At 41.3% G+C, this 288358-nt stretch overlaps 2 protein-coding genes across 2 annotated transcripts; both read right to left on the reverse strand.

The window, feature by feature from the left end:
* Positions 1–117297: 117297 nt before the first annotated feature.
* On the reverse strand, positions 117298–213287 carry TMEM245 (transmembrane protein 245; the record flags this gene model as incomplete). The annotated part of the gene is made up of 18 exons (XM_082480041.1): positions 117298–117451; positions 118433–118627; positions 121414–121588; positions 125223–125323; positions 152241–152386; positions 159018–159140; positions 168725–168856; positions 172147–172245; positions 173015–173105; positions 175297–175379; positions 176756–176860; positions 183082–183105; positions 188008–188177; positions 193210–193422; positions 197781–197888; positions 198807–198908; positions 200177–200294; positions 212661–213287. 18 exons carry the CDS (start codon positions 213285–213287, stop codon positions 117406–117408), a joined length of 2658 nt encoding a protein of 885 aa, XP_082336167.1. The 3' UTR covers positions 117298–117405.
* A 12393-nt stretch (positions 213288–225680) lies between these two features.
* On the reverse strand, positions 225681–232637 carry FRRS1L (ferric chelate reductase 1 like; the record flags this gene model as incomplete). Its single annotated transcript, XM_082479475.1, has 5 exons — positions 225681–225947; positions 226414–226660; positions 229893–230031; positions 230522–230606; positions 232418–232637. The coding sequence occupies 5 exons, from the start codon at positions 232635–232637 to the stop codon at positions 225775–225777; spliced, it is 864 nt and encodes a 287-aa protein (XP_082335601.1). The 3' UTR covers positions 225681–225774.
* Positions 232638–288358: the final 55721 nt, after the last annotated feature.

The following is a 288358-nucleotide window of genomic DNA, read 5'->3' on the forward strand; positions in this document are numbered from 1 at the left end:
ACACCAGGGCAAAAAAAAAAAAGTGATGTAGTACTCCCAGTTGGAAAATTGAACAATTTGAGAGAGGAGACTGCTGAAAAGTCAGAACTTGATGTAACACTTCAAAAAAAATTAAAAAAAAAAAAAATCACTTTATATGGAAATCCAGCAAATGCTTCTAGATCAGCAGTTCTCAAGCTTGTTTGGACTGGAGCTTCATCCAACAGCAGAAGCTATTTCCAGACCTCAACCCCATGTCATTGCTTAGAAGAAGATCAAAGCTGCTGAATACTCAAAACTCTCAGAGGACCATCACTGGTCCCAGTGCTCTACAAGTTCTTTCCCACTTTGACTTCATACATTGAGACAGTAAAGCACATTAAGAGCAGAAGAAGCATTCTTAGTGCAAAGGTGCCCTGAAGCTACTATAATTGGCCCAAGCAGGATTTCCTCAGTTCAGGGGATAGCATGCAGCAGTCGTGTCCATTTTCATAATTGCCACAGAGAGCTAAAAAGCCCACGGTGTCCTCCCCCTCACATGAACATGCAGGCAGCCCTATAACATGACAGTCCCACGTTTGTAAAGTCACTTCATATTGGTTTCTCAATATCTTTCTGTGGTATTCAGGCACACAGGAAACATTTTTGTTGTCTTTCTCCGTATCACTGCATTGCTCTGTACTGTAGGAAGTAGAGAGATCACTGTGCCACGCATCATGGGATCTCAGAAGCATAATGAAGCCTCTGCAGCTCACTAGCTTTTCAACCTTCTTACTCTTCACATTTGAATTTACATTGTACAAAAATTGTACAATGCATAACAAGGAAGATTAAATTCATTTAATCCCTGAAGTTTTATAAAAACTCTGCACAATTAGCTAAATAATCACCAGAACTCAGACAAAGTTGGAAGGAGTCTGACTACGTATGTGGTCCACCATCAGTGTCCAAATGCCAAGCGTACACAAGCATAAAAGCCATCAATTACAGACAAATTCTAATTGCAGGAGAAAAAAAAAAAAATCGAGCAGAATGTGTCAATATCAATATTTTATGCACTGAACCACAAGGTACAGCACAAATGTTCCACCAACTCTTCTCACCAATATCAACCACACATTCCTTCTAAATCAAAAAAGGATTTGCTGCATCTTGAAGGTATTACTAAGATGCAGGGTAGTATAATGGAGAGTGCTCTACAGGCTTTACAGTACAATAGGTAACTTGTGTAATGCATCACCCAAGACAGTTCTGTTAGATAACTATGGTAAATTCAATAATTATTTCTACCTTGAATGTATTATACATGGCAAAGCCACCATAAACACATGCTGGTGCCACAGTACAGATAAAGGAACTGCTGAACTTGTAGTAGGAATATAGTCAGGTAGACATATAGAAAAAGCAGCTGACACTAGAATAAGGTTGATTGTGTATTTAGCAATCATTTATCCATCAAGAAACATGTAATCAGCACCAACCCCGTGAACAGGGGCCTTACAACATTCACAAAGGCAGCCATAATCACAAAGCGTCTCAGATGTTCCTCCTTGCAGAAGGGTCTGCTCCACCACAAGACCGAAAATGTGAGTATGAAGAAGTGTGGGATCATGTCTTAGAATCATAGAATAGTTTAGGTTGGAAAGGACATTGAAGATCATCGAGTTCCAACCACTCTGCCATAGGCAGGGACACCTCCCACTAGACCACGCTCCCCTCCAGCGTGTCTACCTCGCCAAACAGCTTGGTATCATCGGCAAACTTGCTGAGGGTGCACTTGACCCCGCTGTCCATGTCCCTGACTAAGATGTTGAACAGTACAGGCCCCAGTACCGACCCCTGAGGAACGCCACTTGTCACTGCTCTCCACTTGGACATCAAGCCGTTGACCGCAACTCTGAGTGCGACTGTCCAGCCAGTTCTTTATCCACCAAGTGGTCCATTTGTTGAATCCATGTCTCTTCAATTTAGAGACCAGGATATCGTGTGGGACAGTGTCAAACGCTTTGCACAAATCCAAGTAGATGACATCAGTTGGTCTTCCCTTGTCCACTGCCACTGTAACCCCTTTGTAGAAGGCCACCAAATTTGTCAGGCATGACTTGCCCTTGGTGAAGCCATGCTGGCTGTCACAAATCACCTCCTTGTTTTCTATGTGCCTCAGCAGAGTTTCCAGGAGGATCTGCTCCATGATCTTGCCAGGCACAGAGATGAGATTGACTAGCCTGTAGTTCCCTGGGTCTTGTTTCCCTTTTTGAAAATCGGGGTTATGTTTCCCCTTTTCCAGTCAGCAGGAACCTCACCAGACCGCCACAACTTCTCAAATATGATGGCTAGTGGCTTAGTGACTTGATCTGCTAGTTCCCTCAGGACCCACGGATGTATCTCATCAGGTCCCATGGACTTGTGCACCTTCAGATTCCTCAGGTGGTCTTGCACTCGATCTTCACCTACAGTAGGAGGTTCTCCATTTTCCCAATCCTCGTCTTTGCATTCTGCTTCATGGGTAGTGCGGCTGCGGTCCTTGCCAGGCAAAAAAGTCATTGAGTACCTCAGCTCTGTCTCTGTCCCGGGCAACCAGTTCTCACGTACCCTTCTGGAGAGGGCCCACAGTTTCCCTAGTCTTTCTTTTCTCGCTGACATACTTAAAGAAGGATTTTTTTGTTTGTCTTGATGTCCCTGGCCAGATTTACTTCTATCTGGGCTTTAGCTTGTCTAACCCGATCCCTGGCTACTCAAACAATTCCTATGTATACCTCCCAGGCTACCCGCCCCTGTTTCCACTCTGTATAGGCCTCCTTTTTCCTTTTGGTCATGTCCAGGAGCTCTTTGTTCATCCATGCAGGCCTCCTGGCTTTTCTGCCTGCCTTCCTCTTTGTAGGGAGGCATTGTCTCCTGAGCTTGGAGGAGGCGGTCCTTGAACATTAACCAACTTTCTTGGACCCCTCTTCCCTCCAGCACTTCATCCCATAGCACCACACCAAGCAGATTCTTCAAGAGGCCGAAGTCATCTCTCCTAAAGTCAAGGGTGGTCAGCCTGCTGTGCACCTTCCTCGCTGCCTCGAGGATCTCAAACTCGACCATTTCATGGTTGCTACAGCCCAGGCTACCCTTGAGTTTGACACTGTCTACCAGCCCCTCCTCGTTCGTGAGAACAAGGTCCAGCATAGCTCCTCTCCTTGTTGGCTCCTCAACCACTTGGAGAAGGAAGTTGTCCTCAAAGCAGTCCAAGAACCTCCTGGATTGCCTATGCCTGGCTGTGTCACCCTTCCAACAGATGTCAGGGTGGTTGAAGTCACCCATGAGAACCAGGGTCTGTGAATGTGATGACGCCCCTATCTGTCTATAGAGGGCTTCATCCACTCGGTCTTCTTGATCGGCTGGCCTGTAGCAGACCACCACTGTAATGTCCCCTGCTCCCGATTTCCCTTTAATCCTGACCCATAGGCTCTCAGTTGGCTCTTTATCCATCCCTAGGCTGAGCTCCATGCATTCCAGCCGCTCCTTCACATGTAAGGCAACACCATCTCCTCGTTTCCCTTGCCTGTCTCTCCTGAAGAGCCTGTAACCTTCCATGCCAACACTCCAGTTGTAGGAGTCATCCCACCAAGTTTCTACGATGCCAATGAGATCATAGCCTTGGAGGCATGCACACATCTCTAGCTCCTCCTGTTTGTTCCCCATGCTCCGTGCGTTTGCATAGAGGCACTTCAGCCATGTCTTCATTGAGGCTGACTTGGCTGGAACAGCTGTGCTGCTCTCCAGGTGCCATTCCTGTGCTGTGTATTAACGGTGCCTCCCCATTGGCTCCTGTTGGTCCAGGAGCTTCTGGCTTTTCTACGTAAGACTTTGAGCATGCTGCAGCGTAGCCAGCACATTTTGGAGCTAATGGCTGCAGGCCCTCACCAGCACCCCTTTCCTTTTTCCTTGGTACAACATCCCTTGGCTTGGAACAGTTGAAGCTTCAGCAGCTCATTACCCAGGCCCGTTCTCTGCCATTTCCTTTCTCAGGTCTTCGTTCGTGCTTACACTGTTGCCCTTCTTAAGTTACCTGCCTTTCCTTTGCTAGATACAAAGCTATGACTACACAGTTTTATTATTAGCTTTAAACCTAGCTTTAAATTATTAATATTTCATTCTTGTAACCAGTATTAATACTATCCAGCATAAGGAAGTTAACATTGATCTGTGCACTACAGGTAGTGATTTGGAGCTTCCTATTTTCACAGAGGGCAGAGTTTTTGTTTTGTGCTGTGACCTTTGCCACAAAAAATGTAAAAAAACAACCCCAAAACAAACAAACAAAAAAAAAAACAACCAACCCCTAACAATCCCATGAAATTACTTCTTCTGGCAAAGATTCTTCACACGGAGGTTTTCACTCAGTTCTAACCCAGCACCTTGTAAAAATTACAGGATCAAGGGACTCCAAGCAGATTGAAAAACACGCGCACACACAGAGTCGCTGACAATAGAAGCCTGAATCAGGCCAAGGAGGTACCTGTACTTCAGAGCAAGATGCCCAGTGCCAACTGGAAACACCAGGTCAGTGAAAGTGACAGTTGCTGCAGAGATTACAAATGTCACCACTTTTCATCTCAACCCACTTAAGAGTTTTCAGGGTCTAGTAAGTCCCAAATTTAACCCCCAGGTCAGCAAAACAAATCCTGTGAAGCAAAGATTCTTGCTGGAGCTCATCAAAGCCATAAGATTTGGGAACAGCAGATCGATTTGCTCATTACAGCTTTCAGGGCAACTCTTAAGAGAAAGTTAATACAGTCTTTACTTAACAAAGGGCTTAAGCACAAAGGGTTACAACCTAAAGCACTGGCATTTAAGTAGCGTTTAAGGATGGAGCTGCAGTGAGAATTTAAAACATGCTAGCTCTCAAGTCTGTGGCAACAAGGTACCAAATCAGCAAGATTCAGATCAAGTCTACACAAGCCACTTCTTAATTTGGCAACTCGTATGACTTCAGTCTCACACTCCTAAGAAAGTAATATCCCCATGTCCTCATTCTGTCACTCTAGATTTCAATGGTACTCAGAGTTTTGTCAGCTTGATTCCACACACAAAAAAAAAAAAAAAAGAAATGGTTTGAAGAAAGCAAAAAAATATGTCTGTCTCTCCTGCCACACCCACCCACCCCCCATTATTAAACAAAAGCCTAATGAGCTAACTCCTAGGGATTTTGTTTTCATCATCTTCTTGGGAGTCATGTTCTCTTCAGAATCAATTACAACAGCAGAAATAAGACAAGGTGATTTGTTTCACAAAAACATGTGCTTAAAGACTATGAAGCTGCATTGATTTATTACTTATCCAGGAAGACATTCCTGTAATTAAGATTAGTGATAAAGACAACACTCTGAGCTCTTGACTCCCAAACATTATAGTCAGTAATTTTACTGTGTTGGGCGACCTGTGCTCTAGCAGACACATCACCGAGTCTGTAATGTCTTAGGGGTAGACGCAGCAGCTCTGTCTTGGCACTCTAAGCCAACTGCAGAACTGACACACTGAACATCCAGAACATAATTCAATAGTCCCAAGACCATGCAGCAAATCATAAATTAGTATAGCCAATCAAGCTTACAACAGTATCTGTATATACAAAATGAGCTTGGTCCCATTCAAAAAAATCAAGAGTAGCTTACTTTCTATTGACAGAGAAAACTAAAATATTTTAGCCAGCCAGAATATTATAACAATCTCAGGTTCTTTCACAAAGAACACTTACTAAAATGACATGCAATAATTTTTCAAAAATGTGTTTTAAAAGGTTTAATCCTTAAATTAATCAAAGCAAGTGTATTTCAGGGTACCCAGAAATAGAGCTACAGAACAAATTGACTTCTTGGTTCAGCAGTTGAAGTGGTAGAGCGCAGGGCAGGGAAATCAGTTTCAGGATGACCCAAAACAAATGTTTTTTCACTTTCAGCTGACATACAAAACTGAAAATATTTTTGTTTGTGTTGAAACACAACATTTTGTTTTCTTTGGGAATACTTTTCCTTTTCTTAAAACTATGTTTACCACAGCCTTCTGTAAAAAATACAGTTGAGAAAATAAAACAGTGTTTTCACTTCCTCACTGTTCTGTAGACGAGACTGTTCCCAAGTTTCACCAAAATCTATAGGTAATTTTGCTGACTTGAATCTGCATCTTTGGCAACAAAACTCCATACCAATTTTTTTGCCTGACTTTACTAGTCAGCTTGTGCTACTGAGCCACAAATGCCCAGCAACTACCTGTCAACCAAATTCACTGCAGGCAACAAACAGGCAGGCAACTTCATCAGCGTGCTACGTTAATTGTATCAGTTACAGACTCAATCTGATGATGTGCAAACCAGTACAAGGAAAGCAACAGGATTATTTTTTCTCTCCCTCAGACTGAAATCAACTTGCTTGGTGTAACCAGGAGGAAAGGGAAGGGGAGTAACAAGAGTTCCCCAATATTATTTTAGCCAGATATGTTATAGATCTGAATTCAATGTTGTATTTGGGGGAAGTCGGAGGGAGGCACATAAGAAAGTTATGCATACGGTACACGGCCCCAAGATTTTGTCTATGCAGTTCAGTAATAACTAGTGCATGTTATTCATCACCTTGCACCTCCTCTGAAAAGGTCTTTCCCCTTCTCATTAAAAACATAGTAAATATAAATAAATACAAAACCCAACAATCTTCTGACCCTGGTAGAAAGCCAGTAATAACAGGACAAAGATTTCATACTACAGAGACCAAGCATTTAAACTCTTTCCTTTCTTGACAGGATTTTGTAGTTTAGGTGGGAATGGCTAGAGAAGTAACTAGTAATAGCTAGGGAGCAAGAAGCGCTGATACACAAGGGAAATCAAAAAACATCTTCAAGCGTGGAGCAGATGCTGGGAACATACCTGCAGTGTAAAAACACTGGTGAGATAAGTAAGCGTGAGAAGCAGCAGGAAAGGGACAACAGAACAACTTTGCAAGGAGAAAGAATGCAAAGAAACAAATCGCAAGGAAGGAGCGAGTACATGGATAAAGATCTCCAGTGCTAGAAGAGCCTGTTGAACAGAAGATAATTCAGTGGGCCAAGACCACAGTGTAGGGTGCAAACCCCTTGATCCAACAGCAGAGCCAGTGTTCCTTCGGGACACAAAGGCAATGGGGTTACTAACAACAGGAACATCTGCACCTTTCAAAATGCAGCACGGTCCCTTCTGAAATTTTGCCAAATATCAAGAGCTGGGCAGTGTCTGGCTCAGAGGCTCCACAGAGAACAAGCTGACCCAACTAGCAAGCTGGCAATCACAAGTCACTCCTGAACTTCCTTCAGGTTTGGATGCTGAGGGAGCCATCTTTGACTATGAGGTATGAATGATATTTGGCTTACATGAGCTTAAAAAGCCCACAAGTATTTTACAAAACTAGTCATTTTGTATTGTTTCCTTGGCCAAATTTCACTTTCAAGGAACCACATTTCTCTGACCCAAGTTCTCACTGCACTTTCAACCATCTGCTCTTGAATACTTTCTACCAGTTGACCCAGCTGTGACCACTGATGGGGTTTCCATGATTCATTCTGGAAGTTCTTGTGGTTCACAACACTGTCTCAATCCTCATCAAAGAAAAGCACCTCTATACAATTAAGATGGTCTATGTGGAAATAGATGAAAACCGTTTGTCACGTCTTTTCCCCCAGAATATTCATTGCTTCCAGGAGTTAATCCATATACCCTATTTACAAGATGAAACACCTTCTCTCATTTTTTTTCAATAAATATCCTGAAAATATATTAGATTGTTGGGATTTACACAGAGATATTTGGCAGGCTTTTCAGGGCTGTCAAAGATAAACTGAATATGTGGTTCTCCTACACAGAGTGAATTATCTGAATAAATAACGTATTAGAAGAATTTCACTTCTTATCTATGTCTGATTCATTCTCAGATAAATATATATACATTTGCACTGGTGTCAGTGAAGCTGCAGAACACATAACAGCAGAAAATATGTCCTTAGGCTGTTTCTGCAATATCCATGAGAGAAAACTGTCCAATAATACTGATGTAGTAAAACAAACAAAGAAACACCGCTTGAGGTATAGGAAAAGGAGCTATTTATTTTGCTTGTTTCAGTTTTCATTATGCTTGGTTTTGGTTTTACCTTGTAAAGCTTTAACACAGGAAAAACATAAAACCAGCAACTAAACCTTTATCAGTTGCGTATCACACACTGCAAAGCACTTTCCAACAGCTCTTAATTATGGTAAGCCAGCACTAGTTTTAGAAGGGCAATTGGACATACATCTGGCCACCAGGCCACTTGCCTGTACATGTGGATAGCGTCACAACATTCACAAGCTTATTTAGATAGACAACTGATGTGTGCTTATAATCAGGCTTGACATACGCTTGTCTCCGTAAACTGAGAGAAACTACGGAGGTCCTTACCTGTATAACTCTGAAGGAGAACTTCATGATCCTCTACAAATTTTCTTTCACACACAGGAAAATACAACTTTTTGTTACTGGTATCATAGAGAAGTGTTCAGTCTCACAAGGAAGATATACTGTTCCTCACACTGGAACTACTTTGAAGTCGATAACAACTGACTGTTCATATCTTGAGACAAAAAATTGCAGTTGAGAAGACTGTTCCTATTCCAAAAGAAAAGGGAGCAAACCCACTTAATTCCAGCAGAGATGAAAATGGTGGCAGCTGCTTTGCTTCTCCAAAAGACACATCAAACATTTGAAAATTCTATCAAGGGAAGAGACCATGTATGCGTGGTCCTCCCATATCCATTCAGTGACATAACCATGCAATATTCAGCTAATACTGAACTCTTGCACACGTTCATCTTAAAGAAATGCTGTGCAATTAACACAGTCCCACTTTTGTCAATGAAAGAGAACTCCCTTGAGCATTTTTACTTTTTGAATTGCAAGAGATGTAAGATATTTATACCTTAGACCTGTAAACAAGAGAAGCGTGGATGCAAAGGTGCTTTTAAAGACTCTTACTACTCAGGAGCAGATGACAACTTTCTTTGCTGCGTGACATAGTAACGCTTTTCATGTTCATCAATGGCTGCTTCAAAGAGTGAGGGAATCCTCTGTTCCCCAGACCAATTGGTTATATCCATGACTTAAGTAGCAGGATTAAATTGCAAATTCAGATTTGACAACAAAGTTTTGAATGACAAAATATAGCAACACACTAGACAGATCATCTGCCTTTAGACTGTGAGGCTATCTTCAGATTTCCTGGACAGAAATCCATATGTTTTTACAACCGAGCAAAAGAGGTTAGGTCTACAACAACACCATGGGAACATGCAGCTGCTCTGGCCAGGCTTCCTCTGTCTCAGCGAAATAGCTACAGTCCACAACATCTGCCTGAACAAAAAGAGTTGGCAGGAAAATTGAGAGGTAGCTGAAAAAACTCAAATACAGGCTAGCCCAAATCTCAGTGTTTCAGAAGCCAAAAGAGTTTTGAGCAAACGACTCACCAGCCAAGACTCATCTGGCTTGGCCTTATAGTCCAGTGAGAAGACTGAGGAGGACAGATGGAGCCAAACAGAAGATGAGACCTTCTGATTCTAGATCTGCGCATCCAGCATTAAGACAAAGTCCAAACATCTGGCTGCACCTTCCATTAAAACATACAACAATCATGAATGCTTGTAACTGCAAAAAAATCAAAAGCTAGAGCTCCAAGTTTTATTTGAATTTCAATTACATGTAAAACTCACCAGGTAGTCACCGACTAACTTTCTATTCCTTTTGCAATTGGAATAATGGAGTGTATTCCAGGTGCCCACTACAGCACTTGCTCACAAAGCCAGTGGCGATCAAATACTGGCCACTACAGGTGATAGGACCCTAGATGGAGGAAACTTCAGTCCTTACTCCACATGCCAAAGATACAGAGGATTTGTCATGGGTACCGTATATTGAGAAATCACTCAGATTCCAAATGGCTGTTTTTCTCATATTCTAAAAAGGTTTGGTTTTATGCCTCAAAAAAGTAGGACTGTCCCGGATTAAAGCAACACAGAAAGCAGCGGCATCTTACACAGACTGCTTGTCAACAAGAGGCCTAAAAAAACAAAAACCAAACAAAACCCCAACAAACAAACCCAAAACAAAAGGCATGGGTTCTCTATGTACAAGACTTTGAGCAAATCTTTTATGTTCAGCTTTCTCTTCCCCCACCTGTAAAAAAAAAAATAACAGCAATTATCTGACTGTCCCAAAGGACTACCATGAGAGTTTGTACCAAAGGGCAACCGTGACAGTTAGCTATAGATTGAAAAGCATGCTAGATGTGATGAATACCACTTTCAGAAAACTAGAAATATTAAACCGATAAAACATCAATTTGGGATTGCAATAATTTGACTTCAGGTGAAAAAGAAAAAAAAAAAAAAAAAAAAATCACACTACTGAAAATTCTCTTTTTCAAAAGAATTCCCATCACAAATTCCACATGTAAATTTCAAAGCAGGCCTCAACCCTACCTACATTCAATACGGACTTAGAAAAAGCCATTTAGAAGAGAAAGAATCAAGATTTCTTTTTCTTCTGTGGCAGCTCAGGAGTGGGATTTAAAAAGAAAGTAAAACTAGTGGAGCCACTAGACTATTTCTGGTGCAAGTTTCCCGGAACAGTACTTTAAACGAGATCTTGGGCAATATCTCTTCTTTCAAGGGAAACAATGGAGTCACTCAAATGCCTACACATGTGCTCCACCACTTTAAAGAGAATTACAGGTTTTTTGGTCACATTTAGGAAACGCCATTTAGTTTTTATACTTTTTTTAAAATAACAGTGCCAACAGGAAAATACAAGAAAGTGCTGCCATCTTCAGTAAAAATTCCCCGCAGCAGCCAGGACACCACCTGCTTTGGGCACAGACATTTTGAAGCTCAGCCAAAACAGTAGGGCGGACGTGTACTCTGACAAACCTATCAACCCCACCTATCCACTTTTAGTCATACCCAGCCTCCAGCTAATTAGCTGCCGGCATAAGAGTGGACCATTTAGAGCTTTGGGGCTAGGAACTGACATGATATGATGGTTTGCCAATGAGAAAACCTGGAGAAGTCCCATTTTCTGCCATTCCTCCTGCATTTCTATTGGAAGTTGGAGGACAATATCATTATAACAAGTGGATCACCAATAGGAAGCTGAAGATAAATTTCAATGGGCCAGCACTGGTTGGGACTGTTCCCAAGCATGCAATTTAAGCTTTTTGTATAAGCTACCATCAAAAAATTATGATAGCCTGCAGGTCTGTTAAGAATTTTCCCTCTTGCTTAGGTTATTGCTTTGTCCAGAAAGAGCAGACATCATCATCATCATTGCTATTTACTGAACACGAGGAAATACAGTGCCTGAAGAGCAGCTTTCTCTCAATTCACTCAGTTTTCATGCTCTTTCCATAAAGGATCCCATAGTCTAAACACATTTACATTTGAAAATATGTAATGTATGGTCAGAATTATGTTTAACAGAACTCTTGCTTTCCTTGTGACTATGCAAGCCAGGCTGGCTGTTGTCATTCCTGCCCCATCCACCTCCCTTCAGCCCAATAAAACACAAAAACACAGGCCAGTTTCAAGCCAACATGAAAGGAGATTGAACCTGTGGCAGCGAGGACAGGATAGACCTAGTCACCAGAACAGGTCAATAGCCTGTCCCTTGTTGACAGCGCTATGGAGAGCCTTCCAGAGCCGCAGAGGATGAGCATCAGTGATAGCAACATCCAATGGCTAAGTGTCATGGCAACCCGAAAGAGTCAAGCTTGGGTATTTGCTACCTGACCCCAGAAGGGAGTGGGTCTGCAGGCACTGTGGGAGAGGCCCAGAAGAGACTCTCGGAGCACCTGAGGAGTAGCAGAGGAGACCCCCAGCCTGGTCCAGGACTGTACACCTCATAGCTGGACCCACTATGTTGACATGCTGGGGTTCTCTCCTGGACTGAGCTCTCTCTCTCTCTCCCACCAGACAGGGAATTCATGCCTCTCACTAACATCAGTTACAGAATAACCTGTCCTAAAACATGGAAAATGCCTGTCTGTAATATAAATGAGACTCCCACTACAGCTGAATCTGTCAGCAACAGTTCTTCACTCTCTAGATTGATCTAGACTGAATAATTTTTTAAAACTGAATGGCTATATAAACTGTATTTCCATGGGTTTCTCCTAGTTTTACTAGTTTCTTCAAGATAAAACATGAAAATATGAGTCTAGCAAAAGCAGATTAGTCCGGCCACTAGGGAAGCAAAACTTGTACACTGAGTGATTGCTTTGGCTCCGAGCAAATTTAATCTTTTCCCATCAATTCCTTTCCTCTTTTTTCTGGCATTAGGCAAAAAGCTTCATATCTGACCACGCTTTTTCTATGGACTTTGATCTAAGTTATGTTTTGACAACATGCAATTAAAATACCTTTAAGTAAAAGAGCATGATTAATGTATGTCCATGCCTATAAACTATCTAGAGAATTCATTCAACTAAATATCCACCGGTTAACGACATAAGAAGGAGTACTACCATTAAATGTCTATCAAGAAAGAATAAATCAATAAAAAAAGATTTGTAAAAGCATCTAAGTAACCAAGATTTACTCCCTTCCAGTAATGTAATACTTTGCTTTCTGTCCTCAAATGACAGATGACAGACAATTTAGTCTCTTCTTTGAGAGCAAGAACCTTAATTTAATTTTATGTTTAAATGGTCATTAATTCCAGATTTTTCCATTCACATGGGAGAAGTTTTATTACAGTAAAAAGGGTGCTGCAAAAACTGGAAAGAAAACACATAGATATACAGATATGTTTTAAAAAGATGACTAGCACTGCTTTTTTCCTGCTGACTTTTTCTAAAGGTCTGTCTTTGCTCTATTTGCCTTCCTACACAAGTCACTGATTTTTATCTGGTTTTAAATTATCAGTCCTAAAATATGCTGTGAAACATCTGAATGCCCATTTCCTCCTACAGCCATTCAGATTGTCAAGCAACACAGAAGATGCTCAAAGATGCATGTATGCTATACATATTACTTACAAACTGTTAGCAAGTTGGTGATTTTCTCTCATTTACTATCACTTAACAGGAAAAGTGACAAGACATACGTTAAACCTTCATGCCTGCACTGCTGATTTTTAAGTATTCGGTCACGTCCCTCTACTATGCTACAGCTACCACATCCTGCAACTCCCAAATAAAAACACTGTGAACTTCCACCTCCTGGAAACTCACTCTCCAGAATTTAATGCTTCTCTTGCTGTGAGAACGGTAAACTGCTTCAAGGGTCAGTGTCCAGAGTTTCCAGTTTGGCACATCACACAGCTCCATTCCCATCAGAAAAGCCACAGTACACGCACTGTACAGTCAGTCTATACCTGCGCATTAGGTCATGCTTTTTCCAGAAGTGCAGTGTACGAACGACAAGTCATACCTTTGATAAAATTGTAGCTTTGAAAACATTGGTAGCTGGGAGCAAGCCATGTGCATTGACCTGGCAGAGGACAAACAGTCCAAGAACAACAGGCTGACCCTAACTGCTGTAAAGCCATTCTTTGGCAAGTGACACCCACGTTATTTTGCAGGTATGTAACTATTGATTAGTGTTTTCTTCTTGCACTCCACTAGTATCATTATTTCTTTTTTAATATAGGGATACTTCTGTACTTTAAAGCTGAGCAAACTACCAGTGCTAAGAGACTTGGGCACAGCTATGACTCTTTCCTAGTTGGAAGGAAAGTGCTATGTGATACAGAGCCAGAAAGACAATCTGATCACTGTCCATAATTAGACTTTTCTACCCCTGACTTGCCACAGGTAACAGTTACACATACCATACCCGTGCTCAACCTTTATACTTACTTTCCCCAAATGCAAGAAACCTGGCTGCAGGATTTGTGGTAGTGAGGATTAAATTTGTGCGTTCCCCTGGTGGGGAAAGGGAGCAAGGCGTGGGGGAAAAAAAAAAAAAAAAAAAAAAACAACAAAACACCAAACCCAAAACCACAAACACCAAACCCACAGCTCAAAACTCTAGAGAAGGCAGTAGGCTTGTCTTCATCTCCAAAAGCCCTTGAGCAAGGATGTGAGAAAGAAGGTAGATCGTTTCATCTACCACAGAACAGGAATATTTAGACAGAAAAAGGGCAAACCTTTACCTTTCTAGGGGATATGGTCAGGTCTCTCTCTGTCTTTCACAACAATAAAAAGGGTGGGTCAGCTGAAATCTCTACAGAGAAGATATAATTACCCATCATTTTTATAGCCAAAAGTAACAGAAAGCAATCACGCAGAGTTAATACAAAGTCTATCAGATACATGTCTCCTTTTCCAAGAATGCCCAGATAGATCAGTTCCTTCATCACTGATGTGGGTGAATTGTGAAACCCCAAAATCCTTACAGCTAGCCGCTGCACTCTGCCTCACTCTTGCAGCCTCTCATCTAATCTTCAAGGTAAAGCTTTGCAGAATCCTTCCCTCCTTCAGTCAGGAAAAAATAATTTTCTCTGTTTACTGAAAAAGGACTAATGTTTTCCTGCACTCTCTTATGCTAATGACTAATCAGTAACCACTCCCTAACAAATGAAAAGCCAAAACATGTTAACACCCAAGTAGAACCCAGAAGAATGGTTGTGTTTTTTAAGTTTAACTGCTAATCAGTTACGTTACTCTAGTTTTAGCTGACAACACATATTTCAAGATCAAGAGTTTTGACTGTAATATCGAGTATACCAAACAAAAAAGATTTTTCTGAAGAAGATAATAATTTTTCAAAGCTCTTTCTAGAGGCTGTCGACCCCAGTACACCATTCAACAAGTACAAAAGTTTTCTGTTCATTCCAGAGAGCAAAGTGAATACAGGAATATCTTGTGATAGAGAGGATGTGTCTGTCAGGCAAAAAGTATTAAAAACTGTGTTTGACTAACAAATATAGAAGAGGCTTCTGAGTTATTTTTTTATATCATGAAAAAAAGTCAAGATTAAATTTTCATGCCATACATTTCCCAGCTGCCACAAATAGAGGATAACTAATGGGATTTGGGAGTTAATTTTATTTCATTGTTTCAGAATAAGAAGTTGAAGTCCAGTACCCACTGCTTTATCTGCCCCAATGCACATCTCAACCTGATTCTGTCTGTACTGTTTCAATTGAATTGTAAGTAGTATTTCCACATCCTTAACAATGCTTTTTTTTTTTTTCCCTAAACGAGCCAGTTCCAAAAGTTGATAAAAAAAAAAAAAGAAATCAAAATCTTGCTACTTCTTGTACACTACACCAGTGTCTAGAGAACAAGTTCTGGAGACCATCATCCCCATCCTCCAGACTGTTCTGGGTCCTTAAGTCATGGACTGTATTGCTGGAGTGTGGGCAGACAGCCACCCTCAAGTCTGCTTGCAGGGAAAACAAGCACTGTAATTGGACATACACAGATTAAAGGTCTGTCCTCTCCCCTCTAACCACTCCGCACCACCTATGCATGGTAGTGAAGAAGAAGATTTGCAGAAAAAGACTCCTTTTGAGGGGTGACATATTTGCAATGCAGGATTCCACTTTTTTTGTGAAGCAGATCGTAGCCCTAAGTTTAGAGTAACTTTGTCACCATTTCTGAGCTCTTCAGAAACAACCAGGAGCTACGCAATGCGTGACAGTTACATATCAATAGCCTAGAGTATTTTTTCCATTCACTGTTTTGGGAGAAACAGATGCCTGACTCGTACTGTAAGGAACAGCCATAAGGATCTAAAATGTTACACGCTGAACAGACATACCACCTTACTGCAGGGGCAGACACATTCAAAGGAGCAAAGAGGATGTAGACATTGGCTTACCATAATTTCCCCTTCATTTGGCTAGAATACAGTCATTCTGCTAATTGATACTCCTACCACAGTGTCAAACAAATAAATCGGATAAAACACAGTTTGCCAGTATTTTGTCACATTCTGTGCTTCCTGGCATTAGTTACTGTCTGTATATCCTGAGGCACCAACAGATGTAAGGTCTGATAAAAGCTGTTTCCTTGATTTTACGTCCAAGAAAAATGCAGGCTTTATTCTGCAATGTATGCACACCTGGCAGATTAAAAAAAGACTACAACCAATCCACCCCTGCCCCCTTGGCCCAAGCTGGATTTCACAGTCTAAAAAACTTTTTAAGCTACACTGGGGAAGTCAGGGTTTGCCACTGCAGATGAAATCCAGAAGGCTCCCTCAAAAAGCCAGGATTTGAACACTTGATGATTCTTTATATATGCTGACCCTAGGTTTTCTTTTGCAGCCATCACTGTTGACCTGTTGCAGTGCGAAGACTTCAGTTTTGCCAGGTGGTGCTTTTAGCCCACTTGGGCCCATGAAACTAAAGAGAGTGAAAGACAGGTGTGATATATCAACGCGATGTCCAGGCCTTATGCAAAATTGATCTGAAACACTTTTCAATCCTCTGCTTTCAGGTTTCCTCTGCTTCCCAGTCCCAAGGATTCCTCTTTTATTGTATGCTGTGAACATAACTGCACTGAGCCATTGCATTATAACGAGCTCATTTTGTAACCAGCCACAACAGTAACAGCTGTTCATTCCAGAGCCAGCACAGACACGCTGCACCCAAGCGGCACACTGAGCACTGGCGCTTTCGCTACCCAAATCAAAAGCAATAATATCACAAAGCATGTGTTGGGGAGATGCCAAGAAGGGTCTCGCCTGATTCTGCGCGGTCCAGGATTGCTACAAACCTTATTGTCCATGACTGTAACAATAAACAAGAGATTATTGCAGGGCATAATTTCAAATTAAGGTACAATGGAAAAAAAAAAAATAGTTTGTCCAAACTAGAACAGAAAATCCCATGAAATATCACAGAAAATAAAGTGGCTGAAAAAGAACATGAAGAGTCCCTTGTAAAGACTCAAGACTAAACAGTAAAGAGTCTCTTAACTACAGTAGAAGTAGGAGGCCAGCAAGGGAGCTGGTAAGACTACTTGATGACTATGTTATAAAAGGGGCACTCAGGAACAATAAGACCACAGACAAGAAACTCGATGCACTCTTTTGGTCAGTTGTAACCTCAGAAGGTATTGGAGAGATCCCACACTTTACACATTCATCACAGCAGCTAGCTCAGAGAAGCTAGATCAGTTTAAAGCAAGTACACAGGAAGTATTAGACCAAATAGACACATTGAAGGTTTGTACATCACCAGGAGTGGATGGCATTCACTCAAGAGCTCTGAGGAAACTCAAATGTGGAACTGCAGAACTGCTGGCCAAGGTTTGTAGCTGATAACCACAAAGAGCTGCTATGCCACAGGACTGCCAGTGGACCCCCATTTACAAGAAGGGCTCCAAAGGGCATCATGGGAACAACTGGAGAGTGATTTCCAGCAGCAGTGTGACATATACAGTCTGTATTAAACAATAAGACCAGCAAGCACCCAGGGAAACTGAGTCTGTGTCAAGGAGTGACCATGGCTTCTGCAAAAGGCAATCCTGTTTTATCAACTCTCTGGACTTCTACAGAGGTGTCAGTAAGCATGCAGATAAATGGGATCCTGCAGATATAATGTATTTAGATTTTCAAAAAGCCTTAAGCGAGCTTCTGCACCAAATTAAGATGCTATAGGACTGGATAATAAAGGCATTTTCACATATGAAAAATGGTTGAAATAAGAAGGAAAGGATAAGCTGTCAAGCCTAAAAATCACTTTTCAGGATGAAGAAGAATAAGCAGTGGAGTCTTTCAGGAATCAGAGTTGAGACTGGTTTTGCTCAGTATCTTCATCAGTGACCTGGAGAGGGGAATGAACAGTTAAACTTCTAAGTTTGTGAATGCTACTGAACACTTTCAAGCAGTCGAATACTATGCTGATGGCAAGGAACTTCAAAAGGAGCTCACAGAGCCAAGAAGAGCAGACAAAAGAACTGGCAGGTGAGAAAACTGCAGTGAGAACAAGACATAAAATGTTATTCTTCCACTATGTAACATCTCTACAGGCCCACATCATGTCAACTGCATGCAGTTCTCCTCTCAAGAAGGATGCAGTTGAGTCAGACATTGAAAAGGGCCTCTTGGGATCATCTAGTCCAACTACTCTGCTCAAGCAGGCTTAGCTAGAGCAGGTTGCCCAGGACCATGTCTGGATGGGTTTTAAATGTCTCCACAAACGGAGAACCCACAACCTCTCTGGGCAACCTGTTCTAATTTTCACCAGCCTCAAAGTAAAAAAGCATTTTCTTGCATCAGATGGATTCTCATATGTTTCAATTTACGTCCATTGCCTCTTGCCAATTAAATGATGGATGAGAGGATCCAGGGGGTAAGTGCTTTACATAGAGACATGAGAGGCTGAGAGAGAAGAAGGCAAGTGGGGATTGGTATCTCTGAGATTTACAGTGTCATGAGTGTGATGAATGAGCTGAACGGAAAACTGCTGTTATCATCTCTGGCTAGCCAAAAGACTATACCACCATCAAAGGATATGCTTCTTTTTAACTCTAATATCAATTCACGTTACCTATGAACCAAGGAACAACGATGACTGAAGGTGACAGCAAACTTCTCTGTTTCCACACTTGACAAAGAGACTATATTTCTCTAACACCCTGCTCTCTCCACTTGTTCCATACCGAATAAATATGTAAGTAAAATCTTTTGGGACTTTGACATTAACCCACTGGACTAACTTCTGGCCTGCCAGGGGCAGCCTTTCAGGTGACTGACACCCCAGCCCATCTTATCCACACACAAAAAGGTTCTTCCATAGAAGCAGGCACAGGCTACCAAAACTAATTTCTGGTCTCAAACATCACCCTCTTCAACAGAAAATGAAAAGCCTAGTTAACAGAAACGCCTAGAAAAATTATGAAAGCAAGTCTCCAGCCAATAGGGGGAAGGAAAGACTATCACATTTAGGTTATAGAACAACGAATTTTATTTAAAGCAACTTGCAGTTCTTGTTAGCATTAGCATTGTGAAACTTTCATCTAGCGTGGGTTAAATGAATGGACAGGCTTGAGAACTGGCTGACAGATAGAGCTCAGAGGGTTGTGGTTAGTGGTGCAGAGTCTAGTTGGAGGTCAGTAACGAGTGGTGTCCCTCAGGGGTCAGTACTGGGTCCAGTCCTGTTCAATATATTCATCAATGACATGGATGAAGGGATAGAGCAAGTTTGCTGATGACACAAATCTGGGAGGAGTGGCTGACAGGCCAGAAGGCTGTGCCGCCATACAGCGTGACCTGGACAGGCTGGAGAGTTGGGTAGAGAGAAACCTTATGAAATTCAACAAGGGCAAGTGTAGGGTACTGCACCTGGAGAGGAATAACCCTACACATCAGTGGAAAAGGACCTGGGAGTCCTGGTGGACAACAGGATGACCGTGAGTCAGCGATGTGCCCTGGTGGCCAAGAAGGCAAATGGCATCCTGGGGTGCATCAAGAAGAGTGTGGCCAGCAGGTCGAGGGAGGTCATCCTCCCCCTCTACTCTGCCCTGGTGAGGCCGCATCTGGAGTACTGTGTCCAGTTCTGGGCTCTCCAGTTCAAGAAGGACAGGGATCTGCTGGAGAGGGTCCAGCAAAGGGCTACAAAGATGATGAGGGGGTTAGAACATCTCTCTTATGAGGAAAGGCTAAGGGACTTGGGTCTTTTTAGTCTAAAGAAGACTGAGGGGGGATCATATTAATGCTTATAAATACTTAAAGGGAGGCTGCCGGGGGATGGGAACAGTCTTTTTTCAGTGGTGCCCAGTGATAGGACAAGAGGTAACGGGTACAAACTTGAACATAGGAAGTTCCATCTTAACACGAGGAGGAACTTTTTACTTTGAGGGTGGCAGAGCACTGGAACAGGCTGCCCAGAGAGGTGGTGGAGTCTCCCACTCTGGAGACATTGAAAACCAGCCTGGATGCCATCCTGTGCAACTTGCTGTAGGTGACCCTGCTCTGGCAGGGGGGTTGGACTAGATGATCTCCAGAGGTCCCTTCCAACCCTGACCATTCTGTGATTCTGTAAGTTTTCCACTCCATCTTCAGTGCTGAAGAAACAAACTAAGCTATGCTTGTTTAATTCTCTGGATTAACATTTACTTTTCTACTTACTTCATCAATTGCATTAGCAAAGGCATAAACAACTCTAGACCCTCTAAGTCTTACTAGTTCTTATGTAGGCCGATCTAATATTGTTACTGATAGCAGAAGACACTTCAACATCAAAGCTATACAACTCTGCATATAATGCACCCAAGCTGGGTCACTCCCAATGTCAATGTTATCAGCCATTTCATGTCCTGCCTCCTTATATTCAGCCAGACCAGTACTGCACCATTTTGGCAGTGATGAGCTAACAGATGGTAATTCAGCAAAGCTTTTCCGTGGAGGTCATTAATAACATCAAGTTCATTTGATACTTCAGTCATAGCTGTCTCTTCGGAAGGGCTGCAGCCATCTAACATTTTCCCACAAGCAAGAAAAATTGAGGGGCTACAAGTCAGTTCTGCTCTCCTAACCCTCAGTTCTTTTTGAAGCCAAGAAGCTTCCCGACAAGCGAATTCTTGGACTTACCTCTGCACATTATCACTTAAATAAAAGACTCCAAGGACTGTCATTAGAACAAGAACAAAATGGCAGAATGTTTAGGCTGGAACAAAATAGTCTTTCTTATTGTCAAAGTCATTTTGCTGGAAAAGTAACAGTGTAAAGAGATTAAAATGAAACATTTCAGAGCTTCCAAAATCCAAATTTTCTTAAAGTTTGTATTTAATTAGCAGCTTCAGCCTTTCTTTCCAGATCCCAGAATTTCTCACAAATTACCAATTCTAGCTCCAAACCAACATTTGTTCACATTTCATAACGGGAAAACAAGCAAAGAATTTGGCCTATGTATTTCCTTCAAGCGTCCACGAATTTCTCTAACTACTTCATATATAACACCTAGGGTCAATCACCCACTTTTAAAGCACTGAACAGCACAGATCTGTTGCTGTTAAACAGCTACCCGAAAAATCAAGCTTCTCTGATACTTTTGAATAAGGTATTTGTGATTTGTCCAAGACCTCAGAGAAAGCCAGTGACAGAACTGGAAATACAACACATCTTTCAGATTGTTGTTCCAATATTATAACCAGAAGACTCTTTCCTTCTGAAAAGCCTTTTCTCTTTCACTGATTTTTTTTTTTTTTTTGCAAAGAAATTCAGTCCGGAATGATGAAACTTTCCTGACAAAGCTCCTTTACAAAAACCTCTTACTGCTGACAGTAAGCTTAAATGAACTTGCATTTTCCAAACAAATGTTTCCAGCATAAAATAGCTCCACTGTCAAATATGCTCTGCTGCAAGTTTATGACAATACTTATCGAATTACTATTTATCTGAAGAAATTCAAGCCTTCAGCCCGTCAGATAAAGAGACATCTTGAACACAGAAAATGCAAAATTGCCGGACTGAGAGTTTGAAAATGTACAGTTGGCTTGGAGAAACTAGTTGTATTTTCCTCTTTTACTCCCTTCATTTTGACAGACACACAATTTTTCTTGAAGGATTTTAAAAAATATTTTCCTTGAATAAACTTTTAACTGTTTTGCACTCAGGTTTGGGGTTTTTTTTGCAAAAAATGTTTTTACATGAAAAAAAAAAAAACAAAAAGCTGAGACATTTTGATTGACAAAGCATCCTAGCCAGTCATGTAGCATGAGTTTGGACCCCTTTAGTTACTCCAAGTCTTGGTAGACTGTGGCACTTGATTTCTTCTTATTGGAGAGGTGGGGAGTGAAGTCCAACTGCCTTTACCCTGCAAGACAAGTACTACCTATTCCATCTAGCAGCATATAGAGACATTCTATTATCCAGGTACGCCATACTCCAATTAAACCCCACAGAGTTATGTATCAAGTATTTATTCAAGCTGACACTACTCAGTAGCTCCATAACTAAGACTACTCTTCAGTTAACATGAGAAATACAGGCCAAGAAGAAAGACAATACGTTTCTTGCATATGCATCTCACTCATTTTTTTGGCTGTTTAGAGCTAAATTTGGGCTTGTGTCAAGTCTCTCCTGCTGGCAGCCCAGGATTCTGTGGGCAGATTACAATTTGTCTCCTGAAGTCTTCCCAGCTTATTTACATTGTCTGACCTGGTGGGTCTTCACAGCAAAGCCAAGCAGCCACACTCCTCTAAGAACTTGCTTGTCTCTTCCCGTTGCCTTTGCCTGCCCCAGACTTCTCAGGCAAGGTCAACCTTTTCTCTTTCTCAAGGTTCTTTTTATTCCCTTCCTTAACACCTCTACTCTTTTGCTGTCCCTAAGAAATGTGTATTTCCCACATCCCTCTCACTGAAAACAGAGGGCAAAACATAGTTCCTCCAGTTCTACTCACCATTTTGTTTCTCAAAGCATAACTGCAAAAGTTCAGCGCTTGTCACTGTCTCTGATTTGGTGTATATGTGCCAATGAACTCACCAGCCAAGCAGTATACATAGATGTACTTCAGATTAACAGCTTCACACATATCGACCACATTTTAAGTTGTGCCTACACAGAGACCCCAGGGCATCACAATATCTTCTCACAGCATTCCTCAGCCTCAGCCCACATTCATGCATAACCCTGACTTTGCAGAGGAACTCACTCAAGCAATGCTTTGGGGAACCAACAGCCAGTAACAGGTGACTGTAGCCAACTACCCTCCTCTTTCATCTTTATCCAGAAAAACATCTATACAATCACAGCCTCCATACTCAAACCTAAGGGTTTTCAATACCCTTAAAACGCTATTTCATCATGATAGCTTATTTCTGTTAAAACTCAGTTCTGGGCTCAAAACTCAGGATAAGCAGTGATTGTATTTTAGGGCCCTCACTAGTTGCTACATAAATATCTGTGTCCAATTTAGAATCATAGGGTGGTTTAGGTTGGAAGGGACTTTGAAGATCATCTAGTTCCAACCCCCCTGCCATGGGCAGAGACACCTCCCACTAGACCAGGTTGCTCAAAGCCTTAAACACCTCCAGGGATGGAGGTTAGTTCTCTGATACAGCGTCACTTACCTTTAAGCCAGTCCAACAGAAACACTTTGCTAACTCTCCTCACTGATGTCTCCTCAAGATCAGTGTTATTACAGCAAGAAACACCAATTTCCATTTGGTTCTCTGCCCACAGAGAGCAAGAACTGAATATGGAGAGAAAAGAGGGCCATTTTTCTTCTCTGAGAAGACCTCTGTAGGTCAGGGCTGCATAGAAGTGTAATCAGTGAGGGTAAGAGGAAGATAAAGTGTCATCAACCTGTAACTCCTTGGAGGCATTAAAATGTCTATGATGAGAAAAACAGAGGAGGAAGAAGATAAAAAGTCTTCCTATGGCCCTTAGGAGCGGAGCAGCTAAGCAGTGACAAAGTTTGGCAGCCATTTGGCTTCTGAGACAAGAGAACAAAATATCCAAGCACTGCCAGTGCTGACAGCAAAAGCGTGTCACTCCCTCACCTTCCTTGGAGGTTAAAGAACCAACAGCAGCAGCAGCTTGCTAGCTACTGAGTTCTCAAAAGCTCCTGAGACATGACTTTAAAGCGGCCAGGCCATTCCATTTGAGCCAGTAAGTGATCAATGCAGCTGCTTCCTGCAATGCAGCACCAACCTCCTCCCTCCCCTCATTTTTTTTTTTTTTTTCCTTTTTCCTAACCAATTCACCCAAAGGCCAAAAGTCCATTGACCTGTCTCTGTTGGAGTTTAAGATCTGCCTGTTCTGCCAGGTCTTTTCTGAGAGAGAAGAAACAAGGCAAAAGAGATGACCTTCAGCTTGTTCTCAGCAACTGTTAATCAGTGATTACGTAAATGTTAAAGGGGAACCATTCTACAAACTAATTTCTCAACATGCTTTCAAACATCTTCAAAAGATAGTCCTCTCACTGGTAGCTACTAAAATAAGTGATTCCATTTATTCTCATTTAAACAGGTCTTAAGGGCATGAAGACATCTAATTAGGCTTTCTGGTATTCACACAACTTGCTTTGTCCACAAAAAGGCAAATATTCCTCCTCCAGACTACATCAGACTTCTGAGGGCGTCCATGAGGTATTCCTCCTTGCTATAATGGATGTCAGCAGGACAAATACATTCCCTTGCAGAGCTGAAAATTCCTGTAGCTCTCCCAACAACTTCTATCAGCAAGCAGACTATCTTTCCTGCTTGATTGCTGTAAAGAAGCAAGAAAAACAGAGTGCAGTTTACAACCTATTCAAAATGCATCCATTTATTTAAAAAAGGAATTTAACCCTAGGGTACAAGAGGAAACCAGAAATCTCTCAGAGAGCAGGATAACAGGTCAATCTATGAGACAACAGAGTTTCACCGGGCTCCCAGACACATCTATGCCGTATGACTGCTTTCCAAGCTGTCTTTTCTCAGAAATAAGAATGATCTAAACAGAACACAAAGATGGGAATAACAACAAATGCCTAAATATTCTTCCAAAATGTTAGACATTTAAAGGTTTTTTTTTGTCAGATGTCTCAAATCCATTCAAAAGAAACTTAACTTAAAAGGACATTTAATTCTTAATCCATCTCCCAAATAATCCTTACAGCTCTCCCAGGTTACTCACTCCCTTCCTTCCTAGCACAACGGAGAGACCTCTCTTGTAGTCATGACAGAGCTGCATATTGTTTAAACACAAACGTTTATGGCAAGAAGCAAGTCATCTCTTGGCTGGCACAGTGAACTATGAAACAATTACTAGGAAGTGATAGAGCGATATCAAAATAATAGTCTATAGGTGCTACAGCTGAATTTGTTATTTCAGAGCACCTGAGCCACCCCAGCAGGTTTCAAAAGGCAGTAACAGAAGAGGCGTTGCAGCAGCGGGTATAGGACAGAATGTACTCTACTTGGGTGCTGGTTCAGATTCAAAGAAAAAAGGTTTGGTAGCTGGGAAAGACAGGCAGTGCTTTTGGTTCTCCTGCGTTTGTGTCCATTTTCTCTCCCAGCAGCACACAAAGTCAAACAGAACCAGGGAAAACTGAAGAGACTCCTGCGACTCATGTCCCAGGGTACCTTATCAGATGTGGCCTGCGATGGAAGCGCTAGGAATTGACGTCACAATCTCAACCGCACTTTCTGGCGCTACAGGCAACGCAACCCACAGGCCAGTTCCTCAGTCTGGACTTTGACACTGAAAGTGGCTGAAAAGTGAGTGGTCCCAAAGCTGTGGTGGTGCTCACAGACTGAACCCAGATCTCAGCTCTGCAATTAAACATCCTTTATTATACTCCAAAATAAAACCAGAGTCTGAAACCCTTAGATATTTTTATGTGGCTAGTGATAATTTAAAAAAATTACAGACCTGGTCAAATATCCAGATAGGAGTCAATGTGATGTATCATTCAAACAGTGCCCTCAGAACTACAGAAGCCCTCCTAAACCACTTGCAAGGCTGTGACCCAGGGCATAACATCAGAACAAGCCATCCCATTCCTTTTTTCTAAGAAGGTTCTTGCAGGCAGCGAAGGTGACTAATTACGCTTTCTGGTGCATCATCTATGTACGGTTAGCAATTACCAACCACACAGGGAACACAGGGGATGCCTAAGGAACTGCCTGTATTTCTAGTCCTCTTTCCAAAAGCTGTTACAAATACTTTCTACTATTCTCTGAAATACACTTCACACAGCAATAAGAAAGCTATCATAAAACCATAGGATAAAATACCTTAGCCTTACGGGCTGAATTACATTTTGAGCAGGTTTGTTTTGGTATTTTTTTTTTTTTTTTGAAAGAAACACAACACTGAGTCAAACAAAAGTTACACTGCAGTGTCTATAATGAGGTTTACTTAGCTATCAGAGCCACAAAGCAAAGGTCACCATGTTGATATTCCATGAAAGCCTGCAGCATTTAAGGTGTTTTAAATACTGTAAGAATACCTCTGCATTTGCACAAAAGTCTCCCCAAAATACCTAATGATATTGTCAGCATGAGGTGGTTAGTCAACATTTCTAAGATCTATGCAAAGGTCAAAGCAAACAAAATATGTTGGAGCGCTGAGCCCAAGGGCACTCTCTGAAATGTGGTTTGAACACAATCCATCAATATGTACTTTTTGTGTTCTATTACCCACATAATAACCAGCCCTGTTCCACCATAAATCTGTTGTTCAGAAGTGTTCAAAAACATCACAGTATTGGTCATCTGTGTCAGTTGCCCAAGAGTGATTTATTAAAATGTTTGGCTAAACAGGTCATCATCCCAGTAGCACATAATAAATCGGGAAGCACTTGACAATATTGCTCTTACAATAGGTGTGACTGCTGGTGCTGCCAAGTATTAAAGTTGCCAGGCATTTCCATGAGAAAACCCTGTTTTCAGTTACTTGCAGCTTCATCAAACTGTTCAAGCTGAAGTTTTCCATGCTAGAGTTCTGCCTTAGACTGATTTTTATTTTGTTTAATGGAAAACTTTAGCCAAAACGGTTCACTTGTTGTGCAAGCAGGACAGGGTACAACACGTTTTATTTCTGTTATAAAAAAAAAAAACAACCAACCAAGAATGTAGTCTGTTAGAGGCTCGAGCACTCTCATGTTTTTGAGAAGCCATCTTGACATCCAACGAGGATGGTATCCGTTTTTGGTGGTGATCCCAGCTACCTAAACATCACCCTAGATTAGGTCAAGTTGACAGCTTGAGAAAAATTGTTTGTACTCCAGTTTGCTAGGTGTTACGAGCACCATAATAGTACCATCTGCGCCCCATGCGTGCCTTCTGACCAAGCAGTTCCGTCACCCTACAGGTGCAGCTCCCAGCTGCTTTGGACCGGCCTGAGCCAAGGCACCGATTAAAGACTGAGAGCCTGGAAGGGGGGAGCTGCTTCTGCCAGATCTTGGAGAAGCAGACTTAATAAAGAGAGAAAGTGAGACTGGTCAGAGAAGCAAGAAGCAGCTCTGTGATGCAGCCAGCAGAAACACCCATCTGAGGGGTCCGTAAGCTATAGGGCAGGCACTGACCCAGGACTGTTGCAGCTGGGTTTGCAAGGAGGCTCAGAAGCCATTGGAGACTCTAAGGAACCATTTTCAGCTAGTACCTGTGAAGTAAGCTCATCAGGATTGCAGCTGCGTGAATAGCTTTACAGATTTCGTTTTTTTACTATAAATTCAAACAGAAATGTGATTTGCTGGCTCCTCTGTACAGGGATCAGCATCAGCTGCTGTTGTATCTCACACCCAGAATGGCAAACGATTAACAGGCAACACCTTTATAGAATCTGTGGTTACTGATTAAAATAAAATCTTACAGAATCCTCCAGAAAGCTGAGCTATCAAATAAGAGACAGAGAATGAAAAAGCCCTTTTAATAGTCAACCACTAAAACAAAAACTACTTATTTAGACTGACCAGGTTAGCAATTCTTGACATATTACCAATCCCAAAGCACCTGGCCATAAATGGACAATCATCTAGAGTCCAATAAGGGCAATGTACTAATTCACTAGTTCGGCCCTCAAAATGCCAGGTGAGTACCTCTGATAAAACAAAGTCTATACACAAACAGGCCCACTACAGCAAAGGAAGTAACACATCTCCCAGAGCTTGGAAGTTTGTTACTCAAGTGCTTCAACCTCTGCTGATGGAAGTCGTAAAAGCCTGTTACCAACACTGCTCAAATACACACACACACCCACCCTCCAAAAAGCATTGACATCAGAACTGCCTTCCCACAAACAACAACACAGCCACGAGGGACACAGCCATGAGGGGTGATGAGGCCCTCAATCATGATTGAAAAGACACCAAGAGGCTGACAGGCAAAAGGAGCCAACTACACTCTCCAGAAGAAGCTACTGCTTACGTATTTAACAATATTCATTAAAACCATCTTAAACCAAGTGCTGAACAGCCTCAAACAACTGGCACAGGAACGTATCACAAGAGGCTGGAGATCTGTGGCAGGTCTGAATGACTCATGCCTGAAGGCAGAACGGAGCACGAGCTCTCCAACAGCACAGCACAGCCTTCATGCTCCAGTTCTCTCGTGCTTCTAGAGCTGGTTGCAAGAAGCCTTCATTGCTCATAAACTAAATACAAGCAGAAAGATTCACCACTGAGGAAACAGACACTCCAAATATACAGGAAGAATACATTATATCATGTTTAAGGAACACCTAGAATAAAGCTGCAACCAAACAGTTTAAACAACCTGTCATATATTAAGAGCTGGGGGGCTGATAAAATTGAGAAAATAGTTTTGGAAGTACATTAATCACCAACAGAAAGGCACAGATTCCAAAAACCAAAGTAAAGAAAAAAATCAGCAGAGTGTCTCTGATACCAGCTCCCCAACTTGTCTTTAAATAAGGATTTTGGACAAAAACCTCCCTCTTCCCTTCCCACTACAGAAAACAACAGTGAACTTGCAGTTTGTGTTGATTAAATGTGCTTTCTCATGTCCAGGAGGAGTACAGTTAATTTACAGCAAAGCAGCTGGGAGAGAAAATTGTACAGCAGCAGTAAGTGTGCTTCAGGGCTTCCTCCTCCCAGGGCTGGGGGAAGAAAGAAAAAAAAAAAAAACCCAAACCAAAAAACTAATGTCCTGTTTCCCTGAAAACATTTCAAGTCATACTCTCTGTAGAGCATTGGGCAACACCCTCACAGAGGCACAGTCTTCTCTCCTTCTCTCCCCAGCTCAGTTAATAGCCAGTGTCCCTCAGCAACTGCTGTGTTGTGGTTCAAGGTTGTTTCTTTTCACTATCTGGAAATATAGAGAGTGAGTATATACACTGAGAGAGAATACATACACTGAAGGCAACACACCGCAAGAACCCGCAGCCTCACAGCATAGCTAACTCACAATAAAACCCCGAGACCATGACTGTGGCAACACAAGTCAGCAAGCACAAGCACACGGTTATTTAAATGGAAAGTGTTGCATTCCAGGCACTGGTACACAATTTCACGGAAGTGAGAATTTCATCAGCACGGAAAATCAAAATATTAAGCTTTGTTCTACTTGTAGTGATGCATTTCTAATGGTCAGAAGACAAGCTATTGATGGGCAGGTATCAAATAGAGAGATGCACAGTCAAACAAACAAACAGATATCTTGAGTCTCAGGCACTTACCAAAAAACCTATTTCAACATTTCCGAACACTGTAGATTTCCCTGCTTTTTCCAGGCTGCCCAAATAGAATCTTGACTTTTTCCTTTAATCACCAATTCAAGCCAAAGCTTAAGTTGCCAGTTTTTGGCAATCATGCCAATCCTGGTACCATGCTCTCCTGTGGAATCCAGTCAGCCAATTTATTCAACACAGGATATATTGCCAATCTTCTCTCAATCATAATATTAAGGAACTTCAGTTCCCTTATTTAGTTAGGTAATACTTACCTAAGAGTAAAATAAAAATGTAGCTTGGGAAAGTTATTCTTGTTAGTTGTGATAGTTATTTTAGAAGCTGTTTTTTATACCATAACTATGTTCCCTGTCTCTTCAAGTATCACAAAAAAGCAGCTAATATATGTCTGTCCAAGAAAAAAAAAAAAACGAAACCAAAAAAACCCCAAAATACCAAACCCAACACCAGTCTCTCCGCCAAACACTATATTACATATTTAAAAAAAAAAAGTTTCCTGCTAAAAACTTTCAAAATTAATTTCATGCTTGCTACACTCTATTTGAAATAGCTATTCTCTGCATGCGTGTTCAGGAATCTGTCATTAAAACGTCCTGGTTATTAGGAGTCAGATACAACACGTTAATGAAAAACAGTGTGAAAAGATAACATATGAACAAACGCCATTGCACTCTACACTAGAAGGGGTGAATTAATCAAGTTCCAGATGGGATTTAACCTGGAAAAGTAATTGCAGGCACTTATCAGCACTGCTCACACCCTTCCCTCCTTCTCTCTTCTGTTAGATTAGAAGTTGCAGAGCGCACGCCATGGCAGAGTATAGCAAACAGGACAAGGACTACAGCCTAATTGCAACCTTTTGGTCATCAAACTGGTTCAAACAGAGCACACCCAGAGGCAGCTGTACATCTCCTGTTCACTGAAACAGGAAGATAATGAACCTCCATTCTGAGTTTTTTTTCTAACCCGAACTGGCCTTAAGAGAGGAAATGGCATTGTTAATGGCAGACTTTTTTTTGCTACCTGCCACAGAGCCTTCTTTTCAAGCATGAGCTGGTTGCCTGGGACTACCAAAAAATTTATGTGAATCAAAACTGATCTGCTTAAGGACCTACTTAAGAAAACCTCCCTCTCAGGAGCTTTCCTAACATCCTCCAGTGAATTACTTCTGAATAACAACAGATACTCTAAACCAGATACTAAATTACATTATCTGATATCACACATTTACATGCATGAAGAGCAAACAACATTAAAATCAAGTGCAAGGAAAAAGAAGCTGATTCTCTGAATTATTTTTTTTTTTGTTCTTGAAGTTCCCTGCAAGATTTCTTGCAAGACACACGGATCCTTGAAAATTCATCTGTTTTTTCTTGTAACGCCTAAAAATAATTCTGATAGTCTATTTAAAATCCTGAATCCTCTGCAGATCAGCAGGAAAAATGAGACCAGTAAGAGAAAAAAAACATAATTGTATTTTTTTTTCTATAGAACTACAATGAGAAGCTACCAGCACACTTACTCTACACACAGTAATAGTATATAGGGACCCTCATTTCTTCAGCCAAAAAAAAAAAAAAAAAAAAAAAAGAGACAAGAGTTAACTGGTCTAGCTCCCCCCCCAACTAAGTTACAGCAACTCTTAGAATTTGATGCTATTCATTCTATGAGTAGTTAGTGTACAGAGGAACTTGTTACCTATAGATTTGAGAGATTTATTGAACCTCTGTAAGTCAAATCCACATCTTGCACTAGCACTTTACTCAAGGAAACTATAACAATATGAAAATCAATCTGTACCAGTCACTTACCCAGTTCTTCAAAGGTCCCTTCACTCTGGTGTTCTGATCTTGTTCTGCATGCAGCCTTTCATCTACGTGCCACGAAGGGAGCCAGCACCAGTCTGGCCTAGGCTGACTAGAGTTTGGGAAAAGGTTTTTTCCTTCTCAGGATCAGAAACCTGGTATCACTGTGTGCAGCAAGCTTAAAATCTACCAATGTAGCCAGCAGCACCAACACAGTCCCCTTGCAAAGACTGGGTCAGCACTCTTTTTTGTAATACGCTAGGGGGCAAAGGGGTAGGAGGAGCGAGTTTTCCTAAAGGTAGCATTTTCTTGAAGCCTAAAGGCTTTCAGAAGTTCAGAGTCAGTCTGCTCAGCCCAAGAGCTACACTGACCTCATTTTCTTGCGTAAGAATACAACAACTATGCCTGACCTCTGGGCCCAGACACAGACCGCCCCATCCTGCCTTGAGGTACTCCCCGTCCTCACTAGCTGAGCCTCTCTCATCTCTCTCAATCTCCCTGACCTGATGATTCACACTGCTCGCCCCACAATGCTGTTTTCTGCCAGCTACGAAAATAAATGCAGAAGCTCCCACTCTAGTTATCAGCCGCCAAACTGGGTCCTCTTCAACAGCTCTCACCAGAAACTTTCCTTTCACCCTATCTAGTGCTACTCCTCTGCTTCCCTCTCCTTCAAGCTGTACATTCAAGTGAAAACCTCAACTGATGTTATAAAATATTACTCCTTTGACCGCAGTGGTAGGCCCTGGCCCTGAACCTGCCTAGATTCTTAGTAAAAAAAAAAAACAAAAAAAAACAAAAAAACAAAAACAACCACACACACCACAAAAAAAAAAAAAAGAAAAACACACAAAACCCAAAAAACCAACAACAAACAAAAAGCCCCCACAACCCTAATATTTGCCTTGATTTTCATGAAACAGACTTTTAATGTCTCTCTGATTTAAACAGAGTGGGACCCTGCTGCAATGACTCATATGTGTAAAATTGCCGAGTTTTCCATTGCTTTTCCTCAGGACCTGAGGCTGCCCTCCTGACAGGGTCCTAGCTCTGCCTGTGACATGCTACTCCTGTCTTTTCCATAATAAATATAAACTGCCCTTGTTCTTGTACTCTTGTTCTTGGATAAACGTGGACTATCTCCCTCTCTTGAGGATCCATTCTGCATCCTTTATACATGGTGCAAAACCATCCTTCCTTCCTTCCTTTCACACACAGGTACCCATCACATCCACCTTCCTGAAGGAATGAAAGGCCATTCACTGTACACAAGTTTTTCTCAGGTAGCCACAGAAGTATGATTATCTCTTACTGTATGGCAAAAAAAAAAAAAATCAGCCATTTTCAAGGAAAAGGGCAGTTCTTTCCAGAGATCCTGCCTGTATTTCCTTTTACAATCTCAGGAGCTGACTACCCAGTATACTCTACAGACTTGCAACAACATTATACTTTACTTTTTTAAAAATTCATTTTGAGTCATGCACAAGGATATGCATGAAAAAATACCCTCATTTGTGCTACAATTGCAATGGATTTCTCCAAGATTTGAAGCTAGGAAAAATGCATTAGTACCTAACCTATTTTTCTTTAAAGCCGCGTGAGTTTTATAACCATCATCACTAAGTAAAAATAGTAATTAGAAATTATTACTGCTTTTGTTTTCTTATGGACACATTAAAACAGATTAGTTGGCAATATTATTACTAATTAACATTTAGCAATCAGGACTGCTTAATATCCAAGAAGATCCCACTTACTTTCAAACTTTCTTCCTGATATTCAAATGAAAAGCTATTTAGAAAATGATGCCTCAGTCACAATTAAAAAACCCGAAACATTCCATGTTTGAGTAGCTTGCTGGAGGCATCAACCTTGTTGCTTGTGGCTGTTGTACTACTCACACATTACCCAGAAATTGAGAATACATGTTCAAATTATGCTTTACATTTTAACGCGTGTATGAATAATGTAAGAATAAAAGGCTACCTGAGTTTGCTTCTTTTTTTGCTATCAACACTTCACCTCTATTTGAATTCCAGAGTAAGAAAGAATCCCCCATGCTATACACTGCTTGTGTGATTGCCCCATTTTCACACGGACACACGGAGGAAAGACCACCTTACAGCAGAATCCAGAACTCATGCTTGTAAGATACCAGCATCACTTCACATACCACACAAGCGTCCGTAATCACATTTTCCTGTGTGTCTTACTGCTTATTACTGAGTGTTTAGGAAGAGACAGATGCACGATACCCTTCCTGTGCCAAGCTTCCCAGAACCTTCTCTGCAGGACCCACTGTCTGTACATACTGGGTTTTGAAGGTGCACCCGGTTCTCATCACGAACTGTCTAGCACAATCCCATACTAATTCTTATTGGCTTTTAAGTCAAAGAACACTTGTTCTTAGATGGCTTGGATAATCCTGGGACAGACAATAACTTTTCCTTGCATTCTCTTCACTCCTCCCCACCCACTGCCTCCACTGCTGTATTTCAATTTGTTTCACTGAGAAATCCATGGGGAGTGCAGGTTCAACCTCCTCTCCCCCAACTAAATGGACCATAATGCATTTCCTGCAGCCTCCAAATAAACTGTACCTTCATTTGCACTTCTTCCAATTGCCAAAAGAATTACTCTTGTCCTTCCCTGTCACACACTACAAGGAAGTTGTGGCACTACAAGACTGACACCAAGTAATTGCTCCAGTGATCGCCTGCTAGTGACTTCAATCCTGTGACTCCCATTTTTCCCCTCAGTCTTAGGAAAGCAACAGCTGTCTGACACACGCCATCCAGGTTCCACAGCTCTTCACTTATTTAATGTCCGGGTGTCTCCCCACTCTTCCAGAAGCATGCTAGAAATACAGCTGCTAGGTTAGCTACAGAATACACTTGAACTATACCAGCTCATTTCCAACTGGAGAGATAAACAAGGATTGATATTACACAGTGGGGCCCTTCCACAGTGTGCCTTTTTGGAGGCTATTCACACATCTAAGAGGATACCAGACTGCCTCAGACAGCAATGGACAGTCTTACCTATAGTTCCAGCCAAGTATAATTTTGGGACTTTTACTTTTGTTGTTGTGGTTTGTTTTTAAAGACTGAAGACATGACTGTTAATTAGCACTAAGAAACCACCAGCCTCAGGAATCAGAAAAACAGCATAATATAGTTTTCTGAAGCATCTAGAGGGATCAGATCATTTTCCCTAGTCACTGCTTGTCTTACAGCAAAGGTTTTCAACCTGCTATGAAAGAGACAAACAGCATTTATAGAATGCCCCATGCAACAGGGAGATAGGTCAACTCTTTTTGTTCCATATTCTCTAATATGGAACTATAGAGTAAGCAATGCCTCTTAAAAAAAAAAAAAAAAAAAGTAATTTGTATAAGACAGCATCTCCCATTAATTGCACAATTAGCATCTCCTGCCCTAGGGTATCTTTCACCATAGCTACTTTTTCCAAATTCATCCAGTAAAAGGAAAACACTATCCTGCGAGGATGACAAAAGTGTCGCAATAAAAATGTCTTTATTAAACACCATGGCAAAGGGCAGAGTAGCTATCTGTAAAAATGAAATACTGATTAAGAAAACTGTCAGCGACCTGATTACATAACAGAACAGATTACCCCCCCAAGGGCAGAAAATCTTGCATTCCTGCACTCTTGCTCAGGCTTTCCCACATAGCCTTCTGCACAATACATTTGTTACAGTCCCACTGAAAAAAAAACAATCCTGTATTAACCAAGCATTAAGCCAGCACTGCAGTATTCCAGAGGTGCAAACCCTAAGGCTAGATCTGTAAAATTAACCCTGCTTCTTTGAACGCATACATTATAAGGTAGAATATCATACGAGAGAGCATTAAAAATGTGGTATGCCTGTCGCACATCTCCTTTCCTGGTTCCATAGAAGCACAGAAGAGCTCCCCCCTCAGATCTATGACCTAATCCGTCCTACACGCAGGCAGGAGTCAGGAATCCCAGATGTCCATCGACTCCTGTCATTCTGCCATGCCTCAGTAACGGTGGGCAAAGAATTTCACCTCTTCTTGCTTTCTAGCTTCGCACACAGGTGTACAGACAATGGCAGTCATTTTCTTTTAGCTTCTAGTCTGACACACTCTCACTTTACCTTTGTGCCCTCTGACATTTTAACTCCACGATCTCCATCTGTTCCTCCTCCGGTTCAGCTGTGTATCCCTGTCCTCTTCCTTACTAGGCTGAAAAGCATCTCTGGTTTATTAATGTGTCTGTCTGACCTAAATGCTCCTCAACACCTGTCTGCCTTTCTCAGCTCCTAATTTAAATAAGTCCCAACTACCAGTCTGTTTTCTCTGTCAGAAGTTGCACCATGGCTAAATCTAAATTTGACAGATAAAAGCAACTAGTGGAATCCTGCAGATCTGTCATTTAAAACAAATGCAATTCTACTTTTTTAAAATTAGAAATATGTTTGATGGGTACAATTTTATTTCTTCCACTGCTTACCTCCTCAACCTCAAACAGTATTTTTAAATATTTGTTTTAAGAAAAAAAATCAATACTGTAGAGGACAGCACAAAATAAGCATGGTGACTTTACAGCTGAGTTCATAACACGAAGAATAATTGTCAATTAAAGCTGAACTGTTTACAAAAGCATCAGTCCCAAAGAAAAGAATATTTTGACTTTACCAGTTTAGATAAGAGGTAATGTCTATGTTGGCATTAGATTGTATCTTTATCGATCAGCTTTCTATCCTGGCGAAAATCATGTGAGTGACCCTACCCCTTCAGTTTCTTCATCTGCAGATGATGTACCCTTTTCCCTCCCTCCCTCCCTGTTTTGTAGCAGTGCAGACTACAACATCAAGCAAAGGCTCGGTTACATACACTCATCCTAAGTTACATAGCTATCATTGGCTCGCTTTCTGAAACATAAAAAAAAAAATAGTCTCGAGGGTTTTTTTTGATGGAGAAGCTTCTAATGGAAAGAACAATAATGTTTCCAGCCAGAGATGCTAAATGTAATAGCAGCACAGGACATGCAGCAAAGAGCCCGATCCTGTCAGCACAAAGCACTTCCCAACACACCACTAAATATAACATCAAAGCATAAAAAAATTGCATTGAAATGCTGAGCACCAAGGCAGCAAATACCTCCCTCGTGATCAGTACTCAAGCTCTGTATCGTCATTTGAGCAAGTCTCAAAACTCAGCAGACGTTAATGGGTCATAAGTACCCAGCTGCTCAGGGATAGCCAGTTTGCCTTGCGTACAAGCTGTTTCTACAAGTGTCCACAAAAACGTATGAAGGCCTACTAAAACGGCTGGGAAAAAACAGCCTACAAAGCTATTTGCCATCTACACAGAAGACAGGAGGAGGTCAAATTCAAACCATCACAAGAGAGAAGAAACAGAGAAGTGCCTGGCAGTACTTTCAGGGAAAAGGAAAACGTTCGGCCCAGTCTCGCCAAGAGAAACAAGCGGCAAGGAAAAATGTGGAGGGGAGGATAAAGATCCTGTTGATCTGCTAAGTGACTAGCAAGAAGGTGGGGAGGAAACAACACGAAAACTTATCTGGGACTCTCCAAGATGCAGTAAGATCACAGCTCTGCACACACAGCTCCAGAGGCTGTTGGTTCCTCTCTCCTCTCAGTGCTCATTTCAATAGTATTTCAGGGTCTTAAAATGCTTTTCTTTGAAAGATATCACTCAAAGATATACAAAGAAATGACAGCTTTGACATTCTTTAGTACTCAGAACACAGCAACATAACAGAACTCCTCATATTGAAATCAAATGTTTTTTTTTTTTTTTTTTAAGCATGCTACCTGTATGCAATCCTCCAATTTGGTTTCAGAATATTTGAAAGTCAGGGTTAGAGGTGCTGACTGATAGGGTTTTTTATTTGGCATATATTTAACAGTGAACTGTTTTAAACAAATGTAATAATGAGCTGAAAAATAAGACTTCACAGTGTCCTTGCTAAAAAAAAAGAACCTTTACTGCTAACAGGGATTGCTACAATTCATGCATTTAATAAGAAAGAGATAAATACTAATATCTAAAAGCTTTAAAAAAAAAAAAAGCACTGTTTTCTAAGCTGTATGAAGCACAGAAAAAAAAAAAACAAAACAACCATGAAAAGTAATGAATAATTCTTTCTTGTGAAACAACAGTTGTCAGAGTAAGGAAATTAATTTTGCCCTATTATCTAAATTGAAATCATCTGACTATCACAGCAAATAGTGGATAGAACTCTTCCACTGTTACTATCTTTCTGGATCCTCTTTAATGGATCATGAGTTTGTATCAGCTCTGAAAAAAAAAAAAAAAATAAAAAAAAAAAAAAAATCAAGAAACATATCCTTCTTTTTTCTCCATTAGGGAAAACAAGCCTGATTAGTAAGAACTTATGCTTAATCCCCATTCAGCAAGCAGCCAGGAGACCAGAAACTGAGTTAACAAATATCATAAGTTTCAGAATGGCATACTTGTACTTAAAAGTAAAAAAGGAAGTGACACAAATAATTCCTGAAAATATAATTTTTTTTAAAAAGCAACCTCTTTAAGTTCTTCTGCCTAAGCATCTCCCTCTCAGACCGACCTTCCTAGAAGACAAACAATTCAAAAAGATCAGGTTATGTCTCTCTCATACCAATCTTTCTGCAACTTTTACACTAGCATATTTCAGTTACAGTAAGATGGGACATAACCAAGACCAACATCTAACAAGGACAACTGTGCCTGATCAGTCTATGATAGCTCTGTAAGTTCATCAATAAAATAGTGAATAAAGGAGAATCACATGACACTTGCTGATGCAAAATGAATTGCATTTATTCCTGCCTATTACAGCTGGTCAAAAAAAAAAAAAAAAAAAAAAGTAGCAGGCTATGGGAGCAGGGGAGAAGGCATAACACGCATTTTGTTATCCCTATCACAGCCGGATTGTTGCACCCTCGGTATGATATTCATTTCAGGTAGCAGAATGGGTTAAAACGCTGGTCAATGACAAAGATTGGGACTTTCCTGTTTGCTGAATCAAAGAATTGTGAAATTTACTTGACAACACATTTGCATGACTGATGAATGTGTTGGAAAAGGGGACTCTATTCACTCATCCCACAGAAGACAAAAGGGACAAACAAAATCAAAAGGTTCTTTAGTCATTCTCAACAAAAGGAAACATTATGAACAAGCCACAGAAATTACAAACACTGAAGGAAGCAAGTCAGACTTTTTGTACAGATGGCTACGCTGACTAGAATCATATGTCTTCACTGAACAGCACAAGAAAGAGCTGACAACAGAGTACCCTTCCCAAACTGCAGCAGGCACCGGAGTCAATGAAGCTCTCTTAAGGAAAACCATAACTACAAACTAGACACTAGTAAATATCTCTAGCTGTCAGAGCGGGTGAGCCGGTGCAAGATGAGACAGCAGCAAATACACTTAGTACACCCATCTAAAAAGGCCTAGTAAAACAAAACACTGTCGTTTTCCTGTTGTTGTGTGACAATAGGAACCAGTACATGACCAAATATTTGCTCCTAACAGTGCAAATGATAACCTATTTTATAGCAAACTCTACTGCTAAAGGTACATTATCTTCTGTTATTAAACAAATCAGCAACTCTGGAATCATTTTGACCTCCAAAGGGCACCTGCACATTTAAACAGATCTATAGATATAGATAAATCTCCTTTAGCCTGTAGAGCTCCCTAGTATATTCAGTAGGTTCAGCCAGACATTTTTTGCTCTGGATTTTGGCGCCACAGTGAGCGAGAGAATCAGGCATCTTTAGGAAACACTGGTGGGTAAAAAACAACACACCCTTTTGACAAGAGCTTTTCATTTCAAGTACTCAAATGTATTTATTCAGCTGAGGACCAAGGAATGCTAGTTGTCAAGTGTCCTGCATAGATGCTGTTCCTGTATTAACTGCACTAGAGTAGAAGTACAGATCCTAGCATTAACAGCAACCAAGCTTGCTCAGGCACCAGAGCCCATGAAATCTCATCAGTTCACTGCTTTATCTAAGGCAATTACCTTCACCAAGAGGCAAAGTTTATTAGCTCAGAGTAATGCTGTGCTTACAACGTCAAATTGCTTCTAAGACCTCATGTGTTATCTCTGCCATGATGAGCTGCATGAATATATAAATCTACCCGGGAAGGACTGTATTATACTATCCTACAAGATTTACACTGACCTCAGGGAATCCTCACTCTTAACATCACAACTATCTTCAAAGTAACCACACACCAAGAGCGCAAAGAAGCTGACAACAAGGAAAAGAATGGAGTTGGCTTTAGACTAAAGAAATGGTAAGAAGCTAACCGCAGGCAGTCTCCGTAGGAATAATTTCTTTCCTTTAGTCTTACTTTTCCCTCAAAGTCAATACATGCATACACACACGCACACCCCCCAATATGCTCAGATTAAGACAGATAAATATTTAAACCTGATTTACTGATAATGCTTGCACATTTTTAGAAGAGCTTGAAGCTTTTTTCTGTGCTTTAAAAATCAAAAGAAATGCCTGAGCGTATAACTTTCTACTCCTCTACCAGTCAAGTGGCATTCAGAGGTGACCTAAACAGACTTGATATATTTCTTGTAACTATAAATGCTAGACTGTATGAATGATGAGGCCTTTCATTGATTTACTGTAGCTTACTAAATAAAATAGAATGAGCGTGTACTGCATATGAGGCTTTGCCCAGAACAACAGGGATCAGGATTCAAAACAGATCTAGAAGAACAGCTTTTAAGGAACAGAAAGACAGGAAAGAGTAAAAGGAGTCAAAAAGATTTTTACTCCCTTGTCGGTTAGTTGCTAATGCTGACTTCAAATAAATACATTTTACATACTTACTAAGGAACAAAACACAACAGAGAACAGATTATTTCCTTTTAACTTTTTTTTACTGTTATTAAGTAAGAATTATAATTAAAGAACATTTCCTTGAGTCCTCACTCTGTATTCTCCACAGGCAGGAGTGCCAGGTGGCGCTACCTATGAGGTCAGCGGAAGAGAGCTACAAGCATTTCTTGAACTTTACTAAGCCATACATGATTGGATGCCATATGTTGCTCACAAAACAGTTTTTCAAGTACAGTAATAAGTACCTTCTTATAGCCTCATATTCAGATGAGAAAGATGTTAGGTGGCTCAGAGAGTTAACTAAATAAATCTTGATTACTGCTCTGATATAGATATATAGATATATAGATATGGCCATCTTGTCTCACCACTCCTCTTATTTCTTTCCCTTGACCTTCAGCTGCTCTGTAATGTTCTTCTGAAACTCGGGCATCCTCCCGCTTCTGAAGGTGGAACATATGACCTTGGAAATAAACCCCAAGGACACCCCCCCCCCCCCCCCCCAACTTAGTGTAATTCTGCAGCTTTCTTTAAATGATATGTAAAGCAGGAAGGAAAGGCAGTCACCTTTATATTTTGAAAAGCATCACACCTGACCCAAAGCCTCAAACAGGAATCATTTTCCCTTTCATTAAAGTAAAAGAACTTATACTTGAAAATAAAAAAGGAAAACTTCTTCATTGCAAAAGCCCTGAAAGCATTTTTGCTACTGCTCCAATTATTCTCAGATTCCAAACAACAATTGAGCTACTCCATATTTAAATAGGAATTCACAATCTCTTGTCTCTTAAGATTTTTGAATCGTAGAATAATCTAGGTTGGACAAGACCCTTAAGGTCATCAAGTCCAACCATTAACCTAGAACTGCCAAGTCCACCATTAAATCACGTCCCTAAACACCACATCTACACGTCTCTTCAATACCTTTGAGGATCGGGACTCAACCACTTCCCTGGGCAGTCTGTTCCAGTGCTTGATAACTCTTTTGGTGAAGAAATTTTTCCTAATATCCATCCTAAACCTACCCTGGCACAACTTAAGGCCCTCCCCTCTCATCCTTTCACTTGTTACTTGGAGAAGAGACTGACACCCACCTGGCTACAACCTCCTTTCAGGTAGTTGTAGAGAGCAAGGAGGTCTCCCCTCAGCCTCCTTTTCTCCAAGAGAAACACCACCAGTTCCCTCAGACGTTCCTCATAAGATTGTTCTCCAGACCCCTCACCAGCTTCAGTGCCCTGCTCTGGACACACTCCAGTACCTCAATGTCCTTCCTGTAGTGAGGGGCCCAACACTGAACACAGTACTCGAGGTGCAGCCTTACCAGTACAAGTATGGGAGGGGGATGATCACCGCTCCCTAGTCCTGCTCACCACACTATTCCTGATACAGGCCAGGATGCTATTGGTCTTCTTGGTCACCTGGGCACACTGCCGGCTCATATTCAGCTGGCTGTCAACTAACACCCCCACATCCTTTTCTGCTGGGCAGCTTTCCAGCCACTCTTCCCCAAGCCTGTAGCATTGCATGGGGTTGTTGTGACCCAAGTGCAGGTCTAGCCCTGATAGAAAAGTATATAAAGAGCATGCTTGTTTAATAAACTGGATTTCAATTTCGATTCTGCATATCGGAGTCCATGTATTTCAAAAACCAGAAATGGTGACCCCGACGTGATGGTAAGGAAGAAGACGACTGGAAATAGTCATGGGGATGGAGCCCAGTGAAGCTGAAGACAGCGGGCAGAGCTGTTGATGGATCCGGATCATATTTAAGAAGATACCTGTAGGTGAGCCACTGGGGACATGGGAGGGAAGTTTGGCTGTCCCAACAGTGACAATTGGTGACCCTGACGTGATTCAAAGGGGCAACATGATTCAAAGAGGTGATTACTGTGGAATAGAGCAGCCGTGGCAACGCTCAGCTGAACGAAGAAGGCAGAATCTGGGGAGCTGGGAGAGAGCCTACAAGTCTGGACAAAAACAATCTCCTCAACAAGTGATGTGAGCAACTGAGAACTAACCATGGGTTCCTCTATGTCTACAGAGGAAAAATCTATTGTGTCTATTTTGATGGCTCTGTTTCAAAAGAGGGGAATTAAGTTTGAAGAACATGTGTTACAAATGCTTTTAGTTTTGCTTAAAACTCATGGTTGTTCTGCAGATGTGCAATCGGTGTTTAGTGTCCCTGTCTGGCATGAAGCAGGGCAGAGGTTATTCAATGCTGCATCAAAAGGAGATCAGGCAGCAGCAGAACTGTTAACCTCGTGGCACCTAGCATTTAAGACTTTAAAACAAATCAGATCAGACCATTCCATAGCGGAAACTGCTAAGACAGCATTAACTGCACAAGAGAGTCCAGGAGATTGGGCATCTCAGACTGAATTTGTGGTTAAGGAAAGTAGTTTGGAGTTACGAGATTGCCCTGATCCAACAAAATCTAACGCAGATGCTTCAAAAATTAAGCAACAGCCTCACTCTTATTTGCCAGGATTTTATGAATCACCTATGAAGAAGTCTAATACTGCAAGTTTCACAGGGGAAGGTACTATGTTAGCAGACTTTAATGAAGGTGTCCCTTTTCAATATGATCCAGTTGAAAAATGGAGGAAAATAAAGCATAAGGCACTACCCAGTGGAGATACAGAATGTGGAAATGCAATAGCGTGTCCTGTCTTACAATGAATGGATCAGCCTAAGGAGCACTCAACTTTTCCTTATGAAGTAATTAAAGACTTGAGACAAATTGTTATACAAAATGGGTTAAGTGCACCACATACTCAGAGTTTGTTACAAGCAATATTTTTGGGGAATGATTTAACACCCTATGATATATGGCAAATTACGTGTTTAATACTTACTCCTACACAAATGGTATTATTTGAGTCAATGTGGAAATCTGCTTACCAAGTGGCAGCCCTTGCAAATTTGGAGAAGGATGATGGGGATCCTTTGCGTGGAGCAGGCTTGCCACAATTAATGGGGGAGCTGCCTATAAATACATCACAGTTGCAAGTGCGTTTGGCTCCATAAATATTACGGCAAACAACTACACTAGCTTATCAAGCCCTTCTGAAAGTCCCTGATATTGGGAAAGCTGTTGCGTCTTATGTAAAAATAAAAGAAGAGCCGCAAGAGTCTTATATGCGGTTTGTCGACAGATTGAAAGAAGTGCTTGATAAGCAAGTAGCAAATGCTGCTGCGAAAGAGTCTTTGTTAATGCAGCTTGTTGTGGAAAATGCTAATTATGAATGTCAATGTATTTTGCGTTCGTTACAAAATCCGAAGATAGTCCAAATGATTGAGGCATGTCAAAGAATTAGTTCTAACTATCATAACATGGAGATGTTGGCGACAACTTTTGCTGCAGTGGTGAAAGTATGAGGAAGTTTTTTGTGTTACTTTGGTCTTTCACAAGGGTGTTGCATAAATCTCAGATCATTCAGAATCTGTGCATAAAAGCATTCAAACGTTAAAGGAGGGGGTCAGAAAGTTGCAAGTAGACAATGAATGGAATTGGTTGAACGATTGGTTATCTAGTTGGGGAATTACAGGATGGGTAGCTGCGATCGTTAAGACAGGATTAATGATATTGATTGTAATTTTTGTTATAGCATTAATTGTTTTGTGTTTATACTCTTGTCTGCAAAGGGCCCTGCAGAAGATAAACATGGTGTTTTTAATTGAAAAACAAAAAAGGAGGAGATGTGGGGACTGAGGCAAAAAATGGGTTAAGTGCGATAGAACTAATAGGGAGGAATAAGCAGCTGCAGCACTGTTCTGGCAGACGAAGTTGTGTGAAGCTACTCCCTAGATAAGGAGGGGCTGCTCACAGGGAAGAGAGATTCCCTTTTCGGTGGGAGCATGATCTTTTAGGGTACGCGATGGTGTAAACAAGTAAAGTAGAAAATTACTGGCCCTGGTAGATAAGTATATAAAGAGCATGCTTGCTTAATAAAGCAGATTTTGATCCTGCATATTGGAGTCCGTTCATTTCAATCACCACAGGTGATGGATTTAACTCCATTCACCACCACTCTTTGGGCCTGACCATCCAGCCAGTTTTTTACCCAGCGAAGCGTATGCCCATCCAAGCCATAAGCAGCCAGTTTCTCCAGGAGAATGCTGTGGGAAATGGTGTCAAAGGCTTTACTATAGTCCAGGGAAACAACATCCACAGCCTTTCCCTCATCCACTAAGCAGGTCACCTTGTTATAGAAGGAGATCAGGTTTGTCAAGCAGGAGCTTTGTTATATGTCTATACTAGTTCAAAAGCATCAGATCTGGAAACAAGGCATACAACTAACATGGTTCACAATACAGCGGATATAATTCCAGTCTGTTGTAGAGGTTTTTGCCTGCATTTATATTGCATTATTACCTCCTGTCATGAGAATCTGATTGAATATTTTATCCAGGCTCTAACACATCTTCAGTTGCTCCCTGAAGAACAACCTTAACAACCCATTCCACAACATCTGTCAGCCACACAGACTGAACGACCATGTTTTCAACACTCAGCCTTGCAATCACATCTGCTGGAAACAAGCGGCTGAACTAAAAGCCATTGCTTGGTTTCTGAAGAGCACCTTAGGACTTTTCAAATGCGCTCAAGAGAGCTATGTGGGTGAGCATGCACGCAGAGAGGACCGCTGATGATGATGATTAAAATCCATCCTCCTGCTTGTTACAAAGTTTTCCTCCCGTTGCCACTATCCTCGTTGACAAGCTAGTGAAAGATTTCCTAAGCGATCACCTCTGCAGACGAAACATACAAGGAGCATGTAACATCATGTAACATACACCAAGAGTTTACATACAAAGAAATCTTGAATGCAAAATTAGGTACCTGCAATACAACGCAAACTCACTCTCCCTCTCCTACATTGGGAACAGCTATGTAAGCACAGTATTTTACTGTACTAAGTCTTTTGCTGCTTTTTGAATGCAAGTTGTACTACATAAAGATTTTTGGGACTAGATGCAGTGGATGTTCTCACATCCACCCACTCCATGAGCTAAGTTAATAAGGAAATCAAAAAAGCTAGCTGCAGGACTGTGGTACCCCATGGGATACTTCGCCTCCCCCCTCCAGGAAGTCTAGTCAATGGCTAATGCAAGCATAAGCAACCCCAGCTAATAAGGGGGCATGATGGTGGCGTTTCCAGCACAAAAATTATTTTTGGCCTACCTACTTTCATTTTCATTTCTTTGTCTTCAAAAGACAAGACTGTCTCAAGATATTTTTCCTGATTAAAAAATAATTCAAAGTTTTCTGAAACATTCCAGGAAATTCTTTCCTAGAGTGCTGCTATTTTTCACAGACCCCCACTGTTAGCCCTGGATACGCGAATTACCAATTTACTGAGCCCCACATTCCAGCTAGGATGCTCCAAATTCCAAAACACTAGCATAAAAATGGATACTAATATTACCTTGATAATCGATTCCAAAAACAACAGTGCTGTACATGTGCTAATGGCACATCTGTCAAGGGATAAGGCAGGAAAAAGCACAGAGTGCAATTCGCTTTACTATAGCGAGCTTTCTTGAACTTGGTAGAGTAGGAATAGGTTATACTGGAATAGCCAATAGAACTAAAAATTGGGTGGGTTTTCCTGACAATATTCTGAGTATTCCCAAGTCCCAAAGTGAGGGACTTTATTTCTAGTTCCCTACTGAAACCTAGTGACAAAGGTTATCTTCTTTTGGGGGCTGAAGGGGTAGATTTATTTATTAAATCAACCTTTTCTTTTAATCCTTTTGAGATCTAACCAGACAGTGGAAGGGCTCACATGACCCAAGATCTAAGCCAACAGGCCCTTTGACTTCTGACAGAACATAAGATCTGTTAAGACTAATAGATAAAGTAAAACAGCCTCCCAATGCTGATAGTAGAAGGCTTGAACACAAATCACTCCCTTTAAAAAAAATCAATAGAGATACAAAATATGACAGCTATTCCAGGAAATGGCATGACAGCTATGGATGGTATATCTCCCTCTACGCTTCAAGAAACATCCCACAGCCTGGAAAGGAATCAGGGGTACAGCAAAACGCTTGGCTACTAAAATGAGGGTATAGATACTGAGCCTACCAGCATGAGGAGGGTATAAATACTGAGCTTACCAGAATGAAGAACTCCAAACCCAGCCTCGCCCCTGGAGTTGCGCTTCTGTTGCTATGGGATGAACTTCACACTATGTCTGCCTGCAGTTCAGCTCCAGGCACCAAGCAGTAAGGCAAATCCCTCATCTTCAGTTAAACTTGCTATAGTGCTGGCACTACCCACGTTCCCAAGACAGCAATTTCTTCCCATGTTTCTGAACCTCACACTCAGTCCACACAAGCTCAGAAGAGCTTGAAAGAAACCATAGTGCTGCCCTAGAGACTTGAGAAGGGACACAGCTGAAGGAAGGGGACAGGAACCTCTATTCCCTCACTTACAAAAGTTTTAAAGCCATTCTTTAATCAACATGTAACAGCACTCTTGCTTTTAATTAGGTCTAGCCATCCCACAGAAAATGAAAAAGCCAGATCCATATTGCTCTTGGGAGATTGCAGAAACACTAAAGTGGAAGCGTATCATCTGCAAATGCAACAGCACTCAGCTCCTCTCAAGCACCTTGCCATGCATGTGAACAACCAGCAACTTCTCAGTGACACGAGGTTTAACTTGCTCAAAATTACAACTTCTAGATTCACTTGTTAACAAGAGAAGCTTTTAGCTCCTCCTGTTGAGGTAATTAAATAAATATTGCTGAACCTCATACTGATAAATAAATGCTCAAAACCATAACCGAGATACACTCTCAACATTCAAGAGAAAAAAAGAGCAAATAAAATGAACCTGATATTATAAAAATCTTGTGATTTCTAGCCCACTCTCTTGAATCCAAGGTTCTCAAATACTTAGAGCCACCAACACTATGTTAACAAATGTTTCCAGTATAATTGTCATTAAGTCCTTATTGTTTCCAAAAACCACACCTTACAATAAAGTTTTGATGTTCAAAGATTCCCAAGAGTGGCTAAAAAAAAAAAAAAAAAAAATAATCTCCCCCCACAGCAGTAATATTCCCCAGAATACTAAAATCCATGTCAATCTCAAAGACAGCTGGCATCACAGATATATAAACTGTTTTAGGATGATACACCAACAATCATATAGGGCCAGTAATACTGCATGACATACCTGAGAAAGCTTACACCGACCAGATGAGCCATTGGCCTAGAGCTCAAAACAATCCCACAAGACCACCTCAGAAGGTAGGGAAGGACTTGGATGACACACCTGTGCTGAGCTTCATGCACAACTCATTCAGCAATTAGAATACTCAAGTTAGCTACATCAGGTGCATCCATATTACACTGCTTCCCCAGCATTAGCCCCATCCCAGCAAAATCCAGAATTTCAATCACATTAGGGCACTGAGGACTGCTTACACTAGGTAATTAACTAATGAATTACGTCTTCACATCTCTATTTATTTAGGGAACCATTATAATCCCATCCCCACATTTTGTTGCTCTGTCCTTATGTACAATGTGTTTATAACAGAGCCTCACTTGACAAAATTCAGACTATTTTCTCCCTTACCAGGTACTAGTATTACAGACTTGCCAAAGAGATTTGGGGGGGGAGGGGGGGTGGTGTCTGCTAGTGCACTCAGAGTTTCTTCAACGCTAGTACACCTTCATCCATTAAACAACTCTGATATTCATTTCTGCACGTGAACAAGCTTTAAAGAAGCAGCTTCTCTGGTTTATCATTTTCTTCCATCTCTGTGTGACTCCTCCTCTTCACCCATCAAATGATAAAAACTTCCCAGAAATGTTTTTCAGATGGGCTCAATATCAAACAGACAGAGAAGTGAGAAAAGCACATGTATTATGACATTTTGCAAAGTCTGCCAAATTCCAGTTTATGGAGGAACTTAACAGAAATTCACCTGAATAATATAAATTACAAATGCTTTCACTAGCAAAAGCAATGGAATTAGTGGGTTGTTTGGTTGAAAAACTAAAAAAAAAAAACCCAACCAATCTCTTCCTGAGAGGGAACCATACCAAGTGGGGAAATGCTACACAAAGTTGGTAAATATTCTAACAATTGGTTTTGCATACATCTGTTTACTTGTGGTGCCTATTTGTCCGTGGGTACAGAGGAAGCAGTAGAGGATAAACAACAGCTTATTCTCTTCTTATTATTGCCCTTCCTATCCTTCTCTCTTTCTCTGTGCTGAGGGCTGCTGAGCAACTGCCCCAGATGCAATATCAGCGTGATTCCATGAATCACAGGAACAAAGGGTGTGCAGACAACGTTGTGCAGCGGCAATATCAGAGCTCCCCGCTCCTGTCTCTCCCACAGGCTATTAACGCATCAGTCCTCCAACCTACTTTGCTTTTACTGTTCTGGCAGCTTGTCAGCTGCTTTGCTCCCAGTGGACATTAGAGCAACACAGGACTTGTTGAATATTCAGAGAATCACAAAAAAAAAAAAAAAAAAAAAGTCTGGGAGTTTGCCCAAGCCTATCCCCCTGCCTCAGGGAAGAAGAGCTAGATGCAAACCATTCATGACAGATTTGTCTCACCTGTTCTTATCAGGTGGCACTCGCAGCTTTCCTAGGCAACCTAATCCAGCACTGAGCTATCTTTCTGGCTAGTTTTCTCACCTAAGCCTAGAGAACTCTCTCATGATGCAATGTGGTCCCATTATTTCTTGCCCCGCTCACCACAGCCATAGAGAACAAACTGTTTATTTCCTCTTTCTCATTGTCTCTTTCATATTCCAGTCTTCTCCTGACTAAGTTTGCTCCTGAGCAAAATCTCTCAGGTCTCCCTTGCTGGTTATGCTCTGGATTGTCCACATTTTTCTTCAGGCTCGGAGTCCCAAACAGGACATCATGCTGTGCAGAAGACTTACCAATGCCGACTGTTAAGGTTACTATGCATGCATTACATGCATCCCTCCTATCTATGTTCTGCTTGCACCAGTATGACTATCAGGATTTCAGCGCAGCCATGAAAACATACACTTTTTAAAAAAGCCTGTGCTTCCCTTATGGGAAGTCTGAGGGGAAAAAAAAGCACGTTAGAGGATAGACTACATGTTATACCACCAAAGTACAGGGACTGAAGAAGTAGAGCTTAAAGTTACAAAAAAAAAGGAACATTTTGTTTCCATTTGAGCAGCAATAGGATAATTCATTACCACTAAGATCTTCTTGTTCTTCAGCAGCTGGATATAGAGCCAGCATGCTGAGCATCTTAACCTGACATTCCAGTCTGGTCCCTCACTACACCAACTGATCACATTTCTGATGCTTCCATTGCTGGTTCTAAAAATGGACAAAACAGCATAGTTGTGTAAGTCCAGTGTCAAGTCCCACACTATGACCACGTCTTCCCAAGCACAGTCAAAATCTGTGAAGCAGCTGGATATGAACAGCTCCCGGTTTCTCACCTTCTCCCAGAGCTCATGGCACCTTGAATAACAACTGTTGGCAGCAGTGAAGTGGCAAGTGGAATATAAGGCACCTTAAGTCACAAAGGGAACTGCAGCAGAGGGGGAATGTTTATTACTTCTGGTGGATGGATCATTGAGATTATTTACTAGGGTAAACAAAGAGCCTGTTGAATGTTTTGCCCATTCCATACCTCCTGATCTGCAAGACAGCAGTGCCTGAAACCATATAAACCAAGACTTAGGTCTTACAAAGAATAAGGAAGTCTGACCAAAAAGCTTATTTAGGGAACTGTAACACCCCTACCCTCCCTCTGCCAAGCAGAAGGGCTTTCATCATGCCTTTCTTTTCAATTACCCCTTCAGCCTTCATAAAGCAGAGCCTCGTCCCTGCCCCAGGCAGGCTGGGATGCTAAGCCCCTCTCCTCATTCCCCTACCCCCACAACAAGAGCTCCTCAGGTTTCTCCCTCTTTTCCCAGGGCTGCTTATAACAAGCACCTGCTTCCTCCAGCTGAGCCCTTGGTGGTTCCAGAGAAAACTGATGAGCCCCAGGTGAGGGTCTGGCCAGGTCTCTCACAGACTCTTTTAGAGTTAAGGTTATCAGACACTGAATTACCAACCACTCTCCTCCAGCCTTCAGCAAATCCTTTCCAAGACTTGGATCAAAAAATTTTACCAGGAAACCATTAGATATTAGTCATCCATTGGCAAAAGGCATTTCAAAAGGATTTCTGGTTTCAGAATGGGGATAGTTCAACCATGTGATACTCCTTCCTCCCACCCCCCAAATTTAAGAGCCAATTCTGTTCAAAATATCATTTATAAATTGACAGGCGGGCCTGTGCAAACCTCGTGAAGTTCAACAAGGCCAAGTGCAAGATCCTGCACTTGGGTGAGAGCCATCCCAAGCACAAATACAGGCTGGGTGGAGAATGGATTGAGAACAGCCCTGAGGAGGACTTGGGGGTGTCGATGAGAAGCTCTACATGAGCCAGCAATGCGTGCTCACAGCCCAGAAGGCCAACCATATCTTGGGCTGTATCAGAAGAAGCATGGCCAGCAGGTCAAGGGAGGCAATTCTGCCCCTCCACTCCACTCTCATGAGACCACACCTGGAATACTGCATCCAGCTGTGGAGCCCTCAACGTAAGAAGGACATGGACCTGTTAGAGCAGGTCCAGAGGAGGGCCACAAAAATAATCAGAAGACTGGAACAACTCTCCTATGAGGACAGGCTGAGAGAGTTGGGGTTGTTCAGCCTGGAGAAGAGAAGACTCCAAGGAGACCTTGTAGCAGCTTTCCAGGGCGCCTACAAAAAAGCTGGGGAGGGACTTTTTACAAGGACATGTAGCAATAGGATGAGGGGGAATGGCTTCAAAGTGGAAGAAGGTAGATTTAGGTTAGATATTAGGAATAAATATTTCACTATGAGGGTGGTGAGACACTGGAACAGGTTGCCCAGAGAAGCTGTGGATGCCCCATCCCTGGGAGTGTTCAAGGCCAGGCTGGATGGGGCTTTGGGCAACCTGGTCTAGTGGAAGGTGTCTCTGCTCGTGGCAGAGGGGTTGAAACTAGATGATCTTCAAGGTCCTTTCCAACCTAAACCATTCTACAATTACAAACACCAAGAGGATATTACATTTAATGTGAATCGCTGTGTGATAAAAAAGCTTACAAGATTGTGAGTCACTTGAAGGCTAATTCTGATGTCTGATTTGATCTGAAAAAAAAAAAAAAAACCACCACCATGTAGTAAACATACTTAACACTTAAAAATACTAAACTGCGTAAGTAGGGCTTCCTACAGTTTTGACATAACAGAACAGGGATTCATTGTGTGCGCTTTGTACCTCTAAATCAGTATGTCATTCTGAGTTTTTTTTTAGACAAGCAAAATAAGGAAACAGAAAATGGAAAAAAGAAACAGTAAATAATAATACACATCTTTCACACAAACTTGGCTTCTTGGACTTTGCCACAGGCCATTGCAGAAGTGGTTTTAAAACATCTGTATAAATGAAGAGAAATCATAAGCAAAACCCAGTATCAATACTGTTATAAGATGGGTCAGGTTTCACTGATCTTTTCAATTAAATTTTAGCAAATGTTTCTCAGTAATTGAAAAGAATGGTACCTTTAAGGTCAATTTTAATAGGTCTTTTACGGTCAGTTCTCCTCCTCTAGAATTAATCCTAATTTTCACCCTCGGAAAAATCTTCAGGAAGAAAGCCATTTCCAAACACTTAAGTATATTTATTACTCTCATTTCAACCCTAATCATGCAGATTACTGACTAGAATAAACCAATTCGCTGTGTATTCTAAGAAGGGTGTTGTTATTGGTAACCACTTCAACCAAAGGACCAAAACTGTCACCTTGCCTGCAAATGACAGTGAACTTGCATAGCCTAAGATACAAACCTGTGTGCAACCTGTGGTCCGGGCTTGGCTCACCAAACACATATGTGAACCCCCAATTCAAACAACAGAGTAAATGCTAACAATGAATCATAGAATCATTTAGGTTGGAAAAGACCCTTAAGATCATCAAGTCCAACCATTAACCTAGAACTGCCAAGTCCACCATTAAATCACGTCCCTAAACACCACATCTACATGTCTCTTCAATACCTCTGAGGATGGGGACTCAACCACTTCCCTGGGCAGCCTGTTCCAGTGCTTGATAACTCTTTTGGTGAAGAAATTTTTCCTAATATCCATCCTAAACCTACCCTGGCACAACTTAAGGCCCTTCCCTCTCATCCTTTCACTTGTTACTTGGAGAAGAGACTGACACCCACCTGGCTACAACCTCCTTTCAGGTAGTTGTAGAGAGCAAGGAGGTCTCCCCTCAGCCTCCTTTTCTCCAAGAGAAACACCACCAGTTCCCTCAGACGTTCCTCATAAGATTGTTCTCCAGACCCCTCACCAGCTTCAGTGCCCTGCTCTGGACACACTCCAGTACCTCAATGTCCTTCCTGTAGTGAGGGGCCCAACACTGAACACAGTACTCGAGGTGCAGCCTCACCAGTACAAGTACGGGGGGGGAATGATCACCGCTCCCTAGTCCTGCTCACCACACTATTCCTGATACAGGCCAGGACGCTATTGGTCTTCTTGGTCACCTGGGCACACTGCCGGCTCATATTCAGCTGGCTGTCAACCAACACCCCCACATCCTTTTCTGCTGGGCAGCTTTCCAGCCACTCTTCCCCAAGCCTGTAGCATTGCATGGGGTTGTTGTGACCCAAGTGCAGGACCTGGCACTTGGCCTTGTTGAACCTCATACCATTGGCCTCAGTGCATCCATCCAGCCTGTCCCGATCCCTCTTAGAGCCCTCCTACCCTCAAGCAGATCAACACTCCCACCCAACTTGGTGTAGTCTGCAAACTTCCTGAGGGTGCACTCAATCCCTTCGGCCAGGTCATTGATAAAGATATTAAACAGAACTGGTCCCAATACTGAGCCGTCGGGAACACCACTTGTGACCAGTCACCAACTGGATTTATCTCTATTCACCACAACCCTTTGGGCCCGCCCATCCAGCCAGCTTTTTTTACTCAGCTGTTATGGTTTGAGAAACCCACAACAATATATTGTTGTTTAAACAATTATTCTATCACCCGACGACCCCTCCCCACTCAGGAAGGGGAAAGGGTAAAAAACAAAGAAACCCGATGGTTGAAATATAAACAGATTTAGTAGAATGACACCAAATATTGAACATTAATAATACTAAAGAACCAATATTGATACCAATACAAAATATACAAGGTCTATGCTCAGCCAATTATATCAGTAGGAAGCCGTGCATTCCCAATAGTGGACAGTAAATGTTGGACACTACAGCTTCCAGAAGAAAGGAAGGCCTCAGGGGTCCAGCTCTGGGGCAAGAAGTTCTCAGGAACTTCTCAGCAAACTCTCTAATTTATATTAAATGTGATGTTCATGGTATGAAATAATCCTGTTGGCCAGCTTGGGTCAAGTGCCCAGGTCTCACTCTTCCTCGTCCCTGCACCTGGCAAGCTTGAAAACACTGAGACCTTAAAACCCACATACCATAGCTGGCTATAAAGTAAATACCTTCACAAATCCAGACACTATAGTCTTTTAAAAGTGCAGTTTTCCCTAGTCCTGTGTCACTCAAACCAGGACACCCAGAGAAGAGTACACCCATCCAAGCCATGAGTAGCCAGTTTCTTCAGGAGAATACTGTGGGAAATGACATCAAAGGCTTTACTAAAGTCTAGGTAGACAACACCCACAGCCTTTTCCTCATCCACTAAGTGGATCACCTTGTCATAGAAGGAAAGCCAGTTAGTCAAGCAGGACCTGCCTTTCATAAAGCCATGCTGACTAGGCCTGATCACCTGGTTGTCCTGTATGTGCTGTGTGATGGCACTCAAGATAATCTGTTCCATAATGTTCCCCAGCACCACGGTCAGGCTGACAGGCCTGTGGTTCCTGCATCCTACTTTCAACCCTTCTTGTGGATGGGAGTCACATTTGCTAACTTTCAGTCCACTGGGACCTCTCTGGTTAGCTACGAATGCTGACACATGATGGAAAGTGGCTTGGTGAGCACTTCCATCAGTTCCTTCAGTACCCTTGGGTGGATCCCATCTATCCCCATAGACTTTTGTGTGTCTAAGGGGTGTAGTAGGTTGCTAACCATTTCCCCTTGGATAATGGGGGCTTCATTCTGCTCCCTGTCCCTGTCTTCCAGCTCAGGGGGCCAGGTACCACAAGAATTTATTTAATGCATTTAATGCACATTCCCCTTTGAGAATGATCATTTAAGAAAGCATTAATCAGATCTCTTTCCAGTCACGTGCAGTCTATCTAGTATTTTATGCATAATTAACACATCCTAAAAAACAGGTGATTCAACAGGACTCGCAAAATTTTAAATTTGCAATACTTCATGTTGCAGAGGTTCAAACTAATGTGTTAGTGTGCTGTAAAAAATACAGTGTCCATAAGCAGCAGCATTATAAGGTAAGTGAAACACAATACAACAGAGATTTTGAAGTGAAAGGGGACTGTTAGCATCCTCTAGTTTTACTTGTGCACAATTAGATGACAAAAATCAAGATGGTTTAGGGTACTAAATAACCCCCAGTTTGATGACCTTATTGTATAGGCAGTATACATTTCAATGTAATTAAAGCAGCAGATATCTGCAGAACTTACTAAATTATAAATAAAAGCTACAATAAACTGAAAATGAAATAGCAGATGGTATATAAGTCATTAAGAGAGCCACCTCCTTAAACTAATAGATTTCTCTGAAGTTCATCAAAATCAGTGAAGTGGAAAACAAGGCAAAAGCTGATGAAAATGCAATAATAAATCCAGAGTAAAGACTGAAAGCAGACACACAGCTCCAATACAATCACTATTGCTTTTGTGTGTGAAAGGTTTCACACACAATGGAAAACAGAAAAAAAAAAAAATGAAACTGATGGTAAACCCTTTCACGCCTTAATCAGAACAATGTTTTGGAACAAAAGAGTCAAAAGGATGGAGAAAACAGTAGAGAAAGCAATAGCAGAAGCAAAACCCACATTGGTCCCCATTTAGTCACAAACCCCACAGGCATACAGCTGATTCCCCATGCAGCCCATGAGCTGTTCTGGGGATTTGCTGCCACCTAGAAACAGAGCTCCATCTACGTGATTGCTACTTGGCTGGTCAAAGACTTTGATCTCCAAGCAAATCAATTCGGCTCCTTTTATTAGTGTTAATATATTTTGTCAGTACAGTTGAAGTGTTCGTCATATTAAATTCAGGCATGAAGTTAAATTCATCTAAAACAACATATTAGTAATAATCCCTAAGCTTTTCACATTGTTCATAACTGACATTCACTTGTAAGCATGTCTGGCAACAACTCTGTGGCTTCATTGCTCCTCCTAATACTTCAGAGGGTCTTAGGCATCTGTACTCAGACACAGCTTGTTCTGCGTGCTAACTGCTGAACTATTGACCATCTCAGATGTGCATTTTCAGTGTGAAACAGAACTTATATCTTAGATAGCCTTCGTACATAGAAAACATGGAAAGGAATTTCTCTTTAAAAAGTAGCCCCAAAGTCCCCTCCCAGAATCACAAAGACAAGTGAATAATCCAATGGATCATCGCTCTCTTTTGCTGTTTTTCTTGAAAGCAAAACTCAGATTGAACATTAGCAGTGGGGTTTTCAGCAATGCACAAAAGAAGTAACACTGTATTTAAGGACTGCTTTGTACTGGCAAGCTGAAGTTAATTTTCTCCCCCAGCTGTAAGGTGCCCTGCTTAGATACGTGGGTCTTATTGACGGAACAAGTTGGGTTTGGACTTTGCTGCCAAAGCAGATGAATTCCAATGCAACATATTTCTCATTCCTGGTGTTTTGTAGAAGTTAGAAACAGACTTCTAATGTTTATTAAGCAATGAAGAATGATGTTACTCAGAGACAGCACTGTGACATAAATCAGTCCAATTTATGGTCTAGAAGTCAAGCTGTTCCAAATCAGAAATTATCTCTGTTCTTGTCTGTGAGAGTCTTACAAGCACAACGCTTCACTCCTCTAAGCCTTTTCTTAACCCATCCTTACTGAGACTAAATGGTTATCTCCCTCAGGGGACCAAAAAAAGAAAAAAAAAAAAAAAAAAAAAAAAAGAAAGAGTAACTCTGCATTTGGGAAGTAATTCAGCTCCTCCTGAGGCAGAAAAAGGGATTCACTCCATCTAACCCAGGCAGCTAAAAGACAGGTAAGTGTAAGCTCTTTCCAAGCCACCCTTTGTAGTCAAAGGAGACAAAAAGGCACCTGACGAAGGAAAGTCGTTTCATCCTCAAACAATTTCTAAAGCAAATCAGAGGAACACTTCTCTGGAGGTGCCAGTTTCTCTCCAATGACAGAAAATAAATACTAGGGTAGCTACGGACTTAGATGCAGACCTGTAATTTTCAGGTATCTAAAGTCAGAGGATATGAATACCACCCTGAGTGTCTGAAATAAAACCATAAGACTTCTGAGAACAACCATTGAATCACATTATGTTGGAAGGAAATCAGATCATGGTGGCAACACCCAGAAACAAAGAGCCTGAACAGAAAGCTTCTTCCTGCAAGTGCTGCTACTTCACAGCATCCCAAAGATTTCTGTAACTGTCTTTTCCAACTCTGCTTCAAGGCCTCCACTATGAGGAGAGTGGCAGTTGCTCAGAGCAAATTCTACTTATTTTATCATGCTGCAGGTTAGTTTCATAACACTGTTTCTTTCAAAATACTTTTACATAAAGTGCTTCAAAGTCCAGGGGAAGGAGAAGACATAAGAATGCTCAGCTGAAGTCATTCAAGCAATAACTGGTGCTTTTTAATAGAACTTCAACAGTTAGAGAAAATGCTCTTTAACTCTTTTTACTAGATTATTTACCCTTATCCGCTACAGCACAAGTCCGAACATGCTTTAGTCTCAGAGGGAAGAATTGTAACCAAAAAAAAATTCCTTAAGTTATGCTTTGCTATAAAGATCATTTCTCTTCGTTCATGGGATCTTTACAGAGTTTCAAAATATTTAAAAACCGGTAACAGATGTAAAGAATGTGCTACATCAGTACTGCATATAATTCCTTTGAAATATTTGTTTCCCTATTGTCCCTCCACACACAGCACATTCACCAGTTACAGAGTACATGTTACTAGATCTGCTTAACTGCTGCACTGTCCTTCCTCTGCCAACTCCAACCCAACTGAGGGTAAAAAAAGAATCCAAAACTAAACAACTTCAATTTCAGAGAAAGAGGGAGGGTTATCTGATGCTAATAGAGCATCTTGAGATCAAACTATATCTAATTCTGCCACAATGTCTTAATGGGACTAAGCTGGCCCCTGACAATGTCTACCACATTTTCTCTACCTAAAAAATTTTCTTGCCACACCCATTCTTCAGCTAAAGAACTGAAGTAACAAGGTAGACTAAAGAGCACTACCAGCTCTCATGATGGTTTTGGGGCATTTTTAAACCACCCTCCTTAGTAGCTCCAGTACTCTGGCAATTATGTGAGAACTGCATCTCACTTCATGGCTACAGAGGAAAGGAAAATGTGGATTTAAAACTTGTACATGCTTGTGAATATTAAAAAAAAAAAAAAACACCAAAAAAAACCAAGCCCCCCAAAAAACAGAATCCTAGAGAAACTGGTTAGAGATCTTGATAGACTTGCAGCAAAAACAATAAAGTGAGTTGTCTAAAGTCATGCCACAAACCCGTGCAAAGTCCCCAGGGCACCTAACCAGTGCTCTGACTAGCGGCTCTCCTCTTCTGCTCTAAAAGGAAAGCTGCCCCGAGACTGGGAACTTAATCTGACTAGTACTGAGAGCTTGAAATCCCAGTCAAAGGAACAACAAAAGACTAGACTCTAAATTGGGTCTGTTTTAGGAGGAACACCTTGAAAAAAATGATTGTAGCTCTGTTTTGGTATTTTTTTTTTTTTTTTCTCCCGTCACCTACAGGCCATTTTAAAAATTTATAACACTGCCTTTCAAGCTGCTATACCACACACTGAAGTAGTTTTACAACACAATGAAGAGCACGCACAACGGTTTTGCTTACAGGCACCTAGTTCAATTTATAATTGCTACTTCAAAGATCATACAGCAAGACACCACAACTATTACAGATATATCCATGCAAGACAAAAAAAAAAAAAAAATTTGAAAAATCTAAAGCAAATTAGGCATAATGTTGTGAAACTTTCACACTAACAGAAAATACTTCCTACTTACAAGAATCAATCGAAGAGGCTGTTTTTCCTCAAAATCCCCACCCCCCACTTTGTCTCCACTGGCTGCAATAAGAACTTTAAAAAAAAAACCCAACCAACAGATAGATGATATTCTCCAACAAGTGAATAATAACTATATACTTCTACAGCGATGCAACAGCACTTTGTCCTGAGTGTGCTATGTTTAAATAGCTAAACATAGAAATGTGAAAACAGAACTTCATACTCCCAGATCTTCCTTTTCCTTCCACTGCAACAGTGACCATCCTATATAAAACGCCACTGATAGCCACCGCCTTTTGAGGGGCAGAGTGAAGGCTCAGGAAAGCTGCAAAGAGGCACAAAGATCTAAAGAGGAAACTGTGTTTTGAGCAGTATAAGTTGGCATTAGTAAGAGATGTTCTTCTCAGCTGTAAGCAGCCAAGCTCATCCAGTGCAAGAATTTGAAAATTCTGCAACTCATTGCAGTTGCCACTGGTTACATGTGCACTTAAGCAGCATTTTGCAGTTGTGGTGCCATAAAAATCCCCAGTGACCCCCTGCTCTGGCAACAGAGAAAAGTTACGTTTCCTCATGTCTTTATTTGATCTCAGAATCCATTTTTTTTTTTTATTAAAGTGAAAGGATAGGCCCTACAATACATCTGGGAGATGACAGTCTCCACATTATAAAGCAGGGGCAAACATTTAGAAATGCCAACCATTCATGGTGCAATTTTATGTAGATTGCCATTGCACAAAGCCCTCTCTGCCATCACAAAACAGCAGTTTCTGTACAAGAAAGCAGGAATCAACCTCTCCCTTCAAGAAGGGATTATTGCTACTGGTTGATACCGACATCAGAAGAAAGCGCTTCATTAGGTCCTGGCATTCCAAAGCCATTTTCTAATAAAAACAAAGTAGACCCTTTTAAATATTCAGGTCCCATAAGACATATTTAGAGACTTTGATTTTTTAAAACTAACTTGCTAAATTCTGTAGATCTCACTGTGATGCAGCGAAGTTCCTGGAATACTTAACTGGCCCAGAAGCCCTAGAACTTTAAAACATGCATGTAGCAGGTTTAACTTTAAAACGACTCTTTGTTGTAATGACTTTGACAATAATTGCAAAGACTTACACTGTCAAAACAGCTACTGAAACCAGCCAACATTAGTTCCCAATACACAGCATCAGTATTATCCTTTTGTAAACTAAGAAAAGCCAGGGGCTTAGGGACTAGTAAATGAAAGTCAATCTCCTACCATTACTTTATTACATGGCTTCTGAAGTGATCAATGGAACAATGCAAATAAAAACAATTAACCAAACAACTATTTGTGAAAAAGCAACTGACAAGAACTGGAGATAACACTTTCAGCACATACAAATTTTTCCTCAATACAAGTGCTGGTGTCAAATAAAGTTGTCGAGGGCAAAGTCCCCCATGCTACTGCACGTAACAAGAAAGGATTTCCAGAAATTATGCAGTGTATTTGAATGTCAGAGGTATCAAGCTGCTAGAAAAAGTCACTCAAAATATGACTCCTCCTAAAACATCATTAATATTTTGGCTTTAAAATCAATCCACATTGAATGAAGCCCCTTTAAGGTGCTGATGGAGCAATCAATACCCTGATTGAACATACATAAACTCTAAACAGTCAAATTTATCCAAGGCCACAGCAGCCCCGGAAGATGCAGCTCTGTCCTGCCCCAGATTGATGCACGTGTCCCCAACAGTCTAGTACCAACACTTCAGTTTTCAGGGTCTGCAGCCAGAAGCTGTCCTGACTGAAAATTAGCATTTTATTTTGTTTGTTTATTTTCAGCGGGGCTATTTTTTCAGCAACATCACCTTTTATCTGTGAAAGAAATTACTCTCTTCAACAGGCAGTATTGCTGCAGGCTAAATTCCACTGACATCCAGACAGGAAATTCCATCGGGTTCCAGAGCAACCACACAAGAAGGATGCTACTCGTACTGTGATGTTAAAACTTCATGACTGCTAAGGAGGAGGGCAGGAATAGGTACATACCTTTGACTGAGATGAATTTCACCCTGGAAATTGCCTCTTATTTCCATTTGCTATAAAAAGAGGTGAGAGCGAGCAGCTCAAACATATATGTTTAACTTTGAAAACTCCCTTTCCCTAGGTTGGCACATGAACAGACAGTGGGGTGGTACATCCCTTTTCTCATATTCTGCTTTGTTCTGCTTCCCAATTGCACATCAAATACTTTTGGGTTGGATCTATCTGTCCCCATCGTTTTTAGGAGCCCACACTGAGCAGAAGTTAAACATGTGATCAATTAAAAGTTAGATACGCAAGTTTAAGCTGTTCACCCTCACCACCTTTTACTGCAAGTGGAAAGCATTCACAAAGAGGAAAAAAACCTCAAAATGTATTCAAGCAACAACATGTTTCTTAAAACAAAGGTTGCCATAATGCAAAAGTGCCCAAGAAACAAAGAAAGATCAAAGTGCCACATACTATTTTGTTCTGATACCAGGAACCAAAAGTACTATCTAAACAGGCTGGGAAGGTGTTTTTGTTTTTTTTTTCCTATGGGATGGATGTAAAAGATAAAATGTTTAGTAGATTGAGGGACGCATTAACACTAAAATAATGAATGCTTGCAGCAGAAACACTCCCTCTAGCTATGGAAAATAAAATAAAACTAAATTTGGCTCGGTAGTCAAATGATGACTAAACAAGGTCAGATAAAAACAAGTTGAGTTGAACAGAGAGGTGGATTTACAACTGAAAATTATCAGTAAAATTTCCAGAGGCACTTTTGGAGCAGACACAGGTTCTTCAGTCATTTCCATGCTCTCACGGCCTGAATATGAAGCATCAACCTTAGCTAAAGACAGGAGAAACACAAGCCAAAGATTTTGCCACATCAGGTATAACAAAGGCAATACATAAGCCAGCCTACTTTTTCCTTAGAGGAGGTACATTTTTATGAGATGTGCCTGAGGAATTGCTGTAGGACCTGAATTAACCAGGTACTAGAGGGTTTTCAATCAATGTACCCTCTTCAAGTCCTCCAAAGCAAACTGCAGGGACTCTTTTTAATGTGTTCTTCTGATGTGCCAAAGGAAAGAAAAGCCCCAGAGAACTTAAACTGAGTAAATGTGAGGCAGCACAAGCCAGAGAAATAAATCAGAGAATCTCCTCCTAAAACTTGAAAAATCTCTACAAAAACAAATTGCTGATGACTAAAAATGAGACCAGGACAGTAATTGTGAGTCTGTAGAGTATTGCATTGTCCAGCAAAGGCACAGAAATTTCGTAAGACAGAGGGATTCTCATGGGCCAGAGGAACACCACGGCATTTACAGTGCTCGAGCAGCAAGGCGCGCCTTTGGAGGCTCAGAGGCACAGTAATGTCTCTGATCAAATTTACCCTCAGCTGCTCATAATTAGATTCTCAGTCAGAGTGCTAGCTGAGGACAGAAAATGTTGACAAGGAGAAAAACATTTTGGAACCTAAGACAGAAAAGCTATACACGTTAATAGTCTAAGGGCTGGATCTGATAAACAGTTTGGGTGTGCACATATTAGAGGTTGTCATCTCTAACTTCTAGTGCCCGCTCCCAAAGTGGGAATGAGAGCAGGACGCAACCTGACAACTGACTTGGAGAAATCTAAAATCACAATGCTGCAAAATGGGGTGCCCCTCTACCACCCTTCTTCCAGAGCTTCTCCTCTACACAGTCATGCATTCACTATTCCTACCTGTCTCACAAAAGAATTCGTAAACCTGTGACCACAGCCACATAAAAATGCATTCCCACCACCACCTCTCATTTGATTTCCAATCAAAACAGGGAGACAATGTTAATCCCCACACATCAATATCACTAACTACGCTAATAAAAAGGAGGAAGCAAAAACCTACCAAAACAGAAGTGTCAGGAAGCAGCGAAGACTCTAAGCCAAGGGTGACCCCAGCACAGATGGTGTCCTCAACTACAATGGCCACCGCATTTTCATCTACATCTACTACAGCAGGCAGAGCCAGGTGCTGGTAACAGGTTCCAATGACAGTCCCAGACATGGTAAGAGAACACACCAGGTACAAGGCCTGTCTAAGGGTCCAGCCAAAAGCAAAAGACAAGGCAGAGACAGGTCTGTAGCCAAGTACACCTAAAACATAGCTCAAGACAAGAGTGAAAGCCCTGGCCTGTGCTTAAGTGGAGCTCTTGGGTGGAGGTCCCAGGTGAGGCTGGTCAGGGTAATTAATGCTTAGTGGTGGCCTGAAGGGCCCTGACAAGGACTTCAACAGCAACATAGTCTGAACACCTGATTTGTATGATTGCAAGATTTTGGTAGGGAGGTACTGCAGGTGTGGCCTCTGTGGAAAGAGGTCAGTGGCTGCTCTGTGGTGAACACAGCCAGCTCTGCCATGGCCTCACTGCTGGCCAAAGCTGAGCCCATCAGCCACATGTGTGGTGCTAGGAAAACACATTTAAGGAAAGGCAGAAAACACCAGACAGGGAGGACAGGAAAAAAATAAAAGTGAGAACCAACAGTGGGAACACCAAGGTCAGAGAAGGAGGGGAAGGCGGTGATGATGCTCCATGGTGCTGGAGCAGATACCATGTGGAGGAGACCCTGCCAGAGCAGATGTCCACACTGCAGCCCACAGAGAACCCCACATGGGAGCAGTTGGATGCTTCCTAAAGGAACTGACACCTGTGGAGAGCCCACACTGGAGCAGATTTTTCCTGAAGTCTGTGGAAAGACCCATGCCAGGGCAGGGAAATAGTGTGAAGAGGAGGAAGCAGCAGAGAAAAGGTGTTATGCATTGAGTGCAACCCCCCCCATCCCTCATCCCCCCTGCACTGCTCCAGGTGGAGGGGAGAGGAGCCAGAAAATAATGATTGAAGTCGAGCCTGTGAAATGCAGGGGAAGGTGTTGTTTTAGTGTTTGGTTTTTCATTTTCACTACCCAAATCTGTTTTAATTGGAATAAATTAAAGTAATTTTCCCCAAGTTGAGTCTGTTTTGCTTATAACTGGTAAGCAATCTCCCTGTCTTTATCTCAGCCCATTAGCTTTCTCATCCTATTTTCTCCTCCAACCTGCTGAGGAGGGGCCGTGAGTGAGCAGCTGGGTGGGCATTTGGCTGCCAGCCAATGCTAGTCCACCACAACACCAAAAATCAATTGCCTCCTCAACCCCAAATGCTTTGCAAATTTACCAGCCCTCTTCCCTAAATCCTACAGTTTCTGCAAAGAGCTAAAAAGAGCTGGTTTACACATAATGATAAGCAAAACAATGACTCCTTTGGGAAATGGAAATAAAATAAAATATAATTAATTGAAATAATTAGTGAATATCATTTAATGTATCAATTAGAATAAAAACAGGCAACAGGATTAAGAGCAGCAAGCAAGCATCTTTCTCTTCAATCTGGAGTCCCAGGTCCTCTCCTGCAAATGAGATATAGCTACATGTTGAGAAAAAAAAAAGAACACTGAGTAAGGCTCACTGTCTTCTTTGGAGCAACAAGAGAGAAAGGTGTCACAGTGGGCTACCTTTAATCACCTCCTTCTTAAAACAGTAAACCGGCAAATAGGAGACCTGAGGTCAATGCTTAACTGAGCCTGTCGGGATTCAAATTTACATTTTCTGCCTCCTCAAGGCATACCTTACCCACTTGCTAAGTATGGCTAAATGGCGGAAACTTTCAGGGCACTCTGGGCCACAGTGCAGAGGAGAATGCAATAATCAGCCCGTTAAGTCTTGCTGGTGATCATGAGTTCTGCTTCCTCCTCCTGTAAAGTCACCAAAGCAAAGAGAAGCATAGTCCAAAGCACAAGAGCTTAGGATTTTTCTCCTGGCTGAATGCCCCAATCACTACAGTAACGGTCCCCTTGTGCTCTCTTTTGATCAAGGATGCTTATATTCTCAGTCATATACCAGCCCTGTTTAAGGGAAGGCAGCCTGATTCAGGCTGGGAAAACAGCTTCCACTCAGCACTTCCTCTACTCTGGAAGGAAAGTAACAAAAGTTAAACCTCCCGCAGGCTGAGAAAGGAATTTTTCCTGGTCACACAATCTCTCAGTATGTGTTCTAGCCAATTAAGCTGTAATTCCAAAGAAGTGTAGGTGGACTGTCACACCACTCTTGCAGCTTTGGAAAGGATGTGGTCAAATCTGCTTCTTGTGAAACATTCTCTGTAAGCAGGCATTAAATGAAATCTATTTGATCTGATTAAGCTCCTGAAAGTTGGAAGAATGACTGCCCATTTTCTGAACCTTTATTACACTCAGGGGACCTCATTGCTAACAGATCCAGCTTGAGGAAAGCAAAGTTCAAAACCAGCTCTGGGTCCCAGAAACTGTCACAGCAATGAGGAGCTACCTGTAGGGAAAGATGCTTAAATTCTTAGCTCTGATGGGCTGTGCTTTTGAAAAGGAATTGACCCTTATGATCCGTGCTTCTCCAGCACTGAACTGGATGATCCCGTTCAGTCTTCAAACTGTAAAAAACACAGCTGAACTTCTTTGACTGGTTTATCAACCAACGCGCTTGCAGCTTTATGCAAGCATAGTGATTGTTTATCAGTTTTCTTGTCTGTTATGTACTAACCTTTCTGCCAGGCAGTCTGATTTCCAACGTTCTTTAAAAAAGTGCATAGTCCTCATTCAGAAATTAAATTACACTACGTGAGCATTCATGATAAGCAGTATGCCCACCTGCATGCAAAAAATCCCGGGGTTAAGCAAACAGCTCTTACTCAAAGGAAAGAGCAAACAATGAAAACTTGGAATGTCCAAATAATGAATCTGATACTTCAGCAGTAGGCCTGACCCTAGCCTTTCCCTCAACATCTGCAAGTTGCTGCTCGGCCAGCATTAGCAGTTCATTAAATCTCCTAATTGTATCCCATCCCGTTGAACAGGCTTGAAAGAGTCTAATTGCAGGCAGGCCAGTGCCTTGACACAGAGGAAGCCTACACTTTTTTGCTACCTACCCCAGCAGAAGCAACCACAGCTCTGACACTGAGCGAGAAGGCCCTTGTCTGCAGGGTGATCTTAATGATGCCAGTATAGGCAGCAGGTTCAAGGTCTTCACAGTAATACCAGTCTCCTCATGCCACCCTCCACTTTAATCAAAGCCCTTTCACTTCAGCTTATCAACCAGAAAAACACCTTTTTTAGATACTCAGACTTTTAAGCATGCTGAATTGCCAGTGACTTTTAAGTGATTGTCCCTAAATTATGGGAGAGGTGCATTACTTTGGTATTTCCATAATTTTTTGCCTTCCACAGCTGCATTCTCTGTCCATATCCACACAACACATCCAGATGAGACCAGGATGCACATCCTTCCCTCCCGCTCCCTGGTATCCCTTGAAGGATACTCAGTGACAGAAGCAAGGAAGGAGCTACATGCACTCCAGGATCTCCCCCTTGATACCACACAGGGTGTGTAGGGATCTGCATTCAATTATAGTTGCACTGCAGAAGACAGTCCAGGACAGTACGTCTATCATGCCTACTGGCTTTCAAAGCAGCTTCATCCCACCACTTCAGCCTGTGGCAAAAAGGGAGAGCTCTCCACTTAGGTATGTAAGGAAATCCCAGACTTGTACCAACCTCACCTTCTTGATATAAGAAAGTTTTAACAAGGGTCTCCCAACTATTTAAGTCTACCAGAATCCTAACAGGCACCTGGCATACTCCCTCTTTCTCCCTGAGCTGCTCCTTCATCTATGTTCATCTGGAAATGTCACTTATTCTTTTCCATACTCACCATCAAATCTCAAATCTGAGTTCCCCATATTTTTTCCACCTATGTTTTAAAGAAATGTCACAGACAAGTCAAAGTTTGCTGAGGCTTTCATGTCTATGTGTTTGTCATGATTTTACTTGGAATGGCTGCTGTTCTCTGCATAAGAATTTAGTGTAAACTAACCAGTTGGTTCACGTGTGTCCATGGTCTAACAAATCACGGCCAAGTTGCTTGTGAACTGAACTGCCAGTTCACGATCAGAACTGGGATGAATGATATTGTTTCTAGTTTTGCCTCACTTCATTTCAGGTTATCTTATCTTTTCATACATCTGCAGTCTACCATGCATCAATTCAGGAAGTAGTATATGGATACCAAAGATAGCAAGAATACCCGGAGAGCCTGGGCAGTGTAAAACATGGTGCAGACACTATAGGGGCTGTACGCAAAGCCAGCGTGGGTTCAGCAGAGTTTGCCAGTCTGAGCTATGCACTGACCCTCTCAGACCTGGACTATCTCCACAAGCCACAGCGTTGTCTCTGCCCCAGGCTACTTAACTTCTCCACTTTCTAGCAAGACCCGTTAGCCTATACATGGTGCTGGATGAGGCCCTTAGCTAACATGCAAACCACGCAGAACGAATAGAGAGCTCCCTTTTATGCTAGTAGGCAAGCAGTTACGGTAACTAAACAGTTAACCTGGCCTCACTGAAATTGTAGGTGGCTTCCAGACAGCTGAAGAGGAATATCTCAGTTTTTTGCTTTTTGCCTGGGCTTCCTCTTTTTAATAAATAATTCACTGCTTGGACAGTATTCAGTAGAAATTAGTCCTTAATTAAAATTTAACAAAATACACTCCTCATGCTGGCTGGCTGGACTTCCCTAAACAGTCCCATTATCCTTCCTTGATGAAGTAAACAGCACAGCTACAATTTTCAGGAGCAATTTAATATTTTTGCTTTTAATACTAAAGGCGCCTTCATGTTCATTTCCTAGCTTGGAATCAATGCCTGCACCACGAAGACAATGCAGCTTTCCTGTAATAAGGTTAGTTGTGCCTGTGATGAATTACTTTTGGGTCCTAATGACTCTCAGCGTGGGGTTTCTTTTCCTCCTGCTTCACTGCTTGGAACATTTGAATTTTTTCTTTTCAACTGATGTAAAATATCACTGCTTTGGATCTTAATTAAAGCACTTAATTGTTGAGCTGAATTTGTTCCTTGCTAAGGTGGGACAAGATGCTTTTGGCCTGTTATCATTCTTCTCTTTCTTTCTTTTTCTATTTTATGCTTTTTAAGAAAAAAACCCTTCTCATTGCAGAAATTTTACTAGTTTTTTTTTTTCCTACTAGGAGTGGGTTTCTCTTTCATCACATGTTCTTTTCAGTCGTTCCAAATACATTGTCTCTAATCTACTGTCTGGCATGTCTCAATCCTCTGTTCAAATCACTTCAAAAAGGATTCCAAGCAGAATATTCAATTAGAATGACATGACTGAAAAACAAAAATGAAAGCTTAATGATCTAGTTATAGCCCATGGCCACCTCATCTAGGTTATCTTCAGTTCTGCTTTCATGAGCCCAACTGTATTCAATCATTTGGGCCACAAGCTCTTCTTGCTGCTTGGTGTCATCTCTTCATAAGTTGTGTTGTTGTTTTTTTTAAAAAAAGAGGAGGGAAAATAAAAAGTAAGATGTCTGATCTTTCATCTAGAAGAAGCTGTCCTATCACATCCAGTCATAAAAAATAACAATAACATGGGGAAGGGGACTTCACATTGATCAGTGTTTATGAGACAAATGAGAGTTAATTCCTCACTTTTCACCATACTAGCTCTTTTAAATCAGCACAAATGAATTGCTCAATAGTCCTTGTCCTAGCTCGTGACACGAGTCACTGCATGGATTCTAGCTACGCTTAAGAATACAGGGGGCTGAAACACTGCTTGCCAAAATTAAAACAGATGGTCCCCATCTCATAAATTATTTCCTTTTTGTAACCAGCAGCCTCAGAAGACATAGCACACAGACACCCTGGCCTGCTTATCATACAGACAGTTGACTTTCATCTTGCAAGATGGTTGTGATTATCTACCAGATTATATTCTGGCAAGAAATTGGAATGCAGACCTGTACACCTACAGGGCTTCTGGCAACAGTTTGCAATGGGATCACCAGGGAGAATAAAAGCATACAGAAATGGAAAAAGAGGACTTTCTCCCATGACTAACTATATCTCTTATAAATATCCAGCTATCATTAGAAGCAATAAATATGATTACTCAAAACAAAAGCAGAAAGGTTCAGAGCAAACCAGAAAAAAAGAAGTCTGTTCAGTGTGTTGGTAGAGGACAGATCAAATCATAAAAATTAAATATGGGGGTAAGGGAGAATTCATTAAATACTTGAGACAGGCAAGTCGTCAAGTCTGTGCTGTGCTTCTGAGGTTTCGTGAACAAGGTGGAAAAAATCTCAGCTGAAATAAAGTACGACCAGGGCCTCCCGCCAAACATAACAAACAGTGAAGGCAACAGTGGGAAAATCACTCCTCAACAACAGGATACATGCAAAATGTCCAGGGCATGATACCAAAAAAGCTATATGAGACCAGGAAAACCACAGGAAGTAAAACAATCTACCTTGCTAGAAGATGTTAAAATGTCAGCCTTGATAGAAACTGAAGGAGAACAATTATCATTAAGGACACCAGAAATTGCCCGATACCAGCTTTCCCACAGGACAAGGAAATTACCTAGGCTAGTTTGTTTCTGCATTTTATTCACACTGTTTGTTCATGTTATTTAAGGCATTGCAAGCATAAGGGTTAAAGGAATACAACACAGACACATACACCAGGTCCAAAAAAGCCAATGGTGTTGCCAGATGTGGTGTGGGACCGTAGTGTTGAGCACTGATGCTGTAGGAGATAGTGAGAAAGTGCAAGTGTATGCCATAGGAATTATCAGCTCTCACTACAACTCTGTGTTATGTAGGCTCACATGGGCTCCCAAAGAATTTACATCAAGGAGATGGAACTCGGCACGGAAGCAGGAATTAGACAATTAGGCTCTGGTAAGCAAGGACTTCCTGGAAATCTTTGATTTAAGTACTACAATGGCAAAACATATTATACATGCTATGGCAGAAACAGTTCATAAACTTAGGAACTTAGTGGCATGAAAGTAAGAAGAACCTGCAACAAAGTTAACTCCAAAACACTATTTTGCTGAGGCAGTAGTGGTGTGGTGGACTTAAAAAAAAAAAGAAAAAAAAATAACCAAACAAACAAACAACAAACAAAAAAGAAAACTTATATAAATGCTGTATGATTTTTCCAAAGGTTTGTGAACATGGACATAGGACAGGTATGTCACTAAAGTGGAAGAGAGGAAATAAGAAAGAATTTGAAGGCTCTGGCACTCGTGAAAGAAGTCATTTGGGATCAACTACATGTTTCTTCCAGAATATTATCCATGTTCCATGCAATATAGAAATTCATACCATCACATCCAACAGCCAGACACTGGCTGGAGCAATCCACCAGCAGTTTCAGGCTGCAGCATGCAACAGTGTTTAGTATGCATTTGTCTTCTGTTGCTATACAGATTTTGTCCATTTGGGTTTTTTAACCCAAAAAGTGCTATTTAGAAGAGGAGGACAAAATGGTTTTAAAGAGCTCCTGCTGAATATGGGAAATAGTTTTGGCAGGGAGAGGGGAAGAAGTACATTCTGAGCTCAGTTTCCGTAGCAACTTTGCGAAATCACAGCACAGACAAAAACTTGCTCAGAATGGTTCTAGTTTTGCCTCCCAGCAAGGTTTTGTGCTTTCTATGTTACCCACATTCTGAAATCAGTCATGCCTTCAGAGATGAGCCTTGAATGTATTAAGATCTAGGCTACTTCTACCTCTGCTAAAATATGGGATTTGAAATATACATTCAACTTTCCTGGCTGCAAATTCTGTTCTTGATATCTTTTTCCACATTGCTGCAGAGCATGGGAAGTTCTCAGCCTGAGTGGCAAAATACCTCTGATTTCTCTAATCCTTGCATTCAGAGGGGAGAGGTCACACTGTAATGATAAAAACGTGCTGGCATGTAGGAAGTCAGCTATGCTAGAATTAAATTAGAATTCATGCTCATCCTCTCTGGAACAACCTGACGGCTTCTCTTCTCCTTCATTAGCAGAAAGAGGCTGAGAAGGGAATGTAAGTATGCAATGGTATAATTTAAACAGCAAATTTGAAGAGGAAGGAATGGGATAAACACAAGTAACTATTATAAAAGGTGACTGCCAGCATACACTCATTTCACCTTCATACATTTCCCTTAAGGAAAACAATATAAAAATTAGATGTTCAAATAATTTGCAGTTACAGAAAAAAAAAAAAAAAAGCCTCTTGGAGTAGTAACTCTGAACAGGTACCACACAACCGCAAATGTATTCCGGCATTAGCTTTCAGATTTTACACTGTCTGCACCTAAGGGAAACCTGGAAAAATAACAGTAGAATTCTTCCTGTCTAAATCATCTTCTTAGAAACCAAGACATACAACAAGGGATGTCTAGGGAACACAGCCACGCACAATATTTATACGTCATCTATCTAATGAGAACTTATCCATAAGGAAAAGGGCAGATTTCTAGGTTATATTTTACTGTGAACTTTGGGTATCTCTGATCGCTTTCAGTGTATGACAGGTTGTTTGCTGGGAATACGAGAGATATTGCTTTCAAATGGAGAAAAATGAGTTTGCAGACATATCTGAACATAAAATGGTGAAGCCCAACAAGGAACATACCCTGAAGAAATTCTTGAGAGTCTATTAAGAAGCCAACCCACCTGGCCTCTTCAAAATGTTCTCCTTGATCTCTATAGGGAACTCATATGCCTGCTGGCAAACACCTCTGAAGGCCATACTGCCAAGTCTCCCAGTTGGCAGCTGTGGGGTTCCTACAGTGCCATCAGAGTTTGACCCTAAGCTGGCTAAGTGCTGCACAAAAGGCCATCAGCTGTCTGACCAGCGTATGGGTTACAAAGGCTTATCATTTTGGGAAGAAGAGAATAAAACTAAATTTAAAAATGGGATTTGCCACAAGGCTTTTGAGGAAACAGCTTCTCTGATGTGCAAATCACAACTAAAAGGATAGCCCTTGTATGTCCTTCTCTTGTTTTATTTGTTCACTCAGAGGACAGATCTGTATCCTGTGAAAAGAATAGGGAGAGCTTTGTAAAGTAATATCGTTATATTCCCATCTGTCACTAGTTTTCAACACCAGTGGTCTAGGGGGACCAAAAGGGATGAGCTACTGGGCTGGTTTTGGCTGGGGGAGAGTGAGCAAGCAGCTATGTGGTGCTTAGCTGCTGGCTGGGGTTAAACCACGACAGCTACTTAATAAGGGATATTTGCATACACTTTTCAGGTATGAGTATGCATCATTTCCCACTGGAAGATGGCTACTTTCTTCAGAAATGTCATGGATGCATGTCGTGGTTTGAGGTAAAACAGAACCAATTTTGTTCAGTAACTTCGCTTCCTAGCAGGGCCTCTTCTGACTACTGAAATTAACTGCATATTGTGCAGACAATGTTCACTCTCTCAGAGTGATAAGACCAATGTTTATAGCTGATGCCCAGGCATGGGATGCAGAGAGGCTCCTGCTTATACTTATGGCTATAACACCCAAAGCCAACCAACTTTGTTATTTGCCCTGTTGGAGGGTCGGAAGTGGAAAAGCATAGTGGGGTCCCACCTGCGGGGAGGAGCGGACAGGACAGGTGACCCAAACCTGACCAACAGAGTATTCCACCCCATCTGCCTCATGGTCAGTATAAAAGCTGAGGCATCAAACGGTCAGCTCTCTTCCTTCAATGGCCGATGTCTGAGGAGGACTCTGTTTGTCTGCCTGTGATCCCAATCCGGAATCCAGATCCGGAATCCAGTTCCTGTCCATCACTGAGTCCCGCCTGGGACTGCCCCAATGCCAGCCGGTGACGTGATTGTCATCTCGGGAGCTTGATACGGTTTTGTATATATATCATTATTTCTTTTTATTTTATTATTAATATTTCATTAAAGTAGTTTAGTTCCTTCTGAACTCATAAGTCTCTTTTTCCTCCTCTGCCTCTCTCTTTGAAGAGGGGTAGAGGGGAGTATCTGTCGGTCCCATCTGGGGTCCCCCAGGTCCCCAGTAGTGGATTTTGGACTAAACCACGACAATGCAGCAAATTGAAACCTCTTGAGTAAGAGCTGAATAGCCCTGTTTTTCTCTCTATATATACAGGCATACATATATATGTATGTTATATATGTTTTTATAACATATATATATATGTTGCTTCATTGTTGCATAGCTACAGTTGCTTTAGCTCTGTAGTACTTCTTGGACAACAGACGGGATCATTATCTGTATTTCACAGGCAAGGAGATATAGCCAAGCATCTGCCCAAGGTCGTACACAAAGTCTGTCGCGGGGCTGAGAACTGAACTCTGGGCATAAAAATATCTTTTGTCTGTTGAGGGAAAACCCAGAACATTCATTTTTCTAACTCTTAGTGAAGAACAGGTGTTTTACTGATGTAGATTTGATAGACCAATATATGCCAGGAATTACAATAAGATTCAGATCCAGGCCAGGACAAATCATGTCCTGTCTACAGTTGTCAAGGTAACAGCAGTCTTAGGCATTTTAGCTACAAAGGAGCATTGGTAGCTCCAAATTCTTCCCTTCAGGAAGTTCAATTCGCCAAAACAGCAGCAGTGTTGGAAAATAATTCACAGAACCTATAGCATAGCTCAAATATCCTACACGCTGAAGCCAAGAGTTACATGTATATTTGAGCAGCAACATGAGGGAGTGCATTTCTTGATAGGAAAGCCTCTAGTCCCTTTTTATGTACCCGATGCCAAGGAAGGATCATGAAACTGACAGAAAAGTTACCGGGCTAGTCCCCTCTGTAGTCAGGGAAGAGAGACAGCCTTCTTTAGAGTATTGTTCGGAGGTGAAGGCAGACACTAACGACATGGAGAAATGAAACAAAGGGTAGCAGCACCAGGATACCAAATGTAGCCATGCCTTGCAGTATATAGATATATATATATGCCTTGCAATATAGATCTACTGCCATTACCAAATGTCTCACCTCTTTGAAACTGAAACTGAGAACTACAGCCTTGATGGCTTCCAAAACTTCATTCACCTAAAAAACATGGGACAATCTGCTAGGGGAAGAGGCCCTCAGGTAAGTGTGAGGTTGCAAGATGGTAGAAGGGCCACATTACTAGGTGGTGACTAAGGCACATACTGTAGCCTCAAAGATTTCCTTGAGCCTGGATCTGGGAGTGGAAAGACCTCTCCCTCGTCCTAGTGCTGTCCTGTGGTCCATCCCTCATCCCATGACGAGGCACAGCTGCTCAGCAGAACATAGATCAAATAGCACAGAGCTGGGCTACAGCACTGCTCGTGACCTTGCAGCAGGATAAAACAAGACCAGGGCTGACTGTGGGATGATGATGCTCATGCACAGCATCTGGCTCATCCAAACCACATGGAGTATGATAGAGGTCTACACCACTGATGGGACAGTTCATAGGAAACAGGTATCCCACATTCCCTGACACCCCTACAGGACTGTGATACTACTGCGCAGTAGAAGCGGTGGTCAAGGCCCGCGTCATGGTTTGGCCTCAGCCAACAACAAAAAGTCACATGGCTGCTCACTCAACTCCCACAGCCGTGGGAAAAATCGGAAGAAAAAGTCAAAACTCGTGGGTTGAGATAGGGCAGTTTAACAGAACAGCAAAAGGGAAGAGAAAAACAATAACACTGATAAAGGGATATAAAAACACGAGTACAGTACCTCCGCACGCTGACCTGACCCGCACCCGAGTGGCCCGCTCCCGAGTGGCACCTGCCAGCTCCTTGGGGAAATTAACCCCATCCCTGCCGGAACCAGGACAGCCTGTTACTCTCCAAAAGGGAGTATTTGTATTTTTATTTTTTTAAACTAACTGCATTTCTTTCAGCGCAGACACAGAAAATTCATTTCGTTTCTGTTTACACTTACTGTCAACATAAGGTCAGTCCTTTGTGCTTTGGGATTTGAGTTTTCACACAGTCCAGGGAAATGCCTGCATGTTTTGTTTATTTTAAAATAAGAAGATTTTTTTTTCCCCTATCAGGCTTAGTATTTTTTTCAGCTTATTTATACAAGATGTTAACGATGGGTGACATTTAAGCTGACAATGTCTCCTTAAGTTAAGTCTAGTTAATTCTACAGTAAATATCAGTAAATATATGAACTTCTCCTTCATGCTAGGACTAGCTTGACAGTCTTTGAAGGAAGGTCATCAGGTCTCTTTGCAAAGCTGGTACAGGAATGGAGAGCCATCCAAAAGAAGTACCACACTTTGAAGGGGTTCTCACTAATGTAATATAAAGGAACTGTTTTCCAGCTAGCATCAGTATGAATGTCTCCTCCTCTCTTGCTGATACAATGGCAGTAATACTAGCAATATCATTCTTCAAATAGTTGAGCAGGTCAACAGGGAATCAATGCTCAGAAAAAAAAAAAAAAAAGTAGCTTAAGAGCTAGCGACAATATGACTGATTAGGCAGACTAAGTTACTGAGATACAGCTGCTGTTTAAATAGGCCTGAAGAGAATCTTTCTGTAGAGTACCTTTATGCTGCCTTAATGTTAACAGACTCCTTTACTTTGCTGCCATCATCACTAACAGCAGCATTATTGCATTCATCCTTCATCCATGGATCTTTCACAGAGGAAGAAACTGAAGGGTCATGCAAGGCCAGCGTCATCATCAGCAATGTAAACAACTTAAGCACCTCGTGTCCTCACTCTGTGCTCCATCTGTCTGGTACACTCCAGGCCTCAGGTGAGAGCAAAGAGGGGCCCGAATTGGTTTCAGAGTGCATAGCCTTTGTTTGCACCCAGTCACACAGAGCAGAAAGGCTACCATCGCCTGCTGCATCCTGCCAGGTAAATATTGAGATGCTATCCTTGGTTATTTGGGCATAAACTGTTCTGGTGATGGTGCTCTTTGGCTGAGTCCTAATGTTTTTGCATTCAAACCTGTTATTCCAGTCTAAATCTTATGTGCAGCTGCCTACTTCAGAATGAGTGGTCTATTTTAACTTTCCAAAAATAGGTATACACATCCTTTAAAAACATCTAGGCTATTTGCACTGCCAAGGACTTTCCCTGTCTCCTTGACATCTCTTCCTGCATTAGGATGTAGGATGGAATTCTCTGCTACTTAGAAAGGACTGGAAAGAGCTAAAATGCAAGGAGAGGAAGGGGAGTTGCTTCTTATTGCTTTAAAGGAGTGTCCCCCAAATGTCTGTAATTTGTCCTCGGGTCTGTCCTTACTCTTTGTCCCCTCTGGCTTTAGCAGAGCTCTGCTGGAGAGTTTCCAATCACTTACAGGAATAAAAAGTTTAAAAATAAAATAGGAGCTTTGAGCAAGAAAGAAGTTCAACTAGGAAGGAAAAGGGTAACACAAGCATTGACAACTCGGGCGGAAAGCAAGGCAAAAGCAGGTTCATTATGAGTTGACAGACATTTCTATGCCTGCTTGCAAAGCCAAAACCCTCCCTGCTGCTCATTCTTCCTCAAAATGCTCTGCATTAACAGTGAAAAATATGTTTTTGTTTTCACCTCTGGCTTTTCTCCATGTGCCAGCATTCTTTGCTTTTTCAATTGAGAAACGTTATTTTGCAGGAGCTGTGAACTATACCAAACTCTGTGTGTGTGCGTGCACATGTACGTGTACACACCCGTGCACATACAAGTGTCAGTCCTTCAATTTCTGCTTATTCATAGCCAATTCTCCCTTCATCTCCTCCATATCTTAGTGTCTTAGTTTGCAATATCCATGCCAGCTGCTGCTAATGGAGACATCTCTTCACTGATTTTCTATTATAAAGGAGGTAACAAAGCTGATGTGACAAGTTAGAGTACCAGCCTCCTCCCAAATTTTTCACGATACACACAACCTAGCACATTTTTTATGACATATAATCACAAAATCCTTGCAAACGTCTAAACATCCAAAGCAGCCTCCACACAAGCACTTGTTTTGTGTCTGTGAAAGAGACTGAAAAAGCCTACTCCATGCATGCAGTCTGCATCATTCAGGACCTCCAAAAATATCAGTGCTCAGGGTATGCCCTAAAATGCAGACAGGGCGAAGAACAGAGCAGCTCTGAAGAGTGTACTTCCCATAGTCAGGGTAGTTATACTGCATTCACTATGTGGGGGATGGGGCAACTAGCTGTTGGTGGGAAGGTGGTGAACATCTGCAGAACAGGTCTGATGGACAAACCTTTGGGCAAGCAGTAAAACCACTCCTATCAGTATATATTATTAACAACAAAAATAGAACCAAGGTTATTGTAATTCTAATCTTCATATTTTCTTAGCTTAAATCAAAAATCTGTAAATGAACTCTGAGCACCTCATCTTGAACCCTTTTTTTTTTTAAAAGACGACACATTAAAATCACTGCCACATCAATTAAAAGCACAAGTGAATAAGAGGAAGATTTTCCCCAAAGTCATAAAGCAACAGGGCTCATGTGACTAATTCTTTTGTTTGTTACACTTTCAGATCATGTTTTGATATTGAAAGGAAAAAAGCACACATAATCCAAAATGAACACACTGCCCTTCAGAGTCCCAGTCTTCAGCCACTGGAATGGTCCCTGAAAGGATGCCCTTTCTTCAAATTCAAATACATTATTTGACCTGTGATTTTTTTTTGCTTGTGTTTGGTTTTTTAAATTATCATGAGAAACATAAGTTACAAGAAAGCAACATTACAGCAAGAATATCAATGACAGCAACTACAGATGCTGGAAACACAAGTGGTTTTAAGCAATACCTTTATAACCCAAAGTGAATTCTTTTTACTCCATATATAGATTAAATCAATAAAAATTGCATGTATCAGGTCTGTACTATTTATTTTGGAAAAAATGTTAATTATTGTGGAAGTATAAGCTACTCACATAGTTCAATATTTACTATTTTAAAATTACTGCATGCATACATACAGATGAAAGGACCTGTTATGCACTTAGAGCTCTGTGTTTTAAAACCCGAAATGACTACCAGACCATTTACTTCAATCTGCTATACAATAAAAGCCTGTCAAACCTGCTTCAACCCAACAACTTATATTTTGCTATGGTACATCTTGCAGCAAGGCATCACATTCTTTCTTGAAAACTTCACGAGCCTGTCAGTTTATCCCAGTAGTTAATCACTCTCCCTGTAAAACATGTGCACTGTTTCCCAAACTCAACTGCTTCTCTCTCAAACAGAGTTTGTCTGTCTTTGACTTCCAACCTTTGCTTCTTGCTATGCTTCTCTCTGCAAGATTAAGGGGCTTTTTCTTCTCATAAAAGTACTTCTGAAGTTCACTCTTCTAGTCACCCCTCGGTGCAATAAAGCTGAACAAATGGAGTTCTGGAAGTCCTTCACTGGAAGATGTATCTTAGTTTTCCAGTCATGCTTTGCAACACTTTCTCCACTTTTTCAATGTCATTCTTGACGTGTACACAGGAGAACCAAGCATGCCATAACAATCATCTGAGTATGAAGCCATTATAATCTTCTGTATGTCAATAAACTCTCACCTATTTTAAAAGTGACAAAACCAAGGCACTGAACAGGATTGGCCCAACTCTTCAAAGAGCAAGTATTAGAATCAGGATACAAATACAAGAATAATTTGCTCACAGAACTAATTCTTACGTCTTATACATGCCTAAAACTCATGCCTCTACTACCGCAGCTACAGGTAATCTGGTACAGTGATTCTTTCCAGCATTTGGTGGATCTGTATTACAGATAGTAGCAAAGAAATCATGGTACTAGAGAGTGCGTGACTTTCCCTCCTCCTTGCTAAGCGGCCCAACAGAAAAGCATCTACTATTAGTAACGGACCAGGCACACTGGGCTGGAGTTCAGAAGCAGTTAAGACAGGTGGTTAAAAACAACAGCAGCTCATTCCAACATCTCCAGCGTGTACAACTCCCCAGCCTTCTCCCTCTTGTGCACTGCAGTTCCCATCTCCTCGGCACCTCCATCATCCTGCCCTACCAAGCAGCACAAGACACATCAACCTGTCACATTCTTCTTCACATCTAGACCCCACTAGTTTCAGTCATCTGTATCTAATCAAAAGCCAACTTCAAAATACAATGGGAGAAGACCATTCTCAAGCATATTTAAATGGCAATCATTCAAATCTCTCCTTTATCTGGATTTACACATGGTACAGAGGAAGCTTTCATAATAAAAAAAAAAAAAAACAAAAAAAAAACAAAACAACAACCAGAACTTAAAATTCAAATATCAGAAAAATACCAAGTAGGAAGGAGGAAATTGTGAATGGGAAAACTCCAGGCTAACTAGTCATCCATTAAAAATAAAAGTGAGGTAGTCACAAAACACCTCACAGATTGTCATTAGACACAACTTGAGATTAAGGTAATAAGGAAATTGCACTTGTATGCAATCCTGTTTACTGCCTGTATGTGACCATCCAAGGCCTGGTTACATTCACGTACTGTTTCTGTTCGGATCGGGTGGACCCACAGGAGACTGGAGAGCTACTAGAGGAAGCTCTCACAGCTGAGGGACACCACCCAGTTCCTGCACAGAGAGAGTTACAGAGGGTCACAAATGTGGCACTTCAGACTCCTCAGGCAATTACTTTTGGTTTTTCATGTCTTCCCTTCAGCAGAAAATTATACTGCAAGTGCCCTGGTGCAGGAATAGCCAGTACATCCACCCACAGCACTGTTGGTCTCCAGTTTTCTGACAGAAATGCTCACACTGAACAGAGAAATTAGTTGGCATCTAAGTATGTGCATGCTGGTTATAATGTATTAATTCCTCAAGCTGAGCAGCCCTAATACCAGGGGTTTTGTTTGGTTAAGTTTTCATTCCATAACCAACAAAACAAGAATGTACATAATACTCTCACTACCTTTTTGCTACGGGGATTCACAGCCTGTGTTGGTATTTGTGGCTGTAGTCCAGAAATTGCTCCGACAGCTTAACAACCATCCAACTCCACAGAGAGCTGACATTCAATTTTCTTTCAGCCCACTCAGTTGGATTCTATACTCATAGCTATGGTAATTGCTGTGCAAAATCTAGAATGGATCTTTGCTTCCCTAGATGTCTACTCTACCCTTTCCTCCCCAACCCCTTGCACTTCTCTGGCACACAGAGAACGTGGTTAAATCCTGTAATTTAGAAAAGGCTATGAAAACTGAAGGACTCAGGGGGTGGGGTCCAAAGTGGCAATGCTCACACCATTGCAACGACCTGGGGAATAAGCCAGGCCAACCAGAACAGTGACAAATGTTCTTTAGCTGCCTCCCAAGATGTGAACCAGGAGATTAACCACCTCAAATATATGTATACCAATGCAAGCAACCTGTGGAACAAACAGGAGGAACTGGAGCTCTGTGCCCAGGCAGAAAGTTATGATATCATAGGAGTAACTGAAACATAGTGGGAGAACTCACACGACTGAAGGATCGTGATGGATGGCTACGGGCTGTTTTGTAAAGTCAGGCAGGGAAGAAGAAGAGGAGGACTCACGCTCTATGTTAAGGAGAACCTAGAATGTATAGAAGTCAACTATGGCGATTGTGGAAGCCCTAACAAATGCCTCTTAGTCAAGGTCAGAGAGGTGATCTCCACGGGGGTTCTTACAGTAGGCATCTGCTACTGACATCCAAACCAAGACGGTAAGGAAAATGAAGCAATATTTGGATCACTTAAGCAAGCTTTGGGTCAATGGAACTTGGTTCTTATGGCTCAACTACCCAGACATTTGTTGGAAGAACAATATAGCAGCTCATGTCATCCATCAAGGTCCTGGAATGCGTAGAGGACTGATTCCTCATACAGGCATTAGATGTGCCAACCAGGAATGAGGCACTGCTGGACTTGCTACTCACACACCAAGAAAACCTGCCTTGTAATATCTCGGTTAGTGACAACCTTGGCTGCAATGATCACCATATTGTGGCATTTTGGATCCTGCTAAGCACGCTGAAGGTTAGTAGTAAGACAAAGGTTTTAGATTTCAGAAGAGCAAACTTCAGCTTGCTCAGAGATCAGCTGGGAGGGAATCCGTGGGAAGCTTTCATGGAGGATAAAGGAGTTTGCAAGCACTGGGAGTTTTTCAGGAATGCTCTCCTGGAAGCACAAAAACAGTTCATCCCCTTTGAAGGTAAGGGAAGTAGGCAGAGCAAGACACCCCCTTGGCTTAACTGCGAGCTTCAGAGGCTGCTCAAAAACAAAAGAGAAATGTACCAGAGATGGAAAAGCAGACAAATACCCATTGAGAAACACAAGGGCATTGCCAGGGCGTGCAGAAATGCAGTTAGAAAAGCAAAAGTTCAGCTCAAATTGAAATCGGCCAGAGATGACAAAAACTACAAGAAAGGGTTCTTCAGGTATGTAAACAACAAGCAGAAACAGAAGGAAAATATTGGCTGCTGTTAAACAGTAGAGGTGAATTAGTCACCAATAATGCTGAAATGGCAGAGGTTCTCAACACTTCACCTCTTTCTTTACCAGCACTGTTGGGCCCCAGACCTTGGGAACAACAATCCAGGTTGATGCAAACACAGACACACCATCAGTGAAGGAAGAGCTGCTATGCAAACTATTAGAGGAACTTGACTCCTACAAATCAATGGGCCCTGATGCTATCCACCTGAGGGTGCTAAGAAAGCTGGCTGATGTCATTGTGAGGCCACTCTCCTAAATCTTTGAGAACTCATGGAGATTGGGGGACATCCCAGAAGACTGGAAGAAGGCTGATGTCACCCCCATCTACAAGAAGGGCTTAAAGAAGGATCCAGGAAATTATAGGCCCATCAGTCTTACTTCAGTCCCTGGGAAATTATGGAACGAATCCTCCTGGGGGCCATCACAAGTCAAATGAAGCACGTAATTGAGAAAAGCCTGCACGGATTCACCAAGGGCAAATTGTGCTTGACAAAGCTGTCACCTTCTACGACAAATTAACCTGCTCAGCTGATGTGGGGTGAGTGGTGAATATTGTCTATCTGGATTTCTCCAAGGCTTTTGACAAGGTTCCCCACAGCCTCCTCCTAGCAAAACCGATGCATTACAGGCTAGACAAGTGGTCTGTGTCGTGGGTGGGGAACTGGCTGACAGGCCGCACTCAGAGGGTGGTGGTAAATAGCTCTTTTTCAAACTTGCAACCTGTCACAAGTGGGGTCCACCAGGGATTGATGTTGGGCCCAACACTGTTTACTATCTTCATAAGGGATCTGCATGATGGAATCAAGTATACCCTGATGAAGTTTGCTGATGATACCAAACTGAGTGGGGAAGTGGACACTTTGGAAGGGAGATCCACCCTGCAGGAAGACCTGGATAGGATGGAAGAGTGGGCTAACAAGAACTTTATGTAGTTACCTACATCCCCAGTAGCTGATTAGGCCTAAACCATGACAGAAGTTCAACAAGGACAAGTGTAAGGTCTTGCGCCTGGGAAAATATGATCCAGGAGCACAGCACAAGCTGGCATCTACCTGGCTGGGGAGCAGCTCTGTGGAAAGGAACCTGGGGGTCCTGGTGGACAACAAGCTCAATATGAGCGAACAGTCTGCTTCTGCAGCAAGAAAGCCAATAGGATGCTGGGCTGCATCAACAAGGACATCAGCAGCAGAGATAAAGAAGCCATTATCCCACCCTACTTAGCACTTGTCAGGCCACACCTGGAATACTGTGCTCAGTATTGGTCCCCACTATACAAAAAAGATGTGGACAAGCCAGAGAGGATGCAGAGGCCACTAAGATGATCAAAGAACTGGGAAGCCTGCCTTCTGAGGAAAGGCTGAGAGAACTGGGTTTGTTCAGCCTTGAGAAAAGAAGGCTTAGGGCAGACCTTATCACCATGTTCCAGTATTTAAAAGGTCGCTACAGAGAAAACAGAGACTCCCTTTTTACAAGGAGTCACATGGAAAAGACGAGGGTAATAGGTGCAAGTTACTCCTGGGGAGGTTCTGATTGGACACAAAAGGAAAAATTTTCAGAATGAGAACAATCAGCCACTGGAACAGTATCTCCAGGGAATTGGTGGATTCCCCAACATTGGGCACTTTTAAGATTCAGCTGGACAGGGTATTGGGCCATCATGTACAGGGTAATTTTGCCATGAAAGGTTGGACCAGATGATCCTTGAGGTCCCTTGCAACCTGGTATTTTATGATCCTATGATGAAATGGGCTGTAGGAGTTTTTTTGTGGAAGTGCATCTAAGTGGTGGAGAGAAAGACATTTAGAAAATGATTAACATCCTCTTCCTTTTAGAAGTCACAGAGTCATAGCAAAGAATCTTGGGAACTCACTACTTGCAGCCCAGCGGTGTGGCCAGCAGTCCAGCACAATGATATATGTCTCTGGAAGGCAGGACAAGCTGGAATTCAACCTTCTGCCAAATAATATGTAAGAAATATTTTCTTACAGGGGTTCAGAGAATAAAATAAAGCCCAAATAAAAATGTATCACTGCAACATGTTACTCAGCCTCTGAGAAAAAAAGATGACCAGTTAAAAAGATAATGTCATGACAATAATGATGTGATGGAGTGCCTCACTTTCAGTTGAAAGATCCCCATTTAAGACCTCACCCTGGCTGTTCTGGCCTCATTGGTACTTGTTTACAGGGTTCAGTAGTCATAATGCTTGATGGAAGAGAATATTTTTCAGAAATGTTTGAAATTATCTCCCCAAATAACTGCCTTCAGCCTAGGGAGGAACCCGTGTTTCTTACCCAATGTACACAACAGACCCATATAAAGGCCTCTGCGTGGCACTTACACAAACGAGGGCTTGTATCTCCCTCTGCAATGGTGTCTGACTGATTTTCCCACTCAGACAAGTGAGATGTTGCCCAGGGTACTCCAGGCATACTAGAAACAGAAATGAGACTCAAATCTTATTACTTTTGCTATATTACTTTCCGAACAAACAGGCCAAGCCTCCAGACCTGCATACACCACATGTCTGTGTGTAAGCATTTCTTCAGCCACCATGCTACACCTTCTCAGAAAGCGAAGCTACTGTTTATCATACAGTGTTCAAAAACATGCTGGCTACCAGAATCCCGAAACTTAGAGCCAAAGTTTAAAGATACATCCTCCACAGGCACCCCACACATGTGAGAGAAACCCTCATCTGTTGCCATAGTTATGTTAGCTCAAGTGACAGAAGCCTAGGACAGCTATGTGGAAAACTCAGTATGTTCTCCTAAAACTAAGGGTTGTGACTATGCAAATTGATCCATGTTTGAATAAAGACTACACACATAGCATCTTGCATTCAGAGTCTTCAACTACACCATTTCAATGTTCTTCAAAAAGTTACTGGTTTTGTCTCAAGGGCACAGCTAATCACCTCAGAGCCAATTGTCTGTGCTTTACCTGTTGGTCAGGATTAAATTCTATTTCCAGCTAGGCCAGGTGGTGGCACGTGAATGCAATATCTTTTCTCTGTCTCAAAACTAGCTCATCATTGCACATTCCAGTAATTAGCAGACAAAGCAGATGAGACCAGACCTACATGGACCATGGAGATTAAACTAATTATCGCTCCTAAGAAAATTCCTTAAACTTCCCCCTCCCAAAAGGCATGCTTGCACATTTATGTATGACAATCACTTTTTCTGGTTACTGTTCTTCACAGTACTATCAAGAGGACTTCTTTTACCAGTATTACATCCACACTGTTAAATAAAAAAGAATGGGTGGTAGTGTGTGAGAGAATTATCGTTGGTGCAAGACGGGTATTATCTTCTGATTTTTATACCTTTTCACACACAGAGTTGCGCAGTACCTGGCAACCAAATTACTCCGGGAGTATTATTCTGGGGCTTGTAGTTAAATAAAGAGGTGCCCAAGAGTTATGGAGGTCTCCCCCAGAAGCTTCAGAGAGGTTCTGATGAGATCTGATCAGCCAGAACCAAAAAGGACAGGCCATAAGAGGAAAAAAACAGTCAGAAAACACACTGCCTAGTAAAGATAGATGCAGGGGTAGCAGGTTCACCTTCTCTGTAAAATCACTGCAGGTAGCTTTTTAAACAATATAGTTTGGCCCCCGAAAAAGCCTGACCCACTTCAGGTTTTGTTTCTTCCATAAGATCAACCAAAGACAGGTCACAGCATTGTAAATATATTCATCCTTCTCTCCAGAAAGTTAGATGCAATTAAAAATAATAACAGTAATAAAAAAGAAACTGTAGATTGTAAAGAAAATTTGTAAGAACTGTCATGATTTAACCTAATTTATTTCTATTGTCCCTAGCCATAAGTTAGACTATCTGCCATCCCACCAGTGATCTTTATTCAGCCTGAAACACTCCAAGGCCTCCAGAATTATATGGTTGGGTTTTTGTATTTAGTTTTTAAATCTATCATTTAAGCTGCAAGGTGGCTGTGAAAACAGAAAAGTTACATTTCTACTTACAGGTACAAATTGCTTAAACATGTCTCAACACTTCCAGTACAGTCATAACTGCTCTCAGGTAGACATGATTTAGAAGTGACATCAAGTTCATTCTCTCACTTCCCTTCAACTAAAACAAAGTACATGAGAAAAATTAGCGTACCTCAATGGATGATTGGTGAGTGGTTCGCTAAGGGTTGTTGTAGTTAAACTGCAAAAGCTCAGGCTTAACTCAAATTTACACACGATAATGGAGAGAGTAAACAATATTGATTTAAACTTAGTATCTTCTTTCCATCAAGGACAAGGAGAAGTGAGACTTGAAACATTCTGACCAAATCAATTTAATGTAATTAGCCTTGAAACATCTCTTTGCCATCGTGATTGTATCATGATAGCAGGAAAATAAGACTGCAAACCCAAAGCATATTACAGAATAAGATTGTCATGCAATACAGGTATTTCCTGTATTCCTGTATCACAACTAGATACAACCCTCATGCACGCACCTTTTAACAGCCACAGTTATCTTATCAACCTGTCAGTCTTCTCCAGAAGTGTGTCACAAATGCCTTTAGAAATAGCACAAAAATATCTACAGAGAGCGTTTCCAAAAATTGATGCCTCACTTGTCAAATTTGCCAAGTCTCAGAAATAAATACGTTTGCACGCCTCTTTAAATATATATAAAATAATAATCTATGTCCCTCATTCTGACCTTGGGAGGAAGCCAGTAGTGTCACAGAGCATTATTTTTATGGCAATTAAGCCTTACATAAATGTGTGTAAGCAACTTTCTTGGTAAGCAAGATTTTTTCTTTTTTTAAAAGGAAAAAAACCAGACCATTTAAGTTGAACTTCTCAGAGAAATTTGAAACAAAATATTCCCTGATCATGCCAAAATTTTGAAAAAATAAACTGCTTCCCTAATCCAAATAAAGTGTAAAGAAATGAATAAACAGCTTCTGAGTTATCCACCATGTAACAAAATATACAAGAATGAAGTTTCTGAAGGTGACATGGAGAAGAATTTATTTGGAGTTTCTGAAAGCTTTTAATGATGATCGTCACAGAAGCTTTACTTGGAAAAGTCAGTCAGTTGAGCCTCTTCTCATTTGCTTACAGTATGGGACAAAAGCAGGAGAGTAACAGAAATCAAACAGATAAACAGCCAACTTCTTCAACTTGAGGAAAGTCAACAGCAAGGCACACCAGGACAGTTGCAGAGACAAGAGGTAGTTTATATGCTTATTAGTGAATCACAAAGAACATCAAATTAAGTTTTTGTATGACTTCAATGTTTTCTAGCTGTTAAACACTGTAATAAACTTTAGAAAAAAGCATTGTATTACAGAACTGGGCAGCAAAGTGGCAGAAAAACTGCTTTTTTAATACATTTATAGTAATTAGAGCACTAGCAAAGAACAAGCACTCTTCTCACTCATGTTAATGCACTTGGAATTTTCCAACAATCTTCAAGACATGACTGTGATAGCAGTGGTAGGTCAATAAGAACTTTCCAGTGAGAACTGTGGACAACTTTGCAGCAGCAGATGAACACAAAGCAATTGGGACGCTTAAGTTGGATAAGTGCACAATCAATGCAGTATCAGAAACAGTGACATGAGCAATGAGAAGAATGTCACAAAACATGTTCATAGGGTTTGTAATAGTGAGCCAACCCTCACTAGAAGAGGGAGATCAAACATGTGAGTAAATGGCAAAGGTGAACACGTACAGTTTTTAACACTTCTAGACTTACCGGATTAGAACACATTCATACCTAGATGGCACACACAGCGGAAGGGCAATGAATAAACAAATAAAGGAAAGAAGTCTTAGGAAGTCTGTCAGCAGAAAATGAAGCCTCTGACTGAGTACAGTACATGTCTGAACAGCAGGAATGATGCTCGCATTGGGAACCACAGGCGTTTTGTTCAACAGGAAAGAATGTCTGTGTTGTGAGAACCATGTTAGGGCTCTACAAACATTCAAGACAAAAGAGACAAGCAAGATAACAGCAAATAACTATAACTTGGAGTCCCATTGTGAGAAACACGCTCACTGCATTGAATTTTAGTCCGGGGCAAATTCAGTGGAGCAAAGAATATTTATTACAGCGCTGGGAGTTACACAGGGGATTTCTCCTCCTGTGGCTCATTTTTCCTTTACAAACGCTTGTTTTTATTTTGTATTCCTTATACTTATTCATGTTTCTTCTTGGAACATAATGTGCATAATCAATGAGTTTTCGGAACACAACCCACCCTCAATTACATAATCAATGAGTTCTTGCAATGCAACACCCCCCCCCAATTTACATAATTAATAAGTTCTTGGAATGCAACCCACCCCCGAGCACACCCCCTCCCTTCTAGCGGCGCAGGCGCTATGCTTCCTCAGGGGTCTTCCTGGTAGTCATTGGAGGGATGCTCTAAGTCTTTATCACCATGTCCTTCTTGTGGCTTCTTCGTTCTTTACACTCCTGTGGTTATCTTAGCTAACTACAGCACCCTTTGTTCTGCAAGTTTTGGTACTTCCAAAACTTCCAGGTACTTCCTAAGTTTTGGTACTTCCAGGTACTTCCTATTTAACACTATCCTTTTCCCAAACGCATAGCGAGCACACACCCATCTTAGCTGAAGCCATAGCAAGCACACATTCATTTTAGCTGAAGCAAAATTTTTTGCCAAATTACTTATTACACCATGAGCTGCCACCAAGTAAGTAATACTGAGCACAACTGCAGAGGAAACAGAGGTCATAAGAACAAGCCAAACAACCAGAGTACCCTGTAAAGTTGTCATCAAAAAGGGGCATGTCTGCGGAATCAGGTGACAACCCAAGATGAAAGATAAAGGGCCCAAAGACTCAAAAAGGTCTCAAGCAACAGGCAGATCTTGTGAACTTGTAAGCAAAGAGAAGCAATGCTGCTGTTGCAAGAAAGCCTAACTGATCCATAGAAAAGCACGAGCCATATACCAATTGAAATATGCTGATTAATTTAAAGACACCTCATCAGAATTCCTGTATTTTAATTGTAATGTTGCTTGTAATTTCTCTTTATGATCACTGTTTGCCTGGGAAAGGAAGACACAGAGAACTGTGCTTGAAGATGGTCTTTATAGTCAACTGGAAGCAGCCACTACATTATGCATATTCACCCTGGATATAGATCCAACATGAAGGCAAAGGTAGATTGCATGGCATATTTACAAAGATACAGAGAGGAAGCCCATCACCTAACAGCGGTGCCAAAATTGCCCAGATCCCTTTAGACACCGTTACACATGTACAGGGCATTTACACAATGTTCTACCAAAAGCAGAGGGAGTTTTCGATACCAATAGGGATACAAGTCAGGCTACTTCTACACTTGTGGAAAAATTACAACCAATACTCAGTCTATTTTCCCACTCACACCTACATTCCTTTTCATTAGTAGGCCATTAAGCACTCCAGAGCAAGATAAGTATCATTATTCCCATTTTGCATATGAAAAAAAAAAAACCAACTAACAACCCCAAACCCTGCACGCGAAATTGTTTCACCAGCATCACCTAGCAAAGCAATGGCAGAAATGGAAATGAAATTCAAGTTGGAGGAATCTCAGTGAACCAACACAGCTGACACAAAGATGTATGCCACGCTGCCAACTTCAAGTGCTTTAGAACATCGCTAAGATAATGTAGAATGGTTTTACGTTACTTACCCCATAAAGCTGGATTCAGTTAACAACTGCCATTATCTGGGTTCCCTAGGTCACTTTCAAGCATACTTTCAAACCTTATTTTTCTGTTTTCAGCTGCTGATGTTTTAAAAACCAAACCAAACAAACAAACAAGCAAACAAAAAAACCAACAAAAAACCCGACAACCACTGTGACATAACAATCACAAGAATGGGTAATAACGCCTGCCTTAGGAACGGAAGAAATGCAATTGCTGTGGCTGGATCTTTCCTTATTGACTTTTTTTTTTTTTTACCTTGGGTCTGTTACATTCTACTTCCATGACTATCTCTATTTCTGTCAACTCTATTACAGAGATTTTGTACATACCAGATTCTTTCTATTATAAGGTCACAAACTCAATCTGCTTCTGTGACCCCAAAAAGCAGTTCCACAAACCCTCAAAGGCCTTGTCCATTCCAAGCTGCTGTTGCCTTTGAATAGGTGTATCAAATGTCATCTCATAGCATTCCCGAGGCACGCAAGACTTCCTCTTGTCCAACAGTGGAAGAAAAGCACTGATCACTCTGTTGTGGATACAATCCTGCAGGCAAGGACTAACCCACATTCAGACATCCTCTCCTTCTCCCTTTCCCATCAGCACCTCATATGTTCTGAGTCATAGGATACAGTAGTTGCTATATGGATCCACAACACCTTCCCTCCCTTCCTGTTCCCAGCAGCAACATCGCTGGATCCGGCCCTCTGTACTTATTGAAATGCATTTAAATATTGTATTTGGTACTACAACACAAAGAGATATCACAATTTAGGAAATTTCTGCTTGGGGCTCAATATTGGTTCTAGAAAACTCAACAGAGACAAGCATTCCTGATGTTCCTAACTCCTCTAGCCTTTAACAGAGAAAAAAATTTCCCCTACTCTATTAAACAGAGAATTGCAAAAGGCAGGTTTCTGCAAGGTGCTTTCTAGGCAATGGTCAGTTTATCCTGTTGCCAGAGATATGAGGCAGCTGGTCCCCTAATAAGACTGGCATATACAACTACCCTAGACACATCCTGTAAATTATTCATGTTTAACACTTACACTTTGTTGACATTTCTTCTTTCTCTCCCTCTTTAAAACATATCAAAGTACTTAACTGACTCTAAACATAGGGACAATCTTCCCCTTTCCTCCTCCATCCCCCTGAAAAATTCAGGAACCCGGAGGTTTAGAGATTCACCACACTGAAACTTGCTGTACACACAACCTGGATGCCACTTTACTCAAAAAACATCTGTATGTCACATATATCTTAAAAAAAATAAACATTTTATTCTGAAGGATATAAACATCGCACAAACTTTGCCTCAGTTCTTCAACTCTAAGGATAACTAAAAAATTGTCTGACATCACAAAATCCATCCCTTTTTCATTTTTCCACCCCTAAATCCTTTATTTGTCTCTTGCTCTGTATCTGCCTCCTCCTTTCCAATCTCCACACCTGTTTCACTTCTATCTGGCTGACATGCTGAAAATAATCACACACAGTGATTATCTCCCCCGCCACTGCTGCCACATCACTTCATCCCTTGAACTCCCTTATCAAAGTGCTTTTGCAACATTCCCAGCCTTAACCACTCATACAATGCTCTCCAGTTACGCTAGAAAAGTACCAAAACTCATCTTCCAGGAAGCAGTCACATTTTACTCACCCCTTCCAGTCACAACTCCATGAGGTCTCTCCCCCTGCTGTGTCCTTGGGCAGTGCGCCCACCAAGCTTCAGTTCACCTTCCCTCCGATCCCACACACTCAGACTCTTTTAGGTCATCTTGATCTGGATAGGGGCCACCACAACACCTGGCAGACCAAGAGGTTCGGAATGGGGAGAAGAAAAAAAATTCAATCAAAAAAGCCCGTGTTCAGGCCACTGAGTAACAGCCGATGAACATCACTGAAAGGAGGTGAACTAAGGAAATGCTTCCTCCTGAGTTTACCTCTGTCTCTGCTTTCAGTGGCACTGTCCTCTCCCTCCTCAGATACATCATTACCTTGTTACAAATGCACAAAACAGACTGAAGAGGCCTCAGTGGCAGTGCTCATCTTGCATCTGAAAAATGTCGAGCAGATCTAGACTGCGACAGAAGGTGAGAGGTGACAGAAAAGGCTGTATTTTTATTTAGCTCTAATTTAAGTATCTGAAGACCAAATTAACACACAAGTTCAAATACTCATGCATGATAAACTGAGAAGTCGCTCTTCTTCGTAAGAAAACCTGTCACTCATCACCTGTCTTCCCTTCCACTTGCTAATATCTCTCTCCTCAGCACGTGTTTCAAACAGGCCTGTCACCCCAGCATCCCAGCATAAATGCAGCGTGCAAAGAACCTAACCCGATGGCTGACGTGGCTGCTGAAAAGGGTCGCCTAAACTCGAGGCAAGGTCTGTCCATAGTGATTCCTATTTTTTGCCACACGTCTCCAGAGCAGTGGCAGATGGGGTCTTCACACTTGAAGGTCTGAGGGTGCTGGAAGAAGCTGGCACACAGCTCCTGCCCTTAGGCACATCACTCTCTTGCAGAGCTGCGCTCTGACTCCGTGCCCTCACAGCCCCTGCTCGCGGAGGCAGAGCCTTTCTGAAAAACAGATGTTACGGCCTTTGCGCTTGTAACACGGGCTGGCACGCTCTGCCCATTTCTCCCAGCTGAGAGCATGAAGCTGAATTTGCAACTGCATGTGAACAGCAGCAGCCTTCCTCCTGTCGAGGGCAGAACCACCCCGACGACAGCAGTGCTTGCCGACCCCAGGGGGAGTACGCAAACACTTCAGATGCTGCAGCATGGAAAATCAGAAACACAACTGATGGCAGAGGTTGCTGTTTGGTTAAGTATTCTCTTTCTTCGCATTCACGGCACTGCAAAATCACTTCCTCTTGCCTTAAGCTCTTTTATCGAGAGTTTCCCTAAGGAAATATTTCTTATTACCCAAATCAACATCCACTGAAGTGGATTTAAGAATTTTAAAGGCCTTGATGTTTGCTTGGGTAGCTACTCTGTTAAACACACATGCTCTCAGTGATTCATTTGCAAGAGTCCCTGTGCCCTGGCTAGTGAATTTATTTTCCATCAGAATATTCTGTACCAGCTTCTAGAAGGCATCACTGTATTGTCACTGTTTGTGGCAGAGAATTGCTTTATAGTAATTAGAGTTTTTGCCTGAAAGCTTTAGGCTTCTTCCACCCATCCTATACCATCATCCTGAGACTCCGACTTACTTTTGAGAGATTGGCATGAACAAATCATCTACACTGCCTCCTGGATCATCATGAAGCGTTCAGAATAAAGTCACAAACAGTTTACATAATGGAAACATCACATTTTTCCACATTTCAAATGAAGAAATACCTGAGAGATTTATGAAAATGTACACTTACTTTGACCTCCCGAATGCCAAACGCTCCTGGCCGCTGCTGAACTCCCACAGCCGCAGGTGCTCAGCATTTCACAGAACTGAGACCTACAGCTGTGTAAAAGGTTTTAACAAAACAAATGGATGTGCACAAGGCATCAAAGACTAGCTCTGTACAGGCGAGCGCACACCGAGGCCACTCTATCGCTACAAAAACTGTATTAAGCTGTACATTTGAGTACATACTTACTACTAAAACTAGAAGTACACATTAAGAGTTTTTCCATTTCTTGGGACTCTACCGCACCCTTTCTCCTGCAGTCCAAGGCAAAGAAGCAGGCTGGATGCCAGGGCAGCCCGCTGGTTACAAAAGGGCCACCGTGTTGCGTTGAGCTCGCAGCCTTCCGCATCACGTATCCCAGGCAAAGATGTTTCTGCAGAAAGCGGCTCATGACCAAACCAAGGCCCAACCCAGCCCAATTCAAGAACGTACAAAGAGATGGTTGGCTGGAGTTAGGTTCTTCTGAAGACTCCTTAAAATTTTGGTTCTTAAGGCTCACTTCAGTAGGGAGAGACCCCATCTCAGCTGTTATTTACATAAATCTGAAGGGAAAAAAGTGGCAAGTATGAAAAAAAGAGCAAAGCCTATTCCTCGTGACAATCAGTTAGGCCCAGAGTGTCAAAATATGCATGAAAGACTTAACTTACACTTACGGACTCCCAGAAGTGTAGAGAGGCTTGCAGTGTTTCGCTCTACATTTCTTAAACCTGTCATACCAGCTTTAATTGATTCCAAAGAAAATCTTATCAAAACCAAATCTTATTTCCACACTTGTATATACCTCCTCCTTCACAACGTATAGAAAAATCAAAGCTTAAAGAGAGTATAAATGCAATTAACCTCAATTCACCTATCTATTCTGGGAAACGAAAGTTCTTGTTTATCGAGCTGAACATATTTAAATTGATGGACTGCTATGTGGTTTTAATCTTTTAAAACTCGCTAAGTTGTTCTTAAATGGTAGATGAATTATTTACTTCAGTCTTTGTACAAATTCCTGTCTGACAAGTAGTCATGTAGAATAAACTGGAGTTTTAAAATTAAGGAGTCTGATAATCCATTCCATATGAAATATTCCAGCTGTGGAATGTGTTCACTGTATATCACTGATGCTGCCACAACAGTTTCTAACTCTGCTAAAAGTTGCAGAATTTCACATCCTTGTGTTTTATGGTGGGGGTTTTGGTGGCTTTTTGTTTGTTTGGGTGTTTTGGATTTTTTTTACATTATCACTTACATTACTTAAATCTTTCAAATTCTTCTTGCATATTTCCTTATTTAAATTTTACTGAACATTTAAAAATCAAATATGAAATAGTAATTGCATGGTACATAATTAGGCAAAATGCACCAACACATTTTACACTGTCCTGGTTTGAGGTATACAATATACACTAAGGGAAATAATTTCTTTAAATAAGAAAATAAATCTCGTGTATTTACATAATAGCCTGAACTATATTTTGCATTTGTGTAAAAAACAATCTCTAAAACAAGTTTAACTATTTGTAAAAGATGTACTGAACAGTGATTTGGTTGTCTTTCACAGCACCTCATAAAAAATCCATTCAAACCATTCATAAAAGTGTATCATGAAATGTTTTGGGATACTTTTTCTTCCCCTACAATACTGCTTTTGCAGTTTTTCAGACAGAGCAAGGGGGAAGCCGAGAGAAGTCCATTTGTGTGCCTGATGATTTACTGCACTTCATGGACTGAGAACCATAGCTTGCTAGCTTTATTTCCCTCATAAGCAAGGTTCATTTTAAGAAATCCCTACCAGTTTCACCTCCTGTGTTCCACAAGCCTTTGACTGGAACATGCTTCAGATGGTGCTTACAGAGCAGCTAACCAGCAATGAATCTCTTCGCATTATGGAGTAATTACTATTGTCATCACTGACCGAAAACTCCCTTAATTTATTGATTGCATCTTGGATTCCTCCCTCTCCTTAAAACTGAAAGCTGCTGACCCTCATTTTAGAAGGAAAGGAAGCTTAAAGTTCTGTTATGACACAATACTGGTAAATTACCGTGAAAGGATCACTCAGATCACAGCTAGATGACAGGCAGCTTTGGACCAACAGCTTATACTAATAGAAATCAAATCAGCTGAGGGAAGATGAAAGATATTTGAAAGGTATATAGGTAATAAGTGTTTTTGAAATTTACAGCAGAGTGGGGAAAAAAAACACAAGAAGTATTAATTAGGAGGATTTTTACCATTTTTCCTTTTTTACTACTTCCATTATATAATCTCTAGTGAAAGGATATTTCTAACTTCTTCATAAAATTCTCAAAGCTAAAATCTCTACATAGAAAATATCAACACAAATTTCATTACCTAGATGAAACTTCAAGAACTTAAAATTAGGAACAAATCATTCTTCTTCAAATGCATTGATCTACTTCTTCACTTCCAAACCTGTTCTAAACGAAGAGTCAGACTATCCAGCAAAGAGGTTAAGACAAATAACAAAGATATACCCATTGCAAAACCACAGTTTCTTATATCAAAAGTGAAGCTCCCAAGAAAGGAGAAAAAATCCAGGAGTAATTGTGGGATGATTCTCCCCCACAGACAAACAGCAAGACTGCAGTACCTTTTGGTTGACATTCATCAGGCGGCATGTAACTCGGTTAGTTCCACAACAGCAAATTGCACTCTTATACTCGAAAAATCTAAGCTCTTCATTACACTGATTCAGAGGGATGATTACAAATAACCAGTTGTATGCACTAGCTGCATTCACCAAAATGGAAAAATTTGCAGATGTTTGATAAACACACGGATGTAATTATCACTTCAGATTTTTCTGCAAAAGCTGAAGAAATTCCTTACTCTCTCTGCAATGCAGGCGCAAATACACAATAGCTATGATATTCCTTGGACACTACCCTCCAGCTGTTTGCTCATCCAATGCAAGAAAAAATACTTTAATTATTTTTTTGGATAAACATACTTGATATTTAAAAAAAATATTTTCTTATTTATTTCACTACAAGGAATGCGAAAAAATCCTCTGATCCCTGTTGTCCTTAGATCTCTTACATTAGCGTAACAAGGCAAGAGGACACCAAGACAAACTAACATGTAATTCAATTGGGATCCCCTTTTTCCTGCACCTCAGAACAGCCCTTTGCTGAAGTACACACTGAATTCTATCTTTTCTGAAAGCATTACTGAGACTTCAAAATTATCATACACAAAGGATAGCTATTACCAGCTCCAAGTCAACTCTCACAGGGCATACCGCACGTTTTCTAAATAACAGCTTTTAGTCTTCATGGGGAATGTTGCAAACAGCTTTTAGAAATGCCAGAATTTTTAAAATTTTACACTTTTAAAATCTAACTATTATGAAGTAAATCCAGTGGTTTCTTAATTTTTTCCCTTTGTTCCTGTTAAAATAGAAATTATAATGTAAAGTTACAGCATAAACTATTTATTTCCATGCTTTGCTACGCGTGCAAAATATATTTTCCTCCTATTTTTTCCAGAGATGACACCTTAGGGCTCGGACATACAACCAAGATACCTCGGGTCCTAGGAGCACTGAAGATAGCCGATGGGCATGCTCTAACACCAGGGAAAATGCAAGGTTAAGGCAACTGTCCTGGTTTCAGCTGGGATAGAGGTAATTTTCCTTCTAGTGGCTGCTGTGTTTCAGATTCGCTATGAAAGGAATGTCAATAATGCACATTGTTTTAGTCGTTTCCAGGTGGTGTTTACATTTGACAAGGACTTTTTCCAGCTTCCCACAGAAGCTGAGAGGGAGCATAGACAGGACAAGCTGGCCAAAGGAATATTCCTTACCACAGTCGTCATACTCAGTATAAAAATGGGGGTTGGCCAGGGGGCAGGAGCCCCCGATCACTGCTTTGGGTGGGCTGGGCAACCAATTCACTGGGTGGCGAGAGTGACCTGTGTTGTATTGCTTCATCTTGTATATTCTTTTACTATCATAATTATTGTTATTTTCCTTTTCCATTATTGTTCTATTAAACTGTCTTTATCTCAACCCATGTGGGTTTTTTTTTCCCTTTACTCTCCTTTCCTCCGTCTTCTCTTTATCCTTCTGGGGCGAAAGGGGAGAATTGAGCCAGCGGCTGTGTGTTCCCAGCTGCCGGCTGGGATTAAACCAAAAGAGCAATTCTGCTGAAACACCCTTTATTAAATCAATTTCCTTTGCATTTGCCCTGGGCTAAGAGCACTCACGGAGACATGCAGAAATGTTGTAACTCAGACCCATGCTTGAACGCTTGGCCTTGACAGTGTGACTATCGGCCAACTCCATGTTAATCGGTGTCAGAGAGTGAGGAAAAAGGCAAATCTCTCTGTCCCTGGCCTCCACCTAAAACCCAGTCATCAAACAGGTTAGGGTCTCTGCAGCTACAGCCCTTCTCTACTGCTTAAATTCATTGTTAGAGACAAAAGCAGGAATCTGTAGCGTGCCTCTAAAGCAGAGCAGCAGCACACCACCTGCCTGCACAGGAACCTCTCCCCCACCGCTAGGCCCAAGCGTAGGCTAGCGTTAGGAAAATTAATGGTTGAAGAGCACTCTTCCTTGTCTCAAGTGGATCCTTCTTCAAGGATACACATAACCATGCAGTCAGTGTTGCTTTTTATATTTCCTTGTTATAAATCCAACTAAATCACATTTAGACGTGTACAATCTTGCTCTGACTTGTTTTCCTCGCAGGGCCATCTACAGCCTCTGGAATCCTAACTTGTCGTCCTTGGGATGCAGATATGCACTCCAAAGGTAACCAGATAGTGCACCGTCAAAATGAAGCTTTCCTATACCGTTTCAAAAACACCTACCATGCAGTTCATGTCTTCTCTCGTTTCCGTCTCTTCCTTTCTTTTGGCCAAAGACAAGACAGACAGTACGAAACAGAGCAGTAAAAAGTTACAGCAACACCTGAAAATCCAGTGAAAACTTTGACAGTTAAGTACCCTTTCTTTGACAGACTTAAGAATGAAACTGGAAGCAATGTCACATTTTCTATGAAAAAAGTATGACTTGGGGAAGAAATGTTCAGCTGCCAAGGGAATGTATGTCTATATGAAAAGTTGTATAAGAGTAGATTGAACAGCTGCCAGTTCCTTTACGTACTTGAAAGCCACGGTTTAGATTTTAAAAATATTTTTATCAAGACAAGAAATAAAAAATTATTCAAATGCATGCCAGCATTACCTGTTAAATGCCAAAGCTTTCAAGTGACCTTTACTTTCAGATGTGAATTGTGCATCAGACAACAATGTCTTCCAAATTCCTGCTAAGACGAAGCAAATCAATATAGATACTTTCCCCGAGAAACAACAGCCTCACTTTACAACAGCATAAGTCTGTTGACAGCGCTGCATACTAAATTCTGAAATAATCCACTGGAAGTAGCAGTTTCTCCAATACTGTTGGCTTAAGAGTCAACTAGTAATTGCCCCTGATGAGTACAGGATACTCCATGGTTCCCAGGATGAAACTATTTGCTGCCACTGAAGATCGTGAAATTATTATTATTTATCAAGTGTCAATGAGATAAAACTGTAATATATGCAAATACAACACATATCCCCCAAGGTATTTACAGTACATATTAGGAAGATAATACAGTTTATCACACCACAGCAAGTAATTAGATAAACTCACTTCAAATCAGGATCTTTTCCTTGGGACTCACTGTTTGTTCTAATGATGCAGAGAGAGCAGTTTTGCAAACCACACTTCTCCTGAACCAAAGGAACTACCTTTACTTTCTAAAGTCCTATTTTACAAAAGTTTTTGGATTAAAGAAGTATATTAAGTATGTAGCAGACTAGGAAATTCCTAGCTTGATAAACTACAACAAACAGTATATTCAAATCCATATTATTTTTTTTTTCCAAATCAACTATTTGTAAGCTAAGGATAGGATTGGTAGCAATTCCTTTATGCAAAAATACTTCTGTTTACAAAGTTCAAGGCCTATTTGTTGCTTTGCTGATTTAGTACCTTTTTGCTTCCAAGATGATGATGTTTTCCCCAGCAGCACCATTCTGTCAAGGAGAAAAATATATTGCAATTGCGAACTAAGGCAGGCTTTGACTAACACTATCATGAAGTGATAATATTGACTGGCAGTAAGGACTGTGGATGTTAAACACAAGCCTTAAGAAAATTCTTACGACATCACTTACATTTGTTTTTATTTACTGAAATCTGTGCATATTTCTCAAATACACGTTTCTACAGGCAATCATATTACACTATTTTATATCAACCATTACACTAATCATATGCTGTGCCTACAACCTCTGCTTACAAGTACTCCCACATTAACACACCTAACTATTCATATTTAGTTCTAATTTTTTTTTTTTAAACAGCTTGCCTAAATACTTATTTCAGCTACCATTCCAGACTGGTCTGAAAAGGAAGGCAGTCTTGAATGAATTTGTTGGTTCATAACTGGTAGGTATTCCTCCTTACCACTCACCCCATTCCAGACTAGTGTATTTTAAATCTTTCTTTACTTGACCACACAGTATTAGTTTAGGTCAAAAGCATCAAGGTGGAGTAAAGAAAGCGTAGAGTCTTGAAACGTCCTTCTTTCTTCAAAGTCTGCTTTAGACTGTCATTTAAGTATGAAGCTGTACGCAGAACATCTCTCCTATGGTCAACAGCCACTATAGCAATACACAGTAAAACTGCCTGGGGCGGGCGTTGCTGTTGCTACTGTTCCCTGGGATTACAGGAACATTCCCCTAATGGAGTCATTGTAAGGGCACACAGTGTACTCTGAAGATCAACAGACCCAGAATAAACCCTGGGATCTTTCCTATCAGAAAGGACTCTTCAGAGCAGCATCAATGAGTTTTGACTTCCTGCTTCGTGAAACAAGGAGCATACTAAGAAACATTCTTCCCCATCTTTTGTCTGTTGTTGAAGATAAGACAAAATTTATATTTTAATCCAGTGTGCACCACAACATGCCACCAGTACATTTTTCTCTGATGGACTTCTTGGTTATTCTCCCATATTGTCTGAACTTGGGAAAGCCAAAAATTTTGCATAGGCAAAACTCCTCTCAGAAGCTTCTTAAGTGACTTTTTTTTTCCCTCCTCACAGGTATGTGACAATTCCCAGCAAGAATTTCAGGTAACTGGTGAGGAATATTCAAATGATAATTGTGGGTTCAACACAAATATCACTTCAGTATTCAGCTCAGGGAAAAAAAAGTCATTCTGAAACTTGGTCAATGACAGATGAAAGCAACTCTAAATTTAGTTTTCAAGAAAAACACCTTTTTAGTTTGCCATTTCTGGTGGGAAATTTTTGCAATTTCATTTTGTGTTGTTTTCCTATGGCTTCACTTCCTGTTTTAATTAAACCTTCATTTTGAAAAATCAAAATCCTTTGCAAGATGATCAACTTGTCTAAAGAACTGCAGCTCCTAGAAAGAACACGGTCATCAGCTTCAAACAGCAACATCAGAACCTGCTAAACATGAAGGTCTTGACAAATTTCTGTTATGTAAGATGCCAAGTAGATCTTCATCAGGAATTTCATTTTTACCTGTGCAGTCTTACTCCACTGTAATATGGTTTACCCTTCCATGAAAACAGATCTATTGCTGAAAATGGAGTATACTAAACAGCCAATGCTATGATGCCTTTGCTTTTTGGAGAAATGGTTAGTATTTGAAGAGCAGCATCTGCTCTTCACGAACTTCTAACCTGTTCAGGAACCTACCAGGCAGACGTTCCAGAAATGGAAAGTTAAATGGACAACTGCTAAAGAATTCAGAAGTGTACCCTCAGGGTTCTTTTCTTCCATTCTCCTCCAACACAGACGTACATATTCTGAGCACTACCTACTGGACATTTATGGCGAAGATATGTTTTACATCCATTTTCACTTGTTCTTAAGCAATTTTGCTTGGCACCATTGGGGCAACACTCTTTAGCTTAGGATTAAAAGCTTGGGACCTTCTGGACCTCGACTGGACGGTCGCATTCAGAGTCATGGTCAACAGCTCGATGTCCAAGTGGTGAGCTGTCTGAGTGGTATCCCTCAGGGGTTGGTACCAGGACCGGTGCTGTTTAACAGCTTTGTCAGCAACATGGATGGTGGGATCATATAAAACAAAGAGGGTTGCATCCAGCCCCTTTTTACCCAACTGTCAAGTGTTTGAACACCTGCCCAAGAGGGTTCAATATTATTTTCTGCCTAAAGAGACTAAAACACTACTCTTTCCTCCTCACTGCTTCCTCCAACTACAGCTGGGAAGGCACTTTCCTTTCTCAGCTGAAGCTCTTCTGCTGCACACTTAATATTTAAACAGCAATTAAATCAGAGTGAGCAGCAGCCTCCAGCCTAGGTATAAAAATAAGTTCATTTACTTCATATGAAACTGCTACCAGAGCAGCAGCAAAAAATTAGGACCCTCTTCTACACAGGCTCCTCTCTGAATAAGCTGAACTTGCATCCCCCAATGAATATTTAAGCCTCCAGGCTAATTTACAAGGGAGAAAAAAAAAACCATACATAATGCTGACATTGGCCAGCCACGCTTTACAATACAATGGCACTCCCTTCTCTGTTGGGCCAACAGCCCAAATTCAGACATGTGAAGTAGGTCTACTGAGAGTATATGCACTTAACAGAAGCAGAGGAACACCACTTAGTTACGGTTTTGGCAGAGCTCAGGTGCACGTCTGTTACTGAGCTGCTCAGCTCTGCCAAGCCGACGGGCTTCTAAGCTCATCCAAGAGCTGATTTTGGGGAACACAGTAATAAAAAGAGTAATCCTACAAGCTTCAGCTGCCTTGAGGATCAAAATGAACTCAATAGTTTGTCATAGAAATTGTGATATTGGGCGCATAAATCCCAGTTCCCTTTCCAGATCTGACCTTTAGGCCGTGCCTCCATGCTGTGTCTCTGCGAGAATGGACACCAACATATGCTGCGTGCATATTGTAAGAGCTTCCCTTGCTTGTCAATATCTTATACGTATTGGTGAACAAAAGAAAAGGGTTGCCTGGAAAGGAAAAGGGGGAAGGAAACCCAAAAGATAATTAACACCATCAGTGGTCTGAGTGAGAGCCCAAAACTGCAAGCCTGAGGAAAGCCTGACACAGCCCCACTGCCAGAACCACCAGCAGGGCCACGATTGCTTTTTAGCCTTTTGGTGGGGAAAAGGTATCCGTAAATGCAATCTGCAGTGGGCAACAAAGGATATTCAGTAGTTTACAGCTGATGTGAACATGAACCTAGCCCACAGAAGTTACGAGGGTGCCTGTTGAGCCAAAAGACAAATCCAGACCAGCTCTGGGAAGTGGATGTCCTCTTCCCATCAGCCCCTCTTGTTTCACAGCGCCACAGGGAAACATGGCGGCCAGGGGGCGCAAGGAACCCCCACAGGCAGGATCCCCCTTCCCGCAGCCCCCACCGGAGGCACGGCCCCACACAACACGAATGCCTCAGGCCCCATGCAGCCCCACAGTGCCTGGCCCCGGAGGGAGGATGTGTGTCTCCTGCCACACATCTCGGTGAGACAGCACCGTTCGGGGACGTGGAGGTGGCTGGGCGCGAGGCGGGAGTGCTTCAGGAAGCTTCATCCAGTTATGCCTAAGGGCTCCTCCAGCCCCTATAACACACCCACCCAAATCACTCTGCTTCATTTCTACACAAATCTACATTATCTGCTGGAGAGATAACATCACAGAGTCTGTTTCAGATCAAGCAGCTTCAGTGGTTGCAGGTACGCGTGACGTAGACATAGCAGACACAGGACGTATCCTATATACAGGTAGAGTACACTGGAAACCAAAATCCCTGATGGTTCTACCCCTGTGCCATTGGCTGCCTTCATCTTCACAGCAAACCATGCAGGGTGGGAGTTTTGAAAATCACTCAGTACGAGGGTTTGACTCTGATGCTACTGAAGTATCTGATTAAACTCCCACTGTTTGTAGTGAAAGCACAGTTATATCAACACTGTTTATCCCACCCAGAATTTCCCACTGCTTCATTTTACCTGTGAATAACGAACAATTACAAAGTCTCCCACTTCTCAGTAGGCTGAGATGTGCTATTAACAAGTTGCCCAAACATTCTCCTCTGGAAAGAAGTAAAAGAAAAAGAACTGTCTGGCAGTAGGAATATCCATCTTTTTCCACGACTCCATGCATCAGCCAAAATGTTCCACTACTTTTTTTTTTGTAAAAATACTTGGATTATGAGGGAAAAAATGGTTTTGAAGATAAAATTAGTCATGAGCAAACAGTACATGAGAAGAGTCGGCCTCTTTACAAAAACAGCTTCAGTGCCTCAGTATCACTTAACCACGATAAAGAGTTAACAACAGTTTGCCCAGTTCCTCTTCTGAACTGGAAATCATAGGGAGAAAAAAAAAGGCAACAAAACCCCAGTTGATGCCAGTGGGATTTTCCTATACTTTTAATCAAGTCAGGAAAGCTACTAGGTCATTCTCCTGCACCCTACAGCACTCTGGATTAGATTGCTCCTTCACTAAAGAGCAATTAATACTTGGAGGAGAGGTGGACACCACATGTCATTCCAGAAAATGAACTGACTCTAGAAGAAAATGAAGCAGCACCTAAGCAAACCAGAAAACTTGACAGCATTTTCCAGCACCGCAAGCAACAAACGTTACTGTTAAGAGACATCAAGGCAAGGCATCTTCTTTTTTTTTTTTTTTTTAAACAAGACAAAAAAAGCAGAATGTTTTTTCACTCAGCATCACAGATATTTATTTGGAAAACATAAAAGTCAACAAGCTAACATCAAAGTAAAACCACACAGAGCTGAAAAATTTATCTGGCATCAGCATGGCTCATGAACCCATTTCCACTCCTAAATCCCCAGTAAAATGCCTTTTTGCAAGCACCACTTTTGTGTTACCATGAAAAGATATGTTAAAGGCCAAAGATCAGTCGAATGCAAAGAACTATCATGAAATTTCAGGTGGTGATCTTGCAGCTGCCATGACAGCAGGCCTTGCTTATCTTTGCAGACAACTGCAGATGCTTTAAGTACATCAGGGGGTTTAACTGAATGAAACGTTCCCTGTTTTAAGCATCCACAGAATTTTGTGACAAAGGGATTGTTCTATCCCCTGTTTTCCTATGGCCTCTGTTGCGTAGGATGGATTTCTTCATTCAGAAACTCAGTTGTCCTAGGCAGTGTAATGAATGATTTTAAATCCTCGAGGGTGATTAAAGCCTTCATCAGTGAGATTTTCCCATTGGTTAATTAGTGTTAAAACATGTACCTTAACTCTAGGCCAAATTTGTTTAGAATCAACTTCCAGCCAGCTGATACCGACATTTTTTCCTCCGTGCAAGGAGGACTATCTGTTTTTTAAATTTGCTTTTCCTTAGAGTTTGATCAATTCACCATCAATAACCCCTTTCTTGGCTAAACTCCAAAGATGGAGTTTCTTTAATCTCTCATTAGAAGGAAAATTCATCTGGCCTGAATCAGCCTTTTTTCTTGTTACAGAACTTTTTTTACCGTCCAAGATCCTTTTCAATGCATGAACCTCAGGACGAGCCCAATTATTTTCGCAGTTCTCCCATTAATGCCATAGATACATACGTGGTGCTATCATTTGACACATCCAATGATCATATTTGTTTTAACCATCATTAAACACCAGGAATTTTCATCCTGTGAGATATCTAAGCTGAACCGTAACTGCTTTAAGGAGGCATTGGCTTCTAAAATATAATCCTCCTAACAGATGTGTAATTCCTATATAACACCTTGCATTTGTCTCTACTAACATATACATTGTTAAAATTAGACCAGTTTGACAAGTAACCAAGATTTCTCAGAAGGAATTTCTACCCGTCATTGCAAATGCTGAGAGTTATTACATTTAACTTTCAAATATATCTTGATATACATCAACAATATTGGGACAGACCCAGAACAGTTTTTCACAGTAACCTACTGCATTTCTAGAAAAAGCATTCTCATTTATGCTTTCTACGGTCACTTGACGAGTGTATAATCCATCTAATTTTCATGTGTGTTACAAATTTGTTAATCTTGATGTTATTTTTGAAATGGTGTTTCTCAGCTCTCACAGGAGTCTACCGGGTAAACAAAATTCCTCACGGTCAATCAAAATGATTGACCATATGCCTAAGTATTTCCTTAGGCAAGACCTGCCATGTGCGTGACTGCCCAGAAGACAGGAATCCCCTTTATAAAAGGATCATTTCAGTTCAGCCAAAGAATTATTCTTCTTATGTTATTTAATTCATATGAACATTCAGAGCACTTCTACTTTGAAAGATAAGACGTAACTGTAGAAACAAGCTGCTGTATCTAGGAAGAAGTGGTTTTGCTGTGTGGCCGTGGATATGGTGGATTTTTCCCAGCTGGGTGTCATTTTCTTCAAATATTTATTCCTGAGAGATAAAGAATGTAACGAAATTTGAAAGTGCACAGGCAAATCCGATGCTCTCATACAGGTACTGAAAAATGTCCATTTAATAACTACCAGTGCAAGGTAGTTCATTCTGACCAGAAAATTAAATATATTGGAAGTTTTTGTCACCACAGGACATTCATTTGCTCTCACAACAGAGCAAATACTTTTTAATACTTGTAAACCAGTGGTGATGGCAAGCGGAAAAAGTTCAAATTAATTGCCATCTCTGTAGTTTTATTAGGAACACAAGGCGTAAGGTTGACACTTTCTCAGATAAATATGGCTAGGAAAACATGTAGGACTTCATCAATTTGCAATAATCGGCAATACTCCAAAGAGAAAATCAAATTTATTTCATCCCTGAGACAAAAAAAAAAAAAAATCTTTAGTTTAAATCTCCACAAAGAAATTGGCTTTACAGTGTACAGGCAGCTTATGGTTTGTCAGGATGTATGGAAAAATGGGAGTAGACTAAGCACCCCTAGAAGGATTGCAATAGTACGGCAGTGACAGTCTAGCTACAGCTATCTACTATCTACTAACTGTATTTCATAAAGCAAAGAAAGAAATAACTTATCACGTGTCAGTTACAGACCACTGAGAAGCATACAAGCATTCCCAGCGTGTAGGCTTCTGAATTCCCCGGCTGCTGTCTCAGTTCTTGAAAGTCTACAGTTAAACCAGCATGTGATGAAAGCCAGCAGCCTCGCTCTTCACAGAGCAGAATTTCTTTGAAAAATTCTGTAGATTATTAACCTAAAGAAAAAAAAAATTATCTAAAGAAAGTCTGCTGCCTCCTGGATGGTGTTATATACTGGTTATAGGCTTTTACTCAGACATCTGAACAGGAAGCTGTGATTTTCACCTGGTTGAATTGAAATTAGTAGAACTGGACTGTCTTGACCAAGAGAAAGTTCTGGAACACCTCAGGAAAAGATGATTTATTTTTTGTTTTAGGACCTTTCTTTGACAGGTATCTAAGCAACTATTTCCTTTGACAAAAATCAGATCTAGATTCCCTTTCTGAATTGTAAAGACTGTTTTTCTGAAATGTACCACATTTAAGCAAAATCTTATAACCGAAGCCCATACCACGTAGTCCTCTTGGAGCATCGTACTGTTCTCACTGCAAGACCGGTATCCCCATTGTCACAAAGCACTGCAGCAAACATAAAATAATGAAGTTACCCTTTAGTTATCAATCAATATTATTCAACTACTTTGTCCTATTTTTGGAGATCCACAGACTTGTAGCCTGTATGTGGACACTGTTCGCTAACTGCTACGCCTTGACACCCATCTTGGACATTTAGCCTATAAAGCCTTTCTGTCATCAGCCCAATGCCAAAACCCCTGGCAGGCATGCCATCTCCTAACTTTGCCATCATTAATTTGAGTTCTAATGCCACTGAGGGTAAGTCTTTTCTTGAAAATCCCCCTAGTTCAATAAACCTACTTGGATAAAGCGTCCCTTATGTAGTACTTACATACATCATTACAACTCATTGACTGTGGCATCTCAGAAAAGAGGAACGATTTGAACTGCAGCAGGTAGTCACCTGTGTTGGCAAAACACAGGTAGAAGGGAATTATATGGCAATGCTTCTTTGCCACAATGCTTCTTGCTAATCCAACAATCACTAACCTGTTTGCACCACTAGTTACTCACTAATTTCCAAATCTCCATATCAAATGCTCTTAGCCTTTCAAGCCATAATCCCAGGCTGGGGGCAGCAAGTTTAACTCACCAGCATAAGGGTGTCTGCCCCAAGCCCCAAATGACAAGCCTTTGCTAACCAACATCAATTACATTCACAGCCCTGACAATGAAGAGCATTTTATTTCTTTGGAAAACTGAGAAACACAGTCTAAGATGCAAAAGTTGCAACCTAACCTTTCCCCAGTGCTTTGAGCAATCACAGCGTGTAGTCAGCAACAGCGGCGCTGTAAAAAGGGTGCTCAGTAGGGTCATACAAAGGTTTTCAATCAAACATTTTTCATACCATAAAACAAAAAGCCGAGAAGGCCTTAAGTGAGGCCAGCCAAGATTATGAGCAACTTTCCCTACAACTTGTCAGCCAGCTTCAGCAGAAGATACTTATCAACAAATTATGAAAGCACCAAAGGTTCTTATAAGTTTTATCACAATGGTCTTTGCTCTGCTGTTCATCTTTTTAAGTAAACAAAAGCAAGTGTTTGCCCAAGATAATTTTTGGTTTTATTTTTTATTAATAAAAAAGATTAGATTCTTGTAAGAAAGGCAAAATCAAAGCAAAGAGCTTGTTTTAGTTATCTAAGGCATAAGGATTTGATTCCACCTGTGAACCAAGAATGCAAGTGTGTGCACTGTTCTAGGTCTACAAAAAACAAACAAACAAACAAACAAAGAAAAAAAAGCCCCACAAAACAAAACACAAAACCCACCCCCCCAGCTGTTGGTACATACTTGGACCCCAGCTTTCATCTGCACGTATTGCAAGTCCCTTCAATGTTTAAAACCGAGTTATACCGAAGGCAGAAGGAACTAGCTGAGGGAGTGGATGAAGGTTTTTTATAGCTATTACTACAACACAAAGAATCACATAGAAACGGTGGAAGAGCCCAATGTGCTTCATTTTGGTTGTGCGTTGTGCTGAGCACTGATGCAGTCTTCCTGCCAGGCAGACCATCAGCTCTACTGCATGTGGTCACGAACACAATTTTGGATGGGGTGACAGGGAGGGCAGTGTCTCCATAACCAGCTTCCAGTAAGTGTTGCTGCTTCCAGGCATTTCCAGATACATAGCCAGGTCTCGGTGTTACTCATGCACGTTCTTAGCTTCCCACTGCACTTCGGTACCGTGCTCCTACGCTGCACACCTCTGCTCAAGCTGATTCTAGTCTTGGCACTGTGGAACACGGCACAGATTACGAACATAAAATAAGGAGCCTAAGAGATCAGTAAGGGGGGTTGGAAAACAAACAAAAAATACATTATTCCTTGGCTTCATGGCTCCCATCCATTCTTTCTCTGCTCTCCTCTGCTCCAAGGCAGCAGAAACCCATGAACACATTACAGGACAGAGCTCTGGAGGACCTAGAACAGCTGGGGTTTTGTTAGCTTAAGACAGAGTTTCAGCCCTACATGAGGCTACGCACTCCACTGCAGCCACCAAATCAGTAACCCTTGTGGTGGGACATAAGTTTCAGAAGGACAACCCCTTTAGTTGAGCAGAGCCATGAATTAGCCATTTCCTACCATCGCACACCTGCTAAACACACTTCTTGTGTCTTCCTTAAACCATCTTGCATCCACCAACCTGACCATGAGCGTGCATGCTCAGAACTTAGGGCAACTAAGATGATTAAGGGAGTGGAGCATCTCCCTTATGAGGAAAGACTGAGGGAGCTGGGTCTCTTTAGTTTGGAGAAGAGGAGACTGAGGGGTGATCTTATTAGCGTTTATAAATATATAAAGGGGGAATGTCATGAGGATGGAGCCAGGCTCTTCTCAGAAGCAACCAATGATAGGACAAGGGGTATTGGATTCAAGCTGGAACACAAGAGGTTCCACTTAAATTTGAGAAGAAACTTCTTCTCAGTGAGGGTGACAGAGCACTGGAACAGGCTGCCCAGGGAGGTTGTGGAGTCTCCTTCTCTGGAGACATTCAAAACTCGCCTGGACACCTTCCTGTGCAACCTCGTCTAGGTGTTCCTGCTCCGACAGGGGGATTGGAATAGATGATCTTTTGAGGTCCCCTCCAATCCCTAGCATACTGTGATACTGTGATACTGTGAACTTCAGGGAAGTGGAACTGGATCCTCAAAGAAGTTGTCAGGGTCCATCACAGCACAAATAATGGCAGCATTACTATAATTTCAAAGATTACCTCATATAAAGGAAAAAAAGAAAAAAGGAACTATTTGCTGTGATGTGAAGAATGAATGTCCTTGTGAAAATTAGAATGGAGTAGTTTCTGATTTGAGATGGGAGAAGAAAGCTGTTAATTGTTTGATACAAAGCTATGTCAAAGGATTTAAAGATCCTTCAAGTCAAAGAATAAAATTAATGTTTCATATGGAAGCTCAATTCGTTTTACATTTGCTATGTTAGGATTGCATTACGTACTTCAGCTGCAGCATGAAATTTTATACGGTACCATGAGATACCATCTCGGTGTTTTTCTGAACTGCTTTCATTCTTCATACTATTTTCTTTGTTATCATTCGTTATGTGTTTGGATTTATGTCTTCTAGATGGACTTGAATGTCTAGGGTGTTTTTTTCTCAAAATGCCAATTGCTATTTTTATGAGCAGTAAAGCCAAAAGACTGCAATTGCTTTGGGAACAAGGGGCTTCAATGTTCATAAGAATAAAAAAAAAATAATTAAAAAAAAAATCTCACCAACTACTACTTTTCAGTGCTTTTTAATTAAAAAGCAAAACTTAAATGTTTCACTACAGTCTTCTGAAGCAGTAAGAATAAAAACAGTTGAAAGGAATCTTTGGAAATTTTACCAGTGTTCAGTGAAAGCTTCAATCTGATTTTTCAAATGGAAGGCATTGGCTGCTTTTATTCACTGTCCAAATAAAAGATACTCCGGCCTTACAAAACAAACATCTTAACAGCTAATCGTCCGGACCTGAAACTTCATAAAACTGTCTCTTACCGTCATCAATCTACTCAAAATAAACGCACCTGAACCGTATGCTTTGACTATACATACCCATAAACATCCACGGACATACAAGAGAGAGCATTTTGACACAGGCAGACATGCCATTTAGTACAGCAGTTGTTTGCTTTGGCCTCACTAAAAATGGAGAGGAAATTCATGTATCCCTGCTTATCCTGAAAAATTTTGATAAATAGATTAGAAACCAATTTAAAATAAAATTTTGTTCCAATTTATAATGTACACAACAGCTATTCTTTCAGAATGGACGAAAAAATGCAATATATGGTAAAGGCTACTCTTCTGGTTTTAGTTACCACCAGTCCCAAAAAAACAACAGACTTATCTTGCAAGTAGCAACCAGCTACTTGCCACAGATTTCTTCTCACGTTTTAATTAAGTGATAGTAGCTGAAACCATCCGATGGCTTTTACCACCCCTTCCCCAGCAATTAATTTTAACATTAAACAAATTGCAACAAGCGGAACTGAGGAGGGAACGGAGAAGATGTAAGGTCTTCAGAGGCTTGCATACATTCAGTGCACGTCCGCCTCAAAAGCGACGGAAGCATTGTAAGAAACACTGTGGTCCTCAGTAGGCAAAGCTTGCTGTTCTGAGGTTAAAAGACAGTTGTTTGTTGTTGGTTTGTGGTGTGTTTTTTTTTTTTTTTTTTAAAAAAAGGTGTTCAGTATGAGAGAGAAATAGAGGAATTAAAATTAATCTCCAAGGAAATCTACTATAGTATAAATTACTGTACCAGAAAATCTTTGCTTAGATTAACAAGCCAATTGAATTCTCAAAAGAATAAATTTTTAGTTTGGAAGTAATGATCACTTCTTAAAATGAAGCAGTTATCTTTTAAATTATATCTCTAGTCAAGCTCAAAATACATTACTAACATACTTCCTTCAGCGCAATTTTTTCCTATGTATTTGCCTGATAACGCTTTCATACTCTCTGCCCTGCCACCCCCAAAATATTAATGAACTATACTGGACACATACCTCCTGAACTACTTTAAAGGAACACTTAAGATGAGCAAACTGGCTGCTTGACTGGTGCTACATCATTATAAAGCTTTATCTATCAGTGCTGAACAGGACTACTTATTTTCTCTTAATAAAAACATTGTATCTGCACATTAAAACCACTAAAAAAACCCACCCAAATGAGAGCTAAGGAATTCTCACAGAAGTGCACGTGCTTTGGGCTGCCTGATTACAGATACACTTGTCTTGGTTCCAACTTAAATTTTAAGCATCTTGGAAGACTGGCCCCAATTTTCAGAAATATCATCATTATGTGCTACTAGCATCAATTGCTAAAAACCCCCACTGTGTATGCTCTAAACTAAACAGATTTGATCCCTTCAGAGAACCACCGAGATATTGGCTAAAACTGACTGTGCTATATGAATTACTTCAAGGCAATGAGTCTGGTCACAGAACAGCTAGAGGGATGAGAAGTGGAGCATCGGCCATATCTCTTTTTAAAAGGTGTGAGCAGTCACGCAGGGAGGATTTGATCACTTTTGCTTTATAGTCAATAGAATGATCTAAAATTATGCTTAGACACTAAACAACCGTTTCTATTTCAGAGATAAAGCCATCATGGAATTAACTTGAATTACCTACAGCTGCTGAATGTAAGCTTTTGTAGGGTCGGATGCATGGTTGTGTTACTGAAGGCAGTGTAGCAAGTTGCCAGATGTCAGCTGAACCATAGTTACCGTTGAGGCACATGTCCTTCCTTACCCCGTGGAAAAAGTGAAGGAAAAAAAAAGTACAGCTTCTGTCAGTGAAATGAACTTATGCTCAGGGGGTGCAGATCCACTGCCATTTTCATCTCCAGCAAACCTGTTATTTCATCAGATTAACTGCTGCCTTTGTGGCTCATTCCAAAGATCCCATCACGCAAATCACATGGTTTTCTTTACATTAACAGCATTTTATTTCAAAATATATTAACCATTCTGTGCTTACAAAGGACCACAGTGTGAATACAATATTAAGTTAAAAGCTTCTTAAACCTGCTACAAAAAGTGTTTTATTAGGAAGAGGACTGGTGCATACAATCAAAATTATTTAAATACCTCTGCAGTCTACAGGAGTACTTCTTAACCTTAACTCACACACTTTGTTCTGCCACAGATGGACACAGGGGTTATATTTTCAAGATTATACATGCAAAACCAGGTACTGTACCAAAACCAATTATGGTAACATTAGTTTTGAACATAGTTCCATTCTGAAGATGTATCACATGTACAGTTAACAGACAAAATTTGTGTCGACAAAAGAAGTTATTGCTCCGAAGCCCCATAGGCTCTTGGTAGGAATGCACACTTTAGAACAACCCGCACTCTGTAACGCAAAAGATCTGCTGTTAGGTTTGAGTAGGGTCTAGCCAGTCTTAGGACCCGATGTCAAAAGTTTCTTTGGATTTGGTTTGGTGAAATTTACCGAAGGGAAAAAGAAAAAAAAAAAAAAAAAAAAAAAAACCAAACAACTCTTCCCTAGTCTTCCAACCAAAACGTCAAACACTAGTTAACATATATATATATAGGTAAACACCTAACTATTAGTATAAAAAGTTGGTTTCCAACCATCACTGAAGCATAGAAAATTTGTTTTTAAAGGTAACAATCTGAACAAATTGTATGCTTGCAGAACATACCAGTGACAACACTGGAAACTGAAAACATTGGTCTACATAGCCACTAAGTTACAAACACCACAAAAATATTTTTTACTGATTCTTCTTGAAAAAGTTTCAATTTTGGGCTGAGACTGGCAGAAAGGAGGCAAAAAATTGGGATTCTGTTTTTCCAACCTTATGGCCTTGATGTCAATTCTTAAGCTTAATGAACTTTCGGTCTGTGGCTACTTTTTAGCTTTGTGATGCCTCTTACCATACACCAATACCATGAAAAGTGACTTTAGGTCCTCATTGGATACAACAGTCAAGTGGCAAAAAGTGAGGCAAGGAAAAGAAATCCACATTTTTGCTTTAAAACCATTATGCTGAAAATTCTTCAGACATATACATGGATGCTAGAGCACCCACTCTGCCTTTATTAGCTTGCAAACGCATCCTGCTGCAAGCAAACATGCCCCGCTTCTAACTCAAACCCAACTTTGGTATTGCTACATAGTGCTATATTGAAAGAATAATCTCTAATTCAGTGCAACATGAATTATGTTTGTCCCAATCTATCCAGCTGCAGATGAAGGATGCATTTACTTGCCAATTAGCAATTCCTTCCTGAATTGGACATACCATTTCAGTACAGACATTCAAGCATGCCCTTCAGGTCCTGGAATCGATCCCAAAAGAGGACAAAGCAATACGCTCACGTACTAAACCAGGGTCAAAACAAGGTAGCAGATGAGGTGTGGAAGAGGTTAAGAGACGAGGGAACTGAAGATGTATTTCATGACCTATTAATTTTGGCAGCTCTTTAGTGGACGTGTGTAAATACTTCCAGAAACAGTAATCTCTTAGCAATGGATTACTAGATGGAAGAACAGCTTTTCCCAATTTTATATTAATTACAATAAAACAGTTCTAGTCACCCTACCAGTATCTGCTTGGCCGACTTTTATCAAGTAAACATTAATTCTAGAAAATGTTGCTTGTTTCCACTATATACAGGCACTATTTTGTTCTCAGATATCTTTTTAGGAAAAAAAAAAAAGATAAGACAAAATTTCAGTTAAAGTCTGAATAGGACAAACACTGCTTGTATTTATATAATGCTGCATATATACATTTACAAACCCAATGTAGAATCCCTGAATATGCTCATCACTTCTGGCATTGTTTCTGGTTTCAAAATACCAAGTTCATTTTCCACACTGCATGTATTTTTTTTTAATTTCCAATTTTAGCACTTAAAAGCAGTTGGAGAATTTTACCATAAAGCATTAAGGTATTTTCCTAAAAGTGACAGATAAACAGTATCAGGTTAAAGATCAACCTCCCTAACACTTGTTGAGAGTTTTAGGCAATCTAATTTTGTAGAAATAAGAAGGGAATTCCCAAAGTATGCTTCACCAAAAAGTGGAAGAAACAGAAAGAAGAAGAAACCCTATGAAATACAAGCCAAGATAGAGTTTATAAAGATGATGCATCCGTGGATTTAAGAGATGCTAGCTGTCACTCAACAAAGATTATTTAATTGGGAAGCCAATTTTCTCTTGTAAAATTGCAAACTTCAAGGCAAACAACTGCATCTCTAAAAGAATGGTACCTCCATTATTAAATATATAATGAATACTACCTCCAATCCCAACAGCTTTCAGCACCTTCTGAAGGAAGTTGTAGCTGTTTCCAGAAGTAGTATCCATAAAGCTGGCACTATCTGCAGTGACAAACTTAAGCCAATATGAGATGAACACAATGTCTGAATAAAGGCAATTGTGCGAGCATCTTCTACCGCTGATGCAAAGCCATAGAGTCTCAGCAGAATAATGGTATTTTCCCATCCTTAGTATATCAGGTCTGTAGGAAAGGCAGCAATTTTTGCAGTATTCCGTCACCAGTACTAGGGGAGTAGCAGCATATTAATTCTGCTGCTGATTTTACTGGGGAACAATTTTATCCAGTTTTGTATTTTCAGGCTTTCTGAAAAACAACGTTTAACATGGCAGCCATACACTTATTTCAGAAGTTATGCTGATACCCACAATATATAATACTGGAGACAGCATCCAATTTTCCCTGCGCAATGCTGTTTTCTTATTTTATTAAACATATTATGGATTTCCTAATGTAATAATCATTGATAAAATACACATAAGTATATCTTCCTCCCCAAAGTCTTGAAGAGAAGCCACACAGTCCTTGAAATCAGACAAGCCTAATGTCGCGGTTTGTACCTTAGATCAACAGCAAATACAAACCACTGTACATGGAAATATCTGACTGCTGTCTCCATTATTAGATACATGGGCATCAACTTAATTTTGGAAAAATGTATACTGTATATATGACTATAATCTTAAACTTTTTTAAAACAAAAAAAAGCAGTCTTTCAAATTAAGTCACTACTGCTCTCAACTGGTCATGGTGCATCTGTGCTGAGAGTCACCATATTGCAGAAAGGCTGGCAAAATGAATGTGTGCCAGATTCTCACCCATTACAGTTTGTTGTTTCATGTATTCAATTAAGCCAGTATTTACAGTGACCTGAAGTTAACATGCTGGGCTGTAAACTGGCACACATTCACTGCTGCTAGCTCTGCTACGGCACAGTACCGTTTGGCTAAGGTACAGGAAGGGGAGGAAGGGGTAACTTAGACTCAGTGCAAGAAACAGTGACCACTAGCCCTTTGGCACTACACTTATTTGCAACAAGCCTGATTTGCTAGAAGAGAACGATTAAAAAAAAAAAAAAAAAAAAAAGCACAGTCGTATTTTACAATACCATAAGAACACATTCTCTTGGTTTACTACAAGTATTCCCTTCTGAATTCTAAATTGTTTTTCTTCAAACTGAATACTAAGTGCACTAATACAATTAAAAACCTTCTCCTGGAATGACTGTTTACAGTAAAGCTAAAGAGCATCAACTTCTTGCCTATAAGCACTATGAAAAAGATGGTTTCTCCACAGAAAACTGTAGTTTAATGCCAATAAAAGAAAAGGGTGTGTGAGGAGTTTTTGCCTCTTTTTTTTTTTTTTTTTTCTGAAACACACAAGCCATTTAAAAGCTTATCCCGCAGAGCTGCTGCTTGCTTTTCCAGATGAGGCAAAATAATCAGGAACTGGTATGTCAAAATGACCAGAAGTCAAAATGACCTTTATTTTCACATTAATGTGAGATTGATCTAAACTAAACTGTTTTTAAAAAGGCTGAGTCTTTTCAGAAAAGAATATGGATTGTTAAATATGCAAGGACAAGTGTGTTTTGGTTTTTTTTTATTTCTACTGGTAATTAGACACTAAAGACAAACCCTAAATAATCAAGGTATGCTTTTTCATAAGGTGGTGTTTTGGCCTTTTTCAACATGGCAAAATTCGGTGAATATTTCATATTCTAAGAAGGTATTACTGGAGGGTTTGTTTCTTTTTCTTTTCTTTTTGGCAGTACACCATTACTGAACCATACAATTCATTCCTCAGTCAGGCATGGCACATAGCATGAGCTCTTTAAGCTACATTTACTGAGAAAGACTGTACTACTGCTGGTTCTTCATGGCAAGTCTTAGCTGAATTTGAAACAGGAAGCATCAATATGAAGCCTCATTTAAAAGCAGAGCCAACTAACAAGACTACATCAGATATGAATTCTCTACACAAAATCATTTCTCTTCACATTGGGAAAGGAACTTTTCAAAATAACAACATATGTTCTCAGCTGATTTTACAGATTTGCCATTATTGAAGACAACCGTGCCTGAAATACCATTTTAATCTTCAGAGCAGAGACCTTTCTTTGATCTAAGGAGGTCGGTTGAAGAGGGAGGGAGAAGACAAAAAACTAAAACCAAACAAATGCTTTATAATGACTCTTAAAATGACTACGTTGAGTACAACAGGAACCTGAAAGATTGTCTCAGAAATAACTGGGATAGCAAGTTTGGACAATACAATGTCTTGACCAGTGAGTAAAGAGGAGCAATGGAAAACTGGAAATATATTAAAGATGCATATTTCTTGGTAGCAATCTTCTTTAAATGCTATAATGAGAACACAACATTTCAGTGCAAATTTCTGAACTAAAAAAGTAACATAACAAAGAAGTTTGCTAAGTATCACAGCAGTCTCGTTCAAGCTGGTTAGAATGTGCGGGAATGGGAGAGCCTCAGGTTCTTTGTCATCCTCCACACTAGCTAGCAACAATTATGAAAATGTGTTTCATTGAAGATCTTACGTGATCCACAAAACCAAGGAAATTAAAACACAGGACAGTTCATCAATTCTAGCAATATATCCTTCCTATTCAGATAGCTGGAATTGATGTGTAGGTCTTTCAGAATTTAAAATATTAAATAGGATGTTTCCATATTTTAGTGAACTTGAGTCAAACCACTAAATTAAGCCTGAGTCTGTCCTCCAAACACATACCTGCAAGTTTGCAAGTGCAAAATCAGCATGCTTAAAACCCCAATTTAAGCATTAAATGTCATCAGTAAAATTGCAGCAGCTAATTTTGAGAATCTGAGGAGTAGGCTATTTGTGTCTTAATAGGCAGCCTGTTTATTGCAGACCTATACCAGGACTTGCTTGCTTAGGAAGTATCAGAGTACTTTCCAATCACTTTCTATGGCAATGTAGTTTCAGAAATAATGTAAAAATACATGCAATCTCATGAAAATAGGAGCCTTCCAAATCTATCAGCACTTCTGCAACTTGAGTAAAACAAATATCTAAGTTACCAAGAGCTGTTTGTACACAAATCTTAGATATCCTTATCCCTAAATAAGAACGGATTCTTCTTCTACCAGTTGCATTACTGACAACAATAAACGCAAAGCATGCCTGTATTTTGTATAACTCATTATCAGTCAAACTCTGAAACAAATTCAATAGAAGTTACTAGAAACTGAAAGGTGGCTCTTTGGTTAAGCATGTGCATCTGCTACTTGGTACCTAGGGCCTTAACGTATTTGTGGAAAAGCTGCTCAAGTATGAAATTTCTACCAAAAAACCCACTTCCTTTTTATGAAAAGGATCCACTTACAAAGATCCATTGTGTCAAAATATTTCAACAATCAGTACAAAAGACCAAAACTCCAATTTAAGCAAAACTATGTATGGAAGAAAAGCACGAGAGTAGTTTGATGCTGTGACCTAGGCAACACACCATTTTAGGAATTTAAGAACTCTGTTTATTATTAAGATAGATCTTAATATACAAGATATATCTTATATCCTAGTAAGATATTTGGCCAGAGGCTTAAAGGGGGGAAAAAACAAACTAAACTAAAACAAAATCCATGCTCTCTGCCCTTCCTCTCTGGAAATAAAATTAAATTTGTTTGAAAAGTTAATTGAACTCAGCAAGAGCACTTGAAAACCAACAATCCCCATTCAACTTCTTCCTAATACTGGAAGTAGGCATGGCAATCATACATTACCTCTGCCTGAAAACACTGGAGGCCTTTGATTAAATTTAGTTCACAAGATGACTCCACTGGGATGGTGGGTAAACAGCAAAATACTCAGATTTCACTGCAAATGAGGGCAAGATTTAAACTATGTAAACAAGTCCTCCTGTTTCAATATGAGGAAATCCCACATTTAACAATTTGCACATCTACTAATTTCAGGAAGATATTAGAAATACCAGTCCCCAACAACTTTAAATTTCAGTGTGTATAAGAGGATAATATTTAAGTGTTACAATAAGTTACAGATGACGGTTAAAGCCTCTAAAGAAATGCTTTGTGGAGCAGCAAACAATTGTATTCTACAATGAGTGGTTTGCACCGTTTTTGCCACCAAATTAACTGAGAATAAATATTTTGGAATTAGCTTTCTTTAAAGCTACTACAATTTAATAACACAAATAACCAAATAAATAACAGCTAAGTCAGTAATTTCAGCAGGTAAGATAATGACTCCCAGTGGATATACCTGTCCTTTTAACCATTCTTTTTATGAAGACAGAAGGTCTTCAAGGTCTTCAACAAGGCAGTTGAACCATGTGTTAGTGTGTAAAGCCATGGGAAGTAGACATTCTCTCTTGATAGAGGCAAAGTGCACAATAATGTAAGGCCAGCATATGTTTGAGAAGTGGTTTCTCCTAAAACCCAAGCTATGCTTCCCTGTGAGCTGCCCCCAGGCACAGCTGGAAAAGGACAGAAGGCCATGGCTGTTGTGAACTCAAGACAGAAGACAGCAATTTTCTCACGCTGAATAGGTGCAGCACAGCACCTTCATCACTCTGCAGCCATTTTTATCTCCTCAGGACTCTCTCTAGATGACCTGGAGGGCAGGGAGGGGAAAAAAAAAAGTAAGACTCAAATCTGTTGAGCGATTAGAAACATCTAGTTTCCTACAAATGAAACAGAAAACAAACACACATGCAAATTTTTGTGTGTACTGTGGGAAGCTCTAGCTAAGGTGTACATGGAAAGTCTTGGAATGTAACTTCTACAAGTCACAGACTACAGACAGGTCCAATTAGTGTTTTTTCTCCTAAATACTCATATGAAAGATGACAACATTATTCATGTGAATGAAGCAAAGGATTATTTCTGACAAGTATGGAATTCTCTAAGATACAGGTATAATGAGCTAACCTATGTAATTGAACAAGACAGTAGAGACGTTAAAATGGCTACTGTCATTAATAACTTCACAATACGATTTCCAACTTTAATTAAGTATTCAACTAAGAGTTTATTCATCCCATTCCTTAACTGTACAGTTTAAAGATACATTTCTATATTCCATGTTCAGTAACTTCAATAAACAGATTAATCAAGACCATACTTTTAATGGAATAATGGCATATAATGTCGTCCCATTTTTTAAATTCAAGTATGTTTATTTATATTTTGCAGTATTGTACAGTAACACATAAAAATGCAGTATTTGCAGGCAGGCCTCTTATTAAAGGCAATGAACACTGACTATTAGATTTCCATGAATAATAGTTTTACACAGAAAAATCATCTCTAGCACAATGGCAACATATACATTACAGGATACAAAGGTATCAGTGAATTTTCTAAAAGAGCCTTCTGCAAGAAGCGGAGAGACATTAAACAAACATTTCAAGTTTGTAAGTTCCAGTAATTTTTATTTCTAGACTATAGGATAGCTGAATCCTCTCCAAATACTTCAATATGCATGTAGGTGCGTATATATATAAAACTCATGCACGCATTCTCTATACCTATGTGTACATACACTGATCCATGCAAAAAAATAATGCATACATGTAAGACATTTGTAACTTACCGGTAAATCTGTAATGGCCATGCTGCTTGTGATGGAGTTGGCACGGAATTTGTTGGACTCACCAACATGGCACTATATATGTTGGAAGCAACCACAAGTATACAAAGTAGAATTGGTCCTATGATGGCTCCTTCCAGTCCCAGGTAATATGCTCCACCAGCTACCGCGAGACCTGTCAGGTAAGGATGACCACCTCTGGAATTATGACACAAGCAAAATAAAATTAAATTAAGAACAAACAACACTACTATCAATTATGAAATGTGAATTAATCATAAAGTTTTATTAAGCTTAGAAAATTACATAGGTAGCTATAGATCCCCATATTTACACTATAAGCCACTGTTTGAATGACTGCACAAACGTTCCAAGCTGTATTCTGCGCTATATTTGCACAACAGATCAAACAATGTTTTACAGTGTATAACACTGGTAATATCCACAATGGAGTAGCTATTTCATAGACATTTGCTGAAGAATGCCTGATGGAGTCTACAGCAAAACATTTCCATTTTGAAAATTGAAAGAAGATTTATTATAAAGAATGTTCATGCTTTATTGTCACGAATGTTTAAGTTTTAAGACAACTAGCAACATGTACTGTAAGTGCCCCTGAGCAAAGATAATTTACATGACGAAGGCAACCTGCACTGCATCTTTCAAAGAATAACTAGCATGTATTCTTTAAATAAACAGTCATGTCTTCTCATCTTGTTACAAAACAACTTCTCAGACTGTTATCATTAGCTTTTAACGTTTTCAGATGAAAACTAAAACCAGATTTTTATGAACATATTAATATTTACTGGAAAGTTGGGGCCGATGGAGCTTTTGATAAGAGCTATTACAGCAGCAAATAATCCATTGCATTTTTCTTTTCCATGTTTCCGTTTAGATGCACAACACAAATTCTATCAACAGCATTTACACAAAACCCGCTCATCATGCTTAATCTTTATTCTAGCTAAAATAATGATGGTAATACAGAATTATATAAGAAAAGCTACAGTTGAAACTTTGCACCCAACTTTCACGAAGTTGTTCTACATTCTGAGTGTAATGGAGTGAAAATACCAGCTAGTCAGTTTAGAGGTCCGGCAGTTTCTGCCAGGTTTCTACCATGGTCCTGACTTCTACTCCCACATTGGCAGTCTTTGCCTTCATCAGAACTGTGTGCGGAATAAGACCATGCAACGTGACTTATTACATCATACACACCTCAATCATGTCTTAACTGGATCAAATTTAACCTACTGGTAGGGCCAGATTGTTTTTTTGAGGGGACTGACTTGACCTTGAAGTTTTATGTTTCTCCAATAGTAGACACGATTCATTTCTAAACCTTTAAAAACTCAAAATATTTTTTTCAGCATTTGCATCAGTTTAAACGTTCTTCTGTCTAGTTTGCTAAAGTAAACAACAGATCACCTGATGAAATAGGACTACAATATAAATTTAATGCATTTGGAAAACCCTGCATAACCTAATTATAGTTATTTCAAATAGATTTAATCTAATCTGCAAGACAGCATGATGATCACTGTTCTATTTAATGGGAAGAATGCAATTTTGCTCCAACATCAGAAAAATCTGTTCCTGCCACATATATTTTCTGGACAGTAAACAGAGCCTGCATCCCCTACAGTCAAAAATGCATTCTAATAAGCGTAACTATTGGCTGGTTAAATAGCTACTAGCCTTAAATTTATTCATGATTTATTGTTGGAAACAAACTGTAATTTGATTATACTTCACCTGTTAGCTTCAATTCATGCAAAATAACTAGTGCAACAGTCTATGAAAATTATTATTAATATTGTGCATAGTATCATTAGGTTCTCTCTGTTCACGGTCATTATATTTGGTGAGCAAAAATATTAATTTCTAACTTAACACAGAACTGAAATACTAAATATCCTTATTCTACATTAACTCCGCTATAATAAAAATCTGCGCAAATGAGGAACTAATACCGGCATGCAACTAAGACCAGACCATGAAGTCTTCAGTTCAAACAGTTTACTAGGATTGTTTCTGATGATCAAGACTGAAGCAGTGACTAGAAGAGTACAACTTTGTATCTCTTGTATGCGTTTGCGAATGTGTCTTGCACATATGCAACTTGACAGTTCATATCTTTGCCAGCTCTGTTAAACACTGCTGCTTTATCTTCTAATCTGAATTGCATAAAGGGATTCACTAGATATGTCAGCAGCAGAAAACATCAGTGGACATTTCAGTTGCACTCCAGATATAACTGCAGACGTTGACTTTGTCTCCATAGTCTGGAGTTTGTTTCTCTGTGTACAAACTCAAAGCTGAAACCAGGAGACTGTTCTAGTCAATAGACGCAGACAAACACCTAGCAAGATTTTTTAAGAAATCTGTGCCTACCTCCCACAACAGGAAAATAGCACTGGCTACTGTCTCAGTAGGAGCCTATCTCCAGTTTCGCAATTTCATCTGTCTCAAAGCATTCAAAGATCATTCTGTAATTTTTACACTAGGCTATGGTTACACAACACAAAGGCTGGCTTCAAAAAAATCTTCAAAATTCTCACAAACCATTCTGAAAAATTGAAGTATTTTTTTCAGGTCCTTAACTAGTTCATGGATCTCGTTTGTTCTGCAGCATCATCTGGCATTAGTAATGTAAAGGAAAATGCTACATGTCTTCAGCCAATGATTAGATAAATAGCAAAGGTATTCTTAGAATTACTTTAAGAACCAAACCAGTTGATTTTGCCGACTTTGAGAATGAATTCAAGACCTCTGAAGTGACAAAGTTCACAGAAAAGAAGCCTGGGAAAGTAAAGGCACTTAGGCCAATAAGACTTCTTACTATCAGGTAGTTATCACTACACTATTCCTATGCTTGAAGATACTGTTTTGCATGCTTCAGAAAATTAAGTTTAATTAAAGGCATCGATGATCGTTAAGCATTTTTACAATATTAACTTTAAAGTCTTTGATGTACTTACCCTGATATATCTGAATAAATTGCTGTGTCTACAAAATAGGTTGGCAAGAGGTGAAAAACCAAGAGCAAAATGGCTTTGCATCCCTGGCCTTGCACAAGCCACAAATCTAGGACTGCAGGGATGGCTGCCCAGTACGTCCCCAGAAATGGCACTGCTCCAAGGATTGCTGCTAATGCTAGAGCACACAGAAGCAGAGGTGAGAAAAAGACCAGAGAAACATATTTCACAAGTATTCCTACAGTTAAATTCCAACACTTTTGCCACACCGGTAGTCCCACTTCTATCAACTGTTATAAATAAGACACTGAAGAAGCACAGGAAAAAAATAAAATTCAGTATTGCCCATACAGAAAGCTTCACCAACTGTTACTCATAAGGAGTTACTTCCAAAAGAGGTAACAATTCAGAAAATTTATAATTTATACCAATCGTGCACATTTCAAACTTTTACATAACTACAAATTAGCAACTGTGTACAAAAAAGTATACAAGCATAAGTTTCATTGTCACTTACCAGATCTCCCTCAGTCAACCACAGTAATGCAGGTAGTACTGTGAGAAACCAGGCAATTCTAAAATCCATGACTTATATATTTCTGTATGCACACATGTACACACAGGCGCACACCCTTCTGATTATACAAAAACCCGTTGTAATCTAAAGTGATGCAGTACTCCTGTCATTCTAATTTAATGCGACAGAAATGAACATAATACAAAAAAATAATTAACTTTTTTTTTTCCTCTTTTTTGGTGTCATTAACCAGAAAGCAAAAAGGTAGTTGCACTTTACAATACAGCCGTTTCCTATTATATGGGGTTTTGTTGCTTTATAGCTTCCCCTTCTGTTCGCTTATACAGGAAGGTACATTTTTTTTTAATTACTATTATGATTATTATTTTTAGGGGAAGAGAGGCAAAAGAGGAACAGGGGAGAAGATTCTTCAGTGAAAACTGTTCAGCCATTTCCAAACCTAAGATTAAAGGATAATAGAAACCCAGAGGCTGTTAATACAGTCAGGCAACAGTACTGAGAAAAAGCAGCACACCTCTATCATGCATTTTCATGATACCACATCTTCCTGAATGTAGGCATCTTGAAAAACCAGCACTTGTAAACTATGGAAGAAACATAGCAGCTCGGGGGCGGGCTGCTGACGCGGCAGGGGCAGAGACAACGTCAGGCGCGGCAGTTCTAAACGGGCTGCCCCGGAGCGCAGCGGCCGGCCGCTGCGCACCCAGCACGCGGGCAGCCAGTGGGCGTCACCCAGGCCCTCACTGCAGCACCGCAGTGGGAGGGGGCGAACAGGGAGCAACTTTTGGCAGGTAGGTCACTGAGAGACTTGCGTCTGAGCTGAGCACAAGCTGGGCAAACGCAAGCAGAGGAACATCGGGCTCAGGGCTTGCGGGAAGCTGACGGCAGAGATTCAGCACCTCCCACTGCAAGAGAAGAACATGCCCCCAAAACGGTCAAGAGCTGCTGCGAGAAAGAATGTGGGAACTCAGACCGAGCTCCCACGAAAACATGTGGCTGTGCAGGTTTCGGGCTGCAATGAATGCCGGAGCCTGGCACTGCTCTCACAGGGAGCCAGTGACACCGCCTGCATACGGTGTGATCAAGGAAGGCCGACATCACTCCAATCTTCAAAAAAGGCAAGAAGGAGGACCCAGGGAACTACAGACCGGTTAGTCTAACCTCTGTCCCTGGGAAGGTATTGGAGCGACTCATTCTGGATGTCATCTCCAAACACATTGAGGAACAGGAAGTTATTGGAAGTGGTCAACATGGATTTACCAAGGGTAAATCGTGCTTGACCAATCTGATAGCTTTCTATGATGTTATAACTGGTTGGCTGGATGAGGGGAGAGTCGTAGATGTCATCTACCTTGACTTTAGCAAGGCTTTTGACACTGTCTCCCATGACATCCTCATTAGAAAGCTGAGGAATTGTGGGCTAGATGAGGTGACAGTGAGGTGGATTGAGAGTTGGCTGCGGGACAGAACTCAGAGGGTTGTGATCAGCGGCACAGAGTCTAGTTGGAGGCCTGTAACCAGTGGTGTCCCCCAGGGGTCAATACTTGGTCCTATTTTGTTTAATATATTCATTAATGACCTGGATGAGGGGACAGAGTGTATCCTCAGCAAGTTTGCTGATGATACCAAACTGGGTGGGGTGGCTGACACCCCAGAGGGCTGTGTTGCCATCCAACGTGACCTGGACAGGCTGGAGAGCTGGGCAGAGAAGAACCTAATGAGGTTCAACAAAACCAAGTGCAAGGTCCTGCACCTGGGGAGGAAGAATGCTAGGCACCAGTACAGGTTAGGGGCTGACCTGCTGGGAAGTAGCTTGGAGGAGAAGGATCTGGGGGTCCTAGTAGACAGTAAATTATCCATGGCCCAGCAATGTGCCCTTGTCGCCAAAAAGGCCAATGGAATCCTGGGCTGCATAGGGAAGAGTGTGGCCAGTAGGTCGAGGGAGGTCATTCTCCCCCTCTACTCGGCACTGGTGAGGCCACAACTGGAATACTGTGTCCAGTTTTGGGCTCCCCAGTTCAAGAGGGACAGGGAACTGCTGGAGCGAGTCCAGCGAAGGGCAACTAAGATGATTAAGGGCTTGGAGCATCTCCCTTATGAGGAAAGGCTGAGAGAGCTGGGACTCTTTAGCCTGGAGAAGAGAAGGCTGAGGGGAGACCTTCTTATGGCGTACAAGTATCTAAAAGGTGGGTTGAAGGAGGATGGAGCCAGACTCTTTTCATTGGTTCCAAGTGACAGGACGAGGGGCAATGGGCACAAGTTAGAACACAGGAAGTTCCGTTCAAATACACGGAAACAGTTCTTTACGGTGAGGGTGACAGACCACTGGAACAGGCTGCCCAGGGAGGTTGTGGAGTCCCCTTCCCTGGAGATTTTCAAGACCCGCCTGGATGCAGTCCTGAGTAATGTGCTCTAGGCAATCCTGCTTTAGCAGGAGAGTTGGACTAGATGATCTCTAGAGGTCCCTTCCAACTCTGATAATTCTGTGATTCTGTGATTCTGTGAAACAAAAGCCAAGGCAGGCAGAATGAAGTTAAAACCTGGAAAGACTTGGACAGAAGGGAGTAAAAAATAGATCCAGCAGACAGCAGAAGTAAAATAGCTGGCAGGGATGTGTTGTAAAAACATAAAAAGGCAAGGCTCAGAGGTAAGATAGCAGTCTGGGACTTCACCCTACTCACGGAGATCCTGAAACACCCCTGGAATAGATTTTCAGCAGTACTACATACATTCACAGTTGGAACTAAATATTTTGAAAGTAAGAGCTATGAAAAGCTGTACAGTCTTCATAGAATAATTAGATCTATGGTTGTTTAAATTAAACTTTGAAGAATCAATCAACGTTAAGTTCTTTGGAACCACAATGCATATCATGAACGTATTAAATTGTCATAGTATTTTCACAGTGGGGTTTGAACAATAAACAAGAAATAAAAATGAGGTTACGTATTCAATAGGAAATAAAGCAAATTCTGAATAGCTAGCTACTCATTAAGTTCATATCATATACTGAGTTCATTAATAGAGTTAGGTGTTAGGATAAAAAAAGTAGCCAATGGTGTAATTAGAAACTGTGTTAAGACATTTGCACAAATCAACATGTTAAGGTTGCCTATGCAACTCTAATTCTGATAGTTGCCAGCTTCTGATTTAATGTTCTCTAAAAATAACTTTGACTAATCTTACCAACAACATTTAATCCTACTTTTATCTTGTACAATAAATATTTATGTAATATTATCTATAAATAGATTATAATTGTTCAAATTCTTACCAGATGGTATGAAGACTATGTTAATCCCAAATATAGTGTGAGTCAGCCAAGTGTAGAGTCCATAAAACCCAGCCATTTTGAGGGAAGCATCAAATACACCTCTAAAACAATCAAAGAAACTCTGTTAAATTTTATTAGCAATAGATTTCTGGGAACTATAAAACTGCTTTGAAAAACTGCAAAGCCATTAGTGCCACTAGTAACAGAACTCAAAACTTAAGACTGAACCCTTTATACATTTTTTTCCTTATGAAAAGGATAAGCATCCATCACATCTATCATTTAAGACATTTAGACACAAAAATCCCAGACTGTTCTTTACTGTACAATGGGTTCCAGGGATAAACTCCTTGAGAGAAACTGCTCAAACATCAGACCACATCCTCTACCAAAAATAACCTTTTACCTATGAAAAGCTGTACCATTCTATGTACAAACTACTTTTTTTTTTTTGCCCTTTTCCACTATTACCTGTTCATTCATTTTCTCTATCTGCTTACATTTCTATACCTGTTCATTCTCACCGGATTAAAACCACTGGTCTGTGAAGTGAAATATGCTGCTTAAACTCTTACTCTCCTACATACTTACATGGCTTTCCGGATGAAAATAACAGCATCTCATATTCATTACTGGATTTTAGCCTCAGTATCTTTATATTCCTAGCTTTTAGGTTGCTTACTAGGTTACATTACTAAAAAAAAAAAAAAAACAAATAGAAATTCTGGTAATCTAATTCAATCCTGTTGAATATATGTCCAACATGCTGGCCGCAAAGCAAAGTTCTCTCTTAAGTGTGACCACAGCTTCCTGAAACAGCAGGCATGCAGCTGAGTACTGTATCATTTTCATAGCACTAGCACACTTACACACATGGAGTATCCTACAACTGAACTGAAAACCTGTGCCTTAGGACTACTATCACAAAAATTATACTCTAAAACTGGTAAACGCCGCTGCAAGAAAGAATGTGGGAACTCAGACTGAGCTCCCACAGCAAGCATGTAGCTGTGCAGGTTTTGGCCTGCAACGAATGCCTGAGCCTGGCACTGCTCTCTCAGGGAGCCAGAGACACTGCCTGCATACGGTGTGATCAAGTAAATGATCTACTCAGGCAGGTAGTTGAACTGAAGGAAGAGGTAGAAAGGTTAAGAAGTATCAGAGACAGTGAAAATGAAATAGATTGGTGGAGCCATGCCCTGAGGCAAAGGCAGCAGGAAGAGGTTCCATCGGAAGTAGATGATCCCCTTCCCTCCTGTCACCAGGCAGAAGGAGAGAACTCAAGGGATAAGGGGGAGTGGAGTCAGATCCCTTCTCGGAGAGGCAAGCGGAACCCTTCACAGTCCCCCTCAGCATCCCAATTGCCCTTGCAGAATAGGTACAGGGCTTTGGAAATCGAGGACCAGGCGACTGAGGATGGAAAGGATGATCCATCCAGTGAGATGCCCAGTGCTGGGCACTCACCACCACGCCTCAGGACTTCCTCAACCAAGAAAGAAAGGTAATTGTGGTAGGTGACTCCCTTCTGAGGAGAACAGAGGGCCCTATCTGTAGACCGGACCCATCCCACAGGGAAGTCAGCTGCCTCCCTGGGGCCAGAATTAAGGACATAAGGAGAAAACTCCCTTCCCTGGTTAAGACATCAGATTACTACCCACTACTGATATTTCAGGTAGGTGGTGATGAGGTAGGTACCAGAAGTCTAAGGGCAATGAAGAATGACTTTAGGGCCCTGGGACGGCTGGTTAAGGGATCAGGAGCACAAATAGTGTTCTCCTCTATCCCACCATTTGCAGGGGTTGACGAGGGGATAAATAGGAGGAGTCAGGAAATTAACTCCTGGCTCCGAGACTGGTGCATCCGGCAGGACTTAGGTTTTTTTGATCATGGGCTGATGTACAGAAAACCAGGCATGCTGGCAACAGGTGGGGGAAGCCTAACCCGAAGGGGAAGAAAGATCCTGGGACAAGAGCTAGCAGGGCTCAACTATAGGGCTTTAAACTAGGTTTGAAGGGGGATGGGGATGAAACCAGGATTACAAAAGTGGTGCCTAGGAGAAGTGTACCAGTGCTTCTGGGTAAAAGTGTTAGCAAGGTCTTGCAGCCTGTCCCAGTGATGGTGGGGGATGGTGAATTGTGTGGCAGCAAAGACATGAGGGGTAGTGATAATTTGGTAATTACAGTAGTGTCTGAGCATGATCAGGTGCGAATTAGGGCTTGTCCCCCCAAGAAAGTGGCAGGACAATTAGCCCAGCTGAAGTGCATCTATACTAATGCACGCAGCATGGGAAATAAACAGGAGGAGCTGGAGGCCATTGTACAGCAAGGAAACTATGATATAGTTGCCATCACAGAAACATGGTGGGAGGACATACACAAGGGTAGCCATCAGTTACAGCACTCCAACTCTTCAAAAAGGATAGGCAAGGAAGGAGAGGTGGTGGGGTGGCTGTCTATGTTAGGGGCAGTTTTGAATGTCTGGAACTCAACAGTGTGGATGACAGTGTTGAGTGTGTATGGATAAGAATTAAGGGGAAGGCCAATAAGACAGACATCATGATGGGAGTTTGTTATAGACCCCCTAATCAGGATGTAGAAACGGATGAAGTATTCTACAAGCAGCTGGCAGAGATCTCATGATCATCTGCCCTTGTTCTTGTGGGGGACTTCAACTTCCCAGACATCTGCTGGAAATACTACGCAGCAGAGAGGGAACAGTCCCGGAGGTTCCTGAAGTGTGTGGAAAACAACTTCCTAACACAGCTGGTGAAGGAACCAACTAGGGGAAGTGCCCTACTGGACCTTTCTTGGGGGGACAAGAGTTAACAGAGAAGGTCTTGTGGGGGATGTAAAGGTTGGAGGTCGCCTTGGGCAGAGTGATCACAAAATGATAGAATTTTCAATTCTTCATCAAGTAAGGTGGGGAGCCAGCAGAACTGCCACCTTGGATTTCTGAAGGGCAGACTTTAGCCTGTTTAGGAGCATGGTCAAGAGTGTCCCTTGGGAGGCAGTTTTGAAGAGCAAAGGTGCCCAGGAAGGCTGGGCATACTTCAAGCAGGTGCTCTTAAAAGCGCAGGAGAAGGCCATCCCTGATCTCGAAAAATGAGCAGATGGGGAAGAAGACCAGCCTGGCTAAATAAAGAGCTTTGGCTGGACCTCAGGAAAAAAAGGAAAGCTTACATTCTCTGGAAAAGGGGGTTGGCAACTAATGAGGACTACTAAGATATAAAAAAGCTATGTAGGGGGAAAATGAGAAGGGCCAAAGATCAATCAGAACTCAGCTTGGCCACTGCAGTTAAAGACAATAAGAAGAGATTCTTTCACTATATCAATAGAAAAAGGAAGACTAGGGAAAATGTAGGCCCACTGATGAATGAGACGGGTGCCCTAGTGGTGGAAGACACAGAGAAGGCAGAGTTACTGAATGCCTTCTTTTCTTTGGTCTTCACTGCTAAAGCTGTCCCTCACGAATCCCATACTCTGAAGGCAAAGGGGAAGGTCTGGAGAGAGGAAGACTTTCCCTCAGTTGAGGGGGACCGGGTCAGAGACCACCTGGCCAAGCTGGACATTCATAAGTCCATGGGCCCTGACGGGATGCACCCGCGAGTGCTGAGAGAGCTGGCGGATGTTATTGCTAGACCACTCTCCATCGTCTTTGAACGGTCATGGAGAACAGGAGAGGTGCCTGAGGACTGGAGGAAGGCTGACATCACTCCGATCTTCAAAAAAGGCAAGAAGGAGGACCAAGTCTCACCTCTGTCCCTGGGAAGGTAATGGAGCGACTCATTCTGGATGTCATCTCCAAACACATTGAGGAACAGGAAGTTATTGGAAGTGGTCAACACGGATTTACCAAGGGTAGATCGTGCTTGACCAATCTGATAACTTTCTGCGATGTTATAACTGGTTGGCTGGATGAGGGGAGAGTCGTAGATGTCATCTACCTTGACTTTAGCAAGGCTTTTGACACTGTCTCCCATGACATCCTCATTAGGAAGCTGAGGCTGGGCTAGATGAGGCGACAGTGAGGTGGATTGAGAGTTGGCTGCGGGACAGAACTCAGAGGGTTGTGATCAGCGGCACAGAGTCTAGTTGGAGGCCTGTAACCAGTGGTGTCAATACTTGGGGTAACCCAGGGGTCAATATTTGGTCCAATCTTATTTAATATATTCATTAATGACCTGGATGAGGGGACAGAGTGTATCCTCAGCAAGTTTGCTGATGATACCAAACTGGGTGGGGTGGCTGACACCCCAGAGGGCTGTGCTGCCATCCAGCGTGACCTGGACAGAGAAGAACCTAATGAGGTTCAACAAGGTCCTGCACCTGGGGAGGAAGAATGTTAGGCACCAGTACAGGTTAGGGGCGGACCTGCTGGGAAGTAGCTCGGAGGAGAAGGATCTGGGGGTCCTAGTAGACAGTAAATTATCCATGACCCAACAATGTGCCCTTGTTGCCAAAAAGGCCAATGGAATCCTGGGCTGCATAGGGAAGAGTGTGGCCAGTAGGTCGAAGGAGGTCATTCTCCCCCTCTACTCTGCACTGGTGAGGCCACAACTGGAATACTGTATCCAGTTTTGGGCTCCCCAGTTCAAGAGGGACAGGGAACTGCTGGAGCGAGTCCAGCAAAGGGCAACTAAGATGATTAAGGGATTGGAGCATCTCCCTTATGAGGAAAGGCTGAGAGAGCTGGGACTCTTTAGCCTGGAGAAGAGAAGGCTGAGGGGAGACCTTCTTATGGCGTACAAGTATCTAAAAGGTGGGTTGAAGGAGGATGGAGCCAGGCTCTTTTCAATGATTCCCAGTGACAGGACGAGGGGTAATGGGCACAAGTTAGAACATAGGATGTTCCGTTCAAATACACGGAAACACTTCTTTACGGTGAGGGTGACAGAGCACTGGCACAGGCTGCCCAGGGAGGTTGTGGAGTCCCCTTCTCTGAAAATTTTCAAGACCCGCCTGGATGCAGTCCTGAGTAATGTGCTCTGGGCGATTCTGCTTTATCAGGGGAGTTGGACTAGATGATCTCTAGAGGTCCCTTCCAACTCTGAAAACTCTGTGATTCTGTGATATCTCACCCGTTGTATCATGCCAGTTTTTCGCCCTTGAGAAAGGCATGAAGTTTCCTGAAACTGCTATTTTAGCTTGGATCTAAGGTGTATCAGGGAACAGACTATCCCTGAGTTCCTCTCCTCAGAGGAGTCTTAACAGTAACATCATTGCAGAATTGGTGGCACACACACCCTCTTAGAAAAGATAAATGCAAAGTTCGCTAATTTAACTTCCCATTTTACATTTCATGCTTTTAGTGACACTACTTGTGTCTTTCGAGTTTCAGGAACTCTGGCAGGAGGGCAGCAAGGACAGGAATACATGCAATGAAATCATGGAGCCAGATGATTAGCGGAAAGTTTTTCATTGTACTTCAAAGAGGAACACAGTCTGCACAGAAAGTGGCTGTTTCTGGAATTAAAGCCTCTAAGTGCACAGTTTCTTTCCTCTGTTGATTCGATAAAACCTTCTAGAAAAGAAACCTTCTCTACTATTAAACTATCAGGTAGAATCTTCTCTTCTGAACTACGAGCAAGAACTGCAAGGCTCCCAAGTTTTTGCTTCTTTGGGCACTATCCTCATTATTATTTCTATGGGCAGTTTGCATATTTTTGCCGTCCTTTCCCACCTAAAAGCACACATAGATTCTCAAATGACTGCTGAATCAAAGTTATCTTATTTAAAATTCACCCACTGAAAGTTATACTGCATAATAAACCTCAAACATGAACACTTGTTCAAAATGTGAGATTACTTTAACAGATTAACTAGGAACAGCTGTTGTCAGACATTTTCCCCCAAGAAGAGGGAAAGGGAAAATATGGGAAAAAAAAAAAAAACAGCTTTAAAGAATGCCCAGAAATAACAAATCAAACCTTTGACAGACAAATATTGTGTGGTGGGTGAAGAAGGGGAAAGAATATTTACAAATATGTGGCAGCCTCAGTGAAAACTGCCTGAATACTTCACAGTTTAGATAACCTTATATAATATTTAAGTGGGAAATCACAGACCAAAATATATAGAATCTACAGATTTTGAAGAGTGAAATACTCACCTGTGTTTTCATTATAAGAAAAGTAAACTTCTGACGTAAAAAAATTTGGCAAGGAGGAGAGAAGACCCCAAAAACGAAAGCCACAGCAAGAATGCTAAATGTGAGTTTGCATTAAAATCTCAGTATGTTTTCATATTTCAGCTACTCAAAAGTCTTAATTTTCTGCATTTTCTATGACACTTAATTCATGACTGCTTTTTCTGAGGATATCAAAGGAGCATAAGATTTTTGTAACAAGAACCTGTTTATTAATTGAAACTGATTCTGTCAACCATCACTTATAAACATCATAATATAATAAGGGGTGAAAAAAAAATCAATCTATAAAATACCACTTTAATCCAAACGTGCAAGTTATAAATTCTCAAAATCTAACCAAAGATAACATGAACAATTACAACAGGGTCTTTTGGCAATGGGGGCCTCCAGACAGCTGGAAAGATGAAGTGCTATCTGTCCTGCAATGATCACGAGGGTGCAACAAAAAAAAACCATTACTTCTCCTGGTTGCACTAAAGATACATTTGTTCCTACTAAACTCTTATGCTTTTGTCAAACCAACTTCCTCAGCCTTGTTGGTGTCTTCAATCTTAGACCTGTCCCACAGAAATCCCTTTGTGCTATAAAGAAGTTATCTCACAATTTCTGGAACTCTTAATTGGTGACACAAAGTTTTCAACTTTTTTTTTTTTTAATGCAATTTGCCAGGTCCTTCCAAAATGAAAAGAAAAAACCCCAACATATCCAGAACAATTTATTAGAAGGAAGCATTAAATCTAAATATTTCATAGTATCTATGAGAGCCCAGATTTCAACATGCTATAATTAAGTCTTTGAGTAAATCCTCTTCTTATCAATCAAACAGAAACTGTGGCACACGTCTCAGTTGTCAAAAATATTTTAAAACTGTCCTTGAAGTATTAAAGTTAACAAGGTGTCATTGTTTAAACCCAGCCAGCAACGAGGACCATGCAGCCACCAGTTCGCTTGATTCCTCCCCCCGCCCCCAGTATGATAGGGAGAAGAGGGAGAAAAAGGGGTGGGGGGGGAACAACCAACCAACCAACCTCATGAGTTGGGATACGGACAGTTTAATAGAACAGTAATGGAAAAGGAAAATAATAATAATAATAGAGTATACAAAATAGCACAACAAGTCACTCTCACCACCCAATGATCGGTTGCCCATCCCATCCTGAACAGTGATCATAGATCCCTGTCTACCAGCCAACCCCCATTTATATACTGAGCATGATGTCTGTGGTAAGGATTATTTCTTTGGCCAGCTTGTCCTGGCTATGCTCTCTCTCAGCTTCTGTGGGAAGCTGAAAAATGCCTTGACTTACGCAAACATCACTTAGCAATAACTAAAGTGCTATGTGTTATCATCAGCATTATTCTCATACTAAATCCAAAACACAGCAACTAGTAGGAAGAAAATTAACTCTATCCCAGCTGAAACCAGACCACAAGGTCTTAACTTCTGCAAGCATGCCCCAAAACTACATTTCAGCATACAGCAGATGAGGTTGGACTCTAGCTTGAGGCAGCCATCTGAAGTATCAACTTCATCTGAAATTAAAATAGCCATCTACAACTACAGGAAAGAGTTACTTTTTAAACAAACAATCATTTTAGATTTTCCCACGGAGACTATAAAAGAAGGGAACAGTCTTCTTATGGTAACCAAAATAAAGACAATAACCCAGAAAAATTATTCTAACAGCCAGAATTAATTGCTGTGAATTTAACTATGTTAGGGAGTAACCGCAAAACCATTTCTTGTTCATAAGAAAGCATCCAAAACTGCCAATCTAATTTACACAGTTTTCACATTTCAGTTCAGACAAGCATAATTTTTATCCTCAGATTAATTGTATTCACATTTAAATTCAAGGTCTGCCATGTCTTTTGCTGATGTACTCATACAGCTTATAAGAAAATGTTACACCGTTAAGTACATTACTCATTACAGATATACTAGTAGAACAACAGAGAAGTTAATCATGGACCAACATGTGTGTCCTGGTCTGATAAATTATGTATCAATTTGCAGAAGACATTTCAATAGCAAAATAGCATATATCTCTAAAAGACTGCAGAACAGTACAGCATCTCTCTAGCTCCTTGCATCTAGCACACACAACTAGTAATTTGAAAGAAGAAGGCATCACACAGTGCTGAGAAGCTGAGAGGTGCCAGTGGTCATGCAGGCAGCAGGAGGAGGCTATACCTAATTTCATTCTCCTCTCCTTCACCTCTCTGTGTCTGTCTCAACTAGTCTGAAAAAAGCAAAGGGGATCCTACTTTGTGGCGAGTGTGGCCCAGGAGAACTCTAAAGTCTCTGAAGACTCATGTTTGTTATCTCTGTCAGAAAAACTAAGAATCATATCTTATAGTCAAATAGTTGTTAATTTCTAGAGACTTCGCAGTTAAGGCAGCTAAAAAAAAAAAAAAAAAATACTGAAAACATTAACCGGAATCTTCATCAACAGTATGCTTCAGCTGCTCTGCATCTGTGACATCAGATCTTAAAGATTACATGGTATGCTAGTGCAAATGCTGAATGAATTTATTACCATTTGTAAAATGCCTACCTTCCTGGTGAAATTCTGACAGTAAATAATTTCATCTCTTAATATGTTATAGGCATACCTATAGCTTCCTTTTGTATACAAGAGTAATTGTATGTTTCTGAAATCAGAAAATCCAATTGCTGCTCATGTCTGACTTTGGCACTGTATCTGGATGAACCACTTTACCTGCAAGAGCTGTCATCTGCAAATGTGTAATTTATGAGCACTTCATGGCAATTTGTTGTAGGGCATACTTAGACATACATATTCCATTTTACTGAGCTTTGAAAAATGTGTAAAATTACAAAAAATAAAAAATAAAAAGAATCAGAGCACATGGGTCATAGTTCACATTATTCAGATTAAAAATGAAGAAACTTCTGCCAAATTGTCAAATGTTTCTGCATAGCTGGCCTAATTTTTTTTTTTTTTAACATTCCTTCTACTTCACTGAAAAGCTAGGGAATTTGCTTGTAGATTTCAGAAGGGAAAGTGCCAACTTTTCATTTTACGGGTTTTATGTGTTTTAGTGGATTTTTTTTTTCTTTCTCTTTTACTGATTAGCCATACAAGGTCTACAGCTTCCCTTTTGCTTATACTGAAGTTTGCATTAAATATATGTCCACCTGAGTTCAGGTTCACTTCACAGATCCTGCAGGTAAGATCTGTTCACCATTAGCAACATGGTGAAGTTTCAAAAATTTCAACCCAATGCTGCAACAACCCCAGTTAAAAGGAAAGAGGTAGAAAAGTGAAGACTCCTGTACAAGGATTGTACTGTGTCTTTGTTGCAAAAGCTTCCTATATACAGAGCTGATTAACTCAAAATAATGCTTTAAGAAACTCCAGCTACTCAATTTGAGAATACAACTGCTACATCTTAATTGTAGAGGGTTCTAGGTATAAAAGCAAATGCAATGCATTTCAAACTTCACAGCACAGTTTATCTCAAATCAGGTTAACTCAAAACTGCCACAAGAAAAGAGCCTTTCCATTCCCCTGTTCTCAGGATTTCACTTCCGTCCCAGACTACCCTTCCTCTGCCTACCTGCCTGCACAGTCTCTTTTATGTCCCACGATGGTTTTTACAATGAATTCAGCTAATAGGTATTTTTTCTGGGTTAGTTTTAACTAACTAGCTCAGATGGCTAACCCCCATCCAACTGATAGAGCAGTGGCATAAATAGCTGCATTTACACCAAGAAAGAAGCCAGCACACTCGCAACTGGAGGGCAGGAACTCTTCATTGCACAACAGTGCTGTCTTATCCCAGCTGAAACCAACAGCCGCTGTCAACATAACTTCAAATAACTCATTTTCTTCCTTCAGACACCACCAAGATCCATTGCAAAAGATAAGCCACCAGTGACAATCAAAGGACAGCTATTATTTTAAAAAAGACCAAAGTATTCTTCTACAATGATGCCCCAAATTTCAAGTGATCACTGGGAGAAAACTGAAGAATGAAATGATGCAAAGAAGTCCTTGTGCAAAGTAACTCCTAGGGTGTTCTTTGACACTGTTTAAGGGTTCTGTTCTTTCAGGAATAAAACACACCCTTATTTTTCATTTTCAAATTACGCATGAAAATAAGCAAAGAGCACTAAGATATACTCCAACTATGGATATAGCAGAAGAGGCAGTAAGTGTTTCTTGACAGAGTAAAAACATCTCAGAGGCAATGTAAATATGCAGGTGATTTTCAGAGATCACTCCGTGACAAGATTTCAACAGTTTCGCTGTTCAAATTAATTCCTCCTTAGGAATGGGACAACTGAACAAAGAGAGATAACAGCTCTGACATAGGAAGGATAGTAATGACACTAGTGAGATAAAGTGATACAGCTTTGAGCAAAGCACAGGTCCTCGAGATGGTGTAACTGATGCAAATATTACACCTGTCAAGGCAGAACAGGGCTCCAGTGACTGTATCAAAACTTCAGACTTTTAAACAGTGGGACCTAGTCCAAAGGACACAGCAGTGAACAGGCTTTCTTCTCTAACAGAGAAACATCTACATTCTCTGAAAAAGAACAATTAACATGTAATCCAACTTGTAAGAAATTCTACATCTGATTATTTCTTTGTAATACTTAGAATATTTTTGAATGACTATTTGGGCCTGGTCATATATACTACATAAACTTACAATGATTCTTCTGAGAAGCACATTTGAAAGAGTTATTTCTGAATCAACTATTTCAAACGCTTCCAGATTTTTATCACGAGCAGACCACAATGCTTACTAAGTGCAACACCTAACTATTCTTAAAATGGATCTTGGAACATAACATAAAAAGCCAAACTAGTTCAGACCAAAGGTCTGTCTAGCCAGCATCCCATCTCCTGTTGAGGCCAAAACCAGACACTAAGGGAACAAGATATAGGACAAACATATTTAATAGTCTCCCTCAACATTTTTCCAGCCTCTATTTCCACTTCAGAGGATATTATGAACCTGATGCAGGCTGTCTATTTAGTAATCCTCAATTAGTATCTATTCTTACTACCAAAGTTCATGATCCTTCTGTCTTCTTAATTCAGCTAAAATGTCAGCTTCTTAAAGAATAGTTTCTCATTTCCTGTAGCATTTGTTACTTGCTGTTCAGCTAGACAGTCAGTCTTCCTGAACTTGCTGTTCAGCTATACAGTCACTCGCCAAGACGAACAGCTCCAGTGCAGGCACGTCTGCAGCAGAGCCGGCTGATCTCAGTGAAAAAGGAGCTTTTTCTGAGCTTTTTGAGACACAGAAGCGCCAGGGCGGCACAGGGACCTGCAGGGTGCCACCAGCTCAAGCGAGAGCAGCTGACATGAAGGGGCGAGACCAACTGCAACGGCGGCTCCCCCACTCCCATAAAAGGCAGCCCTGGGGAGCGCAGCGACCAGCGCGGGCAAACAGGGCCTGGCGGAGCAGTTTGCACGGAAGGGCGCACAGGAAGGGCGCTGAGGGTGCTGCCAGTTCCAGAGGTGGGCTCACTTGGTAAGAGAAGCTCAGGCATGGTCTCCACCTGCCAGAAAGCCATGTCCTCAGCAAGTGCCAGAGTAGACGCAGTGCTCCCTCAGAAACACACAGGCACCCAGGCCTCAGGCTGCAGGGAGTGCCACAGCCTCGCACAGCGAGCAAGTGGTAGCGGTAATAACGGCTGTGTGAGCAAGCGGACGATCTGAGCCTGGTGGCAGAGCTCAGGGAGGAAGTTGAGCGACTAAGGAGCATCAGGGAGAGTGAGAAGGAAAGAGACTGGTGGTCCCAGGCCTTGAGCTCCTTGAAACAGAGTCCAGGCCAGACACCAGAAATAAAAAAAGACCACGGGGTATGCTCTCCTTACCCTGTAGGGCTGAAGGGACAGAAGGCAGTGGCCTGCCAGAAAATGGTGATGGGAGGCAAGTCTGTGGTAGGGGCAGCAAGCGAGCCCCCTCCTTGCCTGCCTCCCCTCCCCTTGTACCACTATACAGCAGGTGTGAGGTCTGGGTGTGGTAGAACAGCCTAAGGACAAGAAGGCTGACAGTCCCAATACATCACAGGAGCTGCCAGGACCGGGAAGCCCTACTCACCACATTAAGACCACCTCTACAAGGAAGAAAAGGAGGACTATAGTCATGGTGACTCAGCCCTGAGGGGGACAGAGGGCCCGATATGTAGGGCAGACCCCACTCTCAGGGAAGTCTGCTGCCTCCCTGGGGCGTGGGTTAGGGACATCACAAAGAGACTCCCTGGCCTGGTGCAGCCCTCAGACTACTACCCACTGCTCCTGTTCCATGTGGGGGGTGATGACTGTGCAGATCGGAGTGAGAGGATGACTAAAAGAGACATCAGGGCCTGTGACAGTCACTAAGGGGATCCGAAGCACAGGTTATTTTTTCATCCCTGCTTCCTGTTGCAGGCAATGACATTGAAAGGAACAGACGAGCTCAGTCTGTTAATACATGACTCCGTAGCTGGTGTCACCACCACAATTTTGGGTTTTTCAACAATGGAATGGCCTATGTGGCACCAGGCCTGCTGGCAGCAGATGGGGGTTGGCTCACTCAAAGGGGGAGAAGGGTTTTCGCCCACAAAATAGCAGGGCTCATTAACAGGGCTTTAAACTAGATTCGATGGGGGAAGGGGGTATTATTGGGTTTGCCCATGACCAACCAAGGGATGTTGTACCAAGGAAAAAGGAAAGGGGTGCTGGTGAGGGCCTGCAGCCATTCGCTCCAAAATGTGCTGGCTACGCTGCAGCATGCTCAAAGTCTTACATAGAAAAGCCAGAAGCTCCTGGACCAACAGGAGCCAATGGGGAGGCACTGTTAATACACCGCACAGGAATGGCACCTGGAGAGCAGCACAAAAGTAATTACAGCTGCTCCAGCCAAGTCAGCCTCAATGAAGACATGGCTGAAGTGCCTCTATGCAAACGCATGGAGCATGGGGAACAAACAGGAGGAGCTAGAGATGTGTGCACGCCTCCAAGGCTACAATCTCATTGGCACTGTAGAAACTTGGTGGGATGACTCCTACAACTGGAGTGTTGCCATGGAGGGCTACAGGCTCTTCAGGAGAGACAGGCAAGGGAAACGAGGAGATGGTGTTGCCTTACATGTGAAGGAGCGGCTGGAATGCATGGAGCTCAGCCTAGGGATGGATAAAGAGCCAACTGAGAGCCTATGGGTCAGGATTAAAGGGAAATCGGGAGCAGGGGACATTACAGTGGGGGTCTGCTACAGGCCAGCCGATCAAGAAGACCGAGTGGATGAAGCCCTCTATAGACAGATAGGGGCGTCATCACATTCACAGACCCTGGTTCTCATGGGTGACTTCAACCACCCTGACATCTGTTGGAAGGGTGACACAGCCAGGCATAGGCAATCCAGGAGGTTTTTGGACTGCATTGAGGACAAATTCCTTCTCCAAGTGGTTGAGGAGCCAACAAGGAGAGGAGCTACGCTGGACCTTGTTCTCACCAACGAGGAGGGGCTGGTAGACAGTGTCAAACTCAAGGGTAGCCTGGGCTGTAGCGACCATGAAATGGTCGCGTTTGAGATCCTCGAGGCAGCGAGGAAGGTGCACAGCAGGCTGACCACCCTTGACTTTAGGAGAGATGACTTCAGCCTCTTGAAGAATCTGCTTGGTGTGGTGCTATGGGATGAAGTGCTGGAGGGAAGAGGGGTCCAAGAAAGTTGGTTAATATTCAAGGACCGCCTCCTCCAAGCTCAGGAGGCAATGCATCCCTACAAAGAGGAAGGCAGGCAGAAAAGCCAGGAGGCCTGCATGGATGAACAAAGAGCTCCTGGACATGACCAAAAGGAAAAAGGAGGCCTATACAGAGTGGAAACAGGGGCGGGTAGCCTGGGAGGTATACAGAGGAATCGTTTGAGCAGCCAGGGATCGGGTTAGACAAGCTAAAGCCCAGATAGAACTAAATCTGGCCAGGGACATCAAGACAAACAAAAAAAATCCTTCTTTAAGTATGTCAGCAAGAAAAGAAAGACTAGGGAAACTGTGGGCCCTCTCCAGAAGGGTACGCGAGAACTGGTTACCCGGGACAGAGACAGAGCTGAGGTACTCAATGACTTTTTTGCCTCAGTCTTCACTGACAAGGACTGCAGACACACTGCCCATGAAGCAGAATGCAAAGATGAGGATTGGGAAAATGGAGAACCGCCCACTGTAGGTGAAGATCGAGTACAAGACCACCTGAGGAACATGAAGGTGCACAAGTCCATGGGACCTGATGAGATACATCTGCAGGTCCTGAGGGAGCTAGCAGATCAAGTCACTAAGCCACTAGCCATCATATTTGAGAAGTTGTGGCAGTCTGGCGAGGTTCCTGCCGACTGGAAAAGGGGAAACATAACCCTGATTTTCAAAAAAGGGAAACAAAGACGACCCAGGGAACTACAGGCCAGTCAGTCTCACCTCTGTGCCTGGCAAGATCATGGAGTAGATCCTCCTGGAAACTCTGCTGAGGCACATAGAAAACAAGGAGGTGATTGGTGACAGCCAGCATGGCTTCACCAAGGGCAAGTCATGCCTGACAAATTTGGTGGCCTTCTACAAAGGGGTTACAGCAGCAGCGGACAAGGGAAGACCAACTGATGTCATCTACTTGGATTTGTGCAAAGCATTTGACAGTGTCCCATACGATATCCTGGTCTCTAAATTGAAGAGACATGGATTCGACAAGTGGACCACTGGGTGGATAAAGAATTGGTTGGACAGTCGCACTCATCGCAGCTCGATGTCCAAGTGGAGAGCAGTGACAAGTGGCGTTCCTCAGGGGTCGGTACTGGGCCTGTACTGTTCAACATCTTGGCTGGCGACATGGACAGTGGGGTCGAGTGCACCCTCAGCAAGTTTGCCAATGATACCGAGCTCTTTGGCGAGGCAGATACGCTGGAGGGGAGGGATGCCATCCAGAGGGACCTGGACAGGCTGCAGAGGTGGGCCCAAGCCAACCTCATGCAGTTCAACAGGGCCAAGTGCAAGGTCCTACAACTGGGTCAGGGCAATCCCAAGCACAAATACAGGCTCGGTGGGGAATGGCTGGAGAGCAGCCCTGAGAAGGACCTAGGTGTGCTGACTGATGAGAAGCTCACCATGAGCCATCAGTGTGTGATCACAGCCCAGAAGGCCAACCATATCCTGGGCTGCATCAGAAGAAGTGTGGCCAGCAGATCAAAGGAGGCAACTCTGCCCCTCTACTCCACTCTCGTGAGACCCCACCTGGAGTACTGCATCCAGCTCTGGAGTCCCCAACATAAGAAGGACATGGACCTGCTGGAGCATGTCCAGAGGAGAGCCACGAGGATGATCTGAGGGCTGGAGCACCTCTCCTATGAGGAGAAGCTGAAAGAGTTGGGGCTGTTCAGCCTGGAGAAGAGAAGGCTCCGAGGAGATCTTATTGCAGCCTTCCAGTACCTAAAGAGGGCCTACAGGAGAGCTGGGGAAGGACTTTTTACTAGGGCATGTACCAATAGGACGAGGGAGAATGGCTTTAAACTGGAAAAGGGCAGGTTCAGATTGAACATTAGGAAAATGTTTTTCCACTTTAAGGGTGGTAAGGCAATGGAACAGGTTGCCCAGAGAGGTTTTTGAGGCCCCATTCCTGGAGGTGTTCAAGGCCAGGCTGGACGTGGCCTTGGGCAACCTGGTCTAGTGGGAAGTGTCCCTGCCTATGGCAGGGGGGTTGGAACTCGATGATCTTCAAGGTCCTTTCCAACCTAAACCATTCTATGATTCCCTTTAGCCTTAACTCAAGCCTTTCTTAGCAGTTGGCATGCACTGGCACTGTACATTGAGCATTTATTATTCTCTGCACCAGCTTCAAAAATTCATGAGTGAGAGCAGCAGCTAGCTGGACTCAGGTAGAGCTTGAGATCCACTGCAGTCTTGTATTAAAAAAACACCCAGTCTGTTCTTATTATTACCATTATAAAATTATGAATCACAAACATAAAGAAGAGGGTATTTTGACTGCTTATGCTGATAAAGAGAATAAATAATGCATTGACCTTATAATTTGACCCAAGATGACAAAAAAGCAAAAAGCTAAAGCTGTGATGCTAAATCTCTGAAATGTCAGGAAACGCTGAAGTTTTATATCAGCCTTCATGCTGTCTTCTTACACTACAATAAATCTGTATTTTAAATAGCAGAAATTAACTACGGTTATAACAATATATACTGCAACCTTGAATGCACGCTTATAGACTTATTGGAAATGCAAGTATAGAATCCTGCAATATATTATACTAAATATAATTCTCATACTATCCCTTTATTCTTAGAAGTGCCCAATAGAAGATGTCTTACCCAAATATTTCATAATTCTTTCAGCAACCCTTGTCTTTCCATCCTTTTAAGTTAGCTACTAGGCCTGCCTTAGAAGCAAAAATAAAAACTACCTGGCTGAGCTGAATTCCAGATGCAAGTAAGAGTGTCTCTTGTTTTACTGATAACAGCCTATGTCACATACAATATTTGAATAGAAGTGTAGTTGGTAAGTTCTGACATGCAAATAACTGTTTAAAAAAAAGTTGGTGTAGAAAAAGCAGCTTATACACATAACTGCGTAAGTGCAATACGTAATTAAAGGATTAGTATCTAAGATGCAATGTAGTTACATTATTCTTAAAAATTGTGTGCAAATCTGCTTATGCGTTTAAACATGCGCAGACACACACACACAATAACCCACATCCTCTACGTGTTTACAGACACCTTCAGTCTTATAGTGGACAGTCACAGAACTACAAACTACAAAACTGCACTAAGAGAAACTGCTGTTAGAACACACAGAATGTGCCATCTGGAATATGAAATAAGTGAATGGCAGAATATTGGCACTGCCTGATATAAAAACAAGGAAGCTCTCAATAACCTGTCAGTGTGTTTGAAAATACACTATACCAGTCTGGATGGTGTAAAGAACAGAACTGTTTGTTTCAGCGTCAGATTATACACTTACGTAACCTTGTGAATTAGGGGTAGTGAACTGTCACTTTGACATGCTTGACCCAAATTACATGTGTACAATATTGAACATTTTTTCAGTTTCAGGTAAATTTGGAGAAAGAGTAAAGGTTAAGCATAAGCCAATCAATTATTTTCTGAAATTTTCTTTGAATATCTGTTTTTTTAATAACTTTTAAAAATCATGTGTACGTAAAGCAATATACAGACAGCTGCGTTTAATAAGAACAAGTATTTTCAATATAAAATAAAAAAGGAAATACAGGTAAAGACAAATCATGGTGGGGTTTTTTTGCATATAGGAGAATATTTAAGACCAAAAAAGGGGTATGAGCAAGTCATGCGGTTATTGCTACTAAAACAATCAACCAATAAATACTACTATCTATCCCACTAGGATAATCAGGTTACAGCTACTGTGAGTTTAGTTCTGCAAGAGTACTGAAACATTGCAGCATCTGTTCTAGATTTATAGGCTACATTCTATTATTTTTTTTTCAGTAACTCAACTGAAGCTTTCCTTTCCTCCATGTAATTTAAAAATGTATCTGTTATCCTGAATTTTAGACTAAGAAATTATTTCATTAAAACAGAATCATTTTCAATTTTGTTCCCATCTCATGACATACACCATAAGTAAAGCTTAGAAATTTCATTAAGGTCCTGTTAAATGCATTCCTGTGACAAGAGATTTCTGCAAAGGATATTCCTGCTACTAAAGAACATATATTGCATGCAAAAATTCAGTCAGAACATAATCATTTAACAGTTGTCTTCGAAAAATTAATCTGAAAGACATTATTAATGTTGCAGTAAAATAAACAAGATCACACGTTTTGCTTTTTCTAAGCATTAGCTTAACATGCTGGAAGATTATTGTTTTCTGTGGGAATTGTATCACCATCTCATTTTCTCCATCATTACTGCCGGGATGCCACAGCAACCAGCTAGAAGCTTAAACAGCTGAGAATTTTTTGTTTGTTTGTTTGTTTGCACAGTAGCTCATTTCAGATCTCTTTAAAGGTTAATAAATAAAAGCTGAAAAAACAGTAAGAACCTAATTTCAGCCATCAAGGCACCATAGGTTTTATTCATATCAAATCTCCTTTGATTTTCTGGCAAATTTCAATTATGGATATGATTACTATTTTACCTAGTATTTTAAGTAACTTTTATATAACCAATGAAAAATCTGATCAAATTTGAGGTACACATGAAGAAAATGAAGCAAATAATGATAACCCTTCTCAAATTGAAAACAAACAGTACTCATCTTCCTGGCATTACAGAACAAACTTCCACTAACACATCTTTCAAGGCATCACTCAAAATACTGATCTGGGTTTAAGACCATTTCACAGTGTAATTAGGCCCCAACAAAATTGAAAGCTGCAGTAACTTTAAGCCACAGCCATACCCGTGTGCATGCACTCATGTGAAAGTATCGCACACACTAAATTGCACTGAGGCCGTGACAACATGCAACTTAGTAATGTGCAATATCTCCACCAGAGCAAGCAGAATGGGAGCTTCAGGGAAGAAGGGTATGGTGCATTCAGGAAGAGAACGACATGCTGCTCAGGGAAAGGAAAATGGTTCAGGCAAAGGTGTGCATGCTACTACTTTGGAGACCTGTGAATTGGAGAATTACTGCTTCATCCATTCGGGGGGGGAGGGGGGTGGGGGAGGGAGGGAGGGGGGGAGGGAATCAGAAAAGGGCACCACCTCCCTATTTCAGGGGTAAGGGACATAATTCTCCTACTTATGCAATGAGGTAGGTGACTTATGAACTAATGATTTTACAGAACCTTTCTGAACAAAGTAGATCTCACTGATATGTGCAGATAACGATGTTCCCCAACCCTCAAAATGCTACATTATTAATATAATTACATTGAAAAATCTCACTAAGTAGTATCAAGAACTAAAGTTATCTAAATCCAATAAACCTGTCCAAGTAGTTCTCAAGTTTCTAAAGTAAGTAATCTTCCTAACCCTGACAGAGTGCTGCCAAAAGAATTCCTGCAGCTCAAACTACTCTGACATAACCCTTTTGCCACAGTTGCCAGTCCATTCCCTATTCCCCCTTCTTCACTGGTTCCTGTAGCTGACTTTTATTAGTTTCAGTGAAAGAAAATAATGTATTTACTATATTCACAGGCTACTAAAAACCACTGTCAGTCAAAGGAGACTCTTGCACACAATGAAGGTGCAATACTACCTTTATAATTCATCACATTTTTGTGCTGATACCCACTTACGTAATACAGAAAACTGGAAAAAATAGAAAGAAAAAAAGAAAAAAGGACGGAACAGTAGGACGGACAAAAGACAAAGGGCAAATGGGGCATTTATCAAGAAGAAGAAATAGTAATGACATGTGGCCACACCAAGCAAGTTAAAACTGGAGTGGGAAAGACCTGAGATTGATTACAAACCAAAGAAAAAGGGAAACAGATAAACCAACTGAGGCATTAGCAGTATTCAGGATTATTAGCATTTTCCTAATTTTTTATTTCCCACTTCATTTGTAGGCAATGGCACACAAAATTCCAGCAAAGAATTTGGCATTGTGAATTCTGAATGAGTTGCTCTATTTGAAGTAGCACCAGTACTTCATACATCACTCAGAAAACCCTGCAGTCACACATGCCTTTGGTAGTCATCTTCCTCCCAGGCTTCTTACTGCTTTTCATGGAATCATCACACAAATATTGATCTTCCCTCTTCTCCTGCAGATTACATTCTGCATTCCCCAAGACACAACTAATCAGAAGAAGCAAAGGCAGCATATAGCAACAAAGCATACACATGTAGTCCTTACTCTGGAATGACAGGAGTGTGTTCAAAGTTACTCAAAACTGGGAAAAATAATTTAGGAACAGTTTCCAAAACTGTATTTGTTCAGTAGTCTGCAGTCTGTACTGCCAGTCTCCTTCTGGAGGACTGCTTGGAGGCCAGCAGGACTTACCTGTGAGAACTGGAACAACTCCATCAAAGGAAGGTATGTGGGCCAAAGGCAAATGCCAACATTTCAAAGAGAATCACATTTGCAAGACAGGTTAAAAAACAAACCAGCAGCAGGCCTTCCCTTGCGTTTCCCTTCGCCTCCTTGTCCTGGGAGAAGCCTAGAAAGACTGAATTATACTCCCAAAGTGAGATGCTCCACCCTGAGCAAAGGAGCCTCTTGCATCCCTCCCTCTCCTCTGGGTGTCTAAGGTCTTAGAAAAGCAAGAGTTTCTTGAAGGCAGACACTCTGTGGCAGTGCACAAAGAATAGCAACAAATCAAGCAGAGATGTTAGAGAGACAGCTGTTGCTTTGGAAAAGCAGAAAGCTACAGTTCTCCCAGGAAGAAGTGCTGGACTTTACCCTTAAGGTCCCTTCTAGCTGTTTCATTAGGAGTTCTTTTCAAGACTGGGCAATAAACCATTAAAAAAAAACCCCAGACAATTAAACAACACCAGAAAATCCAATTGAAATGCCTCCTCTCTTATTTGGCACTTTGGAAAGTTCATCTGGACTCTTCTGTCCCCCTCCTGGTTTCCACAGCCCAAGAAAAGACTTGCTGTGAGCCCAGCCCAAAGCCTTTGGGATGGTGAGGAGCACACAAGAGGCAGGCAGAGGGAGCTGCCTCTGGTCTGCATCAAGAAGAGGCTCAGGGTGGACCCAACTGGTGACTACAGCTGAACAAGTGGCACTAGGCCCAGAAGAAATCCCAGCTAGACAAAAAGGAAAAGATTGTCACCATGAGGCTCCTCAGACACAGCACAAGGGCCCAGAGGGATTGTGAAGCCTGTCCTTGAGGGTACCCAAACATGACTGAACTAAGTCCCAAGCAACGGGATCCAACTGGGGCTGCTCTGAGCAGAAGCTTGGACTGAAGACCTCCAAGCGTCTCTATGTTGCAACCTCTATGCTTCTGTGGTTCTTCGAACGTGAGCTGTCCTGCCTTCCCCAGATGGGCAGCGACAGCCACAACCTTGTGGAAGGCGGCCTGTTGCACTACCACTCAGGCCCCTACTTCAGATGAACAGCCACTATCGAGCATGGGGGACTGTGCCACTTGCAGGGCACTGGGTCAGAAGGTCACTGAGGAAACCCAGCCCTCCTGGAACACTGTTGCCACCATCTTGTTGAGACCCCAGCCACGGGATGAGGAGAGAGCTGGAGCCCAGGGCTCATGAGGGAAGCTGGAAGGTGGTCCCTATGCCCAAGGGGTGGCCTTTCTCTCAGGCAAGCAACATGGCGGGCAGGAGTGAGCCCCAGGAAAGAGGTTTTCAACCCCCTCGACCCTTCTCCTCTTCCCACATTTGGGCACATTTCAGGCCACAGCCCCCCGTGCCCAAACATACCATATTTGGCCACACGCATCAGCCACAGTCACAATCAACATCACAATGGCTTCCTGATGTCATCAGCCACCTCACACTGCCTGTTCTACAGGGACCCCTGCTTTTATAGGTCCCGAAGCTGGCCCACAGTTTGCCGAGCTTCCAGGCCCTTGGATGCCAAGCATGCTTGGAAGGAAGAGGAGCTGGAGCAGCGAGGCGCATGGCTGCCCACCTTTGTGTGGAATGCCGCAGAGCCACTCCCCGCAACAGCAGAGGAGGAAGGCTCATTCCAGAAGGAGGAAGCTCAATGAGCAGAGGCGGCACACCACTCCTGATGGCACAAGTGTGGCTGACCTCGCTTCTGTAATCAGAGGCATACAGCACATGACCATAAGCTCACCAGGAGACGACGTGGAGCCCAAGCGCACCTGCCTGCCAGGGAACAGCCAAGGCAGTGAGGCAGATGGCTGTCCACTTTGGCACAGGATGCCACAGAGCCACTCCCTGCAACCACAGAGGAGGAAGGCACCTCCCAGGAGGAGAAAGCGCAATCAGCGGAGGAGGAACGTCACTCCTCATGGCACAGTGGCGACTGACCTCGCTTCTGCAATCAACGGCACACAGCGCATGGCTGTAAGCCCACGAGAGAACGGCGTGGAGCCCAAGCGCATCTGCCTGCCAGGGAGCAGCCAGCGCAGTGAGGTGGATAGCTGCTCAGCTTGGCATGGGATGCCACAGAGCCGCTTCCCGCAACCATGGAGGAGGAAGGCACCTCCCAGGAGGAAGAAGCGCAATCAGAGGAGGAGAAGGAGGAGGAGGAACATCACCACCCATGGCATAAGTGCAATTGCCCTTGCTTCTGCAATCAACAGCATGCAGCGCGAGGCCGTAAGCCCACCAGGGAATGGCACAGAGCCCAAGCGCGTCTGCCTGCCAGGGAACAGTATGAGACCCAGGCATGGGAGTGACCTGGCAGTCTACGCACTGAAGAACAATGTGGAGCCCATGGGTGTCAATCGACCAAGGGGTGGCATGTGGCTAATGGCTGCCAATCTGCCAGACAGTAGCGTGGAGCCCATGGAGGTGCATTCACCTCAAGACCAAGAACCACCAATACAAGTGGGTCCACCTGCCACAGGGGTGACCTGGCACTACACCAGCGCACCCTAGCTGCTTCTGTGAGTCCACACCAATGGCCTCACAGGAGTGCCTGGCCAGCTCCCTAGCAGCAGCCCAGCCTCTGCACCCAACATTAGCTGCGAGACAACGAACTTTGTGGACACATCCCACAGGCTCACTTGCAACATCTCCCACCAATAAATACTTCTTTTGTTGATTGTCAAGGGTTGCATGGGCCCTTCTGTCCTATCCCCCCCGCCCGCCCCTCATGAAGAGGTGCCCTCTCTTCTGCACCGAGTCCCGAGGGAGAAGGGAGGAGAGGCCCTGGATTCCATCAAGTTGCTGCCTTCTCCAGATGGCAAGGGACACCCACAACCTTGCAGAAGGTGGCCTGTACCACTGCCACCCAGGCCCTAACTTCAGACCCTCACCAGCATCAGACCCACCACTGGCCTGAGGCACACCACCACTAGCAGCTGCCCCACAGGTGGCATTTGTCCTGCTGAGCACAAGGCAGTGGTCCTCCCACCGTGTAGCCCCCATCTCCTGTCCATGCCTCACCCATCTGGATACCATGGGAGGCTGTGTCACGGGCCGTGCTAAAGGCCGAGTAAATGGCAGTCGCTGCTCTGCCCTTGTCCTGCTAGGACAGTCACCTCCTCAAAGCAAGGCTCATGTTGGTCCCAGCACAACTTGTCCTTGGCGAAGCTGTGCTGGGTGTTCCCTGATGACACCTTGTCCTTCCTGTGCCTCCAAGTCATCTTCTGTCATTCCCCGCTCTGCCATTGTACCGCTAATCTAGCCAAGCAAGCTCTCAGGTCACACATGGCATCACTTGCCCTTAGAGAATCCCTGCTGGTTCCCACCACCTGTTATGTGCTGCCTCCCTGCTGTCCTGGATGGACAGATTTTCTGTCAAAGACCGGGAGGGCATTTCATCCCATGACTTGTAGCAGGTAACTCATGGATTGCCTTCAATTTCTTTAAAACTGCTTCAGTGTCACCACAGCTGCATCTTTTTTTTCCTCACACTACTCAAGCGCAAATTTAATAGCTGAGTTATTGTGACAGAAACAGTCACGGAATCACGAAATTTTCAGAGTTGGAAGGGACCTCTAGCGATCACCTAGTCCAACTCCCCTGGTAAAGCAGGATTGCCCAGAGCACATTACTCAGGACTGCATCCAGGCGGGTCTTGAAAATCTTCAGAGAAGGGGACTCCACAACCTCCCCGGGCAGCCTGTGCCAGTGCTCAATCACCCTAACTGTAAAGAAGGTTTTTTCTTGTATTTGAATGGAACTTCCAACTTGAGCCCGTTGCCCTGTCACTGGGAACCACTGAAAAGAGCCCAGCTCCATCCTCCTTCAACCCACCCTTTAGCTACTTATAAGCAATAATAAGGTCTCCCCTCAGCCTTCTCTTCTCCAGGCTAAAGAGTCCCAGCTCTCTCAGCCTTTCCTCATAAGGGAGATGCTCCAATCCCTCCGTCAGCTGCCCTACGCTGAAGTCTCTCCAGTAGTTCCCCATCTCTCTTGTACTGGGGAGCCCAGAACTGGACACAGTATTCCAGTTGTGGCCTCACCAGTGCAGAGTAGAGGGGGAGAATGACCTCCCTCGACCTACTGGCCACAGTCAGATTCAACACTTGGCTCAAAATAGGCTGGAAAACTGTTCTTACCCCAATACACCTCATACATCAATCTGCATGAACAGGGAACTGTCACTGTCTTAGCAAACTCATCACCAGGGAAGCTGGAAAAATACTTATAAAATCTATAGCTACTTATAGTCCAGACCACAAAAAGCACAACGCAGGTCCAATGAGAGAAACTGTAATGTCTTGGTTCGATTAGGTTGCTGGATAACAGCTTCAAGTTAAGGGATTTCTTGAGCTACCGAAACCATTTGCTGATTGTCCTCCTCTTCTTTCCCCCTTGCTCTTCTCCTCATAGAAGAATGGCAAAGGACACAAAGGAATAGACCTCCTTGATTGTATCCAAATTCCCCGGTGCTTTACATGAACACATTTTAAGTAAAAGAGCAACAGAAGTGACTGACAACATGGAAGAAGAGTATTTTCGTGTCATTTGGTCCATGAGCAAGAGAGATGTAACTGCATCTCTTTCCAGAGGGAACCCTGCCCTCCAGACAGGACTGATTAGATGCACTCTTGGCTTTGTGCACATGCTATGTCCTGATGATGGGTGATGGGAGCTGGAACACAGCTGGTGACCTTAAGATTTATAATCTGATCTTTCTATAGTTTTGTCAACTTGAATGCATGAGTCTTTTGAGGCGGAATTCATGTTGTGTAATGCTGTCACAGTCCAACGATGAAAGTGACTACAGAAGATTCATTATTTGGTAATTCATAAGACAAATGAAGCCTCTTCCATCCTACTACCAAGCATTAATATCCATTTTACATGCCTTTTATAGATGAGGTGAACAAGCCATTTTTAGGTTGCTACTCCTCTAGCAACAACTCATCTTCAAAAACAAAGGACAGCTGCTACTTTGTGACAAAAGAAATGGCTTGTAGTGGCAATTGCTTTTTGTATGGCAACAAAGTGAGCATGCATGAACTCACGGGAATTTGTTACTATACTCTTCATATTAAGTATTGAGTGGAATGCAAGCTAATCTAGAAGCATTATGATAAATCCTTAGGTACAACTGAGCAAGACAGAGGAACTTGTGAAAATCTCAGAAGCAGCGTTCCAAAGAACTGAAAAAAGGCACCAAGTACAGGCTACTCCAAACAAACAAATATGAATTACCGATTCAGGCAACCTTAGTGAACACACAAACTGAGTATGTCAAGCAGCTTCACATTCCACATTTTCTAGACACTGCCTTTTTCTCATCATATTTGCAGTTACTGATGCATGCTGTGTATTTCCTACTCATTTTCCTGTGGTTCCTCTAACAGTATTTTCCTTCTTTCCACCATTCTAAACTCTGAGAAATATCATGGGTCATAGACTTATAAATTTAAAATTGCATTTGATGCAATCCTCCTTGCAGAGTATCCATGCCCAGAGGAGCCATATCCTATTTTTTGACACTGTCCCCCTTTACCAAGGCCTAGAGAGAACAATTTGTGAGACAAGTTTCAGTTTCTAAATCTGCTCGCATTTGTCAAAAGAGATAGAACCGAGACATTAACCATGTGATCAATGAAAACTCAATACCAGTCACTCAAGAGAAGGGCTATTAACTTTTTGGTAGAATTCCAAATTTATTGCTTTCTACCTGGATTGACCTTTCATTTCAAACAACTACAGCAGTTACCACTGTTGTCATGATATAACCTTCTCATTCTTAAAATGTACCCAGAAACAGCTTAATTACAGTAACAGGTAACAACGCTCACTTGTAAGGTACACCTAAGAACAATGGCAAACATTTGGCAATGAGTTTGGAAAGCAGTATTAACAGATTGCCAGTTTAAAGGCTATTCATGTTTTGTATATGTGCACAAGATGACATAGAAAGTGGTATAAGAGAACAGTTGTATAGAATTTAGCATGGAATCTGTTGGCTTTGCCCAGTCCATCAACATTTTTTGAAAAAGTGAGCTATGACTTAAATACCTTATTTAAAATCCATTTATTACATTACCAACATGTTAGAGTTTCAAGCTGCTAACAGGTGAAAGCTAACAGATGAATGAAATGCATTACTGTACCACCCCAAAAATTGCTTTATTGTGAAATCTCAGTGAACCATATTTTAAAAAAAAAAATTCCTCCTTCAGTTACTGTAGTAGTTTAGACGTGAAATATAAGAATGGTAATTAAGTATGAAGCACTGGATGTACTCTGGAGTTGCAGTACAGTAGTGTTTTAAGTGGGATAAGGAGAGCTCTCCCCTGTTGCTCCCTTCAGTGTAATCTGGTTCATGGAGATCATGAACTAGATTTCTCTCAGATGAAACTGAACCAGAAAATGCACTCCAGAAGCCTATCTAATACGCTCCAGCTGCAAATGGGTACTTAGTCCTCAAGATCAGATGAAAAATAGTTCAAACTAAGTAACTGAAATGTGTGCAGCACAGGTGCCAGGTCCTCCATGTCAACTGTTTTGTTGTATGAAACTGCTCGTACAAAGCTGCACTAGCATTACTGTCAACATAGCTGCAAACACACCGCTTACTGATGGGTTAGGTTTGTCATGGGTGTTACCAGTTTTATAAAATACTAGTCTTCGCTACAGCACAGACCTCTGAAATTTTTTTAGGCAAGTCCAATCGAAGTGCTCTTTTAACAATCAAGGGTAAATATCATCAATGATAGGTTCTTGAAAATCTTTTGAGGTTTCCAACTTGTCTTTGAAACACAAGCTGTTGCAATTGCTAATTATTTCTAGTTGAACATCAAATTTAAAAAAGAATTTTCCAGAAAGGGCAAGAAATCAACAACATACCTTATAGCTTCCTCCACAGATTGGCCAACTATATTTGAGGAGGGACCTGGCTGAGACAAAGGTGTCAGGCTTATCACCCACTTTACTGGCTTGTAATACTCATCACTGGAACTCAATAGGTAGAAAAGCGTGGTCAGAAAAATCACCTGCAAAACAAATTGGAGTTTTAAATTAAAAGGCAATAAATACTTGCCAGAACTACAGCATCCAGCTGTGCTTCAGATACTGAACTTCATTGGAAAGGTACAAAATACTATTCCACAGGCTTGGATTTAGAGAAACAAACAGAGCTAGAAGAACAACCTTCTCCCCTGCTCCACAAAAGACTTAACAGTTACAGCTAAACAACATGAAACTTTTAGCCCTGTTCAGCCTCTTCCCAAAGTCACATCTAGATCAAACAACTAGAATGTTGATCTAGATCAATATTGTAGTTGGGTTTTTTATTTTTTCCATCATCTTTAACAGATCAAAGAATTGCTGAATACTAACATCTGTTCTTAAAAACAAACAAACAAAACCAACCAAAAACTGCCACATAAATTTGAGTTGTCTCAAGAGTCATTATGCAGCTGGATATCAGGTATGAATTAAACAAAAACTCAAACAGAGAATTTACAATATTTAGTAGGCTGACAATTCTGAATGAATACTCCTTCTGTGAATTTGAAGATGAGTCTCGGATGTGATGGCAGTTTCATTGTTTCAGTTTAAAGACCAAAAAAATACAATCAGATTGTATTAGCTCCCTGTATGTTGCCATCCTCCACGTTTTCCTTATCTTCCTGTTAGTGGACTCAGCATACATCACAGAAATGTGTCTACCTTGAAACAGAATATCTCAAAGAAGGAAAATATTTGGCTTATATTTGCTTCATCTGCAAGCCTTAGATCTTTTTTCTTTCTTCCCAAGACTACGAAGAATTCTTTTGCTTTCCTTATTTCCAACCTACTCGTACGCTAGAATAAACCGCATCTTAATCTTTCGATAAGCCAAACAGCCTGACTTCCTTAAGTCTCTTACTTTCAAGCATTTTATCCAGTCTGTGGACACCTCATGCCCTTTTCCTGCATTCTCTCTGAACATGGTCCAAAGAAACCCCAAAAGCCCACAGACAGCACAATCTACAGTATTCCATTACCAGTCTCAAGAACGCCATCCATTTGTCTCTGTTCCTAATTTATTTCTACTCAGAGAAATGTTACTACTACTTCCTCCCCACCCTCCCAGCCTTTAACCTGAAAGTCACACTTAGCTGTTCACCTACTGTGACCCCTTTCCAAAATGTCATATATAGTGTAGGCTGTATTCCGTCTTCCCAGGTGTGTAACTTTTGCCTTGGGTGACAAACCAATCTAACTACTGAAAGAAGTCATTACATCAGCACATTTAAACGGCATACTGCTAACATTCATTTTGAGATCATAAAAAAAAAACAACCCTGTATTAGGCCTTGGTTTAACAGGAAATAATCCAGTGTCAGTAGTGATATCAGCTATGTTTTGTTGCAATTTCAATCTTAAGACTTGAATCAGAATTTAGCATCCTCTGTAATGCTGCAAGTAAGGTTATTTTCTCCTTGACAGGGCCTGCCATTTCTCCTAAGCTACTGTAGTATTTCCTCCTTTGGCTACAAACCTCCCTGTACTGAAGCAGGCATCCAGTGTTTTGTCTTCCTTCCACTGGGATCTCGCTACAGATGATCTTGCAGTGCAGTTTTCAACACAGAAAGCAGCATATTGCTCTAAGTACAATATCCACTCATCCTGACACTCAAAAAAAGCAGAGTGAAAAACAGCTCCACTGGCTCTTGTTTTATTAGAACAGCCTCAGTTAACTTCCGAAGATGTTGCCTTTTGAAAAGAATACTGCAGCCAGGGAACAAGCAAATTAACTGCAGCAAACGGGCAAAGCTTGATTCCCTGTGGTATGAGAAACATCCAGGGCTGACTTGAGACAGGCTATGAATAAGAGCTGGGGATTAGTTCAAATGGCAACACGCACAGGCCCTGTACTCACTGGAAAAAGCTGTTCTTCCCCAATGCTTACAGAAGAAACTTGCTTTCTTAGGGAGTAACAGCACACCAACATACACATACCCACCTGAACTGTAAAAGCCACAGTGACAGCTGGGGATGAACAGCAATGGAATAAAATGGTGTTAAACTGAACTACAAGCTAGGAAAAGATACAAACCTAACTCAATTGTTCTTAAGATAAGATGCATGTAACCACAGCACCATACAAAATCAACTGATTTTTAGATTATCTACATTTTGGGAAATTAACAAATTTGCTTTAGCTCAATAGGTACAGGAACACAAAAAGAAGCAGTAGTTACAGAATATAAGAATTTGTTATCAAGCGGCTTGCTGACTCTTCAAACGAGCAGAATAGCCTCAACAGCACATTCAGCAGCAAAAAGATATGACCTACCTGATGTCAACTGGAGTCTGAAAGTTTTCAGACCACTTTTACAGGCTATCTGAGATTTGAGACATTACCTAAATTGTTTCCTAAGCAACAATTCAAGATCCTGCTGATGACTATGAGGAATTCATGAAAGATAATAGGATCTTTCCATTGTTAAACAATTGATGGATTAATATTTCTTGCTGTAAAATTTGTTCTGTAGCCCAAAATGTTAAATAGTCTAATGGGGGGGGGGGGAATAGACTGAATTCAAGGAGAAAGCTATGGGTAAATAATCTTTACTAAAATGGTAATTCAGCATTTCCACATATGTCAAGAAACACATGACTTAATTGCTTGTGTGTCAGGTCCATAGACTTGGGAAATATTTTTGTATCTGCCTTTCACACTTAATTTTCTGCCCAAAAGCTTTGTTCTTGGCTTTTTTCCTTTTTTTTTTGTTTGTTTACAGTATCAAAAATTTGCCTATTCCCTGCAGGACTGCAGATGCCCATCAGCCAAATGGATCTTTTCTCTTCCAGTCTTTGTAACAGAGTATAAGCAGAGTGTGTGTGTGTGCACATGCATGTGTGAGCGTAAATGTGTGCATATATATATACACTCACCAAGACATATATACACATCCATACAAATGTGCGTGCTGATAGGAACTTATATGCAGAAGTGAAATAGAAGGGGCACTCATGTAACTAATGATCAGTTTTCAAAGACCTGTTAAGGATCTGAATACAGTCTTACTGGATCATTGATGGGTATGCTACAGAGATTACTTCCTACTGACTGTTTTGATGGAAGATCTATTTTTCAAGAGAGGTTCTGAACAGTGTCTATTATTTCTATGTTTTAAAGCACAATTTTTTAAACCATTTATCTAAATAAAATGCACTATTTTAATTTTTATTCAAGACGAGTAAAACTGGACTGAAATGTAATCAGTTGAAAAGCTAACCACTTCAGGAATTATCTTGTTGGAAAATTTAAATTAGTTTGTGCCACTGCGAACTAGTAAAAAACCTTCCGTAGCAACTAAGAACCCTGCAAAATGAAAAATGTAAGAGTACAGCTAAAGCCGGAGTAGTGCTTCCTTTTAAGCACAGCTCTACCTAGGCATAATTTAAAAGAATTCCTTCTGCTTCACATTTAGAAAAAAAACTTCCCTCAGTAGCCCATTAAATACATCTTTTGTTAAGACATGGCATTTTCAAGAGTGTCAGCTTTTTCAGCTGACAGTACTGGCTGGACCATAGCAACACAGAAAATGTCTTCAAATGCTGCCTGCCTAGCTTTAGAGTTCAGTCAACTAAAAATCTAAAAATTCTGCATTAAAAAAAACCCTGCATTTAAAAAAAGGGGAGACGGGGAGAGGATATTGGGCCAGGCGGCAAAGATGCAGCAACTCAACTAGAACAATCAAGAACTCTGAAACTATTTGCCTTCACATTCAAAACAAACTCTATACAAAAGCTCTTTCTCCTTAATGGAGAACAGTGAGAGTTTTCCCAGGAAACCATGAACTTCTTAATTCAAGACTTTCCAAAAGAGAGAAGAAAACAGCTCATGCTGAAATCTCAGCTTAAAGATATCAACCCTTGGAAAGCAAATTACTGAAAAAAAAAAAAACAACCAACCAACCACCCAAAAACATCTCGCTACACCAAAAGATGTAAGCATGCCTTGAGATCCCAGAAGAACAAGAAGGTTACTGTTAAGGTTACTTCTAGTCGTCTTCTCCTTACTTGGAGGGTTTGTTTCTTTATCTCTGAAGGAAGGAATGTGAGCAACAGGTAAACCTAATAATGACATAATACCAACTGGGATTCAGTAACAATGCACATCATAAAAGTTAAATCACTGCAGTTTTTTTATCCTAGGGTCACATCTGGATTTTTCTCTGCTTATTGCATTAAGTGGCTCCATCAGGGGAAGGAAAAAGAAAAAAGCATTAGTAAAAAGAAGCATTTATATTATTTCTACAAGGACTCCACAAGAGTTTAGCTAAATTATCCTAAAAAGTACTTTAAGGCTCAACTAAATTCTCAAAACAACTACCATTTTCTTTTACTTATTGCCCTGAATAACAGACTTTATTAATCTTTATTTAGTGCAGGCTATTTACTGAATATCCTAAATTCAAGTCCTTTCTCTTTCACTTATAAGCTGTTAAAGAAAACACACTAAACACTATTAAAACAAGATCCATTAAGTTATCTTTTTGCGTTTTAAGAAAATCTGTTTAGTTTTTGTAGCAAGAACCTTTATGAAAGACTTTTTCATAAAGAGGAGAAACCATGCCTCTGAATAGACAAAATGGTGTATGAAATGTACAGTGCAAACAAGACACCCTCCCACAGCATTTAACAGCATTAGTAACTACTCTTCAGGTAGGCATGCAAATTGTAAATGCCTTCAACGGAGGTAGTTCATACAGTTACAGGAACACCAACACTTATACATGACATTTTCTGTGCTTAGAAATAGAGGCAAGCATAACCCTTTACCCTGGCATATTTGAAGTACAGTTAACAGGACCAAGTTATTCAGTGACTTTTTGCCTTATTTCTTAAAAGTTGAAGTATTTCTAATTTATCAGTTCTGCTGTTTGTATTTCAAAAGCTACCATTATCAAGCCTCTACAGAAAGAACCAATACATGGATTAAAATAAATATTTCCTATATATGTAAGAACACTAGAAGTGCAAAATGGAAGCTCATGGTCAAATCCAAGAAACCAAGAATGCAGGACTGATGGGTTTTGGCAGGGAAAGCTTTATATGATCATTTTTAAGTAACGTGTTCAACCTGCAACAGAAGTAGAGGAAACAGAGTAGCCTTTAGGGCATCTGATCTTTAAAAGAATTCTAACACAGCAGTATCCCAACTAGCTCTGCTAAACCAGCTGACTGCACAGTGCTCCAGCAAGGGGTGGGACCCTGCTGACAGACAAAAAAGGGAGGATCACGCATCAGGGCAACAGTGTGTAATGAACTTGGTATAAGCCATTAGCCATCTAGAGCTAAATTTTGTGCCTGAGCAACAAGTGCATTGAAACCATCTGCAATTATTATCCAAACATGTCATTTTAAGTAACTTGTAAGACACTATTTTCAATGTATCATCACAGGTGAAGTTGTGGACTAAGGAAGAAAAGAAATGAAATATTCCCTTGCAATCTTTTCACCAACTCAAAGATAACTAGAGAATAACAAAATTAAGTGGCAGTGATGATCAATTCAAGACAACCATTCCATTAAGTCTTACTGTGAACTGTTCTTTCTTAAATTTTGAAGAGAACCCACACAGCTGCCTTGAAATGCTGTTAAACATTATTTCAATTTTGCAGCTTTGCCTACAAGGACCTCCCTCCTGAGCAAGTATCAATGAAGGCAATGAAGTTAAACTGGCAAAACACTTCACTTTCTAAAAAGATGTTTTTGAATCCTGAACCAAAACCCAGGACACAGATTTTGGTCAAGCTTCCAAGATCAGTATTTTTTTTAGTTAAAACAGGAAAAATTCCCAGGCCGTTGTCCGAGATTGAGATGATCACAAGCTTTCAGCTCTGTTCCAGCTATTACAGGTTGTTTCAGGAGGTTTTTATTTTAAGTAACAGCTGTCACAGCAAATGAGAAGAAAGAAGTTACATCTACCATTATAAATTACTCCACACAGCTGTGGCATTTAAAAACAAAAGAAACTATAAACATCTAGCTCACATAATACACTAAAAATTAATACATCCTTTAAAGAAAACACCTTTAATAAAAAGGTTTCAGATACTACTTAGTATAGGCTAACATTAATATGAATTAACTTTGCATAGGAAGCATTCTGCAATTAAGAGCTCACAGAGGTTAAATAAAAACAACACAATAACCCCCTCATACACATTTGCTGAAGACACTTCATTAAAAAAAGGGAACATAAAGTAATCCTTGTGAAATAAATACTTTTGCTGACATTTCCCTGTAACATTTCCCCTCTTCTGACAGCATTGGCTTGTTTAAGGATATGTTTATAAGGACATGCCATTAGATTTCAGTAGTTATGTAGGATATCACAAGTTACAGCTCAGTATCTTCAAGGCCAGGAACAAGAGTTTTCCATTAATAGAACGGCAGGAAGACTGCCAGCTCCTTGATGTGGAAGTTACACAAATCTTGCCCTTTGCCTAGAATGCCCCCCAAACAACAGATTTTAAAGTTACAAAATTCTTTTAAGGTTTTGCATTAGATAAAGTTAGAAGATATTTTCAACACTTTAGGTTTGATTTTTCATTGTTACAATATGTGCAATTAGGATTCTTCAGTAAAAGGGACCATGTAAACCAATGATGTACTACTTACCACTGAAAGCACAAAATTGAGAAGAGCTGTCCCACTATGGAAGAGGATTGTCACCAATGTTGTAACTGTAGTAAATAAGAGGCTCACATTGCGACTCATCACTATCCACAGAGACTCCAGGATCTGGAAAAGGAGTGGGAAACAAAGACAAAGTCAGGCACTGGATTGTATTAGCTAGAACAGGAACAGAGAACTGCTTACAGAGCGACTCATCGCCATCAAGTCATAAAAAAAAAAAAAAAATCATCTTTTAAAAAAAAAAAATGGTCTTCTTTTGCTCCTAAATTACAGCAGGTAATATCAAATGAAAACGTCCACTTTACCAAAGACGAGTTCCTAGGTAGATGGTTACAAGGTTCAAGAATTTTTCTCCCAATGCTCAAAATTACTTCATTATGTAAAATTGCAAAAAATCTAGATGCAGTGACACTTGTTTATTGTGATTAACATCACCATCAATTGAAAGCAGATCTTGTCTTGGGAGAGAAAACTCATCTTTTCAAAAGCAGAAATGCTAAAATGTGAACAACATGGAGTAACATCACAAGGTAAAAATAAATCTGAAGACAGCTTCAAGTCAAATAATAGAATAACTACTTTAATAAATTTGTTTTAGAAACATTTTATGTTAATGAGATGCATAATTCTTATAACGTCTGCAGACAACTAGTCAAGTTGTGATTTTGAGTAGGGATGGATGCATCAGTTAGTCACGCAATTACAGAAAATAAATCAAACAATGCTAGACAATCTATTAAATTTTTTACTGGCTTGGGGAACTGATTGCTTATAGCTACAGATAGCAAATAATAGTTCCGAGATGTGTCTTTAAACACAGAATACCCACTGCAGACGAACTACTTTATGTATGGATGCAGGCACATCAATCTGAATAGGGCAGCGACTTCAAGAGACAGTAAGGACATAAAGGCATGGCACAGCATGGCATATGGAGGCATCCTAAACGCAATGTACAGTAGTTTCATAACAAATATTTCATTCAGAAGGAATACAGTAAGAATATATTAGGCAAAGTGATTCAAACATACAAAAGCAGCAAGGTTACAAACAAAAAGCTATACCTTCTTTCATACTAATATAACTGGATAAACAAACCATTAGCACGAAGTGTGCTGTTAATGAAAGTCGGTCTAGCAATGTTTTGTTTTAAAGATTAAAACTGGCTTGATTTATCAGTCTTCTAAATGGTAGTCACAGCAATTGTTATTTCCCTCCCTTGCACACCATCACATGCAACACATCAGCTGAGCTGATATTGGTGAGCAGTTCGCAAGGCAAGAGGCTTGTTCCATCTGCTACAAGTGAGCACACATCTGGTGGGGGCTGGGAAAGTTTCCTTCAAAATAGTATGTTCCTCCAGTATAGGTAGTATTTGTTTAACGCTGTCCCTAGAAGCTTTAGTTATCACAAGCATTTGCTTTAGAGTAAGTGTGGATAGTGCCTTCTGTTCAACTTTGGTATGTCTTACGAAAGCAAGCGCATCTTTTAGGACTCATCTCCAGCTACAGAGTAAGTTTCTCTTTATGCATATGTACCACTAAAATTTCAAGACATATGCTTCTCATTGCTAGGATGAGATGACAGACATAGCAGACATTAATCATTACTGGATACAGTATCAGAAAGTGCTCAAATACTTCACTAACAGTCACAAAATCAAAAAACTAGTACCTACACCTAAGAGTTCATAATGCCATTTGATTCCCAGAGCATAGAACAGCTGAGTTAGTCTCAGTTACTATGCATAAACAATTTATAATACCTTGCCAGCTGAGAACAGTTCTCCAAAACACAAAGTGAGAATACTTATACAATAATGATACTTTTAATATTACTGTTACTTAATAACTGAAAAACACACCTCTTTCCCCAAAACACTGCTTTGTAAGTAGCCTTAAGAGATCAGTGTTTAAAAAAAGCTACAAAGCTGTAAAGAATTCAAGACGCCCTTATGCACCACACTGTGATATGTCATCATCAGCATCAGTTGCTCTGCCTTTCCAGTCTGTCACAGGCAAGAAATCAAAAGTGCATTTAATGCTCTTAGCCACCTAAGGTGTCCTATTCGCCACTTAAACTGGCCAACACCCAAAAGCAAGGTTTAAAAGGCACTTGAGCAAAACAAGTTATTTGCTGAGAACTTCAAGTCAACAAACTTCTGGAAGCCACATAAATTCATGTACCTAATTTGATTATAGAGATCATTAACAGATTTATAAAGGAATAAAACTGGACACAAAGAGGTATTTGGAACAAAAACTTGACCTCCTCTACACCTTTAATTTTTTTTCCTTTCGGAAACATGTATCATCCTGACAACTCCTGACAGCAACAGAACAAGTCAATAAACCTTTAAGGTAAAAGGCAAGCAATGGATTTTGTGAAGATTAATACAGTATGCACACGATCAAAGGCTTCCTGCTCCAATTAAAAGTTGATTTCCAAATAAATGTTTACCTGTAAAGCTCTGGGCTGACCCTTCATGGCTCAACAGCTTGTTTTTAGAAAAACACCTTTGCTTGACCTTTACATGAAATGGAGACAAAACAGCAACAGGAAAAAAAGACTATCCTCCAGCATCACGCCTTTGACTTTCTGACTGTGAAGAAGCCAACTTCTTCTCTAAAAACACGAATCAGATTGAATTTCCCCAAAACTGAAAAAAATATCACCCATTATGAAGAAGAGAACACCAACCCCTGAACGCTTACCTTACTAACAAAAAACCATGCATGGTAGTTGAATCATTACTGAAGAACGGACTGTATTAGCTATAAACTTAGATTACTTGAAGAAATTCTCAGGGTCAGAGAAAACATTAGGATATGTGGTAACTCAGTGATGTATTTGAGAAACTGACTTGATTAGGAACACACAGATCAGTCATGCTAAAGGCATAGACAAGAGAAACCTAACTGAGCTGAAGTTTGCTGTTTACATCTTAATGTGAGGTATTCTGTCTTCCTGTCTAGGAAATCTCTGAATGAGATACCAGCTGCTGCTGTAATGATGAATATTCTCGTGAAAAACCAAAAAGATCAATTTAAGGAGACATTAGCAATGTCTCTCATACCATCAAAGGAGTTATGAGTGATCACTCACAGATTTAGTCAGCAGCAATTTACTTTTTCAAGGTTTCAAGGCTTCAAGACATGGAGAAAAAGGGTATGAATGGAAAAGCAGGTGAGCGGGGAAGGAATGAGGCTTTATTATGTTTCAGAAATTAAATGTTAATAGTCATGCTATGTACTGCATATTTCATTGACCTGAAAAAACTATGTTAGAATGGAGCACAGGGTGCAAAGTTCAAGGTATTAATGAGGATGCACTCCAGTTCTCTCCCCAAACTAAGAATAGGGTGAAATAAACCCCGCTTCGAAAACACATCACTGGATAAACTGGTTTATAACACTACTGCTTTTACAGAATACAGGAAGAATATGAAGCTGAAAGGCAGCAGCGCTCCTAATACCAAAGCTTTGAGAAAAAAGCAACTGATGATTTGGAAAAACTTATCTTCATATTAAATCTTCAGGCAATTTACATGTTTATAGAGTGAATTACTTTAAAATAATTAAGGTCTGTCTACATCAAACTAGAGCTAAGTACAACTGCTATAATGAATAGCAGATTTTGAGGGGGGTACAGAAGTCTTCTGTGCTTTATCTGATACTCATAGTTAAAGTACTGAATTGCTGCATACTGTTACAAACTAAATGAATGCCAGTAACTCCCCAGCACAGCTATACCAGTGATTTAATTATATGCTTTCAACTCTCATATGAAAGTTTCCACTACGGGAAAAGCCTGAAGTGAAACACTTTCATCTGTCTTCTTTTAACATTTTTCTGACAACAAATGCTCCTTCTCTTACTAAAGAGGATGAACACTTCCCTATGATTTCCATCAATGGAAAGGAACTTATCTGCTCATGATTGCAATATGACACTGCCAAATAGCTGTATTTTCAGAGCTCATCTGTACTACTCTGAAATATTTCGGAAAGCCTCTATCTATGCATAAGTATTTATTATGTACAAGCAGTGTAATCTTAGTTTATTCTTTTCCAAAGATGGATGAAATCTCACTATAGCTGCATATACACACACACTTCTTTACAGTTATCTCATTGTCTTTAAATGGTTTGTGGTTTAAAAAACTGCCAGACCAGTTTTGGGACTGTACTGTGTCTTGCTATATTCTTAAGAATCACAGATTAGCATCGATTTCAAGTGTCCAAATGCATAAAAATCATAGAACAGTTTGGGTTGGATAGGACCTTTAAAGGTCATCTAGTCCAACCCCCCCTGCAAGGAGCAGGGACATCTTCCACTAGATCAGGTTGCTCAGAGCCCCATCCAACCTGACCTTGAACGTTTCCTGAAATGGTGCATCTACCACCTCTCTGGGTGACCTGCCTCCAGTGTTTCACCACCCTCATTGTAAAAAATTTCTTCCTTCTATCTCGTCTAAAAGTTTAAGAGCCATTGCCCCCTGTCCTGTTGCAACAGGCCCTGCTAAAAAGTCTGTCCCCATCAAGTACTGGAAGGCTGCAATAAGGTCTCCCCAGAGCCTTCTCTTCTCCAGGCTGAACAACCCCACAACCCCAACTCTCCCAGCCTGTCCTCATAGGAGAGGTGCTCCATCACTCTGACGATCTTCCCAGCCCTCCTCTGGACCCACTCCAACAGGTCCATGTCCTTACGCTGTGAACGCCATCAGCCAATTCCCTCAGGACTCTGTGATGCATCTCATCAGGTCCCATAGAATTCTGTATGTTCAGGTTCCTCAAGTGGTCATGAACCTGATCTTCCCTTACAGTGGGAGGGACTTTGCTCCCCCAGTCCGTGCCTTGCTGCTCATTCACTCGAGAGGTGTGGGTAGACAGATTGCCAGTGAAGACTGGGGCAAAAAAGTTGTTGAGTACCTCAGCCTTCTCCTCATCCATTGTCACCAGTTTGCCAGTCTTGCTCATCAGGGAGGGTACGCTTTCTTTGACCTTCCTTTTCTCGCTGACATACCTGTAGAAGCCCTTATTATTATTCTTTGCATACCTTGCCATGTTCAGCTCCAGCTGTGCCTTGGCTTTCCTGACACCATCACTACACAATTGGGCAGCATCCCCATACTCTTCCCAGGGCACCTGTCCCTGCTTCTGCTGCCTGTGCATTTTCTTCTTGCCCTTCAGCCATGCTGGTCTCTCGCCTTCTTTTCCTGATTTCTTACACCTGGGGATTGAGAACTCTTGCTCTCTATGGAAAGCAACCTTAAAGATCTGCCAGCTCTGCTTTTTCCCTTGTCCCTGAGAGCAGTTTCCCAGGGGATCCTATTGACTAACTCCTTGAAGAGCTGGAAGTTTGCTTTCCTGAAATTCAGGGTCCTGACTTTACCCTTCACCCGATCCCTAAGGACTGCAAATTCCACCACTGCGTGATCACTTAAGCCCAGGCTGTCTCCAATCTTGATGTCACCAAGTAGCTCACTTGCATTGGTGACCATCAGGTCCGGTATCACGTGTCCTTTGATAGGGCTATCTATTACCTGGCTTTAGAAGTTATCCTGAATGCACTCCAGGAGCCTCCTGGATTGCCTACAGCTTGCCATGCTACTTTTGCAGCAGACGTCAGGGTGGTTGAAGTCCCCCAGCAGTACAAGAGCCTGCGAGCACAATGCCTCCTGCAGCTGGAGTAAGAAGGCTTTGTCAACAGGCTCCGCTTGATTGTGCGGCCTATAGTAGACACCAACCACAAGGTTCCCTTTGTTGCCTCAGTCTCTTATTCTTACCCATAGGATTTCAACCTGCTCTTGGCTATTCTTCAGAGAGCTCTTCACACTTTATCCACTTCTTGATGTAGAAGGCAACACCTCCACCCCTCCTTCCTTGCCTGTCCCTTCTGAACAGCCTGTAGCCATCAACAGTCACACTCCAGTCACGGGATTCATCCCAACAAATTTCAGAAACGGCCACTCGGTCATAGCTTTCTAGCAGCACGGTGTTTTTCAGCTCCTCCTGTTTGTTGCCCATGCTGCATGCATTGGTGTAGAGGCACTTCAGATGGGCTGTCTGCCATGTCACCTTCTTAGAGGAACATCCCTTAATTCCTTTGGGGTATTTCACTGGTGTTTCCCTGTTGGCTCCTATTACCTCAGCAGCCCCTGGCTCTTCTCTGTAAGACTTCAGATGTGCTGCAGTGTAGTCAGCATGTCCCAGAGAACAGGCTGAGCCCTCATTAGCATGCCATCCCTCTAACCTTGGCACATCTTCCCACAGCTTGCTATGCACAAGCCTGATATTATTCCCCTCCCCCTTCAAGCCTCATTTAAAGCTCTGTCAGTGAGCCCCCCTAGCTTGTAAGCAAAGACCCTCTTGCCCCTTTGAGAAGGGTGAACGCCATCTGATGCCAGCAAGCCTGATGCCATGTAGGACATTCCGTTATCGAAAAAATTGAAATTGTGGCAGTGGTGTGTATTAATAGACTGGGCCAGTCTGTTTCTTCCAATGTCGCTGCCTGCAACTGGAAGGAGAGAGGAAAAAATAACCTGTGCTCCAGATTCCCTTACCAATCGTCCCAAGCCCCTGAAGTCTCTTTTGATCCCCCTTGGACTATGCATTGCAGCTTTGTTCCATAAGAGAGGGGTCTGTCTGGCATATTGGACCCTATGCTCCCCTCAGAAGGAAGTTGCCTACTACTATAACCCATCTTTTCTTCCTCGTGGAGGTGGTTGTGATACAGGGAGTAGGCCTTTCTGACCTTGGCAGCACCTGTGGTGTAGATGGACTGTCATCCACATCATCATCCAGTGACTGGCCTTCTACATCCAGAGCCTTGTACCTGTTGTACAGAGGCACCAGGGAAGGCAAGGTGGGCTTTCACCTGCCATCCCAAGTGTGGACTTGCCTCCATTCACTCCTTTAAGCTACTGTCTTCAGCCTGGCAGGGAGAGAATACAAGATCTCTTTGATCTTGGGTTTATCTGGTAGCTGTTCCCATTTCTGTCTCAGGGAGAGTAGAGTATGGTTCCATCAATCTACGTCTTTCTCAGAATCCCTGATGCTCCTTAACCTTTCCACTTCCTCTCATAGCTCTGCCACCAGGCTGAGTAGATTGTCCTCCTGGTCACACCTCACACATCCGTTTTCACTACTGCCCATCCGTTACCAGTGAAAGGCTCTGGCACCCCCTGCAGCCCTCAATCTGGATGGCTGCATGTTTTCATGGGAGCTGTGTTCTGGTGAGTACAAAGCACATGGCTTTCCGCCAGGTTGATAGCCTAGCTAAACTCCTTCTGAGAAGGTGACGACCACCAACTGAACTCACCCCTTGAGCTGGTAGGGTGACTACATCCTTCCTGCATGCCCTTCCACGCAAGCTGTCACACCAGGCTGTGGCTGATGTGCCACACTGTTTGCCCACTCTGGTCACAGCACCCCTGGTCGCTCACACTCCCCAGGCTGCTTTTTATAGGTGTGTGGGGTGCCACAGCTGCCCTGGCAAGGCCCAGGCCTTGCCACCATCTCCCACAAGAGCTGCTGGCTCCTGTCAGGTCTCTCCACCACCCCGGCATTCCCCTACCTCAGGAAACCTGCTGTGAGACAAGATCTGCCACTCTGCTGCAGGCCAGGCCAGCTCCTGAGCAGATCCCCTCAACGACTGACTGCAGAAATATCCTACAGTTTGAAATACAGCTAACCTATTTAAACCCCACCACCACCACCCCCTCAATCCCCACCATACACAACATACTCAACCAAAAAAAAAATCCCACCCAAAGTCCCGCAAAACACAAAGGCAAAAAAAAAAAAACCCACAAACCAAATACAAACAAAATGCACCCAAAAGGAAAAAGAAACCCACAAAACCAACCCCCTCAAAAGCATCCACATAATTTAAAATATTGATCTTTCCAATTCAGTATGCCATCCTAATAACTCATTATTCCTCTTCAAAATACCAAGAGAAAGACTTTCATGCTCTGATAAAAACATAAATCCCGAATACAGTAAGCATCCCTTGTATCCTAGGGGAGGTAAGCAACTGGCTTAGAGATATCAAACTTAAGTCAAAACTATTCTTATTTTTATCATCTCCAAGTTTTAATGACCTACACAAGCACAGAAATCAGATTTTCATCAATTTTAATTTGGAATATCAGTGTCAGTAATATTTATGCAATGCACTGTGGATGAGCAAGCCAGCAAAGAAAATGCTGCCCAGTAAGGATGTGACATCAGGATTTAGATCTATACACTACACTGACTGGTTTACAGTCTGTCTGTAAGGACATGAGTGTATGGAGAAAAAGGACAGGTGTTTCCCCACAGCTGATGAGTAATGAGTTCATGGAAATAAACAGGAAAGCAAGTCAACTGCTGGCACCTTTTTTTCCAGAACTTCTAAACCAGATTTTAGAAGTAAAGCAAAGCATGCTAGCTAGATGAAAATTTTAATATTAATGTATTTCAGTCTTAAATATTTATTCTCTTTACACTATTTCCTGCATTATTCTAGCCTATTTAGTTTACTGAAGCAGACTTATCATGGTTTCTGAGCACTGTGCAGCAATGCTGTAATATGACATGGCTAGCACTTACTATGTGGTTTTTCTCCTCGTCTCCCTTTTGCCTTGAAGGAAACTTCATACTGATTTTAAATGATGATATGTTGTGCATTTTCATAACTCTGCCTCAAGCATATATGGTCAACTTTGAGAAAGAATTAAGCAAATTTCGCTATTAACTGAAAAAAGGTTCACTACAACAAAGTTTCTCTCAACTTGTATGACAGACACTGTAACCATTTAAACAGCAGTTGAGGGAAGACAGAAAAAGCACACGTGCCCATCAGTCTAAACCAAGAACTGCCTCAAGGCAAATACTAGCTTTAATTGCATCCACAGAAATGTTATGCTGCGAGTTAGGTACAAATAATATTCTTCCAAAATGGATAAATAGTAACCTGAAGATACTTCTAGTTTATGACAATAGCTCAAGTCAAAGATGAACTATATCAGGGGTTGACTCTGTATATTAAGCATGTCAGACTTTTTAGAGAAATGTAGTTGCTTCAGTCTGGATTGCTTTCAATGCTTTTTCTTTTTCTACTCATGAGGTGAAAGGTCCAGTGCATTAATTCAGGAATTCACATAGTGTAAAATATTAATTTCATTCTCCACAGAACTTTCATAAAAGAAGAGAGAAATAAGCTGCTTTCAACCGAATGAATAATATTTTGAGGGGAAAAAAGAAGTAAGACTACAAAAAAAAAAAAAAAAAAGAAAATTGTTTTCACAATCTCTTGGTCAATAGTTTCCTCAATTATAACCTAGACAAATTTCTTCTTTTTTTTTTTTATGAAGAAAAGACTACATAACATAAAGCATTTAAAACCAACTTGTAGGCGACACTCGTGATCCTACATATAAGAATATCTCTCGGAAAGAAGTCTGGGAAGCTAGTATTAATGAAGATGATGAAGGCCTCGTAATGTCAGCATGACCAGTTCTGTTTCGAGTATGGTTATATCCTAAGTAGGCTTACAATAATTGCTTAGGTAATTTTAAGTAACACTAACAGTGTTTCCATATTTTCCATGTACTTGAATCCATAACTTTAGTGGTAGTCCAAGGAGGAATTGTTATCAGTTAAAAATTAGACCAATTTGGTAATAAGGGCAAAAAATACATACCGAAAGAAATGTTTCAATGTTATCATGAACAAATGATGCAACATCTTGCCAGTCCAGAATATCACCAAGCCAGCTGTTTTGACGATTTATGTGCCATTTGTGTCCTTTGTGTCTTCCAGAATGTGTTACATTCTTAAAAAGAGAGACAAAGATGTAAAAAACTCAGACATTTGAATTACTTACAGATAGGAGAAAGCCAAAGATTAGTGTTTTCTTAACGAGGAATAGATCCAACACGTATCTACTTAGAGCTGCTTTAATTGGCTTCCTCAAAAATAGCTGTAAGTATTCTGTACACTAGAAAAATTGAAATCTGTCAGAAAACCATAGTTACTTATCCCATATAATTACAGTTCTGTATGTTCACCTCAGTAAAACATTAGCTTTACTGATTGACTGATACAATGGTATCTATCTTGCTCTTTATGAAAGCACACAAGAAGTAATGATTTTAGCCATCACCTACATAATTTACTGTGTACAACATACAACTTATCCCAGTACAACCCACAAAGGAAAATACAAGCAACAGCCAAAACAAGTAGTTTTCTCACAATTAGTGTCTACTTCTCCACTGGCAATGTTCAGTCATGCAAAAGCTAAAAGCTAAACTGGAAGCATGGAGGATTTCTTCTGACTACACAGCTTTGTAACTCCAACACAGCAAGACAACAGGAAATGGCCGTAACCACAACAGCTAGTTCCTTAAGTGGCTTCACTCTAATTATGAAGTTGCCTATTGTCCAACTGAATCACACGATCTAGCATGAGACTATTTGACTCAGTCTGGGACTGTGACAAGTGTTTCAGAGAAGGATGCCAAAATTCTACTGCAAGTCTAAGCAAACCCATTGACTACAACAGATCTTATCCTAATCTTCAATAACAAGAGACTTCAAGTTCTCAACTCTGATGTTTATATAAGTGTCCCACTACTTCCGTTAAAATTTTCCAAAAACTTTTAACCTTAGCAGACCACATTCAAAACGACAGCATCTTTCCTGGCATACATGGCAAGTAGTATTTCAACTGGAGTCCCTGCACTGATTTATCTAAGAGCATTACATTTTCTGCTTATTAATAATTCTCCCTAGATGCATTGTTACACTTGATGATACACAATTAGCAACACTCTTAACAACCCAGAGCAACACAGAGATCTTCCTTCTGAGCTGGTAGTTTATTTAGAGCAGAAATATACGAGTAGTCAAAAATCTCCCTCCAATAGGCCTTCTGCATTTGTAAACTGTATCAAGAACCTATTTTCTGTTCATCTAGATCTACTTTCAAAGACAGCTCTCACCATTAACTAGCAGAATTAGGTATCATTTGCAAATTTTGTAACTTTGTTATTAATACACATTTCAAGTTCATTGTTATTGAGCAACTATACTGCTGTAGCACCTAAGGCCTCAGGTATTGATAAATAAGGGATTCCAAGAAATTGTCAACTGGTTCACCTTCAACAAATTCACTAGATCTTAAAAAAAAAAAACAACACCTGAGTGGACTAGGAAGAGGAGACTCTTGTCTTTGAAAAACATATCTTGATTGCAGACTTATGCCATCATCTTCCAAGTGGTTTATTATTCTGTTACTATTTCACTTCATTTGGTACACAGATGCAATGGTAACTGATCTATCACAACATCTCTATGACCTTTTAAAATATACATCATTTGCTATCTACGGATCTTCTCAGAAAGCAGCAGTTAATGGCTGAATCCACATTTCATTGGCAATTCTTCCTGAATTCTACAGCTTTCATGGAAGAGTATCACCTGAGCATGGGTTCTTCAGTCACCTACAGACTACAGCAACACTATGCAGGCCTCAAAATGAAGTGTAATTATTGCGCTCATACAACTGAAATAGTGGGGAGCTTGAAAGATGTACTGAGAGTTAGATATGATACAGATGTCCTCCACAATGCACTATCATCTAGTTTACCAGTTTTCAGATATACTAAAAGACCATGCAAGGCTATTGCAATATTACAGAAGGAAATAGCCAGGTGGAAAGCACTCGGATGAGACATTTACATGGATACAGAGTGCGATAGAAAGGGCAATATTACATAGAGACTCTGAAGAAGGCACCTGCAGCGCATAGATAATCGGTTGCAGCCCAGAATGCCAATGGTAACATGAGGTCTCTACCATGCAAACAGCAGCCAGAGGAACAGACTTCAAGACTGCAGGCAGCGAGCATCAGTGCGTTCCTGCAGCACTCTCTGCCATTTTGATTGCTAGGAAAGCTGTTTCTTATCCTACCAGAAGAGTATCTACACGAACGAGGCCTCATAGTATTCCCTCCAATAACAGCTGCAGGAAAGTAATCCCATAAGGCAATGAATAGAGACACAGCCTGTGCTGCATACTGCAGCAACAAAGTACTCCTACAGCACATGTAGCGACACAGAGCCCTGCTGAATGGTATGGTGCCATGGACCATCAGCTTATATTAGTAAAAGCAACAGGTTTATCAGTATAACTGTATCAAAAGTAGGTGCTTTTCTTGGTCAAGCATTTAACACTGCATACTCCCAAGTGCCTAAGGTCAGCAAAATCTATTGTAGATACAGCTTTAATTTCTTCTCAGTGATCCCATATTCCTCAACAGCGTCGTGTTATCTCTCCACATGCTCTTCCACAGCATTATCTTGTCAGGAAAAACACTGATTCTTTCCCCTACTATTTTGTTTACTATACTGAAACTCTTACTTCTTTTAATACAGAGATCTTAGAACTTTAGAGGTACTTTAAAAACAACTGCATAAAGAAAAGTGTTAATATACTATAATCACAATTATTTAAATATAGAGAAGTATTTCAGGGATATGACTTCCGGATTTTGATATTTCCATTGCACCATGGCTAATGATTTGCTTACTTTTTCCGTTAAAATGCAAACAGCACTGGCAGCATGAAAATCTTTTAACTCTTAAGACCTTTTCAAGATTCTGTGTGCAGAACCCATTATAGGAAGGCTAGTACAGTTGGCAAAAATGCATTGTAAGAAACTTAGTGAAAGGATAATTTCTTTCCCCAAATTTTAAATTAATAAAAGTTACACAAATCATGCAGAATATGTTTCCTTTTCCTAAACCCTCAAAATCACAAAAATTCAACAGAAACCTCTGAACTATGAAATACAGCATATAAAAAGTGAGCAAAGTGCAAATTAAATGACATACATAAAGCCACACATAACTACTTAAGTGAAGGACATAGTTCTGGCTGTATTCAAACTGTGATTGTAGAATGATCTATCTTATACACTTGAAATGTTTACCAACTTTTTATTATTATGACCTTTACCCAGCATTCCAACTTTTTGCTAATCTCTTTCTCAGAAATGCACAATTACCTCTAAGCACTAAGTGATAGTTTATATAAATATCACTTAAATAAGTTACCCACCTTCACAAACCAAGAGTGATAAAGCCTGTCCCAGAGTTCTAGCACTTGTTTTTCAATCACAGCGGTGTTATTCACTTTTTCTCCTAAAATCTTGTGGAGCTAAAACATATAAAAACCTTTTATTATACAGGACAGAATCTACTGATGAATTCCAAGCTAGATGAATCACATAAGATTGTCAGTAAAGGCATGGCTCAAACCTAAATTATTAGAAAAGCTGAGTATTAGTATGGAATACATACTGGTTCACATCATGAAGATTCTGTAAAACACATTCTGCTGCACTAAGCTGAGGACTTCTTTCTGCACTGAAAAACCAATGCTGTTTCTAAAATGCTTAATCCAAAATCCCTGATCATCTTTAGAGTAAATATTTCAAATAATTTGAGATGTGTGCTAGATATCAAAATATATAAATAAGAATCTAGGCAAATTCTCCTGAAGAAAGTTATCTTAAATAAATAAATTATAATTTAAAAAAAATCCAATCTACCACACCCAACCCACATATAAATTAGAATACTGATGAGGGTGGGGGGAAGTCTACATTGCCTACAATTGGACAGCTAAAGCCAGATGAAAAAAATTACTCATCTTTATTTGATGCATTTTCACTGGCAATCTTATTAAAATGATGAACAGATTTTTCAGCTTTTAAAAATAAATATACCTCTGAGAAGAAGAGACTACTGAAATCACTCCCACCCTTCTTTCAACTCACAAACTAGAGAGTGGAAAGAATAGATCTGTCAACAAAATGGTTAAGCACACAGAAAAGAATCACTGAAAAAAACCTTTTTATTTCTTTTTACTTTTATGAAATACAAGAAATGAAAACATTAAAAAAGGTGGGGAAGCTCACTCTTACCTTATGTGTAATCCATTCTCGGCCATACTGATATACGTTATTAGCTGCTGAATTGAGTGCCTTCTGAATAACCTGGGCTTCTGGAAGCCAGCTAGGTGTTTTTTTTTAAAGAAGGAAAACAAAGTTAACTGCTATGTATTTTACCCAGTTCATTATACATGAAACACATTAAAAATTAACATTTTGAAATAACAACAAACTGTTAAAGTTAAATACAAATAAACTTACTAGAACTAGAATATTTCCTTCTACATATCAAGGAACAGACTTTCTCATAAGCAATGCCCAACTAAATCTAGGGCACGTCATTGCATTTGGGATTCTCTAAGGTTCCCAAAACCTTAGTTAAATTGGTATCTCAACTTTTTCAAGAGATCTGCTCATCAATCTGTATGTGTGCTATTCACATTACATTCCTAGAAATTTTCTTAGTGTTCTAGTTTTCTGAAAATACCATAGGAAACAGTCCTGTCTAGCTGCAAAGACAACCTTCTGAATTACGAACTGAATGTAAATTGTTAACATAGCTTCCCTGAAAAAGCAGCCAGATGAAACAACAGGTTTGGGCACCAGTTATTTCTAAGTCCCCAGCAAACTATCTGCTCACTAATTTCTTCAGGGATTCATCCATTTTCAAGCAATGAGCCTACTACATTGCCAACATTCCAACACTTGTAATACAGGGCACACATTCTCTGCATTCTCTTTCCACATTTTGATTCAATGGCACATGTTGGAGCCCTTCCAAAAGAAGAAAGCATTCAGGAGAGAAAACTGCTGGATTTGTTCACGTGACTGAAGATCAACATGGAAGCTTTTCTGTCCATATAACCCTTCAGAAATGTTCTGTGTTGGAATTCCATGACATTTCAGTCACTCACCTCTAAACGTAATGTGAGCATCAAGCTCTGAAAGCTAGTGAAGCTTGATGGATTTGACAAGAGATACACTTATTCCTAATGAATTGAAAGATATTTTGGATGCTTCGAATTTGGATGCAAATACTGGAAGTAAAAATTTTAGCTAAAATTCTGCTAATTACTCAACTAATACTCCAATATTTTCATTATGTGAATAAGCTTCTGACAGTCAAATTTCCATTTTCATTAGTACTACTTACTTCCATCTTATGGCAAAATGGAAAGGCCAAACAACACAAGAGATGTCACAAAGGAATAAACAAACACATTTTTAAGTGCTTCCTGTTCTCTTGATCACGATTATTGAAGTATTGCTAAAGCACGTGTATTAGTATAGCATTTATTAACTATATCATTTTAGTTCTGTTTTTTAAAACTTCTCTAGCTTTTATAATACAGCATGCACTTTCTTTCAATTCCGTTAAGCCATCATCACTTCTGTTTAGAAAGTGCCCATGAAAAGTCAACAGTTCTTGTCCAGGGGACAATTCCTTTTTCCTGTTAAGTGCCTGGACTCAACTTTACTAAGGGTCTGTTAAGCTGAAACAGAATGAAAGCAAACTGGAACACCCTCCCCTCAAAAAAAAAAAACCAAAACAAAACAAAACAAACAAACAACAACGAAAAAACCCCACCACTCCTCAGTCTTACCTATTCCCCCTCTGCTGTTCATGCAATCACTTCTTTGCTCACTAGTGTGCCATTGTTATGCATTTCTCTCAAAATCTTCTCTCCCCCTTAATATTTGCCTTGGTGTTTACTCTAATCATTACACAGACCGCATCTTACAAACTTCCCAGTGTGTAAACTATACACATCTACTCTTAATAGGAACAGCCCTTCCCAACTGATTCACACCAAACTCTCCCCATCCACCATTCTTTCCACCCTCAAACTCTTTCAGTTCACTCCAAAAACATTTCCTTCAACTTCTATTCCCTCAAAGGCATTCTGCAGCCAGCTCTCCACACTGGAAAAAATAACTCAGCTCTCATCTCACAGCCTTCTACAGAGAGCATTCTTTGCCATTGCTTTTCTTTTACAGGTAAAAGCAAAAAGAATATTGACCTCTTTATTCTCTGCACTATGCAGGTTTTTCTCCAAAACTGTAATTAGAGAAGTTTATACATCTGTCCTTCTCCACCGAAGTCCAACCAGTCCTCAAATAAGACACCACATTGACAGTCTTCAATGACACATAACCACTAACGCTCCCCGAGTGTTTAGCTTTTACATCTGCCTGCAACAGTCACTCCCATTTCTGTTCACCTAAGGGATTTTTTAAATTATAAACTATGCATAAGAGCACCTGGAAGATTATTCATCCACCCTATACTATTCACTTAACTTCAGCATTCTTACTTTGCCCATTCTGGGTGACTGGCTACTGTCTCATTGATCAAGCTGCTTGTGACTTGAATCATGTGAACGCTCTCTTGATGTACCTAAATTAAATATAGAGAGGAGAAACATTATGTAATGCAAACTAAAGAGAGGCTTTGGGGTTTTTGGGGGGGGGCTGTGTGAAGGGGCTGTGTGTGTGACAAGTTTGTACATTTAAAGAAAAATTCTTCCAATGCAGACAACCCATTATGAAGAATGAAGTGCCATTAACCCAAAAAAGCCTTCAATGCAACAATCAGTCTGTTCTGACAATTTTGGTCACGCACTGTGTGACTAGTAGTAGCAAATGGAAATTTAAACCTTATCAATATAATACAATAATCATCAATACAACAATCATCAGTCTGTTCTAACAATTTTGGTCATACACTGTGTGACTAGTAATAGCAAATGGAAATTTAAACCTTATCAGTGGCAAAAATTCTAACAATACAGCAGTGCTGTCAAGGGAAGTACTAAAATACAAAGCACAGTTTCAGATATACCTTTTTATGCCACATATCAAAGGAGTGTAAAAATTAATGAATGCTCAGCTCTAACATGGCCAACTATGACTATGAAGTGCCTCACCAAATTAATTCTTCAGTAAGAATGATAAAACACACCTTTTATAAATATCTTAATGTTCCTTTTACGAATATAAGGAAGCTTTAGGCAGGAACATATTCACAACTTTTAAAGCTTTCAATTTTAAGTACAACATTATGTAAGCCTACATTTTGGAAAAAGGAGATTGACATCAGAACCCACTGACTTTTGTTCCGTAACTGTATTCAAGTCAAACATTCAATCTCCATTGACTGTTTCAAGTAGAAACACAGCTTCATTAAAAAAAAAAAAAAAAAAAAAAAAGACATGAGTGACCTCTTCTGGTGAGGAAAAAAAAAACAAACCCCAACCACAAACCAAAAATCGATTTCAGAGAACATGTGATTGTGAATTTCAGCACATTTAAACTCAGAACAGGATACCATAAGGATATTACAGGCAATTACACAAACAAATTGACAAATACACCTTAAGCATTTTGCAAGTATGTTTCTGATGCAAGGCAAATTAGAAAGAAAAAATTCTAAGTGGCTCTGCCGTTGACCAGAAAAATGTAACAGCATGGAAAACAAATGTTTCAGTAATATATAAGCTAGTAATTCTCTTACTAGAATAAATTTCGTATTTCCAAATGTCTATATATTAGTTTTGTCATATATGTAAATAAACATATAAATACAATTAAATATAAATATATAGTTTTTTATATATAAGTAGTCTTGGAATGGTAACAAGTTCAACTACAGAGCATTTAGCTGCTAAGTTTTTAAAAAAAATTCTTTAAGCTACACAATTTTGCATAAATATCTGTAACTTTCATTCAGTATTTAAAATGAACTCTATGATTACATTCCTTAGCACACTGTACCTTTGCAGTAAGGAGCAGGGCTAGCAGAAGGGTTCCTATCACTAGCAAAAATATTATGAAAATGCTGATTATTTTATCTAGCATTTTCTCCAACCACACGATCATCTGTGCAGAAAAAAAGAAAAAAAATCATAGCATATAAATCAATCTTTAATGAAAGCAATGCTATATGCTATATGACAGTATTGTTATCTTTATTTACAATCAGTGCAAAATCAGGCTCTAATCAAACAGCATTTATGCCCAAGCTTGGAGATGAACAATTAACAAGCCATGTTAGCATGATTAAGGTCATGATATGACATGTGATTTTGCAAACAACATTTACACATTACCACAAGACACAGCAAGCTCTCTGCAAAGCAAGCAATAAATCAACATTTACTTACTATACCTAAGGAAGCTAGCATTCATGTCAGTTATGAACCTAGACATTTGTCTTTCGTTCTTGTCCTTTAGCAACTTGGAAACTTACAGATACTATCTGCACAAGACTTGGAAGCTATCAAGGTATACTGTAAAGTACAACCATGACTTTTAAATTTGAATAGCTAATAGCCATCTGAAAAACAAATGAGGTATTTCTGCAAGTAACCAATTTTTTAAAGCTGCTCATCACCTTCTGAACTGAAATGGGTCTGGAGGTTTTCTACATTATTCAGCACTGACTATTTCTATCCACTTTCAATCTCGAAAGGATGCTCAGCATTAAACATGCATCAGCTAAACCTACTGATACAGGAAACAGGCATCTATGTTGTCCTGTCAGTTTATGGAAAGGCCTGTTCTATACGTGTCCACAAACAAATAACGATACCATTTAAGATTAGAGAAATTCTGATAATGTCTTTCAAAACAATAAAACTGCTCAGCCACGCGACTCTGCAGAGTGCTCTAGAGTAGTGGAAGCTGAGCTTCGTCTCATACACAAATTGACTGTTTACATAAAAAGCTGTGAAAGCCCATGCAGATATGACCAAATAAATATTTCTAGCTTCTATGGTTCAAATACCAAGGCTATTTCTACTACATCTGTCATTACTGCAGGAGGGGAAAAAAAAAAAAAAAAAAAAAAAAAAAAGTACAGCTGTAAAATTTTAGCTTTGACCTGAGTTCTCTTAAAGCACATGTCCAATAGGTGAAAGTATTTCCAAGTGAGTACTAGGTATATATTCAGTGATTAGGCTGGTAACTTTTTAGTTAGAGATCTTACAAAACTACTAATATGTGTGCTGATGTTTTACATTATTTCATTTTTCATTATTTACCCTATTACATGTGAAATTGGCCCTGGGACAAATAACTTCTACAGACTGCTGTGTGATGATCAAATCGATTAACACTGAAGTTGTATCTCCTATTTAAAAAAAAGCAAAGACTTTTTTTTTTGGTGCTCATCCTGTAGCATATGAACAGTTAATGTACATGAAGCAACTGTTTTTAAACTTCAAGTTCTTTTACCACCACTTCCTTGTTCGATCTAAATTAACTCAAGGATTATATTCAGCATTTTAGAACTGTTGTTCAGAATGGTAAAGACAACTGAAGAAAGTAAAATCCTTTTAAAGGAAAAAAGTGTTGAGCCAGCAAGTTTTTTTAACGAAATCTGCACTATATTATGACCTGCAGAAAGGAATTCAGAGAACCTGAAGGAATTTGCAGTCTTCTGTCTTAGATATTTTTAACATTTTTCAGCGTTGCTGAAATATTTCAGCTATCAGAAATGCCTTGCCAGTGCCAGAGGGAGGTTACCTGCCTGCAGCAGTACTGCAGCTTGCTGAAAAACCCTGATTAGCCTCTACATGGGGCTGTTACCTCTTTGGAAGCAAGACTGAAAACAGGATTTGCTCTGCCCTTCCAAGCCTCAGATACATCTAAGAATTATGCAAGAGAAGCAAGAAATAAAAGTTGCTGGTTTAAAGGTCAGAAATCAAAAATACCACTAAAAACACTTCATAGCCAGGGGATGGAAATTTTAAAGAATATGCTTCAAAACGAACCTATTAAAAATTAAAGCTGCCCTTCTTATTTCTTTGTTAACTAAGTTCAAACTAATTGCTATTTACTTTCTAAGCTAGAGAGAAGAGAAATCCACTAGTTAGTCTTATATATAGCACCTTCATCAGACTCACTAAATCCAAGATATTCGAGGTACTGTCAGCAATTTCCAAAAATGCTAGCCTCAATGATTGTGAGAGCGGCATCTAACAGATGAAACCTCAGTGCAGCTGAAGCTGGATGCTTTAGCTGTTTCACCATGGTAGCAACCACTAGCAGATCAAGCTCCAAAAGGTCAGGATGAGGACTCTCTCTGAACTGGAACATGGCCAACAGGGTCATCTTTTCTTGACGCTCCTTACTGTGGGTTGGAGTATGCCTACACTGCCATTCAGGTGCAGCTGCAGTGCATGTAAAGCCTGAATTACCCTTAATCTAGTTAGTAAAGTAACAGAAGCACTGATGTTGTACCACTACACACAGCAGCTTCAGCTATGCAAAGCCACCTTGTATTTATTTACTTGGACAGGTAGCCCAAGCAAGCTAGAGGAAAGCCAACTCTGGTATGCTTACAGGTACTGCAATTACATCTCTCAGTACAATTTGAAAGAGATCCAAGTTATACAACTGGTACAGAGAAATCACAGAAGATGACTAAATTGGATTGAGTATTGTAGAAGTAAAATCAGATGCAAAAATATTCATATAGGGCTGTATTTACTTCCTCTCCTTTAATTTGCTTGTTAATAAACCTCCCTTCCTTCCTCCACATCTACGCACAATACTTGCTTAGGAAGCACTCACCTTTGCACACTCATGCTCGATAATGCATAGATGCTATGTTACTGCAGGTAAGCTAGACCGTTAAATCCTCAAGTGCTTGTACTTACCACTGAATCAGGTCCAGACTTTGTTCCTACCCCAACCCTGTCAGACCTCCCTTTACATCCTTCCTGTAAACCATGGGCATGCACACAAAGATGAACATATGCTGACTAAACACTAGTCATTAGCCAGAGATTATGAAGCTTCAAATTCAGTTCCAAGCTTCTAATCTAAAGGTTAGTCAACAGCAGGAAGCTGATGCTGCCACAACATCCAAAATTACGCAAAGGTAAAGGAAAGCCAGGCTCCTAAGCTACAGAAGGTCACACTGGTAAAACCAACTGAAGTGTTACTGATTTGTGATAGACTGTCCACAAAAAACTATCCTTAATTGTCGCAGTTTTGAAGGGAAAGGTATCAACCTTTTTAATTTATTTTTAATGCAGCTCACTGTAAAAAAGAGTTTTTGAAATAAGCTGCGTTCTGTCAAAATGCTTCTCAATAATTTGCAAGTACTCCCTGCTTTCAACTTTTGGGTGATGATACAAACCCTATTACACTGAGCTGTAATAGAACTACAGCTCATGTTTAATAATTGGGAATCCTACTATCTAGACAGGTTCGCCATGTTTTGCAGTATGATACATCATCTATGAATTCATATTTTTATGTTTCACAATGTATAGCCATCAGAACACTAGTTTTTGTAGTATGTTTTATCTACTGCATTACACACACAGTGAAGCATAGCTGGACATCTTCTTTGTTTGCAATTAAATCTACATGAAATTAACAGCAGTAAAGTTAGAAAAGATAGAACAGTCTATATGAGGTCTCAAGTCTATTTATACCAGTGTCACTCCAAACAGCAACAGCAGAATTTAGCAATTCTTTCCAAAGACTCCTGCCACAGATAGCGTTATAAAGAACAAATCATGCTAGCCCAACTGAACCTAATCTATATTTTGGGCTATGTATACCATGTTAAATGATGTGATTATATACCATTCTTTGCTAAAAAAAAGAGTTTCAAGCAGGTCTTTGACAGAAGCTCTTAGAGCAGCAACAAAAAAAACCAATGTTTATCACTAGTGGCCATAATCAACCATCACTTCAAACTCTGCCATCTTTAGGTGGTGTATTTTTAGTTTGTCGGTGGATTATCAGAAACTTATCTTGGTGTTCTCACAAGTACTTCCCTTCAAAGACAGGCAAAAAGGAGAAAGGTACAAAGGAAGCAACCTCTTAACTGCATCCAGTGCTCTGTATTACAGATCTCCTCCTTTCTTTGCCTCCAATTACATTTTAAAATAAATAAATAAAAAATAAATCATACTTTACTATTCAAGAAAAAAACAACCCAACAAAACAAACCCACAAGAACCTGATAGAATTTGCACAGTATTTTTTTGCCCCTTTTTTTTTTTTTTTTTCCATCTTCATCATAATATTACTACTTGCTCATCATGCACAGGAATCAGCATCACATGTAACACTATAGGACTTTCATGATGTATTCCTATGAAACTGTGAAGTAAAACAGTAGTTTTCAAAAATAGATCCTAGGAACTCAAAAACCCTTCTGTTAAGAAACTATATCCACAGGGTTTTGCCCAATAGTGCAAATCTCTAAAACAAAAATAAAATCCAGAAATTTTAGAGTTCAAAGTAATGACAGCGAAATTATTTTTGCAACCCATCCATATTAAGGAAAAAGACTGATCTACATACATGAATTTTCAAATGAGCAAATGAGAAACTCTGAGCCAGAAAAAAAGTAGCTGAGACTAAACTTCGACCTTTGGCTCACTGAACTCAGCTCTTCACCTGAAGTGTCCTAACAAACTAATACCTAATAAAAAAAAAAAATTATGAAGGGTTAAGATTACACATATTTACTAATCGTAAGTCACTCACATAACACAAACATTTCAAAGTCAGGAAATAAAAATGTAATTTAAACCAACCAAACTATATTCAAGGGCAAAAGAACAGTCAAAGTTCGCCCTCTCAGTGGACAATTATAACTGAAGCATAAAGCAAGCAACTCTACCCACTTGTTCAGAAACACAGAAAGCCCCTCATCATATAACCCTGAACTCATGGATTAAATACTGAAGATCAAAATTCATTGCAGCTGCTCAGCCTGGACACTACATGCAGCATTATTCCCCCATTTGCAGATATCAGCTATACAGCCCTGTTTACTTGTTTACAAGAACCTTTTAGAGAGTTGTGCCAGTGTCCCCATGGCCTGCATGCTCTACTCTGCTCTGCTTGTTTTCAACAGCATTCAGAACTACAGTATTTCAGGTATTTTCACAACAGGCAAGACAGATCTATGGTTTCTATTGTAGTTGCTAGTGAATGGAGAGGATGGGTTGTTGTTTACAAAATCATAGTAGCCATTCCGACTCTCCCACTAACACTGAAATGGGAAGTGAGGATAAAAGTTGCTGCTGGAAGCATAACCCATTTCCAGATGTAGTAATTGATTTTTTTTTTCTTTTTCACTTAATTACTTGGTTTTCATATATTTTATCATGTACTAGATTTTCCTCTTTAAAACTCTTGGGTCCTGCAGATGTACACAGGCTACAGGCACCCCTCTACAGCTCCGTTCTTGTCTGAAGCAATGACACTGCCCAAGTCCCAGAGATCTATCATTGCATTGAGGAGTTGTCCAGATTTCAGTCACACATGAGGCCAAACATGGACTGAATAAATTTTAACTTCTGTTGGGATGACAGTTCCCCAAAGAACAATAGATAACCCTAGTGGACTAAGATGAACCATGGGAAACGAGGAGTACATTTCTTATCAAACACATCACACTTTCAAAAGCCACGCAAAAGAAAAATTATTTTGGCTATACCAACTGCTTTAATATTTTTTACTAGCCGTCACTTCCCTTAAGACTGCCGTTAGATTCAGCAGTTCTGAGACCACGAGTATTCTCATTTCACTCCTGCTACGCTGAATGCCACTGACTACACAGCCAGTTTGATGCTTGGAAAGTAAAAGGTTAACAGCACTGACTGAAGCCAGTCAAGGCACTATTTTCAAGCACTTACACTCATAGCTTTACAACTGTGCTTCACCCTCACCGCTCCCATGTTAATTCAGTTAACTGATGTTTTCTCTGAGCAGAGAACAGCTCTCCAGTCTGGGAGAGAACTGTTTTTGTTATGGACACAAGCAGGGACCAGGTAGAGATCAACTGTTCTAAAATAAAAGTACCACTAAATCAAACTACCACTGGAAAGGCTAATGCAATATTCTGCTACAAAACATTTAACTATGAGCATTCATTTTAGTAGAAGACAAGAGATCGGGTAGAATTATATGACCTTCAGTAGCTTATACGAAGAGCTGGAAGAGAGACACTTGTGAGAGAAAACTAAGAAGCAAGGCATGTTAAGGAGTGTTCATGCTGCAAAAGAAGAAACTCCCCAAAACCACAGAATCCATTAGTTGGAATCACAATTTTTCTGTTTATTTACCTTCTTATTAAGCCAGTGCCACAGCTTGTCAGTGGCAGGGGGAGATGGAAGAAAAGGGAAAAAAAGACAAGAACACAGTGGAAAATTATTGAAAAACGCAGTAATAGAGAGGGGAAAAAAAAGCAATGAGGGGCAGGCAAAGTCATCCACAGAACGAAAATGAAATTGTTCCAGACACAAAGGTAAATTGCAATAGGAAGAAAAGATCATAACGACTTCTAATGCAAGGATCTAGATTTTACTATTAACATGCACTTTTTGAAACAAAGAGGGATATAACAAATAAGAACAACTTTAATGATATTAACTGAGCTATCAGCATAATCTGGACAATTCCAGTTTAATTATACTGAGAGCTAACATTTCAGATTTCAGAGCAGGACTTGTAAGAGTACTCTGAGAAGGGCACTTTACTGAAACACCAAAACTTAACATGAGATACTTGTTTATTGCATTAATATTCCCATTCAGGCAGTTTCCTATGTATGTTAAAACACACCTATTATGTCAACTATTGTTAAACACATTTTATGGTTTTTTCACACACTCATATTACAACATTCACATTCAAGGGCACAACATCAAAGACGCAATTAAATCTGATATACACACAACAGCAAATTTTAGATCAAATAAATGTATGGATTTCATATAATTTTATTGGTTGTACAGAAGGCTCTTTGTACTTCTCAACGGTCAATTTCTCCTTTTGTACTACAGTTATTTTTCCTTACTAATTCTCACCCATGCCCCTCAAGTACACCCATATCCATTTTAGGGCCTAGTGTAGGACTATACTCTTAATTCTAGCCATTAGCAATCAGCAGCATAATCACGACAGTGAAAAGCTTTAATGTTATTATTCATCTCTGTTAGAGGTTAAAATCAAGTAAGTGAAGCTTGTTTCTCCCTGGAAGCACGATCATTGAATGCTCAATAAATGTAGTGTTTTCAACAGTTGCCAGAAATTATCTTAGCTCCCAATAAAAACAAAATACAAGAACATCTTAAATCACAAATATCTCAGAATGTTAATTAAGTTATATTAGAAGCAGGAAGCAGATTTCCAAAGAAACATGAAGATCAGGAAACATAAAAATAAAGTATGTCACAAAGCACTTAGTTTTACTAGCTTTTACTACTCATGGAAAGATTCACAGTAATGGATAGCAATGATGAAGCTTCAAAAGCCTCAAACTGACAGCACAGAATTTGTTTCTATTTTACCTCTTCACCTATGGAATAATTTATCAGTGAAAAAAGGTAAAGTTATTTACTGATTCAACAACATACTTTTGCCTTTAACTTTACTTCTGCATATTAAAACCCACTATACATTAGGTTCATTTTGGAAAAAATATAGATCTCATGGCTGTGTTTCTCCACATTGCAACTCTAATACAACAAAAGCTAGAGCTCTATTTTTAGCCTGAGATTTTAGCAGAACGTGAAAGGAAGTCTTTGGTGTTTTTCTATAATTTCCGCCTCTTGGAATAGTATGAAAACTAGCAGTAACGAGGAAACAACATCATATATCAAAAATAACAATAATTTTATTAATGTTTAAGACAGTATCTGAAAGACTCTCCCTGCCTACTATCTCACTAATGCTGATGTTTAAGTAGTTCTACAACTGTAATCAATCAACATTTAAAAATAGGGTACAGCTTAATTCTAATCTTCAAGTCACTCAAAATTAATAAGGCTTTTCCAGTATTTTATTGGAAAACTATTTATATATGATCATACATGTCTGTGGAAGTATTTCCTAGAGTAATATATGTACTGGTAGAGATTCTGCCTGTTTTTTGTGCTTGCTTTAGCTACATGCTAAACTTGGTACCAGAAGAAACAACCCTTGACTTTACCCAAAGCCCAAACAATCTATTACAGTCCTCCATCTATAAAATTCTAGTACACTATACCTAGAAAAAGCATACAATAACTACGTGATTCACTGAAATCTACCAGAAAGCATGCATGCAAAATACTAGCACATTCCGATTAATAAAAAAGTCTATCGCATGCAGTTGAGCAACTGCCTATGCTGCTGAATGCCCTTGCAAACTCTAATCAAAATAAAACTACAGTCACAGTATTAAAAGACAACAGTCTTATTAAAAAAAAAGCACGGAAGCAAACTACTAGTTCTTGATTGTTGGTAAGAACATGCATGATACCATATCTATTAAGATGACTTGATGGATGACAACAGAAACCTCCCTACTCTTTCCTCCAGGAAGTCTCTCATACCTGAACTGCTACATCACTTGGCTCCACTGGGCAAACGTACAACCAGGAACTAAAGAACACAGCAAGGGCGTCCGGTTTCCATAGTCCATATTTAAAGCAGGCCTGCATATACAGGCACAGCTTGACCTACTGTTTATAAAGAAAATGAAAAGCAATGCCCTATTTTCTTTTCTCTTGATCAGAACTTCTCTTCAGTTCAAATTTGTCTGCATTTCTAAGATAACCAGATGTCGATGAGCTGTGAGAAAGAAGAAAAGCAGTTCTTTTCTTACTACTTGTATTTAAGAAACAGACATAATCAGTAAAGCTCAAAGATGTGCAAGCATGAGCAGTACTCTCCCATAATTTCTCATAATGGGTTATTTTCCAGACCATCTACATGAGCCTCCTAAACTTCGTTTGGGAAAAAGAGACATGCCACTCTAAGACATCTTCCTCATCTTCACTGCCTTTTACTCAAAACTGGAACTATTTCCAAATCAGGCATACCACTTTAGAAAGACCAAGTAGTACAATTAGATATTTGTGTGAAACAGACCTTGTCAATGGCTTGTTGTACTTAGCTATGAGCTGAGTACATCCTGATGCTGACATTCAGCCTTCAATTAACTCAGTATACAAAAACCAAAAACAAACCACCAAAAAAAAAAAAAAATCACTAAGTAGCTTCAGCTATCAGGAAAAGAAAGTACAAATAAAGTATTAAAAAAATTAAACATCTAATTGCAAAGGAAACAATCCTTCAATCTTGTTTTCTCTCACCCACACATAAAAGGTAAGCTGCAACAATTTACTCCATGAATTTCTATTTTGTGTTCGCATGCTTTCACTTCCTCCTCAACAGTGCCTACTGAAGCCAAAATGTTTGGTAATGCAACTTAAATACAGCTCATCCATCCTTTCTAAGAAAAACTTGCAAGGGTGCCATTTTCATTCCTCTCTTTTCCCTGTCCCCACAAAAATCACAATTGCCAATATCCTATGGCATTGCTTACCAAATTCTCAGAGATAAGACACATCCATGACCCTACAACGCACAGAATAAGCATATCCAGTGGAACTTAGGATATGAAAGCATTAGTGTGATAAGCATTGGAAGACTACATATAATTTCAGCCACCCGTGATAAAGCCAGGTGGACTGTTATTAGAATAGGCACAAACAAGGACAACAGAATCATGCAGAGTATCAAGTGTCTCTCTTATAAGGGCTAGAAGAGCTTCAATTGCAGCATAGACTAAGAAGAAATATGACTGTCATGTAAAAAATGGGGGGAGAGGGGAGATGGAGAAATGAGTTGTGCCAACACTGTTCTTTTACTTGGACAAGAACAACATGAATATAAACTGACCTTAAATACATTTACGTTGAAGAGTGGGAAGTTCTGCTGCACGTTACGACAAAAGCCCTACCTTCTTTAAGAAGACAAGACTTAGTGGAATTAGGAAGGATACTGTATCATACAGTTATCAATACAAGAATATTAAATGGACAACTCATGAAATACAATACATACAATATTATGTCTAGAGAGTCTTCTTACTTACAAAACAAAAGCTTTTAATGAAAAGCTTAGTATAATGTAAGCTTTTATCCCAACTTGTTAACATTTTCCGCTACCTTTGGAAAGTCCCTTTAGCTTTTTCATAGTTGTATTCTGAAAGGCTTTATCTATTTCAAATTCTTCCTCAGTGAACTTTGTGGAACTGTTACTTATTTCCTACAGCCATTTTAATGCTTTTGTTGACCTTTTGACATCCATTTACCCATTAGATCTGGTCTTAAGCTCTTCGGAGCTATAAACTGCAGACAGATCTGCCAAGGTACAGATGCTTTGACAAATGTACTTACAGGGTTCAGCTCTTCAGTTATAGAAATTCTAGGGTAACGGCTTTTTCTGAAGCAGAGAGTACTTCAACACCACAGTTACAGAAAGCACATTCTTACACACTGGCATAGCTAGTACAAACAAAATAATCTACCAGATTAAGTCAAAACTTACAATTCTGAATGGAGGGGCCTTCGTAAATTTCATGGAGCTCTCCAACTCGCAATGCAAACGTGGGCGTATTTTGTGGGTGGGAGAAGGGAAGGGAGCACAGAACGCTTATACTATGGCACTTCCCAAATACCTTATCCTACATAATTCTTCTCTTACAGAGGGAAGCCTCCCTTCTGTACCACCACACCACAGTGTTAAACAACTATACTTTCCACACAGTATAAACAAATGTGTTCGAACTAGCTCACGCCCTACTTAAAGAGCAACCCATTTTATTCTGTAAGTTTTCACAACAGAAGTAAGAACGTCTCATCCTTCAGATTAAAGCTCATTAAGTTTAACTTCAAAATCTTTGTAATTAGGTAAGGTGACTTAACCATGAGAAGTTTGCCTTACACAGACAAGGAATCTTCTAAAGCTAACTCAACATTTAAAAACTGACTTCTGTCAAGCTTTGCATGTAATCATTTAACGAAGTTTAAATGTGTACTTCAGTGTGAATAGTGACAGAAGAGACATGGTTTAAAATACACCATAAAACAGATATAGTTTTACATGAGAGACGTGTCCATTAGTGACAGACATTTATTTTAGAATTAAAGCATCTCAGCATACAGTGAACAGAGAATAAAACAAACTTTCAGGTTGCTTAAGGAAGTAAGTAGAAATACCTTACTGTCAAGCTTTAGCATGACTCTTCCGAGGCCTCTAATGGGCCGTGGAGCAAGAGCTTCCTGACGTTCCTTCACAAAGTTTTCAACAAGTTGCCACCAACTTCTGCAATGGTTTGCCAGGAAGTTCAAAACTCCAAAATGAACCACGAGCTTTTTAAGTGCCCAAACTGTAACCACAAGAAGAAAATCAAGTATTAGAGATTTCAAAGGAGCACCACAAGACTATGCAACTATTCCATTCTGAAAGACCTATGAAAAAGAAATAAAAATATTCTTGAGTTTTATCTCCCATTAGAAACCACTTTCAGAACTTTCAAGTGGTTTTAGAACCAGTGTCCTCATTTGCTTTACAGCCACACTTATCCACATGGAATTTAGATGGTAGCAGAAGAAAGGTGCCTGCACACTGCCTGATTACTTGGCTAACAGACTTGATAAGCCAGGAATAAGGATGTACCATTCCATGATTCCAGTACAGTGGATTTATCACATCTTCAGAAATACACCACGCCAGAGGACTACACATAAAATACCAGATTCAGAACTTAACAGTATGCTGCACATAAAAGCAAATTTTCAGCCTCAATTCTTAGGTTTTAGGTCTTCTATACCATTAAAGCTGTATCTTTCCTTTAAGAACTGACAGCAGACCATGCGTAATTTTACAGTAGAGAAGTGTTCATTTAAACCTTCAACTGAAAAACAACTACTGATTAATTCTGCTTTTAAGCATCAAAAACATTCTTTTGAGAACAGCTTTTTATCTCAGTTTGAAGATGATCACACAAAGCTTCAGAAAAATCCATACTGCTCCTCAAAACCAGACAACAGAAGAAATATTTACAACTGTTTTCCCCAAAAAAGTATTTTGCTACCAAAAACAGCCTTTCCCCAATACTCCTAACATATATCCACTGTAAAATAAGAGCTTAACAACACTAGAAATAATCTAGCATTACAGTTACAGAAATAAAAGCTCATGTCCATTTACTTGCCATGAAATAAAGCCCAGAGACTTTTGCATAAGGCTTATGGTTACAATTCTGCGTTGGCACTTCTCTCACTCACTTACTGAGTATACGTGTAAAACTTGTGAATCATTACAATCAGGAACGTAAAAGCAAAAAAGCACGAGACATACGAAACTTTCATTTGAAGCTAACAGACCTGTAATAGTCATGAAATATTTACTGTATTCTTTTTTTATTCAACAAAAGGTTAGACCACTGAAATTACCTATCTTCTCATCCCCAAAAAGAAAAGCAAGTAATTTTCCAAAGCTACTAGCAAATTTAACATCAGAATACAGGAGTTAATTCACATTATAAACAAAGATTTTTATTACAACTGATTTTACTGGAGTATGGATGCAAACACATCAGTCAAAAAAACATGACTACATGACATATCAACAGACCAGGAGGTCTCACAACCCAGTCCTGCCAGGAACTACTGATGGACAAACCTCTGAACAAAACTATACTGCACCCCTAAATACTGAAAACTATGGTTCTAAAGGAAAACAAAGTGAAACAGAACCAAACAATTCTCCTAATTTCTCCCTGATTTTTTTAAACCAGAATTTAGTAACAGTGAACATCACATGCAGATCAAAAACTAGTTGACGTTAAAAATTCTACTTACACAGTAAAATAACTTTCTGTGAAAACGCTAGCAGCACTCCTCCAATTATATTGTATTTATAGCAACATTTGATACTGAATTCCCCATCATTACATTCAAGTGTACTTTTAATAATGATTGTTTTTATTATGGAATACTGTTCTCCTAACTAGATTCATTATTACTGTACACATCAACACCACAGTAATTCCCTTGCCCTCAAAAATTCACATCATGCTTCTACTTGGAGATGTGTGAAATGACATATGTAGCCAAAAAGTTTAACTTTTAATATCCACAGGGCATTTATCAAAGTTCCACAAGAGCCTATTATCTGTAAGACACTTGTGTAATAATTTACTCTTTTGTTCATGTAGAGGTCATGCAACAAGTTGCTGATGTTTGGTTTACTTACCCTCTGGCACCACCATGTGGCAAACGTGGGATTTATTCTCTTGAAGAAACTAATCTAATACTCTTTCTCCTAAAGATCATGTGGCAAACACACAAAAAGGAGAAAATACAGCGCAAGCGCCCGCTTGCAGTTTGAAGTTTCGTATGATGAAATGCAACTCATGATAAATACATAAACTGCTGCTCAGAAAAACAGGGCAAGCTTGCATTTTAAAAGGTGAACAACATACCTGAAATGGTATTCTAACCTTCTACTATTCTTTTTAAGTAAGTGCTTAAATAATATCTTCTAAAATAACTGAGAGCATATTCATTGCAAAGGTGATGCCAAGAGGTGCTACAATCAATCACACAGCTGTAATTATATTAAGTTAAAGAGGCAAGAGAGAAAAAGCTAAAGGAGTGCTGTTAATAGAAAGATGTGAACAAAAGAAGAGAAAGGCTGCATAGTAAGACATTCTAAACATCTCCAGGAAATAGAAAATGACCTGAAGACAAAAAACAGAACTCAAAGAAACAGATGCAATAGAGCAAGCAAGGAAGTAAATGCAAAAATCGTAAAAAGAGACAATAACGTGTTGAATTCAAAAGTCATTTTTTCATCTTTTCATTTTATGGTATAATTACAGTATCATTTTTCCACCCTCTACATTAAGCAATTTTAAAAGAGCACCTCAATCTACTGAACTACAAATGCATTCAAGGAAAAATGTTAATGGTACCACAATATACTTCTAATAATCTACATGCTACTTCATGGAAATCCAGTCTATCAAAATAAAGAATTCTGGTGAAATTAACACGTTTTTATTTAAGGTTTTAGGGTTGGGGGTTTGTGGTTGGTTTTTGGTTTTTTTTGGTTGGTTGGTTGATTTTTATACATACTAGAAGCATTCTCCTTAAGGTCTCAGAAGTGCTTAGTCTCCTTAAACTTGAAAACTTCCAAGGAAACTTGCTTTAGAAGTCTTCCTATTTTCCACTACTAAATATTTTTAATACCACCTCTCTTTTAACAATCCGGGTTATCCTCATTCACGTTCTGACACTCATGTGATCCCCTGTTCTAAATGTGTCTCTGCTCATCAATATGCTGCCTTTTCATAATATTTTTGTGATGATCTAGTTCTATTTAGTTACATGCCCAAAAAAGCACTTAATGACCCGGTGTCACTGCTAAGGCAACAGGTCACAAATATTCTCAAAATTTCTATTTTGGCCTGAGTTTATTGTTCAGATAGCTAATTTAGAACTAGTGACTGTCAGCAGTATTCACTCAATTCAGTTACAGGTGTGCACTTTAATCTAGATTTGCCTAGCCCAAGCTTAAAACCAGTCATTGCTGAACTATTGCACCAATTTTTCCTTCCACTCAAGTAGGTATTTCTAAACAGTGGTTAAGTCACTCCTTCACTTTTCTTTTCAATAAATTAAGCCACTTAAGCTCTGCTTCTAGTTAGTCTAAAACTGATTTTCGAAACCCTTTTTCATTGTTATGATGTATTTATGAGCTACATCCAACCTGCCATCACCATTTCCCGTGATGCCCAGACACCAAAACAGGGCAGTTTCTTCTGTAGCAACCACATTGGAATGAAACAAAGATGAAACCACTCTCTCTTCTTAGCCTGTATTCAGCAATTTATATGCCTCATCACCACATTACCCTTTAGCTGCTACTACAGTGCCACAGCCAAATGTGCAGCTGTTCCTTTCACCGTGCCTCTCGGGGTTCAGAGCTCCTCAAACTTGTAAGCACGGTCCCATAGTCATGATTTCTAGACTTCTACAACCAGACAGTTTATAATAGCTTTGTGTATTGGCTGTAAAACACAAGGTTTTGGTAGCAGGGGAGACACCCCCACGGGGAGAGACCAGGGGCTGCCCTGTGCCAGACAGAGTCAGTTCCAGCTGGCTCCACAACAGACCCACCACAGACAGATGCTGAGCCCATCAGGCACAGGTGTGGTGCCTCTGTGAAAATATATTTACAAAAGGGCAGAAAACACTACCAAGGGAGAACAGAAAGGAACACAGAGAGAACAAGTGAATAGAGAAGAAGGTGGAACAAAGGGATGAAGAAAAGGAAAAAAAAGGTTTGGGGAGGAGAAGTGCTCCATGGTGGAGGAGGCACACCACTCAGCAGGACCGTGGCCCATGGAGGAACTGTGCCAGAGCAGGTACCCCTCTTGAAGGGACTGTGGCCTAGGGATGAGGAGATACCTGAGCTGGTACCTCCCCAACCGGATGGCAGCTCATGGATGAGCCCGCACTGGGAAACAGAAAAATAGTGAGTGGCTCTGTGGGTACCTGGCTGCCAGCTGGGGCAAACCCACCACACCTGATAAAAGGGAAAATAGCTACATTTAAGTGTTAGATACATTAGAAAATGCTGAAAATCATCAGTTTAACTGAAGTTTAGAGAAAACCCAAGCAAATTACGAAACTCACTTTGTTTACAGTAGGGGGGTGGGAGGAAATGCCTTCAGATTCATAGTAGTTCGTGTATATTTCCAGAGTTCCCATCTTCCCTATTCACCCCTCAAAAGAGCATTAGAAAAAGTGGCATCCAGTTTAAAATAACCTCTTTAGATAGCTATCATAACTACTCCATTCTGGCTTGATACATAAGAGAACAGATGCATGTAGATGTGAAGTAACAAAGCTAATTAACCCCAGAGCTAGAATTAGAATCAAATTTATCTTGCGACTTGTCCGCAGAGCCTAGCAACCCATTTTTAATGGAAATTAAAAGTTACTATGAGCTGTACTTTAGTACTGAATAACAGCTAAAATATTCTTTATCTATAGGTGCAAAAACATGAAAGACATCAAGAAGAAGAAAAACAATTAGGCCAAACAAAAAGTATTCTTACAATGCCACTAAATTATTCCAGGTGACTACAATAGTCAACAGACAATGCAATTTTACAGAGTTGTCCTCTACATGATAACAGACAGTATACATCAGTCTTGCTATTTGAAGCTAAAATTCATCAAGAACATAATAATGTTCAATAACATTATGATCTTGATGTTCTTAAAAAATGTTGGAAGTTTTAATTTAAAACTCATACAAGCCTTTCCTTCTATTTTATTTAACACAAAGCCTAAGACTATCCAAAGTCATCATTTAACATACGTCTCTAATAATTGTTTTATTACCTGCAAAAGGCACTGGCAATAGCTGCACAATCCAGAAATTTAGCCAGATCTGGACAATGACAATGGCCCACACAAGTGTAACGAAGTAGATATCACTAGTTTTCTTTTTTCTCAGAAAAGATCCAATCTCAGGTCTTTGTCTGCTCCCAGAAGAGGATGAAGAGGAGGAGAAAGATGATGAAGCATGTGGAGGCTGATCACCTTCTGTTGCTCCTAAAACAAACACAAACAAAAAAGTGGAAATTATCACATTAATGTTCACCACAGAACAGAACATGCTCCCTAGTCCCAAATTAACCACTTTTGGTTGGTTGATTGTTTTTGTTTGGTTTTGGGTTGGGTTTTTTTGGGTTTTTTTTTTTTTTTTTTTTTTTGTAATTTCTCTGAAAGATAGAGACAGCCTTGGCACTGATCTGAATTTCAAAAAAGCTAGAACAAGGCTGTGTAAGCTCTCCCACATCATGCAACACCATGCCAAGCACTACCGGGAGAAGAAGAGAAAAAAGATGCCACAGCCTCTAAGAGGCCTCCTGTCACTGCGGTAAATTACAAGTGAAATATATTTTATAAAAATAACCATAAACCCCTGAAAAACACAAAGTGTAAATTCTCTTTTAAAAGAAATGTAAAGTCCTAAAAGAAATCTTTGATTTCTCTTTACTTCAAGTAGTAAAAAAAAAAAAAAAAAAAAAGAAAATCTTAGATTTGCTCAAAGCTCATTTAAACAAACAAAACAAAATTCAGCATACACTGAAGAGGAAGCTTGTATCTTAGAAATTTCTTACTACACTTTTTCTTTTCCTGAACACTCGCATTACAAAGATAGTGCTTACACTCTGATCCTAAATTACTTGCATGTGTAACATATTTTAGTAACAACAGCAAGCATAATTTAGTTGGTAACGAATGTTGTCATTCTCTCATTCTTAAGTTAGTAAAAATGAAATTAAATTAAAAAATGTGAACCAATGTGTTAAAGGCACTTACAAACAAACAGTAAATAGTCATTTCAGCCAAAAATATTATGGCCCAATTAAAATACTTGTATAGAGAACACAGTAATGTATTTATTTATTTAACTTTTTCACCAGTACATCTGCCTAGCATTAGACTAGTATGGATGACACCAAATCCATCTTCAGTCGCTGTAGTACGAAGAACCTCTCCCTAAGAACACCCGTATTAACTTTTACTGAGGCCTCATGCTGGTGGGGAAATGCACGCACTTCCCACACACCATTACTTGAGAAAAATTTGCAGCCATGGTAGAAGAATGGACACACAAGAAAACCTGAAAAGTTACTCTATGGTGAAGAATAAAAGGCATTTTGTTATGTTGGTACATACTGCAGCAGGTAAGCAATGAACACAAATCTTTCACTGGACTTACGTAATATCAGCACCAACCACTTCCCCCCCATGAAGAAAAACTGCTGTAAAAACTGTATTAAAATACACTACATGCCTATCAGTCAAACATCTCATGCTCCACACATGCGGTTTTAGCTGCAATGTGTTTGCTATTAAAGGTATTCCTAGCCTAAAGCATGACAGCTAGAATGTACAAAAAGACAAGACAGATTTGTCATACGTGTACAGTAGTGGTAAGCGACAAATTCTGCAGCCTCACACACTGGATAAACACTCTTCTTTTGTTGTAGAAATCTGCACTGGTGTTCTACAAGTAAGGGGAACTATTTTTAGAGCTGATAAACACCTCCCCAACACACTAACACAATAAAGTAGATCTATTGATTCTCCCAACTGTTAGACACTAGGATGATGACACAAACATCAGCTAGATGCTGGTAACATATTCAGTGGAATTTCAGTACGTTCCCGAAGGAATTACAGCATGCAACCCAAAAGAAGGAATTCTGCAAGCAGCTAAACACAGCAGAAGCTTCAGGTGGAGTGCTTCTTGGCAAACTAGTTCACACCTCAAAAGGATGAAGGCCGGCCCTATCATATACAAACTACACTTTGGAGAAAAAGACATGAGTTAATTTTTCATAAGGGGAGAGAAAGTTACCTGTAAACAGAAGATTTCCTGAAAAGACAAAGTGGTTTTGCCACAAGAAGTAGAGGGTCTATCATTCCCCTGTACTTCCCAGCCTATTTTTAATGAAGCAGAACACTAATAGAAACAAATGGATCCAGCTTACGATGCACTACGGGAACACAAATTTGAAAGAGTTATATCCGTAATTGAGAATTCTCCCCTATCAATTCAACTTACACAAGACTTTTCTTTTTACGTTTTTGCTCCAAAATTAATATAATAAACAGAAGAAGTAACATGACAACAAGCAGAAATTCAATTATTTATCAAAGGGAAGTGCTAAAAGCCAAAATAGAAAAAACAAAGGAATTTAATATGCTGAAGTCTATGCCTCAAGACTAAAGTTATCCAACACTTTTTACCCCAAAAGCCCTTAGTAAAGTCATTTTTATCGAAGAAAAAAAGAATATTCCTTCTTATTTCCCCTCCTGTTTTTTTCATTAACAAATTTAAGCATAAGGAGAACAGTAAAAAAATGAAGCATTAGTTGTTCCATAATTCATTTAATACAGTATAAGCATTGTTATTGCTACTGACAATTAACCAACTTTGACAACCACTGACTTATTTAGAAGAAATATAAGCAAGATCTCCTCCGGAAGTATCCACCCGGCTGAAGATATTAAAACTTTCAAAATCTTAAACTTCTCATGAGACGTGTGTTACAAGTTCCAAAGCAAGATAACAAAACATCCAAAAATCACCACAGAAGACAACCAGAAGAGTTGCAGTTTCTTAACCCTGCCAGTAAAACCTTTTGCTGTAAAAGAATAATGTCTCCTCACCATTCACATAGAAAATCCAAACTAGAGATGACCAAAAGGACACTTAACATACCACGGAATGGAATACTAATTCCCAATAGATTGTTGGAAAAATATTTGAACTATTGTTAGGAGTAAACAGGAAACTCCATATTTGTTCTTTTCCTGCTGTGAAGGAAAACAACAGAATCTGCAAGACAAAAAACCCCATCTGGTTAACTGTCTCAAGAAAATAAGTCAAAAAAACATTCACTATAAAAGACACTTTTGTAGAACTGCTGTAGTTTTCTTTTGGCCAAGACAGGTCACAACTTTAAGACATTTTTTCTCTGTTTTCAAGAAGAGAAAAGAATTAAAACTGGTAAGTTTAAAAAAAAAAAAAAAAAAAAAACACACACAAACAAAAAACCAAACCACAAGCAACAAACAAGAACTCAACCATTTATGTAGCGTATCTGTGGGAGACTGTTGCTTTACAAGATGTTCAAAATTCAGCTAAAGAAAATAATCTCATTTCCAAAATTAAAGACTAGAGATAGCAATATAAGAAAACTGTCACCCTGATGCTCAGTTCTCAAATTTCAGGACATATGCCAATAGGGTTTTACATTTATTTTGATAATAGTCATGTAAAATGTAGAAACAAAGATAAGAAAATAATAAGTTGTCTAAAGCTGCCCTTTTTATATTTAAAAATTACACATATTTTCAAGTACAGTTTACACTGACATATTTAAAATTAGGAAGTGTGTTTATATTTCATCAAAAGATTTCTGAAGATCTTGTTCTACACCATTTGACCTGGTGGCTGACATCACTTTTTAGTTTCATAAATGGTAGCCTTTAGTCAGAAGTACATAGCTCGATAGCACATGCTAAAAGCATTCTCTCCTGCACAACCACTATGTTTCCTCCTCTGGAGAACAATTTACACATTGCTGACAATATTTAGAACATACTGACTTGAAGTAGACAACTCTTAAACACAGACAATTTCAGATTGAAGTTTTAGAAGTTCACATTCTGTCAAGTGGAATGACGTGTTTTGTCTACTTGTGGGAAACAGATTAAACCTTTCAATTTCCAGAAATCTCCATAATAGCTTATTTTTCTAGTATTGCATTCCATCAAAGGCCTACCCAGAAAAACGATGGTAAGGTTCAAAAGCAACAACGGACATCTAAACACCTTCTTTGCAACTCTCTTATGCCATTTCTTACAGATTTCTGTCTGTTAATGCAAGTGAAAGTATCCTGACTCAAGCTACAGTGTTAAACAAACTCCCTGCAGGAAAAACTTTGAGCATGCCATAGTTAAATAGAGCCAAGGGTTTTTTTGTCACTGTGATGTACACAAAAGTTATTCCAGTCTGTCTGTACCTGGTCCAGAAACCCAGTATGTATATCTCATAACTGCCAACAAATCAAAAGAAGGCTACAGAAAAAAAAATAATAAAGAATAGGGAAAAAACACACCCTCACTGAAAAAAACAACAAAATTTCTTCTAGTCAGGCCTTCTAAATGTAAAGACAGTCATTTAAACTATCATTTGAAAGACAGGTTTTATATTATTGTCTTCTTAATATCTTCAAAAACAGATAAACCTGTTTCACAAGGTAAGTATAAATGTGCTATTATGTACAGGATGAAGAGGATAGAGACTATTTTGAAATTTGTTCTTAATTCTCTCCAATTTCATGCCCTTAAAGCAAATTCAAATATTTTCTTACAGAGTATTCAGTCACCTGAGGGTTGTGAGGAACGTTCATTATTGGACTCATCTTCTGTCATTGAAATTGCCATGGCAATTGTTGAAGCAGCAATGGAAATCATCTGACCAGGAAGCTCTGCCCCTGTAAAATATATGTGTATGTAAACAAGGAAAAGCTTAAGTCTTAACATGTTTTATTTGTTGCTTGATAACCACCAAAGCTGTTAAGCAACAGAAATTACATGGATAGACACTGTTAGTTTTTAATATGTATTACATGTAGTCAATATGATCAAACAGGAATGAGTGCTACTAATTTTAATATTACAATACACCAGTTATTTGCCTAGCACTTTCCTTGCTAATGAACTGCTACAAAGTCATTCACAGTTGCTGGCAGTCTGATTAATCTAAAAAATCACCATAAAAGATAATCAGTTTTACTAACCAAGATTATGATGACTTTCAAAGAAAACTAAAACAGCAAGACAGGAAAAAAGTTTCCCAAAATAACCATACAGCTAGTACTAGAAAGGAACGCCTAACATTTGCTTTTATGCAAAATTGACTCACACCAGGCAAAACCTATTTTTTTTTTTTTTCAAAGCATACACGATACTTCTAAGAAACAGGCATTTTAAAAACAAATGAATGAATATCAGAAACTTGCTGAATGGAGCTGTCTGTTTCTCTCATACTCAATGTTATAGGAGCTACTAAACCCATATTGCTCTTTTCTTTTAAAATTAGCCTCTGGTTTCAAATTTCCTGGGCTTGCTTTATGCTTGTAAATACATACAGGATTCTGTAAACTTAAGCAATCGGGCTTGATAATGAGTCACTACTTTGCTATGGAAAACAAACATCAGTCCATTGCAAAGATTCTCTGTAAAATATGAAAGATTCACTTCAGCATGTGTAAACCACTTTGAAACAAACATACAGTAAATTCTTGCAGTCATATGATATTGAATTTACAGTAATATGGTCCAGATTCTTTCACTTGACTTTACAGAACTTTTGCCTCCAATAATAAAAGAAATAGTGACTCGTTCCTTACCAGAAGACTCCTTTCCATTCTGCTGTTCGTGCAACATGCCTACAGTCATCAGAACAACTATAACCAGAAACACAGGAATTCTCCAGGAACCTGCCACAGAAGCTGAAAGATACAGGGTTGTTTTTTATTGGGTTTTGTGTTTGTTTTTTTTTTTTTTTTTTTTTTTTAACAAGAAAAATCATGCCATTAATAAAGTCTACATTTAGCAAAACCAAGAAAGGCACCACAACAACCAAGAACAATCTGGGCAGAAACTAAGAAGTGTCATAAAGCAAACAAGTTATCTACATTCACAGAAAGGAAGAATAGAAAAAACAGGTGAACAAGTTTCTCAATGAATAAACCAAGTTGTTACTGTTCCTAACTTCAGTGACTTTATGCTGATATACTTTTGAGAAAAATTTTAAAAACAACACTCAAAATTACATGAAAATACACACAAAATAAAAACATTTTAGGTATCAGAGGCAAATCATGTTGCCCCCCCAAAAAAAACCCTGTATTTATGGTAGATCTCCACAGACTGGCATCAAGCAGTGCCTTCTTGAGTTTTGGATTTTCAGCTAGTACTTCCAGAAAATACAAGACTGTCAAAACGTAAGCAAATGCAAAGTTATTATACGTAGCTTAAAGCCTCAGGAAAGTGTCCCCACATGGTCAGGGCAATCCTTGAAACCTGCTGCTAAAGCAAAGTAAATCATGAAGTACGCTGTGAATCCTTCCATCATGATAGTCTTCTATTATCTGCATAATACTTCCAGCATAAACTCTGATGATAATCTGTTATATTAAATATGTAAAATAAATCTAATACTAATAGATTACTATACTCTTATATTTCTATTAACAGATTATACAGATTACCAGCAAATTTATTTGATATTGTTGATATCATATCAACATGTTTGTTGACTACTGACAGAATCTATTTTTCCTGCTTCTATTACTACTATTAAATGCATTTTACAGCTTCAGCCTTGGCCAATTGCAGGCTCTCAAGAAAATAGTAATATTAAAAATGATCACCAGTGAAAGTCTAAATCCAGCCACATGCGACCTCAGCCCTTTCCCACTGCCACGGAGTCAGTACCAGGCCTGCAACTGCAAGAGCCAAATAAGGGAAAACCATGGGAAGTACAAACTGGGCAGGAGGAGTGGAAGACACATTGCTCAGCCTCTTGTTGCCTTCCCATTCCAAGCTCTGACACTCCTTGCTGGCCACGTGCAGCCAGAATTACTGAAAAGAGAAAACAGCCTGCATCCCAGCTAAAACTCCATAAAGATTTAGCCGAAGGGCAAGCGAGTAGCTTTGTTTGCAAGAAAACAGAATCCCAGTGGACGCATTATAATAACAACTTCTTGTTACTCACCTAAATGAAATAGCAGCATAATCCAGACAGGGACAGAGATTGCTTTTAAGTAACGTTCAGTGCTTATATTCCACTTGAATGAAACCATCAGCAGGTAACCAACTACCAACGTCCATATCTTTAAGAAAGAGATACACACAGGTATGTATACATATACAAGTACAGTACAGCTATATTTTGCTATGTGTGTATACACACACACCCCCCTAACTGCCAAATCAAGAGAACTGAAGTCAGGTTCTAATTCTTTAAGAAGCCTATATTTCAGAACTGTCAATTAATTACAAGAGTTTTGCTCCATCTAAGAGAAATGTAAAGTTTGTGCGAAGTGGAAGGATGGGCTAGATGTGCCTTTGGTCTGCTTTCAGTATGGTTCTAATGTGGGAGGGTACACAAGCTTTGCTGGATACAAACCCTGAACGAAGATGTTTTGGCAGCTGAGACCAATTACTGTGGAACTACTATTGAAAGTTGAGAATCTAAATGAAACAGGGCCACCAGCAGCACCAGCGGGGCCACAGGGAGACAGAGCCAGCAGAACACCATTCATTCCAGCACAGAGCAGCTTGCCAGCTCCTCTGTTCCAGTCCAAAGACACAAAGGGAGTTTTTAAGCCAAATATAGCCATTAGGAAGCACAACAAAAATGGGTTTTCCTCAGCACTGTTGCTCCACAAAGCAGTCGTGCCTCTGAATGACTTGTGACATATAATTTTTTATCAAGTATTTAACTAAAAATACTAAAGAGACAGAAAAATGTCTGTGACAATGTATCAAGAAGTAGATGTGGTCATTTTGTTTGGCTGCTTGCAACTGCCTTCAGATAAATCACAGTAGAGAACTCTAAGAATCTTGCGATCAAGAATTTGAGCTTGGAAATGCTGAAAAGAAGAAAGCAGAAACAAGAAGAGGCAACAGGAGGTAAAAAGTTGCTACTCAGCAAAAGATGTGAAATAGAAGAGGTACAAAAACCTGTAAAAATAAAAATTAAGTGTTGCATTCTTAAATAAAAAAGCCACCTGTAAATTCTGGCCCAAAGTCAACAAACATGGCCTATCCATAACCAGTTAAGGACACCTTCAAATTCACATGTATAAATTCATAAATGCCGATGAAGTTTAAACAGAACTTCTAATGACAGCATTTGCTGAATAAGATGTCACTGTAAGAAGTAAGAATGCACTGGCAGAGACACAGAACAAGCAATTGGACAGAACACACCAAAACAGCTTTCACCTCTTTACTCTGAACTATATGACTCATGCTGAAGAGGCAACAGTCCATGTGAAAAGCAGGTTTCTGTGACTACTCCCATGTACCTAATGGCATACAGGAAATCTCATACACACACAGTAATTGAAAATCGCTTAAGAAATGTAAACAATTGTATACTTCTTTCATACTAATCTTTCTCAAAGTTGATCAGTCCAACTTTTCACTGCCATCTACCTCTAGTTTTGCATCAACAGAGCTGCATAATGCTTACGGACAAATGTGGACTCAAAACAAATGTCTAAAACTAACACATCTCTTAAACATTAAGACAAAAGTCAAACAAAATTTTGATCTGGAATGCATGGCATCGTTCCTTTAACAGCATAGGTTTCTAACATAAATTCACTCACAAAGCATATTACAGCACAACTCTAATTGCAAGAGATAGCATCTTCATGCTGAGTTATCCTACTCCCTACCATCAGCCATGCAGCATCTTTGTATGATAAATATTCCAGCATCAAGGCAATTTTTCTCTTTAGCTTTTAAATTCAATGATAAATTACAAATAGGAGACTCAGGAAGTTCAATAAATTAAATTTTCTGATTTAAAATATGCCAAAAGGAGGAGGCTAACAGAGCATAGGCCTATGTTTAACAGCCAACAAAGCAAAACATGTTGCACTGATTTTAGACATACATGTAGCTTAACCAAAAGCTAGCATTTCCGGGCTTAGGATTCAATAATTTGTTGTGTTGTAATAAGTTACAATAATTCATCAATTCTCATTTCTAAAAGCTTAGCAAAGGACCCAAGTAAAAGTATTTCTTATTTCTATTGAACAGAGAGAAATAACTTATTTTAAAATGAACATGTCATCTTGTTTTGGAGATCAAGCAATAACAATTCTGAAGCCCTGTAAAAAGACCTATGTAGTCAATTCACTGGTGCAAGATGCTTAATTTCAGTGACAGCATGGAGTAATCAGTTCCTTATCGGTTAATGTTATAGCCAAGCACTTCCTTACGCTGTAAGAAATAACACTGCATGGGAACTAGGGTAGCCTACTTCCCTAACTTGGATAGTCTGCTTCCAACAATTCATAGCTGAATGCAACTGACAAAGCAAATTAACTTAAATTGACATGGTTTCATCCCATACCAACTTGGCAACAGCCTACCTTCCCCCCCTCCCCCCCCAACTCTTTAAAGGCATGTTATATAACCTTTGCCACTGTTTTTCTGTATGGTCTCCAGAGGTTTTGGCTACAAGAGCGTGAGAATATTAAGTTTCTTTACTATCATTAGTCCATCTCAACAACTGACACCATCGAAATGAAGAATAAAAGACACTGCCTACTTTCATTAAAATTAAGCTACTGTAATTATTGCACTGAAACTAGAATGGATACAAATTCCACGCTAAACCAAAACACCTATAAATTTGATTTATAAGAGTATACACATAATCAGGTAACTAATACACACACTTCAGATAATGCAGAATTCATTAGCTACCATAAACTATTTATGTATCAAGCTGAAGTCAGCTGCAGATGCCTAACTTTCACCATGTACTCTTGAGATTTTAAATGCCTATTCAATCACAATTAATATTTACAGGCATGCACAACTTCCATATATCAAAATTTTAGGATGATTTAATCTTGTAAGTTTTCCTTCTTCTTACATCCCTCACTTCATTGTCTGAGCAGACAGCAAAGACCTCATTTCTCACATCTTCTCTGCATTTTGTAGCTCCCCTCACAAATTGAACAAAATGTTGGTTTGCCCTTAGACATAAAAAGTAAGACTGCATGCTTCCCTGAATTAATAGCTGTAATATTAAAGTGCAATTTCTTGTTTTTCACTATCCACTTTTGGGTTACAGAGGTAAATTTAAAAGCCCAGATTTAGAGACACCTAGGCAGGTCTGAAGGGCTTCAGTTCTCTTTAAATTGCCAGCTGGAGGCAAAATTACATCATTGAAAGACACAGCCTTTATGATAAGCTCAGGCATCTGCTTCAGTGTTTTGATTTTTCTTTTAAATTTCAGTGTTGGAAAGTCTCAAATTTATCAGCATAGCTGTATCACCAATGTTACTGGAAGTCTGTTTCCAGTTCCAGTTGAAGCCGAGAGAATTTGGCCTTGGCATCATTTTTAGATGAGAACAAACTCTTTCTTACTACTCAACTCTTGACAACATTTATATTGATTTATATTGAGAAGTAAAATTCTTTATTTACCCAGTTCACTCCCTTTTTTTCCTACCAGCAAGTTAATCTCTAAGGGAGAGGTTTTACAGATGAGCTCATGTAATAGCTCAGCTCTGTTGAAAGCAGCAGTTCATTCTCTCCCACTGCTAGTCAGGCAGTCCCACCTCTTCTGCACACCAGCTTCAACGTTCATCCAGACAGCTCAAGCTCCCTTAGCCAATAAAAAACTATCCTGAAGAAAACCCAAGAGTTTATAATCTAATTTAGTTGTAGCTAAACAGGCTCACAGAGATAAGACAAGCACCGACAACAGGGCACCTGAAGCGTATGTCTGAGGTGGAATAAGCAAGAACAGGTCCTCACTGCTTGCAGAACTGTCTGAACGACTCAGCCTTCCTTCGAATGTTGCCCCAACAATTCAACATTCAGAACTGAACACATTGCCTACCTGCTTCATGTAAACCACCCCATGGTAAATGCAACAGTGAAGAGCGAGTAGAATAACTGAATAACCAACAGTTACTCCTTTTGATACATGCCCTGCCAAACTTCCAAGTTTCCAGTTTTTAACAAGACAGGACCTACCAAATGGCGTGTCTCAACTCTTTCATTTTCTAGTTGTAGCTCTGCCCTCTCCCTTTGCCATTTCGAAGTGTTAGGTTTTTCCAGGCTGCTCTTTTCCACTTGGAAATCATATGGCAAAGTTTTTTAGGGTTTGTTTTGGTTTGGGATTTTTTTTTTTTTTTGAGATATTTAGAGCTGTTTGATGAAACTATAGATCCAATTCAAACAGTTTCTCATTTTCCAGTTTGTTTTACAGTTATGACCCCCCCCAAAAAAAAGTCCTAACTATCTCACCACTTCCCTTTAATATTTAAAAATAAATTTTCATTTGGAAATAGAGATTTTCATTAGTTTTTCTTAAAATAGGAAATCCTTAAAAACATTCACATGGCACTTTTGCAAAATTTTAAAACAGCACTGCACTGAGCAAAGCTCATTGAAGAGGTGATCTTTTAACAGCAGTTCATTATTTCTACCTCTTCCTCTTCAGTGGGGCTGCAGACTGGCAAAGGAAAATGAATGTACCACAAAAGCGGAGCAAAATACTGTTGGACTTGAAAAACGAAGCAACACAAGGCATTAAATGCATTGCTAAAATCCAACCTGTTTGACATTATGAACATCACAGTGTTTATCTGTCTGTTCATTTGAAAGTGGTTTTCTAAACAATAAAAAAGATAGTAAGGAGGCAGGTGAGGAATTATGAAAATGCCATTTTGATTCCAGTTTTCAGAATCAAAATTAATTCCATATGGCTTTACTGTATATTCCACAGTACACAGGGGAAAATATCTCACAACGTGCAGCATTTGGCAGAATGAAGAAAGTATAACTGCCCTTCGCTTAGCATGGAGACAGACTTTGTCAAACAGATACAAAACAAAAAAAAAACAGACAAGCCAACTAATCACACATGCAATACTATTGCCCACCTCAAAGCAAACTCAACCACCTCTTCCCTTCACTATGGAAGCCATCATTTACCTAAGCAGGTAAATGACATCCTCATTTTTTTTTCCTAAGTGAACACAAGTAAGCATAAACCTGACATTCAGGGCTATTCCTTGTCCTAAGCCCAAAGGACTAGAACAGCTTATCAGCTCTGTTTCTTCGAGAATCCCCAACTGAGTTATCTACATGGATATATATGTTTGACATTAACACACACAGACTGCTAAACCACATGAAACAGAAGCCTGGTGTTTACCAAGGCTACCCCTTTTTGAAGGGAGAAAAGTTCTAGTATGAACTAGAATCCTGGGGAAGGGAGGAACTGACCATCAAAATCGACACTGCCACACACAGGTTAAAAGTATTTTCAATGTGTCCTGCAATACCTCCTACACTGTGAATTTAAGGAAATCCATTACATCCAAGATATCCAGAAGACTCCAGCTATGGATGCTGAAAATGCTCCTAGTTTAGTTCACTTTCCCTGTCTTCATACAAAAGTTGTTTATCAGAAACTCCATTAATAAAAATGCTGTTCAAAAGTCAAACTTTTCAAGATTCACTTGTGAAAAGAGGTTTTTCGGAGCACATCAAATTCTCTCCCTGCAGACAGAGCACCATTCCTCTGGCATGCTTCATGGTGACACTTTCACCAGTAACAGCTCCTCAACATACGCAACTTCTTCACTTTCTTGCTTTATTATGAGAACACAGCTAAAATATTGCTGGACAGTTCCGTAACAAGCATTCCTTTCAGTGGTGGTAGAAAAAGAAATATCATTGTGTTCAAATAATACATATGAATATCAAATATAACTAACTTTATATAGCATATATCATTAGGCTCAAGGGAAGTGTCAGCTTAGTGCCTGGTGCTGCAGTTCAGGCATATAAATCTAAAAAAGCTCACAAGCCTTTTCCAGAAAAGTATCTCACAGCAGGTTCTCCCAAAACTGAGGCTGGCTGTGGAGGAAAAAAACAAAGGTGGAAAAGAAAACACTACCAACACCTCAGTCTTTCACTGCCCCTTCCCATCCTGTTTTTAAATAGGCCACATGTGGTCTCTACACAGTTGATCTCTACCAAAGTTGTAAAAACAAACCAAAACTGTGGTTTTGGTAAGATGCATTTACAGTCAGTACCTGGCTGTATGATTTATAAGTCATGATACCAAATAACAAAAGGATTATTACAAACAGCAGAATGAATACTTAAGGGCTTTTTCAGGTGTGGGGTTTTTTATGCCGGGCAAGTTTTACAAACCTGCAAGCCTGCTCTAAGAAGAAAGGGAAGGAGAAAAAAGACCCAGTCCCCAAAAACCCAAACCCTATCTGAAACACACAAAAAATAGGAACTATACGTAACTCAAAAATCAGAACTGTGTTCTCCTCATTTATAGTTATTCCAACATTATAGTCAAACTTTCCTTTGCTAGAAGAGAAATTGCCCCATCAGGTGAACTTGACAAAATGTAGATGCCTTTTCACCTCCACAGGTGGTATTCAACAACACCATGGAAGCAAAGTACCTTGAAAACTGTGACCCAAAACGCTTGCCAAGAAGCATGTTTGAGACTTCCAGCCTGCAAGGGTTGCTTTAGGGACTGCTGAGTTCTAGTGCCAACACAAATGGAGGTTTCCCTGGTGGATGGATGCCTTTGATAGCTTCCCTGACAGGGAACAGCAGTCAACCGGCCAAAACAGACACCACCTACTTTGACAATATTCCAGTGCAGTGGCCATGGCAAATGGTGTTTCCAGATTTGCCGAGCACTTTAGTGAGGAAAGGGCTGATTAGGTCCTCTAACTGCATGCTAACCACTAGAACCTAATGAGTTGTAGCTAGTACAGTCAGCGATATAAAAATACACTGACACACACGAGTACACAGTTCTGACCCTGACCAATAACTTGTGACAAAGCAAGGAAGAAAGATTGGCTATCGGAGAAAGATTTTGACAGCTCTGTAACCAAGTTCACTTCAGAGAATTCTGCCAATTATGGTTATATCAGATTTAATTTACTAAGATGAATTTCAGTGTCAGTGTAGAGCAGCAGTAAAATTTATTTCATCTGCCAGACTCTACAAACTAACTGTTTTCTAAACAAGTATTAGCATGTGAACCCTGCTGGGAAAAAAAAAAAAAAAAGAATACACAACCAATACCTGGCATTCCCTGCACATTACTCTAAGTGCAAAATGTCCTGGTTTGAGGTGAAACAGAACCAGTTTTCAGTAATTTTACTTTTCAGTTAAGCCTCTTCTACCTCTGACATTAATGGCATATTCTTCAGACAGCGTCAGCTTCTAGCATATAAGGTCTGATGTTTATGGTTAATACCAAGGAATAACACGCAGAGAGGCTCTTGCTTATATTCATTGCTATAACAAGCAAGGCCAGCTAACGTTGTTATTTGTCCCGCTGGAGGGTCAGAAGCGGAAAAGCATAGAGGGGTCCCACCTGTGGGGAGGAGCAGACAGGACAGGTGACCCAAAACTGACCAACAGGGTATTCCATCCCATCCGCCTCATGCTCAGTATAAAAGCTGAGGGATCAAAGCGTCAGCCTCTTTCTTCAATGGCCAACATCCAAAGAGGACTCTGTCTGTTCATCTGCCTTTGATCCCGATCCGTGTATTCCTGAAGCCAGTTCTTGAGTTCAGCTCCCGTCCACTGCTGAGTCCAGTCTGGGACTTTCCCAGTGCCTGACAGTGATGTGAACATCATCCTGGGAGCTCGATACTGGTTTTGAACATATTGTATGTATTTCATTATTTTCTTATTGATATTATTATCTTTTCTTTTTGTTGTTAATGTTTCATTTAAGTAGTTTAGTTTCTTTTCAGTCTTTCTCATTCTTCTCTCACTTGGGAGAGAAGTTAGAGAGTATGTCATTCATTTTAGTAGCCAGTCCAGCCCAAACCATGACATAGGCTAAAGTAGTTTGAACTCTTGCCACAAAGCAAAAGACTTTCCCATACTTTAGACATAGTGTTGGATACAAGCATCCTTCCTACAAAACTAGGAAAACAAAGTAGTCCAAGATTTGTCTTCAGAAAGTATGCCAACGGCAAGGGTAACCATGCTGAAATTGCCATAGCATACAAATGTGTAAGGGTATATTCAGTCCACTATGGGACAGACTCTCCTCCTTTTTATGAGAAAAAGATAAAGAAAAATATTCCCTTTTCCTACTGTAGAGAACCAATACCAGATGCGATTTTGTCTCAACATTGCTGCAATGCCGCCATCTTCCAGGAGGACCATCTTCACAGTTTTGGAAATGGACGACCTCATGTGCCTGTGCAGGGACCAAAGGTGTGAAAAGAGCAGCAAGAGGCTTGTAGGGGACCAGCAAGACATTAGCAAGATCCTTACATAAGGCTTTTGGCGGGCTTCTTCGCCCTCTTTGTTCTCCTTGCCTCCCCCGACCCCAGACTCGGCAGAAAATCGTTGGACTCAGGGTGGCAGTAGCAAACTTTCTCCCTCTTTCTTTGTTTTCTTCCTTACCCCCTTTCTTTTCCCCTTTGCCTTCCCTTCCCCTCCCTTTTTACCATTCTTTCTCGGCTTTGTTAAGAGAATTAAGTAAAAGGTTGTACGACATTTGACCAACTTCAGCGTCTTAATCTCGTCCTTGGGATTATAACAAAACCTTTCCGACACTGGATCGTGACACCTACGTAACTGAAGTTCATGCAGAATGCAAGTGTTCTACGCGAGACTTCAGCAAACAACCCATACAGAAGGCTGGAGTCAAAGCAAGCAACTCATCTGGAATTCATAACCAGCTCCTAGCTTTAAGGCCTAGCAGCCTACTATATTTCTTCAGCAAGCTGCTTTGAAGATGATGCAGGAACTGTAAAGCACAAAGGGAAAGAAAAGGAGACAGTGAGAACAAGATCTTGGACTTGTTCTTCAAACGCAGTGTTTTGCAATTGCCTATCAAACACGCCTACCATGGAGGTATCCAGGATTCCTAATTCTTAAATTGCAGGTGTGACTTAAGAACAGCAGACAGGAATACAGCCATTTGCAAACATTCACTCATCAACACCACAAACGGCTTTTGCAAATTTGAGGACAACAGTGACAACAGTGCAAGAAAGCTCCATAACATACCGGTGCCAAGATACAGTTTACTATGTCATTACCACATGCAATTGTTGCATTTGGAGAACATTTTTTTCTGAAACTGAAGAGAATTTCTGTCTCTGTACCATGGCTTAGTAGATACCATAAAAATACCTGTAGTTAGAGAATATCAAATTGGTATCCCCAAAACCCATCACTGTTCTCAATCAAATCCTAACGATAGGCATCCTCTCACTTCTCTAGCATAACAGAGGGAATCAGAAAGGGAGAAGACAACTGTGCATGTTCTTCTCTGTAAGCAGCAGGGCCATCCAGGTGGGGCAAAGCTCCAAATGAGAACAAATACACTGTACACCTTTGCAGCCCAATGCAGACGGGTTGGTGGCTGAAGCACAGACATTCAAAGTTCACAAGATGAAAATTACCATAAACAAATGTACCATGCTAATCAGATACTGGTCTCACACTTAAAACAAGCCAGGCTTGCTCATTTCTTTTATGCTTTTAATAAATTGTTTATATACCATATTCTTGGCAAGAAAGTATTCCTTGCTATCCAAAGGGAAAATGTACTTCTTTTAATTACATTATTCTCTATCAAAATATTTCAAAACACAAATCTAGATTGGCTTAGTGGGTTGCTAAAATAAACAGTGCAAGAAATGAAGTTACTGTTACTTTTGCTTATCACAGAGTATCTACAAACAAAAATAGTTGTAATCTTCATGCCAGATAAGATACAGAAGGAACCATAGAGGACTCAGATCCCAGAGAAGAACAGTACAATGGAGCAAACTGACTTGTAATACCCAAAATTCCTGTGCAGCTAAGAAGCAGGCTGTACGCATGCAAACAGAGTGCCACAACATAAGGTGGCAATTAAACAGCTTTAAAATGCTTAACTGAAGTTACAGCAGATACTATTAACTGATCCAACTCAAGGGTCCTCAGCTGCCTAGATAAAATTAAGTTATCCTGCTACAGCTCTGAGATAATACCAGTCAGGTTAACAGCAAAATTCAAAAAACTGCACTAGGAAAACACTGTAAGTGTATAGATGATGCCAGGCTGAGTTGAGGTTGTTTATGAAGGGATGCCCACAGTTTCTTTCTCGTATAGGGCCCCAGAAAAAGACACAGGCAGCTTGCTCAGAAAGCTACTGCAACTGGTTTGCTTAAGCAAGTCCACAGTCAAGTTATTTTGACATGAACCCAAAAACTTTCAAAGGAACTCAAGTCAGAAGAGTTCTGGGAGTTTCCTATCTTTTGCCCAGATAAATACTTACAGCACTTCAATGCACCCAAGCGTCACGTCAGAAACACCAGTGCAAAACAAAAGTATCAGACACTGCTAAACAAATTCGCACTAAGCATGCACAGACATCCAGCAGTGCATTACAACCATGGTTACGAGGTTAAATCAGTGCAACTTCCTTTAGTACCTTATACTCACCGAGTGTAAGTACAGCTTAATTAACCATGTTTGAATAAAGGACTGGACTTGGCCAAGTCAGTTAGTATAGCAATATCGTTGATTTGTTAAAAATAAAACAGCAGATGAACACAAAGGAAAGTCTTAGGCTTATCAAGTAAATTGTGTGGCAACTAATCAAAACTTCCCATCAGTACCAAGCCACGCTTACATTCTTCTACCACTCAACTGAAGGTAAAGATGGTTGTATCTTGCCTCTTTACAACAACAAAAAAAAAAAAAAAAAAAAAAAAAGAGAGAGTGTCTCTGTCCTTCTACTCAGTCTTAATTATATTTGTGAGGACAAAACAGACCAGAAATGCATCTCCCCTGACATTCTGACATTTTCCAGCACAGGAACACTTCAGAATGGAAAGCCAAGTCTCTTCTTCCAATGCTTACCTTCAAGGCACAAAACACATTCTCCAGTCCATCCTATTCACACTAGAAATAGCTCAAAATATCCTTTGTCAGTACATTCAGGAGAACTATTACTTTTTCATTTCTGGTATACACCTCTGAAGTTGTGTTTGAGAAATCAGTATGCACTGGCTCCACCAAAGGAATAAAACTAGTATTCAGAGAACATGTGGACTTCAAAACGAGAAGCCTGGACAAGCTTGTTTGAGTATTTCTTTTTTCCTTGATAGTTTCTCTCTCTGCCCACGTAAGAAGATCTGGTTTAGACAGTTCTTCAGTTTTATCTTCGCATATATCCCCATCAAACCAACTGTGTATGTCATTTTCCACCTGAGGGGGGTGTGGGGTGGGGTGTTGCTTTGTTTGTTTAAAAAACTAGAGCAGCTTTAAAAAAATCTTTTACACTAAGCAATCTGAGCATGCCAATCACACATCAGCATTTGATAAAAGTACAACTTACTGATCTTCTGTGCTTTCACATATCCATTTACTTCATATATGGAGTATTTTTTGCATTTTCAACTGTAATTAACAAAGTGAAAATGCCAAGGGTTTTAACTAGTCTACCTACCAAACACAACACAGGGAAGTCTCCCAGAATCTTTATTACCATAACTAACATTCGTCAGTTCAACAAACGCCTTTACTTTTTAAAGTTCAAACTGAGCCTGCACCGTTTGATACTTTAAGAAGAAAAAAAAATATATATATCAGTATATAAATACACTGAGAAACAAGCCTGAACGGCGCCTCCCCCTCCCACCCCAGTCACTTGCGGAGCTGAGCTGCTATTTCACAAGGCTTAATAGACATCTTACAGCCCAACAGAGCCCGCGTTCGCCCAAGACCTCTCCTAAATTACCTCTGACTTCGCAGCACCTCGGACCTGGTGCGTGACTGAACCGCGGACACGAAATACCCGCAGAGAAAACGCGTTTGCTCCTGTTGCACCCTCCTCATCACACAGAGCACCCCTCCGCGCTGTGGGCTCTAACTCGGGGAGCTTTTTTACAGCTATTTTACACACTTTTTTTTTTTACAGCGAAGGCAAGGTTTGCCCTACAGCGCCGCGATGCCCTGTCAGCGGCGGGGAGGGGGGGCGGTGGTTGCCCGGGCACCCCCTGCCGCTGCTGCGGATCCCCAGCCCCGCCGCGGCCCAAATCTCCTCACAACCCGCCGGCTGCGAGGAGAGTTTCTGCGTCCTTTAGCGTTTAACACCACATACAAAAACAAAAAGCTACGGCGACTCCAAAACAGGCGCCTCACGATTTTAAGGGCCTGCCGCCGCAAACCGCCTCCCGCCGCCGCCGCGCAACAAGTGAGATGGCGGCCGCCGCCGCCGCGCCCCGCAACCGCCCCCCTGCACCCGGGGCGGCCCGGCGGCCGCCTCCAGCCAGCCGGAGAGGGGCGAGGGCCACAGGGGCTACAACCCACTCACCCCCGTCCCCTCCTGAGGCGCGGAGGGGGGGACAACCGGCCCCCGCCGCCCCTGAAGCCCCTCTCCGCTCCCCCCTCCCCCGCCCCGGAGCCCCTTCCCGGCCGAGGCAGGCACTCACCCACTGGCTGCTGAAGTAGTCCAGCCCCTGGCAGATGAGGTGGGCGGCCTGGGCCAGCAGCACCTGCACGCCCAGGGAGCTGCCCAGGCAGTAGAGCCCGTAGAGCAGCGGCCCCCCGGCGCCCAGCAGCAGCAGCAGCCGCCGCCGCCGCAGCACCTGCTCGCCCAGCGCCTCCACCCCGTAGTTGGCGAAGCAGATGGGGAGGAGGAGGGCGGCCAGCAGGACGGGCGTGCGGGAGCGGTGCAGGCGGCCGAGCCAGCGGCGGCCCAGCGCCGTTAGGGAGCTCTTGAAGGGGTGCAGGAAGGTGCCGCAGAGCACAGCCCAGAGCAGCGGCCGCAGAAAGGCCTCCAGGATGAAATAGACCAGGACGGCGGCGCCGCAGCACAGCCCCGCGAACAGCAGCGCCCCGGTGTTGTAAAAGGCCTGCTTGATCGGCTTCTCCAGCCGCGGCAGCGACATCCCCGCCGCCCCGCCCGGGCCGCCCAGAGGCAGCCGCGGCATGGCCGCCGCCGCCTCCGCGCCCTCCGCCCCGCCGGCAGCCGCGCTAGGGGAGCCGCCCGGCCGCCGCCTCGGCGTCGGCGAAGCCGGAGGGACCGCGGCCGCCAGGGTCTCTCCGCTATCACCCATGGCGCCCGCCCCCCTTCCCGCGCAGCGCCGGGCACGGCCGCGGTTCCGGCTCCTGCTGCTGCCGCCGCCGCCAGAGGCGAGGGCGCGGAGAGGCGGCCGGGGCTGCCGGGGGCTGTAGTGCCGCCGCGCGGCTTCGGGCAGGGGCCTGCGCCCAACTCGACGGGGAAAGGGGAGTTGCCGGCGGGGGAAGGGTGCTGGGAAATGTAGTTCTGCTGAGGGAGCGCCGGCGCCCGCTCTTCCCCCCGCCGGCGGGGCAGGGGCAGGGCCTAAGCGGGGTGTCCCGGCCCTCCGCCCGCCCGCTCGTCCCGCCCCGCTTCCCGCCGACTGCGAGCCGCGAGTCCCCGGCGCCGCTGTGGAAACACTGGGGGATTTGCGGTGCCGTGGGGAGGGAGCCGGGCTGGCTAGGCCAGCTGGAGAGTTCTGCCTTGTCCCAACACGTCCTGGGCATCGTGTTAGTTAACAAGGGAGCAGCTGCGCTTTTACCGGGAATTAGGCCCGCTGAAAGAGCGGTTGCTCTGGGTTTTTTTTTTTTTTTTAGGCCTGACATTACGTTTCACCAAATGTTTGTGGGTTTGTTTTTTTTTTTTTGTCTTCACAAAAAAAATCTAGGGAGTAGCTAATTCGCTGCATCCCTCATACACCAGCCCTCTGTCCGTGCATGAGGGCGACAGCTAACGTTCTACAGGTGCTCTAGATGCCTCTGTAATAAATATGCGTGGTCCGAGCGAGTTTCGTGAGGGCAGGAATCTGTGATGTTTGCACTAGCTCGGTGCTGGCACTGTGCCGCTCCAAAGTTTTCCCTTCGCAGCCCTTCAGCAGGTGCTACTGCTGTTGGTAACACTGCCAGAAGAAACCCAGAGGCATCTTCTTCTTTCTTCTGAATGAGAAATGCAGCATATCCTCTATAATGTATTACAGTTTGTACACCTCTGAACATGTAAAAATCTGATTTTTTGTTGGTTTTTTTTTTTTTTTTTTACTTTTTAGGGTTTACATGCAAGTTTAATATTATGTAACTTCATGGTACATTTGTGTCCACCAGGGCTTTGGTGGAGTGTTTTTTGCATGATGCAGCTGTCCAAAAACTGAAATTAATCTAAGCACAATTGCTTTTAACTTGTAAAACAGGACTACAAGTGTTCATAGTCCAGCTTTAAAAGGCAGAGAAGTATAAAGACAACAGGCTATACCTGAGATTTATCCCTGTCATCATCCCAAGGAGGAAAAGGTAGAGGTTTTTCCATACATTTCCTGCAACAGCGTTGCATCCTACAGTTGCAGGTGGGGCTGAGCCCAGCCAGTTTCTGCAAGTGTTTGCACTGCAGTCCTTACAGAATCATAGAATCGTCTAGGTTGGAAGGGACCTTTAAGATCATTGAGTCCAACCATCAACCCAACACTGCCAAAACCACTACTAAACCATGTCCCTCAGCACCACGTGTACTCATCTTTTAAATACCTCCAGGGATGGCGACTCCCCCACTTCCCTGGGCAGACTGTTCCAATGCTTGACAACCCTTTCAGTGAAGAAATTTTTTTCTAATATCCAGACTAAACCTCCCCTGGTGCAGCCTGAGGCCACTTCCTCTTGTCCTATTGCTTGTTACTTGGGAGAAGACACCAACCCCCATCTCTCTACAACCTTCTTTCAGATAGCTGTAGAGAGCAAGAAGGTCTTCCCTCAGCCTCCTCTTCCCCAGGAGAAACACCACCAGTTCCCTCAGCCGCTCCCCATAACACATGTGCTCCAGACCCCTCACCAACTTTGTTGCCCTTCTCTGGACACGCTCCAGCACCTCAATGTCCTTCTTGTAGTGAGAGGCCCAAAGCTGAACTCAATACTCGAGGTAGGACCTCACCAGTGCTGAGTACAGGAGGACAATCGCTTCCTTAGTTCTGCTCAACACAGTATTCCTGATACAGGCCAGGATGCTGTTGGGACTTCTCCATGCTGCAAAGCCTTTCCTGCTGGTTACACACACATTCATGCTTATGAAGGTCCCTCTTGGCTCCTGTAGCTCCTTGGTTTCCATTGCTGAACAGATCACATGTGGGTTTGACAAAGTGCTTTAATTTCAAGCAGTGGAGGCATTTATAGACCTACAGGTACCTCATTTGATCCTGATGGTGATGAAGCGTTACAAGCAGTTGTCCATATGAGAAGCTTTTATTGCACCTTAAAACGATACTGCCACTCACTGCTCTTTGATCAGATAGATCTGCCTCCTGGCAGGGTGTTGAAATAGGTAACGAGCGTGTATCCCTAACTGAACTTTTTCTTTTCATTTCCTCCAGAGTGGAGGAAGCATGCCAAAAAGAGACTCTAATGGGTCATTATAATGCATTTATTGCATTAAATTTCAATTAGCAAGTGTCATTTAAGATTTACACGGGGAGGAGTTGAGAGTACAAATCCTTCTGTCAGATAAACAGAGATGCCAGCAAATCAAATCTTCATAGGCGCATCCTTATTCCTTTGCTTTTTCTTAACAGACTCAGGCAGTCATGTTCTTCAGGAATAGAAATTAATGTCACCTCTTTGACTTGAGTGAAGCTATAAATATTGATTTACATAAGCTGAGGATTCGATCCCTACTGTAGAAAACGTTTCCTTTCCAATTCTGTGTTACACTATTCAGTATAAACAACTAAACATATCAGAAAAAAAATAAAAAAAAAAAGAAAAAAAACCAGCAAACCCCACAATGCGATAAAATAAAGATTTATAACTCATGTATTAGCACAACATGAACACTTAAGAACACAGACGTGACTATAAATGTCAGAAAACAATCTCTGAGGTGACAGCTGAGGGAGGATGCATGATCTTCACAAGACACGCCTCAAGCTCTGAACGCTTAATTCCACAACAGATTTCAAACAACGACTGCAGCCTTAGCAGCTGGTTTTGTTTAGGATTTGAAGCATTATGTAATTTTATATTAGATGCCAATTTAGGTACAAATTGCACTGATACATTGTGGTTTAGTTATTTCTATGGCCATAGATAAGTAATGCACCTCAGGATCCTATACTACCAGAAATTCCCCAACTGTTCCTTTGGATGTATTTTTACTATTAGTAATTCTTCAAGGGTGAAGGAGGGCAGCAGAGGAATGCTTTTGCGTCAATGTAGAAAACAGGTATGTGCCTAAAAGTACACGTGTGGTAAGTATTGATAGTCCTCGGTGCTCTCTTACAGAGAGGGAAACATAAAATGAGGTATTTACTAGTAAGAGAGAAGTTTGTAACTTCTGGCTGCCGTTGCACTTGCAGCCATGATTTTGTGCACTGAACTGAAGCTTTTTGAGTCCCCTTCAAGAGATGCCAGTCACCCGTAGTTCTTATTCAGTCAGTGTGCAGTCAGCACAGCCCAAAGTCACAAACTGTCTTACACATGATACCAAAATACTGGGTACTGAGGTGGCCATGAAGCGGAGGAGACAGGCAACGCTGGCAACAGCAAGTTAATCATGATTTATACCTGAAATAACCACATGAAACGATGAAATAACTCAGTAACGAAGCCACAAGGTGTCAGCACTGGCCTGCGTATTTAGAAAATAAGCCTACACCTGCTTGAGACACTTCTTGTTTGTTGGTTTTAACCTGTGGTACTGAACATTTGTGAACATTCAGTTGAGGTTAACCTCACTTCATTAGTTCATCTCAGTTTAATCACAAAGTAATACCCTCTGCAGAAAAACCAAAAATACTCAACGTATACTACTATAGTTTCAACAGTAGCAGGACCAAAGAAAAAAATACATACTCTTTAAAGGTCATCGTTAAGATATAAACTTTGTATCTTTAGGTCATTGGCACATGCTGTTGTATTTTGGGCTAAAGAAAAAAAATCTTTTCTGCAAAAGGCTGTTCGGACTGCTTCGGGACCTGCTCTGTCTGGCCAAGCAATGGGCATTGATGACAGTAGATAAAAACACCCAAATTTGTAATATTGCCAACTCGATTATCGTTGCATCAAATAGGTTCCAAAAAACAGAGCACAGAAGTCACCGCAGGAACCTCTACGTCCTACTTACTTACAGTAAGTAACAACTGGGTTATTACTTTGCTAAAATACAGATTGTTACATTTATTTACAGCTTCATTCTGATGGTGAAAAAGAAAAAATAAATGTAGCCCCCCACATCTGTTAATTTGCTACTGTGACCAGCCTCACTGACTTAAATGGAATTACTCAGGGTAATAAATTCAAGCCCATGGCACAGGAAGGAATTGTTAACACAGGGCAGCAGCAGAGACTTCTTTACCCTCACAGAGACCTTTTTTCCCCCTTTATAAATGCCATATCACACATTTTCTTAGACTAAAAAGGCATTTATTATAACAGGTTTATAAATATTGTTGTCTGTCACTGTCGAATAACTAACAAGGCTCACTTGAACACCAACGTTTAGTAGAAAACAGATGTTACAAAGCAATATTTTAGGGCATGCACTGATTGTAAAGTAGTCCTGTAGGTCACCGTAGTTCCATTATGTATTCATTCAGTGTTATTCTTCTGAAAAGACTAGTGCATAAATACAAAAGAAGTTTGATGATTTCTTCTGGACTACAAAATCCCAGTTCTGCACTCCTACCCAGCCAAATGTTCATTGACTCCACATGGATGCTGGGTTTTGGCATACAGAACAGAGCCTAGCATAAAGAATGCATAACACCGCTCAGCACTATAGTTAAAAGTCGCTTATTCATATGTTTTATCTATGTATTGGTCTTGAGAAAGCTGAACAAAGTAAAAAAGTAGAGATGACATTTCAGGTTCAACCATTACGCTTCACACAATGCAAACCAAAGTGGCAGGAGTTAACATAGTTATGACAGCCTGCTTACTTGCAAAGAGGTTAAAGCAATCCAGACCTCGGGATACATTAATCAGAAATACCAAGGCATACCAGGCATCTGTTTTAACCTAAACAGAACTCACGATGCTTCAAATAATGCTAACAAACTAGATCTGCCTAAATAAAGGCTGGAGGACATCACACACAAATATCAGAGTCCCACCATTTCATTTTTCTAATTAGTTAATAGGTTTGGAAGTTCATCTTTGACTACCTGTGTCAAGACTTGAATGATACTTCCAGCTTTAGAGAAGATCTGTTGTGGTAATTTTTTCTATTTCAATTTTTTATTACTGGTTTCATATCACCAACTGTAAAATACCTGAAAAATAAGTCATTGCTTTATATGTGAGCAGCCCAATATTGCAGAAGCAGATCTCACATTTTGTACTTAAATAATAAGATTTTTTTTCCTCCTAGATTTAAATATGGCACCTGTGGTTTCTTTCCTATTATCCTAATACTCTATATGACAATATTTTCTTGGCTTATTGAACTTATCCTCTGTTCATCTTGTTTGGAAAAATGTAAATAATACTGTAAAAACACTACTGTGAGGCTAATTTTTAAACCGAAGAAGGTGATAAAAGGTTAATATATAAACACTGCAAACATAATACACTAGCAGGTAACATCTCAGGTTTCTATATATTCTTCTGGATCACTCTGCCCCCAAAAAAAATCAGCTAGGAGTGAGTGAACATATAGGATTCTGTGTTTTGTCTTCTTTTATCTCCAAAGCAGAGTCTAAGTAATGTCTTTTCAGTCTGCCTTTTCACACCTATCAGCTCCACAAGCTGCACACATCCTCCTTGACATTTCAAAATTACACTGGTTTTGCCTCAGTATCTAAGCCCAAATTAGATAAGTTAAATAACCATGTTCAAGCATACATAATTTTACCAAACTCACTGTAAAAATAAAAATTTAAAAAAATGGAAATTACCCAAGTGATCATTTCATACTAATAAAGCAGGTTTAGAAAAGATTTACCTAGATTTTAGTCTGTATCTGAAAAAATCAGACACCTTGACATATAAATGGCACAGAAATTACTATAAATAACAACAACAAAAAAAAAGATGTGGTGAAAAGTTAACATATGGTCAATAAATATAAATTATTTTATTTTGATTAATTTTTGAACTCGGGAAATTGAGATTTTCTTTAAAACCTTCCAGACAGATCCATATCTGTGCTGGGCAGGCTGTGGGGGAGCTGCATTAGGCTCTAACACAGCATTACAGAAATACTGATAATGAAATTTTAATTAGGGAAATAGACAATGTACAATGAAAGCTGTAAAGATCTAGAGCCTCCATCTTTCAGCACTTGAACAGCTGCAGCAGCAGTTTGTAAAATGGCCAGGTCCATATGCAGCAGCCGACGGTCACTGCGGTCTACAGGGTCTTGACAGGTTTCCATACCTCTGAAGGCAAGATCAAGCCTCTAGCCCTTACCTGGGAGTTTCATGGGGCTGCACATCTGGGGGCGCAGCCTGGCCGTGTGCCCACATCCACCCTTACACAGCTAGGACCTGCAGAAAAGCTAAATTCTCATTAAAGCCAGACGCCGTTCCTTCTATTCACATCACGTAACGTTTGCTTGTGATTAGAAGTGCCAGACGTGCTCTGCCACATGTAAACTCACACAAAAATAGGAAGTTATGCCAGAACCATTAGCCCTTACGTGTCATTCAGCCTTACTACCAGTCTCTCTGCTCTTCTATCCCAAACTGTTTGAGATCTCAGTGTACGGCATTCAGGCAGACTGCTTTGCCCATTCATGACATGCTGCGGAGTCAGGGTTGAAACAGAGGATGCCAACTCATGCAGGTTATGCACATACACAGCTCCACAAAGCGCCAAAACAATGGTAATATTTAAATGTGTTTACACTTCTATCATGAATCTAAGGCTCTATACAAAGTTATACTTCGCCTAAAATACTAGCACTCTTACAATAGATATCTCTAAAAATACGGGATATTAAACCTTTTGTAATCCTGCGAATTACATGTTACCTTCTCGTAAAGCTATTATAAAATACTTTTCCTTGGGGAAACTATTTGGAGATATTAAAAAAAAGGGGGGGGGGGAGTATACCTGATACACTCAGTGTTTCAAAACAATGAGTCACAAATGCAATTTAAATGCAACTTACAAAATTTGTATATAAGCTTTAATTCTGCCTCTAGAGTACAGCATGGTGCAAACTTCCAGTGGACCCAGAAGAGATCAGAAAGACCAGACACAGGGTCTGTTCTCTAAAAGGAGAATAATTTGCTTCTTTATGAACGTGTGATGCACTGGCTAGATGGGAAAGTAAGGAGAAGACAGACAAAAAGTAGGGACACTTGCACCTTCCCCTAAACTTACAGCAGTCATGTACTTACAGATAACTGGAGTATAATCAACGATACAGATTTCTAATTGTGACCCGGATAATCATGAAGACAACTGTGTGTCAGTCCTCCTTGCCCGCTAACTCCTCTTCACATCTGGGCTAAGACTTCTCAGGATCATCTCACTGAATAACGTAAGGCATCTGTGGAAGCGGGGACAGGACACAGGCTAGTGACAAGGAGCATGAACTTTTTGGAGGAAGATTAGACATTAACACTCACAGTGAGAACACCATCCACAGTCTGGCAAAAGAAGATATGCATATTTAAGGGATTTGGTGTAGGGTGGGTAGCTCCGTTCGTTATTTCCATGTGGCAGTAGTCATTGAGTACACGGAGGCAGTTGCGGGGCTTTTCTTCTCGGTTCAGAACCAGGATATGGCGCCCCAAAGCGAACTTCAAAACCGCTGCCTGGGTTTGCTGATGTACACCACGCTCTGGTCGTTCTCTAGTCCCTGTGCTGAAGACTGGAAAAGTCAGCGCCAAACACAGGTTTGATAACTTTTAACCTAATCTGGGTGTTTCCTCAGAATAGGGAGACCACAAATGTTTATTTTCTTGCTATCAGAGTATTGCGAAACCAATCAAACAGGACAAGAAGGCCACGAGGGATTTCAAACTTTTCTCATCAACATGTTCTCTTTCAAAACCAGAGTAATTCCCTTATAATAATAGAATTTTGGAGAAAGCATCACCCAGTATCCAATAACATTATCAAATCAGCTAGGCTTTTTTGGAGGGGAATCAATTAGCATCTAGGAGTATCTCACCTATACATAAAAATATACATAGCTATTTGATTCCATTGAAATAAAAAATTACTTTCCAAAAGTCTGGTCAGTCTTCTTATGTTTCTCTCTTTCCTATCCTACTTATTATTAATGTAACTCCAGGCCTATCTTATTATTTGCAGTGGGGTACCAGTCAGACACTACAGCCAAAAAAAACAAGGTCCCTTTGCAATAGGCACTGTCACAAATACAAGCAGCTGATTTCTCTTCCAACTAACTTGCAAACTTTAAGTATACAACATTCTAGATAACACGGACAGATTGAGCAAAGGATGATAATAAGGTTAACATAACCAGCAATAGTCAACAACTGAATTTTGTTCTGCATGGAAGGAACATATTCAAAGACATTAAATAATGCCTTATGGTCTTTGCCAGTATTGTCTTTCTAATTAATAATCAAAGTTAAATTTCCAAAGGACACCATACTGTAAACATGCACTTTCTAAACTCTATGCCTCTCTATTGGGTCATCCTGCAGCAAGAAATTCTCAAAATAAAAGCACTTTGGAAATGTGTTCTTTAACAGCTGCTCACTAGTAGTCACCATAAGGAAAATAAAAATTATTTCATTTGGAGAAGGCAATGTCTGCCTCCTTTCCCAAAGAAGACCTATTCCTCTAGTTTGTGTTGGCACCTTTTCCTGGTTTCAGCTGGGATAGAGTTAATTTTCTTCCTGGTGGCTGCTGTGTTTTGCATTTAGTATGAGAATGTTGATAACACATACTGTTTTAATTGTCGTTAAGTAACATTAGCCGAGGCCTTTTTCAGCTCCCCATAGAAGCTGACAGGGACTATAGACAGGACAAGCTGGCCAAAGGAATATTCCATGCCACAGATGTCATGCTCAGTATATAAATGGGAGTTGGCTGGGAGGCAGGGATCCGCAATCACTGCCTGGACGCACTGGGCAATCAGTCATCGAGTAGTGACAGCAATTTGTGTGACATCACTTCATTTTCTATATTCTTTTACCATTATTATTTTTTTTCTTTTTATTACTGTCCTACTAAACTGTCCTTATCTCAACCCACGAGCTTGGTTTTTTCCCTTCCCCCCCCCCTCCCCCCCTTTTTCTCTTTCTTCTGCCTGTCCTACTCAGGGTGGAGGTGAGCAAGCAGCTGTGTTGTCCTAGTACCTGGCTGGGGTTAAACCACAACATACCTGTTAATTAGAGAAATCCGAAAAACTATTTGAAATGCCCTAATCACTTAAAAGTTACTTTGAAGAAAGTTACTTTGTAGTAACTTTGTATAACAGAGATCAATCCTGCTTTTGTATATTAAAAGGAAAAAAAATCATGGAAAACCAAAATATCTTCCATGACAAGTTACTATGCACACTCAAATGTTAAGACTTACCGAGTATCATATGAAGTTAAACCTTTTCATTTCTTTTATGGCCTTTTGGTTCTCGTATTTCTTCCCAACTACTAATTTCTAAGCACTCACACCTGTCTTGTTTCCCAACTGGAATCTCTTATTCCTGCTTTTCCTGCTCTGAAGAGCCACTCTCAGACAAAATGCCACAAGACAGTAAACTCCTTCCACTAAAAGGAATTTACCCCAACTCTTGCTTCTAAGCTGCCACAGTTATTTTCAGCTTTCAGCTCTCCTTAAAGTTTCTTCCATTTTACTTCTGCTACCTGCAAAGTGTTCAGAGCAGGAATTACAGATTTAATACCTGGGAATTAGTCTGCAAAATTTGGGAATAGTTTACTAGCTGCTAGCCAAACTCAACCACCAGCTGAAATGCCAAAGAACAGATTGTTTTGCTGCTTGTTGTGGACTCTTACTCCTCCCATTTGATTAGAAATGCCGAATTAGTGTTAATTAAGTACTTTGAAGTGCACACTTCTGCGAAGACTTCAACAAGAGAAAAATACGACTACAAAACCACCAGGCAGCACACTTAACAAGTAACCTGAAAAAGGCAAGAAACTGTATTTTTACCCTAACTGAGACCAGCTGACGACTGAAGCGGTTTATACGTGGCAGGGGACGTACCCGGTCCACTGCAAAGAGCAGCTGCGCTGTGCCTCTGCTCTGAATTGGCTATTGCTTTACAGCCTGAACTTTAAAGGTGGCTGACTCCACGGCAGTGGAAAGCAGCTCTACAGGTGTTGCACATTTGCCTCATTATTATCATTATCATCTTTAATGTACCTCTGTGCTCGGGTCCAGCCAGGCCATCCTAAATCCAGCACTGTATTAAAGAAGAAAAGAGGAGCCAAAATGGCTTTCTATCCTACTTTAGTATCTTTCAATTATTAGACTAGCCCTTTAATGGGTAATCAGGTAAATACCTGAAACTAAAACAGTACATGCAAGGCCATAAACTAAAGTGGCCCTGGGGCTACTTTAAATAGCTGTGATCTCTGGGAAGTGACTGCAGTAGCTCAGCTCTCTCAGCTGCCTACAAATAAGCGCAAGGGAAGAAGAATTTGCCCTAATGATTTCTTCGTTTCAGCTGGTTGCTGAATATAAAGCTCATTTTCAGCCAGTGTTAAGGCTCAGTTTTATAGCCGTGAGGGACCAAAGCCAACCTCCCTTATTAGATGATCTCCACAATGTATTTCATCAGATGATGAGTAGGTTACCCAACTTGAGAGAAGTAATTTATACTAAATAAAGCTACTATATGCACTTTTAAAGTTTGCTTCATTCCAAATTTCCCTTCCCCCTCCAGAACTCTAGTCCAGCAATTTTAAGTGAACAAATTCTTAAAGACATCCATGAAAATATATGTGACTAAGCAATGTTCTTTTTGAAATGGGGATAAATTGTTTGTGCTGGAGATAAACTCCTCTTCAAACCTAATTCATATACTTTAAGCATAGATTTGAAGAAGGCTGAACCTAAAAAAAAATTAGCCTACAAACTTCAGTCTGTGAATAATGATGCAAACCCAGCAAAGCTAGTTAATCCTTTTACTCTATGCAGCAATGAAAATAGAAATGCGGTTCATCACATACTTTACCAGATTGTATGTTACAGAGACCTCAAGCATACCACATTAGATAGAATTTTGGCACAATTCAAATTTTAATTCTATTTAAATAGAATTTCAATGCAAGTTGGGAAGTGAGTGAGCAACCTTATCTAAGCACATTTGACTACTATGTGTATAAGTGTCATACGCTTCCTATTATGTGAAGAACAGAAATTCTCCACAAGAAATCAGTTTTTCATAATATTCTGTGGCTCATAAATAACTTGATGCTTTCCATTTCAGTAATACTTAGGACTCATCTTTGTAATACTTACTGGTGATAAAAAAAATCTAATGTATTTCCTCTTTAGCTCATCTTTTTCCACAGTAACTACATTTTAGCAGTGGTTTGATGAAACTAAAGATACTGCTCTTCATATTAATCCTTAGCTTCCCTAACAAATAATCTCAATTATATTTCCATTTCTTTCTAAGTTAACACCAGCTGCCCATATTCATCTTTAACATGAACAGGATATACAAGCATACAACACAGAAAAAAAGATTACTTTATACTACTACACAACTGCTTAAAAACATATTTACATGTCAGCAATATTACTGTCCTTTTTCACAAAAAAAAAAAAAAGGATTTCATCTATTGGGAGGACGTCCTATGGCTTGTTGGGAACTTCTATATTCTCTGTGTTTTACATCTGGTTTTCCTACGTACGGAGAATTTACATTATTGTATTCTCCTTTCCCCTTGTTTAAATAACTTCGTATCTCATTCATAAAAGAAGTAGCCATTTCTTTTAAGAAGGCTGTTGAAACACTATTGTTATAAAGACATTCACCACCTCTTTTCCATTGAAAAAAAAAATCATGTTAATGCTTGATTATGCAAGTTTAGTTTCGGACAGTACCAGAGCAAGTAAACCTTGATAAATACAAAAACACCTGGGAGAACTGTCTGTTACAGGAGGGCAGGTTTTATACTGCTATGTCGGTATCCTTATCTTAAGTTCAGAAACTGCACTTGAAGTTGTGCTGTCTGCACCAGAACTACCAAACAGCATCATATTTTCCCAAATTTGCTTCTGGGGAGCAATTTGGAAGGCAATTTTGTTATTTGATAAGATGTCCATCACTAAATTCACCTAAACACACATACAGACACCCCTCCCAAACACGCACACACGCACACACGCACACATACTGATTTTACAAAAGTCTCATTTTCTTTAAGCAAGCAGTCACAACACTAAAAATATTCTCCTATGTGTTCACTGATTATTCTTAAATGATTTGCCACCACTCTGCCACTCAAAGGAGATGGTTATCTCATTCTTCTGAGAAGCTAACTATGGTCAAAAGCAGCTAGATGATGATGGCAGTGTGATATAAATTCCAATAGAAAAATGCATCGTCCATCCGTAGAGCAGGCCATCCTGAGAAAATTCCACTGACAAATTCTTGCTGTTCTCCTTCAGTCATGGGGTTCCCATCAATAAATAGAAGGTCAGTGCAACAATGAGGAGCAAGCAGAATGGAGAAGAGAAGGTCTGATAGGCAGCTGATGGCATGAAAATATCTTCATACTTGTAAATACTGACAACACGCTCTGATACAGGTGGTGAGTCTATATCATGACGAGTTATAGAACCTTTAACAGGTAAGGGCAGAAAGAAATAACGTCAGATGTTTTTTTTCTATAACTCTACCAAAGAAACAGGTAGACAGTCAAGTAATTTTCAAACCTACAGGAGCATGCAGTATTATGCTGTCAGTGAGTAGCGTCATTTCTCTGCTTTCTGAAATTAAACTTCTGAATAAAACAAATGAAATTCAAGTAAACAATAAACGACCTTCAAAGGAATTCAGAACTTCTAGTTATGAAGTTCTTCTAAATTTAGCTTTGGGAAGTGGGGGTAATAACTACGTAGCCAAGAAAACACAACACGTACGACTCTGTTGTTTACCTTGTCTTCCTTTTTATCTGCTTTTAAGGCTCACGCTGCCAGAATTTTAGTTCATTAAAAAAAAAGGGGGTCTAATAAGAATATTGTAATTGAAAGACATTTATCAATTTTGACACCCCAGTTCTGTCAGAAGCATGGAAATCAACTTACCCTGAATTGCTGGACCCCAAGCGAACAGATAGTACCAACTCAAGTGCAGATCTACAATGGTTTCCTCTCGGGGAACATATACAGGACGCTTGAATCGACACGTTACACGATTGTTTTCAAAAACCCCTTCTTCATCTCTAGCAGGATTTCTCTGGATTTCTTTAGCCCACTGACCAACATTATAGAAGTGTTGTATTCGGACTCTTCCGTTATCATCATGAACGCAAGCCATGACATCATCTCCTCCCTACATGGTAAATAAATATGGGCAGAAGGAAAACAAAAGTGTCACAAAGCATTTCCTCATTTATTTATATAATTTCAATTATTAAAAACTAATCAAAACCTGGGGCTCTCATTCCTTCTTTCTCAGTTATACACACACAAATATTCATTTCCCTAACCATGTGTCTTCAATCAGACTGAAAAGCACAAAGTAGAGAGTAATATTTAGTTACCCTCACTACCTCTGAATTTTCTTTTTGATCTTTCTAAGAGTTATTTTACCTAACACATACAACATATTTGTAAGACATGATATCACCCTGACATCACATAAGTAATTGATCAGTGGAAGGCTGCTTTCTTTTGTAATCTGTGAAATTCTGGGGTCCTGCTTCATAAAAACTGGCAGTCTTGAATCCTTGATGTGTACAAAATCTACTGCATCAAATCATGTACAGAAAAACAATATAATTTAGTAAAATAGAGGAGCTGAATCTACTAAATATGGGAAAATAATAGCATAAATCACCGTCTGTCTTTTCTAATCTCTTCTCACGTTCACATAAGGGACCATCACTTCTTAAGAGAAAATGAAAGTGTTCAGCATGTAGTAACAGAATACAGAACGCCATGAGACACAAGAAAAAAAGTAATCAATATGTGCTTCTTCACATAGCATAAACAGCCACCAAGCGTTACAGTCAAGCAAAGAAACTACGGACAGAAGGAAGCGGGAGACAATTGTCTGTAGAGGTCATTCGTAGAAATATTAACCCAGTTGCTAAAACAGTTACTCAAGGTCACTGCCAAAGTGGTCGAGCACGGTATTACTCAGGGATAAGCATTAATATTAGGAGTACTTTCTCATAGAAGCCTTAGTATGTAGAACTATTAAAACACTCTGCAAGTTGGATGAATGGCATTTTACCGAACGCCACTGCCACAGGCATCAGTGCCATGTTAAATACAGGCCCTACTTCTCCAATACGAATCCTTCGGATGTGTCATGCTGATGATAGACGTGATGCTTGCTAGCATGATCATCTCTCCGTTCTTTGTTATAGGGAAAGGAGAGAAAAAGCGTGCATTTCAGCTCTCTGGGAATATTGCTATGTGGATTTGTAAAAGATGTGCCAAAAGCGAGGGAAAAAGGGGACAGCTAGGTAAAACACATGCTTGAACAGCTTCTGCACCTCGGTACTGCTACAGGCAACCCTTCCAGCTTCTGTCTTGAGCCCATCCTTGCTCTCCATGACTTATTTTCCAAGATTAATTTTTATACATGTGAGTACAAATCCCTCATTTTTAAGCACAGAGGCAAAAATAAAGCTGTTGTCACATAGAAAAAAAAATAAAAGGAAATAAAAATAAAAAAGCATTCTGAATCTCAATTAATAGAATGACATTAAAAAAGCCTGCCTAGGCACAAAAGCCTGCAAGTGGAAAAGCATAATATTATTTGAGAGAAAGAAATAGGTCACGGGACTTTTTTAAGTCCTTTTTTTTTTAAAAAAAAGTCTATTAAGGACACAAAGTAGGTTTTTTCCCTGAACTTCTGTAGCTATCCAGGTCACACTATTTTGATTAGGGCCTCCAAGGCACAGCCCACTTCTCACAGCCAAGATGTTTTGACCTACAGTCATTTTACCATTACAGCCTCCGTAACCCCAGGACACCAAAACATCCTGGAAGTTATGAAAAAGGATGAAATCAGCAGGAGAACGAGAGGAAGACAAATGCTAGCTGGTTTGGTCCAGTTGACTGACAGGCATTAGAACATGTACGCAGCAAACTTGGAAGCAAAATCTTTTCGTTCACGCTTACTTTCTTCTTCTTACCAGAAGCTGAGACCTAACATGCTGCTTGGTGTGCCTGGGCTGAAACATAACGGGTGCTTCCCAAGGGGCGGATGAGGTGCAGGCGGTGGGACCTTGCGATCTACTGCAGGTATATCAGAGTTACAAACTGGTAACACAATGTCTCATAGCTTGGGGCCAAATACTTAAACGTGCTGAGCTGCTTCGAAAACCCTGTTGAGTACTTGCATTTCCAGGCATCTGAACCCTTCCCACAATGTGACTGTAAAACTGTTCCTCACAATGTTAAAAGCATGAACTGTTTCTTGTGGCATGAACTGTTCTTTACGACACAAAGACTTCTATCTTTATTGTGTTTATTTACAGAGTCATATTAAAACACCTATAGTAATGACTGAAATGCACCTGCCCTCACATTTTCTTTCTATTTCTCATTTTGGGTCTGATAAAAACATTGTAAAGTCAGCGCAAGTCTTCCCATTCATTTTTGTGGGTCCTAGCAGAGGACATCTCAATTCTGTATTTTTTCAGACTGCTGCTTACAACTGTACAAGAAACAGCCCTGTCTCTGACTTGTGAGTTAGGACATAGGCTCCGTATTGTTTTATACACTCAGGAGTGTTTCCTGTATACAAACACCTACATTATGAACTGCATTTTAATCCCAAACTTTTACCAAGGATCACAGACAAAAGATCTTCGCAGAAGTCATCTATTGCTCAGTTTTTTTAAAGTTCGCACAGTACATGCTCTGTTCTGCTCATTGAAACACAACGAAAAGTGAGGCTTTTGAATGAAAAAGTAAGCACAGGAATAACCAAAAAAACCAAACCAAATAGAATCCAGGAGAGAGAGAATGAGAAACCTTAACAATACATCTTCCTAGAGTGTGTATGTTTAAATTAGCAGGAGTCATGTTTGTCACACATTTGTGGCTTCCCTGGAACAACACAGAGGTATGAAAGACACAAAAAGATTTCCAAAGTTCAACAGTGAAAGCCATATTTATATTACTGAAAGTCAGCTGATTTTCTGAAGAATAAAATTATTTGCTATTTAGTTTCCGATGTGCCTTTTGTCCAAGTAACACTGACATAAAGCTCAACAGGACATTTCCACGTCAATTGGCTTATCCCTGAGGGATTTCTGAATAAAAAGGCAAAAAGCTAGTGACACTCAGACATCCAGAGCTGAACCAAAATACTGCTTTAATTCTCAGAGAAGAAGGGAAAGGACATGTTAGGAAGGTTAAGACAGTCTTCTGGGAGGCAGCAGGCCTGGCTTCTGCTCCCAGCCTGGCTACCAAATGGTGCCTTGTTTTCAACAAGTCAGTTTTTCCTCACATGCTCTGTCTGTGACAGATCAAATATAAACCATTTATATCCTAGCGTGTCAAGGTGCGCACGCTGTCAACATGAAGAACTGTACATGTCTTACCATTTTCTTGTCTGAGGAAAATCCCACCGCCACCCAGCCATCAGTATCGGCGCTCAACTCAAATTCAACATCAGCTCCTATTCTACGGTAACTTAGAAAGTAGTCGCAAGTCTCCGCATTGCATCCAGGCTTACCGTACCTAAATGGAATTGGAAATATATGTAACTTTTCCTTGCAATTTCCTGCTATGGAACTTAATTACGTTTCTGCAAGAAAAAACTAGAAGAATGCATTTTGGTATAATGGCCGTAAAACATATTATATTGTGCTATACACAAAGTACCATTAATTAGGTGTTTGCAATTATTATTCTTTTAGTGTAAGAATGCATAGTACTTAAACAGTACGGCAAGCAATTACTTACACACAGTATTACTCTGTTGACCTTCCTAGCCCTGGTTTTCTAAGAAGTGCTTCATGAAAATACAAGAAACATGAGATAACTGCAACTATGGCATACATCCTTAAATAACCTAGTTTCCTCAAATAATATAGTCCATAACTACAAAGTATGTTCTTAAAAAATAAACACTTATTAAAATGAATATGGAATATTTACCAAAGTCTCCAATGCAATCAGTCAGCATTTGCAAACATAAAGGTATCTGGCACTTCTATCTCAGACTGACCTGAAGCATCCCTTGGTTTTTCCACAGTCATCCACTCTGATTTTTGCAAATGGATCCACAGGAGGAGCAGTAGGGAAAGGATAACCTGTAAAATCAGAATAAATCATTACTAAGTAAAATGCAAGGAATAAAAAGCAATAATACTCAAAAGAAAGCGTTCCAATAGCATTTTACTTTGTCTGCTGATAACGGAGTTGTTCAGGTGAGGGACTACTTTGTCACATACGCAATCCCTTGCTCAGATAGTCCTGGATCCAAGTACCAAAGTAACACTGATAACTGAAACCAAAAAATTTTCTCAGGTTTCCTACATTCATCAAGAAGGGAGAAGGATGCCGGAGCATGGCTTTGCTACACCGAGGGCAAAAGTCAACTTAAGGCAGCCGGAACATGGAGTGGGGCACTCAACTAACAGTTAGGGATCTCCACTCAGCTATTTCTTTGTGCTCTCTTAGTGTCCTCAGGAAATCCGTAAGGGAACTAAATCTGACTCCTTTGCCATAAATGACAGTGCTAAGTATAAATGCAGGGCACCAGATTCAGAGCTGTAGCAATGGGTACCGAAAGGACCTTATAATACATCCTCCATTAAGAAGTAAAATATAACGTGCATTGCAATAAAAGGTAAGAGATTATCAAAACGGGGCATTGCCTGCAGTGATGACCTGCAATCACTTGTTAAGTAAGACCCAGAAGAGCCGGACAACGAGAGTTACGACTCCGAGGAATCCCCTGTCTGCTGTATGGCAGCGCACCAAAGAGAAAGTGCCAACGTTTGCAAACAGACTTTTCAGTCCTGGCTTGTAGAAGTTTGGGTCTGTTGCACGAACGCAGATAATTCAATAGGATGTTCTTCTATTTAGCCAACTAAAAAACCAAATTGCTAGTTGTGAAACTAGAAAATCCACTGAAAGTCCTTCACTGAATGGGAAATAAACACTGTGGTTACATACAGCATCTGCAAACACACAGGAGCGTTTACCATACGCAACTTTAGGAACATGTAACTTTGGGAGCCCTGATTTGCTTTCCTAGGTTTCTGACAATGCCAATGGTGAGACAAAGTGTGCCGTAAACTGCAAATTACAGCCTCCGTTAACCATGTCAGGTGCCCAGGTAAATTTGCCAGCGTACACATATGAAGTTAGCAAGATTTCCCCGCAGCCCGTAGCGGAGCATCACCAAAAGACTGGTCACAGGACATCCTGTGTTATCCCTTCTTCCTTTTTTTTTTTTTTTTTTTTTTTCCCCTAAATACATCAAACAACCGGGTTTCAACGCAGCCTAGCCACAAATTCTGGAGTTTTAACATTCTGCCATTTGCAACGTAAAACCAAAAATCCACACAAAAACCAGGCGCAACTACTCTTTCTCACCACTTAAGACACCACAGGGCATTTCGAAAACCGCCAAAACCCCACCCCCCAGGGCTCCTTTCAAGTCAGCAGCCCCTAAAAGGGCCTCACGGGAGGGTCTGCACCTCGGAAGCCGGGACTGGACGGAGCCCCCCCACACCCCCTCGTGTGTCCCCCACCACGGCTCCTACCGCGGTCCCCGCCCTGCGCCGCCCCGGCCCCCTCCTGGCGCGGGGGGAACGCCCGGGCCCCGGGGAGGGGGGGGGGGGGTGCCCGCGGCTCCCCTCCGGTGCCGGTGCCCGAGCGGCAGCGCTCGGAGGCCGCCCGGGCGGCGGCGGCGGCGGCGGCGGCAGGGGGGGGAGGAAGATGGCGGCGGGCGCTGGCCTTCGTGCTGAACAACGCCGCCCGCCCGCCGGGCCGCCGGCGACCTCCCGGCCCGGCCCTCCCTCGCCCCGCCGGCCGCCGCGCCTTCCCCCCTCCCGCCCCCCCCCCGGCCTGGCCCCGCCGCTTGGTGTCCCCCGCCCGCCGCGGGCCGCCGCACCCTCCTCGGAGAGGTAGCGCAGGTCGTAGAACTCGCTGGCGAAGGTGCCGTACGAGGAGTCGTGGTGAGGCCGCGCCGCCTCCTCGCCGTGCTGCTGCTCCCCCCCGCCGCCGCCCGCCTCCCGCCGCCCGCCGCCTTCCTCCGCCGGGCTGGCGGCGGAGCCGGCCAGAAGCAGGACAAGCACCAGCCGCCGCCAAGCGCCGCGGCTCCGCACCGCCATGGCGGCGGCGGCGGCGTGGCGGGGAGGCGGCGGCGGCCGTGCGCGCGTCCTGCGCGGCCGCCCGCGAGGTCCTGCGCCGCCGGCGGAGCGGGGGCGGCGGCGGGGGTGGGGGCGGCCCTCGGGGACGGGCGGTACTGGAGGGGCCGCGGGGGGGAGGAGGAAGGGGGGGAGGGGGTGGCGTGGGAGGGATTTTGGGGGGGAGAAGGTGTGGGGGCGGTGTGTGCGTGGGGGCTGTGTGCGGGGGTCGCCCCCAGCCCCGTCCCACGCAAAGCCCCGCCAGCACCGAGCCCTCCCGCCGGCGGCACCTTCGGGGGGGGGCGGGCGGTGGCCTTCTCCCCCGGCCCCGGGTCAGCTTCCTACTGTTCCGGGAGAACCCCACAGCCCACCCCACCCGGCAGACACCACCCCACCCCACCCCACCCCCCACCCCGCCGCCGGCACAACGGGCGCCCCTCTCGGGGGGCAGCACCAGCCCGTCCCCGGACACCCCCCACCCCCCCTCCCCGTGGCCTCGATTCACCAAAACCTCTGGGCATGTGCTTCAAGAGGAAGCAAGAAATCCCGCTTGGTAATTGCTGGGCAAACTTAGCGCTTTATTATTATTATTATTATTAATTTTTCTTTATTTTCCATGAATTCTGAGGTGGGACTGAAGGCACGGCGCGACTTGGCATTTGTCGCAGGTAAACCCTCACGCCGTCCGAGTTGCCTGTTCATTTCGCTTGGTGTTTTGCGCGATGTTAACTGCGGGCAGTATGAATACGCCGAAAACCTGGTGAGCCCGGGTGTGCAGATCGGCACGAAGGATCCGTCTGCGTTCTCACCGTGCCGTGGTATCCATGGGTTGATGGAGGAGCCATGACCTTTCGCCCCCCCTGTGTTCACCGAAGTGACTCTTTTCTCAGGTTCGGATTACCGTCTTCTGGTTATAACTGTAATTATTTTTTTTTTTTTTTTTTATATTGTTGTGCATGGTTAACACTGCCTCCTCTGAGATGCTGGAAGAGAATTCAGCAAAACATCGGGGGGGGGGGGGGAGGGAGGGAGACAGAAGAAGACGCAGTAGTGGGCAATCTTCTGAAAATTAAAATAACCCCCAATTTAAATATTTTCTTTTTTAGCCTTGATGACTGAAGCGAGTTGCTTTTTTGCTGGGGTGCTGAGACTGCCCGAGACCTAGGCTGCGTTAGGGATAAGTTCATTCCCGTGGGCTGAGTGGTTGCTTGTAATTCCGGAGTGTGCCCAGCTACATGGGGTGAAGGATGTTAATTCACATCTTCCCGCTTTAGTCCAGTGGAGTAGCATGCTGTCTCTCACTCCAAATAGAGGAACAGCCACGCAGAGGTAAAAAATCAGTTGCAAAAGCAATTTCGATGGCATGCAAATTCATCATGTCCCATAGTCGCGTACGGAAAAAAGCTATGGGAGAGCAATGCTAAGCTCTAGTGCAAAATAATGACTCCCTTCTTTCCACCTCACTGAGCTTGGCAAACTTTGCCAGGCCAGTGGAAAACAAGCAAACAAATGGCAATAGAAAAAAACCCTTATAAATCAGGCTAACAGGAAAATAAGGCTGTGGCTTATTCTTTCTGGAAATAATCAACTCTGATGAAGGCCCCCCGTCTCCTTTTTGAAATAGCTCGCCGAGGGTTGTGATGCCTGTGAAGAAGCATTTACTCGGTGAGGGAACAGCTGTCAGCTGCATGCTGGTTTTTCCTCCCTGGAAACAGGCTGTGGTGCACAGCGATACAGGCGATGCTTCGCAGCTATAGTAAACACTTAGGATATTTATCATGTGTTGCTTGTACCTACATGACACCTATCGTTTTAAATCCGACAGCTAAGATAACTGTCTGTGATCACAGTGGAGCTGCACTGATTTTCTAAGGTGACGATACAGCCAAGAGACTGACCCTATTGCATGTGCCTCCCTCGTAGGAAATCCTTAAAAATAAAAATACTCCAGACAAGTTTTTTTCCTTAGTAGAACTTCTGTGTTTGTCTGAAGGTTGTCCCTATCTCAAAAATGGGTTGTTTATAGGAAGCAACATCATACTGAGATTGGTGGAGCACTAATGAGTGCCTTCAGTTTTCAGCAGGCAGAACTAACAAAGAACACTGCCCGTGGGGCAGCAGTTCTTCAGGGAAGATCCTTATCTGATCAAGTAATTAACGCCACCATCAAAAAAAGCATTAGCAAAAGGAGTCCAAACTGCAGTTGAGGGAGCAGCCTTAATCCTCAAATGCCTGAACTTTCTGAATGTGGTATTTCGCAGCTTGCAGGTGCTGGTAACGCCTTTCTTAGGCGGGATGTACACATGACGTGTGTGAACCGCAGGTTGGAAAATCATCGCTGCCCTCTGACAGCAGGACTCTTCTTGCTTTTGGTGAATTAGTGATGTGGTCATTTCCACTACTTCTTGCACCATCACCTCCTACCTCAGGGGAATCCAGCAGTCAAGTTCCTTGCATGACTAGTTGCCCTTGCTTGGGCAATTCTCTGGTGCTGGTGCTCAGTCTAGGGGCGTCTTCCCAGAGCTGGAGACCAGGATTATCCCCAGCCATCCCTTGAGACCTGTCCTGCCTTTGCTCTTGGCTCTGTTTGTCACCAATGGGCACCTCTTCTGGAGGCTCACACGTTTGGGGTTATCTGGACTAGAAATTAAAGCTTCAGGAATAAGTCATAGTTTATATAATAGACACTCAGAAAAAAAAAAAAAACAAAACAAAACAACAAACAACTTGTCTCAGAGACTCTAATTGCATTATTCAGGAGTGGCTGCAGCTCCCGTACTGGAGGGTAAAACCCCACTAGTCATATGAGAGCGTGACCTGACTAATGAGGAGTGGAGTGGGGAAAGGCCGGTGGTGCTGGGATGCCATTAGGCTACAGAATCACAGAATCGCAGAATGGTCAGGGTTGGAAGGGACCTCTGGAGATCATCTAGTCCAACCCCCCCTGCCAGAGCAGGGTCACCTACAGCAGGTTGCACAGGACGGTGTCCAGGAGGGTTTTGAATCTCTCCAGAGTGGGAGACTCCACAACCACTCGGGCAGCCTGTTCCAGTGCTCTGCCACCCTCAAAGTAAAGAAGTTCCTCTTCATGTTTAGATGGAACTTCCTATGTTCAAGTTTGTGCCCGTTACCTCTTGTCCTATCACTGAGCACCACTGAAAAAAGACTGTTCCCATCCCCCTGGCACCTTCCCTTTAAGTATTTGTAAGTATTGATAAGATCCCCCCTCAATCTTCTTTTCTTTAGACTAAAAAGACCCAAGTCCCTCAGCCTTTCCTCATAAGAAAGGTGCTCCAATCCACTAATCATCTTTGTAGCCCTTTGCTGGACCCTTTCCAGCAAAGAAACCCCTCACACAGTGTCTTTGGTGCCCACTCTTCCTTTAGGACCACCTGTGTCAAACAAATTCCCCCCCTGCAGCTGTGGCCAGTTAGGCTGGATCCTGCCCGATCCAGTTGCTTTTCTGCTTCTGTGCATGGTCTAGTGGGTTTTCACCATTTGATAGTCCTCTTATAAAAGGCTCGACTTCCTTACTCAGCTCTTGATGAGTTATTGCTCATCCCAGTTCACCCCAAAAAGCCAGAGCTGGTCAAGTTCATACTGCTCTAGCTCCTTCCTCAGCGTATCTATGCCTCAGGAACAGCTCCTTCAAGTTTAGTGTTCCTGGTTATTTCCATCAAAGCGACATGTATTGAAAAATCAGTATGTATGCACCAGTGCTGGCTAACAAAACGACTTCCAAGACAGTGGTTTTCTTACAATAACTCTGCAATAACCTGAACCAGAATGTGTAATTCACACGCAGTTTTCTCAAACCCTCACCACAACCTTGATCAATGGGATGAATGTATCTATCAGTATTTGGGCTTTCCTTTATTAAACAACAATACAAATGTTAGAAATTGAGAAATCATCCCAATTCTATTAATAGTCATTTGTCCTGTGCTCTAGTTAACTACCTGTGACTCTATGGAAACATGCTTGCTGTGTTAGTTTCTCCCTAAGGTATGGGAGAAAATATGCAAGGAATTTCTTGCAATCAGAGCTTTTTCATGATGTTGTATAAAACTGATCAATGAAGGAAAAAAAAAAGTCACGTGCCAATTCATTAATAATATTTCCTACAAGAAAAATAAAAACTAAGCGATCGCCTTAGGAAAACCAAAACTCTGTGGAGGAAAAAGATGTGTGCTATTTCTGAAAGCTACTAAGCAAAGAGATGAGGGTGCTGTCTGGAGGTGTGGTACTGCTTTGGGTCTTCTGGAGAAAGGCAAGAAAATAAAAACTCATTAAATATGTCGTCATCCAAATAAAAACTGCATTAGATCATTAGATCGTCTTTTGCTCTGCACTGGTAAATCTTTCTTTTTCTGCCTCCACTGAGTTATGTATCTGGTCTTGCTCCAAGGGCAATCGTGCCTCTGCAGCCAATACTACTCACAACAGCAATCTTTCTATAAAATTAATCTAATGTCGGAAAAAAAGCAATGTCTCCAAGTTCTTTTCCGAAAGCATAACATGCACCAATCTAAAGACTAAGACCGGCAGTCTCAGACACTAAATCAGCATGAGTTTTGCTTCAATAAGCACTGTGGGCCCTTCCCAAGGTATATTAAAACCATGCAGGTTTGATTGTTTTGTTTTTTGTTTTTTTTTTTTTTTTGTATTGCTTTACATCAGGCAGCTTATGTCTTTTCTCCCAGGATTGCATTTTTTTTTTAGATCTCTGGCACTCTTTGCTGTCCCAGCGTGAATGCAGTGTTGGGAGGTGAATCTACTCTGAAAGCCAGATCTGCCAGATGGTGGCACAATGTGCACCAGGAGGTTTTGGAGCAAAACTTTTCACATTTTTTAAAAAGTCCTTGTTACAAAGAGGCTATTTATAGTGTTATTCTAAAAAGGAGCCAAAACAGAGCAGCCTTTTATTAGAACTCGCAATACATTGAGGCCTCCCTGTGCATAAATACCATTTACTTACTGTGCAAAAATTGGCCCAGGGAGCTGAAAAATGCAGCTCGTATTAGCAAAGAGCTTATTTAGGTAAGAATGTTTTAAAGAGTTTAAGCAGTACTGGCAGAATTCAATTAATTCCGTGTGTGACAATGTCATTTCATCCTAATTAGTTAAGAATTCAGAAATAAGAGTAAAAAAAAAAAAAAGAAGAGAAAACCCTGTTCCCTCATGAGACTCCATCTGAAGAGTTTGATAAAAGTTCTGTAAGTTCTGCCTGTTGGAAAAGTCATTTAAAAAGTCATTTAAAACTTTCCCCAGCCCAGACTCAGACAGCTCTGAGTCTAAATAAGAGGAGGAGGGGGAATAAAAAAAAAAAGTTTATAATTTAATAATTTTTTATTATTATTATTATTATTATTATTATTATTATTATTATTATTATTATTATTATTATTATTATTATTATTATTGAGCAGGGAAGCTCTTTCTGGCTTGCTCCCCAGCAGTGAAGCTGCTTTCTATACGTCCTAGCTGAGGCAGCTCTTGCCAAGGAACCAGGGGACCATAGGTTACACCTTGTCCCCTCCTGGGTAAAAGCTCCAGGAGGGGATGCTTTGCTTCAAACAGCCCAGGGAAAAACTCTTGGATTAGGGGAGTTTGCTCTTTCTCCCCGAGATGCTGGAGCCCAGGCAAAAAAGTCTGACCTCAGGCCCCGGCAACAGCATCCAAGCCTGGCTTTGGGATGGAGGAACCTGGTGTCCCCTCAGCCCTGCAGGGCCCCTGCCCAGATACTCCCAGTGCCACTTTTTGGGGTCTGGATTGCAAGACAAGGCTCCCCCTCATCCGCACATGAGATAACACGTTACGTTACAGCCGCAGTAGAGCTTTTTATCTTTTCTTTTGAGGAAGGGGGGAGGACCGCAGGGGAGGAGAGAGAAGAAATCGGGGAGAAAGAGGCCGGTTTCCCCAGGACACATCCCCTACCCTGCGTTGAGGACCATGCAGCTCGGGAATACGCTGTCAGTCGTTGCCTGGGTCCTGGTCCCCGCTTCCCCGGCATCCCCCCCCCCCCGCCTTCCATCCCCACCCCCGGCCGGGGCGATGCCCGCAGGAGCGGGGCTTCGGCAATAGCGGCCGCCCGCCGCCGAGGGGCACCAAGCCACCGAAGTACAGCTGGGGCCCCGAAAAACTGATGCCCCCCCGAGGCGACCAGACGAGAAATGGGGCTTTTCCCGGCCTGCCAGCGGGAAGGGAGGGGACACGACACCGAGGGGGACACTCCTGGAGCCCGAGAGATGATCCCTCACGGCGAGTCGGGGGGGAAACGGGGGGCGGCCGGAGCCACCCCTGTGCATCCCCGCCTCTTACGGTCCCTGAATTTATATAAACTAATTAGTGAAAGACAATAGCGAATGACTGGAAAACATTTGTCGAATCAGACTGGTCTGCGTTTAATGAGTAGCAGCTGCTCAGGCAGTGGGGTGAGTTACGGGGCGCTGAAGGGGAATTCTGGCTTTTGCCTCAAGCTCCTCTCTTGGCATGTCATTATCTGAAGGCTCGTTCATATTCGTTATCTGCACTCATTTGTACGGCAGAGGGAGGTGCGCAAGTGGCTTCGCTGACTTTGAAATAATCTGTTCTCTTGTTCCAATTTAAAACAACTGGAAGTCAGTTATACTGAAGACTTTGGGTACCAAAGGGGTACGCTAATGGAATTAAGCCTCTCAAAAGCTTCACTGCAGGCTTTGTTAACATCCCGAGGTGTATAAGAGTCTTCAAACCTTGGATGCAGGGGTGAACTAAGCATGAAACGATTTACTCTGATGCAGAAAACATCCCATAGGCTGCTAATGGCATAATGGCAGCAAGCATCTTTGGAGAGCTTGTATATATATATGGTTTTGAAATGCTCGTAAACTAAATTAAAAAGGAGACATTTTTAATATTTTTATTTACTTAAGTTGTTACTAATATTTAGATTAGTGAAGTCAGGTTGTACTTCTGACAATGCCAATGAAGTCAGAGTTCAACATGGTTTATTTATCCAGAGATACTAGAATACAGGAATGTTTTATAAACTACGGTGTTATTGAACAGGAACAAAACATTGTGTAATGGCCAAGATTTAGAAATACGTTCACCAGTTAGTGTGTGGGTAAAAACATCGTATCTGAGGGTTGTTAGGAGAGAAGTTGCCTCCTTGAGAGAGGAGCTCTAACCACAGTTACGTCTCTTGTTTCTACTAATCAAAAATATTGTAGAGTTGATAAATGGTTGATAAATGGCATTTTCTTGTGAAGATCTTCATGTGACACCAGCAATAAATAATAGTAAACTTATGTTTTCTTGTTTCTACTGTGCAGCTACGTAATACATCCTCAGGTTACTTTTCATACAGATGTTTACAAGGATAAACCTAATTAAAGAACAGATATTTAACTGACTTTTCTTCATTTGGCAATCAACACGTGCAAGGAGGACAGGCTTCCAACAGCCTAAGGTGTATGCTGTGCAGTAACTCCTTCCCTTACACTTCAAATAAATGAGAGCGTATTATGAATTCTAAAGCTATTTCAGTATGTCGTTAAGTCGATGCTTTTGAATTTAGTTCTGATGCTGTTGCTATGCCAATCTGAGAGAGGAAAACAGTCTTTACAGCATTACTGAAAACAGTGCTCATCAGTGGGGGAAAAGGAAAACAGGGAAAAATCCTGATATCAATCCGGTACTTGTAAGGAAATCCTAACTCCCCTGTTCTGACGTCCAGTTCTTCCACACGTGTGCAGAGCCCTCTCCCCACCGTTGTAAAATATTCACATATGCTAACACCCCCAAAACGCTGCAGCAGGTAGGAAAAGAAGCACTAAACAGAGGCTTTCTCACCGCTCCTCAGAGGCTGTCGCAGTGTTACGGTGCTGGCAGCCGGCAGCGGCTTTACCAAGCTCAGGCCGTGCTGGGGCAAGGTCTTTTTTCTACATATGAGTAGACGTGCACATACCCTGAACCCAAAGGTGGGATAAGCGGTTAAGCTGGTACTTGCTGCATGACGTAGGCACTTCAAATCCCCCACCTGAGTTTTCTTCTGCACATCCCCAAGAGAGGCTCATTTGCCCGCTCCCTTAGCCCTTTTGCACCCTGGCCACATGCTGGAGGGAGAGGTCCCAGGTGAATGGTGCTGTACGACTGGCTGAGGAGGTGCTGTGATTTAACTGTGCAGGCTCCAGGCAAAATGGTAACGATCCGGCAGGCACTGGATGCTGCTTTAGTGCCAGGTCTAGGTAGCCCCTCAAGGATGGAGTTGAAGCTGTGTGTCATTCGTGCTGGCGAAGCAGCACAGCTATTTCCACCCATAGTAAGCGATGTTTCTTTTCATGAAATGTCTCAGCACTTAGTTGCATTTTTAGGAGCACTCACATTTGCTAAAACAACACAAAGCGAAAAAAAAACGAAATTCATCAAAACTCTCACGTGTAGGGAAGTATCAATGTTGATAATATTTTTAAAGTGAACACCAAGAAAAGGGTTTCAGTTTTCTTATTTTCTTTAGGGAATCAGAGCTCTTGTTTGATTCTAGCATTTTGCCCAAACTCATGACATAATACTGTTCTTATTATATTAATATTTATTTTGTTTGCCATTATCCAAACAGTTTAGCAGCAACAGAAAAACAAGTTTGGATACTTTGTTTAGTTTTATCCATGGGAAATTTTGGCTTTCCATTCCAGGTTCGAAGGAAGTTCTCAAAACTCCTGCTTCTGACCAGCTCTTCTCTGAAGATCAGTAAATGCTGATGTTAAGGTTGCTGGCAGTCGCTCCCTGCCCTCGCACGATGACTCAACTTCTAATGACACAATCACACATGAGCCTTTCCACAGCACCTGTCCCATTTGACAGCCTGCGATGAATGAAAGGGTTGAGCAATGTTTATTTTTATCGTCTCTTTTCTATTTGAGCTCTACTTTGAGGGCAACTGTCAAGATCATATTTAACTACTTACTTTTAAGAACTTGCATGCATCCTTCCAGCCCTGGCCCCACACTTATGAAATTGACCTTCAGAACTAAAGCTAAGCAAAGACACAACTTCTTAGTAGAAGACAATTTTGCTTTACTTATGATTATGTTAAAGAAGGGACCCGGTAGCGTTTTGCATTTCTTATAAGGGAACTGGGAGACCTGTGTAGGCTTGAGATGCAGTATTGGTATTTCAATTTTGGGGGGGAGAAGGGAGCTCTTCCAGCTCTTCCACAGCACTGTAGTTTTAACAGAGAGAGTCATCCTGCCCCATTTCACAGAGGAACACTGTTACAGATATTGCACGTAAAACATTTAGTGGCAGAGCTGGCCACAGGCCCGAGGGATGCTCACATGGACAGCTGACAAGTGCTAGCTTAACGAGAGTGTCAGCAGGACCGCAAAAATAAACATTTCTTGATCCTTCTTTGAAGAATTGACCCTCACATCACTTCCCCTTTTCTTTACTGGTTGTCCTCTGTCATCAGAGGTCTCATCTCCTTGACCTGCTTGCTTTCTGACTGTTCCCATCCCGGGAGGGTTTGACAGGTACCTGACACCAACAGGGGGCTGTCAGAGGGCCTGAACGGATGCCGGGTGCTCTCTGTAAACCCTCAGCATCTTCTCCTACCCCAGAATTTCCTCTTCAGTCCTGTTCCTCCCCTGCAAGCCCACCCACCCCCTTCCCACTGCCAGGGTTACTGCAGGCAGGAAACCTTCTTCTGGCTGCAACACCACCAGGGCAGGCACCGGATCACCCGGCTGCCTGCTCCAGCGCATCGGGTGTGCTGCTCAGCCAGCAGAAACAGCAAAATGTGCACCCTTCTGGCATAAGAAACCTGAAGCGAAACCTCTGCTATGCAACGCTCACGTAGATGAGAGCACAAGCATTTCCATCCATTCATCAAGTGCTTCGCCTCCGCTTTCCAGGAGGAGAGAATGCGATGACCACCGCGCATGTGCACAGGGGACCGAACCCTTGGCTTTGTGCGCTCTGGAATAACAATTCCCATTTGCTCACGTCAACTTCTGTATATGGATCAGCCCCACAAACCTCCGTGACCAGGCAATAGAGGAGCAGTTCAATCCCAGAGGACCGTATCATTCGTTAGCCCTGACCGGGTTCTTTTTTTTTTTTTTTTTTCTCTGGGGTGATGGGTGAGCAGGCTGGCTCGTTTCCTAACAGATGCAAACACCTGCGGTCGGTATTTGCATAGCTGTGTATCCTCCAGGTGAGCTGCTCACCTAACCTGACGTGGTCAGATCCCCGACTTGTATTGCGGTTGGGTAAAAGGGAAAGTGCTTCTGCATGCACTTGTGTACAAGGCCACGGGACATTCACCGTGACTCCAGCTGTGCACTGCTTTGCTTTCGGAGTGTGATAGAAGAAAGTAGAACGTGAAGTTAAAACAACATTTACGGTAGCCACCAGTGGAAAAAAGTGGAAAAAAGTGGGAGGCTTTATAAAAAAAAAAAAAAGCTTTTTCAAGTTATTATTCACATTCACATCTAACGGTGTTTTTTTCAGGAGCTGTCTCCCTTTCCCCTCCCCCAGGTTTCTGCTCAGGAGGTACCACGGCGGTAATGTGGTCTTGAACCAAGATCACTATTTATAAGCTGTCAGCGGTTACTGTCATACGAGGCCCACAGATGTGATCAAGGTTTCATTGTTCCAGGTGATGCATCCACACGGATGTCGCGGGTCCCTGCTGGAGGGGCTGGCGCTGAAGTGAGGCAGCAGATCACAGCGAGCTTTGAAATGCTACCCCCGGCTGCTAGCTCAAGGTTCAAATAAGCCAGCGGAGTTCCCCAGAGAGTGACACTACCAAAATCTCTTGGTGAGCTGACTCCACAGGCTAGAAGGGAAGAATAATATTTCAAATAAGTGGACTGGCAGAGTTCAAAGGGATAATAAGCATTTAAATGCAGCGTGAAAGACATCTTCCTCTGCAGAGCTTTAGGATGGAATGTAGCCAGGCAGATAAACTATTTAAAAGCCCCTTTAATCAAGACTATTAACATGGAGATTTTTGTCTTAATTAAAAACATCCCCCTATTCAATCACATTAAAGAGAAAGTGGTACAAAATATAATTCATTCTTCTATTTGAAGTTTTTTAAAAAGAACAGTAAAGTCATTTTTCCGTGCAGAGAATCACTTCACCATTAAGTTATCTTTGAGAGAAGATTCATTTAATCTTTTCCATTGCTCACATTTAACTTGGAGTGAACTGTCGTGCTCATATTTCAATGAAAAAGGTCGAAAGCCTACTTTTTGGCTTCCCAAATGTTTAATTTACTGACCATAAGCAATAGCGAGACAACCAAAAAGGAATATTCTTCTTCTCACAATTTCCTGGTACCTCAAAAGAAAACAATGCTAGCTCATGTATAAAGCACACTTTCTTTTTTCTTTTCTTTTTTTTTTTTTTTTTTTGTGTTTTTGCAAGCAAACTGTGTTAAAAGGAGCCTATCCATTCCACAGAAAGCAAAGCAGCCAGAATATTACCGTGCACTTGTATTCAGCAGAGCCTTTACATGAGCGCCAAAAAGGGAAGATGACGCTTCAGGAGCCAGAGAGGACTACCAACACACCTCCCTCCTTTCCTCAATTGGGTCATCAAAGTCCTGCCTGCCACTGAGCTCCCCTCTTCCCTCCAGAATAGCTGTCAACTATTTAGCTCACAATGATGAAGAACAAGAGAAAAATGAATAGGACCAGAGAAGCCCTTATAGAATGGCCACGGAAGGGATGCTTCACACAGAAGCGTGGCATCTGAATGGAAATAAGCAATCTTTAGCAGGACAAGGGTTGCTGCTGTTCACTTTATTTTCAGTCAGATTTGCAGACCTGTGTGTTTACAAAGAAAGAGCAGCATATGGGACATGCGTGAAACCTCCCTGAACCTCCCACATGGTGCTAAGCCTGCCAGCTAAGAAACCTAACCCCGAGCAGGGAAAATATCACCATCTGATGGAGCTTTGCCAGTGTGAAACAGCGTATCTCACAAGCTGAGAAGCAGTTCAGTGGGACAGCTGTGGTGAAGCTGAGGACGTATCCTGTTGGTGTTACTAGACCTGAAGAGGTTGTAGGGTCATTTGCTCATCAAGCTCCTATGGCTTTGCACTCCTCAGATTTTTAGGTAACGCCTTTGCTGTGAATCCATCTTCCTTTCCAAGTTGATGATGACTAAACTGACTAAATCCAGAAGAAGGAGCATGTATGGCGATACATCAGATATACATCAGTGAAGAGCTACGTCTGGTTTATAGCACAGCCATGTGCTAACTCAGCTACCTTGCTTTGACCCTGGGACTTGGTTGGTCAGCTTCCGCAAAAAGCCTTTTGTCAGATTGCAGAAAACCTAAAAATAGCTTTGAAAGTGCCTCATGTTCTCCACAATGTCTTGAGCAGCGCAATGTCGAGGTGCATCTTACCCTCTCGTGGTGCCCAAAGTGATCAAACATCCCCTTACCTGAACTGAGCAGCGCTGGAGCAGCAGCATAACCAATCATCTGCTTGACAAGGTGGAACATCCCCATGCAAGCACCCATCCGTGCAGCCTGGTTCTTCCATACCCTCCTCAGCCCTCCCACGCTTTGCAAGGCTAACCTAAAATGGCAAACATTTCAGCTTCGCTGTCTTGCAATAGTCATATTAACTTTGTCCTGGTGTAGCTGCCCTGTTTGGGCAGGATAACGTATGTTGGACGGCAACTGCATTCTGAGGTTGCTGCCTGCCAGTGCTCTTCAAAGAGCAAGGTTGCTCCCTGGAGCTCACTAAAAATATTATATGTGTATATCTTGTCCTACAGATTTGTTACGGGTACAGAGCCGCATCTACTTTGGTACAGGGAAGGAGCATCTGCATCACCATAGCTACCTACAGACTTAAAGTAATCTTTTCCCAGCAGGTCTAAATCACAGGCATCATCTTCCTTTACTTGGCAGCTTAGTCCTCTGCCTCAGCCCTTCAGAAACTTGATGAAATATGCTAATTTCCACCCGGCTCTATTTGCTCCCATTTCTTAGAAGGTATTTGTGCAGGCCAGGAGCTGAATAGAGTTCTGCCTGCTTAGAGCAACAGGCATCTGGCCCGTACCCTCTTGCGAGCTGTAGCAAGACTTGCTTGCTAAGCCTTGAGCATTGCTTTGTTCTGCTGCGTGCATTACAGACAACCTTTCTTTGAAACATACACTTCTGGAGGAGCAGAAAAGGCAGGATCCGCCCGAGGTGTTTGGACGGTTCCTAGGCATTAAATCTGTTTAGTGGCTACTCGAAACTAAATCCATTTGAGGGTTGTTCGATGACTTTAGTTAATTAACGAGGCTTTTATTTGATGCTGGTTACTCTTAAATTCAATGAAAAAAAAAGATTATTTCCAGTATTGTCTCTTCAGATAAGAAGAATTAGCTGCTTTTTCTGATATAATCGCCTCTTAGTAAGTAGCCAAGAAAGATTCATTATTGCCTCTTGAAGCTAAAGAAATGTCAAAGGTATTAAAACACTGATATTTTGTTGCAGTGACATCTCTGAGATCAGCTAGACAGCTGCCTGAAGGCAAGCTCCAAGATTACTCATCCGATTTTGCTGCTCTGATACGGTACTGTGGCATACAATTGCCATGACTCACTGTCAGGCTGCACGCAAATGGCTTTGCCCCATTTGTGTTTATAATGGCCTCGAAAGGGCCAGCACTAGAAACCCAGAGATGCTTGTGGTGTTAGTTTTGGTAAAGAAATAAGAGCTTGCTAGAATCTGTATTCCTTTTACCAGTGCAAAATGATATGCTGCATGTGACTCAGTCAGCAGATGCTGAGAAAAACAGTACTAAATCCTTCAGGCGCAGGTGGTTTGGGTAGCTCAGCAATGCCTAAATGCCTCAAGAAAAGATTTTTTTCTTCTAAATACCCCTCTTTCCTTCCTTCCTTCCTTCCTTCCTTCCTTCCTTCCTTCCTTCCTTCCTTCCTTCCTTCCTTCCTTCCTTCTACCTTTCCTGGTCCCGTTTTCATTTTATTACAGTCCTTTCCAAAAGCACTGAGAAGACAAGACAAAAAAACCTTGCCTGGTTGGAAGAGGTTGCCTGTCTGTGTGTCTGACATGCCGGTTCTTCACGGTCACTTACCGCAGATTCTGGCTACCAGGCAGCTGTAGATCTGTCCTTCAACCTTGTGCTGGTGCCTTTGAGCTTACCATCACCCACATTTTTGATCTTGCTCAAATTATACCATACAAAGGCAAACAGTGGTCATCCAATATGTAAAGCAGCCTTGGTTTCTCTATCTGTTGGCCGGGACAGCCTGCAGGATGCCCTTGGCTTAATTCTCCAGGCTGCCCGAAACTGTCAAAGGTCACAGTGGGACAACCATTTCACTATCACATTCCTTCCTTTTCTCTGAGTATATGTTTTAGAGACACTGAATGCTTCTGGGCATCACTTTCTTTTTCACAGGAAGCAAACAGGACGAATGGCTTTTTGACAGTTTGAAAAGAGCAGATGTACTTGTCTCCATTTCTTTGTGAAAGGAGGTGGTAAGAGATGTACTGTAGCAGTACAGCAATGAGATTCAGCTGACGGTGTCATTCCTTCTCCCCTAACCTACGATCTGGCTTGGCACACAAAGCAGTGCAAAAGCAAAGGACTGAGTAACGTTAGGGAACACCTTTCCTCAAATTCCCACGATTGGATTAGAATGAATTTTAAGATCAAAGCTCCCACCACCACCATCACTGCAGTCTTCACCCAGTAAGGAAACTCCGCTCAAACTACAGCAAGACTTTACTGCCTTGTCACCGTCTGTTCTTGGCCTTGGTGTTTCGACTGCATTTTTTGCAATGCTTCAGAGAAACAGTGTCAGCCTCGGTAGGGCACCCTCCTCATCCATATACCACACATGTTCAGCTGGAGAGGAGCACTTCAGTTCAAAGCTGGAAGTCCTCCCAAGAGCATCCTTGAATGCTCTGACTGCTATTTGATAAAGGGGATGAGGGAAACCAACAGAATAATAACAAAAGATCAGAAGCTACTGACCTACTGAAAGATGTTGCTATTTAATACTTTAATCAACTGAGGTTACACCTGATGATATCTGGAGATCCCTTCCAACCAATACCATTACGGCTATATCTTAATAAGGACACCTGAAACGTTAGAAGGGAAGCACTGGAAAATCAACATAATTTTTTTCTAAGACACCAAACCGTGTTTTCAGTTGTACCACAAGTCTCTCCAAGAGATATTACCTCGAAGAAGAGATGTACTGGCTCTATGCATCCATGGAGGATGGTTTCGTAACTCACTGAAGCCAATCTAATTCTCACGAGGGACAATCCCACATTGCTGTCTGCCCCTGCAGTCCCACCACCTTCTTTCAGTGAACTCTTGTGTTGTGAGGTGGATGAACAAGGTAGTTATTTCATTGCTGCACTAATTTTCAGGAAGCTCCCTGACCCGCTTGACAGCATGACTCTGTCCTCTGCAACTGGACCACTTTCAGCCCTCCCACCACCCGTTCCCTGAGAGAGGTGCTACCTCTGCCCTGCCTAGGACACTGCATGCATCGCAGTGCAAGTTTAAAAGCAGTCTAGTACTTCATTTCAGCAGCTCTTGTGTACTCTCATGGTTGTACTGCTTCCTTTCAGCCAGTTACGTCTGCTATCATATTTTTCCCCTTGACCACAGCTTAAGTTATGCTGACTCAAAGTCTGGCTTACGGGTTCTTTTAAAAGAAATCCCAGCTTCTTAATAAGCTTTAAACCTTAGGAGTGGCAGCAGAAGAGGCCATAGATGTTTCTAGCTCAGTGTGAGCTATTTTTATATATATGTATATAAAAAGATAGTTAGGTGTCAAAGATGCAGGTAGGCATTGATGGTATTTCCTGGCATGACAAGTCGGGTTTTACTCACCTGAATATTTTTAAAGTCTTAGCTGCCTTTTGAAAGGTTTGAAGTCCAACCCACACAGGAGCATGACACATTTACTGATTATGGTCTTGTGTGCTTTTCTAAGCTGAGTAACAGCAGACTTTCTCAGGGTTTCTCTCTCTCTCCCCCCCAGTATGCAAAGCCTTGTCTCCATGGTCACAGTACAAGTCAAATGGGAAGACAGCTTCTTCTAAATCCTTTTCCATCCCCAAAGCCCCCCCAAACTCTTTACCTGAGCCTGACCTCAAGGGAGAAAGTACCACTGTTTGTGCCTGAGGTCTCCTGGCTGCCTTTTCTGCCTGTTGTGTTTCTGCCTTTGCCCTTGCGGACCATGGTAGCTCTGGAGAAAAGCAAACTATGAACCCTCAGTGGTGGAACTGGTGAGCAGCCGCACCTGCTGGCTTTCATGGGGAGCAGGTAGCTCTGCCCACAACAGGGCTGGATTTTGTTGTGTATTTACCCTGCACGAGACGCAACCATGGTGCAGAAAACTTCCGTGAAGTTTAAAAATGCCAGTGAACCGTCACCCACGACCTCTGTGAATTACAAAGCAGAGCAGGCTGAGGGTAAACCCTTCAGGCAGAAAGGAAAGGAAGGCCAGAGATTAGGGAATACAGGTACAATTACAAATAAAGCCTTTTCCAGTGAGTTTGGAAAGCCACCAAAGCAAATGCACCCACTTATTTAGTCCTCATTGGTACTATATAGGTTTCTTCCCAGGTGTGGGCATGAGTGGGAAGGAGGGATAACTTCATGCGAGGCAAGTTATGCTAATTCTGACCTTTTATTTCCCAGGTTTTCTACTGGTTTCCCTCTTCAAGCATTTTTGAAACACCCTGGTTGTGCTGTGTTATGACCTCCCCTGGCTAATGCCAACACTCAAGTCTTCTTTCTTAGGAGAAGGGAGAGCTATTTCAGTTTTGAATGGTGGGTTTTCTTCAGAGCGGGGGCAACACTTTATTACCTTCAGCATTTGAACAAGCCTGACAACTGTAGGGCGTATCTTGTACGCACAGGAGAGGGATTTACATTGGTCTTCATCCCCCTGGAGCCGCTCAGCCGAGGAAGCTCTGCCAGGACGTAACCTCCTCGCAGACTGTAGGTATCTCTGCAGTTACTTGTCCTACCAACAGTTTCTGCCCATTTGAGAGTGTTTTTCAGTGGCGAGCCCTCTCCCTGCCTCTCAAAAGCCCAAAGGGAAGGAAAGCCCATCCAGTAGGGCTGCCCAGACTGTGGGTTTCAGCCTGTTTTGTGAGTGATCCCAGGTTAATTGCCAGCCTTTGCCTTTTGAAGGATCCCCAACACCTCAATGCCGATGCACCCTGCACTTGCTGGGGCTACGTCTGGTCTCTGCAGCCGAGCTATCTCCAAAAAACACAAGCTGAACCAGTATGCTCTTCTTTATATCCCACTGGTATTTTACCCAATAGAAATTCTGTTAATCAACTGCAGTTTTCACATTTTCACAACTTTAAGTCCTCTATTCATGGTGCTGGTAAACCAGAATTCTTCAAGGTTAGCTGTTTAGATATCATCTTCTGTGGTGGCGGCCCAATTGCTCCAGACTGGGCCACAACTGGGCTGTTGTGAGGCAGATGCTGCAATTTCCCAATGTCTTTCCACGGAAGGAATGCCACTACCAGGATTTTCTTTAGATTTCCCTACACTCTTTCTTTTTTTGAGAGCTCACACTTCTTTGGATTCAATATCCAGTTGACATTTATATGTCCATTTCTTGTCTTTCTGAAGTGATCCCATTTCCATGCAGATGCTTTAGATGAAATCCCATTGTTTAAAGTTTTTTCCTGTTGCATACAAGTAAGAGAAACCCAGTAACACAAAAATAAGTTTAGTATGACAGAATAAGTCTGCAAGCCAAAAGAAACATCTCATTGCTTTTAAAGCAGAAAAAGGCCTGGAGAAGTATTTCTCCTGTCTTTCAAGTCCATTTCCACTTACCGATGCACACTTTAAAAGCCATTGTATTAAAAAATAATAAAAGGTTCACACAGCATTCTGGGCTCATCTATTTGTAGCAACACATAAAAATCACCTAGGAAGCAAACAAAGTTTTCCGCTGCCCAAACAGACTTTGGTGCAACTCTTTTTCCTGTTCCCTTCCTCTCCCCTAGTTCAGAAAAACAGGAGACTGATAAGACCTCTGCCTGTGCTGTGCTCCCCAGCGCTTGCAGGAGGGATACGGTCCTGCCACTTGTACAACTGCCTCTACTTCTCTGCTGGCCAAGGAGAACGTCTCCTCTTCTCTAACTGGGGGGTCAGCCAAACCGTTTTGAGGAACATCCTCTAAAAAGACAGTCCGTGACTTACAGAAGTGGTTTCTCCCTGCTCGAGTGGTTCAGCCCCTACCAGGCTTTTGCTCAGCCATTGCTGAGGGTTTAGCTTTGTGTTTGGGCTCTTACTGCCTCTCAGAAATGCTCGCAAAAAAAAAGAAGGGTGAGCTCCTTTTTCTGCATTTTTGAGTTTCAGCGGTTCAAGTCTCTGCAAGACATTTCACGAGAGCTCTCAACCATTCCCAACCTCTCCCTTGCTGGAAAGCAGTCACAGCTGCTATGGCAGCAGGTACGCTCCCTGCCCCAAGGAGGAAAGGGAAGGAAAACAGCCAGATCACCCTGGGCTCTGCAAGCCAGGGGTCACAGATACAGTTTTATGTGGCCCACATTTGAGTGAGAAGCTCCCACAGACTCAGTTTGTAAAACACATCCTGTGCCTGGACTTCTCTCCACATCCCCTCTTCTTCACCCCAGTTTCATGCTCAAGTCTTGAGCTTGGTTATCTATGTCGTGTTGAAAAAGATATCCCAGAGCATCCCTAAAAGCCTCTTGCCCTGTATCCAGGGCCAGATGCAACCTGCAAGTGGCCTCAAACCTGGCAGGGGAGCCAGGGCTCACAGCGAACCCAGGCTGGCACCCACACATGTGACAGGGACATGAGCAGGAGAGGGACATCACCAAATAAACAGCAGTAGCTCACATTGCAGCTTTCAGTCCTCCTCTGCCTTCCTGTAGCCTCCTCTTGACTTCAGGGTGCAAAGAACAGGGTGCGCAACCCATAGCACACCCTAGAAAAAGCTCGAAGCAAAAAAAATCATAGAATGGTTTAGGTTGGAAGGGACCTTAAAGATCTCTTCATTCCAACCCCCCTGGCATGGGCAGGGACACCTCCCACTAGACCAGGTTGCTCAAAGCTCCAAATACCTTCTGGGCTTTAGCTGCTTTTGGCTTTTCCTTCTCCTGAATGCTAGTCCTTGGAGACACGCAGATTCCCCAGCCAACCCTTCATCCCCAGGCCTGTCCACAGCATGGGACTCCTCTTCCTTTCCTTGCCAAGCTGTCCCTCCGTATGGTGCCCGACTAACCCCCTCCCAGTGCTTCTGCCCTGACATCCCCAGCATCCCCATAGCCTTCACCCTCAGAGCCGAGGTCCGTACATGTCCTGAGTCCACGCAAGCCAAACAGGCGAGGCCCAGCCCCGAGAATTTATCCAAACCTGACCACAGGGTTGGGTACAGAGAGGAAAATAACTCCCCATATCTTTCTGGGAGCAGGCTGCAGCTTCTCGCCTTCATTATGTATTATTCTCTCCATCAGCAAAAAAAAGCATGCAGGAAAACAGCCGAGCATAACTTATATCAAATGTGCCTGGTAAGAATATCTCGTGATTTAAAACCTTGGCGCAGCACGCAGCACAGGCGAGCGCTTTCGTTGGAACTGTTTGAGTTATCCCCATTTATTTTGGAGGGAGGCCGAGGAGACCAGTCCCACCCTGAAGCTGGGCATGTGTTTAAGTGCCTTGCCGAACTCAGGGCAAAGCTTCCCTAGAAGAAAAAGGAAGAGTGTGTATAAGCATGGGGGAAGAAAAACCCGGATTTGTCCATTCTCTTTTCCGTAAGGCATGCGTATGAGGAAGAAATAAACAGTAAATTAGCTAGAGCTGAACATTTGGATGCAGATTTCATAAGCTTGCGCATCTGGCTGATAACGAGGCGTGATTTATTGCAAGCTCTAACGAGATGTATGGGCCTCTATTAAGTGATTAGGGAGAGGAAGCTCTCCCCTCCCTCCCCCCATCGCTTCGTTTCCTGCTTTAATCTCATAATGGACAGTTTGAATTTCTACAAACGCTGATGGGATCTGTTTTCTCTTGTGAGAGTTTGCTCCACCACGTTTGGTAAGCGGAGGCAGGAGGAGGAGGAGGCAGGCCTTTAGCCGAAGATTGATGGCGCAGCCCTGGGCGCAGACTGCCAGGTTGGGCTCGGCAACGCCGCAAAGAGCGACTGTCTGCCTCGACAGGGAAGATGTTGTGTTTACCCCGAAGGACAGCAAAGCGTTTATAAAAAGACACTGTTGCATATTAATGCAATATCTGGCAGTGCGTTTGCTGGAAGCTGAGCCCCGGGCGCCTGATGGTGACATTGGGCACCTCAGGGTGGGGGCGGCAGTGCCGGCCCTAGGGCGCTCTGGGGAGCTGCGGGTGCTGGGACCTTTCCACCACCAACCCCTGTCCTCCTGTCCCATCCCCGCCGGGCTGCTGCAGTTCTCGGCCAGCCCGTAGGCCTCACATGAGGCTTTATGCCCCAAAACTGCCGGATGCTGCCACCTGCACTGCCCCATTGGGGAGGGGGGGGACATATTGGTGGCCCCCACCCCCCCACTGTCCTCCCCTGCAACTTTGCGCCCTCAAATACTGTGATTTTTGTCTGATGTTGTACCAGTTGCCTGAAAGGCAGTCCCAGAGGCCATCTCCAAAGGCATTCTTCGTGGGGGGAAAACCGGTGGGGTGAGATCCGCATCCCTTGTCAGGCGCCCAAGAGCGCAGAAAAGCAAAGGTGACTCCAAGAAACCCCCTGTATGGTCTTGTTTACTCCTAGTTAAAATCCAGCCAGTGGTGTTGGGTGCCCAGTGGGAAATTAAGCAGCCGCATGTTTCGTGGGGTAGCCAGAGCCGAATGTACTCAGTTACTGCTCGAGCCCACATAGTTACAGGCTGTGGACAGGATACATGCATAATTCATATACTTTTAATTAAACGGTAGTATCTTTTAATATATTGTGTCCTTTGTAATTATATTTATCTCTTCGCAGTCTTGGACCTACTGAAGCATCACAATTTTTTTTTTTATTCAGTTACAACATGAGCATAAACAACACTAATTGGACTTTTGGAGTAGACCTGCCAAAGGAGACTCAGAGCTGTGCCAGGCTCTCCCCACCAGAGAAAGCAGCTCCAGAATGGGATGCCCACGAGCTGCTTGGGGAGATGCCCTGAGCTGCCCCACAGCTGCAGGAGACAAGTCCTGCGCATCCTCAAGCTTCTCTCTGGGGCTTGGGCACAGTGTCCTTGGAAGGGTTTTCAGGCAAGTAAAACTGTCCTGCGAGAGCGGTGTTCAAGCGGAGACAGCTGTGCAGCCAGGGCTCTGCACACAGGGGTGAACAAGCCAGCGGGAACGGTGGCTTGGGGTTGGCAGAGGTGGCCCTCAGAGATCAAATGAGCCATCTTACTCTCCTTCGGGAGTAGGATGCTCCTAGAAAGCGGAGCCCGGAGCTTTTGCCACTCAATTCATAGGTAACGCACACAGCTAGGAGACGTGTCACCCCTGAAGACACTGCTGTTGAGGCCTACCAAGGCATGCTTTTCTCTGCCAACTTCACGCTGCGGTCCCCAGGGTCTTACGGTGGGACCCATCAGATGCAGAGAAGGCAGCAGCTGACCCGCACCTCCCAGTGTGTGGGTCTGCTGAGCTGGGCAGGGGATGAAGCAGCAGCCGTAGGGACAGCTCTTGTGTGGGAAGATGTTTCATGCCACCGTGGGTGGGACACAGGGCCAGCAGTGCCGGGGCTCATGACGCTGTACTAATGCAGCTTTTCCGGAGAGGGAACCAGGACCGTGTTGCTGGGGGAAGATGAGAGATGGAAATCCCACAAGTGGAGAAAGAGTGCAAATTGCTTGGAAACATCCTTCTGACTGCCAGAAGAAGGGTTTTTTTTCCGCTCCAGAAAGGTATTCAACAATTCTGGTTTGTTAGGTGCTGGATTTTGTTTTGTTTTTCTCAGCATACACACACAAAGGAAAAAAATCAATTAAAACAGTTTCACTGGAACTTAATGGTACGTTTCTCCTGTGAGACCAGGTGGGCAAACCCAGAACTTTGTTATTGATTTCATTGCCACAGCCTTAGTTTGGGTTTGGCAGGTGAGAAATTGTGCACCTAAAAAAAGGAAAAGAAAAAAAAAAAAAGGGAAAAAAAAAAGAAAGAAGAAAATCACCCAACTTGGGCTACCCCCACGATTTATTACTATGTAATATGTAGCAAGATTAATTCCAGCCATGTTGCTTTGGGGAGAAAGCACTTATGTTAGAGCATCTGAAGGGGATTAATGAGTTGGGAGTTTGGCTTTGTGAAGAGATGAGACCTCTCCCTCTTCAGCCCTGTCCCCTGTTTCTTTCCAGTGCTTCCAAGTTTGGCACAGCAATATGGGGTAGCATAGCCGAAAACCTCCTCTATCTGTAGGGGGGAATAAAGGGATGGCCATGGCTACACTGCAGGAGTATGGGGGGTGCAGGGGGGGTGCTGGTGGGGTGTTGCTGAAACACACCTCAGAAGGACAAAAGAAAAGAAGGAAGGAAAGGAAGGAAGAGAGGGAGGGAGGGAGGGAGGGAGGGAGGGAAGGAGAGAGGGGAATCTTTGGTCATGTTTTTTCAGGCTGCCTCCCTTCACCAATGCCTTGTTAAAATGGAGCCTTACCCTCCAAGATGTGAGAGCAGAATCACTCAAGGGCAGAGCAAATGCTGACTCCCTCTAAAAATACTTCTCTGTGCTCTTCCTGCCTCTGGTGCCATGGAACAGGTAGAAACATCACCAAGGCTGGGCACTGCACCCAAGGAGAGCCCTGGCCGGCATGGCTGATGGCAGACCCTCGCCAGGCAGCTAGTCCCTAACAAGAGGGCATCTCATGGGGGTTTTCTGGCTGATAGTAAATCCTGTTGCACTGTAATGCTGGTCAGATGCTGCTCGTAGGGAGGGCTGGAGGCCTGATGTAGAGCAGGTAGTGAGATGAGCTGTCTGGGGAGAAGGAAGCAACTGCAACATGGGCAGAGCTGCCCAGAAGGTGTCAGGGGTGGGACAGATGGAGGGGAGATAGAGACATGAGTGAGACACAGGGGAAGGGTAGAAGACAAGTGTGGATGGAGGAGCCCCTACGGATGGCCAGGAAAAGCAAGGGCTGGCAAGGGACTTCAGAAATGCAGGAGATTTTCATGTGGAAAGTGAACAAAGGTGGACGTGTTTGTGTGGGAGGAGAGGGACGCTCAGGGGGGTGAAGGCAGTAGCTGCCTGGGAACCAGTCAGTGGGTGAGAGCGGAGCAGAGGAGAGAGGCGGAATAGCAGGATGGGGCTGAGGAGCAGGTGGTTAGAGGAGACATCCTCTGCTCCCAGTGGCTTGCGATAACCAGGGCAAGTTGTCGAGATGGCCAGAACCCACTTGGCTTGTCGGGCTGGAAATGAAAAAGTGGGAGCGCTCTTGGGCAGTGAAGCTAAGTCAGCTCCAGCACTCCCCCTCCCTGTCTTCATACACCGGCAGCCTTGGCAGAGGTGCTTCTTGGGGGACTGTCATCCTCACGTTGCCACAAAAGAGCTGTGAGCCAGTGCGATGAGGGTGCTGCTGGTCTTGCTCAGTACTGCTGAAGGCGCTGACCGCAGCCCTGCCACAGCCCTCGCTCTGTTCCTCCAGCAAAAACTGGCCACACGGGGTTCGGTCAGCTTTGGAGGGCACGAGCTTGAGACTACTTTGCAGGAAGGAGGAGTGACCCAGTCTTACAGTGATGCCCCTGCCATCAAATCCCTAATTTCATATACACAGCTCATGCTGACCTCCCTCCCCAGAGCCTCACCCATCACCTCACGCCCACACAACCCGGGAGCAACGCAGCCTCCAACATCTCCAGAAGCCCCAGCTCTTACGTGTGCCTCTTACACACACAAACACTGCAGCTCTCAGCCCCACCAACCCCAAAACCGTCCCTGGGTGACCCCAGAGCTGCAAACACCTCACCTCCCAGCAGGGCAGCGCAGGTCCCACCTTGGAGGACACAGCAGTTCTGTCAGTCACAGCAAGAAGAGTACCACAGGAGGGAGGGAAGTGTCAGGGGGGTGTTGGCAGCCCACCCCTCACCCAAAAAAACCAACCCTTGTCCCCTGCCACCAAGCCACCCCGTGCCCCTGCCAAGCCTGGCACTGCTGGAGGGATCCGGCAGCCAAAGCAGAGCGGGAGAGTGTTAGCACAGAAATCACTTTTGTTGTTGTTGTTGTTTTTGAAAGCAGCAAGGCAAATAATTTTTTTTTTTTAAATTATACTTGAGTTCTTCACATCACTGGGGCCCTGTGATGCTAAGCATCACTGACCAAATATCTTTAAAGAAAAGAATTTGTGCTGTGTTTTCCCTGGCTTTCCAAAAGAGTTTGCTAATGAAAGGCAGAGGATGAACGATGCAGGAGGGTAAGTGGCTCTCCGCTTGAAGAGCTGAATAATCAGTGCATGAAACAGTAAAGACCCATGTGGCTTTTACGCCTCAGTGCTGTGCCAGATACTCTGATGGCAGAGCTGTGCAGTCACTGGCATTGTAGACCACACACACTGCAGAAATATTCATTAAAAAAATATATAATTAGTATCAATTGCATATTACCTATCTAATGATGCAATTTCATATATGTAGTTTTAAAATAAACTAAAAAGGCAAACACTGTTTTAGGCAGCGTTTTTCTGTCAGGCCACCCAGCAGGTGATGGTGTGGGTTGCTTGCTGCTCGCTTGCTCCCTGTTGTTTTCCTCCCTTCTCCCCTGACCATCGCAGACCCTAAAGCCTGGAGAGAGGAGCCACCACACATATCATATGTGCTACCAGCAGCACATAAGACATAGCTGCCATGGTCAGGGTCATCAAACACATCTAATGCCTTAGCTAAGCTGATCCCACACCAAGTTTCTCACAAAAAGGGCAAGCCCGCTCTGCTCATCCCATGCCAGGAGACAGGGGTGCTCCCATGAACATGCAGTGGGGTAGCTGGGCGAGAGCAATGGTTGATCTTTTATTTCCCTCATTCCCTAGTATCTCCTCCAGCAGGTCTGGTGACAGCCAGCCCTGACACTGGTTTTGCCGTAGTGTTGCCCTTTTGGGCAAGCTGCACTTGGGCATGAGTGCAACTTATGCATTCTCCTCAGTGGAGAATGGCTTGAAAGCAGTCCTGCGGCGAAGGACCTGGAAGTGCTGATTGGCGAGAAGCTCAACATGAGCTGGCAGTGTGCAATCGCAGCCCAGAAGGTGAACTGTATCCTGGGCTGCATCAGAAGAAGCGTGGCCAGCAGGTCAAGGGAGGTGATTCTGCCCCTCTGCTCTGGTGATACCCCACCTGGAGTAATGCATCCAGCTGTGGAGCCCCCAACATAGTAAAGACATGGACCTGTTGGAGCGGGTCCAGAGGAGGGCCACGAGGATGATCCGAGGGCTGGAGCACCTCTCCTATGAGGGCAGGCTGGGAGAGTTGGGGTTGTTCAGCCTGGAGAAGAGAAGGCTCCGGGGAGATCTTATTGCAGCTTTCCAGTGCCTAAAGGGGGTCTACAGGAGAGCCGGGGAAGGACTTTTTACTAGGGCATGTAATGATAAGGTGAGGGGCAATGGCTTTAAACTGGAAGAAGGTAGATTTAGATTAGATATTAGGAAGAAATTTTTCACTCTGAGGGTGGTAAGGCACTGGAACAGGTTGCCCGGAGAAGTTGTGGAAGCCCCATCCCTGGAGGTGTTCAAGGCCAGGCTGGATGGGGCTTTGAGCAACCTGGTCTAGTGGGAGGTGTCCCTGCCCATGGCAGGGGGGTTGGAACTCAATGATCTCTAAGGTCCCTTCCAACCTAAATCATTCTATGATTCTATGGTTCTATCAGGATCCCAATGTCTGCCAGCCCCAAAGGCTTCACTGCAGTTGGTGAGCATGGCCAGCGCCTTTCACAAGGGCTGGGGTTTGTTCCACCAGCCTGCGTTTGCACCCATGTGGGCACCTTCCTGCCCTGGTGCCACAGCAGAATTTGTGCAACACAGCCAGGCTGGTAACTATTGCCTCATCTTTCCCCTCTGCCCCTAGTTAATAGTGCCTGCACACAAAGTCTGTTTTCTGCTCTAGAAAGCACGTCCCCTGAGAAACAGAATTTATCTCAATGACCTCCCACCCTGTCCCATAGATCAGTCATCTGATAATAAACCAGAAAATTGTTCAGATTTACATCTTTGAAGTCCTCACGCTTCTCGGTTGCAGCCAAGTTACATGAGAGTATTTGTTGACCTTCTAGCGCACGGCTTCTCATTCCCTGACACCCCAGAACACTATTTCTTTAGCAAAGACGTGTATTAAGGGGAATTAATTAACTAGGTTCGCTGGCTGGATAATCAATTTTCTTGGTATAAATTGAGTACTGATGGAAGAACGTTGCTTCTGTTGCTTCTCCTGCTTTCCCTGCACAGAGATTAAAAATAGATGAATACCCATTTGGTGAAATTGGGATGGGATCATATTCCTTCCAAATATAGAGTTTGGCAACCTTAGAAAATGGGGTGAATATTACTGGGATTTCATTTCATAAGTGATCTGGGAAAGTTAACGTCAAAAACGTCCTGATTTAGAGATCTTTCAACAACAGAAAATGGAAATGTTTCATTCTGAAGCAACTTTTCATTTAGACATTTAAAGAATGGCAAAGTCAAAGGCAAAAATGTGAGTGAAATGTTTTCATAGTGTTAAAACAAAAAATATTCACAACGAGCAGGTTTTTTGTTTGTTGTTTGGGTTTGTTTGTTTGTTTGTTTGTTTGTTTTATTTTCCTTCATGGAGCAGTTTAATAAGTTGGGGTCTCTCAGCCCTGTGTGAAATGGAAGATTTCTCCCCACGCCTCTGCTCCAGTCACCCCTTTTGCCACCTTTTGAGCCTCAGCTGAAAGACCAGCAATGGGTCACGTTTCGTGTTTCTTTACCTTGATCCTGCCAGTGCTTTGCCCGTGTTTTTCCAGCTCTCGTATTCAGCAAAGCGCGCCCCAGCTAATGACCCAATAGACGACTGGCCCCCTACAACACTGTTCTGTAACTTGTAAGCTGGAGAAAACCTTCTGGGCTTTTTGAAGAAATTCTCTGTTTTTTCCTCAGGATGTATTTTTTTTATAAAGGTGGATCCACTTTATTAGCAACCAAATGTTTCCTTTAATTGGCATACTGCCCCATGAATCCTAAATGACTGGTTTGACTACAAATTGCTAAGAGACTCTGTGATTTATTTTTCATCTCATTTATTGCAGGCATGAATACAGGAACAGGTAAACAGCTGAGCCGTAAAAGTTTCTTTCTAGGCATGTTTTCAACAAAATGCCATCATACACGCTGCTACTCAGATGAAATAAAATGGTGTGGGCAATCTTACTTTAAAGCTGCTACCCACCGGTCAAAGCTGCAGCTGCCAAAGAAGCCTTCTCCTCCACTTGCTCTCTCCCTTCCCTCCTTCCCCACGTCATCTGCAGGTTCTTTTACGGCGCTTAACTTTACAAAACACAGTTGTGAGGCTGATCTTACATGCAATTACAGATCAGCCTCAGTATATTTATTGCAAACTCCTTAAACATCAGGACATCAAAGAAAAAAGAAAAAAAAGAAAAAAGAAAAAGAAAGAAACAGTATTCCATTGCATAATTATGAGTAGGTTTTTGTAGCCAATGAACCAGAAATGTATTCAGAAAAAAAAAAAAAAAGATAAAGAAAACCAAAGGATATTTGTAAACGGTTCAAACAAAACATGATGCTGCCTCCAATGAAACATTTCACTGCATTGCCAGCTCTGTTTCAAATGGGCACGTAGGCATCCTGTTGCAAGAGAGTTGTGAAGCCACAAACTGAAACTTCGGAGGAGTTAATTTTCAAACATTGCACTTTCAGGGTCTGAGTGTGTTTGAAACGTGAAAAATCTGCACACACTGTGGGATCTGATAGAGATGTGGGATCTCAAACAACATTTCTAAAGAAAACCCGGTTACTCCTTTTAAAACAAAATAGTGAAAACAGCTGAACCACACAAAAACAAAGCACAATTGGTTGGCTTCCATAAGAGACTGCAATATGAGAAAATATTTAACTCCTTGCATAGCTATTTAAATGGCCAATAAATTTTGCTGGAATCACCCAAACATGACAACATTGCATTCTGCCACTTAGAGACTTCACACTGGAAAGCTGGGATCTGCTGACCGGGTCAGAGCATCACTTGGGGCACTGTTAGAAGCCAGGGCCACCCCTGGTAGGCTTTGCCAGCGTGGAGAGAGCAGGAGGTTTCATCAACCAGCTACTCCCAGACTGGGCACAACTGTAACAATGCCTCTGTGCTTATGCCACCGTAAGCTGTCCCAGCTCTCTGTTCTTCCCATACGGGATAAAAGCTGTTCTGACAACAGGGTGTTTCTGGTAGTATATTTACACCTAACGCGCAAGGCTTTTGCTGGCAGTGCTACATCAATCACAAATCATACCTCAAAGCACCCCTGGATGATGTAGCCCTGTCAGCAAGGGTTTGCAATGTAGACCTAACCAGAGGGATGGAGAGCAGGATTCATCCCACTTAACTTAAAGCAATATAAAGTCGACATTTAAGTCAGAGGCACCTCTGGAAGGCAGTTCCACTGATCTCTCATCAGGTGAGAGTTGGGCATATTAACGTTAAGTGAGATGAACCCTTTCCCAGGAGAGCTGAAGAGACAGACTCCTTTCAGCCACCCTTTTCTGTCACCAACTCTGGAGACCATGCTTCAGAAGGCTGCTGTTCAAATGCGTTATCTTTACACGTGTCAATGTACATGATAATGATAGCCTGTGCTGGGCTTCATGCTGCCACAACTACATACGCAAGCTCATTAAAGCTAGCTCAGATACTTCTGCGCTATTATATAGACATACCCTTGGGCAGAGTATCCTTTAACACCTGTAAAGTTAAAGTCTAGGGGCAAATCTAGACTATCTGCCCCTCAGCATATGTTCCTGTTGACATTGTCTTGTTTACAGAAGTTTTGGGTAACAGGTGTCCTAACACTGTAATTCCCAACCAGAGGTGAGGCAGGAGCGTTTATTCAGAGGATGTGAAAACTGAGACGCTTAAGCGTGGCTGAAGAAGGTACGCAGTAAGAAAGAACAAGGTGATGACATTCCACAGTTAAAAGTTTAGTTCGATATCAGTAAAACAGTTTTAAAAAAGCTCCATTAGACTGCAGCATAGGGAACAGTGGCAGCCAGTGGATAAGACACTAAAACAAGACAAGGCAACGTACTTGGGGTTGTTCTGTGGAAAACATCCCACAGGAACTAAGCAGCCACGCCAGCCTTCCCCTCTTATCCTGGTGGGAACCAAGGAGGGAGGAGTCCCTGCTCTTTCTCAGCTACGCCAGAGCATGCCTCAGCTGTAAAGACCTGGCCACTCTAAAGTAACCTTGGTTCACATTTCCTGTTTCCCAGTTCTCAATACCACAGCTGAAGAATTTTTATACAACGGGAGCAAAACGTCGCATTTAAAATAATAATAATGCTTGTTTATGAGCCAGAACATGTGATGGGCTGGTCTGAGTCAGGCATTCAGTTTTGCTGAAGCCTTTTGCTTATATGACCAGACTGCCCTAGTGCAGGTAATTGGATCTGTTTGCTTCCAAACCTGAAGACATCTTGCAGGGTTCCCAAACTCCACTCCATGGCAATCAGTATGACTGAAGTGTGTGTTCAGATTTGTTTTTTCTGGTTTTCCTTGGTAACGACTTTGTGAAACTGCCACCAGTTCACACACAACTGGGGGTTGCCTAACAGCAGGCAGCAGACCAGATACAGCTAGAGTCAGTGCTGTGCCGTTCTCAACCTTACTTTGCTTTTCTCTCCCGAAACAGCACCTCTAATTTCCTTTATTTGTTCTTCACAATGCTTACTTTTACTTGGGTGCAGACAAAATGTGCTGTCACTTCTCCCTCCCCCAGTACCTTCCGGAACTGGTGAGAAAAGAGTAACAGGACATGGAAGATGCAGCCTTTTCTATCTGTAGCATTTTCCCTTCCTTTCTCATTTCTTCATAGAGGTTTAATGTTCCTAATCCATTTTTAATAACCTTTGATGGAGAACAGAAGTCTCTCGGCACTGTAACTAGAAGACGGAGAGTGTACAAGTCATATCTGATTAGCCAGCAAAGTGACCTGAGCGCTCTGAAATCTGCAGTCCAGGTATGTTTCTATGGCTCCTTGTGCCCACCGCTCATGTTGAGCTACTTCATTACATTTTGGATTGTGAGTTTCTACCTAACACTTGTGCTGTTTATTTTGCCCCATCTTATGGTAACCAGAAAGGTTTGGGTTTGGTGGATTTAACTAGAGAGTCTAATGCTAATTTCTTCTCCCAGTAAACATAAATTAGGCAAGTCATTTTATACTTCCACATTGCAATCCACAGTCCCACAGTGCTCTCAAGACTTCTCATGTCAGAAAAAGAGCACAAGCTAACTCTGAAGGAAACCCAGTCTCACAGCAATCACTTCCCAGCCTCCACACAAACAAACTGCTTAAGCTGAGATAAAGCCATCATATTCAGTATCAAATGAAGGGCAATCTTTTATCTTAATACAAACAAGAGAACGTAGTGTACAGAGTAACAGAAAAATATACATCTTCAGCCCTACAAAACGCACAAAAGCTCTCCTGTTGGAAGAGTATCTTGAAGCTGACAGTCAGTTGTTGGTAGCTTTCTAGATGACCCTGCACTACTGAACAGAGGGAAATGGAGAACTTCTTTCTTCTTTTTTTTTTCTTTTCATAGGAAATAGTTGGTAGCGTTACCTGTATACCATAAAAACCCTCCCTTTGGCTGTGGTTCTGCTAGCACTGGACCACCCACCCCACCCGATGCCTGAGATAGCCCCACTGAACGTAGAGGCTGCTTGCGCGCCAGAGGTGAACGGGACGTATAGCCAGGCGTACCCTCCACAGGTTTGCCAGTACACACATGCTGATTTAGTAGAGTGAAAAAATGGGTCTAGACACAGCTATGCCATAAACTATCATTGTTATTATTCTTTAGAGGGATGTCAATTCATGTCAGTCAAGAAGGTGGTTTATCTACCCAGGAAGGAAAAAATCCTCCCTGCCCGAGCGACATCCACACCAGTGAGGCTCTGCAACCTTCAACGCTGGGGCAGAAGCTGTCCAAGTGTGGGCGAGCTCTAATGCCTAGGCAACCTGGAGAAGGCAAAACTTCTCACTTAGTTAAAAAAAGTCAGTATCAAGCTAGAAAGTCAGTAGCAAATTACTTTAAACAACTGATTTTTTTCATTAATGGAAATACGGTAAGATTTAGTTGAAGGTTTAGGTCAAGATGACAAACTATAGGGAGTGTTGGGTGCGTATACCTGTATGGTGGGGTGTCTTTCCCCATTGCAGCTATTTATATCTCTGAGTAAAGGTTAAGGTTAGGAATTTAATAAGAGAGCTGTTTATTTTTCTGTGGAGACTAACAGTCCTGGGGTTAGGATGTAATAATCATTCTTCTGCTTTAAAAATGGTTCTTTAACAAATAGCAGTAGCTCATTGCAATTTTCAGTTGTACAAAATGACATATTTTCTATGTTACTATCAAAATATTCTGCATAACATTAATTTCTGTGCACTTATTAACATATGTACAGAACAGTGTTTCCCAATAGAAATCAGTATGCTCCTTGCTGATCCTTTTTGCCCTAGATTTACCAAAACCAAACCTGAAATTAATTGTGTTAATAGTATAAAATCTCAGGAGAGATAAAGGATTGAAGGTTTATTTCCCAGCAGCAAATGAATAAAAGAACTCCTTCAAGTTAAAGTCTAGCCAAGACTTAATTTTAACCAACCGTGGTGAATCCAGGCGAGCCAGGAATATCACACATTTTCCCGATGCATTATGTTGAGTACACAGAAGCAGAGGAATGTAAACAGACAGAAGGCACATGAAAGGCCCCAATCCATTCTCCATCTGACGGAAGTGCGAGTTTCATAATTCTGTCATCAAGAGTCTTTTCATCATTTTCTCTCTCTCAAGTTCACGCCTCAGAGTCTCAGCGCTGTGTAATTAATGCACAAACAGCCAATTATGGGAACAACAATAAGTCTCAGATTTCAATTTAAAATAATTAACATTTTCAGAATACCAAAGGAGGGGGAAAAAGGTCAGACTCGATTCAGTGAAAAGGTTGATAATTGATGGATGATTCAAAAACAAGTACTGCTTGATATTTCTGGAGAGCAAACAAGAAAAAGGACAGAAAAAGACCCACATGGCAAAACAGTTTATGACTTAGTCTCACCCCCATGAAAGGCTACCGATTTCAAAGGAAGCTGGACCAGGACCCTAAAAATGAAACAGCTACAGTAAATGTCATCACAAAAGACTGGTGTTACAGCCTTCTGCTCCTCAGCATGGTTTGATATTGGGGGCCATCTATATACGCTGAATTTACTACAGTCCTACTTTGCGTGCACACAGCAGGGTATGGGGAGCAGAGCCTGAAGTCCTTGCTCTCACACACCGAATCACTCTGTAGCCCGCAGGCTCTGCAGTGCTGGAAATGCCCTGGGTTACTGATCCCACTTCTTAGTAAATAGCATGGGGAAAAAAATAGTTTACTGTGGTGTTCAGGGAGTTAAGTATCTAATGCTTGCACAGCATTTTGGAGATTTAAACTGCAGTGCAGAAACCTTGCAGCCCATTCATGGACAAGCAGGGGTGGAATCACCAATTTGTGCTCGAGACATCCTACAGAAGCTGAGTTCAGCACTACAGCTTCAGAATTACATTTTCACCAGAACGATAAATTTTTAGGTGACTTAGCATTGTTGAACAAGTGTGCAGGTGCAATTAAACCAACATCTGCAAAAAATAATTAACAAATGAAATTGGGAATTGACTGCGAATCCAAAAGTAAAAAAGTCTAATTTATTATGATGCCAAAGAAATGCTTTTCTCTTCAAGATAAGCCTAGGACATTTTGTGCTCCAGAAGTATTGAGTACATCCACTCCTACATTTACATTCAGTGAATTATCAGCTTGAAAAATTCAGTTTTGATTAAATTCTGGAATAAGAAGCCAGCATGCAAACCCAGTAGAATGGAAGAATAGAAAACTGAATGCATTCTGCCTGTGGAAAGATGGGATGGCTTGTTGTTTCTCTGAGAAACTACCAGAAAGACCACTGTAGCTTGACATTACTAAAAAAACAAACAAGAGGAAAAAGAAAGAAAACCAGTGCCTGTTTTTCATTTAGAAGAGCAGACATTTCTCAATCTCAGCTTTCCCCCATGGACATTTAATTTAAAAAAAAAAAAAAAAAAACCAAATTGCAACAGCAATCATTAAAAGAAAACCTTTGTGGCTCAGACAAAATGACTTGCCTGAGGAAAATTTGCACAACCCTTTCTCTCCAGGCCATTGACCATAGAAACGGTACAACTGCAGCAGTTAATTAAGGTAGGTTTTTTCCTCAGAGCAGATATGAGTTATAGATATTTCTTCACATAACCCACCTATTTGGAAGTAGGTGTCAAGCAGCAACTGCAATTTTTTTTGTATCAGGGGAAAAGGCACTTTATGGTAATTATGATAGAAAATGAGAAATCAAGCTGATTCCTTTAACGCAGAGAGCATCATAGTATTTCTGTAAAAGAACTGCACAGTACCTGTCTGCCAGCGAAATCGGTTTATGTGATGTATATATTGTCTGGACTGTTGGAGTTGGTATAGTCTCTGCCAAAGACCTCAGTACAGGCGATGGAGTTACCGGCGTTATCTTAGGAGATGACTGCACCGCACAGCATTGTAACTTGCTGTCTGTAAATTCTGCCTACAAAAAAATGTATATGGACACGGAAAGAAAAAAAAGAGTAGATTAGCTTCTGCTGCTCTTGCTACCTTTCACCATCCAATTCATTGCCAAACACTCAGTAACAACGACGAATAACAAGAACTAACGAGAGGCTGTAGCTATAGTTGCTCAGTGCAACCTCCATAGATGCTGAATAGCCATCTCTTTTGATGGCTATTTCAGAGCTGCGCCTGTGAGACAAGCCCGATGGCAACATGCGCTATGTGAGATGAAACTCCATGTACAGGACTGGCATCATTCAGATGAAAGACATAAACAGTTTGGAGAATCCTGCTTATCATTATTGTGTTTTCCCTAAAAATAACGCGGAATGCTGACCACATGAGATTTCTGGACTATTCTTCAGAAATCCTATACAGTTTGCTGGTGGGTCCTCTGACTACTCTGCGTTTTGTAACAGCAGGAGCCTGGGCTTGTAGGAGTGTGGGTTTCAAAGTATCCATCCCTTTCCCGCATCTGCTAACTGGAACATGCCTCAAGAGAAATATTCTGCAGTATCTAGTGACAGGCAATGTTAAAGCAATATTGGAAGTGGTGGTTTAAGACAAACAGCAAGCAACCATCTCCTGTCTTTTAAGTGAGGTTTATCAGCGCTGCAGTCTTACAGCAAAGACTGGCGCAGCCTATACAACTGGAGGGGGAGGATTCCCAAAAATAGAACACCCCTGTCTTGCTTTTTGGCATGGACTATTTCTCATGCCAAACTACAGCGGCTAGTGCCTGTGGTGCATGTGATGACCCTAACCTGGGAAGAGCACAGAGCAACTGCAGTTTGTCAGTGCATCAGGACCATTAGGATATGCTCCTACTGCTATCAGCTGCATTTCTTCCTTGACAACTTTTTCTTCTGAACTTGGTTCAGACTTTAAGGGAGGAAGGAAGAAAAGTTACCATCATAAGGGAGCAGCTGTTTGAATAGCAACTCTTTTTTTTCTTTGTCTGTCTTAATTATTTCCCAAATTCTGCAAGCCACACAGGATCAATGCTAAACACAAACAAATCAGTTTAATCAGTGGGACAATTATTTGAGCCCAGGAAAGAATAGCTGTGCTAGGTTTGCTTGCTTATTGTCATTTTTTAACGTCTCTGATCACGTTACAACTAAACACATCTGATATGCTCCAGAACAACCTCTGAAGCAAAAGGAATTCCATTAATTCCATAAAATTAGTAAAATGTAAAATGTAAAACCAACTAAAGAAACTCTCCCTCCAACCCTGGCCAATTACGTGCGAAAATACTGGCTAACACAACCTGTTCAAACTTCCCTGTTGGTCAACTTTTAAAACTCAACCTTACAAGCTGCAGGGATATCAAATTTGGTGTTCCTTATACAGGATCCCTGTCCTCCAAGGACTGCCAGATCTTACTTTACACCACGAGAAGGGAGCACCACTCTGTGAGGCTGATGTAAATTCTCAGTCCAGTTACTGAAATCAGTTACTGTCAAATGACACTTGCTGAAGATTTGCCCTTAGTCCTTAAGTGTGTTTGCTCTGGATAATAGTTTTATGGTATATATCCAAAGCATCTTTTTATATATACATACTGGCACAGTATGTTTAAGCCAAGTATTTAACTGGTCTAAACAGATATAATTTCATTCATTTAAATCTATGTGACTCATAACAGTCTACCGTTTCTCTACGGAAACCTCTAAATTCAGAGGGGTTCCTGGCATGAAGTTTATTTTTAAACATTCCAGGCAACTAACTTCTCTAACTTTTCCTCTGATAAAATCAACACAACTGCATATACACCACCAAATTAGAAGCCCTATGCAAAAGGTAAAGCCTTCCAAATGTCACCATTTGTAATTTTTTCCCCCTGAATAACATTTTAATGTTTTATTCCAAGTAAAACAACCAACCAACCAACAACAACAACAAAAAAAAAAAAGTGAAGGGGAAGCAAATAAATTAAAAAGAAAAAATCTGAACAAACAAGGAAAAGGCTAACAAGTGTTACCATCTAGGACTGTGTGCGACCAGGGAACATTCAGGGTTGGATCTCCCTCCAAATCCTAACGATGATCTAGACCTTGACCTTACAGCTCCCACTGTGCTGTAGCTATCCTCAAGCCCTCAGCAGAGCCCGTGCATGAGGATGAACTCAAATGCTGCTGGGGAGAAGTGTTTCTCTTTGGGCTGGGATGGAGGACCATGAAAAACAGGACCAAAGTTTAAGTAACCTTCTTAATTGTTTTCCCATCTTTATGCGGTCCTCTAGGTAGCTGCTGGTTTACCACAGATATGTGTACATAACTTGATAAAAGGAAATGTATGGAATCATATGATGGGTCACACACAATTAGACTTTTATTGTAATGGCATTTTAAATATTTGTGATCTGGATTCTGCCCTCCACCCTGCCCAGGGAAACAGGACTCTATGGGGAGAAGAGGGAATTTCAGAAAGATTAATTTGAACTTTACTTTGTTTCTTCTCTCCTGGCAGAGCATGACAAAAATCTCAACATTTGAATATGCCATGAAACAGCCATTTTCTGCAAGAAGGAAATTTCTGTGTGTAAGTATATCAGGGTAGCTTCTGTTTATATTTTAAAGTTCTATTCCCCCCAGTGATGAAAAAATATTTTACACAGCCCTCCTAAAATTTGCTTTCATCATAACTGTCACAGGCAGAAAAATAATTTCCTGACAATCATTACTAATTAGTAGGAAAGCTATTCTGGGTGTATCTTTTTGCTTATATAAAGTACTACTAAGAAAGACACAAACACTGTAACTTTGGTTTAGCTTTTGCCACAATTGTACTCTCCGGACTTGGCTGACCTAGTGAAAAGTTTCTGTGACATATTCCAGTGTATTTTTGGATGCCTTTAATTAGTGCCTCAACTGTGGCACTGACACAGCTTGGGGAGCCTAACAAACTCTAGCTTTAAAATACCTGTTGGAGAAAAACAACGTTGAGATCAAATCCCATGATCAGGTTTATTGTGAAAGAAAAGCCTCTTTCTTTAAATCATTAAATGCAGACAGTTACTGCACATGGCCCCAAAGTGATTGAAGTTACTTATCTCTGATTATATGCTAGACATAGATTGCTGCTACCAGTAAAAGTTAAGGTTAAAGTCTGAAATGCTTGATTTTACGAATGCAATTTAAAAACTGTAAGTCACTTACTGTGGTTTATAAATATAATCAGAGAGTTTTTCTTATAGATTAGATCATTTTGTCATACTTATTACATAATGCCTCTACGCTTAAAGTAAGAGTTAGATTGGATTTATTTTTTTAATTGCCAAATAATTGTTTCCTGTTTGCACGTAGTTTACCTTACCAAAAACCCTAAATCCCAACTTCTGTGAAAGTTTAACAAGGATGAAGTTCAATACTTGATTCAAGTTATTAAGTAAACATGGAAGTTTATACAAGACACCATTGTAGTCATCAACACACTAACTATAATTCTTCCTTAAAATTCAGATCTAAATTCAATGAAAATCAGGCCCCTCTTTGTGATGGCACAGCAGGCGGTTTCAGGCAGGAGGCCATGCAACTGCTAGACAGAGGACTAAGTCTTCCCACTCCCTTATTGCTCCTTGTAAAGATGCTATGGAGCTTCACAAGTGTCCTCTACAGTCCTGAACTGAACAACATTTTGGGACTGACTGCATTAGTGGTGAGCCTTGACCTTTAACTCTTAGTCCTCTGTCTAGTAAGCAGCAATGTCTGAATGCAGGCAAATTAATTATTTGTATAATGGGAGTATTTAACTGATTTGCACTCTAATTTCTACTTGTAATTTTCTTTTTTTTTTTTTTTTGTGAGGACTGCTTAGCGCAAAAGTTTCTGACCCTTAAAAAATCAGTTGGAATTGTGTTAAATACACAGTTTTTTAGTTGCACGTTCTACTTACAGAAAACTGTGGTACTGTTGTAAAAGGATCGAAAAAAGGATTAGATGTATCAGCAGGGAATGTCTTTATCTTTAAAAAAGATAAAGAAAAAGATGTTACTTTCAGAGCATAAAAATGCAAAAGAAAAAAAAAGCAGCAAAGCATCGCAACTACAGCAACATATCCAACAAATTAGAGCAGTTCAGCACAGCTTGGCCCAGACCAAAAAAGACCCCTCCAAAAATGCATACAGAAACTTGATGGTGAATAGTCAAAGCATAAATATGAAAACTCGAGAAATTAATTTTACCATGTAATTAAATCTGTTGTGCAAATACGGAGCAGTTTGCATACAATGTGTCTTCCGATTCTGTCAACAGCCACCTGCTTCCTTCAGCCAGCACTACATTTTAAAATACATAATACAAAATGCAGGAGCAAATTCTGCAGTGCAGGAACTTTGGCTAAAGAACTTGTGCTTTACATATTTTAGACTTCCACATTTTTAGTTCCACAGTTGCTGCCAAAGACAAACAATCACGTAAGGTGGGATCGAAAGAAAATCATATCTGAAAAAAGCACCAGGGACAGCTGTTTGTTTCAGGCAGCTACAAGGCCCTGTGTCCAGAGGAGGGCTGTGGATCGAGGATGACCTTAGGAAGTTTCTTTGAAAGATGCCTGGAGAGCGAAAGGTGAGAGACACCCACACGTTCACGTGCTGAGAAGCCTGAGAGCTCCCAGTCCATGAGCGTATGGTCACAGGTGCGACCAGGCCCTGCTGGAAATCACTTCTGCCCTTAACATAATTTCAAACATTAACTGAAATCAAAGAAATATTAAAAGCAGCAACAATTTCTGTACCACTTCATTGTGAATGCCGTTTCTCATGATTTTCCTTTTTAGAATGCAGACATTATTCATTCATTCAGAGAGGTCAAAATATCAAATGAAGGTATCAATTTTGAACTGCACTTTATGCTTTCCATCTGGAAAAACACATTTTTCACTGTAACGGTGTATTTTTCACTTTATTATATACGCTGCTGTTCATTTGTTTCTTACATATGTCTTCAAACATAATTCAATAATTACAGCTACATAACTGTTGTTTAATAATGAGGAGAGCTACCCCAAGGGCCCTGAGCCCTTTTAGGCCAAAGCAAAACCTGAAATTATGATGTCAAATATGATTAAGTAAATTTATAGTGTTTATTTTGTAAATAAAATAACAGAAACATATTGGCTTATAAGGATGCCAAGGGAAATTAACAGCCATATTTGGGCCCACTTCTGCAAACATGTGGAATTAATCTTGGCATTAATTGTCAGGCTTCTTATACACGAGGAGTATGGATGGCAAAGACACAGTTAAGCATGTAAATACCTTTTTAACAGAATAAAGGTGTTTATAAGTGAATTACATGGGTGCAAACGAACAAACAACTGTGCAATGGAGAAATTCTTTTAAATCATAATTTTCTATGCAAATATATTGAAGAAAAATTCACACTCCTTGTATAGTCTTATATTCATGTCTGTTAGCAAAGTGTATGTATACTACATTGCTGATTGAACCTACTCATTGGATCGAAGCAATAGCTCCTTGCAAATTTGTAATGTTACGTCATACCCAGAGCCAAGTCTGTCAGCGCAAAACGTGGCCAGCTGTAGCATCTCTCACTCTTCTGAGAGACAGCAAATACCCACGAGCCCAAGTTGTCATTCTGAGGTTATGAAGGCTTTACAATGTGATGTTACAGTACAAAATACAAGTGCATTCCATTACAAACACAATCGTTGATCCAAAGGCAAACAGGGGTGGGAAGCTGGGTGTTCATATGAAGTATGAGTTTGATGTTCTACAGCCAAAATCTCTCTAATTTTGCAGGTTGGTCTCATTAAGGAAATGAAGTGCAGTTACTGAATACAGGAAAGAAAAATGATGCAAAACAATATTCAAAAGCCCACTGGGATTTGGGACCAAAGGCACATAACAGGACTCAGCCCTGATTATACACAGTGGCACACAGCCATACAGAATACTCTCTTGCAAAATCAGTATTGCAATCTGTGGACGTGCCCGAGGCCAGCCTACATATCAAAACATGGCAAAAATGGTTAATTTGGTTTAGTTATCAGCATGAGTTCCTCTCTCAGGGAGTTGTGCTTATTGGCCAGCAGTGTGCTGATGACAGCAGCAGTTGCTAGCACCTGGGAGAAGGAAGAGAACCCTGTGATTACCACCCCACCAAACAAGTCAAGCAGCGTCATGTGTGAGTCTCTTCCTGACCCTTGTCTTGGGATTGAGTTTATTGCATGGAGTCAAAACTCTCAGCGTAGCTCAGAAAGCAAAACAACTGCCTGACCAGAACAGGAGGTGAAGACCTAAATGTTATGCAATCCACACACAGCGTATAGCCTCTCTCCCTGTCCTAGGATGAATGCATACCATACCTTTAAAGGTCTCCTGACTCATGTGGCAGAAGCAGTCCCTAAACATTTCCTGGGTGCTTTCTTCTCCCTGCTGCAGCAGCATCTGTTGAAAGATGCCATCTGGGAACCAAGAAAAGAAGAATAGCAGAGCCATCTTCACAACCTACCGCACACCTGCAGTTCCTTCAGCCTCTGGAGACCTTCAGCAGCTTCCAGGCTTCACCTGGGATTGCAGACACAAGGGAAAAAGGGAGAGGGAAGAGGAGGTGGGCAACTCCGTGTGCAGGACAGTCTCATGAAGCTGAATTGTGGCTGCTCAGACTTAAAAAACACAGTAGCTGCTAGTGTGTGGATTGCCTATAGACAAGCTGCTGAGGTATTCTGCCTACTTTGGTATAAGACATGACAAAAGAAATAACAGCTTTGCAGTTTAACACTGAGCACAAAAATTCCTGTGGTGGCAGATGGAGCAGCAATCGTGTCCACATTACAGAGCTGCTCAGATGAGCATGTTCCGGAACAGTCAGGCTCTTCCACAGGAGCAAAAGGGACTAACTGGTGTCACATAGGCTACAGAAATATCATGAGCAACAAGAGGTCAGAGCTGTGCTCTCGATACCAGCATAGACAGCCTTTTAAGTAAAAAACTTGATTTCAAGCACACCTGCTCTCTCTGCAGGAGTAAAAACAGTCTTGTAGCCAAAGTCACAACCATAAAACAACCTTTAAAGTAGGTCCCATACGTAACTGTCACATCACAGGGGCATGGCATAAAAGGGGAGTGAAGGCGTTCTGCATTCCAGCGGCATCTCGCTTGCTAAGGGCTTGTTTTGCAACCTCAAATGCCCCTTGCTTGAAAGGTCAGGGTGCATTACCATAGCAGAACTACTTCAGACAAGTACCTCCTTGTCTAGAATATTTAGCTTGGCAAGTTGAGAATTTACAAAGCTCAAAAGAACAGTTGACTCTTAACAAAAACAAAGAAAAAAGGAAAAGAATAATACAAAAAAGATCAGCAGAGTCTCAGGAAAAGTCCAGTGGCTGAATAATCTTTAAGGAGAAAAATCTGAAAACCAGTCAATACAAGTCACATTGATTTTTGTGGGAAAATGAGTGAAATTTTATTCCTCTGTGGATAATTTTCTGCTAGTGCTCAACGATTCTTGTTGGACATCCATTGGGATGACATATCTTGGAGGTATCTTTGCCACAACCAGAAAGAATTAACAGCACTAATTTTCCTTGATATTTATACTGCAAGGAAGAATGAAGCAGTGTGAAGGAAGAAAAGGGTCAACAGGACAAGAACCTTTCCCGAAACACCATTTAGATGGGTTAGCAGAAAAAAACTGTAATGTTCTCACAAAAGCAAATGGAAGTGGAGGGAGATAAAGAAAGTATTTCCACCTGAAATGAAAACAGCAGGAGACTTGTGGAAAATGAGTCAGCAGTTAGAATGTGTTAATTGATATACAATTAGCTATTTTTGGTATTCCTATCAGAGGGGAATACTACAAATGTCCTTGCTGTGACAAAAAAAATACCACTTTTGGGAGAAGTGGGCTTAATTTGGATATGTTCTTTTACATTTAGGGTAATCAATATATTCACTGCCCTGCCACAACTTACTTTCCTTCTACAAAGGTCCAGTAACATTTTCTGCTGTTCACACTTTACTTCACTCCCATCCCCTGCACCTTGACTGGAGGTCTTTATAATATGGTGGAGAAAATGTGCGATCTCAGTGGGTTTGCACTGTCACTTTGTATACTGGCCAGATGGAAGACAAACTTCAGGCAAAACACTTCACTACATTCCTGTGCATCACAGCAGAAGCAGACCTGCTAACACCTGAAGTGGTGTCATAAACACGGCTCTCAGTATACACATTTAGCCAGAGGAATATTCTGTGGTGCTTTATTTCAAAATACATGCTATAAGTTGAATACCATCACATCCATACAGTACAGAGACTTGTTTCTACTCATCAAATTAGAAAAGATCAGCAGCCGAAACTCCTGGAGTACATTATGTTAGTATTTCCAGTCCTGATGTGTGACGTGACTTTAAAAACACCAGTTAACTGTTAGACCTGGTTTCCAAAACCAGTGATATGATTCTGGACTCTGTAATTGTTCAGTAAAGCTCCTTGTCTGCTGTCATGCCATTTCAGTGGCTGAAATGACTAAGGAGGTGGAAAATGTAAACCCAAGAAGTTTCTGGCATTTTTCACCATGCAATACCCCCATGGCCAAACAAATTATTTCAAGTAGGAGTAGTTCCTGGCTCCAATGTTCGATCACTCAGGCAATGCCAACCCCAGTTCACTGCCTTCGCATGTGGCAACAAAACAGGCATGAAAGGTAGGCAGGGGTACTCATTGCCTGGATGCACAGGGCCAAAATCAGACCAAACCAGTGCTGTCCAATAAACTTGTAAGAGGACAGAGATGTAAATCAGCAATACCATTGGCTAATCAGTCTTGGACAAGGCTGTGTGAACTAAATGCCTTGATGAACCACACGGTGCGAATCCCACGTGCATTGCATCAGAGGTCACCTTCTTTTCACAGGATGCAGGATTTTTTCCCCTTGTTGAAACAATATCTAGGTGTCAGTGTCAGCAGACAGATTTCATTCACACACATTAAAGAGGGGCAGTTTTGCAGAAATGTACCATTGAAAATACCCTAAGGCACCAAATGTGAAGTTTCTGAAGAGGATGGGTTTCTGTGCAAGCTGCCAAGCCAGGGAAACGCTACATGTTCAGAACCTCCCTGCCTACTGTTGCTCCCTCTGGGGAGATAGCACTGTGAAATCTCCCTGCTAGCTCCATCTGGTCTTCAGGTCTCCCTTGCTCATCTTGCAAGTAACTGGCAGAGACTGGAATTCAAGAAAATGCTTCGAACAACATTCATGGACACCTAAGAACCAATGTAAGTGAATCCACCTGTTTGACTCATCTGACTTATCTGCTTGGTGCGAGTTTCCACAGGACTGCAGGACAGCAATACAGACTCCCCCTCCCCACAGGCACCACAACTCCTTTTGGTAAACTAAGAAAGCTCTGCCTTGAAAGTTACATTCATTCCACGGTATCCTTGCTGAGCCAAGTTCTCTTGGGGTCCTCTCAAATGGTGAACTTGCCATTCCTCTGCTCACTGATGTAACGCCAGCTCTTCTCTGGACCTTGTTGCAGGCTGAGTCCACCTGTCCTGGAACATGCCCCGACAGCATACACCATGTTCTTGAAATCTCACTGGGTGTTTGTACAACTGGACTGACACTTTCCTGTCCATCAGATACTTTCCTCCCTCTTAGTCACTTTGCGCAGCTCTTCCTAACACAGACGTGTTGTCAGGAGGTGGCTGTATGGCTCCTTGGCTGTGCCCCAGTGTATTCTGGCTCTCAAACAACTCTGCTCAAGGGAGTGATGTACAAGGTTCAGCCTCTGCTGAAGCTTGGCTTTGCTGCGGCTATACCGTTTCACAGATACTTAATGCCTAGTAGTTTGTGGCTACAGTATAAGCTATTTTCAAGCACGTCTACCTAAAACACAGTAGTTAAGATGTGCCAGATAAAATCCTGAATCTTCATGCCAACTTTTGTACTAATTTGCAAGGGCAGCCCTGCAAATTGTGTTGGTGCTAGTATCCTTTTTATGCTGCCTTTAAAGATGACGGACACTGTTGATCTTCACTCTAAGGATTGTAATCATGGGTTGCTAGCAAAGTGTTTTCAGAGGTATTGGGAGGGGATGTGGAGTGACAGTAGTAATATTATTAAGTCAGCCTAGCATTTCTACAGCACAGCTGAAGGGAATGCATGTCCTGGATAATTTTTACGATGTAGCTTTGCCTTGAGACTACTTTTGGGAAGACATTCTTCAAAAGAATACAGAATAATGACAATTCAGATGTGACGAAAGCAAGACAGTGTCCTTGCTCTCACAGTCTTCAGGATTTTCAGTACTCGTCTTGCTGATGCTGCGAAGGCGAGCAAGCTTAAGCAGAACATAACCTCAGCATGGGCTCTCATCCCAGTCACCATCCCCTGAGGAAAATGTGGCAAGGCAACATGATGCCGCAGTCTTGATGTGTTGGCTAAAATGCAGACTAAAGATTGCAGCGTTTGCTTGGTCTTTGTTTAAAACACAGAAATGAAGCAAACAAAAAGCAGTAGGTATACTCGCTGGATAGGGTTGCTCTCCAACATTGCTGCAGAATAAGTTAGTTGCATTGCTAGGACAGCTAATGCAAAGTTACCTTTTTGCCCCTTGGTCTTTACCAATGAAATCAACGATGATCCAGTGCCAGGTGCTTAGGTCATGTGCACAGCCAACAAAATTATGTGGCATCTTCTGCAGATGGAGGCTGTTGTCATAGAAGAAAGTCACTAAAGATGGATAACATGAAGAGGAGGAAATGAGTACTGTGATTTCTGCCAGTTGAGTGTGCCCCAGGTAAGACATATATTTCCCAATTTGACTGCCAGCAAGCAGACTGTACGTGCGTTTTGTACCAGATGGAAACTCACCACTAGCCACACCTGATTATTTCTAAGCATAGACAGTGACAGCTCATCATCTGATAACTGTTGGTTCACCATGCCTCATTAACATGGAGACTACAAACCCAGGGACATTTTAACAAAGGTTGACTAATAACAACATAACATACCTGCACTTTTTCAAAAGCATCAGGATCACATTCCTCTATTGAAAAGTTATGATAGATTGACGCAAACAGTGCACTGCCTGACCCTTGTCCAATACAAACAAACAGTTTGACTTTCTACGGTAATCAATCTCTACTTGTGTAAGAGCAAAAGCTGGCTGAAAGTCCTTAAGTGTCCAGAAACTCAACCAATCACAGTCTCCTTGAATGTCAAGATAGTAAGAAATACTTTGCATTAATTTTCTGTCCTATTTTTTCTGGGCTATTGAGCTCTGCCAAAATCCCCCTGAGTTTATACAGTTCATTATTCTAAAGGAAAAGAATAGCACTGGTAGATTAAAGTCAGTGGAGCTACAGAAAAAGTGTTAAAATGACAAACTGGTGCACTACTTTAATATATCTGTCCAGAATTGACACTTGAGCATATTTTCAACTTCAGCACATGGCTAGTCCCAGTGACTACTGCAGCCTTAATCTGTGCATGTGCCTACAAGTTTTGGTGACCTCTCATGGGTTAGGATCTACTAAAATACATGTAGGAGTGCTGACTGCTGTGCTGTGCTACAGTTTGCCAGTCTCACTACTCTGAAAGTCTGGTCTGAATTAAGCTTCTATATGACAATAATCCATTCCCACCATAATATGCCACCCTTTCCAATGTGCATCATGGAAACAGAGTACTGCTTCTTTAAATGTAGTGGATGCAAAACTATTTGATCCTATCAATAAGACCAATTGGAGTAGAATCTAAAAGTCTACAAGGAACAATGTTTTGCTTGGTTTGAGATTCATGCATGAACAAATCCAATCCCATATCTAGTAAATCTCTTGTGATAAATGTTACGTATAAAAACCTGTTTATTCACAACCTCATGCCCTTGGCTATGGAATCATTCATATTGCCAGTGAACAAGTATTGAAAAAAACAAAGGTTCTGTCTTGACTGCAAGTAAAATCTTGTGTTCAAACACAACAGCTCATAAGCCATATACATTTACAGATTCAAACACTTGCATTGTAATATGTTGCCAATTCGGTGCCATGAAATACATCAGATGCCTCTGTGTGTGTGGAGTCCCTCATTAAAGCAATCCAGCATCAAAGTAAATGTATTGTTCCCTTTCTCAGCTTATTTCCATCCTTTCAAGAACAAATTGGGATGCTACCTTAAGAGCCAGTCTCCCAGTCTGAGACACTGTACTCAGGCATGTCCCATAGCTAAAGAGATTAGTCCCAGCCAAGGGATAATCCCAATTGATTAGGGCTATTAGCACATAGCTCACTCTCACCCATCCTTAATTACAGCAGAAATTTCTCCTTTGGACTGAGAGGAAAAGTACAAAACTCTTTTGCTTGGCCCAGGAATGACAGCAGTTTGAATGGCAGAAGGCTGCTCTATCATTTGAGCAGAGCTCTGCTTCCCTGTAATTTGTTTATTGGGCAAAGGATCCAGGGGATCCATTATTAAAGACATCTCTCTGAAAGTGGCTGAAGAAGATTATAATGCTGCAGTGAACGGGAAAAGAAAAGGGAAATGGGAGAGAGGCCAAACAACGACAGTCTTCTCCCTGGAGGTCTGCTTGTGGCTCTTCTTCAGGAGAAGAAATACACCATGAATAAAATCCTGGTCCCCAGTCAGTGACTTCCTGCCCATCCCAGCAGGAGCTCATAGGGGAGCCAAACTGGGAGCTGGGGATTTCCTGCGAGGCACTATTCCAGCACCACTGCCTCCAAGGCCCCTTCCCAGCACCATGTGGTGATGGAGGAGGCCAAAACACACTGTTGTCTGGCAACCTCTGCTGATGTTACTGTCCCTGGGAAGATTGTAGTTAACTAATTCAATTCAGAAAAACCTTGAAGCCTTTCTGAATCATAAGAGGAGCAGAAGCTGGTCTTGTCAACCTCGTAACTGGGGAACAATGAGAGGGCTTACAGCAATGGCATTAACTTTCTCCCCAAGAGCCCTGGGATGCTGATGGCTAAGACCTGGGATACTCTGTTTTCTTGGGGGTATTTTTTGATTTGTTATTTGGGTTGGTTCTTTTTTGTAATCCTGTGCCTGCTGCTTTTAGAGTGTGCTCTCCGTGAGCTTCGGAACTAACTGTTCTTGGTGCAGTAATATGCCCCCTTCAGCCACACTGTAGAAAAGCCTTTACCCACACTTCCTCAGTGCCCCTGTTCTTGGATAAAAGGAAAGTACAGTCTCTTCAACCCTTTTTTCCAAACTGCTAGCAGAAAGACAGGAGAGGTCTGAAGGACAAAATTGCTCTAGGGGTACACACAAACATAGGCTCTCAGCTAACCACAGACGTGTTGAAGAGAGCAAGCTTTGTCTGCAATCTGGGCAGCTCAGCCATTGATGCAAGCACATGGGGTCTATCTGGATGGGAGCACTTGAGCTTCATGGTTATTGATTTTGACAGTTTGCTCAACTTAGTTGCAGCATGAGTGCCAAATTGTGCACAAATTCAGGTGGTCAAAAGCCCACTGTACTTGGTATGTGATTTCCCATCTCTAGCACTGCCAACAGGACACTCAGCAGAGCATAGAACACGAGAGCCTGGTGTGCGTGCCAGATGGCATAGGCAGCTCCTTCATCAGAATCCATCTTGGTAATAAGTGGCATTTTGCCCAAAGTGGCCAGGTGACGTTCCACAGCACTGGAGCACTTGCAAGGCTCTAGCCAAATTTTTGGCAGAGGAACAATAAATGACATTAACTTGCTAAACAAGTTTTATAGAGGTTCACTTTCCTGACCTTACTGGCTGTTCCTCCAAGAGGTGGGTTCGGTCTTGGGTTCCTGAACATGAGATGAATGTCATGCCATAGAGCAAACCATAAATCCACAGTACTTCCATAGCGACGGTTTTGTGGCCAAGTTCCAAGGAGTAACTAAGGAGTATGCAAGAACTGTTTTCTAGACAGCAGGCTTAAATTGGATGTACAGGACATCTACCTCTGTAAAAAGTTTATTCCGCTGCCCAAAACAGTTTATTATTTTGTTTTTCAGAGGATGATACAAAGGGTAATGAACCCTTTCTACTGAGTTCAGTGGCTTTTAATCCAGTTACTGATAGTTGATTAGCTGGAATAAAGCAACTCCTGTTTTCTTCCTTCCACAATTAAATTATGATTTTCCTCTATGATCTACAATATTTGGGACAAGGCTCAGAAACTCTGAAATTACCACAGACATGCTAAAATTTATGCAAACTTTGAAGTACCAGTTCAACATATTGGTTATTTCTACTATCGCCATTCAAAAGAGTTATAAAACTCGTCCGAGGCTTTGCACAAAGTCAAAGCAAAAGATCCGTCCTGATGTAAATCTCAAAAGCCAATGGCTGGGTCTCTGTTTTGGTTTTACTTGCTAGTAGACAGACTACAACAAATTAAATAGATAATATGCCTCAGTAGGGGATTTTCCCACTGTTGTGAGTAACAGTAAAAAGCAGCAAACAAATCAGTAGACAGGCCACAAGAGAAAATTGGTGGTCACTTAGGTACTGCTGGTGGTTCATCAGAAGAGATGCTATTGGAAGTGCTTAGGAATTCTCACCTAAAATGCCTATTTATTCAAACTGAATGTGTTGCAAAAGAATCCATGTGGTACAAAATAATGGTTTTATCTCAGCATTTTGTCAGAGGAGGTTTCAGTGCCTAATTTAGAAATGACTTTTTGATTAGAAACATGAGTTCATTGAAATTAATTAGGAAACATTACTTGAAACTGAAACACTTCACAACTGCTACAACGAAAACGTTTCAAATTGGCCTGATACTTCTCTCTATCCTTCTTATCACTCTCTGACATTTGATTCAGGATGTTTTCCAAAATACAGGCTTTTGAAAGAAAATGCAGACAACTAGAATTTACTTTAATCAAAGAACAAAAAATAAGATTTCCTATCAGTTCTGATTATTCAATTGAGTGGCAAATAAAAAGAAAGTTTACTTGCTCTTTTTGCTGGTTTTACAAGTTGAGTCACCCAGCCAGTCAAAAAACAGATCAGAAAGCAGATGTTCCCATTTTCTGTTGGAACTTGGAGGCATTCAATTTAAATTCCACAGAATAGCCAAGCAGTTAGCATCACACTTGCTATCACACTGGAAAAATGTGAATTAGAGTTACACACATATCAATTCATTAGTAGCTTGGAAAGAAAACAACTACACAATAGTTACTCACTGGAGTCTAAAAGCAATTGTCACTAATCACAGTGAGGAAGAAAGATTATGAACTTCACAGCTGCTGAGACAAAAGGAATTATGTACTTCTCAGGCCAAAGGAAAGGTGATTAATATGCCTTTATCAAAAGACTTTGAGACATAATAGCTTCATCACTGTACTTATTTCATTGAGAGCAAACATAAAAAGATATACCTAGTTTCAAGTAGGCTTTTGCACAGAAGCTGAACATTTTCTATTACATGGGTTACTGTAGAGCGGAAAAGAAGGAGACTCAGTCAGTATAGCCAAAAGTTGGTATTTTGTGTCTGAAAAGCCCTGTCAATCTGTTGTTCGTCTTTATTCTTCACAGGCAGATGTTATACCTGCTTACCTGCTTGCTGCTTCTAAGGACATGAAACAAATTTACTTGAAAAGTAAAGCAATAATATGAAATTTTTAAAAAGATATTGAGCAAAAATATGGTTGAACATATCAGACCTGATTTAAAACAATATGCAGGTTCTAAAAGATTTGCTAAAGATTTGCCTTCTCAACTTGCAGCAGGAGGTAGATGTCAGCTGATTTAAGGTCTGTTTGCTTGCATTTACTTGATCCCCTTTGCTTATTCTGATGTTGATTTCCAGCAAAAGAGAAAGCTGGTACTGTCATAGAATGATCACGTTTTTGATGGGGAGGCAGGAGAAAGGGGTTGCAGGTAGCGTTTTCTTCGTTTGAGTTTTTTTTAAGCTACAACAATGTTTATGATCCTCAAGTTTTCTGACTTTACTAAATGATGCTGAAGTGGTGGCAATCTATGTTGCTTCAGAGGCACTTAGAAAAGCTTTGGACTAAAAATGGTTATTGCATTAATTACACAAAACCAGAAGCACACAGAGTCTTGCACAGCCCTGTCTATGGTGTTTGGCAGTTTCAGATGCTCTGCATTGCTCGGGAGCAGTGTCCCTAGGATCTTGCCTGTCAATTGGCCTCAAGTCACCGTTACTGCAGTCAAGCACATCCTAGAGTCCCTCTCATAAATTGATCAAACTTCATTTTCAAGTTAGTTCAACAGCCACAGTAGTCCCATTTGGAGTACTACTACAGAAACTACACTGCTTGCAAATTTACTTTATCACAGCAAACATCCCGCCACAGGGCAACAATCTCGAAGACTTTAGTTACAGAGCACTAGCAGTTCTCTAAGCTGTTTTCCTGACTGTATCTCCCTGCAGGCACACAGGTGGTAGAAGACTCATCAGTCTTCTGGTGTAAATGTCTTCTCAAATGAGCTCCCAGCATGTGGCAGGCCCGCTATGGAGTCCACCCAAAGTTTTAAGCTCCACGACCAGATCTGCTTGCATGATCTGGCAGAAAACAGATAGAGTTTTGCTTCTTTTATAATTTCTACAGGTATGGGCAGGTACATGGAATGCCAGAGGACAGTTAAGACTGCATCTTAAAATGGACAGAGATGACTAAAAGTAATTGTCTGTGGCAGATTTTGTCACTTCTCCTGGTAAAAGCTTATACCCTCTTGATCCAAACTACCTTCTGACGTTCCATCCTTACCTTCATCCCAAGTTTTATAAAAAGTTGGCCAGTGAGTCATTCAGTATTTTAAAGCAATGAATTAGAAGATACAAAGTTGGCACAGTGCAGCATCATGCCTGCGCTTTTTTCCACTTAGCACCTTCCCTTCTTTTTGTACCTTTTCTTGCTCATGTACACATCGCATCCAATTTATCACAGTGTCCACTGGTGCAAAATCAGCAATGGATTTCACCTTGTGGATCTTTTTATTTCTTGTGGATTTCACTTTCAATTAGTTAAAGAAATAGGGAAGTGTTAAATCATCTGTCAAACATTTACTGAGTTGTTCTGCTCAGCATACAGATAATGGGGGAAAAAACATTCATTGAGCCAATGAATTTAAATCACGTAAATAAAGGAAAAATAAAAAAGTAAATCTAGATGTTTAGAGTTCATTTTCTAGCATTCTCTTATTTTGCTTCTTCACTGACTCTGTGTGCCCTTCTGTAATGGTTGAATGGGAGCAAATCCCCAAATAGCTGGGTTGCAGTCAAAGCATTTCACATTTTTTAGTGGATGTTAAACTAAGATCCAACAGGCAGTCTCTGAGTCTGACTGCATTCCCAGACACTCAGTTATCTTGCATATTAGTAACTCAATAGACTGCTTATGAGACTGGCATCCACCAGTAAAGCCCCATGCTTGAACATGCAGACACATTAGTTGCAAGTCCTATTTATAGTGCTTTATGTGTGCAGACTATAAGAATCAGCTATCAGGGAGCGTGACAGTCCAATCCAAAACGTATTGACCCGTTATTCTGGCTGCCCAAGTGGCATGATTGTTTTTAAAAATGTGCTAAGTCCCCTCTCTAGTTATTAGTATGCTTTATATAAACCTAAATGATGCTCAGGTATTTTGCGTTTGCTTAGTTCAGACTGTGTGCTCCCAGGAGCCTTACACTGTGTGCAGCACTGAGCACTTTCTGCAAACCCTCAGTCAATGTCTCATGCTCACTTTGACTGAGCAGTACAGTGCACCCCTTCGAATTGCGTTGCTATCTGGACGATGCCCTTTTCTTGCAGTAGAAAAAAGGTCCTTTGCAATATCGTAAATGTAAAGTATTCCTTGAGTTCCTAGGGAACTGTTGTTCAAGCTTCTTTGTATTAAAGTTGTTTGCTTTAGCAATTGCTGCTCTTTGCTTTTTCTTAGTTTAATATGGAGTTAAAGGGCACGAACCTGAAACTGGGAATAAATGTACATTTAACGTGTTGCTTACTGCTTTGAGTTCTTATCTGTATGTATAAATGTACATATAACAGTAAGACCGGTTCTTTGTGCAAATTCTTTTGCTCATAATTGGCCATTGCATGTGAGCCTGAATGTGAAAATACTGTTAATTGAGAGGCCAGCTTAGAAAATAGCCTTTTTGAATGTTTCCCTTTGAATCCAGGCCATATTTATTGCTTCCAAATCTTCTTGTACTAAGAAATTTTTGTTGTTGTTGTTATGAAGATGTGAAAGTAGAAAGCTTCTAAGTGTGAGAAATATCACGCAGCCTTCCTATTTTTTTTTTTTTTTGAGAAGACCTATTTTATCTTCAGTATGCAGTTCACAACAAATAAAGCATTTATAAATTTGTCTCTGACTGAGATGTTTTAAAGACCTCTGGGGCATGCAGAGATACTTGATCTATACTTTCAGCCAGTTAGATGGTAGATACATGCTATCTAATGCTCTTATCAACTATTAGTCTTGAATTACATTATAGCTGCTTTTGTTTCGAATTCAAAGCCAAAAGGACTGGTTATAGAGCTATTAGACTTTGATATGTTTGCTTGTCTTCAACTGGAAAACTGCTTTGCACAGTAAGTGAAAAGATCTTCAAAATGAAAGTAGGAAATACTGAACTTATTTCCACTCTATTATTTGGCTTATTGCAACCTTGCAAAATCATCATAAAAAATTAGCAAGTAAAAATCCAATCAACTCTTCTTTATCAATATAAAAAATTTTAAATGTGAACGGAATAAGAAGATTCTTTACTCGTTCTCCACTATTCACTACCCCTCAGTGAGACTCAATGAGATCACTTTCAATGAATAGGATTGCTTACACTGGAAATGCTATTATTGATATAAAAATATTTGTTGCTGACTCATTCTAAATGAAAATACAAAGATATCTAATTGTACACTGAAGGCCATTTACTTTTCATTTTTAAGCTACCATACTGATAGTTTATACCTTTTAAATGTTGTATCAAGTTTTGAAAAGGCAAATAGTTTTCTACTTACTGTTTTCCACCAATAGATGGCAGGTGAAGCCCTAGAAATTTATTCACTCGATACAGCATGAAATAAGAACCCATATTTTGTGCTTGCCAGCTGTAAATCAGTGCTCTCTGATATCTCTTCAGATATGAACATGTTGTAGTCCTAGCCCATCCACTTTGCATTATAAACCTTAGTCCAAGTTTAGGGGTAGCAACATTTTGTATGTAAGACTGTTAATTCTTATTTCTTTTGTCTTACTCCACCAGGTCAAACTGAAGTTTGCACGCATTGCCTTTCTCTCTTGGTTGGGAAGGTATTTGTCAGCATGGCGTAGCAGCTGTTACATTCATTTAGGGTCTTAGGACTGAGCTTTCTGTAATGAAACAAGAAAGCTCTGCATTCATACCCATGTCACAAATCATACTGATTGTAAGCTGGAACAGAATAGCTTGGAGCTCAAGCTTTCATTGCCAGTTCCATAAAAGGTAGAACCACGAGACAGAGAGAAAGACTGGTGGCAGAAAGAGCCTACTACAGTGGCAAAACTAATTTTAATAAACCATAATAAGGATGCTCATAATATGATACTACAATTCTTCATATATAATGCTGTATTTTTTTAAAAAACATCCAGCTCTTCCCTGAAACGTGGTAGCAGGAGGGATTGAATCTTGTTTACATACAAGCCAGGTACAGTGCTTAAAGTCACAATGAAGTGGTACAAAAAGATAGGGATTTTCTTCTGCACATGATATGATGATGTTAAGGACAGCATGTAATTAGTTATAATCAACTATTTGTAGGATTTACTTGAAAAATGAATAGAAACATGCATAAATCATATGGTTTGTGGAGTGCAGAGCACAAACGGATACCGTCCCTTCTACACAATCTGCATTAGTAAATGTGTATTATTTCTCCTGCAAAATGATTTCCTGAAATCAGTCTGCCTCACAACTGCCCTGCTGTTACTGGCAATCTAAGTATTGATGACTAAGTGACCATTAGATCTCAGCTGGTTCTTGTATATATCACAGTAGCTCCTCCAGGCTGACTGAGTAGACAAATTTGACTGCTCTGATCCCTGCATGGCAGCCTGGATGAATTCTATTAATCCAATCCATGCACTAATCCTTCAATTTTTATAAGATAATTTGGTTTTGTGAGCTCCGCTTCTAACTGTAACTCACAGCATGTATTAAAGCTTCCACTGTATGGGGAATAGCAGCAAAACGTGGATAAAACCCAAGGCCATCAGGAAAAATCAATGATTAGACACTGAACAACGAAGACCATGCAGCTGAGTCAGTGACTATTAATCACTCTCTGCCAGTGATGTTATAGAAGAGAAAGGAGGATGTCTGAAACACCCTCAAATTAACAGCTCTCCAGTAAACCAGGGAAGTTTGGCAGCATATATCATACCAAAATAAAAAAAAAAAAGTTTATTTTAGGTGTCCAATTTAGGTGCCTTAGTCTCTCTAGTCCAGGCAACAAAGAGAGGACAGCTGTTTGAATGCCCCTCTGCAGGAAAACCCCTGACTATGTAGGAACCTGAACTTCCAACCCTATTACCCCAGGCAAATACCCCAAATCAGGCAGTGTGAATGACCCCTTTAGATATTGTACCTGTCACTGAATGTGAAACAAATGGGTGCAAATAACAAGCAACTTCCCAAGGGCCAGTTCATAGCGTGCAAAACCAGCACACTACCACTGACTTGACAGTAACATAATGCCAAGCTGTACATGATCTTGACCCTCAAATGACAGCACATGTTATCACAACAAAATTATTAAATAATCAGACTGGCTCAAAGTTACTAGTTCCCCCTTAACTTGCTTTTGTTTGGAGCCTCACCCCCTGAAGAGTAAACTTTTCATTCAAACCTCAACTGAGAGCAGCCTGTAGCCAGTGAAACTGCAGGGAAAGGTCTGTAAACAATAACGGCTCTGTAGAGAACAACCTGACCTTTATAGATGTTAAACAAAACAAAAAGGGTTGATTGATGCCGTGCAATACATGCTCTCTGAAATATTAAAACCAAGAAAGTCATAGAAGGTTAGTTTATGAACATACAGCGTGATAAATTATGTCAGCGGACGGAGGGGTAATAAAGGGGAAAGCATGATTGGGTGAAATATTTAAGGAAAAGAGCCTGTATCCTCAGCTGGAAAGGGAAAGATGTGTAATGCTTACTTCTGTTAAATGGAAACAAAAAACAAACCTATGTTCTCTAGAGCAGGTCAGTTGCTAAAGTCTCCATGACTCATTTTTTAAAGTTCTGATTAATACAGTAAGATATGGTATAATGTTTTTTAGAATAAGAAATCTATTAGAAAACTCCACAGGATAATTACTTACAGTTTAGCCACAAACATGTTATTAATACAGACAAGTACAATCTAACCTATATAGAATCATTTAGGTTGGAAAAGACTCTTTAGATTATAGAGTCCAACTGTTAACCTTGCACCGCCAATTCCACCACTAAACCATGTCCCTAAGCACCGTCTACACGCCTTTCAAATACCTCCAGGGATGGGGACTCAACCACTTCCCTGGGCAGCCTGTTCCAGTGCCACATAACCCTTTCGGTGAAGATTTTTTTCCTAATATCCAATCTAAACCTCCCCTGGTGCAACTTGAGGCCACTTCCTCCCCACTTATCACATGTAACTTGGAAAGAGACTAACACTCACCTCGCTACAACTTCCTTCCAGGTAGTTTCAGTTTCAGTCTGCCTGGGTCTTGCCAACCCAAATTACAGACAAAGGCTGCAGAATGCTGCACCTCTTTCTCTTTTTCCGTTGTTCCCTTGTAATTTTCCCTTCCCCCAGAAATGTATGGGGTGCAGATGTGGGGTGTTGTTCATCTTAAATACATCTCTTCCT

The sequence above is a fragment of the Vanellus vanellus genome (genome assembly GCF_965231255.1).
Source record: "Vanellus vanellus genome assembly, chromosome: 2".
Lineage (NCBI taxonomy): Eukaryota > Metazoa > Chordata > Aves > Charadriiformes > Charadriidae > Vanellus > Vanellus vanellus.